This window comes from Prionailurus viverrinus, chromosome B4 (assembly GCF_022837055.1).
Source record: "Prionailurus viverrinus isolate Anna chromosome B4, UM_Priviv_1.0, whole genome shotgun sequence".
Taxonomy (NCBI): domain Eukaryota; kingdom Metazoa; phylum Chordata; class Mammalia; order Carnivora; family Felidae; genus Prionailurus; species Prionailurus viverrinus.
The window spans coordinates 117,979,242-118,267,599 of NC_062567.1; the positions used below are offsets into that span (position 1 = coordinate 117,979,242).

A 288,358-nucleotide genomic window follows, 5' to 3' on the forward strand; every position below is an offset into this window, starting at 1 on the left:
CCGCGGGCTCGGCGGTTAGGTGGCGGCGTCCGCGGCCCGCGGCGGAGAGGAGCGCGCGGCTGCGGCCCCGGCGGCCGTGGTCCGCGCCGAGGCAGGGCGGTGCGGACGAGCCGCGGCGGGCGCGTGCCGAGGGCGGCGGCGGCGGCGGCGGCGCAGGGGCTGAAGCAGGGCGGGAAGGAGGGCGCCCCGGTCCGCCGCCGGCGGCTCTGAGGCCTGGCGCGCGTGGTGGCCGGCGCGCGGGGGGGGGGCGTGTGCGCGCGTGCAGGTGCGGCTTGAGGGTCCGTCCCGAGTTGGGCGGGGGGCGAGGGGCGGGGGGCGAGGGGCGGGGGGCGAGGGGCGGGGGAGGGGGCCGGCCCGGTGTGGGGGCGGGGCGCCGGGATGATATTATCTTCGTTTTTGTGGGCGGGGACCCTCCCTCTTCCCTTCTCCCTCCTCCCTCCTCCAGCCTCCTTGGGAGAGGTTTAACCGTGTGAGGACTGGAGTTCTCCCTGCCGCCTCGACTCCTCGTCAGCTGGGCCGGCGCGGGCGCCACGCCTGGGGTCAGGCACGAAGCTTGGAAAATCCTCCATGACCGAGATGAGGAAAAGCTGCTGTTGCCGGGAAGGGGCCCTTCGCCAGTCGCTTTTGTCGGTGCCGGCACAACTTGACCTGCGTTTCGCCCTTCCATTTACCTCCACGAGACGAAGGAGATCTGCCCTTGGTTAGAAAGGTTTGTTTTATTCCTAGTTTCTGTGGCACTGGCCACGTACAGTTTGTGACGGTTCCAGTTTCTCTAGTCTTTAATCAGCCCTATATTTCGGCTGGGCTTTGGAGATCTACTGACGTCTAAAAATACCAGGGAAGAGGCTCTAATTGAGAATTTCTCCACGTGCATACTGGGAAAAATATAAATGGGCATGAATTAGAGACCCACTTTTAATGTGCATATATACATCAGCAACTCTCATTGTACATGTTTGGCTTGATTTTCTTCGATTCTCTCCTTGCCCGTGGTGGAGAATAGGAGTTTGTTTTCTTTTGAAACTTCCTGTGACACCTTGGGCTTAGCCTTGCCCTTGGAATTGTGGATAAATGTTAACTTGTTGATAATCGGTTGCGAGAAAAGGGTCTTAACAGGCACTTTCCTCACGACAACCCAGTGATCTGTATTAATACTACAGTATATCCATTTTGGAAATGAGGAAATAGTGGCTCAAAGGGTTAATTAAATTTCTCAAGATGCCGCAACAGGAAGTGGCAGACAAAATTGGACCCCAGAACTGAGCCCCTGTAGAGCCCATGCTCCCCTCAGTACACCTGACTGCCCCCATGGGCTGACAGTAATTATCACAGACACTGATGAGCAGTCACTATGAACCAGGCACTGTGCCACATGCCTTCCATATGTTATTTCCATCTTCATAACAATTCCATGAGACAGGTCCCATTTTTATCCTTATATTATAGATGAGCAAACTGATTAGCCCAATATCATGCAGCTAGAAAATAACTGAACCAAGACTCAAATCCAGAGCTGCCTGCTATAGGCAGAGATTTTACGTAAATAACGGGGGGGGGGGGGGGGGGGGGGCTGACAGCACATTCAGAGATAAATAACAGAAATGTTTTTTTTCAATTTTTTATGGAATTCAATATTCTGAGATTTCATTTGAATGGTTCAAAGTAGGGAGGATGGGCTAAATGGGTAAGGGGCATTAAGGAATCTTCTCCTGAAATCATTGTTGCACTATATGCTAACTTGGATGTAAATTTAAAAAATAAATTAAATTTTAAAATAAATAATAAAAAAATAAAAATAAATGGTTCAAAGTATTAGGTAAATTAAGGATTTTCATGGGAGGTTTACTGAAGGAAATAGATTTTGAGCTAGCCTGGTTTTCTGTTTGTTTTCGTTTTAGAATCTGTTTTCATGATAAGACGATATTGTATATTCTAATAGTATCTCTCACATAATGAGACTAGCAGACCAGTTAAAGAAACAAAGTAAGGAGCTATCGAATTCATTTTGAAAATGGCATAGGGAAACTCTCTCTTCACATCTTTCCCAGAATATACCATAAGTAGTCAACTGGTCAGAGCTTAAAAATCACCCTGTTTTAAAAAAAAAAAAAAAAAATCACCCTGTTTTCACAAGTAACATTTAATTATGGCTGAGCTAGACATCAGGAGGCTCCTGAGTTATTATCACAAACCAATCCCAGATAATAGTTACTGATTACTAATGGGAAAGCCATTAGTAATGATTAACTCTAAGAATCAGTCCCACAGTTCCAGGCACTCAAAGCTAATTTTGCAACTCTGAATGCCTTGTTTTTAGTTACATAATAGCTTCTTGTCAAAGAGGACAGAGGTTTTGGATGCATGGAAACTGATGTGCAAATTAAAAGTGAAAACATTTCTTCCGAAAATCTGAAGAGATAAAAACAAACAAACAAACAAACATACTTTTTAAATAACAAGACTGCATCAAGGTGTTTTGCATCTGTGTAAAGTGGAAAAAGCCAGAAATCTTGAGGACCAATTGGACAGGCTAGATCTCAATTTGCATATATGTAAAATTAAGAAGCTATATCTGATAGTCAACACTGGCCTTTACAGACCTAACATTCTATGCATGTGATGATATATGGCCTTAGTCCATTAAGCTATATGCATAATTGAAAGCTAGAAATCAAGTATGGGGATAGATTTGAGATCAATTTCTATTCTGTTTTTAATTACAAAAACGAAAATATACTGTCTATTCTCCAGTTTTTTTAATTGAATCTTTTTTTCATAAAAATCTATCTTTTCTATTCTCAATGGACAGTATTAACAATAGTAGTAAATGCATATTATGCACCAGGAATGATACTAAACTTTTTCTCATTTTATATGATTATATGACTTATCATACTGTGTGTGTGCATATATAAATATATATGTTTTATAAATATATATTTTTATATATAGTATGTGTGTATATACAAATATAAATATATGTTTTATAAATATATATGTGTTTTATAAATATATATATAGTATATATGTCTTTGTGTATATATATTATTGTATATATGTTTAATACACACGCACACATACCAGTCAAGATTAAATGAGACAAAGTAAAGAGTCTAGTATCATTCCTGGCACATGATAACATAATATGCATTATATTTCCTAGAGGTACATGATATGTATTCCAGGAGGTAGGTAATATAATTCCTGCAGAACCTCTGAATCCCTTATTCTAAATTCTAATATACACAGATCTAACTCTAGATACTTTTTTGGCAAGCTGAGAGTCACTGCTCCAATATACATACTGCAAGTCACTTCTATTGAGACTGATTAATAAAAGAAGGGGCTAGGGGGTTGAAACTAGAAAGAGGAGGTAAAGCAAAAGACCAAGCATATGTAGTGTTTGTATACACACACACACACACACACACACACACACACACACACAAAGACTTTGGAAATATAAAATAGTGAAGGAACATGAATCCAGATCAGTCTTAGAACTATATGCCGAGGTCTGTTTACAGTGACAAAGAGGAAAAGATGATGTCCTTATAACATAAAGCTGACTGTGCTAAGATAGGGTAACCCTGTGATTTAAGGAGCAGGTTTGGAAAATACCTACTTTCTCCGTCTTGAGCTCTGAAGTTACTCTGCATATCTGGGTCTATTATGATGGGCTGTGGGACAGAAGTCAACAAATTGCAGGTTACAGACCATGAAGATAGATACTAGACATCTGAACAAAAGCCGATTTCTTGCATACTACATTCCATTTAAGTTTGTCTCCTATGCCTACCTAACACAAATTGCCGCTTATCATCTTCCTGAGGAAAACCAAACAGCATGATATCATGATGTTTGCAGTCATTCTAGATTTATGGCCATAACTGTTGAAACCCGTAGAATGTCAACCACCCACTTTCTACCGGGTCAATTAGGATCTGATATTCCACAAAGTACAGGGATCGCTACTAAAACTAAACTGAAAATGAGAGTAAGAATTAGTTCTCTGTAAATGTGCACCCTCAGATTTGTGGAGAAAGTTAGATTGCAAATATGATTTCATATACCCAGACAAAATAAAGGCTGTCTCACAAATGGAGTCAGAGAACTGGAGAGAACGTTAGGTTTCCAGACTGACTTTGGAAAACATGCTGAGATAGATTCTGATCCAGGTATGCTTACCATCTTGAGTTAGGAAGCAGAGGAAAGCCCACTGCTCTTTAGTGATCCATGAGACAAGCATGGCAAGAGGGGGAAAAAAAGCCACAATTGAACTTGGATCTTGTTTTGAAAGCACAGTAACCCCAGCCACTGGTAAAGGAGTTCTAATGGGTACAAGTAGGGAAGGAGATCAAAGATGATCACTGTAATATAACTCCTTCTTGGAAAAATGAGCAGAAGTTTCTTCCCCTTTAGGGAAATTTGATGAGGAAGAATAAGGATTCCCCTAAGATCACTGCCACACAACATTCCATCACCTCTTGTTTATTCTATCATCAACTCCCTCCTCTCTCAGAGCCACCATGCCTGTGTGCTACTACCTTTGAAAACCTGTGTTACCCAAGAGTGACCCAGCACATAGCCCACTGAAAAATGTCATCTTGTCTCCACTTCAAACTAGTTATCTCACAGAGAGGAGCTCTCTGAAACTCCAATAAATTTTCAGCATCTCTTTTTATTTTCCTCTGAGGAAAATAACTAGCATTCTAATAAACTCATTATACAGTCTCTCAGAGGGGTGGCTAAGAAGACACAAGAACACAGTATCCACTTTTGGCATCTTAACTCATCTTCCCCAAAGGCTAATCCCAATGTATCTCCTGATACCCCACCCTCTACTTCCATCTTTGTCCTACAGCAGGGGTTGCAAACTTTTTCTGTAAAGTGCCAAGTAACATTTTCAGCGTTGTGGACCACAGTCTCTATCACACTACTCAATTCTGCTGTTGTAGCATGAAAGTAACCATAGGTAATATTCAAACCGATGAGTGTGGCTGTGATTCAATAAAACTTTATTTATGGATGCCTAAGTTTGAATTTTGTATAATTCTTGTGTCACAAAATACTCTTGATTTTTTCAACTATTTAAAAATGTAAAAACTATTCTTAGTTTACTGGCCACACAGGCTGTGGGCAGGATTTGGCCCACGAGCCATAAGCCTACAGATTTAAGAATGATTTATTCTAAAACCCCTTAGAAGGCTACTGTTCCTTTGCTTGGCCTGATTCTTTAGAGGTGGGTAGGGAGACTAGAGGCTAGAATCAAATTGTTCCCTCTAAGGCACCCAATTATGCCCAGCCTGGGCGGGCTGTGGAACCCTCCCCATCAGCAAATCCTCTCTGATTCTCTCATATCTCAAGAAAAGCCCATTATCAGAATCTCTAAAATGATAAATTTACTAAACCTTTTTTTTTTTTTCTAATTCCATGGGTGTGCCCTTATTTGCCAGGATCACAGCAAATAGCTTACAGGAGTACCACTCTCCTGCCAGTTGAAACAGCCTATGAGGAGAGGGCTGATGCTCTTATCTCTGACCTCAGATAAGGACCCAGGCCTCTTAGGAGGGGGAACCAGCTGGTTGGTGCTGGTGTGTCTGAAGGAAAGCAAAATGTTCTGCATATTAGAAAACCTGCAAACTGGATTCAGCTGCTGCTTCTGGAACAAACTCACTACCAGGTTGAAAAAGTGTAGCTGGAAGAAGTGCACTCTCCCTCTGGCGCCCTCTATCGGTAGATCCTAACGGAAAACCGGGGGCAAAGTAGTAATGTGCTTTGCAGAACATCACAAGAATACATGAAAATGAGTTTAAAATTAACAGACAATAGCAAAATAACTGGCATAACTGCCCCCTTGAAAATTAGGTTACACTAATTCCATCTCTTCCTCCGTCATCACTAATTTCACAGCCAATGGCTGTCCACAACTTCAAAGAATTACTGATATCCTATCCTCACTCCTTAGACTCCTGGTCCACTCCTGTCCACTCCTAAATTTTATGGACCATTTGGATTCTACTCCCTGCTCTACTCTAGTAGAGAACTCTACCCATTATTAGGCTCGATGAAAAAGCTAACCATTTTCTTTGAAAATTTTGAAGAGTGACACATTGTTTCTTACAGAATTTCACCAGCCACCTGCTACACCTTTTATTCATCTCTTCAATCAGCTGTCTTTGTTACAGTCTGCTACTGTTTCAAGTTTAAAGGCTCCTGAGTCCAGAAGTTGACTCTCCTTGCCAACAGTGTCCTCCCCAAGAATTAGAGTCCAGTAGTAGCCCAATACATTCCAACTGTTTTCCAAGGGGAAAATTCCTCCCTTAATTTTGATGAATAATATTTTCATTATTTCATTACATTTACAACAAGGAACCTACAGGCATCTCCTTGAAACTTTAGAAGAAGGTTTACTAATAGTATTTTTGTGAATGTGGAATGGACAGCAAATGGAAATTAATAATACAGTCTCCATATAACATTTTGTCAGGAAACATTTTGTCAGGCAATCTCAGGGATTGCCATTTTAAATTTCATTCTATTAGAGTCATATCGATGATGTGTAATCAATGCTGTGTTTATAAAAAAAAAAAACTATCAGAAAGCCATTATAGACACTTTTTCTCCAAATGATGCAAATGGAAAACTATTTCAGAATCTCATTTTTATTAGTCATTAGTTGCTGGTAGAATGAAACAGATGGAGGATATATTGTTAAAATGGAATGATTACATTAAATAATGTCATTTGTATGCATTTTACATTCCTCTACAAAACAAAAGGAATCATGATTTCATCAGATGATTTTTTTTTTTTTAGTTTACTTATTTCTAGAGAGAGTACAAGCAAGAGAGGGGCAGAGAGAGAAGGAGAGAAAGAGAATTCCAAGCAGACTCCACACTGCCAGCACAGAGCTTGACACAGGGCTCAATTCACAAACTGAGATCATGTCCTTAGCCAAAATCAAGTCAGACACTTAACCAACTGAGCCACCCAGATGCCCCAGATGATTTTTTCAAGTCAGTTCAATTTTTTCCTACTTCTCCAATGTTTGATGTAAGGACAGTCTACCTTATAATTAAAATAAGAATAAAAATGGCAAGAGGGCAGAAAAGAAGCAGTGGACTTAATGTTCATTAATTTCTACTGGTTTATAACTAAACATTTACTGTGCTATTTTTCTAAACATTTATTTAGCTGTGTGGTGAGGGTGGGGGGATGTTGAGACGAAGGAAGGAGTGGTGGTGGTTGGGAGGTGTATGATTTGGTTTTACCAGTGGAACTTTTGTTGAATACATCAAATCGTGGCCATTTTGGGTTGTTATTCTGCTGCTCTCACTTATGAGACAATCACAGCTATGGAAAACCATGGAAAGGTAGTCAGAGACTTAAGAAATAATGCCAAGGAATTGAGTTAAGAAATCAAATAACATGTTGATCCCCATTAAGAAATACTATAGATAGGAATAAAACACTTAAAAAGAATACTATTGATATTGTAGTTACAATTTATTGGATTTAAGAAATTAAACATGAAACTTCTTGTCAGGTAATTCTGAATAACTAATTCTAATACTAAGGGAGGAGGTTTATATGGATACCATGTTCTGGGATTATTTTAAATTAAAAAAAAAACCAGGGGCGCCTGGGTGGCGCAGTCGGTTAAGCGCCCGACTTCAGCCAGGTCACGATCTCGCGGTCCGTGAGTTCGAGCCCCGCGCCGGGCTCTGGGCTGATGGCTCAGAGCCTGGAGCCTGTTTCCGATTCTGTGTCCCCCTCTCTCTCTGCCCCTCCCCCGTTCATGCTCTGTCTCTCTCTGTCCCAAAAATAAATAAATGTTGAAAAAAAATTTTTTTAATTAAAAAAAAACTGTACATAACATGATTGAGTTGGTATTGCCATCATCACCTCAAAAATTTCCATTGATTTATAAACCTTATACAGAAAATAATGCCTTCTATTTGGTTAGAAGTAAAATTGGATGCAGAACAAATAATTGAAAAACACTGCAAAAATATTCAAAAGAATCAGTTCATTTGGGTGAATGGTCCAGCATATGGTAAATGTGTTTCAGTTTTATACTACTTTTTGTAGGAGAAAAACCCCAATTCATTCTTTTTTTTTTTTTAATTTTTTTTTTCAACATTTATTTATTTTTGGGACAGAGAGAGACAGAGCATGAACGGGGGAGGGGCAGAGAGAGAGGGGGACACAGAATCGGAAACAGGCTCCAGGCTCTGAGCCATCAGCCCAGAGCCCGACGCGGGGCTCGAACTCACGGACCGCGAGATCGTGACCTGGCTGAAGTCGGGCGCTTAACCGACTGCGCCACCCAGGCGCCCCCCAATTCATTCTTAAAACAAGAGCTTCATAAAATTATCTTAAACTGTGACAAAATATTTATAGAAATAACGGGAAAAGTTGATCACAAATCTAAGTATTAGAAAATAAATTTTTATATCCAAATAACGGAAAAAGTTGATCACAAATCTAAGTATTAGAAAATAAATTTTTATATCCAGAGTAACTTTTTTCTTCAGCTAAGACATCAGAAGAGATGATTTATTATACACATGTTACATTCAACCATAAATGAAAACAGAATTTGTCCTGAAAGTCACAGTTCCAGGGCAAAGGACCAGAAGAGACTGTTTTTGTATGAGCAAGATGGGTCTCTCAAAGGTGGTCATTGCAATCAGATGGCAATGGATGTTCTAGATCCATTGAATCAAACTCTAGAAAGTAGACTTGCAGTCCAGCTATTTTTACCAATGTCCCTGGCCTCTGGCATTCTTTAATTCTGCTCCTGTGGCTTCCATGGGTTCACAAGCTAGAGGTTTACTTGGACCTCTGCCTCATCTTTCTTCTTTTAGGCTTCAGCCTGTGCATTTGCTCCTTCCTCCACTTGGCTCTTGTGGCATGGAAGTTTCCAAGAAGATGGCACTATGGCCAAGAGCTATATCCAAAGTATTTTAAATATCTTCATAAATTAAAGTACAATTATAGGTGTGGTATTTTTGTACTGTCACATTACAAAGTTGGAACTAAGTTTCCTAAATTTCTCTTCTCTTTATGGCACCATTTTAGGAGTGGCCACAAATGACATCTGCATGATATTTGGAAGACAGAGGCAAAATAGTATACACTGAAGGGTGGTATAGGGTAGCCATGAACTGTTTAATTGCAAACTCTTTGTCATTGATATGCTGTCTCACCTTGCTGGTATACGGCAGCAGCCAAGACTCTTCCTTCAGTAACTCTTTCATTATCTCTTATTTCAAATTCTCTGAGTGCTGGGCCAGGTTCATGTGTAGTTCCATTATGAAGGGTGCCCGATCCTTCTGTAGGCCACCCACGTCATTGACATTAGAGAAAGTGAGAGACAGATGCAAGTTCCTGTCTGTCTTCATGGGTTCCATTTGTCTGTGGGTTCCAGTGTCCTTGCTCTCTCTCTTCCTTCCCAGTTAGACTTTTTCCCTGCTACTGGCCCTACTGACTTACAATAACTTTGGACAACAGCCTTACCTAAACTTCTTTACCAGCTCCCCAAATCAGATAAGGTAAATTTCTGTTTTATTCCATATCACTAATATTTCTACTTCTCTGATGAAACCCTGATGATTAATAAATTAGTATTGGACATATCCAGGAGACTAGAACCTTAAGAGTGGATCCCCTGCATTGGTTTACTCTGAATTGATTGTATGATCTGATTAGGTATGAAGGCATTAATGACCTTGCTGCCAGTGGTAAAGTGGACACTGGTAGGATATGGTAAGAGAAACCCCCTTTAGGTGATCATTCTATGGGAAATAGCAGCTAAAACTTCTTGAAAGTTTTATATGTGCCAGATATTTTACATGGATTTTCTCATTCAGTCCTCACAAGTTCTTGAGGTATATGCATCTAACATGACATCTAAAAAATGCAGGCTTTTTTCCCCTCGCATAACATCTGCCAGGAGGGAACTGTAGGAACATTGCATTCAGTATTCTAACCTTTGGCAACCAGTAGGCTACACATGTGACCAATTCTGCCCCTTGACCCAAAGAGTTGCTTTCACTGAATTGTATTGTAATGCCATGGCCTTGGCTTTTCTCAGCAGCCATATGACATCTGGCTATCATATGGGATGTAGGAGTGTTCTTGGAGACTTTGTCCCCTACTTTAGTTAATTGTACATTAAGCCCCACATTTATAAAGAAGTTATAAAGGACTGTACTAGGAAAGTTTTTTCACCTCTAAAGAATACTTTTTTCTTGTAATAATAATAATTGACTGTTTGACTTTTCACTTGAGCTCCCAAGAAACTAGGTCAAATTGAAGTTTGACATATTGGTGATCTTTTTGCGTCCTAGTCATTACTCTTTACATATTTCTGCCTTGATTTTTTATTGATATCTAGCAGTATTTTCTTCAGTATGTTTTTGTTATAAGAGATATGTATGTATCTGTATTATTGAACTTGCTATATGCCAGGTACTGTTCTAGGTAACAGAGTAATGAGTAAAAACATCGTCCCTGCCTTCATGGAGCGTCAATTGAAAGTGATAATGCCAAAAATTAAGGAAAAGTACACCATTCTCTTTTTCTTTTTGTAATCATTTCATTTATTATCACGTGAAAGAAAGCATAGGGAATATCTTGGAGCTTAGTTTCTCCTTCAAAAAGTACTTTGAGAATCAAACTTACTTTGGTCTTAAGGATACAAAGAGAGTATTAATTTCTCATCTTTTCATTCACTCATCACCTACTGAGTGCCTTCTACGTGCTGGGAAATTTGCTAGATGCTGGTGATTCAGCAGTGAACAAACCTCATAGTGGAGCTTACATTCTATTCACGAAAAGAGCCATGGAACAAGTACTGACAAATGTGACAACTGTTGTAAAGAAGATGCCATAAAGGCTATAGATGTGAATAACAGGGACACCTACCCAAATCTGGGAGATTTGTCTCCAAAGGAGATATTTAAACTGAGACCTGAGAGATAAATGGCAAAGGGAAACGGGAGGTGGAGAAAGAATGTTCCATGCAGAGAGCTGTTTAAGAATCCCTAGACTTTGCCCTTTAAAGGGCAGTTGGGAATTATACTCAGAGCTAAATCTCCATGTCACCTCCTGCTATCTCTTTCTTTACCTCCACTTCTACCTTGCTTTATTTGCTCACATCTCCCAATCATGTTTGCATTGTTCATGGAATTTAAGCTTGCTATTGTCATTGAATGTTCTTAATTTCAAAGTTATAGAAAATACTATTCAAATGCTTTTTCTGAAAATGAAATAAAGTTGCTTTTTCACTTGTATATGGTGTCTAATTCCTTTTCTTTAATGTTTTTTGTTTGTTTGTTTGTTTGTTTGTTTGTTTAAGTAGGCTCCACACCCATTGTGGGGCTCAAACTCATGACTCTGAAATCAGGAGTCATGTGCTCTACTGAGCCAGCCAGGCGCCCCTCTAACTCCTTTTTAAATTGATATTTGCCCATTTCAAAAAAGCTTTCCTCTTTCTTCATATGAAGAAAAACAAGATAAGTACTTTTTTTAATGGCTATGTATAATTTATGGATCAATGAATGGGTATTAGTTGCATAAAACAACTTGAAAACAAGGCTAAGCTGAATATGAAAAACTGAATGGTTAATTCTAACTATAATTGTCCAGCATGCATATGCTTTTAAAATCTAACACTAACAAAGAAACATGTGCAACAAATTCTCTGTTTATTTGCCATAATCCAAAGTCCTCCCACCTTCCATATTCATGGACCAGCTTCTTCTTGTTACCCAGCTGAAGTCCAAGCCTGCCAATTGGGGGATCAAGCTGGGCTGGATTTGCAGCCAAGAACAGACGGGGAGTAATTGTGAGGTTTTCCTGCACTCAGTAGCTAACATTATCTGACTAATGTATGTGTCTTCTTCTACATTGGTATCTAAATGCTTTCCAAAGCACTCTTGCCATTATACCACAAATGATGGCTTTGTATTAGAGAAAGCAGTAGAATTGTGATTAGAAGACCTGGATTTCAATCCTGGCATGACCTCTTCTTAGCTTAGAAACTTCTAGAGCCATAAGTGTCCACAGAGAAGCGTTAATATACACTTCTATAGGAACTTTAGTTTGCTATAGCTGCCATAACAAAGTACCACAGACTGGACAGCTTAAACAACAGAAATTTATTTCCTCACAGTTCTGCAGCTAGAAATCTGAAATCAAGCTGCCCGCAGGGTTAGTTTCTTTTGAGGACTCTTTCCTTGCTTATAGATGGCCATCTTCTCCCTATGTCTTCACATGGTCTTCCCTCTATGTGCATATATCCTAATCTCTTCTTATAAAGACACCGGCCATATTGGGTTACAGCCCATTCTAATAACTTAATTTTAACTTAACTACCTATCTCTTTAATGACCCTATCTCCAAATGCAATCACATCTTGAGGTACCTTGCGGTTAGGACTTCAGTATATGAATTTGGGGAGGACACAATTCAGTCCATAACAGGGTTGATTGATGCTTTGAGGATTAAATTAAATGAGACCAAAGAAGTGAAGGCATTTGATTCTTAGTAGATGTTCAATAAATGCTAGTTAAATCTAAACAAGTCGTTTTTGAAGTACCCATTGTTTCTAATGTTATCTAATGTAATGTTAGCCAGAAAAATTTGGTGTTGAAGGTAAACTTTAAATAAGAAACATGTACTTTCTATAGGGATACACAACCACAATCTTGTAATAAAGTAATTCAAGCTCTTGCTGTCTTTGAGATTCAGCAGTAATCAAGAAGTTACTTCCCTTCGATATCCATGTGATTGTATTGTTCATTAAGATCAAAAAAATTTTCTTTTTGGGAATGCTGAGTATTTTAAACATTTAGTAATTGGAATTAAATTCATTCAAGTTTTAATATCTAAACTAGAGCCAAACTTTTAAGTTTGATTGCTTGACTCAGAAATCCAATGGGGCACCTTGGTGGCTCAGTCGGTTAAGCGTCCGACTTCGGCTCAGGTCATGATCTCACGGTCCGTGAGTTCAAGCCCCCTGTCGGACTCTGTGCTGACAGCTCGGAGCCTGGAGCCTGTTTTGGATTCTGTGTCTCCCTCTCTCTCTGCCCCTCCCCTGTTCATGCTCTGCCTCTCTCTGTCTCAAAAATAAATAAACGTTAAAAAAAAAAATTAAAGGGGCGCCTGGGTGGCGCAGTCGGTTAAGCGTCCGACTTCAGCCAGGTCACGATCTCGCAGTCGGGGAGTTCGAGCCCCGCGTCAGGCTCTGGGCTGATGGCTCAGAGCCTGGAGCCTGTTTCCGATTCTGTGTCTCCCTCTCTCTCTGCCCCTCCCCCGTTCATGCTCTGTCTCTGTCCCAAAAATAAATAAAAACGTTGAAAAAAAATTAAAAAAAAAAAAAAGAAATCCAAAATGTGGGGGGCCTGGGTGGCTCAGTCGGTTAAGCGTCTGACTTTGGCTCAGGTCATGATCTCACAGTTCGTCAGTTCGAGCCCCGCGTCGGGCTCTGGGCTGACAGCTCAGAACCTGGAGCCTGCTTCACATTCTGTGTTTCCCTCTCTCTCTGCCCCTTCCCTGCTCATGCTCTGTCTCTCTCTGTCTCAAAAATAAATAAACATTTAAAAATAAAATTTAAAAAATGTTTAAAAAAAAAAGAAATCCAAAATATGTATAAATGTGTATGCATGTGTAAATGTGTATGTATGTATGTATACATACAGTAAAACTTTAAAATCAGAAAAGTACTCTGGTAGTGTGAATACATTAATACATCAATAAATACTACAGTAATAAATATATTATTAATGTAATTAATACATAAAATACCTGAACCATTTAGGCAGTGAAGAGAAAAGATAAGGACCTCCCCAATACCCTAGTCTTTGAATTATTTTTCTTAAAAACTATCAGCCCAGGGGCGCCTGGGTGGCTCAGTCGGTTGAGCGTCCGACTTCGGCTCAGGTCATGATCTCGCAGTCTGTGAGTTCAAGCCCTGCGTCGGGCTCTGTGCTGACAGCTCAGAGCCTGGAGCCTGCTTCAGACTCTGTGTCTCCCTCTCTCTCTGCCCATTCCCTGCTCATGCTCTGTGTCTCTCTGTCTCAAAAATAAATAAAAACATTTAAAAAAATTTAAAAAAACCTATCAGCCCAGTTTTTTTTATGACTTTTAGCTATGAAGTGTCCATTTGATAAATAGCATCACATTTGCTAATAGAAAAATACAGATATTAGTTGAATAAATAAATTTGATCTAAGATTTTGAATGAAAGAGGGCAGAAAATCAAAACATTTACAGAACCTGCAACCTGAAACAAGCATTTCACTTATTTGTTTCTTGTTTGGAATATGTTGTTTTAGATGAAGGAACCTACATGCAAAGTAGGTTGTTACAGCCCAACGTGATAAGAAAAACATTGTAAATATCTAGAGTTTAGGGGAAAAGGGGGGGGGTGGAATTATTTTCTAGTATCCATAATCATGGGGGCAGTGGAAAGAAAATTCCAATGAATCTTGGGAATGAGGAAAGGATGAGGAAAGAAAATACTAAGACATTCAAATTGCTGGGGTAGATAGGGACTTGGTGAGCAACTTTTCTGGAAACATTGTGAAATAGACTAGCACATTAAAAACATCTTCAGGTAAAACATTTAAAATTCATTCTATTGGATAACATTCTTCTCTAGATATATATACAACTTAATATTGTAAGAATGTAGCCAGATAAAACTTAAAAAAAAAATCCTCATCTCCTATTTCCATTTCCCTTTTGTCTTCACCATCAGTAACTTCATTCCCCCCACCCCCGCAAAGAAAAATCAGGTATCCCATTGTTCAGAGGAGGTACCTAGCAAATAAACTGAAAGTTTGTTTCCAGTTTTCACCTTCCAAAATCCTAAACCCTCAGGAGAAGGATGATGCATTTCAAATATGAAGAAGTGGGAAATTAAAGATGATAGGTTTCCTCACCTCAACTCCTACTTGGTATAGAAAAATATTCCTGGGTTAGGTGGACAGAAAAATTGCAGGAAAACAAGTATAAGAAAAAAGAGACCCCCACCGGTCACCATTTAGCTTAACAATTAATACTGAGAACTGAGGTCATCTGTGTTTTAAATTTTCACTCCAAGAAATTCTTTCCCAGGAAGGTAATTATATGAACCAATAAATAATGTCAGTGTTTCCTTCAGGAACTTTGTTACAGTAAATTTATCTGAAAAAATAGTTGGCTCATCTGAGTAAATAGCCCCTTCCTAAAACTGTAGGGGGAAAAAGTGTGCTCTCATGGAGAACTATGCATCGTTTAGAGCACATCCTTCTAGGTTATATGATTCTGGTTACAGGGAGGTTCTGTGTCTTTCATTGCCTGTGAGTAATTTCATAATTCTATAAATTCTAGATAACTGATAGCAATGCAAAATAATTCTTGTCCATATACCTGCAAATAAATTGTCCAACAAACGTCTAGCAGAGGGGCCATTGTGTTCGACTAAAGAGATGCGTTTCATCTTCCCTAATTCTTTAAGCATGCTTTATATTTTGATCTAAGAGGCAAATGACTTCTTTCAAGACAATACTCATAGATAAATGGCATTTTGAAAATAATATTTAACTTGATATTAATCTCTGTTATATTTAGCAAAAAGGAAAAAGTTCTTTTTTTATATACAGCCTTGGATATTGTTGTATTAAATCTTAAATGATTGTTACATTTTTTTCTCAAATGACTGTTACTATGATAAACTATTTTTCCAGAAAACCACTTGTGAAATGCATTATTGATGGTTGGCAATGTGTTCATTTCTTTGTTAACAGAAACACCATCCCTTTGAACTGCTCCTAAAATCATATGATTAGAAGTTTCAGTTCAGTATCAGAATTCAATAAAAAAATATATTATTCTTCTAATGGTAGATGATGACAGTGGTAGCAAATTTAATGAAAAATAAATAGCTAAATACAGATTTATTCATTTATACATTTTTATTCCCTGTATATTTTATTCATTTTGGCAAGTAATGTACTATATTTTTCAGTGACTTGACCAACACTTACCTTAAAAATATGTTTAAGGGTGCCTGAGTGGCTCAGTCAGTTAGTGTCTGACTCTTGGTTTCAGCTCAGATCATGATCTCACAGTCCAGAAGATTAAGCCCTGTGTCAGGCTCTGTACTGCCCCTCTCCTCCGCTTGGGATTCTCTCTCTCCCTTTCTCTGCCCCTCCCCTGCTTGTGCTATCTCTCTCAAAATAAATAAATAAACTTTAAAAAATATCTATAATTTTAATGTATAGACATTGTGATCTCAAAATTATCTGTACAAACATATTTTTTATTAGTTACACATTCCTGAATTTGTTAAGATGTATAAGAGACAATTAAACTTCAAATAAATAGAGTTTTACTAGAAATTTTACTATTAAAATTAAATTAAAAATTTTTTTAAATGCTGTTTAAATCAATAATCCCACAATTCCAGGGTGTCTGGGTGGCTCAGTTGGCTAAGCATCCGACTCTTGATTTTGGCTCAGGTCATGTTCTCATAGTTTGTCAGTTCGGGACCTGCATCAGGCTCTGCACTGACAGTGTGGAGCCTACTTGGGATTCTCTCTCTGTCCCTCTCTCTGTTTCTCCCCCACTTGTGCTCTCTCTCTTAAAATAAATAAATAACTTAAAAATTTTTTAAAAACATAATAATCCCACAATTTCTAGTCTATTACTCACATCATAATAGCTATGACATTTACAATATAATTATAGATTTTTAAATATTATAACTGTGCTGAACAGAGACAATTATGTTTTGTAGAAAATGAATTGTTAGGCATATTTTTAATTAAAAAAATTATTTTAGAGGGAGAGAGAGAGAGCACACAAGCGGGGGAGAGTGGAGAGAGGGGCAGAGGAAGAGAGAGAGAGAATCATAAGCAGGCTTCATGCTCAGTACAGAGCCTGACATAGAGCTCAATCCCACAAACCATTGAGATCACAACCTGAGCTGAAATCAAGAGTCAGATGCTTAACCAACTGAGCCATCAAGGTATCCCTGTTAGGTATTTTAAACTGATGCTTATCAGTAACAATTTACTTGCTAAAAAGTGATCCTTTTTTTTTTTTTTTTAAAGAGAAACCACCTTGAGATTTAATGTATACACCCTTCAAATCATTAATGAAGCATATTTATAGAACATAAAATTCACCCACTGTAAGTGTAAAGTTGTATGAGTTTGGGTAACTATATCAAGATGTGCAACCACCACTGGAATCAAGTTTTAGAACACTTTAATCACCCCCAATATTCTCCTATGGCCCTTTGCAGTAAATCGTCCTTCATCCCCAGCCACAAGGCAAATACTGACGTGCTTTCTGCTGTAATATTTCTGCATTTTCAAGAATTTTGTATTCATATTTCTTACTTATTTAAGTCTAATTTATTTTACTTGCCCTTACATTTTTGAGATTCCTCCACATTGTTTTATACACCAATTGTTTATTCTCTTTTGTTAGCTAAGTTGTAGTCTATTGAATACATAAGCCATATTTTTTAATATATTAACCAGTTGATGGATAGTTGAGTTGTTTCCATTGTTTGTTTATTATAGACAATGCTGCTGTGAATATTTGTGTGCAAATCTTTGTGTGGATATATATTTTCATTTCTCTTAGGTAAATACCTAGGAATGGAGTTGCTGGGTCTTACAGCAGGGTTTTTTTTTTTTTTTTTTTTTTAGGATACTGACAAACTTTTCTAGCAGCTGCACCACTTTATATTTCTACCAGCAATGTAAAAGAGTTCCACTTGTACACATCTTTACCAACACTTGGCATTTCAGTCTTTTTTTTAAAGATTTTATTTTTAGGTAATCTCATTGACCAACATGGGGCTCAAACTCACAACCCCGAGATCAAGAGTCAGATGTCCTACCAACTGAGCTGGTCAGATGCCTCGACATTTCAGTCTTTTTAATTTAAGGTATTCTAATAGGTGTGTAGTAATATCTCATTGTGGTTTTAATTTGTATTTCCCTAATTACTAATGAGGTTGAGCATCTTTTTGTTACATACCTATACAGATATTTTTCCTAACTCTTAAAGTTGAGTCTTATCAAAATATCTTACTATTGAATTGTAAAAGGTTTTAATAATATCTGTATACAAGCAAAAGATTTTAATTTTTTTGAAGTCCATTTTTCAGTTTTTTCATTTATGGTTCACATTTTTGTGCCTTATCCCAAGGTCACAAAGATATTTTCCTATGCTTTGTTCCATAAGATGTATGTGTTTTTGCCCTTAAATTTAGGTCTATGGTCCATTTTAAATTAATTTAGGTATATAGTATAAAGAAAGATCAAAGTTCATTTCTTTTCCATATGGATATTCAGTTATTATAAAAACCTTTCTTGAAAAGGCAATTCTTTTCCTATCGAATTTCCTTGACACCTTTACTGAAAATCAATTGACCAGTAAGTGTAGGTCCATTTCCGGATTCTCAGTTCTGTTCCATTGATCTATCTGTCCATCCTTATGAATCCCTTCATTTTTAATCCTGCAGAACAGCATAATATTTAGAGAAAAATAATCATGTTCAATACCTTCCACTGAAGCATACAATTTATCAAAATTTAAATACCATAATAGCCAGACCAGGATGATTAATCTTTCTAAAAAATGTATTCTTTATTACACAGTTTAAAATAAAAGTGGTAATTAGACCATTTTAGATTTTTTTTACTGGGACTAGAAAAAATTTGAAGGAAAAGCCTATTGCTTGAGGTACTAAACTATTATTAACTACTGTGTTGCTTATTATATTCATTAAGAATAATAATTTTCAAATTTAAAAGGGTTAAATAAACATGACTATGAGATAGTTGAAGCATAGTAAGAACACACATTATTCCCTTAAACTTGTTCAAGACTTTTTTTTTTGCAATGAATATTAAATTTCATTTATTTTTAATATCCTAAAATCATATTCAGTATTTTCTTTGGGTATATGAATTTTATAATTATAAATCCATATGCTAATAATTTACATTCTTCTCTCCTCCTTAAATCCTCATACACATTCACTTATGTTGTCATAGACAACAATGCACTTGTATTCCTTAATATCTATAAAATACTGGAGTATTGTCAAATTTCACTTTGACAGGGGCGCCTGGGTGGCGCAGTCGGTTAAGCGTCCGACTTCAGCCAGGTCACGATCTCGCGGTCCGTGAGTTCGAGCCCCGCGTCGGGCTCTGGGCTGATGGCTCGGAGCCTGGAGCCTGTTTCCGATTCTGTGTCTCCCTCTCTCTCTGCCCCTCCCCCGTTCATGCTCTGTCTCTCTCTGTCCCAAAAATAAATAAACGTTGAAAAAAAAAAATTTAAAAAAAAAAAAAAAAAAAAAAAAAATTTCACTTTGACAGATTTGAAGCCATTTTGACACTTTTGAAGCAACTTTTTAAAAATTCAAATCCAAGTTAGTTAACATATGGTGTAACAATGATTTCAGGAATAGAATTTAGTGATTCATCACTTACTTATAACACCCAGTGCTCATCCCTACAAGTGTCCTCCTTAATTCCTCTCACCTCTTTAGCCCTTCTCCCCACCCAACACCCTGCTGGCAACCCTCAGTTTGTTCTCTGTATGTAAGAGTGTCTTATGGTTTGTCTGCCTCTCTGTTTTTATATTGTTTTTGCCTCCCTTCCCTTATGTTCATCTGTTTTGTATCTTAAATTCCACATATGAGTGAAATCAGATATTTGTCTTTCTCTGACTGACTTATTTTACTTAGCATAATACACTCTAGTTCCATCTATGTTGTTGCAAATGACAAGATTTCATTCTTTTGAATACTGAGTAATATTCCATTGTGTGTGTGTGTGTGTGTGTGTATACACCACATCTTCTTTATCCACTCATCTGGCAGTGGACATTTGGGCTCTTTCCATACTATTGTTGCTAGTGCTACTATAAACATTGGGGTGCATGGGTCCCTTCGAAACAGCATACCTGTATCCCTTGGATAAATACTTACTAGTGCAATTGTTGGGTTGTGGGATAGTTCTATTTTTAATTTTTTGAGGGACCTCCATACTGTTTTCCAGAGTGGCTGCACCAGTTTGCATTCCCACCAGCAGTGCAATAGTGTTCCTCTTTCTCCACATCCTTGCCAACATCTGTCATTGCCTGAATTATTAATTTTAGCCATTCTGACAGGTGGGAGGTGGTATCTCATTGTGATTTTGATTTGTATTTCCCTAATGATGAGTGACGTTGAGCATTTTTCATGTGTCTGTTAGCCGTCTGGATGTCTTCTTTAGAAAAGTAAGACTTTTTTTTTTTTAAGATTTTATTTCTTGGGGCACCTGGGTGGCTCAGTCGGTTAAGCGTCCGACTTCAGCTCAGGTCATGATCTCACAGTTTGTGAGTTCAAGCCCCGCGTCGGGCTCTGTGCTGACAGTTCGGAGCCTGGAGCCTGCTTCACATTCTGTGTCTCCCTCTCTCTCTGCCCCTTCCCTGTTCATGCTCTGTCTCTCTCTGTCTCAAAAAAAATAAACATTAAAAAAAAAGATTTTATTTCTTAAGTAATCTCTGCACCCAAAGTGGGCCTTGAACTCACAACTCTGAGAGAGTTGCACACTCTCGGAGATCTTGGAGGGCTCAGTGGACTGAGCATCTGATCTTGATTTCAGCTCAGATCATGATCATGATCCCACAGTTCGTGGGATCATGCCCCACATTGGGCTCCATGCTGGGTGTAGAGCCTGCTTTGGATTTTCTCTCTCTGCCCCTCCCCCACTCAAACGTGTGCACACACTCTCTCCCTCTCTCTCAAAATAAATAAACTTAAAAAACAAACAAAACACACACACACACACACACACACACACACAAACAGATCTCCTGACCAAGCCAGCCAGGCACCCAAACTGGTTCAAGTCTTTAACCACAGATGAATTACATCCATGGATATAAAACAATACTAGATGATGTAATGAATCATTGTCAGTAATTTTGAGAAATGGAGAACACAAGAATTGCCAGAAGACTGAAGATGCACAGATGTTTCCATTTTCAAAACATAAAAAAATAGATTCCAGAAACAAAATGCTAATGAGCATGATATTGAAAGCTGGAAAAATTATAGAACAGATGAAGCGTATAGTTTATCCACATTTTTTCAAGTAATCACTACAAAATAAAATAGGTTTTACACCAGCCTAAGTTATTTAAATTGCACACTGAAAATGGCTAACACGGATCCTGAATTATTGTAAACGGGTAGTAAATATCTTTTTTAAAATAAAGCAACACTTGGGGTGCCTGGGTGGCTCAGTTGGTTGAGCGCCTGACTTCGGCTCAGGTCATGATCTCGCAGTTTGTGGGTTGGAGCCCGTGTCGGGCTCTGTGCTGACAGCTCGGAGCCTGGAGCCTGCTTCCGATTCTGTGTCTCGCTCTCTCTCTTCCCCTCCCCTGCTCACGCTCTGTCTCTTTCTGTCTCAAAAATAAATAAAACATTAAAAAAAATTTTTAATAAAATAAAATAAAGCAACACTAAACCTTTTCTGATAACTCATATAATGGAAAGAAATGAAGTAAAAAAAACAAACAGAACCTAAGAAAAATTATTTTCAAAATATGTGTAATTCTACACTTAAGAAACAGAAAATCTGGAGGTGCCTGGGTGGCTCAATTGGTTAAGCATCTGACTTCAACTCAGGTCATGATCTCATGGTCCGTGAGTTTGAGCCCTGCATCAGGCTCTGTGCTGACGGCTCGGAGCATGGAGCTTGCTTCGGATTCTGTGTTTCCCTCTCTCTCTGCCCCTCCCTGCCTCACGTTCTGTCTCTATCAAAAAATTAATAAACGTTAAAAAAATTAAAAAAAAAACAGAAAATCTGGATGACATGGACTTTCTCAAATTATTGGAATTAATGCTCCCTGCTCTGTGCATGATAGGACTAATGACACTAAGTATAAATGGAGACATACTCATGTGGAAGTTGAATATATGAGTTTGAAGTCCAGGGGTAAAGACAGGGCTAAAAATATGAATTTGGGAATAGTCCATGCATTTGTGGTATTTAAATCCATGAGACTGGAAGAGATCACCTAGAAACTGAGTATGGACAGGGAAGACCAATGACTGAGTCTTGGGACTTTTAGAAATATAAGCAAAATTCATTAAATAAGATTGAGGACTGGCAGCCAGTGAGGTGAAGGCAAAGACATAAAGAGGGTGGGTCCTGAAAGCTACATAAAGCAAGTGTTTCAAAAGGAAGAAATAACGGACTGTGTCAAATGCTTCTGAGAGACCAGACAAGGACTGAGACCTGAAGCAAAGTGGAAATAGGACAAGAATAGGTTCAGTGGGACAAAGCCTAAGTGGAATTCAAGATAAAATGGGAAGGGAAGAAAAAGAGACAATATTTTAAATAGTCTTTCTATAGAAAGGAGCAGAAAAAAATTAGCATAGGCTAAGGGAATGTATGGCCAAAGAAAGTCTTTTGTTTGTTTTTTAGATTTACATGTTTGCATGCTAATTAATATAGAAAGAAAAAGTGATGATGTAGGAGAAAGATGAAAACATTTCAAAAGAAAATGTTTTGAATGGTAATAGTATCCAGTGCACAAATTAATAATTTAGCCAAAGTTGGCAACCTGCATGATTCACTCAGACAAGGTAGTGTATATAGGCACAGATATTGTTCAAGTCATAGATTTAGGGGGCTTTCAGGTTCAGAGGGTTTTTTCTGAAAGCAAACATTGAGACAGAATGAGGAACCTAAGGGAATTGGAGAGGAACCAATTGGAGAAGGAATCCTTTTTTTTTTTTAAAGTTTATTTATTTTGAGAGAGAGAGAGAGCATGAGTTGGGGAGGGGCAGAGAGAGATGGAGAAAGAGAATCCCAAGCAGACTCTGCACTGGCAGCACAGAGCCTGATGCAGGGCTCAAACCCATGAACTGTGAGATCATGACCTGAGCAGAAACCAAGAGTCAGATACTCAACCAACTGAGCCACCCAGGTACCCCATGGAGTGACTCCTATGAAAGGAAAAGACATGGGTCTGGGGGGAGCCTTCAGATGTGATGTAGGCTTCTGTGATGCTGTCCTGACAATCTCTGTCAGCCTCACTCTAGAGTCAAGATTGCTCATTAGAGGAGTCCCACCTTGGATGGAAATGGATAGATCCTTGCATACTGTCTTTCTCTATCACTAGCTAGGGGCCACTCAAAAAGCCCATGGCCTCAAGCTGAAAGCTGAAGTGGACACTGAAGTCATTAGTAACTGGAAGCTATCAGCCAAAGACATCCCTAAAAACTGGGTAACATGTTCTTTCTTGAAGGGGAATCTGAGTGAGTACATGACACAGAATAAGACAATATAGAAATTCTCTTTTGATTACCTTGATCTTCACAGTGAAATAATAAGCAAAGACATGGGCTTCAGTGGGAGAAGAGGAGAAGGAGTGTTGCAGTTTTGTGGAAAGAAGAGGAAGCATGAAATAGTTGAAGAGCGGAACTATGAATATGCAGGAATTAGTAAGCAGCACTGACGATCTAGTGGTGTTTGGTGGCTATAAATTTGCTTCAGGAAAAGAAGCAAGAATTATTGAAATAATTGGAGAAAACGTTTAGTATTAGACTTGAATCTGCCAAGTTAAAAAGCCAAATGCCAAGAAAAATAGAAACCAATGATTACACATGCTGTAGAGGCTTTTTTTTTTATTTTAAATATTTTTAAGAAGAATTTTAACAATCAATCAAGAAAAACAAGTTATATGTAAAGAAACAAGCATCATTCTGACCTCTTATTTCCCTGAAGAAGCAATGAAACAACATCTAAAGTTAAAAGTTGTGTGCCAGGAAAAATAGAAAACCCAGCATGATCAGTATAAACAATAAAGCAGATTTGTTATCTCACATATGAATTTCTAAGTTGGCTCTGAGGTTGGCTAATTTAGTGACTCAAGGACCTAGGTTCCTTCCATGATTCTGCTTTGCCAGTCTCAGGGTATCAGTCTTGTCCTGAGTTACTCATCTTCTTGTTGATAAGATGGTCCTGAAGATCCAGGCATTACAAGTACACATGACAATACCAAGCAGAGGAAGAAAGATCTCACTGGCTAGAGTTGTGTCACATGCCTATTCTTAAACCATTCATTTTAAGGAGAATGCGATTGGCTTAGTAAAGTGCACAGCTGGGTGAAGAGTAGATTACAAACAAAACCAGAGTTCTCTTAATAAGGAAAAAGGGGAAACAGCTGTTGGGTAGGCAACCAACAGTGACTCCTTCATGAGAGAAACAAAACGTTGTAACTTGAAATTAAAAACCCAGTCAACTATCATTTTTTTTAAAAATTTTTTTAACGTTTATTTATTTTTGAGACAGAGAGAGGCAGAGCATGAACGGGGGAGGGTCAGAGAGAGGGAGACACAGAATCTGAAACAGGCTCCAGGCTCTGAGCTGTCAGCACAGAGCCCGACGCGGGGCTCGAACTCACGGACCGCGAGATCATGACCTGAGCCGAAGTCGGCCGCTTAACCGACTGAGCCACCCAGGCGCCCCTATCATTTTTTTATGAGAGCACACCACCCCATGCCCTTGCTGAAAAATTTTTCTGAAAATATTACAGATGATTGAAAGAAGAGTAAAAACTCAAAAAGGGAAATCATGTTATGAAAGGCTGGTGGTAATTATATAACCTGGTAAAACGAAGCTTAAGTCTAATTATTTGTTTTTAATAAGTATCTCTGCGAATTATATTGAAAAAATGAACACTTAAATTATATTTAAGCTAGGACTTGAAAACAGAAGTGTTTAGATCAGTGAAGAATTGGGGGAAAAAACATTGTGGACAGAAGGAACAATATGTGAGCATTTCCTAAGGCTAGAGTGGAGATAAGCACAAGATAGTTTAGGCAGGAGTCAAATCATGCTAAGGCTTGGAGCCATGTTAAGGATTTGCAGTTTTATTCTAAGTATATTGAAAATCAATGATGTATTTTAAATAGAAGAGTGACATATCTGCTTTATTTTAGGATCCAAAATTACAGATTAGTGTGGGACAAGAATGGAAGTTGAGAGGCTATTATAGACAAGAAATTATGTTGTTTGGACTGGGAAGGAGTGTGAAAATGATGACTAATTGATAAATTGAAAATATGTGTACAGAGTCAATAGGACAAGCTGATGGAATGCATGTATATGAAGATACGTAGAAACAATTCAAAGTTTTGGCTGTGTGGGTGGTAATGCCATTAACTACAATGAGAACTACTAAAAGTTTAACATGTTACATGTTAACATGGGAAAAGAAGGGGAGAGGGGAACCAAAAGCTCTATTTTGAACATTTTAACTGTGAGATGCCTGTGAAACATCCAAGTGAAGATGTTAAGTATGTAGTTGAAGTTCAGAATAGCGGTCTGAGCTGAGATATATTTTTGGAAGTCTTGGCACATATATAGAAGATACTTAAAACTACATGAAATGAAGGGTGCCTGAGTGGCTCAGTCAGTTAAATGTCTGACTCTTGGTTTCTGCTCAGGTTATAATCTCTCAGTTTGTGAGTTCAAGCTCCACATCAAACTTACAGTGCAGAGCCTGCTTGGGATTTCTCTCTCCTCTCTCTCTCTTTCCTTCTCTCTCTCAAAAAAAAAAAAAAAGGATTAATTAACATAAAAAGAAACTACATGAAATGAAAAAGTATCTAAGGAAAAAAAGGAAAAGAAATCCCAGCATATATATGAGGTTGTATCAAGAAGAAGAAAATAAAAGAGATAAAAAAGGAACAGGCGATGAATAAAGAGGAAGACCAAGAAAGCGTTGGCATCATAGAAACCAAAAATAAGGACAGAGTATCCAATTGTGTCAAAAACTCAGAAAGTCTAATTAGGTGAGGCTATGCACATTTTCGTTACATATGGCAACATAGACGTTGATGCTCACAAAAGCAGTTTCAAATGAGAGTTGGTGGCAGAGGTGGAACTTCAGGTTACAATGGAACTGAGAATAAAAAGAATGTGAGGGAGTGGAGATAGCTTGTTTTAAACAGCTCTTCTGAGAAGTTTGGCCATGCAGAAGATTGGAGCAATATCTGGAAAGAGATGGGGCTCAAGGTAAGTGTTTTTGGAGACACTAGGGGTGCATGGCTGGCTCAGTGAGTAGAGCATGAAACTCTTTATCTCGAGGTAGTAAGTTTGAGCCCCATGTTGGGCATAGAGTTTACTTTAAAAAATAAAAATAAAGATGGAAGATACTAGTATATATTTAAATCCTGATAACGGATCTGATAGTGAGAAGTTGAAGATATGAGGGAGATGAGGTTTAATTGAAGGAGTGTCTTCAGAAGGCTTTAAACCCTTAAACAGATTGAGAGAATGGAATCTTGATGTATTCATCCCTCAATATAGTTCCAGTAGTCCCGCCTTAGCTGATGTGGATATGTTCCAAGATTCTAGTGGATGCCTGAAACCTAAGATAGAACTGAACACTATATATCCTGTTTTTCCTATACATATATACCTATAATAAAGTTTAATTTATAAGTTAGGCACAGTAAAAGATTAACAACAATAACCCATAATAGAATAGTTGTAACAGTATACTCTAATAAAAGTTATGTGAATGTGGTCTCTCTCTCAAAATATCTTACTGTACTGCACTCACCCTTCTTACGATGATGTGAGATGATAAAATGCCTACATGAAGTGAAGTGAGGTGAATGATGCAGATATTGTGACAGTGTTAGACTGCTTTGGCCTTTTTTTTTTAAGTTTATTTATTTATTTTGAGGGGGGGTGGAGAAGGCACAGAGAGAGAGGCGACAGAGGATCCAAAGCAGGCTATGTGCTGACAGCAGAGAATGCATCGTGGGACTGGAACTCATAAATCAGAAGATCATGACATGAGGCAAAATCAAGAGTCAGACACTTAACCAACTGAGGCACCCCAGTGCCTCTATTGGCCTTCTGATGATATGAGGAGGATCATCTGCTTCAGGACTGCGGTTGACCTAGGGTAACTGAAACCATAGAAAACAAAACTGCAGATAAGGGAAGACTACTGAATTGAGTGCTATATGTCAAGCTCAGTTCTAGGCACCAGTGTTATAAGAATTAAGAAGACAGCCAATACAACTGCCCTCAAAAACTGTGTTTCCTAAAGTGGAAGAAATAAAACATGGAAACAAGTAAACAAATACACAAGATCATTTTGAATACTCATAATTGCTATAAAGTAGTCAATAGTAAGTCCGTGTGCTGAGAGTGAAACCATCCTCTGCAAGCATCCATGTATTATCCATCAGTGGAAACCAAATGGGAACTTCCAAATCACATGCAACCCAGGCAAGACCCCACTTTTCCTTCTCTTAAAACCCAGTCTTCACTACTATCTTCATTTCTGGGACCAAAAGAACAAATATCAAACATTCAATCCTAATTTATGCCATTCATCAGAAACCACATGCTCCTGACACATCCTTCACTCTCTAGCCATTAATCCCTATACTGTTCTATACATCACTTTTCCTGATCCCATCTTCCACCCCTCTCCAGGATCCAAAATCTTTCCACTGTTAGTCCCTCTGGAACTCAAAGTCAGTCTTCAGCAAAATCACAATTTCTTTAACATCTTCTTTAAATATTTCTTTTACCTACTTTATCTGAAACCTGTGTCTCCCTTAAGGGCTCTGCTTCTTCTACAGCTCTTTAAACTAGTGGTAGTTTTACCTCCCACAGCCTTAATATCACAGGGCCTGAAGTTGGGGGTAGGTGTTTTTCTTGCCCTTTAATAATGCTTCCAGAACGTTTTCCCTTCCTTCTCTCCTCAAAAACAGTCATCTTTAAATCTGGTACCATCTAGACTATAGCACCTATTACATATTCTTGTTGAAATTCTCTTCCAATGCCACAATTTACTTGTCTTTGGTCCTTGAATCTTTTAGCTCCTGGATCACTTCATCCTCTCTAATACTTTTCCTGTCACTATTCTTAGGGGTTTTGAGATCCTCACTGATGACCCATCTAACACCTGGCCTCTATTGTTGATCTCCCCTCCTCAATGACATTGCTCTTCACTTTTTGTTAGCTACTCACTCCTAAAATCATACTAGGATCTTTCATTACCACTAACCCCTACACAATCTCAATTTCAAACATCCCATCCTCCAATCTCCACCTAATTTCTAGAATTGCAATGCCAACCACACTTCAATACCATTGGTATCTATAATCCATTGATTCCACCACTATTTCATTGTCTCTTATGTCCCTCTTGTCTCACTTCTCTCCACTCAGGTGTTATGTGTTGAATTGTGTCCTCCCAAAATGAATTCATTAGTGTGGGTCTTAATCCAATAGGATTGGTGTCCTTACAAAAAGAAAAAATTGGAACACAAAGGGAAGACAACCATTTGAAGATAGAGGTAAAGATTCAAATTATGCTACCACAAGCCAAGGGATACCTGAGGCTATATCAGGGTGGAAGAGACAAGAAAGGATACATATGGAGGGGAGGAGCCAAGACAGAACAGCATGGAAGTTTTTTGTGTGTCTCGCGTCCATGAAATACAGCCAGACCAACACTAAACCATCCTACACACCTAGAAAACTGGAGGATTAACACAACAATCTGCACAACCTGAACCACAGAATTGAGCAGGTACACGGCGCAGAGAGGTGAACTTGGGGAAGGAAAAGGCACAGGAAGGGAGGTGCTTTTGTGAGTGGAGAGAGGACAGAGACTGGGGGGGGGGGGAATACGGGAAAAGCACCTCTCCCCAAAAGCAGCTGGAGAGAAAGTGGAAAATTGGAAACAGCCACAGGGACTAAACTAAAAAGGGAAAAGGGAAAATGGAGAAAGGAGAAAGGAGAGGGTTTAAATTCCATTAAGACTGTAAACAAGGGAAGCACAAAGTCTGCAACTCCGCAGCTCGATACCTGGCAGTGCTCTGGTGGGAAGGGGGAATCCCCAGGAACAGAGTGGGGTCCAGGAGGTTCTCAGGCCACACGGGGAAAATCGGTTCCACTGCTGGAAGGACATTTGGTAGAGACCGTTGAAGCCACCTGGTCCCAGCAGACCCCAGAGAACGGCCACATTCACTGGTGCTGGAACAAGGTCATTAGGAATGAAGCCTGGTGCCAGATGTGTGTTGTGATTTTCCATAATCCCTGACGCGCTGCTGCTACACTATCTCGCGAACGTTTTCTGGGACGGGCTGGCACGTGGCTGCAGTCTTAGGGCACTGGCAGCAGCAGGGGCCAGCAAGCGTTCCTGGGTGCAGCCGACATTTGGCCATTGCTCATTCGGCCATCGCTTGGTGAGATCCTCCTGCAGAGGGGCAGAATGGGTCAAAGACGCAGTCCTTCAGAAGTAAGGGGCTGGGGAAAACAGCCGGAAGTGAGACAAAACTTGGGTGAGAGGTACTGCCTGGGGCCTGGTCACAGACAATGGAAAAGCAGGGAGTGGATGAGAGCTGAAGACGGAGGACCAGTGCGTGATTGCTGATCCGGGAGAACAGACGGGGTGGCTGGGTGGCGCCATTTTTCACCGCTCCCACGCATGCACATGCACACCGGAGAGCACTGCAACAATCCACCCCAGCAGGCTAGCAGCGCCATCTAGAGGAGAGTGGAGCCATTACACTGAGCCCCGCCTAGGCCAACTTCGCTCTTCAAGAACACAAGTCTCACTGCCGGCTTAATTTATGGACTATAAAGAGCTACATGGACTGACCTCTAGGGGAAAACGAAGCAATTTCAGTCCTACTTCAATCTGTTAGCAGGTTCATCTATTCAATTTTTTTTTCTTTTTCCTTTTTCTCTTTTACAATTCTTTTTCTTGAATACAGAAAGAGAAAAAACTCATTTTTATTTTCAATTTTTGTTGAAAATATCTGTCTTAAATTTTTATTACTATACTTTTACTTTTGTGTAAATCTTTTCAAATTCTACTTCCATCATTTTATTTTAGTCTACTTCAGTGTACTCACCTTTTCAAATTTTCAAACAATTTCCTTTTTTTCTTTCTTTTTCTTTTTTTCTCTTTTTAATTTCTTTTCTTTTTCTTGAATGCAGAAAGGGAAAAACTTCATTTTTACTTTCAATTTCTTTAAAAAATATTTTTATTTAATTTTTATTACTATATTTTTTGCTTTTAGGTAAATTTTTTCAAATTCTGTCTTACTCCCATCATTTTATTTCAGTCTACTACGAGTATTCACTTTTCAAATTTTCAAACGATTTCTTTTTTTGTCTTTTTCTTTTTTTATCTTTTTACTCTTTTTCATTTTTCTTTTTTCTTAAATACAAAAAACTAAAAAATTTATATCTTTTTAATTTTTATTAAAAATATTTTTCTATAATTTTTTCTACTATATTCTCTACTTTTGTGTATTTTAGTCTACTTTAGTGTATTCATTTTTTCAAATCCTCAGTTTTCTTTTTTTCTCTCTCCCCCCTTTTTTTGTTTGTTTCTCTAGTCTGTCAAACCACTTTCTACACCCAGACCAAAACACACCTAGAATCTAGCATCATCTATTCGATTTGTGTGTGTGTGTGTGTGTTTAATTTTTAATTGTAATATTTTTTTAATTTTAATTTTTTAATTTCAATTTTTCTACCTCGTTAATTCCTTTTCTCCCTTCAAAATGACAAAACAATGGAATTCACCCCAAAAGAAAGAGCACGAAGAAATGACAGCCAGGGATTTAACCAACACAGACACAAGCAAGATGTCTGAACCAGAATTTAGAATCATGATAATAAGAATACTAGCTGGAGTCGAAAATAGATTAGAATCCCTTCCTACAGAGATAAAAGAAGTAAAAAATAGCCAGAATGAAATTTAAAATGCTATAACTGAGCTGCAATCACAGATGGATGCAGCGGCGGCAAGGATGGACGAGGCAGAACAGAGAATCAGCGATATAGAGGACAAACTTATAGAGAATAACAAAGCAGAAAAAAGAGGGAGATTAAGGCAAAAGAGCATTATTTAAGAAATTAGAGAAATCAGTGACTCATTAAAAAGGAACAACATCAGAATCATAGGGGTCCCAGAGGAGGAAGAGAGGGAAATAGGGGTAGAAGTGTTATGTGAGCAAATCATAGCGGAAAACTTTCCTAACCTGGGGAAAGACACAGACATCAAAATCCAGGAAGCACAGAGGACCCCCATTAGATTCAACAAAACCAACCATCAACAAGCCATATCATAGTCAAAATCACACAATATTCAGTCAAGGAGAGAATCATGAAAGCAGCAAGGGAAAAACAGTCCCTAACCTACAAGGGAAGAAAGATCAGGTTTGCAGCAGACCTATGCACAGAAACTTGGCAGGCCAGAAAGGAGTGGCAAGATATATTCAATGTGCTGAATCAGAAAAATATGCAGCCAAGAATTCTTTATCCAGCAAAGCTGTTATTCAAAATAGAAGGAGAGATAAAAAGTTTCCCAAACAAAAATTAAAGGAGTTTGTGACCACAAAATCAGCCCTGCAAGAAATTTTAAGGGGGATATGTATGTATGTATATATATCAGAAGCAATAAAGATTAGAAAGGACCAGAGAACACCACCAGAAACTCCAAGATGCTCTACAAGCATCATAATGGCAATAAATTCATATCTTTCCATACTCACTCTAAATGTCAATGCACTCAATGCTCCAATCAAAAGACACAGGGTAACAGAATGGATAAGAAAACAAGATCCACCTACATGCTGTTTACAAGAGACCCACTTTAGACCTAAAGACACCTTCAGATTGAAAATAAGGGGATGGAGAGCCATCTATCATGCTAATGGTCAACAAAAGAAAGCCGGAGTAGCCATACTTATATCAGACAATCTAGACTTTAAAATAAAGATTGTATCAAGAGATGCAGAAGGGCATTATATCATAATCAAGGGGGTCTATCCACCAAGAAGACCTAACAATTGTAAACATTTATGCACCAAATGTGAGAGCACCCAAATATATAAATTAATCACAAACATAAAGAAACTCATCGATAGTAATACCATAATAGGCGACTTCAACACCCCACTCACAGCAATGGACAGATCATCTAATCAAAAAACCAACAAGGAAACAATGGCTGTGAATGACACCCAGGACCAGATGGACTTAACAGATATATTCAGAACATTTCATCGTAAAGCAGCAGAATATACATTCTTCTCCAGTGCACATGAAACGTTCTCCAGAATAGACCACATAATGGGACACAAATCAGCCCTATGTAAGTACAAAAAGATCGAGATCACACCGTGCATATTTTCAGAACACAAGGCTATGAAACTCGAAATCAACCACAAGAAAAAATTTGGAAAGGTAACAAATACTTGGAGACTGAAGAACATCCTACTAAAAAATGAATGGGCTAACCAAGAAGTTAAAGAGGAAATTAAAAAGTATATGGAGGTCAATGAAAATGATAACACCACAACCCAAAACCTCTGGGACGCAGCAAAGATGGTCATAAGAGGAACGTATATAGCAATCCAGGCTTTCCTAAAGAAGGAAGAAAGGTCTCAGATACACGACCTAACCTTACGCCTTAATGAGCTGGAAAAAAAACAGCAAATAAAACCCAAAGCCAGCAGAAGACAGGAAATAACAAAGATTAGAGGAGAAATTTATGCTATCAAAACAAAAAAAAAAAAACAGTAGAATCAATGAAACCAGAGGCTGGTTCTTTGAAAGAATTAACAAAATTGATAAACCACTAGCCGGTTTGATCAAAAAGAAAAAGGAAAGGACCCAAATAAACAAAATCAAGAATGAAAGAGGAGAGATCACAACCAACACAGCGGAAATAAAAAAAAATAATAAGAGAATATTGTGAGCAATTATATGCCCATAAAATGGGCAATTTGGAAGAAATGGAAAAATTCATAGAAGCATATACACTACCAAAACTGAAACAGGAAGAAATAGAAAATTTGAACAGATCCATAACCAGTAAATCAAATTAGTAATCAAAAATCTCCCAAAAAACAAGAGTCCAAGATGGCTTTCCAGGGGAATTCTACCAAACATTTAAGGAAGCATTAACACCTATTCTCTTGAAACTGTTGTTCGAAAAAAAAAAGAAAAGAAAAGAAAAGAAATGGAAGGAAAACTTCCAAACTCTTTCTATGAAGCCAGCATTACCTTGATTCCAAAACCAGACAGAGACCCCACTAAAAAAGGAGAACTATAGACCAATTTCCCTGATGAACATGGATGCAAAAATCCTCAACAAGATATTAGCCAACTGGCTCCAGCAATACACTGAAAAAATTATTCACCACGACCAAGTGGGATTTATAACTGGGATGCAGGGCTGGTTCAATATCTGCAAAATAATTAACATGATTCATCACAACAATAAAAGAAAGGACAAGAACCATATGATCCTCTCAATAGATGCAGAGAAAGCATTTGACAAAATACAGCATCCTTTCTTGATAAAAACCTTCAAGAAAGTAGGAATAGAAGGATCATACCTCAAGATCATAACAGCCATATATGAAAGACCCTACGCTAATAACATCCTCAATGGGGAAAAACTGAGAGCTTTCCCCCTAAGGTCAGGGACAAGACAGGGATGTCCATTCTCGCCACTGTTATTCAACATAGTATTGGAAGTCTTAGCCTCTGCAATCAGACAACACAAAGAAATAAAAGGCATCCAAATTGTCAAGGAGGAGGTCAAACTTTCACTCTTTGCAGATGACATGATACTCTATATGGAAAACCCAAGAGATTCCACCAAAAAACTGCTAGATTGATTCATGAATTCATCAAAGTTGCAGGATGTAAAATCAATGCACAGAAATCGGTTGCATTCCTGTACAACAACAATGAAGCAACAGAAAGAGAAATCAAGGAAATCGATCCCATTTACAGTTGCACCAAAAACCATAAAATACCTAGGAATAAACCTAACCAAAGAGGTGAAAAATCTATACACTGAAAACTATAGAAAGCTTATGAAAGAAATTGAAGACACAAAAAAATGGAAAAAGATTCCATGCTCCTGGATAGGAAGAAAAAATACTGTGAAAATGTTGATACTACCCAAAGCAATCTACATATTCAATGCAATCCCTATCCAAGTAACACCAGCATTCTTCAGAGAGCTAGTACAAATAATCCTAAAATTTGTAGGGAACCAGAAAAGACTCCAAATAGCCAAAGCAATCTTGAAAAAGAAAACCAAAGCAGGAGGCATCACAATACCTTCAAAGACTTCAAGCTATACTACAAAGCTGTAATCATCAAGACACTATGGTACTAGCACAAGAACAGACACCCCGATAATGGAACAGAATAGAGAATCCAGAAATGGACCCACAAGCGTATGGCCAACTAATCTTTGACAAAGCGGGAAAGAATATACAACGGAATAAAGACAGTCTCTTCAGCAAGTGGTGCTGGGAAAACTGGACAGCGACATGCAGAAGAATGAACCTGGACCACTTTCTTACACCAGACACAAAAATAAACTCAAAATGGATGAAAGACCTCAATGTAAGATAGGAAGCCATCTAAATCCTTGAGGAGAAAGCAGGCAAAAACCTCTTTAATCTTGCCTGCAGCAACTTCTTACTCAACACGTCTCCAGAGGCAAGGAAAACAAAAACAAAAATGAACTATTGGGACCTCATCAAAATAAAAACTTCCGCACAGCGAAGGAAACATCAGAAAAACTAAAAGGCAACCGATGGAATGGGAGAAGATATTTGCAAACGACATATCAGATAAAGGGTTAGTATCCAAAATCTATAAAGAACTTATCAAACTCAACACCCAAAAAACAAATAACCCAGTGAAGAAATGGGCAAAAGACATGAATAGACACTTCTCCAAGGAAGACATCCAGATGGCCAACTGACACATGAAAAAATGCTCAACATCATCATCAGGGAGATACAAATCAAAACCACATTGAGATACCACCTTACACCTGTCAGAATGGCTAACATTAACAACTCAGGCAACAACAGATGTTGGCGAGGATGTGGAGAAAGAGGATCTCTTTTGCACTGTTGGTGGCAATGAAAGCTGGTGCAGCCACTCTGGAAAACAGTATGGAAAAACTTAAAAAACTTAAAAACTTAAAAAACTAAAAATAGAACTACCCTATGACCCAGCAATTGCACTACTAGGCATTTATCCACAGGATACAGGTGTGCTGTTTCAAAGGGACATGTGCACCACCATGTTTACAGCAACACTATCAACAATAGCCAAAGTATGGAAAGATCTCAAATGTCCATCGATGGATGAATGGATAAAGAAGATGTGGTATATACATACAATGGAGTATTACTCACCAATCCAAAAGAATGAAATCTTGCCATTTGAAACTACATGGATGGAACTGGGGGTATTATGCTAAGTGAAATTAGTCAGAGAAAGACAAAAATCATATGACTTCACTCATATGAGGACTTTAAGAGACAAAACAGATAAACATAAGGGAAGGAAAACAAAAATGATATAAAAACAGGGAGGGGGACAAAACAGAAGAGACTCATAAATTTGGAGAACAAACTGAGGGTTACTGGAGAGGTTGTGGGAGGGGGGATGGGCTAAATGGGTAAGGGGCACTAAGGAATCATTTTTGCACTATATGCTAACTAATTTGGATGTAAATTTAAAAAAATAAATAAATAAAATTAAAATTTAAAAAAAGGATACATATGCCCCTAGAAGCTTTAAAGGGAGCACAGCCCTGCAAAACACATTGATTAAAGACTTCTAGATTCCATAACTGTGAGACAATAAATTTTTGTTGTTTTAAACTACTCAATTTGTGGTAGTCTGTTATAGCAACCTATGAAACTAATACACCAGGTTAAATTATATATGGTCATATGATAAAAATTATTAAATGGTGGGGGGGGGCTGAGTGGTTCAGTCGGTTAAGCGCCTAATTCTTGATTTTGGCTCAGGTCATGATTTCATGGTCATGAGATTGAGACCCGTGTTGGGCTCCACGCTGGGTATGGAGCCTGTGTAAGATTCTCTCTCCCTCTCCCCTTGCCCCTTCCCCATTTGAGTGCACACATGCTCTCTCTCAAAAAGTTATTAAATGGTCAAATGATAAAATCACCCCCTTGTATACACTCTGAATTCTCTTGCTTTTCTTATTTTGTTGCACCTGGCTAAACAATAAGCCGTGATTAAATCTAATTTTTACCTCTCTCCATGACTATACCTGCATGGTAAAACCTGGCTTGAGTAAAATACACAACCTTTGGTCTCACTTAAAATACATGATTGTTAACTGTAATTGAACCCTAATGGTGTTTGGCAATCATATTGTATTTCTCTACTTCATTCATTCTTCCTTTCTCCTATAAAACTCATTATCTTCTCTCTCTCAACGCCTCCAACTACACCTCCCTAATCCTCACTCTTAGCTAATGACCTCACTACCTATTTCAATGAGAAAATACAAACCTTCATAAGAAAATTTCCACAAGCTCCCACATCACCTCACCTACTTGCATTTGTCCCCATATTCTTTGCATTCTATCTGTGCTACTGGCTAAAACCAGTCCTTCTACTTGAGCACTAAATACTATCCTCTCTTGCCTACTCAAAGATATTGCTCCAAAAATGTCCTTTTTCTTCTCCATCATAAAAATTTCCCTCTTTACTAGATCATTCCTCATAGCTACTATTTCTCCTTTTCTAAAAAAAAAAAAAAAAAACAACTAACCAACCAACTCCCCTCCAGTTATAACCCTCTCTCCTTTCCTTCATGAAATGACATTTAATCATTTGTCATGACAGTTCTAGTTTATACTTGATTATTAATCAAATCTTGGCTTAATTATTAATGGTGCTCTTTTCAAATGTGTTCGTTTGGAGTGCAATTCATATGGTCAGCTTATGTATTTTTTTTAATTTTTCTTAAGGTTTATTTATTTTTTGAGAGAGAGAGACAGAGTGTGAGTGGGAGAGGGGCAGAAAGAGAGAGGGAGACACAGAATCCGAGGCAGGCTCCAGGCTCCAAGCTGTCAGCACAGAGCCTGATGTGGGGCTCGAACTCATGAGCTGTGAGATCAGGACCTGAGCCAAAGTCACACGCTTAACAGACTGAGCCACCCAGGTGCCCCAGGTCAGCTTATGTTTTAATGTAAAACTCCTTCAAAGAGTTATCTATGCTCATTCTCTCCAATTGCTCACCTTTTATCCTCTCCTGTGCACCACTGCAAATAGGTCTTGCCTCCACCACTCTATTGTCCATATTGTTCAACCTAATTGTCAATTTTCACTCCTCATCTTTTTGACCTTTGAGCAGCATTTAACATGGCCAATCATTGTCCCCTTCTTAAACAATTTCTTCACTTGGCTTTCAGGGCACCACACTGTCCCGATTTTCCTCCTGTCACTGCTTCAGGGTCTCCTGTCCTGGTTCTTCCTCACTTCTCTGGCCTCTGGACACCGGAGTGGCAAAGAGCTCAGTCTTTAAACCTCTTCAGCTTTTTATTCCCTTCTCCTTTTACTTATTCCTTCCTTCTCATTCTACCAAGCTACTTAGGGAAGGAGCTAAAATCCATCATACCTCCCCCACAACACACACACACACACACACACACACACACACACACACAGAGGTGTGCTCAAATAACAGTAGATGGTTCCTAACTTTGTCTAAGGAAGAGGGTAATCTTCAGGGATTTCGTTTTGCTGAATGTGGGTGCGTGATCACAGATGAAATGTTCAGATCCAGAGAGGTCAAACACTCTGCTAGGCATTTCAGTAAATTGCTCAGGTCATAAAGCACAGACTCCTATTTCACTAACTGCATCCAATCCAATAGCAAGTCCCCAATGGCTGCACCTTCAAATTATATTCAGTTTCCAACCACTTCTCACTGCTTCTGCTCTTTCAGCAGTTCTGTCCCTACTCCTTTCAGTTGATGTCACACAAAATTTCATCTTTATACACTGTGTCTCCAAAAATATTAACTAATAACTTAATGCATTAGTCTCTTAAATTATATAGATAACAAAATATGGAGTTACAAACCAAAATTACAATAATACTAGCTTTTAGACTGTTTTTAAAAATGTATTAGTCTCTTAAATTTTATGGAAAACAAAAAATAGAGCTACACAACATTGTTACAGTAATACTAGCTTTTATCATTGTCTATGTATTTACCCACAGAGCACAAGCAGAAGAGGGGGAGAGAGAGAGAGAGAGAGAGAGAGAGAGAGAGAGAGAGAGAGAGAATCCGAAGCAGGCTTCAGGCTCTGAGCTATCAGCACAGAGCCCGACGTGGGGCTTTAACTCACCAACAGGGAGATCATGACCTGGGTCGAAGTCAGACACTTAATCAACTGAGTCAGCCAGGGGCCCCTGTAATGTCCTTTCATTTCAATTCTGTTTGCTTTGTTTTTAATGATGACATTCACACAGGTAAGAGTGCTTCTGAGGATACAAACTTTGTTTAAACCTTTTGGAAACTAGTTTCTATCATGAGAAATCCATGGCCTTCAATGCAGTTATTCTACTTTTGAGAATCTATCCTAAGAAATTAATCCAACATATAGATAATTTGGGGGCACAAAAAATGTTCATTATAGAGTTATTCATAACAGTGAAATACTGGGAAAAATCCAAGTAATTAACAATTGACCAACTGTTAAATAAATTTTAGTATATCTACTCAATGAAGTATTATATAATAATTAAAATTATAAAGAATGAGTGACATGGGAGAAAATTTTATGATATATTAAGGAGTAAAACTATTTCGTGATTACATAAATGTAAATGCCAAGTAATTTGTACAATTGAAAAATAAAATGATGAGAACATTTTAAAAATAGCACGCTCAGAAAATATACTAAGAAGGTTATTTTAGAACTAAGTGAACAATCCAAGCAATTATGCTTAAACAACAACAGCAACAACAAACAAAGTACAAGGTTGTGATAGTTGGGCTAATGACCCCCAAAGATTCACCTCCCTCCCCAGAACTTTATGTTGTTTTCCATGGCAAAAGGGAGGGGCTCTGCAGACATAATTAAGGTTACAGACCTTTAAACTGGGTGATTATCCTGGATTATCCAAGTGAGCCCAAACTAATTGTCGGAGCCCTTACAAGCAGTGAACTTTCTGTAGTAGAAGCAGAATGGGGAGGTCAGGAGATGTGAAGTATGAGACAGGCCCAAGCTGCTGTCACAGAGTCTGAAGATGGAGAAAGGGTGTCTCAAGCTCATGAATGTGGGTAACTTCTAGAAGCAGAGCACAATTCTCAGATGAGAAAGATAGCCAGCAAGGAAATGGGACGGCAGCCCTAAAAGTACAAGGAACTAATCTTGGCTCACAAACTGTGCTTGGAAGCAGATTCACCCGAGACCCCAGCAAGGAATGCAGCCTTGCCGACACCATGACTTCAGCCTTGTGTGACCCTAAGAAGTGAGCCCAGCTGAACCACACCATTCCTAGAATTCTGACCCACTGCACTGTGAAATAATAACTCTGGTATTTTGTTATGACAGCAATAGGAAACTAACACAGAGGGTGAAATGTAGGAGATCAGTTAAAAAACAAATGCCATGAGTGCCCTATGTTTTCATATATTTTTGATCATGGAGACAACATACATACTCTGGAAGAAAACTGGAAGTATCACAGTTATCACCAAGGAAGGGCTGGAAAGGGACAAAACAAGATTGTCAAAGGCACCAAACCACTCTTAATATAACAATATGATAATGAAAGGATAAAACTGTATGGCCATCCAAGAAGGCACTGCTTGGGAATGTGGGTGGAATGAAGAGAGATTACAAAGTGGTTGTAACCTATAAATGTTGAACCAACTTGTGAGCTTGCCTATCTGGACATGTAGCTTTCTCTGATGGCTCTGATCAAGTCAGTATAGTTAATACCATCATTTAACTACAGATCCACATTGTCTCCATTCTTTCTCAGGTCAGCATCCCTGTGGAAGACTTACTAGGAAGACATATGGAATCTCCCTTTCCTGGTGCTTCGTTTAAGTTATCCTGGGACTAGATTAATACAGGCAGTCTAGTTTAGATCAGGGTCAACACACGAAGGCCAAGTGCCTATTTCTGTAAAGATGTGCTGGAGTATAGCCACATCCACTCCTTTACATATTGCCTGTGGCTGCCTTCCCTCTACAGTGGCAGAGTTGAGTAGCTGTAACAGAGACCACATGATCCACAAAAACTATTGCTAGATAGAAAAAAATTTTATAGAAAAAAATGCTGTGGACTCCTGGCCTAATATATATCGGGCTTAAATGAATGAAGTAAATGGGAAGACTTACACTCAAGTTTAAGAAATAAATTGCAAATATACAAGATAGGAGACCTGAGTCAGCAGTAATGTACTTGAATGGAAAAGTCCTGATGGTTACAAATCAGCAAAATTATATATGGAAGGGGAAAGTGCTTTAAAAACCAAGTAAATATACTCTTGGACTCCCCTAAAAAGACACATCTGAACCAGTAGTGCGGTTCTCCTGAAAGCAACCATGCTCCAATACATATACTCGTCTCCAAACTGTTCGCTGCCTAGAAACTTCTCTCTAGTCAATTGACACGTCTTTCAGACTTTGGCTTAGATGACATCTCCTCTCGGAATTACTCTGATTCCCCAAGGCTGGGTTACATGCACTTATCATAGCACTTAACACATCATATTGAAACTGAAATTTACTCGCCCATCTCCCCCACCAGATTGAATCTATGGGAATAGTGATTGGGAATAGGTAGCTGGTATCCTAACATCAGACCTGCTGCCTGCCATTTACTAGCTTTTAAATATGTTTTGTGTTAGTAAGTCCCACTGTATTCCTCGTCGGACCACGTGGTGTTAAGTATTCAGTGTTGGTGATTTGCACTGTTGATTTCCTACTCAAATCTATCTGCTTCCTACCCTTCTGGTAGGCAGAGACCCTTTTAACCAGGTTCTCACCTTTGAGTGACCACATACTCAGGGAAGCATCCACTGGAAGTGATTAATTTTAACCAATGGTGGTTTTGACAGGAATGCGATGTATTTCAAAACAAGATATAAGGGTGCATCTGCTGAGGAATTTGGGGAGGTTTTATTTAAAAAGAAGATGAGGGAAAACACGTTTTTTCTTTCCCCCTGTGGATGAAGCTGTGTAAAGAGATTTTGCTTGGAGCTTGCTGTGGTTAACTCGTAACCATGAGAGAAGTATGAAGCTAAAATGCCCTGCAATGAAGAAGACACAAAGATGGAAAGAATATAATCCGTGATAACATCAATGAGCATCAGTAACCACTCATCTCTAGATGTATTGTTTTGTAATATGAAACATTAAACCACTTCTACTTAAAACTTTTAGGGAAAGTCAGTTTAAAACTTTTAAAGTCAGTTTTCTTTAAATTGTAGACAGAGAAATCCAAACTTATTTAAATGTTTTAAGAGGGACTTTAGCAAACTGGGGTACATCCAAAAGACAAATAATGGTAAAGTCTTTGAACAAACTGTCTTTTGAAAAATAAGGGATTATGGATGCTAAGCCTAGAAAAGAGACTTGGCAGGAGATATGATCACTTTTGTATGTGAATAAAAAATGTAGGACCAACATGTAGTACAAGGGAGATGTTCTAATTCACGAATAGGAAAAAAAAAATGGCCAATTAGAACTACTTAAAACAGGAAAGTTTGTCTGGTAGAATGTTTTCTCATTAGGAATTTCAGCTGTAATTTGGTGACTCCATGTTGGAAACTCTGGATTTTTTTTTTTTAATGTTTATTTTTGAGAGAGAGAGAGAGAGAGAGAGAGAGAGAGCGAGCACCCACAAGCTGGGGACGGGAGGAGAGAGAGGGGAACAGAGGATCTGAAGCAGGCTTGGCACTGACAGCAGAGACCCCCATGTGGGGCTCAAACTCACGAACCGGGAGATCATGACTCAAGCCAAAGTCGGACACTCAACTGACTGAGCCATCCAGGCAACCCTCTGGACTGGTTTTGAGTGGGAGGCTGAACTAGAGGACTTCTAAGTTTCCTTCCAACTCTTCTGCAATTTTATTCTTTGACTTAATGATATATTGCAATATTGACTGTACAAACAGGAGGGAAAAAATGAATATAAAACCACCAGTGTATATTATTTTTATTATTTGTGCTTCAACTTCTAAATTTGGTCACATACTAAAATGGTCTCTGGGCATACTAATGAAGCTACACAAAAAGTGGATCGAAACAAAATCAAGCTAAATCCTCCCTAACAAAACATATTTACAAGAAATTGAATTCTGAAGGCAAAAAGTGGGGGAGGAGACTAAAAGATACATGTAAAAATTGCAAAGTATTAACTGTACCCCCACTAAAATTATAGAAAAGGCTCATATACATTTACAGTATTTCTCAAATATCTGTACTAATGTAGCAAAAACCTACCACTTTTCATAAAGATATTCTTGGCCTGGGCATATTTTTATTGATATAAGAATTCTTTCAATTATGGAAATTTATAGAAATGGGATATGAAAAAGTTGCTGAACTTGCTCATTCCATATGCCTATTCAGACTCTCTTACCTTCATAACTTTTGTTTTGCACAAAAAAATCTCGTTCAATTGCAAGGGATGAAGAAAGTAAAAATAAATCCGAGTAAAGAAAGCAGCAAATGAGCACACGCACCCCAATGTTTATAGCAGCGCTATCGACAATAGCCAAAGTATGGAAAGAGCCCAAATGTCCATCGACGGATGGATGGATAAAGATGTGGTTTCTACATACAGTGGAGTATTACTCAGCAATCAAAAAGAATGAAATCTTGCCATTTGCAATAACATGGATGGAACTAGAGTGTATTATGCTAAGCAAAATTGGCCAGAGAAAGACAAATATACGACTTCACTCATATGAGGAATTTAAAATACAAAATAGATGAACATAAACAAGGGAAGGGAAGCAAATATATATAAAATCAGGGAGGGGGACAAAACATAAGAGACTCTTAAATATACAGAACAAACTGAGGATTGCTGGAGGGGCTTTGGGTGGGGGAATGGACTAATTGGGCGAGGGGCACTGAGGAGGACACTTGTTGAGACGAGCACTGGGTATTATATGTAGAGGATGAATCACTGGATTCTAGTCCTGAAATCATTATTGTACTATATGCTAACTAACTTGGATATAAATTAAAAATTTTTTAAAGAGCAGCAAATGATTATCATACCTGTCTGTGCTAATTATGCTAATAAGTATTATGAAGCAAATATCTTGAATTTGGACAAAATGCTAAGTAAGATGTCATATTATTGCTATACCAATAAAATGTCTCCACTAGCAGTGAATTTCCTCACTTTCCATGTTGAAATTAGAATCTTAACAGTTGTGGGCATATCATTTAGTGAAGAATTGAATTTCTGCATGTGCCAATTTTTCACATTACATTTAAGAATTTTCATATCGGGGCGCCTGGGTGGCTCAGTCGGTTGAGCATCTGACTCTTGATTTCAGCTCAGGCCATGATCCCAGGGTTGTAGATCAAGCCCTACATCACTCAGTGTGGAGCCTGCGTGGGATTCTGTCTCTCTCCCTCTGCCCTCTCCCCAACTTGCGCGTTCTCTCTCTCAAATCAAAATAAATAAACATTAAAAAAAAACAAACAGAATTTCCATACCAATTTTTTGCTTTGGGTTTTAACTGAAGTGAATTCCTTCCCACAAATCTTTTTCAAGTGCTTTATTATTGGAATATTGTCCACCATATGCCTTACACCGTATTTGTTTACTATGGTTACTTTAAAAATTTCCTGCTCTGATTATACTATATATCTATTTTAATTGGAGTGATTTTAAATATTGGGAATGATAGGCTTTGATCATACCCCTGTATTTATTTCACTCATATCCTTCAGAGATACTTCTGATCTCTATTTATTTAAGCTTTCATTCATATACCTATTTTTTATTCTCATTTATTCTTAATGGCATTTGTGATTCAGTATTTGATTGTTTTGTCATATCAGCCAAAACAATTCTGCCAAATGGCTGCAAGAAAAAGACTAAATCACCTCACTGTGCTCTCCTAATCTCCATCTCGCTCAAGTATTTCTTCACTAATTGAGCAAATATTTTTTCATATAAACAGTGAAGAGTTAAGAATGAGTATTGTACTTAACATTCAGTTTAATATAACTTGTAAAGAAGGAATTGACTTTTGATAGATGACACAAGCAAATTGAAGATAAAATCTAATTTATAATAAAGTACTGCCTTTTTGTCTAAATGGTTTCAAATCTTTTAAAACCCAGTTTACTCTTCTTTTGATTTAGTGATATGTTTTCTTCTAAGAACAAAACATTATCACATATGTTTTATTACACAAGTAGGAAAAAAAGACATTAAGTTCATTTCATATCTCTTAAAATTTTTCTGAGTTTCAAATTCTCAAACCTGCAAGACTACACAATAGTGTTAGCAACATATATGCTGCATTTCAATACTGTAAGAGTAACGTGAGTTTCCTCCACTCTACAAGAATTCATCAGACATCTAATATTTGGTAAAAACAATCATGCTTACATTTTTGCTTCCTTTTACCTTTGTATTTCTCAAATAAAGGTGGCAAAAAATTAAAAAAAAACTTATTGAGTAGTATAATTTAATGAAGAAATGAGTGTTTTAAAAACATTATTTGTTTCTATATCCTGTGTTAAGTCTAGCTTTTAGTATTTCATTTTTAAAAATAAACTGAAGCTTAGCTCAAAATTTACTTTTTTCACCATCTCTAGGAACAAGTGAGTACCAAAATGAGATTTTTGTACTTTAAGGAATTAGGCACTACTGATCCTGTGTACTAGTCAATTTGTCAAAAATCGAAAACTATTTCAGCCAGTACTCTTTTGGCCTTGTTTCCATTTTGTTTGGCTGATAGGACTGTCAGATCTTCACAGCCACAACACCATATGTTACAATCAAAGCCAGATGACATTCTGGCACTCTAGCAGTTTCATGAAGTGATGTGCTAATTTTCTGTTTTGTGATGGTTTGTGATAAATCAACTACAAGTTCAGAGACTAAAAATTCTGAAGAAAACACTATCGCAAATTTCTCCATTGCCCACCTTTTTCTTTCCCTAAGGACTCAAAGTGTCTGTTCTTTTAAATAACTACCACTATTTACTTTCTACCAGTGTTCCATCTCTCCTCAATCCAACGTAGAGGAAAAACTTAATACCTAAAAAACACCCTTGATACCTCATCCACTCATTTTATTCTTTCAACAGATTTATTGAGCACCTACTATGTGCCAGCCACTGTATGAGGCATAAGGAATACAAAGTTGAACATTGACAACAAAAACACAGTTCCTGTCCTCATGGGGGTTTACAGTCTAGAGGGTCTACATTAATCAAATAAATACATATAAAACTACAAAAATGTTCAACGCTAAGTAGAGGTATGTGTTCATGTGATAACAGACAACATTGGTTCTTACTGTGTGACCGGAATTAAGGAATGCTTCCCTGAGGAAGTGATGAATAAGTGAGATCTGAAAGACAAATAAGAATTAAACTAGGCAATGCAACAGGAAGAGGTATTTCAAGACAAAGGAACACAAACAAGGGCTCCTGTGGTGGAAGAAGCACTTTAATTCCCACTCATTCCAGATACTTGAAGTGCAACGAAGTAACAAAGTAACTGAAACGCGATGTACAATTATGTGCCAGCCACCGTTTTAATGGTTTGGACATTAACTCTTTTAATGCTCAGAATTATACCCTAAATAGTGGCTCTAACTTAAATATTTTTGTTTTCATCTTAAGAGCAAGAAAAAGCCATTAAAGTGGGTAAGAATAGGGATGGGGGGGGGGGGGTTGCCTTGATTAAAACTGCACTTCAAAAGAGAATTTTGCCTGCAGTAGAGTGAATCAGAGGGGGGCCCAGAGGAGCTGTAGGAAGACCAGTCAGGAGGCAACTGCAGTGAAGCAGGCAAAAGGTGCTGATGGTAGCTAGGGAGGCGATGAGAGGTGGAGAGAAGCCAACAAATACGAGAGATGACAGGACCTGGTAAAGAGCTGACGGTGGGGGGCAGGTAGGGAGAGGAAAGTGTCTAAGAGTAGTTCAGGGTTTCCAGTTTGGGAACCAGGGTGATGGTGGTACCATTCACTGAAATAGGAAATGTCTTGAGTAGAGTGGAGATTAATAAAAAGTTGTTAAAGTGGAAGTTATTATAACTCTTGTTGTGACAAATACCAAATAACTACAACAAATCCAGAAAGGAGTTTCTGGTTAATTTTTCTACATATATTTTCATGCAATCACACCTAGCCATTCTTATGTGGCTTAAATAAAAATAACATTTCATCACAATTAATGTCACAGGGTGGTCTTTTGAAATTCTAGGACAAAATGAGATAAGAAAAAAAATACAAGATACTAAGAAAATGTTTTTGATGTACATAAAATTAAAAGGCAAAACACAATTACCATTTCAGCCCGTGACCACTAACATCTCTGGCTAGAGACTCAGTGCAAATAACATAAAAGTAAAAATAAATAAAAAATATGGCAACTGTTTTTTCTACTTTATGGCAAAACACAATTACCATTTCAGCCCGTGACCACTAACATCTCTGGCTAGAGACTCAGTGCAAATAACATAAAAGTAAAAATAAATAAAAAATATGGCAACTGTTTTTTCTACTTTATGGTCATTAAAAAATTCTGGTAAGTTTATCATAGGTTTACTCCTGTATTTCTCACACTGTGAAAAGGTTGGGGTTAACTTACACAAAGGTTCTCCCACTATCTTCTAAGTAGTTTGAAAAATATACACACATCACACTTGCACAATTAAAAGTATTATATTTATCTTATAAAAAAAAACAGATAAAAGTAAGTAAATGACTCCTTTCCCTACCTCTGGCAAAATCTGTGAATTAATGACAAAGGTAAAATAAAAACATATAATTGGGATTTAAGTCAAAAGGGCAAGTTATTGATTGTGATTTCAGTCAAGTCACTTGTTCTTTTTTAAGCCACAGGGTTTGTTTGTTTGGTAAAAGTTATAAAATGTGAGTAATACCTACCTCCCAGATTTGTTGTGAGAATTACATGAGATAATGTTTTTCAAAGTGCTTTATGAATTTTAAATCTCTATAAAAATAGTACTCACTATAAATTTAAAAAGTCCAACAAAGCATATAAGAATGCTCAAATCAATATTAATTATCATCTCTACTGTTTATATGCTTCTTGAGAAGGCCAAGTAAACTGAAAAGGAAAAAGGAAAACATCCAGCTTCTGTAACACTAAACAATTACACCATAAATTTAAAACTTCTATGGAGCAAATAAGGCAGTCCTGAGAAACTGTCAGCTCTGAAGAAGTTAATGTCCCATCAGTCCTGCTTTTGTGTAAGAGACTGCTTTTGTTGAATACCTACAAATCAACAGTACTCTAAGGATATAAGCTGTATGTTTTAAATCTTTAATTAGACCTTTGCTTTTAGTCTAAGACTACTATATAGTTTTAGATTAACATGGTTTAAAGGTGATTTTTAAAATACTCTGAGGTAAAAAATTAACAATTTAATTTGTTCTTTGCTATATCCTCAGCTCCCACAGCAGGCCTGTATTTTTAAATAATGTCAATGAAAATGGATGTTACAGAAGGAAAAAAAAGGCCAGTATTGTTTTCAGTGAAATCTAAATCACTTCAACACTTAATGTAAATGAAACATGTATTTTCCTCCAAGTATTCCGATATAGGGATGGCTATGGAAGTCATGCCAAACAAGCAAAGCACCATAAGTGTTGTAATGTCATTTAAAATCTTCAAGTATCTTAAAGAAAGAGTAGTCTGAGCTGTTTCATGTTATAGCTTGGATATATTTATGTTTAAGAATGTGAATTTTAAAATAGACCCTACTTAGTTTAATTCTATCAGAAATATATTTTAAATCTTTAAAAACATCTGTTTCTTAAACACTCATAAACTTTTATAATGCATGATTTTCTCTCTCATGTTGGTTTCAATCTTAACAATCCCTAGAAAATAGAATTCAAAATGTACCATTATTCTTATTATAGAAGATAATATTTATATCACAGAGACCTTTAATCAAAACTAGCTTTATAAATACAATATGTGTAAACATCTACCTAATATGTTACTACAAGAATGGTATGAAATTTTATGTATATGAAAAGAAAATTCTCTGCAAACATTCCCCTCCTTAAAAAGAGAAAAGATAAAGGTAAAGAAATAATATAAATAGTATTAATTAAAATTCTTGTAGTTACAAATGCTACCAAATGTAGGGATAGTTAAATTACTCTTTTACTTCTAACATAAACTGTTTAAGGAATGTACAAGTAATGCTTTCTAAATCAGTTGGCCATATACTGTAATGCTTTGCTTTTTTACAGTTTGTGCTTTTTATTTTTACATTTGTACGATCTTTTAGTTGAAAATTATAGCTTTAACTTATACAGTTTATTAATCATTTTAAATGATTTGTTTTTCACATTTTCAAATTACTTTGTAAGTTCAGCAGGGTGATGATTTTCCAGAATTTTCAAACCCAGTCAATATAATTTATTAACTTGATTGGACTTTTCCACAGTAATTAAATAATTATAGATTTAAGTACATAATTTTAACAACATTTAAAAGGTAAGCCTCCTTTTAATTACACTAGCCCTAAAAGCATTTGAATCTTTGTAAATAAATTATTAACAAATAGTGATAAATAAAACCAGCAATCTGTGGGAACACAATAGCTTTCCAATTTTCTTTTTAAAAAGTGCCTATAATGTGATATCAAAATTAGGAAATGACACCTTCTTTCCATTAGGCATGTAATTATTTTACAGCATGTGCTGACTTCCCCATATCATACCAGTTTAAAAGAGGGTTAAACCCCAAAACACAAAACAACCAAAAGATTGTAATGCCCGTACCTAATACTTTCTAAACTGGCTTTGGAACAGTCACCACTTCATCACATTCTACTTCATTTTATTGTCATTTCATGAAAAGGAAAGTCTTCTGCTATTAGTAACATAACATTATAAATACAACCTCCCTACTCCACAGCTATTAATTTTAATTTTTGATTGCCATTCCTGTTATTCAACTGTCATCTTCTTTATATGATGAAGAAGAGCATCTTTTTCCAAGTGAGCCTCTGCAAGAGCCATTTTAGCTTTGGCCAATTCCTGTTTAAGAAATTCATTCTCTTCCATGAGCTGAAATGATAAATTTGGGAAGTAAGAGAATTTAATCATTTTCAGAATATACAGACTATTTACACAGTATCTAAAGGTGTGACACTTGGGATAGTAAAAACACCCATTGCTGGTGAGAGTGAACTTAAGATGAAGCACTTTATAAATCTAATAGTGATTTTGTTTAATTTCAAATCCCCTCGACCTCTCTGTGGTTTTACACACTGCTGACCTTGCTCTTCCTTCCTAAGCCTCTCTCTTTTACCTTTTATGCCTCAGTTCTTTCATGTTTATCTCTGTTCACCCACAGGCTTTTCTTCTTTTCCTCTGCTGTTTAAGAACCCTTAAATGTTACTACTCTGTTAGATTCTGTAATTGGTCATCTTATAACTTGAGTCACTCACTCTCTTAGATGACCTTATCTATTCCTATGGGTCTATCACATAACTTGATCTAGCACGAAACTTTGTCTTGAGCCACAGGCCCATATTCTGAATATCTCATTAAACATTTCATCCAGATGGCCAATAGGTCTCCCCTCCCACATTAAGACTCAGTTGAAGTACTTTTTCCTCTTCGAACTATTCCCTAACCCCTAACTATGAAGATTTAATGATAAAACTCAGTAAGACCTTTCTCTCCTCCAAAACACATTTACACAGATACATTAATATATACATGTTTAATTTCAAAAAGTTCTCAAGACTTCTTTGGGTCCAGCTTAAGAATTCCTGCCTTAAACCAAGTTGGGTATTCCCTATATTTCTCCAATCTCCAGCATTGCACTTGCATTGCAGTATGTTGTGACCATCAATTACACACTTCTATCTTTCCCACTAGACTTCAAGTTTCTTGATGGGGATGATATATTGTTCAATTTTCTATTGCTAGCTCAAAGGTGACATCCAAAAAATTCTGGTGAACAGATAAGTGAACTCATTCTTTGGTTCTAGCATAGAGAATTAAAATTCTGCTGGATATTTTATTTATAATAACAAAAATAAGAAGCAACTCAAATGTTAACAAATATTAAGAGGAAGAATTAGAAGTGATAGCACGGGGTACCTGGGTGGCTCAGTTGGTTGAGCATCCAACTCCTGACTTTGGCTCAGGTCATGATCTCACAGTTTCATGAGTTCGAGCCAGCCCATGTCAGGCTCTGTGCACAGAGCCTGCTTGAGATTCTCTCTCTCTCTCTGCCCCTCCCCTGCTTGCACTTTTTCTGTCTCTCTCAAAATAAATAAATAAACTTAAAAAAAAGTGATAGTACATTCACATCCATATTACTCTGCCATTAAAATAAATTATGAAGCAGGGGCGCCTGGGTGGCGCAGTCGGTTAAGCGTCCGACTTCAGCCAGGTCACGATCTCGCGGTCCGCGAGTTCGAGCCCCGCGTCGGGCTCTGGGCTGATGGCTCGGAGCCTGGAGGCTGTTTCCGATTCTGTGTCTCCCCCTCTCTCTGCCCCTCCCCCGTTCATGCTCTGTCTCTCTCTGTCCCAAAAATAAATAAACGTTGAAAAAAAAATTTAAAAAAATAAAAAAATAAATAAATAAATTATGAAGCATATGTAGCAATATGGAAAAATATTTGTTAAACCATGTTAAGTAAAAAATATATATAGTATATACATTAGAATAATAATTATTTTGAAAAATTATGGAAAAGAGTCTGAGAGGAAAATTTTTAAAATATATATTGATAGCACTGCAGACAGTTAGAATGCATTAAAGTTGTTTAAAAATATTTTTCCAATGTTCTGAAATATTATAATATTTTCACAAACTTAAAATTAAGACATCAAAAAGAACCTATCCTCCAGGATTCTTTTCTAGATTCCAGGAACTGGTACTCTCCCACATTTACTCCTCTACCTTCTCATTAGACTACAACCTTTGTGAAGGCTGGGAATGTTCCAATCTTGCTCAACACTATATCCATGGCATCTAACACAGTGCCTGGGCACATAATAAGCACTCAATAAACATTATTTAAATGAATAAATGAATAATGTTTTGACTTTTTAGTATCTAGTATTTGTTTTAATTGCCCAAATTGAATGAGAATAAATTAGTTTTCCTATTACCTGTTCCCTAGTAAAATCAAAGGAGCACCCAGGAAAGTTAACCAACTGAGAAGGCCAAGGAACCTCTGGACTTGTCTGAGTGGCTTGAGTAATGCTGTGCTGTTCCTTCACATCATACTCTTCACTGGTAAGCAGGACTGAGTCACTTTTGACTTTGTTTTTCAAATCATTTCCAGTGTTAAGCATCTGAGAATCTGATCGGACAAATAAAATGCTCAGGTAACGTTGCAAAATATGTGATATATATTAAGTTCTATTGTGAAAAACTAATTTTAGGAAATACATCTCTATTAGTATGAAAACATTATAATTAAATAGAAACACAAGTTAAGTCAATAAAGCCAAAAGCTCGTTCACTGAAAAGGTGAACAAAATCAACAAAAGTCTAGTTACACTGACAAAAAAAAAAAAAAAAAAGAAAGATATTACTAGAATCCGAAATTAAGAAGGTGACATTACTATCAACCTTACATAAATAAAAATTAAAAGGAATACTATGAACAACTATACACCAATAAATTAGATTAACCTACATGAAACAGAATAATTCCCCAAAACCCAAAATACTAAAATAGACTTAAAGAAGAAATAGACAATGCAAATACACATATAGCAGGTAAAGAGTCTGATCAAGAATCAAAAAACCTACCCACAAATAAAAAGCCCAGGACCATATGGCTTCAATGGTGAATTATATCAAACATGGAAAGATTTAACTACAAATCTTTACAAACTCTTTCAAAAATTGAGGAGCATTTCTCAATTCATTACATAAAGCCAGACAAAGAAACCACATGAAAACTAAAATGAATATGCTTATATAAATATGAAAATAAAAATCTTAAACAAAACATTAGTAAACCGAACCTCATAGTATGTATAAATAATTATACACCATGACCAAGTGCGATTTATCCCAGGAATGTAAGGTTAATTTAATATCCGAAAATCAATTAATGTAATACACTACATCAATACAACAAAAGCCACATGATCATCTCAACAGATGGAGAAAACATCTGAAAAAATCAACACTTCCATGATAAAAATACTCTGCAGACTAGGAACAAAAGGAAACTTCCTCAATTTGATAAAGGGCATCTATTGAGTTAATATCATACTTAATGGTAAGAGACCAGACATTTTCCCCCTAAGATCAGGAATAAGACAGGATATTTGTTCTCACCACTTTCACTCAACATTATCCTAGAGGTTCTAGCCAATGCAATGAGGCAAACAAACAAACAAACAAAAAAGTAAAAGGAATCCAGATTAGAAAGGAAAAAAATAGGGCACCTGTGTGGCTCAGTCAGTTAAGTGTCTGAGTCTTGATTTCAGCTCACGTCATAATCTCACAGTTGTGAGATTGAGCTGGGCATGGAGCCATTCTAAGATTCCCAATCTCCCTTGCCCCCTCCCCTGTTTGTGTGCACACATGCACTCTCCTTTGGGGGGGGGGGCAGAAAAAGAAAGAAAAGAAAAGAAAAGAAAAGAAAAGAAAAGAGAAAGAAAAGAAAAAAGAAAGACAGACAGAAAGAAAGAAAGAAAAAGGAAGGAAGGAAGGAAGGAAGGAAGGAAGGAAGGAAGGAAGGAAAGGGAACAAACTATCTCTATTCACAGATGACATGATCTTATATATAGAAAAAAACCCTAAAGAATCCACTAAAACACTCTTAGAACTAATGAATAATCTCAGCAAGGTTGAGGAAAGAAAGAAAGAAAGAAAGAAAGAAAGAAAGAAAGAAAGAAAGAAAGAAAGGAAGGAAGGAAGGAAAGGGAACAAACTATCTCTATTCACAGATGACATGATCTTGTATATAGAAAAAAACCCTAAAGAATCCACTAAAACACTTAGAACTAATGAATGATCTCAGCAATGTTGCAGGATATAAGGTCAGTATACAAAAATCAGCTGTTATTCTAAACACTTGTAATGAACAATCACAACTAAAATGAAGAAAACAATTCTATTTAAAATGTCACCAAAAAAATAAAATACTTAAAAATAAATTTAACAAAAAATATGCAAAACTTATGCTCAGAAAATTCTAAGCTTTCAGTAATCTCTTTGACATCAGCTGTAGCAACAATTTTCTAGATAGGTCTCCTTAGGCAAGGTAAATAAAAGTAAAAATAAACTATTGGGACTATATCAAAATATAAAGTTTCTGTACAGCAAAAGAAATAATCAACAAAACTAAAAGGCAACCTATTGAATGGGAGAAGTTATTTGCAAATGACATATCTGATAAAGGGTTAGTATCCAAAATCTATAAAGAACTGATACAACTGATTACCCACCCCCCAAAACACAAATAACCCAATTAAAAATAAAAAAAAATCCAATTAAAAAATCCATAAAAATCCAGACATTTCTCCAAAGAAAACATCCAGATGGCCTGTTCAAAAGACACATGAAAAGATGCCCAACATCATTCATTCATTAATATCTGGAAAATGCAAATCAAAACTACAATGAGACATCATCTCACACCTGTCAGAATGGCTAAAATCAAACAAAGAAGAAACAACCAGTGTTGGCAAGGATGTGGAGAAAAAGTAACCCTTACACACTATTGGTGGAGATGCAAACCAGTGCAACCACTGTAAAAAACAGTATGGAAATTCCTCAGAAAGTTAAAAATAGGACTACCCTATGACCTAGTAATTGCACTACTGGGTATTTACCCCCCCCCCCAAAATACAAAAACACTAATCTGAAGGGATACATACACCCCTACATTTATTGCGGCATCATTTACAATAGCCAAACTATGGAAGCAGCCCATGTGTCATGGATAGATGAGTGAATAAAGTAAGATGTATACATACATGGAATATTATGAGCCATCAAAAAGAATGAAATCTTGCCATTTGCAACAACACGGACGAGGAAGAGAACGTAATTGCTAAGCAAAATAAGTCAGAAAAAGATATATCATATGATCTCACCCACATGTGGAATTTACAAAAACAAATGAGCAAAGAAAAAAGAGAGAGAGACAAACCAAGAAAAAGACTCCTAACTATAGGGAACAAACTGATGGTTACCAAGGATGGTTGGGGGGAGGAGAGCGGGAAGGAGATGTAATAGGTGAAATAGGTGATGGGGATTAAAGAGTACACTTATCATGATGAATAAACAAACAAACCCAAAACTACAACGGTAAACCACTTCATACTCACTAAGATGCCTATAATAAAAAAGTCAGGTATTAATGAGTATTGGCAAACAAGTGAAGTTGGAACTCTTATACGCTGCTACTGGTAAATATGTAGAATGGTGCAACCACTATGGAGAACAGTCTGGCAGTTCCTCAAATGGTTAAAAACAGTTACATGTCCCAATAATTCTATACTTAAAATGTATACCCAGAAGAAAAACTTACACATACATGTTTATAGCAGTATAATTCATAATAGCCCAAAAGTAGAAACAATCCAAATGTCCATCATGCAATGGATGGATAAACAATATTTAGTAAATCCATATAATAAATATTATATTATCTGGCCTTACAAAGGGATGAAGTACTAATATATGGAATGACATTAATTAACTTTGAAAATATCTAGCGAAAGAAGTTAGTAATAAAAGGCCATAATACTACATGATTTCACTTATATGAAATGTCCAGAATAGATAGGTAAATCTACAGAGACAAAAAGTAAATCAGTGGTTGTCTAGGGGTGGAGGAGGAATGGGGAGAGACTGCACCATTTGTGAACATATTAAATATGACTGAATTGTATACTTAAATTGGGTGAATGGTATGGTATGTAAATTATATCTCAAAAATGTTTTTATTAAAAATTAATTTTTAATAAAAAAATTAGGCAGGAAGTATCTACGTCAACATTTTTTCTTCCTTTTTGGATCATATATAGTCAGAGCACTTTAGGTTGCATGTGAACTGAAGCCCAAATCAAAACTTGCTTTTAAAAAAGAAAATGTACCTAAAACTTATATAACATTGTGAGTCAACCATACTTCAATAAAAAAATAATAAAATTTTTTGTAATAAAAAATGTATAATAATGTATAATGTATAATAAGAAATGTATTTGACTCTAACAGGGAGTCCAAATGATGGTGCTTCAGTCCATCACTGATAGTGGATATTGGGTTCATATGATGTCTTCAGGAGTGTCATTTTAGGAACCTGATTTTATATTTCTAAAGTCCATTTTTCTTTTCCTTTGTGTTGAACCAGTCATATGATGGCAAAGGTGGTCTCTAATGACCCCAAACAAGTTTTACAGCCTGTGACCCTTTCTCTCTTAGTGTCCTTATCAATTCACAAAACCTCAATACTTGGATCATAGTCAACTCATGTACCACTCACTGTGTCCCAAAGGCTGGTCTTTTTTTTTTTTTTTGAGTGAGAGTGTGTGCACATATGCACAAGCGTAAGTGGGGGAGGGGAAGAGGGAGAGGGAGAGAGCCTCAAGCAGGCTCCATGCCCAACGCAGAGCTGGATTTCAAGATCATGGGATCGGGACCTGAGTCAAAGACTCTTAACTGACTGAGCCACCCAGCCCCCCCATCCAAAGGTGGTAGTCTTTTGATTGGTCAAGCTGGAACCTATTCCCACTTTTGTGATAGGGTCACATGATTGTCAGGTCCACCAAAATAACATGAAATGAGAGAACGGCAGTTTGCCAAATCAAATTGTATTGAGTGGACTAAGGAGTAATATCTGCTCAATATAATTTTTCCCCTTAAAAAGATTCCAAGAAGAAATAATTGCCAAATTATTCTCCATGATGATTCCATCAATTTTACCCCTACTCTCTCTCTATATATAAATGGAATAGTTCTATTTACATGGTTAAATGACATCAAGTTGAGTTTTGGTCCGTTCTATGCTTCATTTTATTATAGTGGTCCCAAATCAGAAACTACTTTTTATAATAATGGCTTGCATCAGTTATGTTTTTAGTAATATAACTAGAAAAAAAACTACAAAAACTGTTGTGTTGGTTCAGACTTGCATACCACTCAGCTTGGTACTGACTGTAAGAGAAACTTACAGAAACTGTAAGAAAATACTATGCCACAGGAAAGCCAAGTTCTATACTCTCTAATAACACCTCTACTTGATTAGCAACTTATACTTTCATTTTCAGACTTTAAAAGGAGCAAAACTTCTTTTAAATGAAACTTGTCACAGAATGCTAATATAGACTAAAAATAAGAGCTGAGTTACACTGACTATAGTTAGGATAATAGAGGACCCAGGACTTCCTCTATTTAGCTTATATCTCACTTCTCATGGGATCCTAAGAATAATGAAAAAACACTGACTAAACAATTCTGAAATCCATTTATTTCAATCATTGGGAGATGGATGAGGAGAAAAAAGGGAAGGAGGAGACAGAAGGGAAGAGAAAGACATATGGGGAGAGGGAAAGAAGGAATGAGGCAGAGAAGGAGGGAGAAGAAAGATGGAGAATGGAAGAGTGGGGAGGATGGGAGGAGAGGAAGAGCCATGTACAGGGTAAGGGGAGATAAAGAGGGAGAGGTAAGTAAGGAGGAGGAGGTAGGAAGTGAAAAGGAAGAAATAAAAAGGGAGAGAATGGGAGGGAAGGGGCAGGAGGAAGAAGGTAAAAAGATGAGAGGGAATGGGAAGAGAGAACCTGTGAATGATAGAGGTGATTGGAATCTGTTAGAGTAGAAAGATCTATTTCCTTTCATATACTTTAAAGAGCTTCTTTCAAGTTTTTGGGACAAATTATGATGAAAAAAATCCATGCCTCTCATGGATGAAATGGGCAGCTTCTTACAGTAACATACTTTTTCCCTTAGCACAGGCTCTTTCAGCTTGAAGAAGCCACTCGATGTGTCTAAACTTACATTTCTTCATTTGCAAAATGGAGGTGATAAGAATACTTGCCTTAATTATCTCAAAGGGTTCTGGTAAGAATTAGTTGATGTTTAATGTAAAATAACTTTATAAATTGGCAAGCATTATCCAAATATTAATTGTTATCAGTACTACAGAAGGTATTGATAAATTTCTGACTTTAAATATAGACTTTACTAGTTATTTGTTTATTCCAATAAGAAATTTCTATTCATTTTTCTTCTCTGGTCATACAGACTCTTCAGAGTTTAGGCTTTACACCAACCACTAGGTTTCATTACTAAAAAAATCTTCCCACATTCCCAGTTAGGAACCATTACAGCAATGATTCTAGGAGTGTGTATGGAAGAGCTGCTTATTACAGACCTTTAAATATACATTGCCCCTTCCCCATTACGTTCTGATATAATATATTGGGAGGTAGTCCCTCCATCACAATCGTTTGAGTTGAGAATCAATGCCACAATAGCCATTGCTCCAGATGGGAGACTGTTTTGATACTTTGATGCCTTAAATTTGATGCTTCTGAGTTTAGATATTTTTAAAAATCTAGCATATGCCTTTTCCTCTAATATGCCCTCACTACCTAAAGTGCTCTGCTGAAAAGACCCAATTAAATATCATTTTAAAGACAAGAAAAAATATATTCTTAAAATGTAGTACATGTAATAAGGATCAGCTTCTAGTTTTCCCAGATGTAAGAAATTAAGTGCATAATATGTGAGATATGCCTTAATGACAAAATAAAAATAGTCATTACCTTGCTTTCATTAGGGTAGACTAGTAACTAAGACGTGATTTTTTTTTTGAAATTCACACAACTTTAAAGACAAATGCAAACAGAATTTCCATATTGAACCAATCTTCATGCATATACCTTTGCCTGACTGGTGATTTACTTTGGCCTTTAGCTACTGCATTAAAATACAGCTCACAGGGTGCCTGGGTTACTTAGTCCCATGAGCATCGGACCCTTGATTTTGGCTCAGGACAGGATCTCACGATTCCAAATGTTGCAAAGGCCTCCCTGAATGGGATTCTCTCATGCCTCTCTCTGCCCCTCCCCCCTCATGCTCCCTCTCTCAAAATAAAACTCTAAAAAATTAATAAAATACAGTTCACAACTGGTAATATACGTACCTAACTGTAAAATACAGATAAGAAATGTTGGGGAGAACACTCAAGGAGGAGAAATGTCCAAGCACCTTGGTTTTTTTTTTTTATGTTTAAATTTTTTTATTTTTTTAAGCCAATTCTACACCCAACATGGTGCTTGAACTCACAACCCTGAGATCAGGAGCCATAAAGCCCCTGGATTTTTAAATTAGTTTTTTACTCATTTTAATGTTTAATTCTATTTCTCTAATATGTGTATGCAAGTGGATTTTTTCAGATATTACAAACCTCTCATTTAAAAACAATATTGCTTTTGTCTTCTTTAGCAAAGAGTACTTATTTGGTAAGTTAGGTTCTGCATTTAGGGAATGTGAGAAATGCCAGGAATCAATCTTGAATGATAGCATTTTAGAGTGGGGAAGCATTAAAAATATTCTAATCTCACTTCATTGCCAATAATTCCCCAAGAATTACTTTAAGGATGTTTTAAAATTTATCAAGCATAAATATTTTATTTTCTGCTATACTTTTGTGTTAATGACAAACCTTATTTCACTGAAATGAGAGAAACAGTCTGCATGAACTGTAAGGTTTGGAATCAGGTGTTATTTCTTTGAGATTCAATAAATAGAAGTTTCATGGGTATTTAAATATTCCTGTTTTTTGAATCCATATATATACATATGGATATATATGTTGTTAGATAGATAAAAGTTTATGACTGACTCGTGTTTTGGGAGGTCTTTTATCAATGAAATCTTTCTTTGGGGTCAAAAAATTTAACAGGCACTTCACCAAAGAAGATAAACAGATGGCAAATGGCATATGAAAACATACTCTGCATCATATGTCATCAGGGAAATGCAAATTAAAACAACTTATGACTAAACAGTGATTTAGAATGGTCAAAATCCAGAACAGACAATAAATGCAAGGAAGGATGTGGAGCAGCAGGAACTCTCATTCACTGCTGGTGAGAAATGGTACAACCACTTTCTTACAAAATAAACCATATATTTACCGTAAGACCCAGCAATCATGTTCCTTGGTATTTACTCAAAGGAGCTGAAAAATTATGTCCACACAAAAGCCTGCGCATGGATGTTTTGTGTTAGTTTTTTATTTATAACTACCAAAAAGTGGAAGAAACCACAATGTCCCTCAGTAGGTGAATGGATAAATAAACTGTGGTACATGAAATGTAATATTATTCAGCTCTAAAAAGAAATCAGCTATTAAACCTTGGGGGGGGGGGACAAACAGAGAGGAATCTTTAATGTATATTACTAAATGAGAAAGAAAGACCAATCTAGTAAGACTACATACTATATGATTCCAACTACATGACATTCTGGAAAAGGTAAAACTATGGAGACAGTAATAAGATTGGGGCTGCAGTGGGGAGGGAGGATAAACAGAGTACAGAGGATTTTTAGGGCAGCAAGACTGCTCTGTAAGTTATTACTAAACTGATGGATATATGTCATTATATGTTTGCCCAAACTTACAGAATGTATGACACCAAGAATAACTCTAATGTAAACTATGGGCTTTGAGTGATAATGATGTGTCAATGTAGGTTCATCAACTGTAACAAAAGTATCACTCAGGTGGAAGATGTTTATGACAGGAGAGGCTATGAGGTTATGCACCTGTGGTAGCAGTGGGTATATGGGAAATTTCTGTGCCTCTGCTCAATTTTGCTGTAAACCTAAAAATGCTCTAAAACTCTTTTAAAAAACTGTCCCATTTCCCACTGTTAGTTTTAAATTTAATGTTATCTCTCATTTCCTTTTTGTTAGCTTTTGTCTGGTATATATTTTTGTTCCATCACATATTTTCAGTGTCTCTGTGTCATTTTATTTTGAAGGAATATTTTTGAAATTTGAAGGAATATGTCCTGCCGCACATACCTTGATTTTTCCCCTAACACTATCTTAGTGCCTCTGCCTTTTAACAAGGGAATTTAAACCATTCATATTTACCACAATGATTTAACTGTTAAATTCTAATTTAATGTTTTCTATTTATCATGCTTCCTTTTTATTCCATTTTTAATTTTTTACCTTTTGTTAGATTAATTGGATATTGTCATCCAAGTTTCTCCTCAGTCCTAATGGTTTAAAGATTATTATCTTTAGTAATCTAAGGTTATATACACAATATTAGCACATATTATTTAAACACACATTGTTCTATCAAAGTCTAGTGTAACTTCCCTCTTTTTTTTTTTTTTAATTTTTTTTTCAATGTTTATTTATTTTTGGGAAAGAGAGAGACAGAGCATGAACGGGGGAGGGGCAGAGAGAGAGGGAGACACAGAATCGGAAACAGGCCCCAGGCTCCGAGCCATCAGCCCAGAGCCTGACGCGGGGCTCGAACTCACGGACCGCGAGATCGTGACCTGGCTGAAGTCAGACGCTTAACTGACTGCGCCACCCAGGCACCCCTAACTGCCCTCTTAAAAGGACAAAAAAAACAAAAACAAGACAAAAACTTGAGCACAATTTTATTAACCTATTTCCCTTCCTTTTCCCCCCAGTGCAACCTCTCATACAAACGTCATATAGAATTTTAGTTACACATTAAAAACAATTTTCCTTATAGAAATGAACAAAAATTTAGGTTTAACACCAAGTTTTACTAGTTTCTTATTACTGTTCCTTACTAATTTTTCATTTTAATTAATTCTTTCTATTAAAAAAAACTGTTCTTATTTTTGCCTTTACTTTTTAAAATTTTTATATTTAAATATTTATTTAAGTAATCTCTACATCCAACATGGGGTTTGAACTTACAACCCGAGATCAAGGGTTACATGCTCCTCCAACTGACTCAGCCAGGCACCCCCTTATTTTTGCCTTTAAAATAAAAGTTAAGGTTTGGGGCACCTAGGTGGCTCAGTAGGTTGAGTGTCTGACCTCGGCTCAGGTCATGATTTCACAATTCGTGAGTTCAAGCCCCGCGCTGGGCTGTCCTGACAGGTCAGGGCCTAGAGCCTGCTTCCAATTCTGTGTCTCCCTCTCTTTCTGCCCCTCGCCTGCCCATTCTCATTCTCTCATTCTCTCATTCTCTCATTCTCTCTCTCTCTCTCTCTCTCTCTCTCCCCCTCCACTCTCAAAAATAAACAGTAAAAAAAATTAAAAGTTAAGGTTCAAATTATTGTCCCACAGAATTTTGAAGATATTACTTAACTATCTTTTAGCATCCAATGTTGCCAATGGAGAGTATGATGCAAATAAACCTGATTTTCATCCTTTTGCTTTTCTCTCTAAAAGAGTTTAAGACTTTTCTCTGTCTTCCGTATTACAAAATGTCACCAATATGTCTAGGTAAGATTTGTCTTTCACTCACTTTGCTCGGCATTTAGTTGGCTCTATCAACTTGAAGGCTTGTTTCTTCCTTCAAATTTGAAACATTTCATTATTTTTTAAATTATGTTTCCTAATTCCTTTTTTCCTGTTCTTTCTGGAACTCTCTTTAGATACATGCTCTCCTTCGTGTATGTGTGGCCACCTGAACACCACTGGTCAAAAGAAATGTGTTTCTCCTACCCGATGCCCTCCCACCCTATGAATATACCTCAACATCTTTAAATACTTCTTTCCCCTAGACTTCTTTCCCTATTCCCATGGCCCAGATACCCCCGCACAATGAACTGTGCTTTGCTAGAGCTACAGCTCCTTGCAACTCCTTTGCCGCTCTATTTTTCTTTCACTCTTTCCCCATTGTGTGTCTTTCTTAATAGTTATCTCAATGATTTTACCATACTTTTTAAACTTGTTTTTCCTCCCCTCTCCCTTTTTTAGAATACCCTTTGTTCAGTCTTTGCTATCTGTGCTATATAAAATAGCAGCCATTTAGCAACACATGGCTATTCAAATTTAAATTGATTAAATATTAAATAAAATTAAAATTCACTTCCTTAATTGCACTAGCCACATTTCAAGTGCTCAACAGCCACTTCATTATAGATTATAGAACATTTCCATAAGCAGGAAGTTATACTGCACATTGTTATCATAGACATATTCAACTTTAGCTGTGTCCAGTGTTTTTAAGCTGTCTTTATTCACCCAGACATCACAAAAGTATGTTTTTTGAATATCTACTAGGCAAGACAGTATTTTAGGAGATAGGGATAGCAATGTATCAAATGAATTCCTGCACTCATGTAACTTACATGCTACTCAACAAATAAGAAAGAATATAGTATATCAAAAGGTTCTAAATGTTCACTGAGACCAGTAAGTAGGGCTAGGGAGAAAAGGAGTGACAGGAATGGGAGAAGGATGGATGGACAGAAATCTCTAAAAGGGGGGATGTGACCAGAGACCTGCGAAAAGTAATGAACTGAGGCATGGGGGATATCTGAGGTAAGAGAATTCCAGGCAAAAGTACTGCCAAGTACAAACGCCCTGAGACAGGAGTTAGACTAACAGGAATGAATGGTGCAGAGGGGGAGAACAGCAGGGGATAACAATGGAGAAAAACAAAGAACAAGATCATGTTGGATTTCGAAAGCCACTGGAAGGACCTCAGTAATTTTAATTGGATTGCAAAAGGAAGCCAGTGGAGGGTCTTTAGTTGAGAAGTTATTTGATACAAATTAAATTTTAACAATGGTACTCTGGTTGGTGGGTTGGTAATAGTGCAGGCAAACAAAGGCAGAAGAAGAAATACAACTTAGGAATTAACCAGAATAATTCAAGCAGATTTGGAAGTGCTAGTGTTATGGATGGTAGGAAAAGGTCCAATTCTGGTTGTCTCTTAAAGCTGGTGGTTTTAGGGAGGCTATTGTTTTTATTTCAAAGATAAGACTTTTAATTTTCAAAGATTTTTAACCGATTATTTTCCATAAGAGCTTGTTCTTATTCTAGGAGTTCAAAATCCTATCACGTGTTTATAAAAGTCTCTACTTTTCTTTGGCATTAACTGTATTATTCATTTATTTCTTGCCTCTTAATTGGTTTTTGAAATAGGCATTTTGTCATTTATTTCACCCATCCAACATCAGAATTCCTTTCTTAATGTGAAGAATTTCATTGGGGGAGTAAAATTTGCTTCCTTCAATAAATGTTGGAAAAGACTACTGAAACTCCCTGATTCCTTTCCATGAGTGTGACACAGATGTTGCCTCAAATTGTACTCACCTTAGATTTCCCTCAGATACTAAAGAAGGGAAGGGAGAGAACTTTCTCTTTCTGGGGGCAACAGCGGTGACAGTAGGGGCAAGGTCAAGTACCTAAGAATAAAAGTTCAAACAGGGCTGACTGCAGCAGTTGCCGTAAGGCTGAATACACAGACCAATAATGACAGTAGTGCAAAATGAAAAATCAAGTGTCCAATGTCAGGCAGTAGTGTGTCCCATCACACTAGATTACAATGTAGTGTGGTTTGGGGGTATGGATCTGACAGGTAAATCTTGAGCCTGGTTCCCCAGATCTCCCATGATTCTAAAACATATATATTTAAGAGCTTTGTTAAATGATTCACATGTCCCATTTACCCATTTAAAGTGTGTGGTCCAGGGGAGCCTGGGTGGCTGAGTTGGTTAAACATCTGACTTCAGCTCAGGTCATGATCTCGTGGTTCATGGGTTCGAGCCCCATGTTGGGCTCTGTGCTGATAGCTTGGAGCCTGGAGCCTGCTTTGGATTCTGTGTCTCGCTCTCTCTCTGCCCCTCCCCTCTTGCACTCTCTCTCTCTCTCTCTCTCTCTAAGGTAAACATTACAAAATTAAAAAAAAAATTAATAAAGTGCGTGGTCCATAGGTTTTTAGTATGCTCTCCAATGGTACAACCATCACCACAATCACTTTTAGAACATTTTCATCACCCTGAAATTCCACTGTACCTATTAGCAGTCTCTCCCCATTTCCTTCCAATCCTGCCTCCAGCCCTAGGTACCCACTAATTTACTTTGTCTTTACAGATCTGCCTTTCCTGGAAATTTCATGTAAATGAAATCATACAGTATGTGGTCTTTCATAACTGGCCTCTTTCATTTAACATAACATTTTCAAAGCTTCCCTGCTGTAACATGTATTAGTGCTTCATTCTTTTTATTGCTGAATAATAATCCATTGTATGAATATATCACAGTTTCCTTGTCCACTCATACCATGATGACATTTGGGTTGTTTCCACTTCTGGGCTATTATGAATATTGTTCTTGTCAACATCAACATTTGTGTACAAGTTTTTGAGTGGACCTCTGTTTTTACTTCTCTTGGGTGGAACTTCTGGGTCATAAGTAATTCTGTTTAACTTTCAGAGTTACTGCCAAATTGTTTCTCAACCACCCACACCATTTTACAAGCCCAGCTATGTAGGAGGGTTCCAATTTCTGCACATCCTCCCACCACTTGTTATCATCTGTCTTTTTGATTAGTCACCTTAGTAAGTCTGAAGTGTTATCTCATTGTGGTTTTGATTTACATTTCCATAATGGCTAATGACGTCAAGCATATTTTCATGTGCTCATTGGCCATTTTTGTATCTTCATCAGAGAAGTATCTGTTCAAATCTTTGCCTATTTTTAAATTGGGTTATGTATCTTTTTTAGTTTTGAGTTCTTTATATAGCCTGGATACCAGCCCCTTACCAAATAAATGACTTATGAATATTTCTTCCATCCTGTGGGCTGTCTTTTTACTTTGCTGACAGTATCATTTGAGGCATAAAAGTTTTAAATTTTCATGAAGGCCAATTCATCTACATTTTTCTTTTGTCATTTACACTTTTGGTGTGGTATCTGAGAAGGCTTCTTTACCCAGGGTCATTAAGATTCATTCCTATATTTTCTTTTAAAGAGTTTCAACATAGTTTTACCTCTTACTTTAAACTCTGACCCATGAAGAGTACATTTTTGTGGATGATACAGGGAAGAGGTCTAGGCTCCTTCTTGTGGTATGTTTCAGCACCATTTGTAGAAAAGGCTAGTCTTTCCCACACTGAATGGTCTTGGCACCATTGTCAAAACTTAGTTCATCATAAATGTAAGAGTTTATTTCTGGTCTCTTAATTCTATTCCATTCCAATAATCTTTGTTAAACTCCTTCTCTACTCAATTAGCTAGAGAATATTTCTTGCTTACAATCATGACTACTGCCTATTTATAATCAATCAAATGTTTGAGAATTCTTGGGTGTTTGCTTATCCCATTTTCTTGACTATGGATGTTGTTTCTATGTGCCATACCTGACATCCAGTGATGGGGTGGAGGGAAGGGAGAGATACCAAGTTCATCAACTGGGTATAAAATCATTCCCTTCCTGGGAACTGGCAGCTGTAGAATTTACCCTCCATGTTTTAGTCTATATGCAAACCCCACTGAAGTGTGCTATTTGGTAGAAGCGCAGGAAATGGTCTCAAAAAGAAGTGTCTAGATTGTTCACCTATTGCCTCAGGGGATCTATTCTAATTTCAGCATTCTGTTGGGATGCTTTTTGAGGAGAAAAGTCTCCTATACTCTCTTGACACCATTTGAGTGATGAGTTTAGAAAAAGGAACTCTGTGTGAGATTCAGTCTCTCCTTTCTTTGGTCTAAGTGTTGCCCACAAAAAGGATGCATTCTATTCTGCTTTATCTACAAGACAGACCTGCCTGTTTTGGGATCTAAAGTATTTGGGGGGAAAGAGACGTAAAGCAAACTTATCTTCTTACACCTAAGCTATTTGCTCCATGTGAGCTATTTCAGAAAAGAAACTGACTTTTTTTTCTTTATTGACCTGATGTCTTTGCTCTGGTTCCCAAATTCCAGAAGAGGTAGACTTGTTAGTTAAGAGTTGCCCATGAACTGATCCTACCTTAGCAACAGTCCTCTTTTAGATGGGATTATGGCTCCAGATTTTTCTGGTTTTGCCTCTTTGGCAAAGTACTCTGATTTTGTGCACTTACAAGGATTTTTTTTTTTTTAATTTTTAACAGTTATTTATTTTTGAGAGACAGAGGCAGAGTGTGAGTGAGGGAGGAGCAGATAGAGAGGGAGACACAGAATCTAAAGCAGGTTCCAGGCCCTGAGCTGTCAGCACAGAGCCTGACATGGGGCTTGAACTCACGAACCACAAGATCATGACCTGAGCCAAAGTCAGATGCTTACCCAACTGAGCCACCCACGTGTCCCAAGGATTTCTGATCCTCTGATGGCACTTACTTTTCTTACTGTATGACTTTATTCTTCTTTTAACATATGTCATTTCATGAGGTCTGATAGATGAAATAGATGCATATAACAGCTCCTCATATTTCACTCTCAAGAAACTACTAATAAAGTGAGACCGGAATACCTAAGTCAACCAAACCAAGCTCTTTCCTCTACTCTACATCACCTTGTAAGATATAGCCCTTACACTAGAGACCTTAACAATCTTGTTACAATGGAGACACTAATTCTTACATTGAGATAAAAGTAAAACTAAATACATAGCAATACATTATAAGTAATCAATGTATAGAGAATAAGTAAGTACCCAAGAATTATAAGAAGTTACACCAGGTTATAAAGAACAATTGATTGAAAAGGAGGAGCTTGAGACAAACTTGAAAGGAAACATACAATTCTAATGAGAAATAAGAAGGCAAATAAGAACATGGAGATGGAAAAGTGCACAAAAAATTCTGTTACAGGAAGTACACCAAGTTGGTTGAGTTATATATAAAAGAATAGTGGGAGATAAAGCTAAGAAAGAGATCAAGAAGCCCAAGTAAGCTTAAGAGCCATGTAAGACCATAAAAACCTGTGTCACTTTCATTCAAAATACATTAGTAGAACAGGTATTAAAGCCACTGTAGATGAGTCATTTTTGAGGTAAAAGGTCCATACATAGATGATATTCTATTCTAAGGTAGTGAAATTGTCCCCCAATCATCTACTACCACATATTACATATCTATAAACAGGAAGTACAAGTAAACAAATCAGCATATCAATAACTTTAAATCTCAGTAGGTGCTCAATAACAATGTTTTTCATATATACCTCTGATATGAAAAGAACCATCATCATTTCTCTCTACCACAAGATGGTCAATATGAACAGTTACAGGAGCTGGCTCAAGGGATATTGTACTACTACGAGGACTGTCGTCCTGTAAAAAAGAGAAGCGGTATCAGCATGTTGTTATTAAAGTAAATGATTTCTTTTTTTTTTTTTTTAATTTTTTTTTCAACATTTATTCATTTCTGCAACAGAGAGAGACAGAGCATGAACGGGGGAGGGGCAGAGAGAGAGGGAGACACAGAATCGGAAACAGGCTCCAGGCTCTGAGCCATCAGCCCAGAGCCCGACGCGGGGCTCGAACTCCCGGACCGCGAGATTGTGACCTGGCTGAAGTCGGACGCCCAACCGACTGCGCCACCCAGGCGCCCCAAAAGTAAATGATTTCTAATTTCTATGATTCTTTTCATTATTCCCCCACAAAGACCAAAAACTCATATCAATAAATGCTAATAAGCACATATTATAGAGAAGACACATTCTTAAGCATGAATTAAAGTCCCAGTCGGCAAAGTGAACATTCACAACACGAAAATATATAAATACTTATTAACATACTTTTAAATTTATTTTTGTGTTAGAAACTTGTATCTTCATTGGCATCACGGTTGCAACAGTTTCATCTTCCAAAAAATGTTGAATATTAGTAAGCGAAGATGTAAAAAACTCTGTGCTAAAGTTTTCTATGTGGCATTGCAAAAATCCATTTTTTTCTGCAAGCAAAGAGTGTATTACAGCACCAGGCCCACTCTCAAATCTCAGAGTAATCTCAGGAGAGGATTTGGAATGAATTACAGATTTATGATCCGAACCTATGGAAAAAGAACACATAAAAATCATAACTTGTAGCACTATTCAAAAACTCTCAATTATTTGTCATCAGACATTATTGTCACTTTGTATAATGTTAAAGCAATAATATCTTAAAGTTTTAATATTTATCTTTCATTTACATGATATTTACAGTACATATACAATATACCATACACAGCCCTTCAATTTTTATAGACCTTCCATGGCACTTCTGTTGACCTATCTATATTTTCTAATGTTTTGGTGCCATGAAAACATATACCATGATATAAATCTGATATGATGCACACCTAAGATACTTAGAATGTCTGAGTGTGTACCTATCTATTCATTTATAATGTAACAGACAAATGTGATAAACAGTCATGACACTTAAAGCGACACTTAAGCCATTTCTTAAGAAATAACAAAAATGTGAAGTTCTGTACCTTCCTCATTAAAATTGGGTCCTTATATAATTAGAAAAGTAAGTATACAAGACCTCAATAAAATGTCTCTATTAGAAAACAATTTTAAAACTGAAATTAAAGCAAGGGAGATATATATTACATTTATGTTTATACTGATTTATGCATATATATAAATATAGTATACATGTATTTAGGCCTTGGCCTTGTTCCAAAAAAGACTTTGAGTTGGCTGAGATAAATACTAAATTCAAAAACAAATTTTATCATTTCAATAAAGACTCACAGAAAATCTGATTTTAAAAATCAAAAGTTTTCAGTATGACCACTTAAGTGAACCTACCCTCACAGCAACTATTTTGTTTATATTACATTACCTAGCTCCAAAAAGAGTAAGAGGCAAAACGTTCATGGTATAATCATATGAAAAATAAGTAAGCAATGGAAAAGGACAGAAGGAAAAAGGTAAGGATGGGCAGTAAGATTAATGACTCCAAACACATTATTTACTTTTTCTGTGCCACAGGTGAACCAAAAATGAACTTCCTAGCAGCAAAGAGAAAAATGTGATCAGTTTCACAATTTACAGAACCGATGAATTAAAAAAAACACAACTAACTGTTCTGGAAAAGTCAGACTATTGAAATATCAAAGTCACCAGTCTCATGGGTCCTTGTAGGAAGACCTACTAATTAAATTCATCATGATGGAGTGTTTATTTTCCCTCAGCATGGATGTGAATCCTTTAGTCCTATAAAGGCCAAATTTATACATATTTGTGAGGGGGAGGGGATGTAAGAAAATAAACATACCCATATTTATACATCAAGGATAGATCTCCATACACAATTCAAAGTGGAGAGTTGTTTCTGTAACTTTATTTCAGGTACAGGATAACGTTTAATTAATGTTAGTACTACAAATCAACATTCAAAATAAATAAATAATATACAGGAAGAGTTCAAATAAAATTCTAAAGCATTCTTTAAATAATTAAGAAGATTTTCTTTTTAAATAAAAGGCAAAAGCCACAAATTGATAATGGTTAGTGTTCTTTCCTATATCAAGAAAAATAAGAGTTTATTAATGTCTATTTAATAATAAGGACAATTAGAAACAACTTTGTAAATGTGACTTTGTTTTGCCTTTCATCTGTTTATCCACGTATCTACACACACACACACACACACACACACACACACACACACACACACACACAGAATGAGGGAGAGATTACCTACTCAGTCTAAGGAGCTGAGAGCCAAAAATAATTTCAAACAAAAAGAATATTTATTTGGAGCAGAGATAAAACAAAATCTTCACTAGTCAAAACTCACTCCTCTCTTCTACCTCTTACGCCATGAAATTATTATATTAAGGTCTTCCTACTAAAGGACTCCAAAATTCACACATTATAGAAAAACAAAAACAAAATCAAAAACAACTTTGCAATTTTAACTGGTCATGTCAGAGTGACAGCAGATACAAACTGTAGGTCAATCTTTATTCGCATGGTTTATTAATGTTTTAAATGTTCAAGCGAAACTAGTTTTTTCTCCTTTTCCTTTTATTTCATTTCCCCTTGCTCCTTTCTTTTCCTTTGCTTTCTTCCTTCTTTTTTTAGAAAAAAAAATTTTTTAATGTTTATATATTTTTGAGACAGAGAGAGACAGAGCATGAACAGGGGAGGGTCAGAGAGAGAGGGAGACACAGAATCTGAAGCAGGCTGCAGGCTCCAAGCTGTCAGCACAGAGCCCGACATGGGGCTCGAACTCACAAACCCTGAGATCATGACCTGAGCTGAAGTCAGAAGCTCAACCAACTAAGCCACCCAGGCGCCCTGCTTCCTTCTTGTTTTTTATCTTTAAACAACTGAGGCAGTTGAGAAAAATAAGGTATTAGCACTGACTATATGATCCATACATACAGGACATTTCAAAATGATTTCAGTAAGGAACAACATGAAACAAATTAATAGGACATGGTACTAACTGACCCATAAAAATAAGTAAAAACAATTGAGCAACTGGAAATAATTTTAAGAGTGTACAATTTGAAAACTGTTTTGGATTTGGGAATAGAACAGGGTCTAAGTTTTGAAATTTTGGTTTTTTGCCCACTATGAAACCTTTCCAATTGTATATTTAGCTTCCACTATTTTGCATGCTTTTGGGATTGATACTTGCCAACAGGAAATTCTTGAAATTTCTTAACAGCTACATTGTAAAATGCAAGGCCTATACATAGAAAAATGCCTGGAGACAATTTTTTTTCTATGATGCTGATTTAAAGACAAATGGCACAAATTCCCAGGATGTGAGGTGATAGTATACTTATTTGATACCATGCAGGACTATGTATTTCAACAATATATGTATCAGATACAGCATTCTATATATATAGCAAAGAAAAATATTTACAGCTCAGTGGCTTTTTAAAAGAATTAAAAATTTGAGCAATGTCATTTTATTTTATTTAAAATTTTTTAACTTTTAATTTATTTTTGAGACAGAGAGAGACAGAGCATGAACGGGGGGAAGGCCAGAGAGAGAGGGAGACACAGAATCTGAAACAGGCTCCAGGCTCTGAGCTGTCAGCACAGAGCCCCATGCGGGGCTCGAACTCACGGACCGCGAGATCATGACCTGAGCTGAAGTCGGACGCTTAACCGACTGAGCGCCCCTGAACAATGTCATTTTAAATGCTTAATAGAACTATTCTAATAAGTTAATTTCTTCAAATGACTGAAAACCATGAGTGGTAACTCCATACAAACTTTGAAAAAGGGATAGTTTTATGTGGTTTCCTCTTTATACACTGCATGTTTTGTTGTTCCTATCCCCCTACGTTCAGATGAACGTGTTGATGTTAGAATGAAGGACCGTAAGAACATGACATACGATTTTGCCAAACACCAGGTATCATGTCAGACTGAGGAAATGTTTGCTTACAAGCAAGATAATGGAATGTAAAAATTGACATTTATTCTAGCATAGAGCTAAGTTTGACATTCTAGGATTACTTTATTATTCTTTTCATACAGAAAAGACCTGTTTTCTTAAACCTATTATCTCAAAGATTGAGAAGACTAAAAACGATGGCACTTAACAAAAGAAACAAAAAGAAATTAGAGAATACATCCTCAACACATTACATCTCTAATAACAATCAAAATACTTTATGAAAATAAGGTAAGCTAAGAAAACAAATCTCTCACATTATTATAAATAAATGTAATTTTCCTTGAATTCATTTATACCAAAGACAGAACTGCTGAGGAGTTATATGTAAAAAACACAACAAATTTAAATCATATTAAAGTCTTACCTATTGGACGATTACAGAGGTAATGTCGAAGACTGATATTGCCTAACTGATCTGGTGTCACTTGGTCCACTTGAAGACAGATTTCCATATCTTCCCCTCGGATGTCAATTTCCCCATTAACACCAGTAATTTTAAACACCACAACTGACATCTAATAATGATTGCATAAATAATATTAGCATACCAAGTAATTCAAAACAAAATTTAAGAAATGACACAGGAAACTACTAAAATCTCTAAAAATACAATAGTGACCTAATAAAACCAATAATATACTTGTGATCAACAAAACCTGGTTATTACAATACAGTGACAAACTTCAGCTTCCTTTCTTCCTATTCAGTCAAGAGATGAATTTTTTTAGGTCACACAGATAACATTTCTGTGTGAAATTATTTTCACTGAAAGCTGAACATATTTTCTAAGTCATCTGTAAGAATATTTCACTGGGTGGAAAGGACTTATAACAAACCAGTAACATATTTCTTTTGTAGAAAGTTCCTCAGAAGGACTGACTACCATCAACCATCAAACTTGTTTTCAAAGTGTATTTAAATGCAAGTACATAAAGGTCAAAAGGTAAAAACCTCCCCTCCACAGTACGAAAAAAAACAGATTTAGAAAAATGAAATTCAGAGAAAAACAATTCAGTAAGAGGGAAGGGAGATGTGTCAAGAGTAGAACGAGCAAAGTGAGTCACTCACTACTATGGCAATTCACTTTACATAATTATGTCATAAAATCTGTACATATTTATCTGAAATAAAAGTGGTGGCATTTCTCTTCATAGAATCTCTGTGAAATGATTACCAGGTCTTGATTTTCTTGAGCACCCTCTGAATTTGTACTGATGGCATCTGGAGAGGTTTCGCCAAAATTCTGTAGACTTGCACTGGCATTTGCACTCTCCGTTAGGCTCTGGTAATTCGTAGTTGAGTTCTTTTTAATACCTGAAATAATAAAAAAGTTAACTAACAAATTAAAATCAGTCTTATACAAACGATCCGACAATGTTAAATTTAACCAAAAAGGGCTATCTTCAAATCTTTCTCAAGCAAAGCCTTGTTTAAAAGACAATAAGCAAAGAAAAATTAAATTGTAGTTAGTTTAGCAAATAATAAGAAATAACGTCCACAATAAAATGTTAGAGATACTAAAGCCCTAAATGTAGTATGAAAAGAACTCAAAAACACTGAGCACAGCCTTCACATTGCTGGTGTGGTGCTGGCATAGCGGGTTCCTGGTCAGCCAGCTATGCCTCCCTCTCTGCCGTCCTACTTTGAATAACCCCAGTCCAACCACTTCATTTCCCCTTTCAGTACCACTTCTAATTATCTCCTACCTGAAGTTAATGTCACTACAATCAATGTGATCACCCTCTGTTCTTACCTACCTGCCTTAATTTTTCAGTGTGCTGTATTTCATTATTTCTCAAACTCTGTGGAAAAAGACAATCTTAAAAAAATTTTGTGCCCATCATAGATCAGTATCTTTTAAAAATACCATAAAAGTGAATTATTAGAAACAGTGGATTAGAAAAGCCCAAGTCATACAAAACACAGTTTGTTTTAAGTTATTATACAGTTAACCCTTGAACGCTTCTAAGATTTGATTATTTAATATGAATTATTAAATTTGTATTGCTTTACCTTTTTCCAAAAATATATGAGTATCACTTCCATCACTTTCTAACAACTGTTCTTCCAATATCATACTGTCAAGTGAAATGGTGTCCAATGAGGTCTGTGAGGGGCTTCTTTTCATGTTCTTATAAGAAACACAGAGTGGAGCCAGGTTGGGTAGAATCCGTTCCTTAGGCTTTCCACTGTTGACAAAATTATTAGAAAAACATCACATAAAACCTATTCTTCTATGTGCTAACTCTAATGTCATATTTTGTCAGGAGGTTTTCCGTCCAAAAACAAAATATGCCCCCCACCACATACATACGCCCAGAAAACCAAAAACCCCCAAATTCCAATAGTATGTTGTTACCTGAAAGATGACTGTGATTTAAGTGTTCTAACCGTGGGTGCTTCTTCTTGATTGATTTCTAGGTTCTCAGAGAGTGAAACTGTTTCTGGAAGCAAATCTTCAGCTTTAAAGACTGACTCTATGGTTTCATGTCCTCTAGTAGTTAAATTATTTGAAAGTATGTTTTGATTACCATCATTATCAAAGGACAGCAAACTTGAATCTTCTCTGTAGTTTAAGACACTATTTGAATCTGTATACAAAGAATCCTTTTTGTCACTTGTTTCTGATCCAATTTCTCCTGATCCACTTTTGCACACAATTCCACTACTTTCATCTTCACTTATTTTCCCTAAATTTTTATCTGATAAATAATCAAGAAAAGAAATACCTTTTTGCAGATTTGTATCACTAGCTGATTTAAAAAGCAAAGGATCCTTCGAAGGGACATGGCTAAGGTCAACACTCATAGATCTGTTGTCTGACATGTGATTAACAGTTACACTTCTGATTTGATTTATACCACTACTAACTTGCCTCCTTTTTGAAGACAAACATTCTCCATTTTCTGTAGGCAAATAATCAGGAACCATTGGGCTCACACTTTCAGTGACAGGAGGAGACTTAAGAGTATTTCCTTGATCCACTGGATGTAGCAAAAGAGCCACTTCTGCACTTTTAAGTAAAATTCCAATGCAAATGGATGTCTGACTAGGAGGAGCGCCAGTCACAGCTTCTACATCTTTTCTTAAGTTCTCCAAAAGCAAAATGAGTGACTCGTGGAGGAAAAGCAAGAGCAGATACTGGTAGTGATTGATCTGCATACTGACATGTTTATGAATGTGAACCAGGACATGAACATCCGCATCTGATGATGAAGAGGAAAATCTTAAAAATGTATCTGAAGATTTTGGACTACCATTTGTCAAGGGCTCAGATTCTGTACTATAATACTCTTTCAAGAGCTTCTTCCGCTTCAATCGTCCAGTCAGATCACTAGATTCACTTTGTGATGTATTTAGAGATACCTGATTACAAGTCTGCAGCTCTTTTTGTGACAGGGCATACCTTGTTGGTTGGCAAATCCAGATGGAAAGAGGGAAAGAGTCTACAAAATTTATTGGCCGCCCTTTTCCACTTTTCATCCCTTCATAATCTATCCAAAATTGAGAAAAGTACACAGCCCAAACATCTGTGGCAGCAGAAGTTTTGAGAGTGTGTTTATTCAACTTGGGAATAATATTTCCTTTATAAACTTCATGCATTTTAGTATCTTGTTCATGAGCATGTCTCTGGAAGATTGGATGCAACAGATTAAAATTGTCACCAGATTTGGGAAAGCTGGTATATGCTTTACTGAAAAAATCACAATCTTTAAAGTCTTGAAACAAAGCTTCTAGATCAGAATGTCGACAGTTTGGACAGTGCCTTGTATTTGTGGCAATCATTTCAGAACTCTGAATAGAAACTGCACGTGGTTGATCCTGATGACATTCAGATTTCATTTCAGAAGGAATGACAAACTATAAGAGAAAAAACATTAATCTAGTCTAACTTACAAATCCATACATCTTGAAGATAAAATAATCAAGAATATAACTTAGCTCAGGAATTCTTTTTGGTATATCCCACGAAAACACTACTTTCTTATCCAAACATAATATACGAACTCTCTCCCCACAAATCTTTTTATTAAACCAAGTAAAAAGGACTTAACTAACCACTAAGAAAAGAACAACTTTAAACAAAATTAAAACTAAATCAATATTACTAAAAGCTTACTATGCCTTGAGAATTAAGTGTTAAGTTTGGAAAAAAGAACTTTTTGTTAAGATATTTAAAAATTTTTTTTTTAACGTTTATTTATTTTTGAGACAGAGAGAGACAGAGCACGAATGGGGGAGGGTCAGAGAGAGGGAGACAGAATCTGAAACAAAGATATTTTAAATCCAAGAGATGTGGGGGATGACTGGATAGAGGCCATTAGAATCACTTTTCTCAGATAAAACTATTAAGAAAATAAACTTAAGCATATAGGTCAAACTATTTACTAATTTTTCAGAAATAGTTACTCTCAGTTCTTAAAATACGGTTTTTTTAGTCCTTAAAATACTGGTTTTAAAACTGTGCATATTGAGAAAATATAGAGATTACACAACTGTCTTAAAGTATAATTGTGATTTTATAAAATTCATCTTTTTATAATTGAACATAGTAAGATTTTTAAGAAAATCTTTAAAACATTTCTGCAATGAAATTTTAACATTTATGAATAACCCCATTTTACAGAGAAGAAATTAAAGGTATAGAAATTTAGAGTATCACCAACAGATCCAGAAACTGAAATTTTTCATCCAAGTCTTACTCTATTTACTACACTATAGTAGCTGTTGTTTTTTTAAAAAACAAAACGAGAGGTTAGAGTGGGAGAGAGCCAAAGCATAAGAGACTCTTAAAAACTGAGAACAAACTGAGGGTTGATGGGGAGTGGGAGGGAGGGGAGGGTGGGTGATGGGTATTGAAGAGGGCATTTTTTGGGATGAGCACTGGGTGTTGTATGGAAACCAAATTGACAAAAATTTCATAAAAATAAATAGATAGATAGATAGATAGATAAAGTGTGCATAAAAAACAAAACAAAAAACCTTGCTCCTTTAAAGTTTAAATATCCCTGGGATTCAGATTATCAACTACTTGGTTGTAATACAAAGCAAATTTCTATTATCTTTGGATATCAATAACAGAATAACTGTGAACAAATAAAACCCAGATCTAATTTATAAGTTTCACTGTATTAATTTCCACTTTAAAAGAAAAATTTTATCAGCTCCGGTAGGAAGTAGGGGAAAAAATACTGATTTAAATGTTATTTCTGCTTACCTCCAAATGGATGAACAGTGACAAAATGAAACAGGTTAAATGGAAGATAGAGAAAGAAGGGGGAAAAACAGTCTCTTAAGGCTTTTTAAACTGAAAATCAAAATTAAAATTAAAATTTCAAAATCAAAATTAAGATTACAATAAAGTTGATTTATATTTGAACACCCATCTTAAATCCTGGAAATTACGATGTTAACTTTTCTTCTCTAAAAATGGTTTTGTTATCACAGTCACTTGTGTATATGGTACCTTTAGCATTAAGCCATCAATTCGAATATCAACATGCTCATCAGATTTTGAATTGTCATTCAACTTGTATACAGCCATAAATTGATTAAGACTCTGTTTTAAATCCAAGAGAAATTGATTTAACCATAGAATACTTCTTTCATCCACGGTAAACTGTAGTGCATTCAGTTGGCTATAAAGGTTGGGAGATGGAACTGTGGAGAAAAAAAATTTTAAAGATTTTTAATGAACAGATAGTCTAAATCTTCCCTGAGAAAAAACATTTTTAACTTTTATTCTTTTTAAATTAAGATAATAAGTTTTGAAATTTTATTTACAAAATTAAAGTGACACATGTGGATGATAATGAATACATTTAGACAGACAAAAAACATTTTTCTATGCTTCACTAACTGAAAAATATATTGTTTATTCTAAAACTATCTATAAATAGGAAACAACGTTTAGATCTCTCTTCCTACTATCTGTAAGGACTTTTCCTACCTGAGTGATAATCTGAATCCTCTAAAATAAGAGAACTGAGTCTAATGACTAATTTCTTATGAAAGTGGTAAACAGGCAGGTCTCCTTTGGGAGGAGGGGCCATGCAGTTTTATTCTCCACTTAATCCTAACCTTAGAATAGCGCTTGGTGCAAAGTAAAAATTCAAGTATCTACTAGATAATAAAAGGAATATACTCCTTTTTCATAGCTCTCCTCAAATATTAGAATGCCTGGGGGTTGAATAAGTGTTTTAGTGCTAATTTATATTAAACTAATATTCACAATTAGAGTATACACCTCTTTCTTAAATCCTTTTGCTTATACTATAAAAGCCATTATTATTTTCAGAGCATCTTGATAAAAAATCTTCTATCCCAAACATTCAAACCTACTCACTTCTAGTAAAGCAAATAGCATGTATATCTAGGTTTTTTAGACAATAATAATTTAAGGAAAATAAATCCAAGGTATAGGATATCACTAAAAATACAGCATTATAACTATGTCCTAAATAGGATGTTTTTTTGTACTCATTCATTCATTTTCTTCCAGGAAAGATTCACTGAATGCCAACAATATTTTGTGTATGGTGTTAAGCACAAAAATAATAAAATGTCTGTAGGTTTTTACTCAACACAGACACAAAGGTAGAAAAATGTAAGTCTAACAGAGACATCCACTTGGGATATGGCAGTGCTTATATTTGGAAATTGAAAGGAAGTGGGGTGTTGAAGAGATCACATCATACTCTGGAAGGAAGGAAAAAGAAGGCCTCTCAAGTATAAAATGAGTGATGATGACAGCTACAGAGAGGACTAGAGAGCAAATGTAGTCCCCAAAGCTATAACACAGAAGGAAAGAAGAATCCAGGCTGTGGAGATCTGGGACAGAGGAAGAAACTGGTACACTAAGCGGTAGAAAAATCTACACATAGTAGTACAAGTACTACAAGTAGTTTCCAACAGGGGTCTACTTATGAAATAGATTATTATATGGTTATTAAAGATACTTAAATAAACCTGTAGAAACCTGGAATATGCTCATATCATCAAAGGGAAAGGATGTAGGGGCGTGTAGGTGGCTCAACTGGTTAAGGGTCCAAACTCTTGATCTTGGCTCAGGTCATGATCTACTGACTTATGGGATAGAGCTCTGTGTCAGCTCCCGCTGAGCGCACAGAGGCTGCTTTAGATTCTCTGCCTCTCTCTCTGCCCCTCCCCCACTTACTCTCTCTCACTCACACTTGCTCTCTCTCAAACTTTAAAAAAAAAAAAAAGAACTTAAAAGAAGGGTACAGGATGTAAATCAAATATGCAAAAGAAACACATACATTAAAAAACAGGACGAGCAATACTATACTTACTGTATGGTCTCAACTGTCCCCTCAAAACTGGTATGCTAACCCAGGGTACCTCAGAATATGACTGTATTTGAAGATAGAGCTTTTAAAGAGGCAATTATAGTAAAAATGAGTTCATATGGATGGGCCCTAGTATATATAGTACGATCAGCATCATTAGGAAACACACAAAGAGCAAAGACCATGTGAACAGACAGCCATCCACAAGCCAATAAGAATTCTCTGAAGAGGGGCGCCTGGGTGGCTCAGTCGGTTGAGCATCTGACTTCAGCTCAGGTCATGATCTCACACTCCGTGAGTTTGAGCCCCACGTCGGGTTCTGTGCTGACGGCTCAGAGCCTGGAGCCCGCTTCAGATTCTGTGTCTCCCCCTCTCTCTGCCCCTCCCCTGCTCATGCTCTGTCTCACTCTGTCTCAAAAATAAGTAAAAACAAAAAAAAGAATTCTCTGAAGAAACAACCCTGCTGACACTTGATCTAGAACTTCCAACCTCCAAAATTATGAAGAAATGAATGTCTTTTGTTTAAATCACCCAGTCGGTGGTGCTTTGTTATGGCAGCCCTAACAAATTCATACATTTATGTTTTAGCAGAAGTTGTCTCTAAACTGTAGACTCGTGGCCAGTTTTTTATTTTTGGTATATTCTTTTTTTAAATAACATAACATATATTACATTTACAATTATTTTAAAAGTTATATTTTTATAAAGTTGGGTTGCTTAACAAAGAGATGAAATATAAGGACTGAAAATGGATCCCTGTACCTTTGTATATGTTTGAAAATTTTCATAGTGAAAAGTTAAATTAAACACAGTTAAACATAACCTAGCAATTCCATTCCTAAGTATCTAGGAGGCTAGGCTTTAAACTGCTGTAAGGAATTTAATGTTTTTATCAGAAAAAATATATATTATACAATAAGATTACAATTCCTATGGCACGTGTTAATAAAAATGATAGAAATAAATAAACCTAGATTAGAAATCAGAAATCTTGGAAACTAGTCTTCGCTCTGAAGAATTACTAACTCAGTGATGCATTACTTAAGGAAAACACTTATTTGTAAGGAGCAAGGAGGACTGGAAACAATGGGATTCTCCAGTTACAGACAAATGGTTGTGAATATTATGGGAAGGCAGTGTAATATAGCTGCAGCCTGGGGGGGAAGACACATGAATTCTGATTTAGAAGACCCACATCTCAGCTGTGCCATTTTACTAAGGTGCTAAGCAAATGTCCTAACCTTTTTTAATTTTCTCACTGTTTTGGTCAGGAAGGTAGAAAGGATAAACAAGAAATACACAAAAGACTGCTGAAAAGCATGAAGATGGTGAGAATTAGATCCCAAAACTTTGGCACAAACAAGGATTAAATAATTAAACAGTTAAAGAAAAGATACCATATAAACAAAGGCCAATTTTATTTTGAAAAACTATGAGATGAACTCAGATAATCGCATAGAAATTTAGCATTCAAAGAACACAAATGCATAATCATTTTCACTTTAGGACCCCAAAATAGCTTACAAATCAAAATTCATGTAATTCAATGTTCAAAGTAAAGACAAGTGCCAAAAGTTGTCCAAAATATACATTTGTGCATAAAACAGCCAAAAAAATTCTCTATAGCTAAAAGAATAAATGCATTATTAATTTTTCAAATAAATATAGAATTTTATATAGCTGAAATATAAATAGGTTTTGACTAACGGAAAAAAATGACCTTATTCTACAAATAAACTAACTTTCATAAGTTCTTTCATTTAACAAACAGCTACTAGTAAAGAAATGAGTCAAGCCTCAGGGATAAAATGAAGCATGACTACTACATGATTCCCAACATTAAGGATGCTACAAGCTAGTGAGAGAAAAAAAAATATGAACAAACAGTAAGAACATGTAAGAAATGCTATATAGAGTTATATACTAAAAACAATGAGAACAAGCGTAAAGAACAATGGGCTTTTGTTTCTTTTTTTCACATTTATAAAAGTTGAAAACTTAGCAAAAAAAACCCAAAAACCAAAAAACAAAAAACAACTTCCCAAGTAATGGACAAATAATAACAAAACAGGAAACTCTCTTACTTGGAAAATCCTTTCCATCTGGATAGTAATATTCTGTGAATTCTATATAAACAGCTGACATTTCTTGTGGAAGATACAGGGATTTCTTATTGCAAGAAATCATACTTTTGGGGGAAGAACGACACTGTTCTGCTGTAGAGACCTGAAAAAATAATTAAGTATATTGAAGTAACACTGAATAAAGCTCTTTCCAAACAATTTATGCCACATGGGCATCACTTCAAACTCCTAAAAGTACTTCAAATAATTAATTAATGGTTAATTTCCAATGCAAACTTTATTATATATTTAACTTCAAATTAAATTATTTTTAATAACACCAATCAACTATTCAGAAAACCTATAGCCCCTTTGAAGTATTATCAGTTACAAAATCAACTCTTTAGTAAGGTCCTTGCAAACTTAGTATTGTAAGCCTTAAAATATCAGAGTATTTCTATTACAGAAGTAAGTAAATGTGAGAGTCAGGACACAGATCCAAGTCCTCAAGAATAGACTGCTTCCCTGGTAGGTATTTTACAGTAATTTGTTACCATAATTTATTATCATGAAAAAGTTAGCTATATATAGAGTTTTAGTCTGGGATAATAAAAAAATTACAGAAATAGATAATGGTGATGGTTGTACAACTATGTGAATAAACAATGAGAATGAATACATAATTAAAAATAGCTAAAATGTTATCAAGTCATTACATTGTATGCTTGAAACTAATAATGTTACATGTCAATTATACCTCAATTTTAAAAAATGGCTGAAATGGTAAATTTCATGTTATGCATATTTTACATTAAAGATTAACCTAAAAATAACTACAAATTCTTCTGTCAAATAGTTTGATCACTTGTTTTTTTTTTTAATGTTTGTTTGTTTATTTATTTATGAGAGAGACAGAGCGTGAGTGGGGGAGAGGCAGAGAGAAAGGGGACGTCAGGTTCTGAGCTGTCAGCACAGAGCCTGATGTGGGGCTCGAACTCATGGACGGAAGATCATAACCTGACCTGAAGTCGGACACCCAACCAACTGAGCCACCCAGGCACCCCTCACTTACTGTCTTCTAAAAAGACTACGAGTTTTAAGGTTCTTGTTACACTTTTTCACTCTCCCCTGAAAATGGTGAATTTACATAAAAAATGTATATACTAATTTCCCCCAGTTCAACCAATAGTTTTATCAATTTCATTTATTTGTACTTGTTTAGTATATATTCAGGTATGTATCTCAAGGTTAACTTTTTTCATTCATTCAACAAACATGTATATTTCTCATATGAAGTAGAATATTTCTCTTGTATAAATTGCTAATAAAACCTTTGAAACCTTGTATAGACTTTATAAATTTAAGTCAGTTCCTTGCATTATCTAATTAAGAAGTTTTTCTTTGCATATATGGAAACAAATCCTTTTCACCTCAAAGTATCAACTTATTTTAATAGACAATAGCTTACTTCCTTTTTCCTTCAATAGTTAAAAGGTTACTCAAATTGATATAAACATACTATTTTCTTTCAGTTATTTTTATTTGTTTTGTTCTGGTGTATTTGTATATGTGGGATTTCTTTTTTTTTTTTTTTTTTTTAATATTTATTTACTTTTGAGAGAGAAAAGAGACAGAATGTGAGTGGGCGGGGGAAGGGGGGAGGCGGGCAGACATAAAATCTGAAGCAGGCTCCAGGCTCTGAACAGATAGCACAGGCCCAACACAGGGCTCGAACTCACAAACTGTGAGATCATGACCTGAGCTGAAGTCGGACACTCAACCGACTGAGCCACCAAGGTGCCCTGTGTATGTGGGGTTTCTTTACTTTATTTCACCCTCAACTACTTGGGATTATGGGTGATTCACCTCTGCTATTTCTATATGAATTTATTTACATCTTCTAGCTTCAAATAAGATGCATTATATATGGAATGTAAAACAAGAAGCCATTGTACAATAAGAAAATAATGCGTAATCAAGGTTTCTCAAAATTGGCATTACTGACATTTGGGGCCAGATGATTCTTGGTTTTGGCACTGCTAACAATGTGCAGTGCATTGTCACAATGTTTAGCAGCATCACTGGTCTCTACCCACTACTTGTCAGCAACAACCTCCTCCAGTTGTGACAACCAAAGATGTCATCAGACATTGCCAAATGTCCCCTAGGGTATAAAATCAACCCCAGTTGAAAACCACTGAATAAAATAAAAAATTTTCAGATAAAACTAAGTCTCAAAGCCATAGACTCATCAAAATAAACCAGAACAACTCATAAATGATAACATGTTATCTGAAATTGTTTATTTTTAAAGAATGTTATAGTCTATTATGTTGGTCTCAAGGACTATAATATTATACCATATTGTATGATTACAGCCTGAACAATATAAATGGACAGAATTCTTAGCCATGAAATTATGTTCACAAGATAGCCAATACTCAGTTCAATAAGGCAAAAAAATATTTTAGTTTCTTCCACTAAGAGCATTGTGTAATAAGGAATTTGATTTCCTGAGAGGTCTGGCCTTTGTTCCTGCTTCTGGGAAGTAATTCTAAATTCTTAGAATTCCCTATTCATGGTAGATCCCTGGGACAACTGACAGTTTATGCTTACAGTGATGACTAAGAGTGAGGTTGGCCATACTTGATAGTCTTAGTAGTCTTCAGAGACTGGAGGCTTTGGGTCACCTGGTATCTAACAACTGAGTTCATCTATGAGGGTAATACTTCATGTATATTGTTATGTATACTTCACGTATATTGTTCCTTGTGCCCTGAGGACAAGGAAGTTCCACATTTGGAACCCTCTTAGCCCAATCCAGGTTCTCTTCCTATGGCTGAATCCAATTTATATCCTTCCCTGTAATATATGTAATTCTTAGTATAAACGTGCTTCTTAGCATAACTTATTTCAGTGAATTCTATTATTTATTCCAATGAATTCTTGAATCTGAAGGTGGCTTAGGGGAGACTCCCAAACAGTTGCTGTGAGAAGTCTTATGCAGATTTGGCAGACTGGAGGACTATGCTCTTGACCTCACAGTTTGGTTAATTCTGAATAACCATATAAACAAAAATTAATAAATGGATATCTTCTATCCTGTCTAATTTAGCCATTTCACAAAACTGGCCAAGATGTTTTTAAATAAAAGAGTGGCAGTAGTTTATAAGAGTTGCTTGCAGGGGCATCTGGGTGGTTTAGTCATTTAAGAGTTTGGCTCAGGTCATGATCTCACAGTTGTGGGATTAAGCCTCACCTCAGTCTCTGTGCTGACAGCACGGAGCCTACTTGGGACTGTCTCTCTCCCTTTCTCTCTGCCCCTGCCCCACTCTCTCTCAAAATAAATAAATAAACATTTAAAACAAAATATGAGTTGCTTGCAGAAGATGTTTTATCATAAGATTTAATTAAAAATGAATCATACCTGGTATATATTGAAATCTGCAAGTCTAACCACAACAGAACTAGACATTAACTTAGCTTTGGACTGCTGAGATAATACTGAAGGTGATCTGGAAGTCCCTTTCAGAGCCGAGTCTTTCTCTGTGGGAAATAAGAAAAAAACTTTCAATTTATGGCAAATGATTTTTAACAATCACTTTTTTGTTAAGACAGCTACTAGAAATACACATGAACTCTAATTTGTCAAACAAAATAATATATGTGAAAATACTTTATATATAAACTGATGCAGGAATTTGTTATTATAATGATTATTCTTTTGTGTGATTATTCTTTAAACATGAGTCATATACCACATTTAAGATATTCTTATACAATAACTTTTACCAGAAATTCTTGTTAAAAAGAGAGACCTATCAGCCATTTAACAATCTCAAACATTCTAACGGGGTATTACTCTTATTGGTCATGTCAATTTAAAAAGTGCTTTTGGTCCATAAGCCTATGGTCTGAAGAAGGTGCAGAATTTTTAGACATTAATTAAATTTTACAGAAAATTTACAGAAAATATCCTATCATGATCACACACACACACACACACACACACACACACACACTATCAGGGGAATGCCATAATGTTGTTATAGGTAAAATACCTGTTTGTGTGTGCTGGGGAGAGGCATGTGTTGGGGATTTAGGAGGTGAACCTACATTATGATCCTTTACAGCCTGCTTAAGCATTTCAACGTTGCACTCAAATTCATGTAACAATTCGTTGGCCCATCCATTTTTTGTTTTGGTTGCATCACTAAAATACATCCAATGATTACAACTATCTCCTGTAAAATGAATGACAGGTATTTCACTGAAAAATGCACAATTTTCATTTATTTTATTGTAGCAATGCTTCTAATGAGATTTATTTATTTCCCAAGGGTTTTTTTTCTCAAGGGAGCAGTCTTCACCTACAAGAGATTTTAATCTTCCTAGAAAATTTGAGCAAAACATTTAGAATACACACAAAGAGTGTCAAAAGGAAGTTATCTAGAGGTTTCTATCAGAAATCAACCATTGGTAGAACATGACTCAAAATTTCAATTACAAACAGTACTGCTGGTCAACCTTCACTGAATGCTCAAGTATCAAACATACCTCCATTAGAAAGAAAATACTACAGAAAATACTACCAGAAAAAAGTCCTTTCATCAAAGATTTGTTGTAAAGTGACAAATAAAACCTATCCTTAAAATGATGAGGATTATTAAAACACTTAAGAAACCAATGAAATTTCTCAAGATGGACATCAAGTCATAAAGATATAGATATATCTATACCTACATAAAAATTTTTGGAAGGAAAATAAAAAATTAGGATTATTAGGTTTCTCTGTAGCAAAAACTGAGAAAAGTAGTATGTACATAAAAGGGTTCAGAAAATATTGTGCCTACCCAGAAACGTTATCTTTGGGGGGCACCTGGGTAGCTCAGTCAATTAAGGGTCTGATTCTTAATTTCGGCTCAGGTCATGATCTGCATCTTGAGATTCTCTCTCTCCACTCATCCCTCTCTCTCTGCCCCTCTCTCTGCTTCTCCCCTGCTCATGTGCACACACAGTCTCTCAAATAAACTTAAAAAAAAAAAATCTATGACTAAGTTTCACCTTCCAAAATATGAATTATTTCTGTAGTTAAAAAAACTTTACATATGTGTAAGTAACTTACAAATCAGGAATATAGAATATACAACAAAGACTTCAAACAAAAATCAAATAGTATAACCTTTAAATTCGTCAAGCACTCATACAGAAATAACAAACAGAAGAAGGATAAATTTGTGAACAGAAAAATTTTATCACTTCCTTAAAGTCCTGGAAAATTCCTTAAACTTGTTTTTCTTATTTTTGTTAATTAAAAAAAAAAAATCCATACATCACCAAAATGCAGAGATGGGCATAAGGTCAAATTACTTAATTTGGCCATAAACTTACGTATTTTGCTTTTTATTATTTGGGAGGAAAAAAACCTATCAATATTTAATTATTAAAAAGTCTATTAATGTATCACTGCTCTGCCTTTTGGCTAAGATCACATGTAAAAAGTCTATTAATGAAATTTAGAAAACACAGAAAAGTTTTTTAAAAAGTTCCTGGAATCCTACAACATGGCTGAAATCATTGTTATCCTTTTACTTTATTTCCTTTCTTGAGTTTTTAATATTAAAATATATTAATAATATACTGATTTTTAAAATTCAAAACATATTAATAACTTTTGTCACAATTAGCAAAATAAAATAGCATAAAATATGTCCTCCAAATTCTGATTTTAACATTTAAATCAATAGAGTACTGCCAATTGCTAACAATTGTACTTCCTAATAATCTACATAAAACTCTATATAAAAATGCATAAATATTTTCTATGGCAATTATATCTTCTTGGTGAAATACTACTGGGGAAAAATAAAAAATATTTTGGTCTCTTTTTTTCCTTTAAAAGTTAAAGAGAAAAGAAAAATGCCAGTGGAGTATGACTATGCTCACCTCATCCCATGAATATAACTAGATTATATCAAATCATCCTAAATATCCCAGAAATTGACCTGAAGACTGGCAGAACAAATGCCACAACTAAAGGTAGAGAAGAGGCCACAACAAGGAAGCTACGAAGTGCAGTGACAGGGTTTGGGAGAGAAATGGATTGGATGGTGGCTGCTATGTTGGGGAGGGAGCCACAGTTGCTAAGAAGGGCTAGAGACAAACTCACACACGAGGAGTGCATGGGGAAAATGAATCCCCACAGTAGTTGACTTGGAAAGCAAAAGGGACCCAATTTCATGGCTTTTGCCAACCAGCAGGGCTTAAAGCCTGGAATTTTTTTTTTTTATTAAAAAAATTTTTTTTCAACGTTTATTTATTTTTGGGACAGAGAGAGACAGAGCATGAACAGGGGAGGGGCAGAGAGAGAGGGAGACACAGAATCGGAAACAGGCTCCAGGCTCCGAGCCATCAGCCCAGAGCCTGACGCGGGGCTCGAACTCATGGACCGCGAGATCGTGACCTGGCCGAAGTCGGACGCTTAACCGACTGCGCCACCAGGTGCCCCAAAGCCTGGAATTTTAAAGGTCAGCGTGCTTAGCTCTTGGAGAGCTCAGAAGGTACTGGAGCACCTCTTGTGAAGAAGTCAGGCAAACAACCCGCAAACATATAGCATGGAAACAGTAATCTGAAGAGCACCTGGAGCACACGCCGGGGAAGGTATTTGCTCATCTTGTATTGTGTACCAGAGAGATAGCGTTCACAGAGAAACCCCTCTGGGAAGAAAGGAATAAGCCAGCACCATTTCCCTTCCCCATCCCTCAGAATAAGCACGGGGTAACTGGTGGGAATTAGTTTAGTGCAGACATTCGCTACCTAACTCACTTACACCAAGCCACACTCCATGCACTCCAGTGAAATTTGCCTCAGCCCCAGCACAGCAGACCCTCTCCCCCAAAAGACCAACCCAAACCCCTGCTCACACTGTGTCTCCCTACGTGGGAGTTTTGCAGAGCCTCGGTGCCAGCTGCAATGGCGACAGGCTTCATTTCACAAGCAGACCAGAACACACTTAGTTAAAATGTGCCATATTCAGGCCAGGGACCAAACACCGCCAGTGAGAGGCAAACAGAGCCCCTGCACACAACTGGCCTGATGGATAAAGTGGCTAGGAAACAACAGCAAAGCACATGCAGCACATATTGGAGACACTCCCAGAAGCACCAGAACCTGGGGAACAGGGGACAGGACAAAACAGGGCACTCCATGACCTCTGCTTCATAAGGCCATTACCCTCAATAACAGGAGATGTAGCTGACTTTTCTAACACAGAGAAACAGGCACAGAGACTTAGACAAAATGAGAGAACAGGACGGGACACGACCAGAGATCTAAGAGAAACAGATACAAGTAACAAGCCAGATTGAGAATTTAAAGTAATGATCACAAGGATATTCACTGGACTTGAGAAAAGAGGAGGACATTCGTGAGACCCTTAACAAAAAGATATGGAATGCCATAGCAGAGATAAAGGGTTCAATAAACAAAATGAGAAATACACTTGATGGAATAAGCAGCAGGATGGAAGAAGCAGGGGAAAAGAATTAGTGACCTAGAAGACAGATTAATGGAAAGTAACCAAGCATAACAAAAGAGAGAAAAAAGAATTATGCAAAATGAGAACAGACTTAGGAAACTCAGTGACTCAATCAAACATAATATTATAGAAGAGAAAGAGAATGGGGCAGAAAATTTATTTGAAGAAATAAAAGCTAAAAAATTCTCTAATCTAGGAAAGGAAACAGATATCCAGATCCAGCAGGCAAAGAGAACTCTCAAAATCAACAAAAGAGATCCACATCAAGACATATTTTAATTAAACTGACAAAATATAGTGATAAAGAAAAAAATTTTAAAGCAGCAAGACACAAGGAAACAGTAACTGTAATTACAAGGGAACACCTATAAGGCTACCAGGAGATTTTTCAGCAGAGGCTTTCCAAGCAAGATGTCAGTGGTATGATACATTCAAAGTGCTGAATTGGAAAAAAATCTGCTGAGAATACTCTTAACTAAAGGAGCTCATGACCACTAAACCAGCCCGGCAAGAAATATTAAAGGAGACACACTGAATGGAGAGGAAAAACCAAAAGTGACAGTCTGAAGGTAGAAAACACAAAAAAAGCAAAAATGAATGTTTTTGTAAAAAATTAGTCAAGGAACTCATAAAATAAAAGACTGTAAAATATAAAAACATATATGTAAAGCATGGGGAGGAGAGGAGTAAGAATGGGATCAAATCTAAATGGCCAAATTAATATAGATTGCTATCTGCAAAAGAGGTTATATACAAAGCTAATGGTAACCATATCATAAACCAGTAATAAACACGCAAAGAAAAAATAAAGAAATGCAAACATATCACTAAAGAAAATCAGGAAACCATGAAAGAGAAACAAAAAAAGATAGGAGAAAATCATCACAAATGACCACAAAAAAATAAAATGACAATGAATACACATCTGTAAATAATTACTTTGAATGTAAATGCACTAAACACTTCCATCAAAAGCCACAGGGTGACAGAATGCACAAAAAAGAACAAGATACATCTATATGCTGCCATCAAGAGACTCATCTTACACGTAAGGACACCAGCAGATTCAAAGTGAAGAGATGGAAAAACACCTATCATGCAAATGGATGTCAAAAAAAGCCAGAGGAGCAATACTTACATGACACAAATCAGAGTTTAACAAGAGACAAAGGACACTATACAATCAAAAAGGGGACGATCCAACAAGAAGATATAACAATTATAAATATTTATGCTGCCAACACAGTAGCACCCAAATACATAAAACAGTTAATTACAAAAATAAAGGAACTAATTGATAGTAATACAATAATACTAGGGGACTTTAACACCCCACTTACACATCATGGACAGATCAAGTAAACAGAAAATCAATGAGAAATAATGGCTTTGAATGACAAACTGGAACAGATGGATTTAATAGATATATTCAGAAAATTCCATCCTAAAACAGCAGAATACACATTCTTTTCAAGTACACATGAAATACTGTCCAAAATAGATCTCAATGAATTCAAGAAGACTGAAGTCATACCATGAATCTTTTCTGACCACAAGGTTATGAAACTAGACGTCAACCACAAGAAAAAATCTGGAAAGAGCATAAAAATATGGAGGTTAAATAACATGCTACTGAACAATGAATGGGTCAACCAGAAAATAAAAGAAGAAATTAAAAAGTACATGGAAGCAAATGAAAATGAAAATACAACAGCCCAAAACCTTTGGGATGCAGCAAAAGCAGTTCTAAAAAGGGAAGTTTATTGCCAAATAGATCATTCTCAAGAAGCAACAAAAATCTCAAATAGGCAACCTAACCTTACACCTAAAGGAGCTAGGAAAAAGAAGAAAAAACAAAACCCCAACCAGTAGAAGGAAGGACATAATAAAGATTAGAGCAGAAATAAGTGATGCAGAAAAACAAAGGAATGAACAAACAACAAAACCACAAAAGAACAGATCAATAAAACCAGGAGTTACTTCTTTAGAAAAAAATCAATAGAATTGACAAATTTCTATCCAGACATATCAAGAAAAAAACAAACAAGACTCAAATAAATAAAATCACAAATGAAAGAGTAGAAATAACCAAGACCACAGAAATACAAATATAAGAGAATATTATGAAACACTACATGCCAACAAATTGTGGACAACCTAAAAGAAATGGATAAATTCCTAGAAACATATAAACTACTAAAACTCAAGCAGGAAGAAATAGAAAATTTGGAAGCAGCAAAGAAATTGAATCAGTAATCAAAAAACTCCCAACAAACGAAAGTCCACGACAAGATGGCTTCACAGGTGAATTCTAACCAACATTAAAGAAGAGTTAATACCTCTTCTTCCCAAACTATTCCCAAAAATAGAAAAGGAAGGAAAGTTCCAAATTCATTCTACAAGGCCAGCATTACCTTGATAACAAAACCAGATAAAGATACCAGTGAAAAAGAGAACTACAAACCAATATCCCTGATGAACACAGATATAAAAATCCTCAACCATATACTAGCAAACTGAATTCAACAATACATTAGAAAAACCATTCAGCACAATAAAGTAGGGACTTATTCCTGGGTTGCAAAGGTGGTTCAATATTTGCAAATCAATCAATGTGAAATATCACATCAATAAGAAAAAGGATAAAAACTATACGATCATTTCAATAGATGCAGAAAAAGCATTAGACACAGTACAACATCCATTCATTATAAAAAAGCCCTCATCAAAGTAGGTTTGGAGGGAACATACCTCAACATAATGAACATATATGAAACACCCACAGCAAACATTTTTAATGGGGAAAGGTCAGGAACAAAACAAGGATGTCAACTCTCACCATGTTTATTCAATATAGTACTGGAAGTATTAGCCATGCATCAGACAACAAAAAGAAATAAAGAGCATCCAAATATGTAAGGAAGATGTAAAACTTCCATTATTTGCAGAGGACATGATAATATATACAGAAAACCCAAAAGACTCCAAAAAAACTGCTGTAACTGATAAACGAATTCAATAAAGTTTCAGGATAAAAAAATCAATGTACAGAAATCTCTTGTATTTTTATATACCAATAATGAATAGCAGAAAAAAAAGTCAAAGAATCAATCCCATTTACAACTGCACTAAAAACTGTAAGACCCCTAGGAATAAACTTAACCAAAGAGGTGAAGGACCTATACTCTGAAAACTATAAAACAATGATGAAAGAAATGGAAGATGACACAAAGAAATGGAAATATATTTCATGTTCATGGATTAGAAGAACAAATACTGTTAAAATGTCTATACTACCCAAAGCAATCTACACATTTAATACAATCCCTATCAAAAATACCAACGGTATTTTTCCCAGAACTAGAACAATCTTAAAATTTGTAGGGGACTACAAGAGACCTCGAATAGCCAAAGCAATCTTGAAAAAGCAGAGCAAAGCTGGAGAGATCACAACTCTGGACTTCCAAGTTATATTACAAAGCTGTGGTAATCAAAACAGTATGATACCAGCACAAATGGATGCACAGATATATGCAACAGAATAGAAAACCGTCAGTTTTGAATCCCAGCTGCACGCCAAAGGAAAAACACAAGAGAGTTTTGACACAGGGCTAACTGACTTCCCTCTCTACTTTGTGAGTGCTGCCTAAATAGCAGGGGTTGAGATCCCCAGTCCGGGAATGAGAGATTGGGTGGCTTCATTTTCCCCCAAAACACCAACACGGTGGGAATTCAGAGAGCAACACAGCAGTCCCCGGGGGAGGCAGGGACCCACCTACACGAACACCCTCCCACCCTGTGCCTGGCAACTGCTTATCTTCTGGGGCAGGACTGACTCTGAGCCAAGGCAGCCACAGCTGGCCTCTCCTCCAGACCATCACAGCCACCATCTCCCAGGCACCAACAGACAACTCTTTTTTTTCTTTTGGAATCAGGATCATAGTTTCTGATTTCTTTTTTTTTTTTTTTTTTTTGTCATTTCCTTTTATCTTTTTTTTTTTAATTAGGCTTTTTTATTCTTTTCTTTCTTTTCTCTTCTACTTTCTTTTCTTCTTTCTTTCTTTCTTTTCTGTTGGAATCAGCTTTACAGTTTTTTGATTGTTTGTGGGGTTTGTTACCTTTCCTTTTCTCTTTTTATGGAATCAGGCTTCGCCCAACCTCTTTTTTCCCAGGTTACTTCAACAAACAAATCAAAGCACACCTAGTTAAAGGTCTAAACGCTCCAACACTGCAAGCAAAGAGTTCTGCAAAGAAATGACCAGTGGGAAAGAGCTGCCAAAACACAACAGCAAAGTACACACAGCATATACCTGAAACACAATCTGGAGTACCAGGCCCTGGACAGTGTATGACCCCTTTTTAATATAGTAGTGCTCAGCTGCAGGAATCATAACAAGCTTTTACAACATGCAAAGATAGAAACTTAGCCCAAATGACACAATGGAGGAATTCTCCCCAAAAGAAAGGTCAAGAAGAAATCACAGCCCGGGGATTTGCTTAAAACAGATATAAACAACGTACCTGAACAAGAATTTAGAACAAGTCATAAGACAACTAGCTGGGCTTTAAAAAAGCATAGAAGACACCAGAGAAAGCCCTGCTGCAGAGATCAAAGACCTAACAACTAGTCATGATGAATTAAGAAATACTATAGTTGAGATGCAAAATAAACTAGACAGTGACAGCAAGGACTGAAGAAGCAGAGGAGAGAATAGGCAAAGTAGAAGATAAAATTAGGAAAACAATGAAGCTGAAAAAAAGAGGGAAATTACTAGACACAAGGGGAGACTTAGAAAACCAAGTGTTTCCACGAAGCAAAACAAAATCTATACCATATGAGTGCCAGAAGAAGAGTGAGAGAAAGGGACAGAAGCTTTATATGAACAAATTATAGCTGAGAACTTCCCTAATCTGGGGAAAGAAAGGTATCCAAGTCCAAGAGGCATACAGAACTCCCTTCAAAATCAACAAAAACAGGTCAACACCATGACATACCATAGTGAAATTTGCAAAATACAAGGATAAAGCCAAGATACGGTAGCAGCCCAAGTATCCATCGATTGATGAATAAATAAAGGAACATGTAGTATCAATCCATAATGGAATATTATCAGCCATAAAAGAGAAAGAAATATTGTCATTTGCAAGGATATGGACGGAGCTAGAAAGTATAATGCTAAGCAAAATAAGTCAGTCAGAGAAAGACAAATACCATATGGTTTCACTCATGTGAAATTTAAGAAAGAAAACAAAGGAGCAAAGGGGGGAAAAAGAGCTAAATTAAGAAACAGACTCTTAATTATAGAGAACAAACTGATGAGAGAGGGGGTGGATGGTGGTTGCATGAAATAAGTGATGGGGATTAAGGAGTGTACTTGTCCTAGGTACCAAGTAATATATGCAGCTGTTAAATCACTATATTGCACACCTGAAACTAATATGACACTGTATGTTACCTATTAAAATAATAAAAAATAAACATAAATTAAAATAAATACAAAATAAAATGAATTAAAAAATAATAAATACAAAAAGAAATGAGATAAATTGACTATATAACTTTAAGGCAAGATTTATGTCTGTTAAAGAAATTGTTATACATACCTGCTTTGTGATAAGGATAATAATCTATAGTTAGCTGTGTAAAAGACAGTTGCATAGCCCCTCCAGTAATACGTCTGTTTGACTCTGGGAAAATTAAAAATTTGGCATTGAGAGAAAGAGAAAGAAACATTAGCAAATATCAGAAACACTTCATGTATTGTACTTGCAGTCTAAGCAATGATTGTCTCTCTATTGTCATGAACAATATACATTAAGGAATTCAGGAAATGCAATGCAATCTAATTAGTATTACTGAGCCCCTCCCTATAATTTGCATTGTACAAAGCTAGAAGATGAGGGTACAAAAAGAGTAGAACTTTTATATTTATAGCTCTAACCATATGCCAAATATTGTTTTGTTTTAAATACTTTAGTTATACTTATTGATTTGCTCTTCCTCACAACCCTGAGATAAATACTATTATTATTATTATTATTATTATTATTATTATTTTCTAGACAAGTAAATTGAGACACAAACAGGTTAATTAAATAGACCAAGGTCTTACCAGGCAATAAACACAGAGCTTATTTTGAACCCAAGAAATGTTAACCACTATACTATATCATCTTGTCTTTTATTGAAGAAGAACTTGAGTCTACTAGATTAGGTAGTTGTTCAAAGTCACATAGCTATATTAAGATTAGAAGCAGATCACAGCTCAGTGTAACTCCAACATAAAAATCAAATTTTAACACAGCATGGATAAATCAACTGCAAGTACAGAAAATACAAATTAAGATACAACCAGGTATGAATGAATATGATTCATTTCAGACCTTTCTGGATTTTAGAACAAATCTGTACCATGAAGGAAATACTTTGGTGGAGTAGTTTTCCCCTTAAAAAACATAATTCAGCTTATTCTATGAGGGAGTATAAAGAGTGAGAAATGTAAAAAACAAAACAAACCAAAACAAAAACTTGGAAGACACTTGTCTCTATTCTTTTGCTGATTACTTAACCTTGACCCCTCATTTTGTTATGTTGGTTTAACTTTTTCATTTTCCTGTCAAATCAGTAAAGAAGATACCAACTTTAAGACAAATGACACAAAGGTAGACAAAAGAAAAGACAACAAATCCCTCTCTAAACTCCAAATCTTCCTCATCTTTTCCATTCCACCCTTTTATCTGGTCACTGGTACTTGGCTGCCTTATCTGATGAAGGCAGAGTAACTTCTGCTAAATATCCAAGGTCAGTCTCAGCTTTAAAAATACAGAGTAACAATTTTCACAGATGTAGACTGTGATTCAGGTCTGAGATACAGAGGTCAGATATAGATATCTCTGTTTTAAAGAGATCCTCAAGCTCACCAAAGTTTGAGAACAACTGTCCTAGAAGTAGGACCACTCGCTAAACACTTCCAACACTTATGGGCCGGGGACACTCTCCAACAGAGAGAAAGAAATGCAAGTACCTAGATTACAGAACCACAGGTTTTCAAAGTGACCAAGAAGAGCTTCCTATTTCTCCATTACCTGTGTCTACTAAATTAAGAAAAGTAAGAGAAACAAAAGCGAAAAGTAAAGAAAACAAACTTAACTAACTGGAATTTGGCTTCCTAACCAAATTTTGGGACCAATACTGGAGAAGAGATGCAAGAAATGTTAAACAGCCACATAGTTGTGTTTACATGCAAATGGGGTCAGAAAAATGCAGATAGACCACCATGTGGAAACATGTGCAAATAATTATGAATTGAGTATGGACTAAAATTTAATGTATACATAATTTCAAAATTATTAAAAAGCTCATTCAAAGGCATGTCTAAGATTTCATCATCCTCTAAGGATGTCATCTATTCAATCCTTGATTTTTTTTAACTTAATTTTACTGTTAGCATCTGTAGCTAATAATTAATTGTGCTGAAATACTAACTACTAAAGCCAAAAAATTTCATACCAATATATATTGCTTAAAAGTACAACTTTCATCTATGCATCTCATATGAATGATAAAATTATGACCAGTCACTGTACAAGACATATTATATATTACAAATGATAAACAATCCAGTTTCATAGGAAATCCTAAAAAAAAATCAAAGTAGTTTGAAATAAGCAGCTTTTATTACCTTTTTCTTTAGCATGAATGTCATCACATATGTGTAGATCTAGATGAGAAATCACTAAATGATGAGACGTTTCTTTAACATCAAAGTCATTGAATAGTTTTACAATTGCATCATTTAGATCAGGAGCATTTGAAGTCTGTGGTGTCTTCACTTGTTGGGTAGATGGGGCTACTGCCGAGCTCTAAAAGATTCAAAACTGCCTTATCACTACAAGTTAAATATTTGAATTTCCACAAACAAGAAAACTTAAATAAATATCTTTAGTAGTAAAGTCATGAAAAATAAGCTAATATATCTCTATTCTATCAATGACTCAATTCCCCCCCAAATATTTTCTGAATTATATGGGAATAAAATTAAATCTAAAACTTGGAAAACTATACACATTTGAATATGAAACCAAGGTTTAAAATACTTGAATAATTATATCTATATATTTATAGCCCTTATTTTAGAAAATATATTTATTAACTATTAAAGCCAGCTTATTCAAATAGTATTAGCTCCACATATTAAAAAAGAAACAAACGTGAGCATTGTATATATCAGTTGTATACACTATTATATATCCTGTAGAAATAAATCACTTCTTTGCAAAAGTGCTTGTGATATCGTGTAGTACTGTAAGTGCCCTGATACCTCTCCAAAGTGATGTGGCATGTCATTTGAACTTAGAAGAAGCCAGAAAGTGGAAGAGATTTATAAGAGACTGTGAGTTCAAGTTCTTTTCTCCCCAAAGTGAAAAAGTATAGAATAATGCTGAAGTGTAAAGACTTATGTGAACCTAATAGCCTAAAATGATTCTATATAAGTATACTGTAAGATCATCTTACCTATAAGCTACAAAACTGTACATGAAAATTTGGTAATAACAAAATGAAGACCAAATTTTTCATCAAGAAATATTAAAAAGTTTCTAATTAAGAACAATTCACTAATAAAAGTATAGTTAGTTATGTATGAAAAATTAAAGTACATTTTGTATGTATACATATTTATACATTATCTATTAAGAACTACCTGTAAATGAATTTCAAAGTATACTCAGTTAAATGAGAATCTCTCAAAGAAAATGACTGGGACCCACAGTAATTAAAGAAAAGGAAAGATGAAATATAATTGTGAAGCCTTAAATTCTAGGGGGCTCAAGAAAAATTCTTTCACTAATTAACTGTCAAACTAATTTCCATAAGAAAAATCACTTATGTTCTTCTATTTTCACAGCCTTAACAGACTGCTATTTATGTCTACAATTGTACTATTTTGAAGGAAAACATTACCCTGTATTTAACCATGTTTTTTTATGTTCTTCATCAACATAAATACTGATATACACAAAACATAAACATTAATCTCCATAGAAACCTTTCTCTTAATGTTGTGGTAGATTCAGTTTTTACATGCTGTTTGGGGTCGGGGGGGTGAGTGGGCATTATAAACTCTTTTGCCTAATGAATAATCTTAACATTTCCTGGTTTCCTGTGTATTCTTCCCTTTTAGAGAAGAAAAGGATGAAGCTAATCAAGTATTTATGATAGAAGATGGCTGTCAAGTTGTCAGGCTGAGCAAAGGAACACTGTCAACTACTTTACTCTCTAATCCACTGTCTTAGTCCTCAAATAATCAGGGCATTCTGTATGATACCTAAAGTAGTTAATGTGACAATGACCACCCAAGAAATAAACTTGACGGTAATGAGAATGGTTAAGTAACTTTACCATGAAATATTAGGGAGCAACCAAAAATAAAAATTAAAGACTAACAACATGGAAGAAAATTGTATATATCCACTTACTACACACTTGCTAAAACTAAGAAAAATGCAGGTGCTGAGGCAAAAAAAAACCTTTAAGGAAATACTTCAAAATGCTAACACTGGTTTTATTATGGTGATTGGATTACAGAACTTTGTCCTTTTTCTAGTTTCCTGATCTGTGATAATCTATACAAATATATCCACATGTTGTATAAGACCCACAGTAACATCAAAACTTTGTCTATTAGCCTTTAATTTCAATTACCATCTCTGTTATTGACACCCTAAACTACATAAATCTTCATTGCAAACTTTGACAGACTAGTGTTCATGATGGTAACACTTAAAATATTACTTCCTGTACTTCTTTACGTTCTTTCAATTTCAAAATGGAACTCATTTTACCTTTTTTTAGCCTTATCTCCCTTAATCAAACCCACTTCCTTCTTCTGCATTCCCTTTACTGGCTAATGGAACTACAAATTATCATTTGAAAATCCTCAATTTTGCTCTTCATCCTCAACTGATGAAACACTCAGATATCTTTCCCCAACTTGGTTTGTAGATTTCTTCTTTCAAACCATTACCAGAGGTTCAAGTTCACCCCTTCTTTAGACTGGTAATCTTTCTCTTCTTCAGTCCATCCACTATAATACCACCAAGCACTATTTGATTGTCCTTTTGTACTTAAAAACTTCCAGTGACTTCCATATGCCTACAGGAAAAACTCCAAATTCTTCAACATATAATGAATGCCCTTTACATCTAGTCACCACATACTTCTGCCTGAACTCAGGCTACCTGCCCAAAAAATTACTCTGTGTTACAGTTCAGTGTTCTGTTCACTAAACTTAAAATTAGGTTCTCCCAGAGAATTATGAAGATATCTCACTGGATAAATATTACTTACTGGTAGAATGATAAAAGGGTCACCATCAATTCTTTATTTATTTCTTTTTATGACTAAGAAAACTATTCATATAAATAGGTAGATTGCAATGAAAATGAGTTTTACTTTAGCAATATGGCATGATTCTTTGAACTCCTTCAAGTTACATGCCAGGATTCATGAAATGATCTTTAAAAAATTGTTTTTAATAATCTAATAGCTAACATTTATAGATCCTACTTCAAATGTGTTGAAAGCAAAGAAGTGGGAGTGGAAATCACCTGACTTGTTACTTTGTTATTCATTAGTCATTCACTCCAACATGAGTAACAATAATTCAAATTACCTCTGTCCTGTCATCCCAAACTTTTTAAGTTTTTCCTTAAACTGGACAAATCCATCATAGTAAGAATGAGTAAGAAGTAAGAAGGTGGCCTTTCATTTGTCAAACAAGGTAAGAGTAGTTTGGGAAAGGGAGGAGGAATCCAACGTTTTAACATAAGCAGCAGATAAAGTTTAAGAAAGCAGGTAAGTTTCTCCAGCAGATAAAGTTTAAGAAAGAACACAATACATCAAAGTGGAATATGTAGAAGCCAATTTCCTCAAAACCTGGACAGGTGTGTATCAGAGAGGCATGTGTACATAACTCTCAAAAACACTGCTCTAGTAATACCAAACTCCTTATTTTTATCGGGAAACACCATTCAAGACACTTTGGCAGATTCTATTCCCTCATCTGAAAGATCCTTTCCCTCACCTGTGAACTTCTAATTTTTAAGACTTAATTTCATTATCCTCTTTGTGAAGCCTTTCCAAACTATGCAAACAGTTGACTAAAACTTCTCTATGCCTCTATGGTTCCTTCACTCCAGCATTTAAGCTGCACTGCAATGACTTATTTTACACTTGACTTCCTGTTATACCTTATATCCTGAGTTCCTTGAGGACAGGGTCAGACAATATTCATTTTTACATTCACAGTGTCTAGCCCTGTTCCTTATGACATAGCAGGTAGACAGTAAATAATGCCAATTTGATAGTCATAGGTGTATGCCATTTCCATGTACCAAGTGAGATCATCCAACAAGCTATTTCTTTAGAAATAGCTTCAAAGAAATAGGGTTCACAATATCCCTTGTTTTTGTTAAGAATAGATACAACACTACAGTTTTGTGTTCAATTTCAGCATTTCCACAGGGGTTTACACTTGCTGCCCTGTTCTCACATTTCTCCCTTGACTATATCCAGGTTTTTCCTGTCTGCCCTTTATTTTTTTTTTTTAAATGTTTATTTATTTTTGACAGAGAGACAGAGCATGAGTGTGGGAGGGTCAGAGAGAGAGGGAGACACAGAATCTGAAGCAGGCTCCAGGCACTAAGCTGTCTGCACAGAGCCCGATGCAGGGCTCGAACTCATGGACGGCAAGATCGTTACCTGAGCTGAAGTCAGTCGCTCAACGACTGAGCCACCCAGGCGCCCCTGCCTTTACTTTAGTAATTAAGTTGTATTTAACTTCCTGAAAAGAGGTGTTTATAGTATCAAATAGTTTTATGTCATCATTAATTCTAGTGCCTAATACAGAGCTCCAAACAAAATAAGCACCCTATATATAGAAACACATATATGCTTTCATAGAGATACCATGTGTAGAAATTATACAGTAAGATATCTAAATTTTTTTTTAATGTTTTATTTATTTTTGACAGAGAGAGAGAGAGAGACAGAGCATGAGTGGGGGAGGGTCAGAGAGAGAGGGAGACACAGAATCCGAAGCAGGCTCCAGGCTCTGAGCCATCAGCACAGAGCCCGATGCGGGGCTCAAACTCACAGACCGTGAGATCATGACCTGAGCTGAAGTTGGACGCTCAACCAACTGAGCCATCCAGGCGCCCCAATAAGATATCTAGATAAAAGATTCTTGGACTATGGGGCACATGGGTGGTTCAGTCAGTTATGCATCTGACTCTTGATGTCAGCTGAGGATGTGATCTCAAGGTTCATGAGTTCAAGCCCCCTGTCAGGTTCTGCACTGACAGCACAGAGCCTGCTTGAAATTCTCTCTCCCTCTGTCACCATCCCTCCCTTCCTCCTCCCTCTCTCTTTCAAAATAAATAAATAAATTGGGGCGCCTGGGTGGCGCAGTCGGTTAAGCGTACGACTTCAGCCAGGTCACGATCTCGCGGTCCGTGAGTTCGAGCCCCGCGTCAGGCTCTGGGCTGATGGCTCGGAGCCTGGAGCCTGTTTCCGATTCTGTGTCTCCCTCTCTCTCTGCCCCTCCCCCGTTCATGCTCTGTCTCTCTCTGTCCCGAAAATTTAAAAAAAAAAAAAAAAAAAAAAAGGTTGAAAAAAAAAATTTTAAAAATAAATAAATAAATAATAAACTTAAAAAAAAAAAAAGATTCTCAGACTCAAAGTCTTACAATCTACTTCATATAAACAACTAACCATTTTGATTTTTAAACCATTTACAGGTCAAGTGTTTTTCCTCTTAAGAGCTTACCTGCGTAGGTTCAGGAGCCATACTCTTCCTTTGTTCGGTTGATTTTTCTATTGCTTCACTAAGAGATTTTGCATATTGTACCATAGCCTTCAACTGGGAATCAGTTAAAACCCATAATAAGTCATCCAATATTAGAACTAACTTTGTTGCAATAACATTGCAGTCCTTTAACTGTAAGAAAAAAAATGATTCATAAAATTAAGCCAAGACATAAAACTTACAAATGCACAATGTTTTAAAAAATGCTTAAAATGTTTGAATGAAGTTAAATATGGATCCTTCCTTCATTGACCAAATATTTACTGGGTTCCTGTACTATAGAACAAATATCTCCTTGTACTGGAGATACAGTGGTAAAAAAGACTGACAAATTCCTATACCTTAACAGGTGCATATTATGCAAGTACAAGTACTTATATAATTTTTCATTTATAGCTAATAAGTCATATAATTACCTCCAATAACTGTGCTAATTCCAGTAAAGGATTAAAATTAAACATGAAATGCTATGTTAACCACGTTTCACATTTCAATTTTTTTTAATGTTTTATTTATTCTTGAGAGAAAGAGAGAGCATGAATGAGGGAGGGGCACAGCGAAAGAGGGAGACACAGAATCTGAAGCAGACTCCAGGCTCTGAGCTGTCAGCACAGAGTCCGACGTGGGGCTTGAACTCACGAGCCATGAGATCATGATCCAAGCTGAAGTTGGACGCTCAACCAACTGAGCCACCCAGGTGCCCCCACATTTCACATTTCAGAATACTGTAGTAAGCACTGTACTCTGAAATTTTTTTGAACTTAATTTAGTATATTTATTTGTGTCTAATGATACAAAACATTTTGTTGAGAATTTAACTGAGCCATGTTTTAAAAAGTCGTGACTCCTTCATTAAATTTCATCACAATCTATAGAGAACTCTCGACTTCTGATATCTTGAAGTCACTATCTTCCCTACTTACCTAAATTACCATTCATATGTTAATAACTTTCTAAGGCTAGTAGTTTTGGTGACTTTGGAGGCTTTGCAGTTTACCCACAGCAAGATTCAACAGAAGAAATGAAATTACAAGACAGTTAATGTTCAACAATATTTGGCAACGGAGAATCTATTCAATTTATCAAAAGTAAAAATCTAGGGGCGCCTGGGTGGCTTAGTCAGTTAAGCGTCCGACTTCGGCTCAGGTCATGATCTCACGGTCCGTGAGTTCGAGCCCTGCGTTGGGCTCTGTGCTGACAGCTCAGAGCCTGGAGCCTGTTTCAGATTCTGTGTCTCCCTCTCTCTCTGACCCTCCACCGTTCATGCTGTCTCTGTCTCAAAAATAAACGTTAAAAACAATTTTTTTTTAAAGTAAAAATCTAAGTATCAAACATAGATGACTGAAAAATGTTACTACACTAGATTTTTTCAAATACTGCTTAAGGCACTATATTTCCTTTAAATTGCTTTTAAGTATTCCTATATTTCACTTAAAAACTTATTTAAAATTTCCTCTCAATTCCACTAGTTATCACATGAGCCAAAAAGGTAACCCTATTGACTTACTCTTCTTTTAAGTGTGACTCTGATTTTTGATTGGTTGGTTATTAATCGAACAGGAGCACACATAATTTCAAGATGTGAACTTTGAGTAGCATCTGCCTCTATTCGAATCATCTGCCAATTTATTTCTTTAAACGTCAAAACCTAAGGAGAACAGAGATTAGCTTCACTTAGGCGAAACAGAATGAGAAACGTGTAGATCTGTAAAAACAAAAAAGCTAAATAAAATTCATCTCTTTACTAATATTCTTACGACACTCTAGATATATTCACTATGCTTTTATTTTTAAAAATTGTATAGCTGCAACAAATTCAGTAACATATCTTCCTAATTATATTCATTATTTGTAAAGCTGTTAATATTTTACTCTGAATTTGATATAAAGCACAAAAAGCATGTGAATCATGTGACCAAGAAAAACTTAAATAGGATTTTAGTTTTGTATATTTAAAATTCAATTCTGAGTAGCTGAGAAGTTAAAATGAGGTTCATTAACTCCATAAGTTGAAAGATTTATTACATAAAAACACTAAAATATGCACATTTTAAATTAAATAACTGAGAAAATACATAGAAAAGTAGAGTTAAAAGGCAAGAGTAAATGCAGTATGTGAATCTAGGGTAACTATAAGAAGTCATTATTTTAAAATGCCCTCTTTTATTTATCAGTGACTAAAAGATTTTTTAAACAAAGAATGAAAAAAAAAATGCTTACCTCTCCTCTCTGTGGATCTTGAATGCGAGTAAATCTTAAATCTCCATGTTCCCAGTTTGCATTTACACTATAGATTCGTAACTGGGAAAGTTCAAAGGATGCATTGAAAGCTTTTGCTCCAATGCGGATAACAATGGAGTTTACAGAAACAGTAATTCCCTCAACGACTTTTTCAGCAAAGCCATATTCACTGGAAAATAAAGAAAATATAATGCACTAAAGCCCATATAAATCATTGATAAGTTATCTGTTAATATTTTCACACAAGTGTATAAAAGGACCATAATATTATTCATTTTTATTTTTAAAAATTTTCAGTAAAAGCAATAATCTAGCCTGATTGTCAACCTCAAAGGGCCGTGGACCTAGGGTTTCCCACACCTGATTGCATGTAAATTATAAAAATGTTGTCAAAATGATAAAAATCTTTAAGATTTCACGTTACTCTATACAAATTTTTTATTTTAATTCCAGTATAGTTAATACACAGTAATATATTCGTTTCAGGTGTACAATAGAGTGACTCAACAATTCTATACACTACTCAGTACTCATGATAAATGTACTCTTTAATCTCCATCACCTATTTTACTCATCCTCCTCCCCACCCCTCTGGTAGCCATCAGTTTGTTCTCTATACTTATGAGTCTGGGAGCACCTGCGTGGCTCATTTGGTTAAGTGTCCGACTCTTGGTTATGGCTCAGGTCATGAGCTCATGGTACATGGGTTTGAGCCCCACATCAGGCTCCACACTGATGCTGTGGAGCCTTATTAGGATTTTCTTTCTCCCTCTCTCTCTCTCTCAAAACAAACCTTAAAAGAAAGTATTAAAAAAGTGTTTCTTGGTTTGTCTTTTTTAGCCTTTGCTCGTTTGTTTTCTTTCTTAAATTTCACATATGAGTGAATACGACATATGCGGTCTCTTAAATACCGCATATGGTATTTATCTTTCTCTGACTTATCTTGCTTATTATTATACTCTCCAGATCCATCCATGCTGTTGCAAATGGCAAGATTTCATTCTTTTTTATGGCTGAATAATATTCCAATGTACATATACATATATCACTTTTTCTTTATTCATCAATTGATGGACATTTGGGCTGCTCCCATATCTTGGCTATTGTAAATAATATGACAATAAGATAGGGGTGCATTTATCTTTTCAAATTAGTGTTTTTTTATTCTTTGGGTAAATACCCAATAGAATTACTGGATTATCTGGTAGTTCTAGTTCTCATTTTTTGAGGAACCTTCATGCTATTTTCCTGAGTGGCTGCACCAGTTTGCATTCCCACCAACATTGCATGAGTGTTCCTTTTTCTCCACATCCTCACAAATACCTGTGTCTTGTGCTTCTGATTTTAGCCATTTTGACAGGTGTGAGTAAAGGTTACTCTTTAAATGAGGTTATTGTAATTATTATCCAAAGCTGCTTATTCTCAAGTTGCCAGATATCCAGACAACTGGGAATCTATAAATAAGAGAGCTAAATTCTTGACACAAAGAAGGTTACAGACTATAACTACAATATAATCTCATAATTCAGGAATAAAGTCATAAAAAGTTCACATTTTCTAATTCAATTCAGCAAATATTTGTTGAACATCTACCATGCGCACTACGCTGGGAAATAAGGAAACCAAAATATAGTTGTGGTATTCTAGGGCTTGCAAGTTCCTTGGAGATGAAAAACACATATACCCTAAGAACTGAAACATTAAGGTAGTCTATAATTAAGTGTTTTAAAAATAGAATCATCACTACACTTGGTAGAAGAAATTGCTCATAACTAGGGAGAAATCTATCCAGGAAAGGAAAATGTATTTCCCTCAGGGAGAGATGGGAGAAAGGGAAATCTTACATTAGGGAAAAGAATGAGCGAGTGCAAAAAAGTAGGAAAGTAGAGGTCACAATGAGAATAATGAGTAGATGGGGTGCCTGGGTTAAGTATCTAATGCTTGATCTCAGCTCAGGTAGTGATCTCACAGTTCATGGGATCAAGCTCCATATCCAGCTCCGTGCTGACAATGCAGGGCCTGCTTGGAATTCTCTCTCCCTCTCTCTCTGCCCCTCCCCTACTCAAGCTGTCTCTCAAAATAAATAAACATTAAAAAAAAAAGAAAAGAAAAAGGGAATAATGAGTAGGACAGTATGCTTGGAATGTAGATTATCAATATATTTTGGCAGGAGGGGTGGTGAAAATTTGCCCAAATGGCACATTACTTCAATTATCATCACTATGACCATTATTCCTAAATCCATCTCTATCCAGATCTCTCACTAGAACTTCAGACTGTTATGGGAATGCAAGCTGGTGTAGCCACTCTGGAAAACAGTATGGAGGTTTCTCAAAAAACTAAAAATAGAACTACCCTACGACCCAGCAATTGCACTACTAGGCATTTATCCATGGGATACAGGGATGCTGTTTTGAAGGGACACATGCATGTTTATAGCAGCACTATCAACAATAGCCAAAGTATGGAAAGAGCCCAAATGTCCATTGATGGATGAAGAAGATGTGGTATATAAATGTATACATATACGTACACACAAACACAAACACACACACACACACACACACACACACACTGGAGTATTACTCGGCAATCAAAAAGAATGAAATCTTGCCATTTGCAACTATGTGGATGGAACTGGAGGGTATTATGCTAAGTGAAATTAGTCAGAGAAAGACAAAAATCCTATGACTTCACTCATATGAGGACTTTAAGAGACAAAACAGATGAACATAAGGGAAGGGAAACAAAAATAATATAAAAACAGGGAGGGGGACAAAGCATAAGAGACTCATAAATATGGAGAACAAATTGAGGGTTACTAGAGGGGTTGTGGCAGGGGGGATGGGCTAAATGGGTAAGGGGCATTAAGGAATCTACTCCTGAAATCGTTGTTTCACTATATGCTAACTAATTTGGATGTAAATTTTAAAAAAGAAAAAAGAAAATTGAAAAAAAGAAAAAAGAAAAAAATGAACTTCAGAAAAATTCAGATGTCCACCAAATATTTCCATCTGGATGCCTCTCACACATTTTAAAGCCAACATGCGTGAAAGTGAACCTATCATCTTTGTTGATCGTGCACTTCCCTCCCCTCTACCTGCTGCTAGGCTTCCTTATTTTCTATCTCATTGAGTAAGTAAATAAACTTCCTAATCCTCCAATGACTTATCTTTTAAATCAGGTAATACTTTGAGGTTACATGTGGGCTGCATGAAATAATGCATATGAACCAAACAGCCCATGTCTTGATTCATGATACTTTATGAAACACAACTATTATTTATAGTACTAATAGTATTATATTCTTATTAATACTATGAAAAGTCTGGGTGAAAAAACATATGAAAAACTCAGCCTCAGTATCTTCATTTGTAAAATAAAAATAATACATATTTTGGGGCACCAGGTGGCTCAGTTGGTTAAGCGTCCAACTTCGCCTCAGGTCATGATCTCACTGCTAGTGAGTTTGAGCCCCGCATGGGGCTCTGTGTTGACAGCTCACAACTCAAAGCCTGGAGCCTGCTTCAGATTCTGTCTCTGTCTCTCTGCCCCTCCCCTGCTTGTGCTCTCTTTTTCTCTCAAATATAAATAAATAAACATTAAAAATAATTATTATTATACACATTTTCAAAAGGTTGCTGTGGTCCTTAAGTAAAATGGTGTTTGTACAATAGTTTATATAGTCCTTAGCTTGCCTTAGGTAATTTTGGTTGTTTACCTTGGGCTTAGAAAATTGAGAATTAAAGAGGAAGAACTCATCAGCATCCTAGGGAGAAGTTGCTTTAATCCCACGGACAAATATTGGTCAGACAGAAATATTCCTGGAGTTGGAATGAATATATCTATAATAATTATTTGGGAACACCCTCTGGAATATCCAATGTCATCTGTTCTAACCTATGCACATTAAAAAGTGTTACAACTTTGGGAAGCCAAAGTTGTTTGGAAAGCTGGTGCAGCCACTCTGGAAAACAGTATGGAGGTTCCTCAAAAAACTAAAAATAGAACTATCCTACAACCCAGCAATTGCACTACTAGGCATTTATCCAAGGGATACAGGTGTGCTGTTTTGAAGGGACACATGCACCCCAATGTCCACAGCAGCACTATCAACAATAGCCAAAGTATGGAAAGAGCCCAAATGTCCATCGATGGATGAATGGATAAAAATGATGTGGTGTGTGTGTGTGTGTGTGTATATATATATATATATATATATATATATATATATATGTACATATATGTATATATACATACACACACTTATACATACAGTGAAGAATTACTCGAAATCAAAAAGAATGAAATCTTGCCATTTGCAATCACATGGATGGAACTGGAGGGTATTATGCTAAGTGAAATTAGAGAAAGACAAAAATCATATGACTTCACTCATATGAGGACTTTAAGAGACAAAACAGAGAACATAAGGGAAGGGAAAGAAAAATAATATAAAAACAGGGAGGGGGACAAAGCATAAGAGACTCATAAATATGGAGAACAAACTGAGGGTTTACTGGAGGGGTTGTGGGAGGGGGGGATGGGCTAAATGGGTAAGGGGCACTAAGGAATCTACTCCTGAAATCATTGTTGCACTATATGCTAATTTGGATACAAATTTTAAAAATAAAATTAAAAAATAAATAAATAAAATAAAAAGTGTTACGACTTTACTGGAGGATTTACCACCAGAGGCGTGAAGCCTGAATCTATGACTAAGGTAGACAAGTTTCTGGTTATGTCATCCATTGTAAATTTAAAAGGTGAAACTCCAGTTTTCAAGTAAGTCTCTTCTAAGTTTGATTTATCTTCATATAGAAGTACATCTCCTCTATATGACACAGTAAAATCAAATTTCTGAACTTACAAATTTGCTAGATCATTAATCTATAGGACTATTATCAGGGCACCTGGGTGGCTCAGTCTGTTGGGCATCCAACTTCGGCTCAGGTCATGATCCCACAATTCATGGGTTTGAGCCCCGCATCGGGCTCTGTGCTGACAGCTTAGAGCCTGGAGCCTGCTTTGAATTCTGTGTCTCCCTCTCTCTCTGTTCCTCCCCTACTCATGCTATGTCTCTCTCTCTCTCTCTCTCTCTTTCAAAAATAAAAATAAATAAAAACATTAAAAAAAAAATTTTTTTTAAATCTATAGGACTATTATCAACTCACTGGTCCTACACAGAAGGCCCTCCTGTTAAATATTAATTTCCCTGTATTTTAATCTCTTAGAGACAAAATCAAATAAGTGTTTCCCCAAATTGTATAAGTATAAAGAATTGTTGAAAATATACAATCACAGTCTTGATAACCATTCTAAGACCTCAAGAATCATAATTTCACACACACAAAAAAAAAGGACCCTAAGAGACTATAGATTAATAAACACCCAAAGTGAATGCTACCATCAGGCAAGTCTGGAAAATGTCGAAGTAGATTAACCATAAGCCAAAATTATAAAGTACTATAAAAACATGCTGAAAGTGGAAGGTGGAAATGTGTATGCCTGTGTGTCTATGTATCTGATGTGTACGTTCATTCTATTTTTTATTTTATTTTTTTAAGATTTTATTTTTAATTAATCTCTACACCCAATGTAGGGCTCAAACTTATAACCCTGAGATCAAGAGTCGCATCTTCTACTAACTGAGCCAGCGAGGTACCCCGTATGCATCCATTCCAAAGAAGAGTTTAACACTGGTTTTACACAGAACCTGGAACACTATAAAATGTTTAAAGCTGCCATGTTGTATAACTTGAAGAGGCACTAATCAAATTAAAATCTATGTGAACATTTTATATGAATAGGTGCACAATCCCAAAATTAGTGGAGACATCCTGCCTTAAAGAAATGAAATACAGTATGAGATCCAAATTTAATGAATACAATAAATAGGAAATTTTTTAAAGATCTATTAAGATCTAACTTTTCAGCAAAACTTTGTGAAATGGCTCTCATGCTTCTACTTTATTAGCATCTGATTTTTATTTATCAAAATCCAATTTGTATAAAGTATGAGCATTTTATATTTAATGAGTTTTAGAATAACCCAAATGGCCTATAATTTTTTTAAGGCACCAACTTAACTCTTAAGAGTCATAAAAGTTCCACTTATGCACAGAATAAATAAATGATAGGCAAAAAAACTACTTAGAGACTAAGAGACTATCTGATTTATAGAAGCTTTTGGTTGATCATTACTATTTAATATCAAGGAAAGCAAAATAAACAAAAGAGGCTAAAAATAAATTCTACTATTTTGGCAGCACACTACCAAAACTGCAAATTGTTTGATGGGAAAGGTGACTGAAATAGAGATTGTCTGACATTAGGAAATTTTATGTCCCATCACTACAGACAACAGAGCTGACCAAAGAAAAGGACTCCCTTTGCCAGTCATGCAGATTAATGGAAATAGCTTACCTTTGTCCTGAAGCAGTTGCAATTGGTGATGGGCCATTAGGATTTCGTGGTTCTTCACATGTACTCATTTCCATTATTACTTTATCCAGGGACTAATAAAAATAACATCAAAAATGTAAAAAATTAGATACAGTATTTTATGTATGTTTTGAAATATTATGCAATGCTATTTTCTCTTTCATTTCTTTAGGAACAAAGTAAACAGTAAGTAAGCAGAGTCACTTTAAATGTCTTTCAAACAAATACCAAAACAGAAAACAATGTGCTCAGTCGTTTCTCAAGGAACTTATTATCTGATTTAAAAAAAAAAAAAAAAAAAAAAAGGGCTGTGGGCATATACAATTATGAAAGAAAAAAACTACAAGTAGCCATATGCTGGTGAAATCAATAGATTTTACAGGAGTGCAATCTCTAGCCCCAGAATGTATAACATTATTAATTTCTAAATGAGATTATGTATTAATGAATGGGATTTACCAATCTAAGACTTGAGATTTAAGACATATAACAATTAAAAATATGAAATATGAAAGAAATGTGGAAAGACATTCCCATAATGAAAAAATTTCTTTCAAGATAACAGTTTTTGTTGAAGATCAAATGTCTTTGGTAGTCATCACTAACAAAACTTAGTCATTCTTCATTCTCTATTTTAATACAGCATTTATTATCTGAAATTATCTTATTTGTTTACTTATTCATTGTCAGTCTACTCTATAAAAATATTAAGCTCCCTCAGGAAATGGGGAAGGTGCTCAATAAATATTTGTGGAATAAATGAATCAATAAGTAACCAAATGACCAATCTTTCTTAAATTTTCTTTAAAAAAGAAAAGTATATTAATGTGCATATTATTTAATTTGCTAGATGATTAAAATCAGAAACACAGAAAGCATGAATTAAATGTTATTTACTGCCATATAGACTGCCATAGTATATCAATAAAGAGCTAAATGATACAATAAAAATATACCAACTTACAACATAACACATGTGAAAATTTAAAGACCCTCCCATTTTAAGTTCAAACTTCTCATTTAAGGGCTGAGAAAACTAAGTACTATTCAAATAAAATGAAAGCTAATTAGTGGAAAAGCCAGAAGATCATATTTCTATGAAATAAAGCATTAATACTAGCAAAGTACTTAAATCATATCATATATAAATGTTTATTTCTGAGGTAAGTCAGAACTCACCAAACAGATGGGATGTGTTTTCAATTTTGTCCATGGGATCTACCAAAGAAAAATTAAAAAAACAAAAATTGTTTTCTTTAAAATCAATCATTAAAAAATAGCAATCAACACAGATGTTCTTTTTAAAAAAAAAAGTTTATTTACTTAGAGAGCGCGCCCACGCGCCCACGCGTGAGCGGGGTGGGGCAGAGACAAGCAGGCTCTGTCCTGTCAGCACAGAGCTGAACGTGGGACTCAATATCAGGACCGTGAGATCATGACCTGAGCCAAAATCAAGAATCAGACACTTAACTGACTATGCCACGCAGGCTCCCAAGATGCTCTCTTAATTTAGTGATAGATATACCAAATTTTATCAGATGACTTTTTTCTCAAATTGCAAAATAATAAACTGAGCAATTCATTCAGACTCTTAAAATCAGATGTACCTGTTTTGTATATGAAAAGACTACTAATCATTATTTTCTTGGTTATCTTTTAAAATAAGAATTTCAGGTCCTCTTTTCTTTTTTTCCAGACCTTAAAAATATGTTAACTTCTTTCTTCCTTCCTTCCTCCCTCCCTCCATCTTTTCTTTCTTTTCCTTCCTTCCTTCCTTCCTTTCCCTTCCTTCCTTCCTCCCTCCCTCCCCCCCTCCCTCCCTCCATCCTTCCTTTCTTCCTTTCTTTCTCTCTCTCTTTCTTTCTTTTTCTTCTTTCTTTCAGGCTCCATACCCAATGTGGGACTTGCAGTCATGACCCTGAGATTAAAAAATCACATGCTCTACAGACTGAGCCAGCCAGGCACCCCTTAATGTCATAATTTAAGATTTCCCAGCAAAGCATGATGGGTGTTTTGTTCATTTAACTGTTCATTTAACAGTTTTTTCAATTCTAAAATTCTGACCATGGGGCACCTGGCTGGCTCAGTCAGAAGAGCATGTGACTTTTGATCTCAGAGTCATGAGTTCAAGCTCCATGTTGTGTGTGGAGATTACTTAAAATCTTTTTTAAAAATTAAAAATAAAAGAAAATAAAATTCTGACCAATATTTTTGTAGATATTCAAGAAAAATACACAAACAAGGCTATTTATGTAAAATGTAGGTAATATCAAATAACTAATGTCCAAGCATGCCTTACACTGAAAAATCACATCTTTATAGATATTTGAGTTTATGGAGGATATAACAAAAATTAAAGGCGACCATCAAAGGATATAGGAACCTTTCCACACTCTTTTCTTTCGAGTCTAATTTTAGTTTTATGAAACAGATTACTCATGCACTATTTCTACTGAGTAGACTCTCAAAACACCTGGTCTTTGGGGCGCCTGGGTGGCTCAGTCGGTTGAGCGTCCGACTTCGGCTCAGGTCACGATCTCGCGGTCCGTGAGTTCGAGCCCCGCGTCGGGCTCTGGGCTGATGGCTCAGAGCCTGGAGCCTGCTTCCGTTCTGTGTCTCCCTCTCTCTCTGCCCCTCCCCCGTTCATGCTCTGTCTCTCTCTGTCCCAAAAATAAACCTTAAAAAAAAATTAAAAAAAAATACTTAAAAAAAAAAAAAAAAACACCTGGTCTTTAAGAGCAAGAAGTGATATGACATATGATTAAATTCAAAGGTAAGCAGGAATAAATTTTAATAAGGAAAAATAACAATAATAATGAGGAGAAATAATAAACTTAAAAATCCTCAAGGAAGAAACAAATGAGGAAAAGAAAATTTCAAATAAAAGTATTATGTACAGAATAAGATGTGTGTCTTCACGTCTTTATTTGAAATTGTGTTTACTTACTACAAACTTAAATTGTCCCAATTAACAAATATTATGAAAAAATATCTTTGAATATGTGCCAAATTTAGTCAATTATTTTATTAATAAACTACCAGTAATGGGGGCACCTGGGTGGCTCAGTTGGCTAAGCGTCCAACTTTGGCTCAGGTCATGATCTCACGGTTTGTGGGTTCGAGCCTCATGTCCGGCTCTGTGATGACAGCTCAGAGCCTGGAGCCTGCTTCGGGTTCTGTGTCTCCCTCTCTCTCTACCCCCACCCACTCACTCTCTGTCTCTCTCTCAAAAATAAAAAAATATTAAAAAATAAATTTAAAAAAAAAACTATCAGTAATGTTATTTAAATGTTAGGATTAAACTTTAAAACTAAACTATAAATTACTATTATATTAGCATATGACTTCATTAAGTTCACCAGACACACATTCATGCAATTATTTAAACAGTTATTTGTCTTTTTAAATTATATTAATAAAAATGCCTTTTTATAGATCTATAACAAAATACTTAAGAAATAGGAATGAAATAAAAACTGAAAATAGAAAATGCTTTCCACAGATATCAAAATCTCACCCTAATAGATGCTTTATTACAAAAAACTTTGTTGATAGCAAGCCATGTTGGCAAATCCAACATATTCTGGAGCACCTCTTCATCCAGCTCCAAATTCTTCAATTCACCTTCTCCTTTGAGGGTACTCAGATTTATCTTGTCAGGAGATAAATTTTTAGTAAATCTGAAAGAGAATATATATTGCATTTATTTTAGTGTCAGTTATTGTACCACAGTCATTCTTGCAAATATACAGAGCATTAAAAATGTAATAGCAGCACAAAGAAACACAAAACTGCAATGGCAAGCTCTACTTTAATCCATTTTTTTTGATGCATTTTTGTTATTATTGTTTTGATCTCTTATCCATAGCTCTCTTACATAAAGCCTGCAGTGTTTTCAGCATACATTTGAATATCATATTCCCATATACAATCAAACTCTGGTTCTTACTGCCTTTCAAATTTATGAATATTTAAGTAGTGTCTACTATTTCCAGGTACTCTGTGAGGCAGTGGGGATAGCTCAAAGCCATCCCACATCACATTATATTCGCTTTGCTACAGACAACTTGGCAGAAAGAGATATTCCTCTTCTATGAACCAACCTACAAAGAAGGTTAAGGGGACCCTTTAGAAGTAGCATCAGTGTTGCCACCATTTAGCATTTCAAGAACAATATCAAAAGTTATCAGTACTCCTTTTAGAATCATCCAGAGATTCCCAGCTTTAAAAACTAACCCAGATCATTCAGGAATATATCAGAGTACATAAATCTTTCTCTAAAAGGTCTCTGACAAAGAGGATCATGCAACTTGGCAGCCATTTCAGTGTTTCCTATGTGACATTTAACGATACCAATTATTTATAATCCTAAATTGGCTGTGCAAATATCATTTACCCTTTCTGTAGTTCAACTAAATGAAGTATAGAGTGCTTAATGAAAGTGCCAAAAGTCACATGGGAGAGTGGACCCTAAATTCTAATTAAAGAACACAGATTCTCGATGATGAAAAATGAAAATTCTTAAACCTAAGAAAAAAGATTGCAAGTAACAATAAAATTTTAAATAATACTGGACATTTTCCAAGGGTTTACTGCGTACCAGGTTCTTTGTGTGCAAGCATTATTACTTCATCTAATTCCCACGATAACCCATTAGGGTTAATACTATTTTTATTTCCACTATTTAGATGAGTAAACATAATGAGAAACTAACACATTTGCCCAATATCTCAACTAATTATAATGATAAGAGTAATAATAAAAGAGCTGAGATGGAAGTACAATGTTCAATTCACGCCCATCTGAAAGGATGATGAACTACAGGTTGTGCACAGACACTACAAATGTCAGCAAATTGGCAAAGTACTCCAGGTCATCTACACTGAACAAGTACTGTGACGAAAGGCAAATGGCACAATTGTCCATGTGGGCATTCATCCTGGCAAGATGGCCATCACTAGACTAAAACTAGAAAAACACCACAAAAGGATCCTTGAACATAAAGTCAAATCTCGCCAAGTAGGAAAAGGGCAAATATAAGGAATAAACAATTGAGAAGATGAAGGAATAAAATAATCTTATATTCAACTTTAAATAAAAACTGTTCAAATGAAAAAGTAAATAAATCAAACAGCCCTAAAAAATGAAAAACTGCTAACTGCCCAGGAAGTGCTTTTTTCAAAAATGAAACTACTGACAAAATTAACTACCGGGTAACAAGAGTTATCAGCCAGTCTTCTACCATTTTTTGAAACTAAATATTAAAGGAATAAGATATACAGGTTATGCCCTATACATCAACAAGAATACCTATCAATATACACATGCTTCCCATTGACTCTAAACCAGAATTTTTTGAGCCATATTTTATGTGGATTCATATTTTTTCACAGAAGGTCAACTGAGAAATGCAGAATTCATATTTAACCCATATTTGACCAGTGATGCTAGGTTATATTATACTTACCACCAATCATGTTTGGTTTATTTCTATGATGTTTCCTGATAGGTTCCCACCCCTAATCATATAGGAATGGCCTGCCACTACCTCAAGGCACACTATTAGAGCTAGAAGGGAGCATTCAATGCCTACTTACTGAGAATTCACTATTCATACACAGATACTGACAAGCAGTACACTCAAGAAGTCCTTGCCTTTGTGCAGTTCTCAATTCAGCTGGTAGACAGAACACCAAAAAGCATGATTAAGAGAGAATACAGTACAGGGCTTTAATCTAGAGCTTCTCTGAAAACAGGGACTTTTGAGCTGATATCTAAGAATGAGTAGAAATTAACTGGGCAAGGAAAAGAAGGGAGTCAGGGAAGAAAGAGTGTTCCAAGTAGTGGGAATAAAACATACAAAGGAAGGTTCTCAGGAAGGAGGGAGCATGGTATAAAATAGAACGGAAAAAAGATCAGCATCTACAATGTAACAAGAGGGCCAGAAGAGTAGAAGATAAATCTGAAAGGACAATGAAGGGACTTGATTCTACAAGGCCTTAACCATTACATTCATTCATTCATTCATTCAATAAATTTTAATTGATACCTATAAATTAACAGACAATGGATATATGACAATGAACAAAACAGATAAAAATCTCTGCCTTCATGGAACTTAAGGGGGCTGGGTTCTGAAAAGAATGAAAAAATAAGTTAAATACATAGTAAGCCAGATTCTGACTACGGAGGAAAAAAACAAAGCAATATAGTAATAAGATAGCAGGGGCAAGCAGAGGACCTTTTAATTTTTAAAGGGATGGACAGGATAATCCTCAGTTAAAAGATGACATGTGGGCAAAAAGATCTGAAGGAAGTGAAGGAGGTAGCTATATAAATATCTAATGAAAAGAAAGCTCTAGGCCAAGGAGAAGCAAAGGTAAAAAAGTTGAGGTGGGAATATGCTTGGCATGTCTGAGAAATAGCAAGAAGGTTAATGTGGCTACAGGAAATGAACAAAAAGGCAAGACTAAAAGCAGATGGAGTAAGTTAGAGAAATAAGAGGGGACAAATCATGTGGGACCTTTAAAGCCACTCTAAGGACTCTGGTTTTTACTATGAGTAAAAATGAAAGTGATTGGTGATTGGAGATGGTTTTAACTAGAATAGGAAATTTCAACTTTTAAGGGTCACTCCACTGAGAATATATGAAAGCGTGGACATGGACAGAAGCAGGCAGCCCAGACAGGAGGTTATTGCGATACTCCAGGTAAGAGAAGATGTTGCCTTCTTCAAGAATATATGTCTTGGGGGCGCCTGGGTGGCGCAGTCGGTTAAGCGTCCGACTTCAGCCAGGTCACGATCTCGCGGTCCGGGAGTTCGAGCCCCGCGTCAGGCTCTGGGCTGATGGCTCAGAGCCTGGAGCCTGTTTCCGATTCTGTGTCTCCCTCTCTCTCTGCCCCTCCCCCGTTTGTGCTCTGTCTCTCTCTGTCCCAAAAATAAATAAACGTTAAAAAAAAAAATTAAAAAAAATAAAAAATAAAAAAAAAAGAATATATGTCTTGAATCAAGAAGGAAAAGTAGGAAGTGGCAGAAAGGGAACAATCTAGATATATCCTAAAGGTAAAGCCAACAGGAGCTGATTGAACAGAATGAAGTCAAGGATGACTCCAAGGTTTTTACTCTGAGTAAATGGAAGGATAGAGTTGCCATTTTTCAGGGTAAAGAAAAAGAGGGAAAAATAAGTTTGGGATTAAGGATCAGAATTTAGGCTTTGAACAGTTTAATTAAGAGATGACTATTAGATAATCCAAGAAGAGATGCCAATTAGGTAGTCAGATATTGAAATCTCATTCTGTAGCTGCAGATACAAATTTGGTAATCACCAATGTTATAGATATTTGTGGTTGCAAGATGAAGACAGAAAATCAAATGGCTCAAAGACTATGGTCAGAGACCACTAAGAAGACAAGGAAATGTAAAAGAAACCAATAAAGGAGATGAAAAAAGAAGAACCAGTGAGGTAGGAAAGAAACCAGGTTGTAACCAGGTTTTGTTTATTAAGGTAAGAGAAAACTCAGCAAGCTTATACACTGGTGACAATAACACAGAAAAAAGAAAACTACTGATGGTGCAGTAAGGACAGACAATTGCTAGAGCACAATCCTGAGTAGATGAAAGCAGATGTGGTACACAAGAGGAGGGGTTGGCTTTGAATAGTTTTGACTTTGGAAAGCATTCTACATACATAAAAAACAAAATGAGAAAGAATGAGAAAAGGGGAAGAAGCATCTAAAATTGAAAGGAAACTTAAACAAATGAACCTAATTGTACTTTAAAAATACTGTAATCATATTCTAGTGGAAGATAGGAAGAAAAGAAGGACAAAGGGACATACAAAGACTATCTGAGTAACTCATGAACACAAATTTGACTCTATGTCCTTAATGGTGGGCAGGATGGGATGCGTGGGTGTGTGTGTGCATGTGGGAAGGGTTAGTGGAGAAATCAAGGAACATCCTGACTGGTTATGTACAAGAATGTTCTTGATCTCAATGGTATTTGCAAAAGGAAAAAAGTGAAAGCACTTAAATGCCCAAGGGGAAATAATCCCTTGACTTATGATATCATGCTACATACGTATCAGGTAATATGTGTTGCCAACCATATAAAGAAAATGCCTATATTATTATGGTGAAAATTCAAGGTTCAAAATTACAATATAATTTCAATTATGTAAAAAATGCATTAGAAAATGTCAAATATCAAGAGTACCTTTGGTTGGTAAGATTTTAGATTTCTTCATCTTTATACTTTTTCATATGTTTAAATGTTCTAATAAGTATATGCCATTTTTATAAAAACAAAAGTTCATCAGAAACCCAAAAGATAGGCCTGACAAGAGTAAAAGTGAAAGATGAAAAGATTAAAATACATGTCATTAACAAGAAATTATACCTTCAATTTAGTACGTACTAAAAGGACAACATCTGCAAAGAGCATGAGCCTTAAAGTCAGACAAGTAAGTCTGAATTCTTGTTTAGCTACTTACTGTGATACCTCTCTGCCTCAGTTTGCTCATCTATAAAATGGGGAAAATAACATGACCTCACACAGTTTTAGTGAGGACTAAAGATAATATGGAAAGCATCAGGTACAAAACAGATATCCAAATAACAGTTCTCTTTTTTCCTTCCCTCTTTCTATTTAGATTAAATCATGAACACAATGATTATAGTTTTAACTGAACCAATATCAAAAGTTCATGTTTATCCAAATAATACTTCAAAATAGCCAAGGTATAGAGTTAATCTTGAAAACATATTAATATTGCTCATCTATTAAACTGTTTTAAATAGAAATCAGAAGACATATTGGTAACTTACATTCACAGCTATTAAAAAGCTGATTCCTTATACTGGGTAAGCAGTGTGTATATATCAAATTATTTATCTTCAATTATTCATATTAGGCATTAATTTACATATATTTCAGTTTTGTACAACTGTTTCTCAATCATTTATTAATACGTTTCTTCCAAAAAACAGAAACAGGAGAATGATTCTTCAGCAACATTTGTCATAATTTAGTTGACAAAGGAAAAGAAGACCTTCATTATATGTATATACTAGGCAAACAAAGGGATGAAAACTCACAAAAGAGTATTAAGGCGTGGAAGAGGTATTTTTCTACCTATGCTTTTTCCAAGTGTTGCTACAGCTCTTTGAACTAAATTGCCACCTGAGATCCCCAGATAATTGTTATTACTCTACTGAATAGTATAATTGAGAAGGGCCTGATCCTAAAGAGAATAATCTGTTATATGAAATAAACCACTAATGCTCACTAAAGAACAATTTAAAGCTCTAAACAGTTATATAAACATTTTAAAACTGAACTTTAAAAATATGGTAGAAATTTAAGTCAATGAATTAAACTTCTGAATAATTATTTATTGACTGAAAATGGAGGGGTAGGAGAAATGAAACATAACATATATATAAAACCAACATAGATGTTAACAAAGACTCAAAACAAGGATAAAGGAGAAAGCTGATTGACCTGAATATATCAAAGCCGTATAACAGCACAGAACAAAGTCATAAAAATTTTAGGGCACAATTCTTACTGATTTTTTTATTTTCAAAATTCAGAAACACAGCTTCATTACTATCTACACTATTACGCCAGGCAAAGTGGTTTATTTTAAAATAAACATGTGTCCTCAACTGTTACACCAGTATCCTATGAAATAAATTGTCAAAATAAACAAGTGTTTATTTATTTTGAGAGACAGAGTGTGTGTGTGTGAGTGGAGCAGGGGCAGAGAAAGAGAATTCCAAACAGGCTCCATGCAGTCAGTGAAGAGCCTGATGCCAGGCTCGATCCCACAAACTGTGAGATCATGATGTGAGCCAAAATCAAGAGTCGGACCCTCAACCCTAGCATGAAATAAATTTTAATATGAATGTATATATTTTATTGGTTAATTTTATGGTTTATTTTTAACAATGTAACAATTTTAAAACATACTTAAAACATGAAAACAGGCTTCTACTTCATCCAAAATTTTCTTTAATTACACATAACACATGAAAATACATTTACTAGTTTTTTCAGTAGTAACAACAAAAATAGCTAACTAGAAAAATAAAATTTCCAAATGGAAACAATGTGTTTGACTTAGATTATACATTTATTACATGCAAGACTTAGATTATACATTTATTACATGCAAAGCACTGTGCTAAATAGACATTTATGGCAAAACAAAGTTAAGTCCATAATCAAAGATTTATAATTTGCTTAAGGTAACAGGTGATAACGCCCAAAAAGTCAAGATTTCCAGCTTTGTAATAAAAATGCCATTTACTACACAACCTCTCTCTGTTTTAGTTTCCCTATCTGTGGAATGGAGATAATAATAATAATACCTGCTTTTCTGGGGCTGTTCTGAGGATTAACTGAGTTAGAACACGTAAAATACTAGGAAATGTCCCTAATACATAAGAAAACTCAGGGAGTGTTAGTTATTATTAATACAAAGACACAGGTTAAATAAAATTATGAACACAGAAACCTTATATAACGAGTGGTAAAAATTTTTCAAAAAACTTTTTTTTGGCTTGATAAAACATGAGGTATGCAACAGATCATAAATCAAAAAGCATAAATTTACCTTAAAAGCATAAATGTTACTATAAATTTTAGTTGTGATTTATCTGAACTTTCATCAGATCCATTCTACAGCTACATCATAAAAACAAAGATCATAAAGTTTTATTAGCTAAAGCAACCTGAAACAGATTTCTGAAATGTACCATCTCCAAGTTAAATACAGTACTTGGGGGGTAGAATCAAACACTTACAGCTCACAAGAATCTCATCATAGTTTATAAACTCTTTTCTGACCCACTTACCTACCTTCTTCTACACCTACCTCTTTGCAATCATGTAATAAAACCCTGGGACATTCTTTTCAAACCTCATCAGTAAATCTGCATTTCTTGAGTTATTTACTTTGTCCTGAAATTGTTTATGGTTCCTGTTATTGTACATGTTATTAAAGATCCACATCAATTTCTACCATTCTTCTAGACTTAGTAATTGGCTGTACTACTTGACAATTATTTTCTCAAATTACAGTTTTAACTAGAAACAATCGTTAAAAAAATTTTTTTTAATGTTTATTTTTGAGACAGAGAGAGAGAAAGGGAGGGAGGGAGGGAGGGAGAGGGAGGGAGAGGGAGAGAGAGAAAGAGAGAGAGAGGGAGGGAGAGAGAAAGAGACGGCACAAGCAGGAAGAGCAGAGAAAGAGGGAGACACAGAATCTAAAGCAAGCTCTAGGCTCCGAGCTGTCAGCACAGAGCCCAACGTGGGTCACACACCCACAAGCCACGAGATCATTGACCTGAGCCGAAGTCAGACGCTTAACTAAATGAGCCCCGTAGGTGCTTCCCCCCCTTTTCTGTCTTGTCTTGTCTTTCCTTTCCTTTCTTTCTTTCTTTCTTTCTTTCACTTCTGAATGGTTTAATTGCCAAACAGTTGGAAATGATTATTGGTTAAGGAAAGGTCCAAATCAATACAGCTTTTTTTTTTAGTTCATATCTTTTATTAATCCATATACAATTACTTGTCTTCTGGTTTGTTAAAGCAATAGATCAGACAACATTTGCCACAATAATGTCTATCAAAGTGTCTGATATTAAGAATTCCAGTACATTCATCTGAAGGGCACTCCTGATGAAGGCTACTGATTTTGCCATTTTCATCCACCTTATAGTACTTAAGGACAACCAGCTTAACTTTGTTTATGTTTTTTCTTCTTGGGAGTGGTGAAAGACTTCTCTTCCTTTTCTCAGCAACACCAAGTCTCAACACAAGATGAAGAATGGACTACTTTTGAATGTTGTACTCAAAGTACATCTATCTTCCAGTTGCTTGCTTGCCAGCCAAGATCAGTCTCTGATGATCAAGAGGAATTCCTTCCTTATCTTGGATCTTGGCCTTTACATTTTCTATTATATCCAAGGGTTCAATCTCGAGAGTGATAATCTTCTCCATAAAAGTTTTCATGGAAATCTGCATCTTGCCAGCGGTTCTACCTGGCAGTGCTCTCGTGGGAAGGGCGAATCCCCAGGAACAGAGTGGGGTCCGGGAGGTTCTCGGGCCACATGGGGAAAAGTGGTTCCACTGCTGGAAGGACACCTGGCAGAGACTGTTGAAGCCACCCAGTCCCAGCAGACCCCAGAAGGCGGCCACATTCGCTGGTGCTGTGGCAAGGTCGTTAAGGGTGAAGCCTGATGCCAGATGTGTGTTGTGATTTTTCCTAATCCCTGAAACGCTGCTGCTACACTGTCTCCCGAACTTTTTCTGGGGCAGGCTGGCACCTGGCCGCAGTCGAGGCACCGGCAGCACCAGGGTCCAGCGGGCGTTCCTGGGTGCAGCTGACATTCGGCCATCACTCATTCGGCCATTGCTCAGTGACCGAAATCAAAACAACATTTATTACATCTTTAAAATATCACAAATAAGGAGCACCTGGGTGGCTCAGTCAGTTAAGCATCCGACTTCAGCTCAGGTCATGATCTCATGGTCCATGAGTTTGAGCCCTGCATTGGGCTTTGCACTGACAGCTCAGAGCCTGGAGTCTGCTTTGGATTCTGTGTCTCCCTCTCTCACTGCCCCTCCCCCACTCACTCTCTGTCTCTCAAAAGTGAATAAACGTTAAAAAAAAAATTAAAATAAAATATCACAAAAAAGTCTGAAAAATCATCCAGAATCTTGCTGTTTCTGTAGCTGGACAACTTAAACCTTATTCATCAGGCTGCTGAACTGTCCCTTTTTCAGAAACATAGATACTATCCAAAAATTTTCTGATATCCTTATTGTGTAACCATCGCTTGCTGAATCAGAGCAGCTGAGTTTGATACAAGTCAATGTCATTTCCTTCAAGAATTAACTCATTGTTCTGGGCTTGTGATACAGCACAAGCAACACCTGGCCTCACCTGTAGAAGTATTTTTCACCCAAGAAATTTTGGATTTCGACAAGAGAACCATTCTCCTGAATAACAACACTAATGGGGAAGTGAACACAGACATCTTGTAATGGAAGCCCAGTGTAACGCCCTTGATCATGTTCTGTACATAACTATAGATGGTGCAAACAATAGCCAGTTCTTCTCTATTTCCCCACCATTTGTCAACTCAGAGACTCTTCTTTCACTTTCCAAGACTGAGTTCTACATTGATGTGACTGAAAAGTCCCTTCACAGGGTTCCTCTGGAGCCCTTTACAATAACAGTGCATCCCTTCAGAGTGATGTTGACATTTTCTGGAATGTCTGCGGTCTGATTGCTAGAATGGTCTTCATTCTCGCAGTAGATGTGGCAAAGAGAGCAGAAATAATCATTTCCATTCTGTGATATTTCATGCTGTAGCATGAACAACTAGATTTTACAAGGAATTTAACAATGCATGTTAAATTGTTTGATTATGAAACTTGTAATCTGAAGTTCTTGGGAGGACTTCAAGGGGTCCAAAATATTTTATCATATTTTCAAAGGAGACTTTTAGAGCCAAAGAAAAGATAATCAAAACCACTGCCTTAAAGAAAAAGGATTAACTGTAACCATCCAGAAAATAAACTTCAATATTATAATTTGATTTTCAATACTGTTATTTAATATAATTAACTTGTTATTAATAAACAAACACTGCCTAGGGTGGCTGTCCAGCTACCAGTGATTCTATCTTCCCAGAGAAAGGCTATAAATACAGGAGAAAGGTGCATACCTAAGACATTTTAACATACCCTGGGTACAGCTAATTGATCTAGAAGTTGAAAAGGCATCTAGGCTGTTTAATCAGATTCTTTCCTTCAGAAATTTGAAACTAAAATACTATTTTAGTATCAAGGTGATAAATAACAAAGGAGTATGACTGACAGAAAACATAGATCCAATATTTTAGAACGTAAAGGCACCATAAGGGCGCCTGGGTGGCTCAGTTGGTAAAGCATCCAACTTTGGCTCTGGTCATGATGTCATGGTTTGTGAGTTTGAACTCGCATCAGGCTCTCTGCTGTCAGCACACAGCCCACTTTGGATCGTGTCTCCCTCTCACTCTGCCCACCCCATCCCACCCCCCACTCTCGTGCACACACTCTCTCTCAAAAATAAATAGTTAAAAAAATATATTAAAAAAAAAGTACATAAAGGTACCATTAAAGATTCTTCTCCCATCATTGTTCCATTCTCCTAAATTGGGCCCAACTCAGACCTATGAAATAAACTAGTAAGTGAAATCACTAGCTGGTATCTCAAAACTGTGCTTCCCTACAAGGATTAAATTTTCATTGTATATGAAGACCTATTATAAAAACCAGTATCTATGTTAAGCAAATTTAGTAGCTTTTGCTTGATTTTATTCAAAACAGTATTTCTAGAAGAGAACAAAGTACCTTAAGACTACATGCCAAGATCATACAAGAGAAGATATTCCTGGAGAGACTTCCCAAAATCTGATAGACTATCAAGTCCTTTGGCTAGGAACAGTAAGTTATTAATCTGCAACTAATTACATCCTTCCATAGTCCATGGACTTCATCATGCAGACATAAAGATAACTCTACTCAAAACTAAGAAAAACAGATGAAGCTTTTCTAAGGAAACCCATATTTCCTCATTTTCTCCATTATCTAACCCCATTTTTTCACCCCAGTTACACCTTTTAATCTGGCACTCTCCTCTTAGAGTTACTTGCTTTCTTGCCCTACTCTATGCCTTATTATCTTCAGGCTCAAAAAGTGAACTAGTTATTTTCAAAAATGTTGACATAAGGTAGGTCAAGGAATACACTTTATTTCTTTTAGTACTTACAGAAACACCCACACAATTAAAATGAAAATTTCACAGAGCAATAGTTTAATACAGTCTGATATTTTCCATTCTATTTCATTCTTTCAAAACTCATTACAACCTGCCACAGAGATTTCACAAGGCAAGTATAACTCACAGTTTAACAGAAATATATAAGAAGTACATCATGACTAAGTATGAAGATTGGTTTAACATTCAAAAATCAACCAGCATAATTTACCATATTAAAAAGTAAAATCACATGATGATCTCAATGAGACATAAAAAAGCACTGGACAAAAGTCAATAGCATGCATGGAAAAATAACTCTCAACAAACTAGGAACAGAAGAGAACTTCCTCCAAACTACAAAGGACATCTATGAAAATCCTACAGCCAAAATCATACTTAAAGATGAAAGATTAAAATGTTTTGTCCCTAAAACACAGACAAGGCAAAGATATTTGCTCCTACCACTTCTATTCAGGTTCTAGCCAACAAAATGAGGCAAGAAAAAAATAAAAGACATTCTGTTTGAAAAATAAAACTGCCTTTTTTCTTCAGACGACATGATCATCTGCATAAAAAACCATACAGAATCTTTTTAAAAGGCTACAAAAACTAATAAATGAGTTGAGCAAGGTTACAGGATATAAGAGCAGTAGAAAAAAATTAATTGAAGGGACACAGTAAACAAGTGAAAGAACTCCCAATGGCTAAAGCTGGAAAAATTTGGTCAATAAATTATTAGATTATAACTCAAAATATAAAATAAATATACATGAGTCCATATAGATATAAATACATGATTGAGTAAATAACTGGGAGATAAGAGTAAATCTCCCATACAGAAAATTTCCAAATAACTTATGTTTTCTCTATTTCAATCTCAGGGAAGTAGAACATAACCCTTCACTCCTTTTGTGTATGGCTGCTTTTCTTTCCAAAGTATACAGTATGAAAGTGAGCAAAAGAGTAACTTTATGGTGGAGAATCTGACAAAGGCCAACATGGACAATATGACATGTTGATTGTAGGTACTTTTGATATGACATAATAAAAATGGCATTTTTCCTCTGTGATCTTTTTGCCAAAAACCCATAACCCATTCTAATCATGAGAAAAAACATTACACAATAATTGATTGAGAGACACTCAACAAAATATCTAACCAATCTTACTGAAAACTCTCATGACCATCAAAATGAAGGAAAGTGTGAGAAACACCCAGGGGGAGTCTAAAAAACATGATCACTAAATATAATGTGATATTCACAATGAGACGTTAGGTAAAAAAGGAACAAAAAAAAAGGACGTTAGGTAAAACTTAAGGAAATTCAAATGAAGTATAGGCTATACTTAATAAGAATTTATAGGGGCGCCTGGGTGGCTCAGTCGGTTAAGCGTCCGACTTCAGCTCAGGTCATGATCTTGCGGTTTGTGAGTTCGGCCCCGCATCGGGCTCTGTGCTGACGGCTCGGAGCCTGCAGCCTGCTTTGAATTCTATGTCTCCCTCTCTCTCTGCCCCGACCCTGCTCATACTCTGTGTCTCTCTGTCTCTCAAAAATAAATAAATGTTAAAAAAAAATTTTAATAAAAATAATAATTTATAAATATTGGCTCATTAATTGAGACAAATGTACCATACTAATATAAAATATTAATAATAAAAGAGATGGACTCCAATGCTATTGAATCCTGTCCTTTTCATTTTTTTAAATAGGCCATGAATAGCTAATTCTTAAAATCTTGTTTTTCTCAACCATAGAAAAATCTGTCATGTATACATACCTTATATCAAAGGGGTAAATGAAAAGTTCTAATGACACATGAAAATTGTTTGAGAGCATAAACCCAAAGCATAACACAGAAAAATTCTTATTAAAACTATGAGAAGCCTAATAAAAATCTTTGCTATAGGTCTCTCAACCGATATTACTCAAATAATAAAATTTTCCAGCAATTCTTATATGCAGATTTTTGTTATTAGTAACTTAGCAGAGAACATTGTGCAGGGGAATAAATGGCTGCCTCAGAACTGCTGCTCAGAATCAATATTTACAAACCTGCCAACCTGGCACTGATTTTTTATAGAATGAATGCAAGCAAGAAATCCAAAGCTTATATTTTTTTCACAGAAAAATATTTTTAATACAGACTTTCAGCAGAGAAGTTGACCAATATATCCTAGTAAAATGAGATAAATGCACAGTGTTTCACTGCACTATATGGTAATCCCTCCACAAAAATAAAAATAACTGCAACAGAAGGGAGTCTGGGTGGCTCAGTCAGTTAAGCTTCTGACTTCAGCTCAGGTCATGATCTCACAGTACGTGGGTTCGAGCTCCGCTTTGAGCTCCGTGCTAACAGCTCAGAGACTGGAGCCTGCTTCGGATTCTGTGTCTCCCTCTCACTCTGCCCCTCCCCTGCTCATGCTCTGTCTCTTTCTTTCTCTCTCTCAAGAATAAATAATAACTACCATAGAGGAAATCACACACATAAACAATTGGGGAGATGGGATGTGAGGTATATGAAAACTCTTTGTATATTCTTTACCACTTTCCTATAAACCTGAAAGTATTCCAAAATAAAAACCTTATTTTAAAAGGTCATTTAAGTTGCATATAGAAGGTTTATCTATTTTGTTGTTTGTAAATTCCACTAAAAAAAAACCATACATCATTTCCATGTGCTAGCAGCAATTGGAAACTGAAAATTTTTAAGAACCACTTACATTAATATGACAAGCATGAAATTTTTAGGGATAAATCTGATAAAGGTATATAAGACCTATATGTTGTAATTTTAAAAGACATAAATAAAGGGAGAAATAACACATAGGTAGATCAGAGGACTCAGTATTTTAAAGATGTCAAGTTTCTTCAAATAGAATTATAGACCCTAAGCAAATGCCCAGCAGACTTTTTGGTAGAAACAGGCTGATTCTGAAATTTATGTAAATATATAAGATGTAGAATGTCTAACTTTAAAAAAGATGAACAGAGTTGGAGGCCTTGTACTACCAATTTCAAGACTTCTTAAAAAGCTACACTGGGGCACATCACTGGCTCAGTCAGTACAGCATGCAACTCTCAGGGGTCATGAGTTCAAGTCCTACATTGGGCAAAGAGCTTACTTATTAAACAAACAAAAAAAAACCGACAACAAAACAAAACAAAACCCTACAGCATTCAAAATAGTCTGAGACTGGTGTAAAGATAGACAAATGAACAACAGAGCAAAATAGAGCATCCTGAAATAGAACCAAATTTATAGTAAGGGGATTTTCAACAAACGTGCAAAAGCAAATCAATAAGAAAAAGCATTTTTAATAAACTGTGGGAACAACTGTATAGCCACTGCCAAAAGAAAAAGAAAAAAAAAAACCTTGATACTTACCTCACATCATAAACAAACATTTAAATATAACTAGATCACAGACCAAAATCCAAAAACTGAATCTATAAAATTGCTGTAAGAAAATAAAGTAGAAAATCTTGGTGATATTGGGCCTGGCAAAGATTTCTTTAACATAACAAAAACATGCACAAATCATAAAGGCGAAAACCAATACTTTAAGTTTTATCAAAATTAAAAACCCGCCTATCAAAAACACTGTTACTAAAGGAGAAACCACAGAGGGAGAGAAAGTATTTATGAAATGTGTTTGAAAAAGGACTTGTGTCTACAGTACATAAAGAACTCTTGCAATTCAAAAGTAAGACAACTCATTAATTAAATAGACAAAATATTTAAACAGACCCGCAAACCAAAGAAGACATACAGATGGCAGATAAGCAGATGAAAAGATGTACAATATAGCCAGTCAATTGGGAATTGCAAATTAAAAACCACAGTAACACACCATTACTTACCACTAAAATGAGAAAATTAAAAAGACTGACAATAATGAGTATTGTTGAAGATGAGGAGCAACTGGAACTCTAATCTTACATATTTGCTGGTGAGAACATAACATGTACACTTTGGAAAGCTGTTTACCAGTTCCTTAAAAATTTATGTATATACCTATCTATAACCCAACCATTCTACTCCTAGGCATTTACCCAAGGGAAATAAAAAGCATGTACCCTCACAAAGACTTCTACATGAATGTTTACAGTAGCTTCATTTGTAATAGTAGAAAACTGGAAACAAACTAAATGATCATCAGTAGGTAAATAGATAAACACCTTGTGACATATTCAAAATGGAATATATTCAGCAGTAAGAGAGAATGCATAAAACAGATTAATTGTAAAATAATTATGCCAAGAGCAAGAGGTCAAAAAAAGGTATACTAACTGATTCACTTATACAAAATTCTAGAAAATGCAAATTAATCTACATGAAATAGATCATACAATAATAAAAGACGAGGCAGGAGGAGAGGAAGGAGAAAATTACCAAGGGGCATGAGGAAACTTAAGGGCATATGTCAAAATTTATCAAGCTGTATACCTTAAATACGTGCAGTTTAACTGCATGTAAATCAATTATATCTCAATAAATCTGTTTAAGTCATATATACTTTTTTAAATGTTTATTTTTGAGAGAGACAGAGATTGCATGCATGCACACAATCAGTGGCAGGGAGGGGCAAAGAGGAAGACAAAGATTCCCAAGTAGGATCCACACTGCAAGCAGAACCCAACACAGGGCTCAAACCCATGAACTGTGAGATCATGACCTGAGCTGAAACCAAGTTGGATGCTCAACCAACTGAGCCACCAAGCTTCCCCACTTTTTTTTTTTTAATGTTTATTTATTCGGGGGCGGTGGGGAGTGTTCGTGTGTGCAAGTGGGGTAGAAGCAGGGAGACAAGGTCCCCTTTATTGCATATTACAAAAGTAATCAAGATAAACTATAAATTGAGAATGCTCAAAAATGAAGGTAATTTACAATGAACACACCTTGACACACACACACACACACACACACACACACACACACACACACAAACCTATGTGTACAGGTGTATACATACTTCCTAATAAAAAAGAAAATGGACTAGTTAACTTAATGAAATACAAGGAAATAAGAATTTTTAAGGGGCACCTGGTTGGCTCAGTTGGTTAAGCATCCAACTCTTGGTTTCAACTTAGGTCATGACCTCACAGCGGTAAGACTGAGCCCCATGTCAGGTTCTACACCAATCGCGGAGCCTGCTTGGGATTCTCTCTCTGTCCCTTCCTGGCTTATACATGTGCATGCTCTCTCTCAAAATAAACATTTTTTTTTTTTAAGAATTTTTAAGGGGCTCCTGGGTGGCTCAGTCGGTTAGGCGTCTGACTTCAGCTCAGGTTATGATCTCATGGTTTGGGAGGCTCTGTGCTGACAGCTCGGAAGCCTGGAGCCTGCTTCAGATTCTGTCTCCCTCTCTGCCCCTCCTATGCTCATGCTCTCTCTCTCTCAATAATAAATAAACGTTAAAAAAATAAAAATTTAAAAAAAAAGAATTTTTAAGATATTTGAGTCACAGCTTTTTGAAAAGCATACTACTCATCATCTGAAGATATGGGCAGTTTTAAGCCAAGTTAAAAAAAAAACTAAGTAGATCCATAAGCAGCCTTCATACTATCAAAGAATATCAAATAATTTTAGAATTTTAGCACCTGAAAAGTTCCTCTAATCCAACATCTTCATTTTACAGTATAAAATGTGAAGCCCAGAAGGGTTTAAATCAACTGCTAAGGTCACATCAAGGCAGAGCCAAGACTATAATCAAATTTGTATAATTTTAATTTAAAAGGTATTTCAAGATCAATCATCATTTCATTATCATACTGATCAATTTTCAATTCAACAATATTTAATGAACATTTCCTAGGCATTGTAGGAGTATATGGCAATTCTTACCTTCAAGTTTTCAATGTCAATTTGAGGCCTATTAAATATTTCAGTCATAAGTGCTATTTTCTTTAAAGAAACCTCTGGCGTTAATAGAAGGATCAAGTTATGCTCATAATAAATTCTCTCTTTTTTTTTTTTTTTAAGTATTCTCAATTTACAGTTTGTTTGGCTTGGTTATTTTTATAATACACATATAAAGGAAATCAACCAATCTTGTCTAGCCAATTTTTTCACATTTAAAGAATTGAACACTTTTAAAGAATGGAAAGGTTGCAAAGTTGGCAGCCTGTGAGACAAGCACATAAGCAAGTCATGGCAGTCCATTACAGTTTTACTATGTGCCAAACACTGTGTGACAGATATTACACTAAAAATGAAAATAGGGGCACCTGGGTGGCTCAGTCAGTTAAGCGTCTGACTTCAGCTCAGGTCATGATCTCACAGCTGGTGAGTTTGAGCCCCGCATCAGGCTCTGTGCTGACAGCCCAGAGCCTGGAGCCTGCTTCGGATTCTGTGACTCCCTCTCTCTCTCTCTGCCCCTCCCCTGCTCATGCTCTGTCTCTGTCTCTCAAAAAATACATACATGTTAAAAAAAATTGTTTAAAAAAATGAAAATAGAATAAGATGGAGGTACCAAAGAAGTGATAATCATTTGTCAAAAATACTGTTTTGGGAAGGCTTCATGGAGAAGAAAGAACTTGAGCTGTGTTTTTTTTGGTTTTTTTTGTGTTTTTTTTTTTCAACGTTTATTTATTTTTGGGACAGAGAGAGACAGAGCATGAACGGGGGAGGGGCAGAGAGAGAGGGAGACACAGAATCGGAAACAGGCTCCAGGCTCTGAGCCATCAGCCCAGAGCCTGACGCGGGGCTCGAACTCCCAGACCGCGAGATCGTGACCTGGCTGAAGTCGGGCGCTTAACCGACTGTGCCACCCAGGCGCCCCGAGCTGTGTTTTTTAAGAGTAATGTTTCTTTCAGGTGAACAGGAGAGAAGAGGACATTTTAGGAACAGCCAACTGCCATGTTCACGGTTATAGGATCACATAAGTAGGCATGGTTGAAATACAAGGCATCATGCAGTTTGTGAAGAAATAGTATGCCTTTGAAAGATGGACTGAAGGCCAGATCAAGAAGGACTCTTGTATCCAATGCTGAGGAATGTTGAGTTTCATCCTATACATCAGTATTGTTCTCACAGAGCTCCTAAGGAGATTACTCATGATTCAACATAGCTGTGAGAACAAATAAAAAGGGAAAAGGTATAATAGCTGACTGCCCTAGTTACTGATTCAACTAAATTACTAAAAGATAATTTATGAGCATAGCCTGATCCTTGTTCTGTTAACAGTGGAGCCCTACTTTGCCTACCTTATGTAGTTGTTCTATTTTAAAATTTCTTTGAACAAAAAAATTCTGTTAAAAACAATTTATTTTTTAAAAAGCTTGAACATGAGCCATTAAAAATATTTTACCAATCATTACCCAATACACTACATTAACAAAACAAAGGATAAAAATCATATGATCATCTAAATAGATGCAGAAAAAGCATTTGACAAAATTCAACATCTATTTATGATAAAACCCTCAACAAAGTTATAGAAGAAATCTACCCCTCAACATAATACAGGCCCTATGACAAATCCACAGCTAACATCATACTTAAAAGTGAAAAGCTGAAGGAATTTCCTCTAAGACAATGATGCCCACTCCCACCACTTTTATTCAACATAGTATTCAAAGTCCTAGCCACAGTAGTTAGTCAAGAAGAACTGGAAAGGAAGAAATAAAATTGTCAATTTGTAGATGACATAATACAATATACAGAAAACCCTACAGATTCCACAAAAAAACCCTACTAATACAAACTAATAAATGAAAATTAACATACAGAAATAGGTTGCACTAATAATGAACTACCAGAAAGAAATTAAGAAAACAATCCCATTTACAACTGCACCAAAAAGAATAAAATATCTAGGAATAAATTTTATTAGGGAATGAAAGACCTACATTCTGTAAAACATTGATGAAAGAAATTGAAGACAGCAAAAATAAATGGAAAGATATTCTGTGCTCATGGAATGGAAGAATTAATAGTGTTTAAATGTCCATATTACCCAAAGCAATCTATAGATTCAACGCAATCCCCATCAAAACACCAATGGAATTTTTCACAGAACTAAAACAAAGAATCCCAAAACTTGCATGGATCCACGAAAAGACCCTGAACAGCCAAAACCAAAACAATCTTGAGAAAAAACAAAGCTGGAGATTATCACACTTCCTGATTTCAAATACTACAAAGCTGCAGTAATCAAAACAGTATGGTACTGGCATAAAAACACAGACACATATATCAGTGAAACAGAAAAGAGAGCTCAGAAATAAACCCACACATACATGTTCAATCTATCTATAACAAAGCAAGAATACACAATGGGGAAAATAGTCTCTTCAATAAATGGTATTGGGAAAATTGGACAGCCATGTGCAAAAAAATTAAACTGGACCACAAAAACAAACTCAAAATGAATTAAGGATTTGAATGTGAGGCCAGAAACCATGAAATCCCTAGGGGGGAAAAGAAAACAGACGATAAGCCTTTTAACATTGGTCTTACTCATATTTTTTTGAACCAGTCTTCTCAGGCAAGGGCAACAAAAGGTAAAATGAATATATGGCATCATATCAAGCTACCAGCTTTTGCACAGCAGAAGAAACCCTAAACAAAATAAAAAACAACCTAACTGAATGGAAGAAGACATTTACAAATTATACATCTGATAAGGGATTAATATCCAAAATATACAATGAACTTACACAACTTAATACATAATATTTAAAAAAAAACATACTTAAAAATGAGGAAAGGATCTGAATATTCTCCTAAGGAAGACATACAAATGGCCAACAGACACATGAAAAGATGCTCAACATCACTAATCATCAGGGAAATACAAAGCAAAAGCACAAGGAGATATCACTTCATACCAGTCAGAATGGCTATTATCAAAAGGACAAAAAATAACAGGTGTTGGCAAGGATGTGAAGAAAAGTGAACCTTCATACACTGTTGGTAGCAATGTAAAGTGGTGCAGCCACTATGTAAAACAATATGGAGGCACCTCAAAAAATTAAAATTAGAGCCACCACACAATCCATCAATTAAATTTCTAGGTATTTATCCAAGAAAACCAACAACCACCAATTCAAAGAGATATATGCACATCTATGTTCACTGTAGCATTAGCCAAGGGAAGGAAGCAATCTAACTGTCCATCAATAGATGAATGGATAAACAAGATGTGGTGTATATATACACAATGGAATATTACTCAGCCATAAAAAAGAATGAAATCTTGACATTTAAAACATGGATAGACCTAGAGGGTTTCATGTTACAAGAAGTCAAAGACAAATACCATAGGACTTGACTTATATGTAGAATCTAAAAAGCAAAGCAAATGAACAAACAAAAAAAGAGAGTCACAGATGTAGGAAGCAAGCTACCAACTGGAGAGGGGTTGGGGGCTGGGCAAAATAGGTGAAGGATTTTAAGAGGTACATATTTCCAGTTACAACATAAGTAAGCCATGGGGATGTAACGCACACCATAAGTACTATAGCCAACAATATTGTAACAATTTTGTATGGTGACAGATGATGACTTATTGTGGGATCGTTTTAAAATGAACCATATAAAATTTCACTATGATGTACACCTAAAATTACTGGAATATTGTGTGTCGATTATATTTCAATTAAAAAAATCAAAGACTTTGAGGAGAAAGTTAAGATTGTGGAGGAGTAGGGTGACCCTAAGCTTGCCTCCTACCTTGAACACAGCTAGATAAATATCAAATCATTCTGAATACCCAAGAAATCAATCAGAGGTCTTAGAGAACAAAGTTGCAAGTCTACAAGCAGAAAAAATGACCCATGGAAGGTAGGCATTGCAGAGAGTTGGTTTGGGGGAGAAAAGTGCCACAGCCGCAGCAGAGGAGACAGCCCAGATCGCAGAGAGAGGAGTGAGAGAGAATAAGAGAGAAAAAGCAAAAAAAATAATAAAAATAAAAAAAAGTGAAAACATGCACAGGGACCTGCACACAAAAACTGTTCCCCAAAACCATTGACTGGGAAAAAGGTGAGGGTTTAAATACTACCAATTTTTATAAACAGTCGAGCGCAGAGTATGAAGTTTGAGAAGTTAGTGCTGTTGCCAAGGTCACGCCTAACACCGCTTGAGGGAAAGAGGGTGGAGCCCTAGAAGCTGGCTAGGCAGTCTCAGGATCTCCTGAGTGCAGGAGAAGCAGCGGTTCCCCTGCTTAGAGTGCATTTGGTAAAGGTGATACAGCCTCTCCGCACTCAAAGGACCCTGCTGGCACCATCAAGCTACCCCATTCACTGGCATGGGAACAAAGACACAGGTTGAGAGCAGCAAACCCTGGCACTGGCTGTGTTTTACAACTTACCACAAAATCCCGGGGCGCCTGGGTGGCGCAGTCGGTTAAGCGTCCGATTTCAGCCAGGTCACGATCTCGCGGTCCGTGAGTTCGAGCCCCACGTCGGACTCTGGGCTGATGGCTCAGAGCCTGGAGCCTGTTTCCGATTCTGTGTCTCCCTCTCTCTCTGCCCCTCCCCTGTTCATGCTCTGTCTCTCTCTGTCCCAAAAATAAATAAATGTTGAAAAAAAAAAAAAAAAGTTTCCCAGACAAACAACAAAAAAAAACCTAAAAGAGTTCATGACCACTAAACCAGCCCTGCAAGAAATATGAAGGGAGACTTTAAGGGGACACTTTGAGTTGGGGGGAAAAAAGACCAAAAGGAACAAAGATTAGAAAGGAACAGAGAACATCACCAGAACCAACTTTACAGGTAACACAATAGCACTAAATTCATATCTTTAAATTATCACTCTGAATGTAAATGGGCTAAATGCTCCAATCAAAAAACACAGGGTGTCAGAATGGATTAAAAAAAAAAAAAAAAAACCACAAGATCCATCTATACGCTGCCTACAAAACTCATTTATTTTTTTAATGTTTATTTATTTTTGAGAGACAGAAAGACAGAGTGCAAGTGGGGGAGGGGCAAAGAGAGAAGGAGACAGAATCTGAAGCAGGCTCCAGGCTCCGAGCTGTCAGCATAGAGCCCAACGCGGGGTTCAAACTCATGGACTGAGAGATCATGGCCTGAGGTGAAGTCAGATGCTTAACCAACTGAGCCACCCAGGTGCCCCTACAAAACTCATTTTGGATCCAAAGACACCTGCAGATGGAAAGTGAGGGATGAAGAACCATCTATCATGATAATGGACATCAAAAGAAATCTGGAATAGCCATCTTATATCAGAAAAATGAGATTTTAAACCAATGATTATAACAAGAGATGAAGAAGGGCATTACATCATAAATAAGGGGTCTATCCATCAAGAAGATCTAATGATTGTAAATATTTATGCCCCCAACTTGGAAGTACCCAAATATATAAATCAATTAATAACAAATATAAACTAACTCATTGTTAATAATACAATAATAGTAAGGGACCTTAATACCCCACTTACAGAAATGGACAGATCATCTAAGCAGAAAATCAACAAGGAAGCAATGGCTCTGAATGACACATTGGACTAGATGGACTTAACAGATATATTCAGAACATTTCATCGTAAAGCAGCAGAATATACATTCTTCTCAAATGCACATGGACCATTATCCAGAATATATCACATACTGTGTCACAAATCAGGTCTCAACACGTACAAAAAGATTGAGCTCATACCGTGCATATTTTCAGACCACAACACTATGAAACTTGAACTCAAGCACAAGAAAAAATTTGGAAAGACCATAAATACATGGAGATTAAAGAACATACTACTAAAGAATGAGCGGATTAACCAGGAAATTAAAAAAGAAATATAAAATAGATGGAAGCATATGAAAATGAAAACAAGATGGTCCAAAACCTTTGGGATGCAGCAAAGGCTGTTTCCCCCTAAGAGGAAAGTATATTGCAATATAGGCAAGAAAAGTCTCAAATACACAAACTGACCTTACACCTAAAGGAGCTAGAAAAGGAAAGCAAATAAAGCATAAAGCTAGCAGAAGGGGAATAATAAAGATTAGAGCAGAAATAAATGATATAAAAACAAACAAACAAAAACAGTATAAGAGGTCAACAAAACTAAGAGCTGGTTCTTCAAAAGAGTTAATAAGATTGGTAAACCCCTAGCCAGACTTATCAAAAAACAAAAGAGAAAGGACCCAAATAATTAAAACTATGAATGAAAGGGGAGATAACAACCAATACCACAGAAATATAGTTATTATAAGAGAACACTATGAAAAGTTATATGCCAACAAACTGGACAATCTGGAAGAAATGGACAAATTCCTAGACACTTAAACACTACCAAACTGAAACAGGAAGAAATAAAAACTTTGAACAGATAACCAGCAAAGAAACAGAGTCAATATTCAAAAATCTCCCAACAAACAAAAACCCTGGGACTGATGGCTTCCCAGGGGAATTTTGCCAGACATTTAAAGAAGAGTTAATACCTATTCTTCTCAAAGTGTTCCAAAAAATAGAAATGGAAGGAAAACGTCCAAACTCATTCTACGAGATCAGCATTACCTTGATTCCAAAATCGGACAAAGAACCAACTAAAACAGAGAATTACAGGCCAATATCCCTGATGAACATGGATGCAAAAATTCTCAACAAGATACTAGCAAATCAAATTCAAAAGTACATTAAAAGTATTCACCAAAATCAAGTGGAATTTATTACTGGGCTGCAGAGCTGGTTCAATATCTGCAAATCAATCAACTGATACACCACATTAATAAAAGAAAGGATAAGAACCATTGATCCTGTCAATAGATGGATAAAAAGATTCTGACAAAATACAGCATCCATTCTCGACAAAAACCGTCAACAAAGTAGGGATAGATGGAACATACCTCAACATCATAAAGGCCACATATGAAAGAGCCACAGCTAATATTCTCAATGGGGAAAAACTGAGAGCCTTTCCTCTATGGTCAAAAACAAGACGAGGATGTCCACTCTCACCATTACAATTTATTATAGTACTGGAAGTCTTAGCCTCAGCAATCAGACAACTAAAAGAAATAAAAGGCATCCACAATGGCAAGGAAGAAGTCAAACTTTCACCATTTGCAGATGAAATGATACCCTATATGGAAAACTCAAAAAAATTGCTAGAATACATGAATTCAGCAAAGTCACAGGATATAAAATCAATGTACAGAAATCAGTTACATTTCTGTACACCAATAACAAAGCAGCAGAAAAAGAAATCAAGGAACTGATCACATTTGCAATTGCACCAAAAACAATAAGATACCCTGCAATAAACCTAACTAAAAAGGTGAAAGACCTGTTACCTAAAAACTACAGAACACTCAGGAAAGAAATTAAAGAGGACTCTAAGAAATGGAAAAACATTCCATGCTTATGAATTGGAAGAACAAACATTATTAAAATGTCTATACTACCCCAAACAATCTACACATTTAATGCAGTCCCTATCAAAATACCACCAGTTTTTACAGAGCCAGAACAAACAATCCTAAAATTTGTGTAGAACCAAAAAAGACCCTGAATAGCCAAAATGATCCTGAAAAAGAAAAACAAAACTGGAGGCTTCATGATTCCAGATTTCAAGCTATATTACAAAGCTGTAGTAATCAAGACAGTATGGTACTGCCACAGAAACAGACACACAGATCAATGGAACAGAAAACCCAGAAATGGACCCATGACTAACTATATGGTCAACTATTCTTCAACAAAGCAGGAAAGAATATCCAATGAAAAACAGACAGTCTCTTCAACAAAAGTTGTTGGGAAAACTGGACAGTGACACGCAGACAAATGAAACTGGACCACTTTCTTACACCATACACAAAAATAAATTCAAGGGGCACCTGGGTGGCTCAGTCGGTTAAGCATCCAACTTCCGGTCAGGTCATGATCTCACAGTTCATGAGTTCGAATCCCATGTCAGGCTCTGTGCAGACAGCTCAGAGCCTGGAGCCTGATTCAGATTCTGTGTTTCCCTCTCGCTCTGCCCCTCCCCATTCATGTTCTCTCTCTCTCTCTCAAAAATAAACATTAAAAAAAAATTTTTAATAAAATAAAATAAATTCAAAATGGATTGAAGACCTAAATGTGAGCCAGGAAACCAATAAATCCTATAGAACACAGGCAGCAACCTCTTTGACATTGGCCACAGAAACTTCTTACTAGATAAGTGGCCAGAGGCAAAGGAAACAAAAGCAAAAATAAACTATTGGGACTTCATCAAGATAAAAAGTTTCTGCGCAGTGAAGGAAACAATCAACAAAACTAAAAGGCAGCCTGCAGAATGGAAGAACATATTTGCAAATGACATAGCTGATAAAGGTTAGTATCCAAAATCTATAAAAACTTCAAACTCAAAACCCAAAAAAACCCAAATAATCCAGGGACAAATGGGCAGAAGACATGAATAGACACTTTCTAAAGAAAACATTGAAAAGATGCTCAACATCACTCATTATCAGGGAAATACAAATCAAAATCACAATGAGATACCACCTCACACCTGCCAGAATTGTTAACATTAACAGTACAAGAAACAACAGGTGTTGGTAAGGATGTGGAAAAAGGGGAACCCTCTTGCACTGTTGGTAGGAATGCAAACTGGTGTAGCCATTCTGGAAAACAGTATGAACATTCCTCAAAAAGCTAAAATAGAACTACACTATGACACAGCAATTACACTACTAGGTATTTACCAAAAAGGTACAAAAATACAGATTTGAAGGGGTATGTGCCCCTTAATGTTTACAGCAGCATTAATAACAACAGCCAGATAATGGCAAGAGCCCAAATGTCCATCAACTGCTGAATGGATAAAGAAGACATGGTGTGTGTGTGTGCATGTGTATAATAGAACATTAGTCATGAAAAAGAATGAAATCTTGGGGCACATTGGTGGTTCAGTCGGTGGAGGGTCTGACTCTTGATTTTGGCTCAGGTCATGACCTCCCAGTTTGTAAGATCATGATCCAAGTCAGGCTCTGCACTGATAATACAGAGATTGCTTGGGATTGTCTCTCTTTCAGCCACCTCTCTGCCCCTCCCCCTTTCAAATAAATAAATAAACATTAAAAAAAAAAGAATGAAATCTTGCCATTTCCAAGGATAGGAATAGAGCTAGACTGGACTACTATGCAAAGCAAAATAAGTCAATCAGAGAAAGACAAATACCATATGATTTCACTCATATGTGGAATTTAAGAAACAAAGCAGATGAACATATGGGAAGGGGAAATAAAAGAAAAAAAGAGAGGGTAACAAACCATAATAGACTCTTAAGGATTGAGAATAAACTGAGGGTTGATGGAGACAAGCAGGTGGGGGATGGGCTAGATGGGTGATGGGTATTAAGAAGGGTACATGTTGTGATGAGCACTGGGTGTTATATATAAGTGATGAATCAGTGCATTCGACTCCTGAAACCAATATTGCACTATATATTAACCAACTAGAATTCAAATTTTTTAAAAATTTAACAAGAAATTAAGTAATAAAATTAGTGTTTTGGAAAGGTATGTCTAGTAACATTGCCAAGTATGGAATAAAGAAGTATTAGACCAGAAGTATTACTCTTACTTACAAGAGTAATGCAAGAAATGCTGAGTTAAATCTGGGTCATAACAAAACAGACATTCGAGTCTTACTGGTATCTACTTTGTGCCAATTAGTCTACTATGTACTAGATTCAGGATAAGGAAGATAAATCTATGAGTTATTTAAATAAAAAGGCATCATAAATGATTAAAATGAGAATATAAAGAGAAAAAAGGAATTAAGTTTGGTAGGTGACTTGAATAAACAATGTGGTGTAAATCGTAACACCTCATCTTCAATAAGCTAAGCACAAATCAGGCCAAAAAAGGTATGTTAAAGAAGTGTAATCTAAGAAAAGCAAAGGGGGTGTGTGAGCGGCTCAGTTAGTTAAGCGTCTGACTCTTGACTTCAGCTCAAGTCACGATCTCAAGATTTATGAGTTGGAGGACGCCTGAGTCGCTCAGTCAGTTAAGCATCCAACTTTGGCTCTGGTTATCATCTCACGGTTCGTGAGCTTAAGCCCTGCATTGGGCTCTATGCTGACAGCTCAGAGCCTGGAGACTGCTTCAGATTCTGTGTCTCCCTCTCTCTCTGCCCCTCCCTGGCTTGTGCTCTCTCTCTCAAAAATAAATAAACATTAAAAAAAAAAAAAGATTCATGAGTTCAAGTCCAATGTTGGGCTCTGCACTGACAGCATAGAGCCTTCTTGGGATTCTCTCTCTACTTCTGCCCTTCCTCTGCTCTTGCAGGCTCTCTCTCTCAAAATAAATAAACTTAAAAAAAATCATTATTAAAAAAAGCAAAGGACTACAGCTATGACTATACTTCAGTAACAAAGGTCCTAGGGGATTTACTAGAACTATATACAAAATCAGAACCATCTTTGAATGCCTTTATAAACAATATCCTTAACTATCAATATCCTAGAGATAATCACAAAGGTTTCCGTAACAGTCTATCTAAGGTTAAAGCTTGACATCTTTCCCTTGGCAATTTTGATTTAGATCCAGATACCTATATGATAGCATAGAATCAAGGTAAACAAGAATATTAGAAAACAATATTTAATTGATCATATCCATACAATTGCCAACATATGGCCAGTAAATTTATCAAATGTCACATTACTCCTAGGTAACCAGGTAATTCTGCTTATGGTTAATCTTTTTTTTAAGGATTTTTTTAATGTTTATTTACTTTTAAGAGAGAGAGAAGAGAGAACGAGTGGGGGAGGGGCAGAGAGAAAGACACAGAATCTGAAGCAGGCTCCAGGCTCTAAGCTGTCAGTACAAAGCCTGATGTAGGGCTCAAACTTGAGACCAGGAGATCATGGCTTGAGCCAAAGTTAGACACAACCGACTGAGCCACCCAGGAGCCCCAAGGATTTTTTGTTTATTTTTAAGTAATCTCTACACCTACTGTGGGGCTCAAACTCACAACCCTGAGATCAAGAATCATGTGTTCCACTGACTGAGCCAGCCAGGAGCCTCAATCATGGTTAATCTCTAATTACTAATTTCTTACTAGACTTTTAGAATAGGTTCAAATTATTTCTGTGGATAAATTTCCCAGGCACTAAAAGTGTTCAATGATATGTTTCTAGGTTTTTCATTGAGTCCAACTTGAAAGAAATTCAGTGCCATTTCCATGTATCTGGTTTTACAACATACTTTCCCTGATAATAAATTTTTAAAACGGGTAGGTGAGAAGGGAAGGAATAAATGGGGTGACAAGCTCTTACATTCCTCAGAAATGAATTCTATTTTCACTGCTATTCCTGAGACTTAAACCTGTTTGACAAAGATTACAATTAACATTAAGTACACAAAATAAACTCTTAAGTTCTTCAATAAGAAAAGTGATGAAAACATTCTCTTTATCAAAAGAGCCTTCATACCTCATTAATTACATTAGACTATGAAATCTCACCCATGAAAGACTACATCAAATGCTAATTACTATTTCCAAATAGCTAACTATAAGTTATAAAACTTTCTTTTAACAACAGAAAGATTTGGTTATAACTCTAAGTGCATTGCTAAACCTCATGTATTAGAAAAGACATTCTAAGAGAGGAATTGCATGAGCCTGCAGCTACGGGGGGGGGGGGGGATCAGTATGACTAATACAGTAAGAATTAGAAAATACTCTCAAAGTATCTTTATGTGGGGCATAATAAGCGCTTGCATTTATAAAAAGAAAAAGAAACCCAAAATGATGGGGAATAGAGGTATTACCTGAGGGCAGGAAATTCAGACAAAAGGTCCCTATTCCTGGTGAAAGCAAGTAGTCAGTTGCCAGGGTTTCTTAGATTCCTTGATTAGGAAATTCACAGCACACCAATCTCCACCACAGCCAGCAGGGATCGCTGTAGGGAATGGGTACACAGGGGACATAGGAGGGAGCAAGTTTAAGGGAAGGAAGAGGAAAGGAATGATATGATAAAAATATTTAGCTGTGATGCACTTTTAAAAAATACAGTTGTATTTCACAGTGGAATAATACTACTGCTTAAATTCTAAGATAAATTAACCATTTATGATTTCCTTCATTCTCTCTATCACTGGTATTACTACTACTCTAAGAAATATTTTTAAATTTTTTATATTAAAAATATTAACAAAAATGAGATAGCTCTATTGTACAAAAGTTATACAAGACTGAACTGTATAATTAAACATCAAATGAAACCAATTAGGACAAGCACTCTAAAAGACAAGTGATTTACAAATTTATCCAAATTAGTTTAACTGCCAAAAAACCCACTTAAAATAGTAATCCTCAATCCATTTAATGGAGAATACCAAAGAGTAAAGTTAGCTATGAAAAGTAACCCACAAACCAAAGAGACATCTGGCAATAAATTATATCTATATATACTAAAAAGCAAATCAGAGAACTACCATATTTATCAGAAAAAAAGTTTTTACTTAAAATTTTTGGGGTGTGAGTCATCTGCCAAAAGTGTATTTGGGGCAACCTATATATCCTGTGTATTCTATGAAGGCCAAAGTAATATAAATCTCTTCTCCAGTCAGCTGAAAATGTTTCTGAACAACTACTACATACAACAGTACTGTGGCAGATGCTAAAGGTACAACAGCGAATAAGAGAAGTATAATCACTGCCTTCAGAATTCAGTCTATCAGGGTGATTCTGTGCTTAAAGAGAGGACAATCTAGGGGGCACCTGCATGCTACTCCTGAGGTCAGCCCTTTGTTAGGCATGGAGTCTACTTTTAAAAAAGTAATAATAATTAATTAAAAATAAACAGAGATGACAATCTGTAGAACTAAAGGCATAAAACTTTTATTGTAATAAAACAATATATTTTAAGACCCAAAAGAGTTAAAAGATGAAAAAGACCAGGGAAGACTAGCCTAGTTAAAGCTGCCTGTGTGGGGCGCCTGGGTGGCGCAGTCGGTTAGGCGTCCGACTTCAGCCAGGTCACGATCTCACGGTCCGTGAGTTCGAGCCCCGCGTCGGGCTCTGGGCTGATGGCTCAGAGCCTGGAGCCTGTTTCCGATTCTGTGTCTCCCTCTCTCTCTGCCCCTCCCCGTTCATGCTCTGTCTCTCTCTCTGTCCCAAAAATAAATAAACGTTGAAAAAAAAATTAAAAAAAAAAAAAAAAAAGCTGCCTGTGTAAGATGTACATGTAAAATGAAGCACAAGAGGGTGACCTGTCAGGAAGGAATGTAGACAATCTGGCTGCAGTAAATAAGACAACAAAAGATGGGTGAAAAACAAAAAAGGGAGAAAAAGTGTAGTATTGAAAAATAGTGGGAAAAAATTGCAGTCAAGTTTCTAAGGTCTAAATATCCTTAACTTCTCTAAATGATTGCTTTAAATATTCCCTTGGTATACATGCCACTGTCCAAGCAAACAGATTTAATAACTATCCATTTTATATCACATATGATATGCTGTTGTTTGTGTGCTTTTATTTCATTATTTCTTTATAAGTTTCTCTGGACTTAGACCACCTCTGTCTGTCTCAATGTCTATATTTCCGATAAAGTTGCATATAGTACTTTGTGCCTCTCTCTTAAGACTCACTTTTTACCTTGATTTCTATTTGCTCATCTACCATACTGTTTTCAGAAGGCATTTCTAGATTCTTAATTTTAATTATATATCTAATAGATCCTCTTTAAGTATTGGTAGAAAGAATAAATGACTTATCAGTGGGAATAATTATACCTATAATCTTAAAAATAATATAAATCATATTTTATGATGCCCCTTTTTTATAGTGTAGCTTATATATGAAGTTGCATCATAGCAGAAGAAAACTTAGGAACAGAAACTGAATTTAACATCTAACAGTACAGTTTTACCAAATTTAAAAATGACTGAATTTTCTGGTATTTCTAAGTTTATCTCTAAATATTAATTCCTAACAATAAAATTACAAAAACAAAAGGTTTACAAAGACATGACAGTAGAGGAAAACAACACTTGATGCTATGCTAGCAGTGGCAAAAAGAAGCCAGAGAGCTCTCTCTTAATGGTATTTTTGGGTAGAAAAGAGTACATAAACATATAGCTAAAATTAAGTCTTAAAGAATAGACTAATCTAGAGATTCAAAATTTATATAGAACATTCATTTTGGCTTGGAGAAATCTCAAAATAAATCAACAGACTAACAGTAAATCTAATGTCTGGAAAAAATAAACAATAATTATTATATCCTGAATCATATTTGCTGCAGCTCTCAATTTTGTTTTAATAACTTGGTCTTGATGTGATAACTGCTCATATTTCACTCATGGAAATACTCATGAAGTCTTCCACCTGTTACTTACATTCATCTGAGCTCAGTCACTAATACCAACTGGTTAAATACCAATATTTAACAGAAATATCAAATTATTCATCCTAATATATGCAATATAATATGCAGACTATAGTCCATATAGAACTCATAAGAGATCAACTTACTAAGGAAATGTTTAGATTGGAAACTGCAGTATTAAGGCAAAGTGTAATATTGCAAAAAGAAATATTGCAAAAAAATTATGCAAGTATAAAGAAATGGAGAAATTGTGCTTTCCCAATGTCACAGAATTGCTAAGTCAAAAGACTATGTTTCCCAAGCTTCAAAGGACTACAGAGTCAAAAAATTCCCAAATAATAAAAGAATCTCCTAAAGGATACTGCAACAGGATGGTGAAACACCACAAAATACTAAGATTGAAATTTTACAATAAATAAATGCTGAGAGGCACCTGGGTGGCTCAGTCGGGTGAGTGTCGGACTTCAGCTCAGGTCATGATCTCACGGTTCATGAGTTTGAGCCCTGCTTTGGGCTCTGCGCTGATAGCTCTGAGCCTGGAGCCTGCTTCAAATTCTGTGTCTCCCTCTCTGTGTCCCCCTCCCCCGCTCAAGCTTTGTCTGTCTCTCTCTCAAAAAGGAATAAACATTAAAAAAATTATTTATTTAAAAATAAGTAAATAAATAAATGCTGAAAACTGAGTAAAAGAAAAGCAAACTGTTAGGTAGGAACATCAACCTGAGCAGGCAGCATAGAACAATCAAATTCAAAGGCTACTGGATCAGTGACTTAACCAGTCAACACTACCCTGTCAAACCTTGGGCAAATCACAAATCTCAGCATTTTAATAATTTGTCTCAGGGAATGGAACAAACCCATTCTGATTCTAGAATGGTAATATTACAACATCCAATGGACCAGGCATCCACGTCCCCTTTCAACTGTTTGCAAATCAATCTCCTGAAACTAACTTTCGAAGAATATCTGGTTTTAGTGTGAAAGAAATGGGCACCTGCTCAGTACCTCTACATAGTGTGCTTAACAACAAAAAATACAACATAATAAAGTCTACCCCTTAAAATTCATTTCACAATTCACTTCACTGTAATTATGCACGGTATGAATCAAAGCACAACCACACACAAAACACTTGGCATTGGTGCCGCTAGCCATGTAAACCATACTGATACCATGATGACTGCTCTGTGATCTGAAGCCTTCTTGATAATAGGCCCCACCCTCATTCTTTCCTTTTGTTTGACAGCACCCTTAAGTACATCCTTCAGATACACAACATTTTTTTATCTGCTCTGGAAGTTTGACTATATCACATACCCATTCTCTCAGCTTCCTCCCTGGTGGTCTCCTAGTATGTACTCCCCAGCCTCTAGAGCTATAAAAGCAGGTTTTACAGGAAGTGGGGTGTGGAGATCTACCCGGCTTGCAGCCACCCAAGACATGCTTCTGTCCATAAGTCCCCTTAATAAAACTATTTCCCATCAAGCTGAACTTGCGGTGTTTTTCTTGGTCTTATGGCTCCTTGGGTCTTTGAAGGTCATTCTGCATAAACTTCCATTTTACAGAAGAGCAGACTAAAATAAAATGTGTAGTCTTAAATCAGTTCGCAAATAAAAGGGATCTCCATTCAGATATCTAACAGACATTCAAATTGATACATCCAAAACCAAACTCTTCAGCCCTCTACCATAAGTCTGCCCCTCCTGCAGTCTTCTACTTAGTTAACAGCAACTCCAACTTGTCAGTTGTTTATGTCATGACTGCTCTTTCTCTCTCAAGCCACATCTTATCTGTCAGAAAATCCTGTGGCTCTACCTTTGAAATACATCTAGAACCTTACTATATCTCAATAAGTCCACTGCATTGACCTAGGTCCAAGCCAAACCCTTTCTCACCTGGATAGTTAACACATTTATTTATTTTTAATGTTTATTTTTGAGAGAGAGAGAGAGACAAAGCACGAGTGGGGGAGGGGCAGAGAGAGTGGGAAACAGAATCTGAGGCAGGTTCCAGGCTTTGAGCTGTCAGCACAGAGCCCGATGAGGGGCTCAAACCCACGAACCTTGAGATTATGACCTGAGCTGAAGTCGGATACTTAACCGACTGAGCCACCCTGGCGCCCCTTGTTAACACTATTAATTGGACTCCTGCTTCTGCCCTTGTCCTCCTATTATTTATTTCCCACATAGCTGCAGAATGATCCTTGGCTCAAAGCCTTCCAGCGGCTTCCAACCTCACTCAGGGTAAAAGCCAAAGTCATTACAAGGCCCCACAAGGTCTGGCCCTATTTCCTCTTTGACCTCATCTTCCTTCACTCCTCACTCTACTTCACTCATGTTGGTGGCCTATATTTCAAAAGTGACAAGCAAGCTTCCACATTTGGATCTTTGCATTTGCTTCCACCACCTCTTTCATATCTTTTCTCAAATACCACCTTCTCAATTAGGACTTCTTGATGACCAGATTTAAAACTGCAAACTCCAGGCACCTAGGTGGCTCAGTCGGGTAAGCGTCTGACTTTGGCTCAGGTCATGATCTCACACATGGTTCGCGAGTTCAAGCCCTGCGTCGGGCTCTGTGTTGGCAGCAGCCTGCTTCAGATTCTGTGTCTGCCTCTCTCTCTCTGCCTCTCTCACGTGCACACACACTCTCTCTCAAAAATAAACATTAAAAATAAATAAAATTGCAAACTCCATCCCTACCTCCCTGCACTTCCTATCCACTTTCCCTGTGTTATCTAAAAAAAAAATTTAAGTTATTTATTTATTAATTTTGACAAAGAGAATATGAGTGGGGGAGGGACAGAAAGAGGGGGGACAGAGGATCTGAAGTGGGCTCCACACTGACAGCAGAGCAGCTGATGCAGCACTCGAACACATGGAACTGTGAGATTATGACCTGATCTGACTTTGGAAGCTTAACTGACTAAACCACCCAAGGCACCCTCTGTTATTTTTTTTTAGACTGAACCTCCCAGGCACCCCCTCCACCCCCCACTGTGTTATTTTTTAAAATAGCACTTGCCACAAACTGATACAATGTCCTTCACTTTTTTATTATCAGCCTCCTCTGATTAAAATGTAAACTCTACTGAGGGCAGGGATTCTTGCCACAGCAGTATGGACTAGTACCTGGTACAAAGTAGCACTTAGTAAATATTTGTTAAATAAACAACTGTTACATATCTAGTGTCAAAATCAACAGTATTGGAGGTTTTTTTTTTTTTTTTAAATACTGTCAACTTAAGTAACTAAAAATTACTTTTAAAAAAGTCACCAAACTGGGGCACCTGGGTGGCTCAGTCGGTCAAGCGTCTGACTTCAGCTCAGGTCATGATCTCACAGTTTGTGAGTTTGAGCCCCGCATTGGGCTCTGTGCTGACAGCTCGGAGCCTAGAGCCTGCTTCAGATTCTGTGTCTCCCTCCCTCTGTTCCTCCCCCCACTCACACTCTGTCTCTGTCTCTCTCCAAAAATAAATAAAGATTAAAAAAATTTTTTAATCAGAAATAAAAAAAAATTACCAAACTTACAAAGTAAATTTATTTCTAATCCTAAAAGGTAATAATTAACTCTATTTTTTTTCTCAGTTGACCAATCCAAGTAAATCAAACCTCGCCAATTTCATATGGCAGTAAAATTCTAGAAATCAGCTATATTTAGTGATCCTATACCCAGATAGGAATTGCTGAAGATTCCTAAGAGGTGAGACCGTGTCATACCCATCTTTGTATCTCCAATGCCTAGCATTCAAGGATCTGATAAACATAAACTCTCAAAATTATTTATTGAGTTTTGCCATAAAAGTGAACGATGTAATTACCCCATCAATAAGTATACAAAATTATCATTCGAAAAATAATATGATAGTCTAAATAATGTTGTGTTTCCTCTTAAGAATGTTTAATTCAGGAATGATTCCAGACCTAGCAGTAATCATCTCCAATTATATGCACCTTAACTTCTCTTCAGCAATTCAGTTCCATGGCCTTAATGAATACCTTGCCCTAAACTAGGTCTAATCCTCCTCTAAAATTTTGAACTTTAATATGACACTTTCAGACAAAATCCCCAATCCGTTCAGTTCTCACATTTGTTTTCCTCAACTGCTCTCCCACCAGATAAAATTTCCAATCCTTTGATGGTTCTTTCCAGACTATCAGCTACTGCTTCCCCCTTTTCTCCCCCACATAGTTTAAGCTAGTCCACGAATACACTGAGAGGCACCCTAAACTCTCTATCACCTTGCCATTCAGTCACAAGATCTGGCAAGTGTTCGACTATTCCTAATCTCCCTAACAAATATTCCAAATATTCAACAATCTTCTCAAACCACTCTATTTGCTCCTTCCCCTTAGTTTAGGGAACATATCTTGTTGAGACTATCCAGTGGGTTCTCCTACCTAGATCCTTGGAACTGGCCTGGATCTAATCCCTTTCCAAGTATGGCCCATAAATTCTGCGGGTACTGATATCCTTCTAATACATTACTTTTCCACTTAAACAGAGACCCTCGACAGACTATATTTCCACCCCAGTTGACTGCTCCTGAACCCTGGATTGCAAAAACCAAACTGATAACCAAGCATTTTTAATGATCATGTCCCTCTTTTGTCCGGAATTCTTTATTAGCAGTCACCTCCTGGGATGAAGTTCAATTTCTTTTATATAGCAAATAAGACCCTCTGAAATCTAATTTAGTTCAGTGCCTATTAAAGACACCAAATGGAACTGCAAACCTGACTCAAAATAGGTCTCCCTATGACTGTATCTTTGCTTTATGACCCTTTATCTTTGTTACTGATCCACGGGCAAGTAGAAGTGGGCCAAACAAATTCTCTCCCCCAAGAATCTAAAACTTGACACGAAAGATCACAGATTAGGAGTTGTGAGAGGTGGAAGCAGTAGTTTTCAACTGAGAGAGATTTTACTCTCAGGAGACAATTGGCAATGCCTGGAGAATTTTTCATTGTCAAGGCTGTGAGTGCTACTGGCATCTGGTAGAGACCAGAGATGCTGTTAAACATCCTACAAAAACAGGGCAGCAATTCACAACAAAGAATTATCTTGTCCAATGAGGTTTTAGGAGCTGGTTAAGGTCCTGCCTTTCCCACACTTTGTGACCCATGCCAGAAGCTTTCTGTTACATTTCCCTTATTACCTAAGTTGGAGGCTTTTGCTGTTGGCAGACAAAATAACCTTAAGCAGCACAGTACCTTAGTTCAATCATCTGACACATTTGTATACTTCAAACCAGTTTCTCAACCTCAAAACTATTGACATTTGGGCCAAATAATTATTTGTTGTGGGGACTGTGCTATGCACTACAGGATGTTTAACAGCATCCCTGGCCTCTACACCACCCCCCCCAAAAGTTGTGACAATAGGAAATGTCTCCAGACATTGCCAAATGTCCCTTAAGGGGCAAAATCACCTCTAATTGAAAACCACAGCTTTAAACTTTATACAAAGACTCCACCCATGTGTGGTCAAAGTCCGTCTTCCGAGCTCTCCCGTCCAGTAAAAAACCTTGTGTCCAGCACAAGTTGGTATAAGCCAAAGGGAAAAGGGAGCATTTTAAGTTTGTTTATTTTGAGAGAAAAAGAGAGCTCAAGCAGGGGAGGGGCAGAGAGAGGGAGAGAATCCCAAGCTCTATCAGTGCAGAGCCCAGCCAGGGCTCAAACCCACAAATTCCAAGATCATGACCTGAGTCTAAACCAAGAGTCAGAAGCTTAACTGACCCCAAAAAAAGGTGGGGGGGGGGGGGGGGCGCCTGGGTGGCTCAGTCAGTTGAGTATCTGACTTCAGCTCAGGTCATGATCTAGGTTCGTGAGTTCAAGCCCCACATCAGGTTCTGTGCTGGTAGCTCAGAGCCTGGAGACTATTTCATATTCTGTGTCTTCCTCTCTCTGCCCCTGCCCTACTCATGCTCGCTCGCTCGCTCGCTCTCTCTCTCTCTCTCTCTCTCTCAAAAATAAGTAATGAAAAAAAGTTTTTCTTTTTAAAAAAAAAGAAGCTTAACTGACTGAGCCAGCCAGGCACCCCAGGAGAAGGAGCATTTGTATCTGAATCTTCCCTACTCCTTTTCAGGTCCTGGCTTAAATATACTATTCTCCATCTTCCAGCTTCTATGTTCCTCCTCTTCTCCTTTGCTCTAGCATACAAGTACAAATGCCACATTAACAGATAATGAGGACTTGAAAGGTAGCTTTTGTTCTTATTTCCTTTCTTATATTTGTTATAACTTTTCTTTAGAACTCTCCGTTCCCTTGGGGGAAAAATCCTCTCCTGGAAAAGACTCCAAAATATATTCTGTGCTTGTTATAGTATGAAAGATCACTGTAATTTCTCTTCAAAGACTTTTCCTGTTTCACTTCTCTTAAAATGTAACTAGTTCAACCCCCCCTCCCCACATACTCCTTGCCCTCTCAGCCTTGCCCTTGTGCGTGCTCTCTCTCTTTCTCTGTTCAGTTTCAGATCAGTTCCGAGTACATAACCAATTTCATTAACAATGCAACACATGGTTGGTTTACAAACTAAACAATTAGGCAGGGACAAGTATACAGACTTAGACTTCTCAAATAGTTTAGCATTTTCTTAAAGCATTTATTAATCTCTTAAGAATTTCTCTTCTAGGGGCGCCTGGGTGGCTCAGTCGGTTGAGCATCCAACTTCGGCTCAGGTCATGATCTGGCAGTGAGTTCGAGCCCCACAATGGGCTCTGTGCTGACAGCTCAGAGCCTGGAACCTGCTTCCAGATTCTGTGTCTCCCTCTCTCTTGGCCCCTCACCCACTCACGCTTCGTGTCTTTCTCTCAAAAATAAATAAATGTTAAAAAAAAATGTTTTTTTAGTAATTTCTCTTCTATACTTTTCTCATATACCAGAGTCTCAAGTTCCTATATCTGGGTAACACTTTTTTTTTTTTAAACATTATTTTACTTTTTAAGTTTATTTTTTGAGAGAGAGAACCTGTGTGCACAAGTGGGGGAGGGGCAGAGAGAGAGAGGAAGACAGAGGATCCAGAGCAGGCTCCCAGATGACACCAGAGAGCCCAACGCAGGGCTTGAACTCACAAACTGTGAGATCTTGACCTGAGCACACCAACACTAGTTTTACTGTTAAAATTTCACCATACTTCAATCTCAAGGCTCAGAGTAAGTATTCTCTTTTTCCTGTTGGTTTCTATATAGTCTTTTTCCTTATTAGAAGACCCCATATAGAAAGGGTCATTTTCCTAGTCCTTCCTTTCCAGGACAACAAAGGCATATTTATTCAATGATTCAATTACCCAATGCGTCCTCAAACGACAAGGAAAGTGGTCATACTCAATACCTGTGATAATATTGGTGGCATATAGTCTTAGTTAAGAAAATGTGAGGGAAGTCAATGCTTTGGTGTCATTTATTTAAAAAAAAAAAAGTTGTTGAGTGCCTATGTTATGCTAGACTTAAACTCCCTGCCACCATGTAGTTTTACATTCAAGTGGAGAAGACAAAGACCAAGCATATATATGGGCAGAGAAGAATGGGAAGGGTGGTCACATAAGGCCTCCTTTGAGAAGATGTCATGAGGGGCATCCACTGGCCATAAGCAATGTCTATTATTGGAAGGTAATGTGTTGTTCTATTTCCTGTTAAACATTATTAAACTGTCCACTGATGATTATATCAATATAGAGACATCTTTATTACTGAATAAGTTGCAAAATTAAGCTTGACCCAGGTAATTTCAAAAGTTCATCACTACTTGAATAACTGTAATTTATTATAATATCCATCTCGTTTCACCTATTGTCCTTTAAATTCATAAGAAACTTTATTTTTCTTAAGAGTTAAGATTAATAGCAGTAAGATTAATACATTAACCAAGAATATGAATTTGACACTCTTCATTTATCTCAGTTAAGTTTTGAAATATGAAATAACTAAAAAATCAAGTGTTTCAAAAACTCATCTCTGTACTCAGCCATAAAAAAGAATGAGATCCTGCCATTTGCAACAACATGGACCTAGAAGGTTTTATGCTAAGTGAATAAGTCACCCAGAGAAAAACAAGTAACATATGATTTCACTTATATGTGTAATCTAAAGAAGAAAACAAACAAAAAGCAGAACCAGATTCATAAATGCAAAGAACAAACTGATGGTTGCCAAAGTAAAGGCTGGGGATGGGCAAAATAGGTGAAGGGAAGTGGGAGGTACAAGCTTCCAGCATGTAATGAATAAATCACAGAGATGAAAGGCACAACATAGGGAATTCGGTCAATGGTACTGTGATAACGCTGGATGGTGACAGATGGTGGCTACGCTTGTGGTAAGCATAGCATAACCGATAGAGTTGTCAAATTACTATGCTATACACCTGAAACTAATTTTCACATTGTGTGTCAACTCGAAGTCGAAAGAGAAAGAAAGAAAAAAGGAGGAAAAGCCAAAGGTGCAAAAACAAAAACCCTCACCTCTGAAAATATCATTACTATTTACCGCACAGCTATTAGAAATCATACAGATTAAAAAGGACTAAGAACCTAATTCTGAATGTGTATTCGTGGTCTCTTTTGTGAAGTAAGCCATCACCGTTGCTATTAATTTTTAAGAGTCTTTCTCAACTAGAGCTCTACAAGAGAATTAAACTAACGCCCTAAGCCACTCACTGACTGAATTAACTTTTCTCTCATGCACCTGGAATGAAACTAGCTATGTACCATCATCCTTGGAAGAGGAAGAGGACAGTCAAATCATTTTCTGTAGTTCTGAATTTTCTCGTGAAACAGAGTATGACAAAGGCTGAAGGACATCTGATAAGTCAGACGTTACCTAAATAATAATTAAAAGGTAAAGATAAAACTTTTCCAAAACAAGGTAATTCAGTACTGGACCATAAGGTACAATAGAAAAACTTTCCAATTAATGCTAATATTCAGAAATGTATATTCATAAATGCTGCTATAATTTGCTATATTTTAAAAAACGATGTTACATTCTATTCAATGTTTTAAGTGAAGGAAACATTTGCTGATTCACAGAAATATTGATTTTATTCCCCAAAATACAACCTGTGGTACTCAATGATCTGGAGAACCAAGAATTGTCTTTACCATATAAACATACCAGTATACCCAAGTTCTCTCCTAATGTCATTAACTTACTAATAACAGAGAAAAGGGCCATAACCAAGTGCTTTGAATTCGCTGTTAACAACTTGGAAACAAGATCCCACATTTAGCCTGTGTCTTGAGACAAATATGGAGAAGCCAGAAGTAAACTGCCAGCTTTACTGAGTCATGTTTCTGACTAAAACCGCGTTATGAAATGGAAAGAATGACAAGTATTGTGTTTATCACCGCAGATGTTGAATCCCTGAATTCACAGACCTCAAATTTTAAAAAGCAAAAAACTGTTGTTGCAAGAATGATGTGGAGCTAAAACGATTCCAGAAAGAACTTGCCAAAGCTGAAAACTCTGGCTATTTACCTAAAACAAATCCTAACTGTGCAAACAGGCACACCCTCTAATGCATCAGAGCGGGCCGGCGAGGTGGGGGTGAATTCAGAAAATAACAAGGTTAACATTTCACGGACAAGACAAGCCTCAGCCCAAAGAGTCCACACTGCTCCAGACGCCCTCGGTTAACGGAACCGCTCTGCCCCGAAGGGAGCCGAGCACCGAGCTCGGGTTCACGCTGCCACAAAAATCAACCCCAGCCTCCGCACAGGACCACCCAAGCGGGGTCCCCGGGACGCCCCCAGACGCCGCGTGGGGGAGCGATCTCAGCCCGATGCCTCCCCCGGCCGCCCTCCACGCTCCTCTGCGAGCGGGGTGGGGGAGAAGCCGTCCAAGGGGCCGACTCGTGAGGCTGGCGCCGGACGCCGCAGGCGACGGGAGATCGGGGCGGCGAACCCAGCCTCGGCTGGATCCGGGAGCTCAAGAGTCACCTCCCACACGGCTGCCAGTCCCCGCCGCCCCCGAGGCTGCAAGCAACCTCCGGTGCCGGCTAGGGCGGAGGCGGACTGGCCCCCACCCGACACCCGAAGCTCTTGCTGACCTGGAGAGGTGCTTCAGGATCTGTTTCTTGATGAGCCCAGCCATGGTGCCGGGGCAGGAGGCGCCGCTCTCTTTCTGCGGTTCTCACTGCCTCCTCTCTTCGTGGCTGCCTCTTCGTTACCCGGGCTAACCCGGCCGGAGGAGAGTCGCCTGAGCGCTCACGCCCGGGAGAGACCGGACGCCCCGGCCGAGGCCACAGCCGCCGCCGCTGCTGCGGAAGACCGGGAGCATCGCGCTCAAGCCTCCGTGGCTGCCGCCGGCGCCATCTTGGCTGCAGCATCACCTAAGCGACCTGGGGGAGGGCGGGGCGGCGCGGACTCCGCGCGGGGCGGAGCTAGGCGGGCTCTGGCAGGCGCAGGAGGGGTGCTGCCCCGCCACCCTTGCCCGGGGCTGAGCGTGCGTCCTCCGCTCCCTTGACGCCACCGGGTGTTTCGACTCCCAGTCCCGGAACCTTCTTGCGCTTTACAGCCCTCCCTCTCCACTCTCTGGTCTTGTTCCGGTCTCCATCACCAAGTGTTCCTTCCACATCCTACTCGTCTTTCATTTTTCATAATTTACTCCACAAACTGCCCTGCATGCATTGCTCTCTACCTGCTCTACTCAGCTTTCTTCATATTCTTGCCTCAGTTTCTTCCCCTTTGCTAAGATATACTGCTCCCTCCTTCCCCCCACCCCTCAATGCTATAATTTAATGTTTCCTCTGGTGATTCCAATCCTAAGGGAAGTAAAAGTTGACAACTTATCTTAAAAGATTCCAGGACCTAGGAATTAGAAGTCCTAAATTCAAGTCCTAGCTATATTTTATTCTAGCCGCATTAGGGTGGAGAAAATAATTTCCTTACTTTTCGCTTTGGTTTAATCATCTATAAAATAGGTTAATAATGCATTCCTTACTCATCTCTTTAGGTTGTTGTACCTAAGGAAATCAGAATGTGAAATTTCACTTGAAAATTTCTATAAAAAGAAAGGAAATTCCTGAAATAGGAAGAACTATTACAGCTCTGAACTCCATCCTTCCTCCCCCTCAGCCTTAAACCAACATTTTCTGAGGTGAAAATGATCACCCAGTGATGTCTAAAGGAGGGAAAGAAATTAGACTACCTCTCAGGAATGTATCAGGAAGAATGTGGTTATGTATGGAGGAGTGGGGATAGTTCTCACCTAGTCTAACAACCTGGCCTTTTTTAAAGAGGAAAGGAGATAGTGGGTTGACTATCATGCACTATAACCTAAGCACTATTCAAGTATCTAGGATTACCTAAACAACCCCCCCCAAAAAAACTATTGGTGGGGGGGGGGGGGCTGTTCTGTCATGAAAGAGTTAACAGCCTAGCAAGGTCTTAGTGCTAAGACCTTGAGCTATGTCATTAGTCTATGGGCCAAGAGGTATCTCAGCCGTTTTGTAGCTATGTAAACTTGCGGAAATCATTTAATCTGTCAGCCTCAGTTATCTCATCTATTGGAAATAATATTAAAACTTTCTAACTCAGAACTTTATGAGGTCTAAATGACATTATGCATATAAAGTTTTCAGCAAAGTGCTCCGCACGTGACAAGCTGTTAATAATGTCATTGTTATCATTAGCGTTGTTGAAAACAGAAGCAAAGTGTGTGAGAACACAGAGGAAGAAATGATTCCTTCAACCTTGAGTCATTGACGGATTTACAGTGGAGATGTGATTTCAAAAATGAGACTAAATCAGCCCAATGTGTTACCAGAACAGACCTTGAAGTCCAAGATTTGTATATAAAACCTAGCCTTGCAGATTTTTAGCTATGTGATTGTAGAAGTATGGAAACTCTCAGGCTCCATGATAGTTGCTGTGAAGATTAAACCAAGCTAATGAAGGTTGAGTACTTAAGATGAGTGCCCGACACAATAGAATGGAAGCTATTATTGTTAATTCACTACCTAGAAGAGGATGTTTCAAGCAGGTGGGAGTGTCAAAATTCATGGCTTATAAATGGCAAGTGGCTTACTGTTGTGGCTAGAACAAAACCTGGATTCCTTTTCAAAGTAATACGAGGGGCACCTGGGTGGCTCAGTTGGCTAAGTGTCCAACTTTTGATCTCAGCTCAGTTCTTGATCTCAGGGTCATGAGTTCAGGCCCCATGATGGTCTCTGCACTGGGTATGAATCCTACTTATAAATAAATAAATAAACAAAAAACCTGAAAGTAATAAGTGTCAAAGAATCTCACAGCTTAATAACTGTAGTTATAGTATTTTTTAAGAAGTTCAACTGAGCAAATCTGAGAATTTAATTGGCTTTAGTAAGCAATTCATGAATGGAGGATCATCCCACATAGCAAGTAGAAGGAAGATCCCAGGAGAGGAGTTATACAAAATGGGAAGTATTTATAGGAAGGAAGGTGAGGCAGAAAGCTATTAGCAAGAAAAGAGAGAAAAAAAGGGAGAAAGAAAGAAAAGATTGTTTCAGTCAAGATCACCTTTCCTTAGAGGGAAAGGCAGAGAGTCCTATTAGGTGGATTACTTTATCTTGGGGGAGGGGAGTGGCAGGTGGAAGGACCTCCTGAGTAACAGATTACCTCATTGGTGCAGACCAGAAAATTCCAGGCTAATTGGCTTAAAATTCCACACCTAGAGAGGTTGATACTGCAATTAGGTCTTGGTTTGCTGTGGGCAACTGACTCTACCTTGAGCCTGTGGTTTTCTTTGCAAGAATATCTTTTTACTGAGAAAATGCATCTTCAATTTTTCTCTCCCTGGATTGAGAGAACATATAATGTCACAAAACCACTACAAATTCAGTGTTTTATATTAGTTTACATTTCTCTTAATTGCTTTTTAATTATTAAAGTATAATTTCTAGAAAGTTAAAAACATGACCGTCAGACAACTATATAATCAAGGTGCACCAAAGATTTATTAACTCATATTAACTCAAAAGCCAACAAAATAGGATATAGAGCTAGTTCACTCACTAACATGACTTAAATAAATCTGCTGCACCTGTTTATTATGTACCTATAGCAAAGCCATATTTTAAACTCTTTTATTTATTTTATTTTATTTTTTTAATGTTTATTTATTTTTGAGAAAGAGAGAGACAGAGCACGAGCCGGGGAGGGGCAGAGAGAGAGGGAGACACAGAATCCGAAGCAAACTCCAGGCTAAGAGCTGTCAGCACAGAGCCCCATACGGGACTCAAAATCATGAACCGTGAGATCATGACCTGAGCCAAAGTCGGACGCTTAACTGACTGAGCCACCCAGATGCCCCTTAAGTCTTTTAAGATTATGTAAGCAGAAAGAGTTAGGAGCGTCTCGAAAAAGACAGACATAACTTCCTTCACATAAGTCATTTTAGCCTCCCAGCCATCTTCTGAAAGAATATAACAGACACCATAAGGCCAGGAGATAGCCTAATCATATTCACAAGTGAAGCCTGACCTGACTCACACACTTGAGTTATCTACAAGATCTAAGCTCCTTTGAGCACCCAGATACCAAGCCAACTAGAGCCAGAGAATTGATGATGATAACCCTTGCCGCCCTTCCAACTTTGACCTGGTCACCTTAAAATAACTTTTGCTCCAGTTCTGTGCTGTATTCCCCATTGCACAAGCCCCTTCATGAATATCTATGCACTCTTAAGTTATAACTCCCCCAGTTTTGTTGTTCAGGAGACACTGCTTTGGGAAAGATCCTTGGTGGTCTCCTTCACTTCTTGCAAGTAAAACCTTTCCTTTTCTTATCTTTTGTATTGGTTGTGTCTTTTGGCTCACTGCCCACCAAGAGGTGGACACAGTTTCGGGTAACAATTATACATTGCCAAAATATACATGTACATGAAAAGTGTTAAAAAGGAAACCATAGAGGGGCACCTGGGTGGCTCAGTTGGTTGAGCATCCGTCTGGCTTTTGATTTCAGCTCAGTCACGATCTCACCATCGTGAGACTGAGCTCCACTTTGGGCTCTGTGATGGAGCCTACTTGGGATTCTCTCTCTCTCTCTCTCTCTCTCTGCCCCTCCCCTGCATGTCTTCTCTCTCTCTCTCTCTCTCAAAATAAACAAATAAACATTTAAAAAAATAAAAGAAAAAAGACATATGCCCAAAATGAAATCATTTGTGCTAGGCCATGTCATAAGACCAATGCTTAATAACTAACCTAATTAAAGTTTAAAACTCCCTCGGGAAATATAGTCTTAACTGATCAGTCAGGAATTTTCTGATCAGCACCAAAGAGGTAATCTGTCACATGGACCCTCCATCCCCCACCCCCCCACAAAGGAAGATGACGTAATCCACCTAATAAGACCCCATGCCCTTCACCTTCAGGGAACATAACCTTGCCTGAAACAATCCTTTCTTGTCCTTTGACAATATCTTCTTGCCCCACCCTCCTTCCTTTTTTTTTTTTTTTATTAACTTGTTTTATTTTTTATTTTTTTAAATTTACATCCAAATTAGTTAGCATACAGTGCAACAATGATTTCAGGAGTAGACTCCTTAGTGCCCCTTACCCATTTAGCCCATCCCCCCTCCAACAAACCCTCCAGTAACCCTCAGTTTGTTCTCCATATTTATGAGTCTCTTCTGTTTTGTCCCCTTCCCTGTTTTTATATTATTTTTATTTGCCTTCCTTTATGTTCATCTGTTTTGTCTCTTAAAGTCCTCATGAATGAAGTCATGATTTTTGTCTTTCTCTGACTAATTTCACTTAGCATAATACCCTCCAGTTCCATCCACGTAGTTGCAAATGGCAAGATTTCATTCTTTTTGACTGCTGAGTAATACTCCATTGTGTGTGTGTGTGTGTATATATATATATATATGTATATATATGTGTGTGTATATATATATATATACATATATATATATATATGTACACCACATCTTCTTTATCCATTCATCCATTGATGGACATTCAGGCTCTTTCCATACTTTGACTATTGTTGATAGTGCTGCTATAAACATGGGGGTGCATGTGTCCCTTCGAAACAGCACCGCTGTATCCTGTGGATAAATGCCTAGTAGTGCAATTGCTGGGTCCTATAGGGTAGTTCTATTTTTAGCTTTTTGAGGAACCTCCATACTGTTTTCCAGAGTGGCTGGACCAGCTTGCATTCCCAGCCCCACCCTCCTTCCTATAAAAACCTTCCATTTTGTACAACACCTCTCCTTGGAGTTCCCCTCTAGTTGCTAGATTGGATACTGCCTAGTTCATGAATCTTTCAGTAAAGCCAATTGTTGTTTCTTCAGTAAAGCCAGTTACTTCAAATTTTCTCAGTTACATTATATTTAACAGAAGTAGTACATGCTTGAGATTATTCGTGCTAAAATCTTGTAGGGGAGAGTGCATGGTGTGAAGATAAATAGAATCGGAGTTTTTATTGAACAGTTTTATTCTGAAGTTGGCTCCTACTAGTTCATGAGAACCAAATGCATGCATCTCTTCCCAACTCTGTGTTCAGTGTTTGGTGACTTCAGGATAGCTTGAAATTGCCCTTTGTGACTATATTTATAACTGTGGTAAGCACTACAAATCAGAACTTTTTTTTTACTGGAGATCTGGCTGTTAAACATTTACCAGCACACACTGTAAGATGGGGTGAAGGGAATGAGATTGCAAATGTATGGACATTATTTCATAGACAATGTCAAGCCATGGAAGAGAAGACTTCTGTGGTGAGTAATACATTTGAGTAGAATGGTCAGATTTCCTATTTAGAAAAATATTTGGTGAAAATTATGACAGCAGTACAGAAGACAGATCAGAAGGAAAAGAAAATGGAGGCAGAAAGGGCATTGGGAAGGCAGTGGCATTATTTCAGTTGAAAGATAAGGCAGTATCAATAGAGAGGAAAGGTCAAGGTCAGATTCCAGAGAGTAGGTCAAAAGTTAGAGTTGAAGGTAATTGAGGTATCTAACTTGGGGCATCAAGTGGGTCTTGGGACACACCACTAATATAGATAGGTAAGTATTTAGGTGGAACAAACAGTTTTGGAGATAAGATTAAGTTTTGGATTTGTTGCCTTTGAAGTTATTTTAGGATATCTGGGTAGAAACATTCAGGTTACAGTTGGAGGTGGAAATTTTGCTTTAGGATTTATCAGTATTTAATGATATCTGAAACCAAGAACAAAAATGATCTTGATCAAGGAGTATGTAAATGTTGAGGAAAGCAAAAAGAGAACCTTAAATGAGAAAGGTCTGATAACCAGAAGGAAAGAGCATATTTTATTTTTTTTTTCAGAAGGAAAGGGCATATTTTAAAAGATGAGAAATGAATATAAATGATGGCAGCTCATAAACAACCAACAAAACTAAAAGGCAGCCAATGGAATGGGAGAAGATATTTGCAAATGACATATCTGATAAAGGGTTAGTATCCAAAATTTATAAATAACTTATCAAATTCAACACCCAAAAAAACCCAAATAATCCGGGGAAGAAATGGGCAAAACACATGAATAGACACTTTTCCAAGGAAGACATCCAGAAGGCTAACAGACACATGAAAAGATGCTCAACATCACTCATAATCAAAGAAATACAAATCAAAATCACAATGAGATACCACCTCACATCTGTCAGAATGGCTGAATTAACAACTCAGGAAACAACAGATGTTGGCGAGGATGGGGAGAAAGGGGACACTTTAGCACTGTTGGTGGAAATGCAAACTGGTGCAACCGCTCTAGAGAACAATATGGAGGGTCCTCAAAAAATTAAAAGTAGAACTACCCTACAATCCAGAAATTGCACTACTAGGTATTTATCCAAGGGATACAAAAATGCTGATTCAAAGGGGCACATGCATCCCAATGTTTATAGCAGCATTATCAATAGCCAAATTATGGAAAGAGCCCAAATTTCCATTGACTGATGAATGGATAAAGAAGATGTGGTGCATATATACAGTGGAATATTACTCTGCAATTAAAAAGAATTAAATCTTGCCATTTGCAACAACGTGGATGGAACTAGAATGTGTTATGCTAAGCAAAATAAGTCAGAGAAAGATGAATACCATATGATTTCACTCATATGTGGAATTTAAGAAACAGAACAAATGAACACAACACGGCTGGGGGAGAGATGCAAACCAAGAAATAGACTCTTAACCATAGAGAACAAACTAAGAGTTGCTGGAGAGGAGGTGGAGGTGGGGGGGGGGTTGCTAAATGAGTGATGGGTACTAAGGAGGGCACTTGTTGGGATGAACACTGGGTGTTATATATACGTGATGAATCACTAAATTCTACTCCTGAAACAATTTTTTAAAAATTAAAAAAAAAAAAGAAATGATGGGCAGCTCTATGATGTAAGATTTATAAAATATTGTTTACATGTTTATAGTAAGGGATTTTATCAATTTAATAATAAAATAGAGCAAATAGAATGACTAAAATTGGACATAATTAAATTTGGGCATTCAATGACTTTGATACAAAGGATATAGACACCAGTGGAATAAAGTGCCTGACTTCAAGAAGTTTTCCATCTACGCACGTTATGAGAATGATTATACGGGGTGCGTGGCTGGCTCAGTTATGGAACATGTGACTCTTGATGTCAGGATTGTGAGTTCGAGCCTCAGGTTAGGTGTAAAGATTACTTAAAAATAAAATCTTAAGAAAAAAAGACGATTATATGATGAAATGATGATGAGCATTACTACTACCAGGTACTTGAATTTTATCTTTTACTATTCATAAAACAATTCTTCAAGGGAGTGTTATTTAGCTTACTCTATTTTATAGATGAGGAAACTAAGGCATAGAGTAACTAGCCTGTCCACAGTATCTACTAAGAGCCAGGATTTGGCCCAGGAGTTTGAATGCAGAGATTGCACTATTAATCACTATCTCTTTGATTTCAATAATACTTCATAAATTTAAAAATTAAGTTAGTATATATATACATACACACACACACACACACACGTATATGTATATACATGTCTATAAACCTCTAAGAAAGTTTACCCACAGATATTAAGCTTTTTGTAAGTGTTAACCATTATTATCTTCATTGCCCAAGGTTACACATTTTGTGGTGGAATCCGGATTAAAATTTCATCCTCTTAACCATTATTATACGTAGGAGTTAGCCCCAGGCATTAGGGGAACACAGAGGAGGAGCACCCAATTTTAAGACGGAGAACGGAGTAGTTGTTAGATGTTAAGAAACCTTTTTAGATAAGAATGAGAGTAGTGTTATGAAGAACAGGTACGCAGGGAAAGAGTCTGATTGAATAGAAAAGCAAGACGGTCGAGGGAACAAATATTTGTAATTTAAGGGTGGTTGGACCCCACAGTCGAATGGGCAGTGGCGGGAAATGAAGCTGAAGAGACTTCATATCCAATTCCATATTGCTTATGGTTTTGCACTTTAGGAAAGGTCACTGAACAATACTATTGTTAACACACACACAGGAAGAGAGAGAGGCACAAAGCTACAGGTTTGCTACAGGGATTAGAAGAAACTTGTAGGGACGAGTCAATCTGCGAAGTAGGGGACAAACATGCAATGGGCGAAAAAGCACTTAGCCGTTTCCATTCTTGTTGGATCTCGCCCCGACGTAAAAGGGCTAGTCTTAGAAGCCCTGCAGGACTCAAGGACCCGCCGAGAGACTGTGCAGCCTCTGACTTCCGGCGTCCTCAGTTGCTAAGGGAGACCGGAAGCGCGCTTACGCTCTGCCCATGCAAACCATAGAGTACCGGAAAAAGAGTGAACGGAAGTGTCAGAAGAGGAAAGCGAGTGCAGTTTGGTTCACGTTAAGATGACAACCTTAGTGCTGGATAACGGAGCCTATAATGCCAAAATCGGTTACAGCCATGAAAATGTGTCGTAAGTGTTCTCTCGCTCCTTAGGACAAGACAGGCCCTTAATTGTTTCACATGCTACGCTTCATTTTGGGATCACAGTAAATTGCAAACGCCCCTACGTGGCCCTAACCTGAGCCAGAGGGATGCTCTGTTTGGAGTTGGGAGACTGGGATGCTTTGAACTGGGATTTTGGCGTTAATTTAGGCTACGCGGCCCCGGAAGTGGGACATGTGTTTCCTTTCATAACAGGAAATAGCTCAGGAAAATAGGCTTCTAGAGAAGCGGTTCCTGAAGGAGGGGTGCATACAGAAAATTCATGAACCCCCAGGAATCGTGGACATTTGTGTGTATGCGTATTCTTAAGGACTCAATTATGGCTTTTATCGGATTCTCGATGGGTTCTGTGACCCCCAAAAAGTTTAAAAACAATGGCCTTAATAATTGGAAACATTGAAGGCTTTGTACCTAAGTCCTTCGTAGTGCTCAATGGCTGACCTGATTGATAGAGTCGATTTAACAGAATTACTACAATGGCAATCAAAATATTTATGTTATATATGTAGAATATATCATGTTTACAGAGGATTTCCCCCCCTTTCTCCTTTCCTTTCTTTTTTAAAGAGGACAATCAGACCGCATAGGAATGTAAATTGATAACAGTCGTCTGGAAAATGTTTTGCAATGTGTATGATTGTTTTTATCCTTTGACACAGCAATTCTGTTATCAGTTACCTAAGGAATAAATAGGAAGCGTTTGATAAGAGTAAATACAGCATGCTCTATATTTTAGACATTGTGTATGTAGTTAAAAAAAAGAAAGCAAGCTAAATAACTAAGAATAGAAAATTGACTACAATTATAATACAACCATAAGATTGACTACAATGCAGTTTTAAAAAATCATGTCCTCAAAGAATATTTAAACATATAGAAAAGTGACAGCATAGTATTGTCCCAATACTATTGGGACATAGAATTGTCCCAATTCCCTCTCTCTCTCAGTTCCCCTCTTTCTCCACACACACATACATGTGTACACCTGTGTATGGTTGATAGGACTCTAGTTTGTCTTCCTAACAAGATTGTAAGCTTATGGTGGGCAGCAACCATATTTAAAACTACTTCCTACTTCTGTACCTTATAACATCTTGCTAATTGGAAATCTTTGACTTCCTAGTGACTTAATTTTAATAGCTAGAAATTTGAACCTGTGAATCTTTTACCAGAGTGGTATTAAGATTTCCACATTAAAGCCAGAATGACTTTACTTGAGCCCTGACTGTCATCTATGTGGTGGCAGGATCAGCACCCACTTAGAAGAATTTTCTTTCTTTCTTTCTTTCTTTCTTTCTTTCTTTCTTTCTTTCTTTCTTTTTCTTTTCTTCTCTTTTCTTTTCTTTTCTTTTCTTTTCTTTCTAGAAGAGTTTCTTAAAGAGTACTCGAGAAAGATAAAGGGTCCAGTGTAGAATGTGGTATGTATTAGAACTTAAAAAAATTTTTTTTTTAAATTATTTGAAGACAGAATGAGAAACACTGTGGATATTTTTTGCCTGCAGTGGGGTGGTTAAGTAATTGCATTTTTAGGAAGTATTTAGGGAATAATTATATTATTTGTTTATTTGTTAATAGGGTAATTCCTAACTGTCAGTTCAGGTCAAAAACGGCACGTCTTAAAACTTTTACCGCCAACCAGATAGATGAAATAAAGGACCCTTCTGGACTCTTTTATATTCTTCCTTTTCAGAAGGTAATTCAATTATATGTCATTTCTAGTAATCTAAACCTAAATTTAAAAACAATTTTTAAATGTATAATTAAGATTTAGTATGTACGGAAATATTTTTAGATCTCAGAGAAAAGTTATTCAAAATTTATATAAGGTCTTATTATCCAAAAATTGAAATTAACTTGTCTTGTTAGCAATAAATGACCATGGCTTAGTTGCTGATTGTGGGTACTGAATTTTACTTGTTTATGTTAAAGTTAAATGAGATGAACACATTAAAATGAAAGTAAGAATGGAGTGGCATCTCCATATACTAATATGTCTTTTGAATCTTTGATGTTTGCTTATTGTTAATTTGTAAATTTTAGAATATTTAAAAGGAGAAAAACATGCCATTATAATTGGTTTGGAGGTAACCATAAAGAGAAATTAATGGTTTATAATATATTAATGTCACTTTTAAATGTTCAAATATTTGTGATAATTTATACAAGAATTTTTTTAGGGCTACTTGGTGAATTGGGATGTTCAAAGACAAGTTTGGGATTACCTTTTTGGAAAAGAAATGTATCAGGTAACAAATTGGAGTATGTATTCAAATTTCTATTTCCATGTCTTATTCAAATGAAAAGTTACAGCATCAAAGATGTATTAACTAATGTTAATAAAAGAACCAATAAGGATATGCAGCTAGTTCACTCATTAATATGACATAAATAAATCTTATTGTACATGTTCATTGTATATAACAATCATACTTTTAACTTTTAAGATTATGCATACTGTGACAATATACATGTATCTGAAAAGTAATACATGCTTGAGATTATTTATGCTAAAATCTACAGGGGGAGAGTGCATGGTATGAAGGTGAATAGAGTCAGAGTTTTTACTGAATAGTCCTGTGGTGAAGTTCCTCATACTGGCTCATGAGAACCGATTACGTGCATCTCTTCCTAACTGTGTTCAGTGTTTGGTGACTTCAGGATAGCTTGAAATCGGTCTTTGTGGCCATATTTATAACTGTGGTAAGCTCTACAAATCAGGGCGCTTTCTTTTTTTCCGGAAATCTGGTTATTGAACATTTACCAGCACACACTATAAGATGGGGTGAAGGGGGTAAGATTGCAAATGTATGGACATTATTTCATACGCATTGTCAAGCCATGGAAGAGAAGACTTCTGTGGTGAGTAATACATTTGGGGAGGATGATCAGATTTCTGAATTAGGAAAATATCTGGTGATAATTATGCTAGCAGTACGGAAGACAGATCAGAAGGAGAAAAGAATGGAGGCAGAAAGGGCATTGGGAAGGCAGTGGCATGATTTCAGGTGAAAGATAAGGCAGTATGAATAGAGAGAAAGGTCAAGGACCTTTCTAGACAGTAAGTCAAGGATTCTAGACAGTAAGTCAAGGATTGGAGTTGAAGAGAATTGAGGTGCCTAGCTTTAACTTTTAAACATATTTCTAGTATATATTTAAGTCACTTCATATACTGTTATTAGCTTTGATTTTTTAAAAATAAAATAAGTGCAAGTGAATAGAATTTCCATTTTGAAGTGGAATTGGAGGTTAAGAGATGGTCTGTGAAACTCAAGATTAAAATTTCACTTCACATGTCTACTATTAGATCAATTCACTATCTCATTTTTGTTTTCACAGTAAAATATTTTTGTCCACATATCTGAATTGTGAATATTATGTGAGAATTTTGTGCTTTTAATATCTATAGTGTAACTTTAGGAATAGTGAGTGAATATTCAGTTTTTAATGCTTCTGAAGAGTGTGGTAGAGAATTATCTAAACATTAAATATCCTAAAGCTTCTGGTCTTTTAACTTTGAAAACAAAATAACATCCCTAATGCTTGTAATTATACTGTTCATTACTTTTACATAATGATCTTCAAGCAATTTGACAGTTCCATTTTATTAATGCTACCATTAAGAGAGTTAAAATTAAATAATAAAGTGCATGAATTTTGTGACCAAATTTTCTGGGTTCAAACCCTAGCTATGTCCCTAACGAGTTCCATGAAGCTTGGTAACTTATTCAACTCTTCTGTACCTCAGATTGCCCTCTGATTAAATGGAGATAGTAATAAGACTTGTTTTCTATGATTATTTTGAGGATTTAATACATTTGTTTATATATGTAAAACAAGTATTTATAACTACAAAGTTATAAAACTTCTGGGATTTTTTTCTCTCATAGGTTGATTTTTTAGATACCAATATTATTATCACAGAACCATATTTTAACTTCACTTCAATTCAAGAATCAATGAATGAAATCCTATTTGAAGAATATCAGTTCCAAGCAGTCTTAAGAGTAAATGGTGAGTTAAAATTTTGATTGCAATTAAGTTACAGGAATATGGAATGAATAAAGAGGAACATTCAAAATCCAAGAATACTGGGTGACATTCTTTTAGATTTGGAGGAAATAAAATATGGGATTTAAAAATTAGATGGACTCTTAGAGATTATCTAGTCAGACTTATTTTACTTCATCTTTTTACTAGTACAATATTTTCTCCCCAGTGAAGTTACTAGCAACATATTTAAAAAAAATTTTTTTTTAATGTTTATTTATTTTTGACAGAGAGAGAGAGACAGGGCATGAGCGGGGGAGGGGCAGAGAGAGAGGGAGACAGAATTCAAAGCAGGCTCCAGGTTCTGAGCTGTCAGCACAGAACCCAACATGGGGCTTGAACTCACAGACTGTGAGATCATGACTTGAGCCGAAGTTGGATGCTCACCCGACTGAGCCACCCAGGAGCCCCGCAACATTTTTTTTTAAGTTTATTTATTTATTTTGAGAGAGAAAGAGTGTGCACGCATGTGAGCAGGGGAGGGGCAGAGAGAGAGGGAGAGAGAATCCCAAACAGGCTCAGCGCTGACAGCCCCGATGTGGGGCTCGATCCCACAAACCTTGAGATTATGACCTGAGCCAAAATCAAGAGTCAGAGGCTTAACTGACTGAGCCAGGCAGGTTCCCCAACATGTATATATTTTTTAAGTAATCTCTATGCCCAATGTGGGGTTCAGACTCACAACCCCTAGGTTAGGCGTTCCATGCTCTACTGAGTAAGCCAGCTAGGGATTCCACTAGCCACATATTTTTAATTTCTAAAAGATTATTGTTTCTGTGGTAGTTATCTATTCTGTCACTGATGTGTTTGTTATTATTATCATTCACTGAAATAATGTTAATAGCTTACTTAGCCTGACAATATGAGGAAAAGCAATCTGAAAATACCATCTAGAAGTAAGTTTGTTAAAAGCTAGAATTACATTACAGGACTGCACAATGAAAGTATTGAAATATTTAACTTGCAGGTGTTGAGTCTATATGAGCGATACTATACTACAATGGTTAAGAGCACAATCTTTAAAATTTTTTTTTAATGTTTATTTACTTTTGAGAGAGAGAGAGAGCACACACACACACACACACACACACACACACACACACACAAGGAGGGGGCGCAGAGAGAGATGGAGACACAGAATCCAAAGCAGACTGCAGGCTCTGAGCTGGCATCACAGTGCCTGATGCAGGGCTTGAGCTTATGAACCGTGATATCATGACCTGAGCCGAAGGCAGATGCTTGACTGACTGAGCCACCCAGGTGCCCCATGTGGATATTGTTTTAAACTAGCATATAGAAATAAAAGAAAGTTTTTGTTTTTGTGCTTGCCTTAATTTGTTACCTTTCTTTATTGCTTTAAATTAATTATACTTTTATTTAATGCAGTTTTTTTTATCTTTTTTTAATAGCTGGTGCTCTCAGTGCACATAGGTATTTTCGAGATAATCCTTCCGAATTATGCTGTATCATTGTAGATAGTGGATATTCCTTTACACATATAGTTCCTTACTGTAGAAGTAAAAAGAAAAAAGAAGCAATTATTCGGTGAGTTGTACTTAATTTTCATGTCTTTCATAGGATAAAACTGAATGAAAGGTGTGATAAACTGAACCAAATTTGCATTCTCCCTTTTTAGGATAAATGTGGGAGGAAAACTCCTAACCAATCATCTAAAGGAGATTATATCTTACAGGTAATACTTAGCTTGAGTCCTTGGGTGGGTTGGCTGCTGTGATGAACTTTTTAAAGTAATTTAAAATTATTTTTAAAAACATAATAAAGTAATTCTTTAACCATTAGTTGTAACTTCATGTAACAGTTGTATACTATTGCTTTAAAAACTGTATCATATAATATAAATACAAATGATGTTCAACTTGAAAAGTTTTCTAGTAGGGTGCCTGGCTGGCTCAGTCAATGAAGCATACAACTCTTGATCTCTAGGTTGGGAGTTCAAGCTCCACATTGGATGTAGAGCTCACTAAAAAAGAAAGAAAGAAAGAAAAGAAAGAAAAGCTTTCTAGCATATAAAATGCTAATGTCCACCAAAGTTTGGGTATCTCCAAACTCTAGGGAGTTTAGTATGTTTATAATATTTTAAAATTATAAATGTTATAAAAACTATAAATGTTATACATTATAAAACAAATTAAAAATGCACTTAAGGGAATAAGAGTTTCAAAGGAAAATAAATCTCTACCTCCCCTGTCTCTCATGTCCGTTCCATTCCACACAAAGTACCATCTTTAAACTGTATTGTTTATATTTTTAGTCTCTATGAGCCTTAATAATATATTGATAGTTCGGTTTGTGGATTAACCAGTATTAGTTGACTGCCCATCGTTAAAAGATGAGGAATTAGTGTACTTAGCCACATCCAACTCTTTTCCTGCTCCTAAATTTTATTTATGCTATTATTTTAAATTTTATTTTGTTTAAAAATGTAAGTGGGATTTTTTTGTTTTGTTTTGTAAGTAGGATTCTTAAATCTCAATTTCTTGCTACATTAACTTTGGCTTGTATGACACTGTCATTTTCTCTCAGTTCCCCTCTATGTCATATGAGAAAATAAGTGAATCTGCATTTCCTTCTACCTTTCCTCCCACATTTTCCTTCTTTATTCTGTCAGATGTACCATTAGTTTTTTAAACAATTTTTTTTATTAAAAAAATTTTTTTTAAGTTTATTTATTTTTGACAGAGACAGAGTGTGAGCATTAGCTGGGGAGGGGCAGAGAGAGAGAGAGAGGGAGATACAGAATCCGAAGCAGGCTCCAGGCTCCAAGCTGTCAGCACAGAGCCTGACGTGGGGCTCGAACTCACACATGAACTGTGAGATCATGACTTGGGCCAAAGTCAGATGCTTAACCGACTGAGCCACCCAGGCGCCTCAGTTTTTTAAACAATTTTGTTGAGAGATAATTCACATCCCATACAGTTCACCCATTTAAAGGGTACATTTTCAATGGGTTGTAGTGTATTAGAACATTTTTAGAATGTTTTCATTACCCCCAAAAGAAACCCACTCCCCTTATTCATCCCTCACGGCTCTAGTACATTTGTTTTTGTTTTTTAAATTTTTTTAAATGTTTATCTATCTTTGAGAGACAGAGCACAAGCAGGGAGGGGCAGAGAGAGAGGGAGACACAGAATCTGAAGCAGGCTCCAGTCTCCAAGCTGCCAGCACAGAGCCCATCTCGTGGCCCAAACCCACTCAACCTGCGAGACCATGACCTGAGCTGAAGTTGGAGGCTCAACCGATTGAGCCACCCAGGCGCCCCTCTAGTACATTTGTAAAAAATTTTTTATTTTTAAATAATTACAGACCCAGGAAGTTTTAGAATAGTACATTGAGCTCTGTGTACCCTTAGTAACATCTTATATAACTATTACAATATAAAAATGATGACATTGACACTGGTATAATATTGTTACCCAGACTACAGGTAATGTTAGGTGTTCAACATTTTTTACATGCATTCATGTGTGTGTATTTCCATGCAACTTTATCCCATGTATAGATTCATGTAAACACCACCACAGTCAAGATACAGAACTATTCCATCGCTCCGAAGGAACTCCTTTGTGCTGCTAATCCTTTATATTTGCTTTCCCACCGTGTCCCTCTCCCCTGGCAATCTCTAATTTGTTTTCCACTTCTGTGGTTTTGTTGTTTCAAGAAACAGAATCCTATAGTATGTAACCTTCATAGAGTCACTTTTTCGTTAAACATAATACTATACCACTTCTTCTTAACTATTGAGATAACATTTACATATTACTTTTTACTATAGTTAACTCTTCTTGCCTTGCTTATATATTAATTCTAAAAGTGGAAGGCTCAAAAGTAGCATTTACAGTGTTAAGATTATGTGAATATTATTCACTGTAGAACCAAACAGAATTGGGCTCAGTTTCAAAAGGTTTGGATATTTAGTTCCTCTATCCCCATCAGATTAGAAGCAGCAAATTGGAAAGGCAGAGAAAGTTCAGGCAGATGAAGATGTTAATCAAAACCCAGACAGTCTGAGTCCAGAGCCTGTGCACTTAATCATTTCTCCATGCTGAGTGGAAAAATTAATATATTTTAAAAAGGAAGGCTGTTGAAGTTCAGCTTGAAAAGAACAAGGTGGCAAAAATACTTAGAAACAGTTATGAGCCTCAGTGGCTCAGTTGGTTGAGCATCGGACTTCAGCTCAGGTCATGATCTCACGGTTTGTGGGTTCAAGCCCCATGTAGGGCTCTGTGCTGACAGGTCAGAGCCTGAAGCCTGCTTCGGATTCTGTGTCTCCTTCTCTCTGCCCCTTCCCTGCTTGCTCTCTGTCTCTCAAAAATAAATACATGTAAAAAAAAGTAAAAAATAGACAGTTATGAGAAACAATAATGGTTAAAGGAGACTTTCTCTAGTAGATGATAAAGCATTTTAAAATTGTAATAATTAAAGTGATACTTGAATGAGAATTAAATGATAGACCAGTGAGACCAAACAGTTAATTCTGAATCAAACATGTGTTAAAAAAAAAAAAAAGTAAGGTATACTAAAGAAAGCATCAGGGGGGCGCCTGGGTGGCTCAGTCGGTTGAGCGGCCGACTTCGGCTCAGGTCATGATCTCACGGTCTGTGAGTTCGAGCCACGCGTCGGGCTCTGTGCTGACAGCTCAGAGCCTGGAACCTGTTTCGGATTCTGTGTCTCCCTCTCTCTGACCCTCCCCCTTTCATGCTCTGTCTCTCACTGTCTCAGAAATAAATAAACGTTAAAAAAAATTAAAAAAAAAAAAAGAAAGCATCAGAAACCATTGAAGAGGAGATTGATTAAGAAAAGATACAGGGAAAGTTGGCTGTTTGTAGAAAAATTTTCCTTTGCGTTGTATTCTAAAGCTCAAATGGATTCAAGACTTAAATATAAAAATAAAACCACAATAAGAAAATATTTAATTAAAAGAGTAAAGTTTACAAGCCTGGAATGTATAATCCAATGAATTTTTAAAAACAATATACCCAGGTAACCAGAACACAGTTCAAGGAGAATATTACCAGCATTCTCATCCCTCTTTGTCCCCTTCTAGTCTGGAAAACCACTAATTTCAAGCATTTGTAAAGAAAACAAATACAAACATAAACCTGAGAAATTTGGAATAAATGTGACACCAAATTGTTATCTTTAATATATTAAGGGCTCTTAATGATCCATAAAAAAAGCATTACCTTGGTATGAAATGGTTACTAGATGATTCTCAGAAAACAAATGTTCAGTAGCAGTTAATCATTAGAGTTACATACAGTCACAATATATAAATAGATAATTCTCAGACATAAAAAAAATGTTAAACATCTGTAGTAACTACAGATTCAGTTAAAACATTTATTGAGCATTTATTTAGGAGGTTGGGATATATGGGTTAACAATAAGAGTTCCTCTGTTTCTTTTCGAAAAAAATTTTTTTAATGTTTATTTTTTAGAGAGAGGGACAGAGTGCGAGCAGGGGAGGGTCAGAGAGAGAGTGAGACACAGAATCCGAAGCAGACTCCAGGCTCTGAGCTGTCAGTACAAGCCCGATGCAGGGCTCAAACTCGTGAACTGTAAGATCACAACCTGAGCTGAAGCCAGTTGCTTAACCGACTGAGCCACCCAGGCACCCCTAGTGTTCCTCTTTTTCATGGTACTTCCTAGTAGAGCTGCTGATCAGAGCATAAATTGAAATATCTTTTCTGGTAAACAGTTTGGCAATATACCAAGATACTAACAGTATTTCAAATTCTGTGTTCTAGAGTGTGAATAAATAATGAGATAATCCAAGATATAGATAAAAATACCTGTAGTGCTTCGATTTTAAGGTAACTTTTTCCACCTCTCTAGTTGGGACAGATCTTCCAGCTGTTGATACCTTAGAATTGTCATAGTTTAATTACCATCTTTTCTTTTCATTGGTGCAATAGTGAGTCTTAAGGTAAAGCATGGTGTATATGAAGGTAACAAAAAGCAAAAGGAAGCAATAATAATGTTTTTTACTTATTAAGTATAAGGATTATGCTAAATACTTATGTATAGAATCATTTACTTCTCACAGATGTGTTGTTGGTGATCTTATTATCATGACCCCTTTAGAGTTGAAGAGATTGAGTCCCAGATAGGTCAAGTAGCTTGGTTGCTAAGTTGTGATTCAACCAAAGTGTCTGGGGTGCCTGGCTGGCTCAGTCAGTAGAGCATGCAACTTTTGATCTTGGGGTCATGAGTTCAAGCCCCAAGTTGGCCATAGAGCCTATTTAAAAAAAACAACAACAAAACCAAAGTCCATGTTTATACACACACAAGTATCTTTCTTCTCTGACCTAAACTTCCAACACTAGGAATGCTAATAAGTACATATTCATATATCGCTCTAATAAATATCATGGGACCATAAATAACCATATTTTTAAAGAATGATAGCATAAGAAAATGTGAGATGATGTTTAGTCTAAAAAAGTAAATGTAGTATATATGTGTAGAGAAAAATATTCAAAGGAAATAACTTCACATTTTTGTTCTTTCTTTTGCATTTTTTTAATTGAAGCATAGTTCACACGTTACATTGATTTCAGGTGTACAACATAGTAATTTGACAACTCTATGTTGTCTTACTATAAGTGTAACTACCATCTGTCACCACTACTGTTGACTATATTCTCTATGCTGTACCTTTCATGTCCGTGACTTATTCCATAACTGGAAGCCTGTACCTCCTACACCTCTTCACCTATTTTGCCCATCCCCCCACCTTCTCCCCTTTGGCAACTACCAGTTCTCTGTATTAACAGGTCAGTTTTTGCTTTGTTTTGTTCTTTAGATTCCACAAAGAAGTGAAATCATGTATGATTTGTCTTTATCTGACTTATTTCATTTAGCATAAAATCATCTAAGTTTATCCATGTTGTCACAAATGGCAAGATCTCATTCTTTTTTATGACAGCTTAGTATTTCAGTGTGTGGGTGTGGGTGTACATCACATTTTCTTTATCCATTTATCAATTGGCAGTAAAGTTTCTACCATATTTTGTCTATTATAAATAATGCTTCAAAAAAAGGGGTACATATATTTTTTCAAATTAGGCTTTTTGTTTTCTTTGGGTAAATTAGTGGATCATATGATATTTCTGTTTTTAACTGTAAAAAAAAAAGGTTTATTTTTGAGAGCGAGAGAGAGTGAGGGAGGGACAGAGAGAGAGGGAGACAGAGGATCCAAAGTGGGCTCTGGGCTGACAGCAGAGAGCCTAATGTGGGGCTCGAACTCACAAACTGAGATCATGACCTGAACCCAAGCCAGACGCTTAACCAACTGAGCCAACCAGGTACCCCTCTATTCTTAATTTTTTGAGGACTCCATGCTATTTTCCACAGTGGCTGTACAAATTCATTCCCACCAATAGCGCTTGAGAGTTTTTCTTTTTCTATATTGTTGCCAACACCTGTTATTTTTTGTCTTTTTGATACTAGCCATTTTGACAGGTGTGAAGTGATATCTCATTGTGGTTTTGATTTGCATCTCCCTGATGAGAGTGATGTTGAGTGTCTTCATGTGTCTCGTGGCCTCTGCATGTTGTCTTTGGTAAAATGTCTATCCAGGTCCTCTTCCCATTTTTAATCAGATTATTTGTTTGTTTTTTTCTTTGTTTGTTTTGGTGTTGAGTTATAAAATATCTTTATATATTTTGGATATTAACCCCTTATCAGATATATCATTTCAGATATATCATTTATAAATATCTTCTCCCATTCAGTAGGTTGTCTTTTCATTTTGTTAATGGTTCCTTTCACTGTGTGAAAGATGTTTATATTGGTATACTCCCAATAGTTTTTGTTTTGCTTGTTTCCTTGGCCTGAGGAGACATATCTAGGAAAATGTTGCTGAAGCCAGGGTCCAAAATATTACTGCTTGTTTTCTTTAAGGAGTTTTATGGTTTCAGATCTCACATTTAGGTCTTTAATAATCTATTTTGAGTTTGTTTTTGTGTATAGAGTAAGAAAGTCGCCCAGGTTCATTCTTTTGCATGTATCTCTCCAGTGTTCCCAACACCAAATGAAGAGACTATCTTTTCCCCATTATGTATCCTTGCTTCCTTTGTTGTAGATTAATTGACCATATAAACATGGGTATATTTCTGGGCTCGATGTTCTTCCATTGATCTATGTGGCTGTTTTTCTGCCAGTACCATGCTGTTCTTATTACTATAACTTTGTAGTTTATCTTGTTGCATATCTTGAAGTCTGGGATTATGATACCGCCCCAGCTTTGTTCTTTTTCAAGATTGCTTTGGCTTTTTGGTGTCTTTTGTTGTTCCATACAAATTTTAGGATTATTTGTCCTAGTTCTCTGAAAGATACTTTGGTATTTTGATAGAGATTACATTGAATTTGTAGATTGCTTTGGGTAGTGTGGGCATTTTAATAACATTTATTGTTCTAAGCCATGAGCATGGAATATCTTTCCATTTGTTTGTGTTGTCTTCAGTTTTGGTTTTAAAGCATCTTTGTTTTCTTCATTAAGGCTGTGTTTTCTTGGATTCACTCATCAAATATTTATTAGGCATCTACTATGTGCCAGGTACTGTGTGCTAACCCACAATACTGCTATAATCAGAAAAGAAAGTGTAAAGAATTAAGTCATTTTAGCAAGATTCTATTCAGAATGGTTAGAGGAAAAGGTTTGCTCTCTAATTGGATAAGCCTTACCATACTTAAAGCCTTCATTTTCAATTTCTTTGTGCAAACTGAACTGATATGTGCCCTCAGAGGGGTAATGTGGAGATTATATACAATTGAAGTATAATTATTCCATAAAGGTGAAAATATCTTACACATTCAGAAATTTAATATGAAAAAAATCAATTACCCAAAGATTTAATTCCAGAAAAATTATTTTATTTTTTTATTAAAAAAATTTTTTTTAATCTTTATTTTTGACAGAGAGAGACAGAGCATAAGCAGGGGAGGCTCAGAGAGAGAGGGAGACACAGAATCCAAAACCGTCTCCAGGCTCCAAGCTGTTGCACAAAGTCTGATGCATGGCTCAAACTCACAAACCTAGAGTTTGAGACCTGAGCTGAAGTTGGATGCTTAACCAACTGAGCCACCCAGGCGTCCCAGAAAAAATATTTTAAGTGGTAATTATAAATTAGACTTACATTTTTCCATTTCAAATTTTACTGTTTTTATTTCCATTTAGGCAGCTACATGTTATGGATGAAACGCATGTGATTAATCAAGTGAAAGAAGATGTATGCTATGTGTCTCAGGATTTTTATAGAGATATGGATATTGCAAAGTATGTATAATAGTAATCTAAGAATCAGAAAGTTGATTCTTGGGTAATTTTATACATAGTTAATTATTTCACGTATCTCTATTTCGTTTTCCAGGTTGAAAGGAGAAGAAAATACAGTAATGATAGACTATGTTTTGCCTGACTTCAGTACAATTAAAAAGGGCTTTTGTAAGGTAATTTAAAAAATCCTCAATGACATTTCTTGAAGTGACCACCTCAGGCAGATTTGAAAAAATCTAGTTGGGTTTGGTAGAGTCTTACAGAGTTGTTGATAACTGCCTTCCTGGTGGCCTTTTCTCCAGGCACAAGTGTATAAGTGATTAATAAATATCTCATTAAAGTTATTTAGAAAAAGGACTATCAGCTGAATGATATAGCACAAGGGACAAATCTGGAGATAGATAGGATCATTACCTATATTATGGTTAACCCTTTTCTATTTTCTTAAGAATTAGTTTAAATCCAGTTAGAGCTTGGTTGTTTTCCAGTTGTGAAAATTATTGACATAGCAGACATGACTGAATTTTACTTGTTTGGTCTGATATGATCAGATTGTAGTGGAAAAGGGCAAAATCCAGTGCACTTTCAAAGTGTTGAGCAGCAGTTTATCTTGGATGTCAAAATAATTTCTCCTTATCTTTGATCTGTTCAGGTAAACTATCAGTTCTATGTTTGGGTAAATGTGAAGTTTGCCCTTTTAGCTGGCTTGATGGAGGACTGTTGGGAAGTTAAAAATCTTTGGTCAGAAATGTAAGCATATTTCTACAAGGAAACATTTATGGTATCATTCGCTGCAGTATACTTTAAAAGAGTGAAAGATAGGAAAAAGCCCAAATATCCGCTAATGGAGGAGAATAAATAAATTTTGACATGTTCATAAAATAAGCAATAGTGAAAATGAAATAGCGCTACATGATAATCATGGATAAATCTCACAAACATGTTTCTGTCTAAAACATGATGTCTTTAAGCAAGTTTTAGGAGGATATATATAGTTTCAGGCTGTGTGGAATAATAATTTATGTTGTTTAAGAATATATAAGTATTGGGGTGCCTGGATGGTTCAGTCAGTTGAGTGTTCAACTTTGGCTCAGGTCATGATCTCACGACTGGTGGGTTTCTAGCCCCGCATCTGGCTCTGTGCTGACACCTCAGAGCCTGGAGTTTGCTTTGGATTCTGTGTCTCCCTCTCTCTCTGCCCCTCCCCTACTCATGCCCTGTCTTTCTGTCTCTCTCAAAAATGAATAAACATTAAAAAAAAAGAATACATAAGTGTGAATTAAAAGAATAAAACTGGAATGATAACACCAAATTAAAAAGGGGAGTGATAAAAAAAAAATTTAAAAGACAGGGGGTGGGGGAGGGCGGCTCCTGGGTGGCTCAGTCGGTTAAGCCTCTGACTTTTGGTTTTGGCTCAGGTCATGACCTGCAGTTCGTGAGTTTGAGCCCCACATTGGGCTCTGCGCTGACAGTGCATAACCTGCTTAGGGTCTCCTCTCTTCCCCTCCCCTGCTCGTTCTGTCTCTCTATAAATAAATAAACTTAAAAAAAAATAAAAAAAAGGGGGGGGTGATAATGTATAAAGTATCAAACTAATTCATGAATACATGGGTTTTATACTTCTTTAAATTATTTATACTTTTTTATATGCCTAAAATTAAATATATATATATATATATATATATATATATTTTTTTTTTTTTTTTTTTTTACCATACTATTGAAGTGAAATACAAGTCAGAATTCTGAGAAGGCTACCCAAAGCCTCATAAAATTGAAGTCATCCTGTAATGTTCTTAGAAATAGATCCTTGTGGAAGGTCGTAGGTTGGCTTTTAGAAGTGGGTGTTGGAACAAATTATGAGATCAAGTTGCTTGTTCGTGAACTGGAAGCCCAAGTTGTACTTTATTTACGAGACAATGAAAACTGAAAATATATAGACAACACCATCTTCATATATTATTACTCATTAAAATACTCCAGTTATATAAAGCACCTTACGGATAATTTAAAGCACTTTGTAGAGTTAATGGTAGTAAAGTCATCTATATTTCTGCAGGGATGGACCCTGAGTAAAGACTCAGTGATTCCCAATTTCTCCAAACCTGACTGATTGTTGGAATCACCCAGGGCACTTGAAAAATAATCTATATCCATGTTCTTAGTTCCTGTCCCTGGAAATGCTTAGTGCTTAAGTTTGATAACTTAATCTTACAAAAATCTCTTCCAGATAATTGTACCATCAACTAAGTCTATAAATTTTTTTCTTTTTTTAAATGTATTCTCTCCTGCCCTGCAAATGACACCCTATCAGTTTACTAGACATTATCTGCTAAATGCCACCGATTTTCTCCTTGCCAGATTTTAAGCCCTGTTTACTCAAACCTGCATCTTATATAGTTAGCCAATAGAGATGTTATTCCTTGAATTGACCATTGTTTTACTCGTTGTCTTTGGAGAAAAAAGGCAGAAGGTACATAATATTGTTTGCAGCTCTTTTTTTTTTTTTAAGTTTATTTATTTTGAGAGAGAGAGAGTGAGCACAGGGGAGGGGCAGAGGGAGAAGGAGAGAGAGAGAGAGAGAGAGAGAGAGAGAGAGAGAGAGAGAGAGAGAGAATCCCAAGCAGACTCTGCACTGTCAGCAAGGAGTCCGATGTGGGGCTCGAACTCAGGAACCATGAGATCATGACCTGAGTGAAAATCAAGAGTCAGATGCTTAACTGACTGAGCCACCCAGGCATCCCTGCAGCTCTTTTATTGGCCTTTGGTTTTGTGAACAATATCTGGTCATAGGCTATAGACTCCTTTTTAACTTGTGGACTTTAATATCAATTGAGTAGACAGAGTCAGTTGGCCTCAACTTTTGCTAGATGATAGAATGTTACATTGAATTTTTACTTCAAAAATAATGGTTTAATCTTTACTTTGTCAATGTTAAAATTTGTAATTTATTCACAATATAGTTGACCCTTGAACAGCTGACACCCCCCTGCCCCCATGCAGTTGAAATCTGCATATACCTTGACCCGTCCCCTTTCCCCCAAAACACTTAACTACTACTTGCCTACTGATGACTAGCAGCCTTACTGATAACATAAAGTTGATTAACACATATTTTGTATGCTGTATGCATTATATACTACATTCTTATAATAAAGTAAGCTAGAAAAAAGAAAAAGTTATTAAGAAAATCATAAAGAAGAGAAAATACATTTACAGTAATATACTGTAAAAAAAAATCTGCATATAAGTGAACCCATGCAGTTCAAACTGATGTTCAGAGGCGACCTGTACATGTTAAAAAAAAATTTTTTTTTTTCAACATTTATTTTTGGGACAGAGAGAGACAGAGCATGAACGGGGGAGGGGCAGAGAGAGAGGGAGACACAGAATCGGAAACAGGCTCCAGGCTCTGAGCCATCAGCCCAGAGCCCGACGCGGGGCTCGAACTCACAGACCGCGAGATCGTGACCTGGCTGAAGTCAGACGCTTAACCGACTGCGCCACCCAGGCGCCCCCGACCTGTACATGTTAAATCATGTGCATATTTGGAAAAAAAAGACCTAAAAATAGCAAAATACAAACAAAAAAAATTATGTATATGTATCTCTTAATAATTTTAAGATTTATTTTTTATTTTTTTTATTTAACCACTAGGCACTCCAATAATTTTAAGATTTAGAAACAGTTTTATTTCGTATGTGTTAGAATTAATTCTAAAGTGTATTGAGTTTAGTACTTGGTTAACTTCATTGTTGCCTGATATGTAACAACTTTGATGAGAGCTGATATATGTTTATATTTTTTAATTTTTTATTTATTTGCTTTTATATATGTTTATGAAATTAGAAAAATAATAACTACATGAAATGAAAAAATTATAATTATTTGAGAGCTCTTATACTCAGAATATTGTTAAAACTATTCAAGAATATATTTAGGTGCTGGGGTGGCTCAATCTGTTTAATGTCTGACTCCTGACTTAAGCTCAGGTCATGATCCCAGCATTGTGTGATCGAGCCCCACACCTGGCTCCACACTGGGCATTGAGCCTGCTTGGGATTCCCTGTTTCTCTGCCCCTCTGCCTGCTCGTGCTCTCATGCTTTCTCTCTCTACAAGAAAAAAAAAAAAAAAAAGAGGGGTGCTGGGTGGCTCAGTCGGTTGAGCATCTGACTTCCGCCCAGGTCATGATCTCGCGGTTTGTGAGTTTGAGCCCTGCGTCGGGCTCTGTGCTGACAGCTCAGAGCCTGGAGCCTGTTTCAGATTTTGTGTCCCCCTCTCTCTCTGCCCCACCCCTGTTTGTGCTGTGTCTCTGTCTTTCAAAAATGAATCAACATAAAAAAAATTTTTTTTAAATAAAAAATAAAATAAAGAAAAAATAAAGAAAAAAGTATTTTTGAGTGCTTGGAAAAAGGTACAACCTCCATTTTCTAGTACTTAGTGATAGTAACAATAACAGTAATAGGCTCTGTGATATTTTTACTGATTACAACTGATACAAATTGCAATTTTCTTATCAGAAAGAGGATGCCTAATAAAGTAAAATGGACTTAAGTTGAGAAAATCAGGTTCATAATGATTATGGTAACACCTTGTGCAGAGCCATTGTAATTTAAACTGATCATTTCTTTTACAATATCGGAACAAAATTTTTGAGACTGTGTGGTAATCATGGCCTACATTGACTAAAATAGCAACTCTTCTAAATTCCTTCATTTGTCTATGTCCTAAAAAATCTTTTTGGAGTTGTACTCTTAAAACAGAAACTACTTGTAGTTCCACATTACGTATTAATGATTAATGGCTTTAGAGCCAACTTCAACAAGGCTATCTAGTTCTGGCTCTTTCCCCTAGTTTAGATATTTGATCCGGGGGTAGTCACATGATCCTCTTTTGTAAAATCTTGGTAATGGACTACATAATCTCTAATGTTTTGTCACTTGAATTTCTCCCAAGTTTACATCCGTTCCAGATTATTTTGAGTGTTGAAAAAATGAGTTATATCCTTTAAACCCAAGCCAGTATCACTTTTAAGTGAATTTATAAGTTAATAAATTTATAGGAAATATTTTTTATTTCTGCCTGAGAAGGAAGAATACTATGAAGGAATAACACTTTTTTCTTTTGCTACTGTAATAGTAGTTTATTGGGTTAAAAGTGGTTTGCAGTTTTCCTTGTTCTACCTAGAGTATTATGAAAATTACATAATTTTGGATATTCTTATTTAAGAATAATGTTTTGAGCTTGGAATTTCCAATGATAGAATTTAGAATTATATCCAGGTTAAGAGAGGCAATGTAGTGGAAGGAATATATTGTATGTACTGATTATATTAAAGGATGTATAATGTTCTTTAAATACATTAGTCTTTAGTAATTTTTTTAATGTTTATTTAGTTTTGAGAAAGAAAGAGACAGAGCACGAGTAGGGGAAGGACAGAGAGTGAGGGAGATACAGAATCCGAAGCAGGCTCCAGGCTCTGAGCTGTCAGCACAGCGCCTGTTGCAGGGCTCAAACTCATGAACCAGGAGGTCATGACCCGAGCCAAAGTCAGATGCTTAACCAGCTGAGCCACCCAGGTCCCCTAGTCTTTAGTAATTATTAATATTTTTATATATTTGAGGTATTTTATACTTATATAAAGGATTGGGTTATACTCTGTTCCAGGAGGAAAATTGCATATATAATTGCAAATGAATGTCTATAACTGAATCTAGAAGAACTGATGATACTAAAAAAAAAAATTTTTTTTTAATGTTTATTTTTTGAGAGAGAGGGAGAGAAAGAGAAGGAGAGGTGCAGAGAGAGAGGAGACACAGAATCTGAAGCAGGCTCCAGGCTCTGAGCTGTCAACAGGGCTCAAACTCATGAACTGTGAGATCATGACCTGAGCCAAAATCAAGAGTCCAACACTCAACTGACTGAGCCACCCAGGCACCTCTAGACTTAGCAAATGTTTTTAAGAGTATCTTCTTTGTTCTCTAGAAACTGAAATTGGTCTATTATTATAGGTAGGATATAAGGTTCCCTCTCCTCTTTTCTCCTTTTCTTTCTTTCTGTTTTAAAATGTGTGGAATAATTTAGCCAGATTATCTTTTGGGGAACGGCTACAGTAGAGTCAGCAATTATTTCTTTGTGTAGATTAGGCAACAGAGAAGGCCACATTTTTCTAACTTTTGAGAATCCTGAAACTTCCGAGAATATGATTAATATATTAAAATAGCATGTTACTAAATGTTATTAGTCATATGAACTAGAAAATGTAGCTTAAACTTTTTTATCTTATTTTTCTTTAAGCCAAGGGAAGAGATGGTGTTAAGTGGAAAATATAAATCTGGGGAACAAATTCTTCGTCTGGCCAATGAGAGATTTGCTGTTCCAGAAATACTCTTTAATCCTTCTGATATAGGCATTCAAGAAATGGGTATTCCAGAGGCTATTGTCTATTCAATTCAGAACTTACCTGAAGGTACATGAATAATTAAAGTATTGAGACGTAATGATATTTCTAAAAAAATCGTAAGCTCTGTGAGCCATAGAGAAATCATCTGAACTTTCTAAGTAATTTTGGGCAAATGCAAAGTCTTTTATTTGCATAGATTTCCAAATTCCATAGTGCACTTGAATAATTCTTACTTTATTGGTCCTAGATTAGAAATTTGATACAGGGAATGTTATTATGGTCTATTTAAACTTGAAGAAATTAGGGGTGCCTCAGTGGCTCAGTTGGTTAAGCGACTGACTTTGGCTCAGGTCATGATCTCACGGTCCGGTCCGTGGGTCTGAGCCCTGCGTCAGGTTCCATGCTGACAGCTCCGAGCCTAGAGCCTGCTTTAGATTCTGCATCTCCTTTGCTCTCTGTCCCTCCCCCACTTGCACTCTGTCTCTCTCTCTCAAAAGTAAATAAACATTAAAAAAAAAAACCTTGAAGAAATTAATCTCTCCATGACTATTAAGTTGCCATGTCCATTTTAGAAAAGTTTTAATTTAACTCATATTTATTTACAGAGAATCAAAATTTATAATTTAACAAAGCTATAGTTTCTAGCTATTGATGGGATTGGATTCTTCTAGTTTTATTTGGAACGATATACAGGAAGTTAACTTTTTTTAGTGTTTATATATTTATTAGAGAGAGAGCGGGGGCAGAGGCAGAGAGAGAGGTAGTGAGAGAATCCCAAGAAAGCTCCACGCTGTCAGTGCAGAGCACAACATGGGACTCGAACTCACGAGCTGTGAGATAATAACCTGAGCTGAAATCAAGAGTCAGATGCTTAACCTACTGAGCCACCCAGGCATCCCTACAGGAAGTTAACTTTAATGAAGCTGAAGTATGGTGCTTTTCAGTGATGTGTGAGTTCTCCTGAAGCAAGCTTCACCTACATAATTTTCTAGAGTTTTAGAGAGTACTTTTATATCTTCCAAGTATCTTCCTAGATTGGAACAAATCTAGCACTTGCAATGTCCTTTCCTCCCATTAAAAAAAAAAAAAGAGAGAGAAGAAAATCACATAATGCTATCACCTTAGTATAATTATTTCACAACTGTTTCTGTGTTGTCTCATTAATTTCACATTTTATACAAGGTTGCAGTTATTGGTATACAGCAGTTTATACCATACTGCTTTAATGTCATGAGGCTCAGTGTCAATATAAGGGAACTCTGCCACTGTTTTGTGAACGGAAGCTTTGGGTATGGTGGCTGGTATTTATTAATTGACTCCTCATAGATTTCCCCATGATGCTTAGTAGACTTTTAATACTAGCTAACAATGTGGCACTTAATGTTTGCCAGTATGTAACTTTAATAAGTGTAGAACAAAAGATGCTTTATTATTATGGATTATGGGTATTTTTCACTATCAAATGTAAATAATTATGTCTGTCTCAATGAGATAACATGGAAATTTGGGCTTCCAAGTTAAAATGTCTTGAAGGCCCTCCATGTTAGCCTTACACTAGCTTACAATCTGAACTTACGGAAAGACCTCCTCCATTTTAGGGAAGAAGTATAATTATCAACTGTCTGCTTCTAGGATGTTACCCATTTATGTGTAGCTTATATGTGTATGTAACAAGTAGTTAGTAGTTCAACTCCTTCACCTGAGCCTTTCTTTTAAAGATCTGTGAGGTCATATTTCATTCTGTTTGATGTGTCAATTTCTGTAAATTTTAACCTCATTATGAAATATTATAAATAATTCTTATGGTTATTAAAAAAGTATATAGTTTCCAAACCAGTTACTATAACTGATGGCTTTTACTTAAACCCTTATATTCGTCTTTCCAGAAAGATAAGTAAACAGATTTTCTGATGCCTTTTTTTCTTCTTCTTTCCCACCCCCACCCCCCTTAAAGAAATGCAGCCGCATTTTTTTAAGAACATTGTTTTGACAGGAGGAAATTCTCTTTTCCCGGGATTTAGAGATCGGGTTTACTCAGAAGTTCGATGTCTCACTCCAACAGATTATGATGTTTCAGTTGTGCTGCCTGAAAAGTAAGTGTTGGCTGATAGATAAAACATGGAAGTCATTTTGTAGGTAAAATGGTCAATAGGCAGACTTGAGTTTAAGCCTAGTTCTGGCAGGTTTATTTCACTTTTGGAATCCTCATTTTCCCTTTCTCAAAAATTGAATTAATAAACCTGACATTTCAGTGGACTGAATGGGATGAAGTATGTAAAGTGCCAGCCATAATGGTTGGTACATAATGGGTGCTCAATTAATATAAGATAGTATCCATATAGTAAATCAATCCTCATTCCTAAGAGATTTTTACCAGCAAAGCAATCAGGTTATAATCTGATTTTTTTATCTAAGATGTGTCATTTCTTGACAGTTTGTACCAAGAATGATAGAAATGTAAGAACTAACCATGAAGATAAATTATGTCAATTTGTAAGTTGTTTTGGAAACCATTGTTAAAAATGGTTTCCCCTGCTATCCAAAAGTAGAACATTCCTTTGAAACCTTTTCTAAGTCAAATGGCCTAAAATGAAGAAGCAATTACTATTAACTTATATAGAAAAATTTTGAGCATTTGCAGACCCAAAGAATAATTTCTCTTAGGCTTTTCTGATACCTTGGGACACATCTTGCTAACGGATATGCAAAATAAATGGAAGTAACGCATAGATGCTCACGGACGCAGTACACAGCTATGGCAGCTCAATGCTGAGATGCCGCGTGTAGCTCCTGGGGAGAAGCTTAGCGGTGCCACTCTTGCTGCTTAGGTGTGTGCTGCCTCTGTAATGGCTCGCTGCAAAATGAATGCTGAATGCTCTTTTTCTTTTTGCCTTTATTTGGAAAAGCAAAAATCCTTTTCAGTTAGCAAAAAGAGGTACTAATGTAGTCTCTTGTAAAAGTGAAGTGGCGTAATGCAAACTTTTGAAAAATGGAATACCTGTATTTTAGTAAACTTTTATGTTTAAGTAGCCTTTTTTTTTTAAGTTTATTTTGAGATAGAGCATGCAGGAGGGGCAGAGAGAGAGGAAGAGAGAAAGAACCCCAGGAAGGCTCTGTACTGTCAGCACATGGTCAGTGTGGAGCCCATTGAAGGGTTGGAACTCACATACTGGGAAGTCATGACCTGAGCTGAAATCAGAAGTTGGAGACTTAACCAACTGGAGTCACCGACATGCCACAGTGGTCATTTTTTTTTTTTTTTTTTGGATTCAGAAATCTTTTATATCTACCCACTATCCCGTTTTATGAGAAAAGCAGGTATCATTACACTTTTGTGGAGGAAAAAAATAAGGTATACTTTTAGAACCTTAAGAAAGCTTATATAGGGGTGCCTGGGTGGCACCAGTTAAGCATCCGACTTCAGCTCAGTTCATGATATTGTGGTTCGTGAGTTTGAGCCCCACATCAGGCTCTCTGCTGTGGCTCTCTGCAGAGGCCACTTTGGATCCTCTGTCCCCCTTTTTCTCTGCCCTTTCCCCACTCCATCTCTTTATCTCAAAGATAAAAAACGTTAAAAAAAAGGCTTATAAGTCCTCCTGTTCAATGTTTTTACTTTGTAAATAAAGAAATAAGGGCTCGTGATTTGGCAGAGGCTTTACAGGAAGTTAATAGCAGTGGCCAGGCTAAAACCTAGTTCTCTTTATCTTGAGTCAGGAGCGAATACATGTCTCTTACCAAATATATGTCTAAATAACACCCCCTCCCCACTGTCCCAGTCTTAAGTGGCAGAGTTAGAAATAAGACCCCATATACCTGACTCTTAATTAAAAAAAATTTTTTTTTAATGTTTATTTTTTGAGAGACAGATAGAGACAGAGTGTGAGCAGGGGAGGGGCAGAGAGAGAGGGAGACACAGAATCAGAAGTGGCTCCAGGCTCTAAGCTGTCAGCACAGAGCCTGACACAGGGCTCAAACTCATGAACTGTGAGATCATGACCTGAGCCGAAGTTCGATACTTAGCCAACTGAGCCACCCAGGCTTAATTTTAGAGTCTTGTTTTAAAGGAAAATAGAATTTTTCTAAATCAATAGCAGTTACTAGAAGGCCCTTGTCTGCTCACTTAATTTATCGCTATCAGATTAAAGAGTAAACAATTGCTGGATATTGTAATGATTATCAGCATAATGTCCATATACTTTGCATACTGGATTTTCATCCTGTTTATTTATTTTATTATTATTTTTTCCACCATGTCTCTTTATTTCCCACACTTTTATTTTGTTTTGTTTTGTTTGCCCCACATGTTTTTTATCCTGCATTTTAAATGGAAGTCATCACACATTACATGCCAAGGGATCCACAGAAAGAGTTTTCATTCTTTCATTCATCAAGTCTTTATTACATATCTGTTTTACATATACATATATAAATGTTACATGTATGGAATACAAAAAGGAAAACATTTATTAGCTTTTCACCATTTTTCAGATTTTAAAGTGAATTGGGGGAGAGGAACATTAGAAACAGAATTGAGTCATAACATAAGGTATATAACCTTGGTTAGAAATAAAACCAAACTGGATGATTTATTTATTTATTTATTTATTTATTTAAATTTTTAAAAATGTTTATTCATTTTTGACAGAGAGAGACAGAGAACAAGTGGGAGGGAGGGTGGAGGAGATTGGGCAGAGAGAGGGAGACACAGAATCTGAAGCAGGCTCTAGGCTCTGAGCTGTCAGCACAGAGCCTGACGCTGGGCTTGAACTCACAAACCAAACTGGATGTTTTATATGTCCCAATTTTACTTAATGTCTTTGTCCTACCATGTAACTGTGTATCATGTGCTGTGTTTCCTAAATGTTTATTTATTAGAAGAAAGCATAGCAGCAAAAGCACTGAAAGCACTGAAAACCTCTTTGAGCCTCATTTTCCAAATCTGTAAAATGTTATAATATGTTGTTTCATGGGTTGCTGTGCAAATTAGTGAGGTGACATATCTTTGCCACATACAGAATTAGATTCAGTTATGACAGTGTTTTTCAAACTTTTATGCATTTTTGATCTTTTGCTTATAATCTTGTTTTTTTAGAAGTAGAGAGGGTCCATAAATTCAGGGTACAAGTTAAAAAAAAAAAAGAAAGAAACCACTTAGTTGTACTAGTGACCAAGTTTCTTTTCTTTAATAGTTTGCCTTATTCCTATGAAGCGTATGCTTTATTTTTACACTTTGTTTTCTGTTAAATCAGGTTGGGTAGAGATTGCCACGTTTTAGCTACTAATGAATGTTTTCTGCATTTCAGTTCTGTAAAATCATCTGGGTTCATTTATTTTAACTTTATTTTTAGCCCTATTACTTATGCCTGGGAAGGTGGAAAATTGATATCAGAGAATGATGATTTTGAAGATATGGTAGTAACAAGAGAAGATTATGAAGAAAATGGACATAGCGTCTGTGAAGAGAAATTTGATATTTAAGAAACATTCTGAATTAAAGTTTTGAATGGCTGTGATCGAAAGGTTTAATTTCAGTGTTCTTTTTAAAGTAGGTTAAGGATCTGTGTTACCTTTCATCCTAAGATTAGATCTTAAACTTATGTGAATACTTTGATCCTCAGCTAATTTTCAAAGGTTGCTTAGCTAAGTTATTACAGTAAACTGTATCTCAGCTCATATTTTCATTTAAGAGTTAGACTACCATAACAGTGCTTACACTATTCCTGAGACTAGGTTATCTTTCATTAGAAGAGTAAATGCATTTTGAATTTAATTCTTTATAGCCGAGAGCACAAACATAACTGTCTCACTGGTCAGTTTTCCTTGGAAAGCTGTTTTGTGTTACTATGAATAGGGAGGGATTGGCTAAAATGTTTTCTGGCTGATATAATTTCTCTTTTAGAACTAAGTAGTTTATATAAAAATTGCCATTTTTATTCATACATACTAAAGTTGGGAAGACTAATCTTATTTGTGTTTAACATTTGGTTTTTATTTAGAATAAATTGGAAAGGGTGGAAACTAAAGCCAATGTATTAAAGTGTTTTTTGATCAGTATTATGTTGGCAGAAATGTATTATTTCACTCACAAAAATACTGTATCATTTTTAGGATGAAAAGACATTTGAAGTTAACTTAGGGTTGGTCAAAAACTCTTGAGACAAATGTTAGTGTTTTGTTTTAAAAACTTTATATAGAGGCACACTTACACACAAAAAACCTCTTGTATAATCCACAGTAAGCATATTAAGGTGTTAAAAGCTACAGATTTCCAATTTAAGGAAACAGGTGGCAATGACATTAATGAATGGGTCAGGTAGGCTTTGCAAACAGGAGAAACTCATTTGGGCTATCCTAAGCAAAACAAAATTTATCAGTGGGACAAAGGGGAGCTTATCAAATCTAAAGAAAAATGACCAGCAGCCTTAGGAAGGATGAAAACCAGGATAACCTTAGGAATGTAGGTTACAGAAACTGAGTGAGAGACAATCCTTTTAGAGCCCTGCCATCAAAATATCTCAGCTTCTCTATTTTCTATTTTATATAGTTATGCTCATGAATCAAATTCCTACCAGTTTCTTTATCCTAGTTAGTATCATGCACCTATCCCATGGCTTCAGGGACTTTGACAGTACTACTAAGATAGCATAGAGTAAAAGAAGGTAGTTTCCCAAAGGAAAATTAAGATGAAGAGACAGATGCTGATCAGAGTGAAAGAGCTGTTAATTACAATTTTATTTGGATCATGTTGGGTTAGGGCCTGGTCAGTCCTTCCTAGACTTAGGCTGGTTATCATTACAGAGTTGCAAGTAGAGTGTTTGTGTGATACCCAGTTATGAGCATATAATCTGAATAGTGTAGCAAGAAGATACTGATAGCATAAAATAAATTTTTGCAGCCATACAGTGTAACTGTTAGAATTTCAAGATGATGTGGTTGGAGGTAAAAAAAAAAAAAAGCAAATCCCCATTTATAGGGCTTTCCTTGACTTGTCAGGACTTCATGTTGGACAGGCAGAATACTTATCATCATTGACCAGGTGTTTTTCCTGTGAGGAACAAACATTCCTCAAAGCTGCATTACCAAAACATGCCCTGGCCTTGAAGTCTTCTGTTATGTTCTGCTGAGAATGATTGTGTGTGTGTGTGTGTGTGTGTGTGTGTGTGTGTGTGTGTGTGTGTGTATGTGTGTGTGTGTGTGTGCATATGCTTACTACAGTAAACTAATTTCTGTAGGCAGTGTAGGTATCATAGTGGTCATCTTTGAGACACTAAACATTCGTTTCTGAAATTAATGAACATAGTCCTTACTCCTCTATTTCTAGAGCATTGAAACTCCCTTCCATTTCAATACCTATCTAATTTAGAAAGCTTATTGCTAGAGATTTTGTTTTAATATTATACAATAAGTTGAGTTCAAAGAGAACCTTTAACATTATTTATAAATAATAACATTGAGGTGATGCATTAAAGATATCTATTATTTTGGAAAGATAGTCATAAAATCCTAATTTACAATTCATAAAAAGTAGAATGAGAACTTAGCCACATTAGAGTTTATGATTTTTTTTCAAGTTTATTTATTTATTTTGAGAGAGAGAACACAAGAGGGGAGAGGGGCAGAGAGAGAGCAAAGGTGAGAGAACCCCAAGCAGGCTCCCTGCTGTCAGCATAGAGCCTGATGGGGCTTGATCCCACAAACTGCGAGATCATGACCTGAGCTGAAGTCATATGCTTTAACCCACTGAGCCACCCAGGCACCTCTACAGTTTATTATTTTTTTAATGCAAACTGCATGCATGGAAATAACATGTTCCAGTGTTGGCCATGCATTATACTCCCCTTAAGACAATAAAGAATTAGGATTTATATCAATGAGTAAGATAGAACAGTCCTCTCAAACAGTTTTTTATCTTGGTTTTGAAATTTTTAATTTGGTGGTGTTTGTCTTTGCATAGCAAACTGATACTGTTCACCTCCTTCATGTCCCAAATCCCTTTAAACATTTCAGGTGGAGAAGGGAGGGAAGTAAATGAGATCAGGGAGGAATACACAGGGAACACTTCAGTGCTATTTGTGATATATTATTTCTCAAGCTGGATGGTGAGCACACGGGTGCTCATTGTATTAGAATCTACACTGTGTATGTGAAATAGTTCACACTGTGTTTTGATAGAAGAGTAAATCTGTAAGTGACTCTAGGAAACACAAAGGGTGCTATTGATGAACAAAGTGGAAGAATTCCTAAAAGATGGAAAACAATGGCATTAGATTGTTAGCGAATCAAGAAGAATATTCATGTCCCAAATCAGGGCAGGAGAAAACTACCAAAGATAAAATAATTCCAGAGATACTTTAATGTCAGGACAAATGTCAGGAGAATAGGAGATAATGGGTGAGTCACTAAAAGAATGAATTGGAAACAACTGAGCGCTACTCACTTTCTTGGAATGGAGGCTCAGCAAAAAGAGAAAGTGTAAAGGTTGGACAGGGAAACAATCTAAAATAGTTTTATATTCACTAAAGTCATCAGAGTAAAAGGAAAAAAATATTAAAGGGAGTGGTGGATTGTGGCACTCATCTCTGGCTAAAGATAGGAGCTCAGACCTCATTAGAAAGAAGTCTGACAGGGCAGGGCCCTCGGGCACTTAGCACACCTCTCTCTTGCTGAGGAAAGGCACCACAGTTAGAACTTAGATTCATCAACAGGTAAACAGGAATTCATTAAAAAAAAAAAAAAAAAGACAACCAAGCATTAAACATTTGAATGATACTTAAACACCACAAGAGGTACACCAAATCCAAAAAAAAGAATGAACCCCTCAGGGAATAAAGTAAACTTTATACTATTCTCTGAGAGACTAATGAGGCAATTTATCACAGCAGGTTACTATAACAAAGATCATAGAAATTAAAAATAGGATTACTTATGCTTAATTGATGGGTTGAATAGCAAAATGGACACTACTTAAAATTAAAAAAAAAGAAGCTGAGGGAATTTTCCCAGAGTGTAGCACAAGTGAGCAAGCTCTAGGATGGCTGGGGAAAGAAGCTAGCCAACATTGACAATATAGGCTATGTTGTCCCCCTGATACTATGATCCTCTCCTATCGAGAGGCCTTTTGATGAGCTTGCACACAAAACACAAATAACCTCACACTTGGGGACCGTTCATCCACATACTTCTTTCCTAAAGCTTCTAGTTCCCAGGTTTCTTGTAGTTTTCAAGTCTCTCATCCTCTGGTCAAACCATTAGCCATTATCCCCATCCAATATGTTCATGCACATTGGACAAGAGATGCTGCTCTTGGTTCTGCCCTCTGGGATCATTTCTCTTCCTCACTGCAGATTAGGCATGCACAGAGCAGCATGTCAATGTCAAGTGGACGGTGGTATCTGCAAGATTGGACTCTGGCTGGACAAGTAAATTCCATGAGCTCACACTTAGAGCACCTACTCTTACTGCACTGTTTACGTTTCACCTGGCCCATATCTGTGACCTTATGGAGGTTACCTAATACCAGAGAAAAAATTCAAACCTGATTTACAGGTGGTTCTACATGATATGGGTAGTACCAGCCAGAAACACAGTGCTGGCACAGATCAGTTGTTGAATTATTATACTCATGTATGAATCAGACAACAAGAGTTACCCAATAGTATCACTGGCCACAGAGTTAAGTAACAAGAGCTGGGGCTGCAATGCTAACTTGTTGGTTTTTATGGTCAAAAAGCTTTCTAGTACATTAGCAATTGCATTATAAAGGCACTTCCAAATCTACTTGTACAGAGTAAAGGGAAGAAAGATTTCTAGAAAAAAAGGTCTCAAGAAGGCCTTTCAGTCTTAAACATTCTCTATATAAATTATAAGAGGAGAAAAGTTTCATCTCAACATTTATTTCTCTGAGTTAGAAAATCTTTTATTTACCTGGGTAGTATCTGAGAATGTGCATAAGAAGTTAAACAGAGTCTTAAGCATTATGAATCAGACTGTTAATTCTCACAGAAATTTACTGAATGTTCCAACAGTAGGTAATCTTCTCAATGATTGGAGTTGGACTTTATTTACGCAGAGAAAAAAAGATTTTGCTTGTAAGTCCTCCCTCTAAAAGGTCTAACCTAAAATCGAATGATAATACCCTTGGGAATTCTTTTTAAGTGGAATAACTGTAATTTGTGGAACTGTCACTAGGTGGAGTGGCACTGTTGGGTTAGGAATTCATGCCTGGGAACTTTCAAAAACCATTCAGTAGAAGTCAATTTGTAAACAAGTTCAGTTGAATAATGGTATGTATATGTGTTGATCAAAATAAGCTTTATTAGGGAATGTTATAAGAAATTGTCCTTCACTTCATACAATAGTAAAACATTTTAAGCATTGCTGAACAGTTCTTAGTAATTCTACTAATTCTAATTTGGATTTTGCCTAAATCCAGGGAGCTCACTTGCTAACATTTTCCCTCCTGAACTCAAATCGGTGAAGTAGTAAATCAAGGTCTCTGACACCAGAGCCTGTATCCTCATGTTACCTACCATACCACATGCATACCTTTGTATCTTTGATATTTCTGGTCCAATCTTAGAAATACAAATTTAAACATGTATATTTTTATTCTAAAAATTTAAAACAAAATAAAATAGGCTCAGAGGGAAGATGTTTCCTTAAAATTATATATAATCTTCTGAGCAGCAGATTGAAGGACACGGTAATATTCTTAATGCATTTCTCAAAGTCCCAGCCTTTCATAGTAATGGTAAGCAATGTTCACATAGAATATTAAAATGGAGACTTTACTAATAAGGAGACTCTGCCCTGCATCCCCTCCAATAAAGAGCATGTGGCTGCATGTTTCCAGTGTTTTCTGATCTCTCTATAACCACCCTCCCAGGGCTTCTACCAGAAGTATATTAATTTCCTCCTCAACTCAAAAAGAACCATACACAGATTAGGGTAGTTACATCTTCCAGTGGCATAAAATTATTTTATTTTAGTTTTTTTTTAGGGCATCAGTTAATGTTTATAAATTAAACAACAATTTGAGGACTCAAGGAAGTAGGTCTATTTTAGTACCTTTATTCATAGTAACTCTTTTATTTCCTTGCTTTATCATAGTCATTTATTTTTATTTTTTTAATTTTATTTTTTTAAATTTACATCCAAATTAGTTAGCATATAGTACAACAATTTCAGGAGTAGATTCCTTAGTTCCCCTTACCCATTTAGCCCATCCTCCCTCCCATAATCTCTCCAGCAACCCTCAGTTTGTTCTCCATATTTATGAGTATCTTCTGTTTTGTCCCCCTCCCTGTTTTTATATTATTTTTGTTTCCCTTCCCTTATGTTCATCTGTTTTGTCTTTAAAGTCCTCATATGAGTGAAGTCATATGATTTTTGTCTTTCTCTGACCGACTAATTTCACTTAGCATAATACCCTCCAGTTCCATCTGCATAGTTGCAAATGGCAAGATTTCATTCTTTTTGATTGCCAAGTTAATACTCCATTGTGTGTGTGTATGTGTGTGTGTGTGTGTGTGTGTGTGTGTGTGTGTGTGTATATATATATATGCCACATCTTCTTTATCCATTCATCCATCGATGGACATTTGGGCTCTTTCCACACTTTGGCTATTGTTGATAGTGCTGCTATAAACATGGGGGTGCATGTATCCTTTTGAAACAGCACCCCTGTATCTCTTGGATAAATGCCTAGTAGTGCAGTTGCTGAGTCGTAGAGTAGTTCTGTTTTTAGTTTTTTGAGGAACCTCCATACTGTTTTCTAGAGTGGCTGCACCTGTTTGCATTCCCACCAGCAGTGCAAAAAATCCTTTTTCTCTGCATCCTCGCCAACATCTGTCATTGCCTGAGTTGTTATTGTTAGCCATTCTGACAGGTGTGAGGTGGTATCTCATTGTGGTTTTGATTTGTATTTCCCTGATGATGAGTGATGTTGAGCAATTTTTCATGTGTTGGTTGGCCATCTGGGTGTCTTCCTTGGAGTAGTGTCTATTCATGTCTTTTGCCCATTTCTTCACTGGATTATTTGGTTTTTTTTAGGTGTTGAGTTTGATAAGTTCTTTATAGGTTTTGAGTACTAACCCTTTATCTGATATGTTGTTTGCAAATATCTTCTCCCATTCCATTGGTTGCCTTTTAGTTTTGCTGATTGTTTCCTTCACCGTGCAGAAGTTTTTTATTTTTATAGGGTCGCAATAGTTATTTTTGCTTTTGTTTCCTTGCCCCTGGAGATGTATTGAGTAAGAAGTTGCTGTGGCCAAGATCAAAGAGGTTTTTGCCTGCTTTCTCCTCAAGGATTTTTTAAATTTATTTTTTAATGTTTTTATTTATTTTTGAGAGAGAGAGAGACAGAGCATGAGCAGGGGAGGGGCAGAGAGAGAGGGAGACACAGAATCTGAAGCAGGCTCCAGGCTCTGAGCTGTCAGCACAGAGCCCAACACGGGGCTCGAACTCACGGACCTGATCATGACCTGAGCTGAAGTCAGATGCTCAACCGACTGAGCCACCCAGGCGCCCCTCTCCTCAAGGATTTTGATGGCTTCCTGTCTTACATTTAGGTCTTTCATTCATTTTGAGCTTATTTTGTGTATGGTGTAAGAAAGTGATCCAGGTTCATTTTTCTGCATGCTGCTATCCAGTTTTCCCAGCACCATTTGCTGAAGAGACTGTCTTTATTCCATTGGATATTCTTTCCTGCTTTGTCAGAGATTAGTTGGCCATATGCTTGTGGATCCATTTCTGGGTTCTCCATTCTGTTCCATTAATCTGAGTGTCTGTTTTTATGCCAGTACCATACTATCTTGATGATTACAGATTTGTAATACAGCTTGAAGTCTGGGATTGTGATGCCTCCTGCTTTGGTTTTCTTTTTCAAGATTGCTTCGGCTATTTGGGGTCTTTTCTGGTTCCATACAAATTTTAGGATTGTTTGTTCTAGCTCTGTGAAGAATGCTGGTGTTATTTTGATAGGGATTGCAAAAATCAGGCTTATTTTAAGGAAAAATCAAAACACACCTAGTTAAAGGTCTAAACAGTCCCCATTGCAAGCAAAGAGGAACTCTGCAGAGGACCGACCTGTGGGAAAGAGCAACCAAAACACAACAGCAAGATGCACACAGCATATACCAGTAACACTTCCTGAAGCAACAGGCCATGGACAGTGTATGACCCCTTCTTAATATAGCATTACTCTCAGGAGCAGGAAACATAACAAGCTTTCAAAGCACACAAAAGACATAAACCTAGACAAAATGACAAGATGGAGGAATTCTCCCCAAAAGAAAGATCAAGAAGAAATCACAACCAGGGATTTACTCAAAACATATATATGTAATATATCGGAACAAGAACTTAGAACAGTAATCATAAGAATACTAACTGGGCTTGAAAGAAGCATAGAAGACACCAGAGAAACCCTTGCTGCAAAGATAAAAGACCTAAAAACTAGTCAGGCCGAAATAAAAAATGCTATAACTGACATACAAAACAGACAATGTAATCACAACTAGGAAGGAAGAATCAGAGGAATGACTATGATAGAGAAGATAAAATTATAGAAAATAATAAAGCTGAAAAGAAGAGGGAAAGAAAACTATTAGATCACAAATACACACTTAGGGAACTCAGCAATTCCAGAAAGCACAATATTATCCATATCATAGGAGTTCTGGAAGAAGAAGAGTGGGGAAAAGGGACAGAAGGTTTATTCGAACAAATTAGAGCAGAGAACTTCCCTGATCTGGGGATGGAAACAGTCATTCAATCCAAGAGGCACACAGAACTCCCTTCAAAATAAACAAAAACAGGTCAACATCAAGACATATCATAGTGAACCTTGCAAAATATAAAGTTAAAGAGAGAATTCTGGAAGCAGCCAGGGACAAAAGGTCCTTAACCTACAAGGGTAGACACATGAAGTTAGTAGCAGACTTGTCCACAGAAACTTGGTAGGCCAGAGGGAGTGGCATGATATATTCAACATGCTAAATGGGAAAAATATACAGCCAAGAATACTTATCCAATGAGGCTACCATTAGAATAAGAGACATAAAGAGTTTCTAAGACAAGTAAAAACTGAAGGAGTTCATGAACACTAAACAAGCTCTGTGAGAAATATTAAAGGGGAACCTTTGAGCTGGAAAGAGACCAAAGCAAATAAGACTAGAAAGGTACAGAGACAATCTACAGGAATAGTGACTTTACAGATAATACAGTGGCACTAAATTCATATTTATCAGTGATTACTCTGAATGTAAATGGGCCAAATGCTCCAATCAAAAGACATACAGTATCAGAATGGATTAAAAAAAGAAGACCCATCAATATGATGCATACAAGACACCTCTAGATTGAAATGGAATGGCAAAGCATTTATCATGCTAATGGACATCAAAAGAAAGCTGGAATACCCATACTTGAATCAGAAAACCTATATTTTAAACCAAAGATTGTAACAAGAGATGAAGAAGGGCACTATATAATAATAAAGGGGGGGTCTATCCAACAAGATCTAACAATTATAAATATTTATGCCCCCAACTTGAACACCCAAAAATATAAACAAATTAATAGCAAACATAAAGAAACTCATTGATAATAGTGTAATAATACAATAGTGGGGACTTTGGGGCGCCTGGGTGGCTCAGTCGGTTAAGTGTCCGACTTCTGCTCAGGTCATGATCTCATGGTTCACGAGTTCGAGCCCTGCATCCGGTTCTGTGCTGACAGCTCAGAGCCTGGAGCCTGCTTCTGATTCTGTGTCTCCCTCTCTCTCTGACCCTCCCCCCCCATTCATTCTCTGTCTCTCTCTGTCTCAAAAAATAAATGTTAAAAAAAAATTTAAAAAAAACCAACAATAGTGGGGACTTTAACACTCCACTATGGCAATAGATATATCATCAAAGCAGAAGATCAACAAGGAAACAATGGCTTTGAATGACATACTGAACCAGATGGACTTAACCGATATATTCAGAGCATTTCATCATTAAGGAGAAGAATACATATTCTTTTTGAGTGCACATAGAACATTCTCCAGGATAGATAACATACTGGGTCACAAATCAGGCCTCAACCAGTACAAAAGGATTGAGATCATATTATGCATATTTTCAGACCACAACACTATGAAACTTGAAGTCAACCACAAGAAAAAATTTGGAAGGACCACAGATACATGGAGTTTAAAAAGCATCCTATTAAAGAATGAATGGGTTAACCAGGAAATTAAAGAAGAAATAAAAAAATACATGGACGCAAATGAAAATGAGAACATGATAGTGCAAAACCTTTGAGATGCAGCACAGGCAGTTATGGGAAGTATATAATAATATAGGCCTTACTCAAGAAGCAAGAAAAGTCTCAAATACACAACCTAACCTTACACCTAAAGGAGCTGGAAAAAGAACAGCAAATAAAGCATAAAGCCAGCAGAAGAAGGGAAATAATAAAGATTAGAGCTGAAATAAATGTTATTGAAAAAAAAAACAGAACAGATCAACGAAACTAGGAGCTGGTTCTATGAAAGAATTAAAAAAATAGATAAACCCTTAGCTAGACGTATCAAAAAGAAAAGAGAAAGGACCCAAATAAATAAAATGAATGAAAGAGGAGAGATCACAATAAACAATGCAGAAATGCAAACAATTATGAGAGAATATTATGAGCAATTATATACCAACAAATTGGGCCATCTGGAAGAAATGAATACATTCCTAGAAACATAAAAACTACCAAAACTGAAACAGAAATAGAAAATTTGAATGGACCCATAACTAGTAAAGAAATTGAATCAGTAATAAAAAAATCTCCCAACAAACAAGAGTTCAGAACTGGATGGCTTCCCAGGGGAATTATACTAAACATTTAAATAATAGCTAATACCTGTTGTTTTGAAGCTTTTCTAAAAAATAAAAATAGGAAGGAAAAGTTCCAAACTCATTCAGTGAGATAGCATTACCTTGATTCCAAAACCAGACAAAGACCCCCTTTAAAAGGAGAACTGCAAACCATTATCTCTGATGAACATGGATGCAAAAATTCTCAACAATATATTAACAAATCGAATCCAACAGTACATTAAAAGAATCATTCACCACGATCAAATGGGATTTATTCCTTGGCTGCAGGGGTGCTTCAATATATGCAAATCAATCAACGTGATATACCACATTAATAAAAGAAAGAGTAAGAACCATATGATCCTCTCAATAGATGTAGAAAAAACATGACAAAATACAGCATCCTTTTTTTTAAATGTTTATTTATTTTTGAGAGACACAGAGAGACAGAGCATGAGTGGGGGGAGGGGCAGAGAGAGAGGGAGACACAGAATTCAAAGCAGGCTCCAGGCTCTGAGCTGTCAGCACAGAGCCCGATGTGGGGCTCGAACCCATGAACCGTGAGATCATGACCTGAGTCTGATGCTTAACCAACTGAGCCACCAGGAGCCCCTACAGTATGTATGTATGTATGTATGTATGTGTATATATATATATATATATATATATACACACATATATATGTGTGTGTATATATATATATACACATATATATGTGTATATATATGTGTGTGTGTGTGTGTGTGTGTGTGTGTGTGTGTGTGTATTGGGAGAAAGAGCAAGGGAGGGGCAGAGAATTCCAAGCAGTCTCCACGATGTCAGTGTGGAACCCGATGCTGAGCTCTAAGTCATAAACTGTGAGATCATGACCTGAACCGAAACCAAGAGTTGGATGCTTAACCAACTGATCCACCCGGGCGCCCCTTTATAGCATCCCTTCTTGATTTTTTATCAAGAAAGTAGGGATAGAAGAAACATACCTTGCCATCATACAGGCCACATATAAAAGACCCACAGTGATCACCATCCTCAATGGGGAAAAACTGAGAGCTTTTCCTCTAAAGTCACCAACAGGATAGGGATATCCATTCTCAACATTGCTATTGAACATAGTACTGGAAATCTTATTAGTTTCAGCAATCAGACAACAAAAGAAATAAAAGTCACCCAAACTGGCAAGGAAGAAGTCCAACTTTCACTCTTCCCAGATGACATGATATTCTATGTAGAAAAACCTAAAGACTCCACCAAAAAAAAAAAAAACTGCTAGAAGTGATATATGAATTTAGCAAAGTCACGGGATATAAAATCAATGTACAGAAATTGGTTGCATTTCTATACACCAATAATGAAGTAGGAGAAAGAGAAATCAAGGAAATGATCCCATTTACAATTGCACCAAACCCCAGAAAATACGTGGAATAAACCTAACCAAAGAGATAAAAGATCTGTATGCTGAAAACCTTAGAAAGCTTATGAAAGATATTGAAGACACAAAGAAATGGAAAAACATCCCATGCTCATGGATTGTAAGAACAAATATTGTTAAAATGTCTACACTACCCAAAGCAATCTACACATTCAATGCAATCCCTATAAGAATATCAAAATAACAGGGGCGCCTGGGTGGCGCAGTCGGTTAAGCGTCCGACTTCAGCCAGGTCACGATCTCGCCGTCCGTGAGTTCAAGCCCCGCGTCAGGCTCTGGGCTGATGGCTCAGAGCCTGGAGCCTGTTTCCGATTCTGTGTCTCCCTCTCTCTCTGCCCCTCCCCCGTTCATGCTCTGTCTCTCTCTGTCCCAAAAATAAATAAACGTTGAAAAAAAAAAATTAAAAAAAAAAAAAAAAAAAAGAATATCAAAATAACAGCTTTCCTTCCCTACTGTGTCTTATTTATTTATTTATTTATTTATTTATTTATCCTTCTAAGTCTCAGTTTCCCCTACTATAAAATGGGAGTTTTACCTCTTACTTTATAGGCCTATTGTTAGATTATAAACAATACATATAAAATGTTTAACAAACTGCTTAAGAAAGGGAAAGGGCAGGGACGCCTGGGTAGCTCAGTCGGTTGGCTCAGGTCATGATCTCATGGTTTGAGTTTGAGCCCCATGTCAGAGCCTGGAGGCTGCTTCTGATTCTGTGTCTCTCCCCCACTCATGCTCTGTCTCTCTCTGTCTCAGAAATAAATAAACATTAACAAAAGAAAGGGAAAGGGCCAATGACTGGAAATTATTTTATTAGCATATTTACTGATAAATTACATCCATCTGTAGTTGGGAATTTCTAGAGGTACCCTATATCCTCAGGGGAAAGTAATAGGACAGTTGGGTTTTTCATTTTTAGTAGATAAAAATCACTTTTGTTTGGCTCTTCTTCTGCCTGTCCACTGGTCTTCCTCAGAGTTATCTTCTAGTCCCTTTTCTCTTCTTATTACCTTTCCTTTGGGCCCCTTGTCTTTCCCTTATCACACTTTTCCTAACTGCTGTTGATATCTTCTGCACCTCCAAGGTGCAAATTAGGCTTGTCTTGCTTCTGTCATGGTTTGACTAAATGCAGTAAAAGATGTAACCATTAATGAATTGGGTATGTATCCCTTCTGACTGTCCTGGGGATGGGGCTCTTCTTTGCACCTTTTGTGTCATCAGAAGGAGAAAAAAACCACAAGTAAGTAGGTGAAGTAAATAGAGAAGAGGAGTAGAGTAACAGGTTGCCTATTTTTTTTCCTGAAAGGTGAAGGTTAGGGAGATGTTTGGGAGGGAGGATGGAATGGAAAAAGTAAATGCTCACAAGAAGATGGTCTAGGATTATAAATTGTAAGGAGTCTATATGTCTTTTTTTCTGGTAGTATAGACTGTAGCACCTCCAGTTAATCTGCTCATGGTCATTGTAAAAAATAAATGTTATTGGATCTATGTTGCCTCACCTGTCTTGTCTGATATAATCGCTATGTAGAAGGAAACTCTTACAGAAGAGCAGAAAATCAATACACCAAACACAGTACTTTTATCATATCTGAAAAGTCAATTCTTGGAGATCAGTGGTTACCAGGGGTTGGGGGGAAGGGAAGGATGAATAGGTGAAGCATAGACTTTTAGGTCAGTGAAACTATTTCTGTATGATTCTCTGATGGTAGATACATGTCATACATTTGTCAAAACCCACATAATATAAAACACAAAGAGTGAGTACTAATGTAAACTATGAACTAATGTAAACTTGATAATGATGTATCAATGTATGTTCACAGATTGTAACAAATGTATCGCTTTGGTACAGGAAGTTAATAGTGGGGAAAATATACTTACGGGGGCAGAGGATATATGGGGACTCTACTTTCTGTGCAATTTCTGTGCACTTTTTCTGTGAACCTAAAACTGTTCTTTTTAAAAAAAATTTTTTTTAATGTTTATTTATTTTTGAGACAGAGAGAGACAGAGCATGAACGGGGGAGGGTCAGAGAGAGAGGGAGACACAGAATCTGAAGCAGGCTCCAGGCTCTGAGCTGTCAGCACAGAGCCCGATGTGGGGCTCGAACCCATGAACCGTGAGATCATGACCTGAGCTGAAGTCAGACGCCCAACCGACTGAGCCACCCAGGCGCCCCTGAAACTGTTCTTTTTTTTTTAATTTTTTTTTTCAACGTTTATTTATTTTTGGGACAGAGAGAGACAGAGCATGAACGGGGGAGGGGCAGAGAGAGAGGGAGACACAGAATCGGAAACAGGCTCCAGGCTCTGAGCCATCAGCCCAGAGCCTGACGCGGGGCTTGAACTCACGGACGGCGAGATCGTGACCTGGCTGAAGTCGGACGCTTAACCGACTGCGCCACCCAGGCGCCCCTGAAACTGTTCTTAAAAAAATAATTAAAATATCAGTTCTTCCTGAAAAAAAATTATGAAAAATGAAATTACCTTCTTTTGAAAGTGAGAGAACAGGTTTGTCACAGATTTGTGATATTTGGAGGTATAACCACATTTCCACTTACTGTATGGATAATTTCTCAATTATTTATTTTTATTTATTTTTAATTTGAGAGAGGATGGAGGTGGTGCAGAGAAAAAGAGAGAGAGAGAGTAAGAGAATCATAAGCAGGCTCCACACTTAGCTCAGAGCCTGGTGCTGGGCTCAATCCCACAACCCTGGGATCATGACCTGAACCAAAATCAAGAGTTGGATGCTCAACTAATGGAGCCACCCAGATGACCCAAGTTCCTCAATTCTTGTGCTATAGGATTCCAAATCATTTCATCTCCTGGTCTGTTAAGAAATAATATGTGGACTTTTCTATTATATTGTATAAGGGATCAAAATTTCAAATATATGTTTTAACTTATTGAAACTTATTTAGACATTCCCTATTTTCACAAAGGATTTCATGGGGATAAAAATAAAAAACACAAGTAATACATTTATTAGATAATAGGATATCACCAAAAGAGGACCAAGTAGGGTTGTAAATAAAGAGAAAGAATATATGCTAAATGTAAAGTTAACATTTTTGCAATGATTGAATAGAAAACTTTTGTTCTGAGTTCCCACATACTGTTGGCTCTTTTTACTTTGGCTAAGTCATGTTTCAAAATTATAAAGCATACAATTCATCAAAGAAGGTAAAAGTTTTTCCTTCTATAAATTCTGAAAAAAATTATGTGGTAATGTCTTCCACAGCAGTTTTAGAGCAGACGTGGACATAGATTAATTTCTACACAGCTTTTCTTTTACTGGCTTCTGAATAAAATGGAAAGTATAACATTGAAGTTTAACTCAATGAAGACTGTTCTGTCAGAGTCTAAATACAATATATTATAGTATTTTGGTTAACACTAACCTTAAATATTTCTTTGCTCTTATTTCATCAGTTAACCCATTCCCAGCATGCTTTTTTCTTTTGCAAAATATATATATATATATATATGTATTTATATATATATTTATATATATATATGTATATGTATATATATATAAATATATATATATATACATATACATATATATATATATATGATGATTTATTGCCTAGAAACTTGTTGGGACTACTGTTTTAATCTTCAAATTAGAGTTCCTTTTCATTTTTCAGTAGCTTCATTCCTACTGGTTCAAGTACTTGATGATTCGTTAGAACTTGGGAAAGACAAACTCCTTTAAGAGGAGAGGTGTCATTACTACTTAAGCACATGTTTTGCATAAGATGACTTGATGCTACATCAATAGCATCAGAGCCAGTAAAACAGTTCTTGTATGTTTGTCAATGATGCTTCTTTTTTTATTTCCACCTGAGTCTGAAGGGAGTGAATAATATCATCCCATAGCTGAGTACTTGAAAGGACTAGAGCATCCTGAAAAGAAAAGAAAAAAATGAATAAACAGGTTTCTTACAATTTAGATTACACAAAAATATGTAAGTTTCCCAGTTTTGACAACCTTATGCTTTTGTGTGGCATATCTGTTGCCAGTGTCTCTCTTGTTTCTTCTCCTCCCATCCTATGTAAACCGTAATTTATTTACTAACCCTGCACCATGTTTGTCTGCCAATAAAAACAGAGTAAATCTAGGAACTTGCTTTACTGATATCAAATGCATTATTATGTGAATTTATATAGCCTTAATATTACATGATGACTAGCTATACTTAATCTTGAAGAATACTTTTTAATTTTTTTTTACATTTATTCATTTTTGAGAGACAGAGAGAGACAGAGCACAAGTGGGGGAGGGGCAGAAAGAGAGGGAGACACAGAATCCAAAGCAGGATCCAGGCTCTGAGCTGTCAGCACAGAGCCTGATGCGGGGCTCCAACTCATGAGCTGTGAGATCATGACCGGAGCCGAAGTCAGACGCCTAACTGACTGAGCCACCCAGGCACCCCTGAATAATACTTTTTTAAGAAAATATTTAAAAGGAATGCACACACACATTGGAGTCTTAATTATGACAGACCTGTGGCTTCATGAGGCTCTTTTCTTTTTCTTTTTGCCTTTTTTGACCAATGGCAAGCCCTTCATGAAAGAGATCTAGGGCAAGCAGCTGAATAAAACTAATTGATTTATCTGCCAGTTGATCTGTAAGAAAAAAGTTTGTGAGAAATAACGGAAACCTGAAAACAATAAAAATGTCCATCACTTGGGGAACATTTAAATAAATTATGTCATAGCCTCACTGTGGAATATTTAACAGCCAGTTTGGAAGAATGAGATTTATAGCATGGAAGGATTTCATTAGATAGAAAAAAACAAAACAGGGGCGCCTGGGTGGCGCAGTCGGTTAAGCGTCCGACTTCAGCCAGGTCAGGATCTCACAGTCCGGGAGTTCGATCCCCGCGTTGGGCTCTGGGCTGATGGCTCAGAGCCTGGAGCCTGTTTCCGACTCTGTGTCTCCCTCTCTCTCTGCCCCTCCCCCGTTCATGCTCTGTCTCTCTCTGTCCCCAAAATAAATAAACGTTGAAAAAAAAATTTAGAAAAAAACAAAACAAAACCAAAAAAACTTGCTAGTTTTTTTGGAGAATGTGTATACCATCATCTTAGTTATATATAAATGAATTCTTGAATTACATACAAGTATATGTAAATAAATGGAAAGGTATAGAAGGCTAACCTTCAAACTATTAACCTTTGGGAAGTAGGTTTATAATGAAAAAGGATGTTCACTTTTTATTCTATTTATTTGTGGGCTTTTAAATAATATACATACTTTGTTCAATTAATTGGAGACAGTAAAATTTTTCATTGAGATAAACTCACATACTGCAAAATTCACCTTTATTTCTTTTATTTTTTAATTATTATTATCTTTTAGTAGGCGCTAATGCCCAACATCGGTGTGTACTCACGACCCCCTGATCAAGAGTCATGAACTTTACCAACTGAGCCAGCCAGGCACCCCAAAATCCACCCTTTTATTTATTATTTTTTTTAATTTTTTTTTTCAACGTTTATTTATTTTTGGGACAGAGAGAGACAGAGCATGAACGGGGGAGGGGCAGAGAGAGAGGGAGACACAGAGTCGGAAACAGGCTCCAGGCTCTGAGCCATCAGCCCAGAGCCCGACGCGGGGCTCGAACTCACAGACGGCGAGATCGTGACCTGGCTGAAGTCGGACGCTTAACCGACTGCGCCACCCAGGCGCCCCAAATCCACCCTTTTACAATGCACAATTCAATGGTTTTTCAGTACACTCACACAGTTGTGCAACATCACTATTATCTAAATCCAGATCATTTCATCACTTCAAAAAAAAACCTCAGACCTTAGTAGTCACTCCTCATTCCTCTCTACCCCAGTAAAAATTTTAAAATAACTTTCTTTTGTTTTAAAATTTTTAATGTTTTATTTATTTTTGAGAGAGACAGAGTACGAGCGGGGGAGGGGCAGAGAGAGTGGGAGACACAGAAATGGAAGAAGGCTCTGGGCTCTGAGCTGTCAGCACAAAACCGGAAGCAGGGCTTGAACCACCAGATCATGACCTGAGCTGAAGTCAGACGCTTAACCGACTGAGCCACCCCAGCGCCCCTACCCCAGTAAATTTTTAATTAAACAATTTTAAGAATGATAATGGAATAAGTTGAAACATCTAGATTGTTGTTTCTAGGTCTTTTGTTGTTAGAATCCAAGAATTTAAGCTCTCTCCTCCTTTGGAAACAGGATGCCCAATTTTGCATAATAGTCTGATGTTTATGACAAAATGACAGAAATAAAAGTCCATCACCTTCGGGGCGCCTGGGTGACGCAGTCGGTTGGGCGTCCGACTTCAGCCAGGTCAGGATCTCGCGGTCCGGGAGTTCGACCCCCGCGTCAGGCTCTGGGCTGATGGCTCAGAGCCTGGAGCCTGTTTCTGATTCTGTGTCTCCCTCTCTCTCTGCCCCTCCCCCGTTCATGCTCTGTCTCTCTCTGTCCCAAAAAAATAAATAAACGTTGAAAAAAAAATTAAAAAAAAAAAAGTCCATCACCTTCAAATGCCTTTAGTAACAGAAGCTGTCTATCCTTGAAATATTAGCCCAAGACCCTGTGGACAATGCGGAGACAGGAGTAGGGGATAGGGGGTGAATAGTGGAAAGGGAGGAATTAGAGGAAGAGGGGACCAGGGAGTGATGGGCGAGTAGGGACGGGGGTAGGGTGGAGTGGGGTGGAAAAGGCTAGGAGTCTATGATCGGTGCAGACAAGGGTGTGGCCATCTGCTTCTCTAACTTTCATTAAATAAGTAGTCTAGGTTAAGAAAATAATTCTCCTGATGCCACCTCGTACTTTAATCCTTTGTTCTTCTGAGTGCAGCCTGCTGACCAGCAGCAGCATTGGCGTCATCTGGGAACTTACTAGATATGCGGAGTATCAGACCCAATCCCTGAATCCAAACTACATTTTAACAAAGTCCCCAGATGATTCGTGTGCATATTCATGTTTGTGAAGCACTGCTTTCGTGGACACCTTGGGCAGAGTAGCTCCGGAAAAAGCCGAATAGCGAGCGATTCTTCACCGCGGACCAGACAGCAGGTGGGCTGAGAAAGGGGCGGGGTCAGGAAAGGGCTGGCCCTCAGGAGGCAAGTCCAAACCACCCGCTCCTCTCAGCTGCCGTTCCCTTCAGAACATATTTGGTTAGTATCTACAGGGCTACCTGTCCTCCTTTTCCGGCAGAAGCCACCTTTAGGGCTAACGAAACTCTGCTCGCTCGGTCCTGGCCCCGGAAGCCTACTCCGGCTGCCAAGGCTCCGGAATCGCGGAGTCAAAAGGACCGCCGTCAGCTAGCGCTCGGGTTCCTCCCCTAGCTCGTAACACCGCCCCCACCTGGCACTCGGTGGGCGGGGCCCAGGGAGCGTAGGCCCCGCCCCTCCAAGCCTGACGGAAGTGACGTCATGCCCTGGCCGGCTGGTCTTTCGGTCTTCTTCCCCCTCCCGTACTCTTCCTCCCCAGTCCCTCCCCTCCCCTCCCCCTTCCCTCCTCCGGCTCCAGCCTGTGAGGCCGCGCGGGTGGAGAAGGCTATGGAGTAAGCCGGCGGCCGCGGCAAGGCTCTGAGGCTGAGCAGGGGCAGCCAGGAAGCGTTTGGGGGGGCGGGGGAAACGAGCCCCAGCACCGCCCCTCCCGGGAAAGAGGGAAGAGGTGAGTGACCGCCCACGGGCACAGGGCGATCTCCTTCACCTGCCACACTCCCATCTGGGCTCTCTAGGCCAGCAAGGAGGGAACGGGGAAGGACCCACACCCGGGGTAGGCCTCCCAAGGCCCTTGGAGCTGGTGACTGTTGCCTGGTGACGGGCCTGCCGGCTGCGGGCCGGGACGGTGGACGCCCGTGTGTAGCCGAGCTGGGGGACTGGCGAGCTCCGGGGAGGGGATCCGAGAGGCCCGAGTTCCCCGAAGAGGCCTTGAGGCGACGGGAGACCGGGGCCGGAGCCATCTGTGGGAGGGAGAACCCTCTTTCAGGCCTTGGAGCTCGGGTTTCCGTGGTGGAGATCTTGGTTCCCTTTTGGGAAATTGGATACTACTCCGCGACTGGGTGAGACCGCTCCAGTCAGTTCTGAGGTCTGCACCTCATTACCTGGGTTACCAAACAGCGCCCTACGGCCCGGCGTCCTTTTCAGACAGTAGCTCTAGTTCTGGAACGGAAGGTTATTGTGGGTGAGGTGGGTGGGGCAGGTGTTTGCGAAGACTAACACTCCCCTCGGTGGCTCCCTCACTCTTCTTTTTCTAAGCGGGAGAGAAAGGGTGGAGGAAGGTTTAGATCCGTAAAGCTTGCAAAAACTTCTTGGGATCCGACTGAATACATACCAGTACTGTCAGGTCAGCCCTTATGACAGTCATTTCATGACACACTGCACTCGAGCCACTTAAAAGTGCCGTGTCAATAGTGACTTAAAATTGTAAGTGCAAACTAGTTTTTTGTAGATCAAATTCAGGAATTATTTGTATGATGACTTTTTTTTTTTTTTTTTTTTTTTTTTTTTACAATTTGGATTCTGTGAATAATAATTTTTTAAAGTAGCTTTTGCATCCCTCTCCATTCCGGAAAATTAACATAGTCTAACGAAAATGCTCCAGACCTGCCTGTCACTTTAAAAGCCAGTTGTATTCTGGTAATGGCTTGAAAGTCAGGTACTTGAAGCTTCCTTCTTTACAGGCTTTTTTTTTTTTTTTGGTTTGGCATTTGTCTTATTCTTTAATATAAAAATATTAATTTTAAAGTTTAAATATGGTTTGTCATTTTTAAACTAGTCGTAAAAGAAACTTTTGGAGGATTGTTGTCAAGGAAAGGAACCTAATGGAAGGTAAGGACCTTCATTCTTTTCAGATCCACTTTACACACATGCTGAAACCTAGTCTTCTAAGATCCGTAAACATGCAACAGAAACAGACATGTATCATAGAATACTTCTGAACAAATCAATTATCATTAGGAATACCTACCGAACTCACATGTTTGAAATTCATTATTTACCCCCCGTCCCCCCAAAATAGGTCCTCTTACTGTGTTTAACTCAGTGACTAGCTTCATCATCCATCCCTTTTTTGTAGGAGTAGAGTATGACATCTTCCTGTCTCTCATGACTCATATCACTCTCTCTTGATGTCCTGTTAATTTGGCTTCTTGAATGTGTCCACTCTTCATCGTCACTACTAGTACTCTCATTCCAGCCATCATCATCTCTCATCTGAGGTATAACCAGCTTCCTCATTATGGTCTACTTGTATTTTCTGTGGCCTGCTCTGTAGTTTTCCACACCAGACTGAGTGACTGTTTCAGAATGCAGATCTAATCACATTGTCTTCATGTTTAAAACCCTTCAGTGGTTTCCATTGTTTTTTAAGAGAAACTAACATCCTTAACAACCTGTTTGGCCTCCCAGTTGCCTTTTGAACCTCATCTCCACAGTGCTTTCTGGCATTCCTTTCTCCCCTAGTCACCTTGTTCTTTCTGTTCTGCTTCAGGTACATGGCTTTTGGTTATGATGCTTCCTCTGCTTGGAAGTGCGCTTCTTTTCCTTTTCATCCAGTTCAGGGAAGACTTTCCTGGTTCAGGGAAGACTTTCCTGGTTAAGGTAGAGTCTCATAATTATATGTTCACGTGACCCCATTGCAGAGTTGCCATATTTATTAATACTTAATAAATTAATGAGATGTTTCTCATCTGATACTGTGTGTTTAATAAATGTTTGTTGAATGAGTGAATGAATGAATGAATGAATGAATTCAGTGCTTACTAAATGTGCCAGGAATTGTGTTAAACATTTTATGTGTCATCATCTTTAATCCTCTGAACAACCACATGATATGTGGGTGGCATTTCCCCCTTTTTATGGATTAGAAATAGTGTTAGGGAGGTAGTTGGTGGTTACAGTGCTAGTAAGTATTAGAACAGGCATTTGAACCCAGGTTTCCTTGCCACTGAAGATTGTGTACTTAGTCATATCACATTTAATTCTCACACTGTGCATCAGAACACCTGAGGAGCTGCTCAAAATACAAATGCTGCCCTGACTGCACATTTATAGGTTCTGATTCCAAAGGTTTGAGACGGTAGATAGGCATCTATGTAATTAACAAATTATTCAGTCCTTTGGATGTTATTAGATGAATTTAGATGTTCATCAGAGTTTGAAAACTGTTGCCTTAGACAACAGTTCAGTGCTTTATGAGTTTCAGTTTTCACACATTTTACTCCATTGTATTTCAGATTTTGTATATTCTTAAATCAAGAAAGAACTGTAGACGTAAGAAAGTGACCTTAGTGGTCATTTAGTCTAATTTCCTACCTGATTATTCCTTTTCCCCGTTCTCTAGCTGAAGGGGCTGAATAGTGAGATGCTGCCACCCCAGTGCTGCTACTTTTTTGAAATTATGGTAATTTCAAGAATCTGCTTGACTTCCTGTAGTAAAAACTACACTAAGTACATGGGGTTGAAGTGCCTTCACAAGAATTGGATGCAATCTCTCCTCAGATCTTACTGTTTAAATTGCTGATTTGATGTTTAAACATATATTGCCTTGTAATTTCTTATGTTGTTTTCAAAGGCTTATTGTACAGTGGTCTTAAGTTTGTAAATAGTGATGGAATGTTTTACTTCTTGTTTCTCTTACTGTACCTAGTATGGTGCTTTCTACCTGGTAGGTAACCACTAATTTGTTGAACAGATGTGTGCATCATTGTTCATTCCTAAGTCTCTTTAGTGTTTTATGTTTTTCCTAAATCAGCTTGTCTCCTGTAAGTAATCTGTTCTAGCTCAACTGATAATAATTAGATACTTTCTGTAGTTGTAAAGAGAATGATTGTACTCTGCTTGTGTAATCTTTGTTTTCTGAGTAGGATTAACCATGATGGAAAGGCTAAAGAATAGTGTCAATCATTTTTTTTTGAAAACGATATCTTTTTAAAGCTTGTAGTGATCTCTGAGTGTTCTCACAAGAAAAAAATGTATTTCAAGAATATATCTCAGAACCATCTTACTTTAGATGTAAACAGATACACATTGCATATGGGAGTGTAAGTACGACATTTTTTCTCAAATTTTATGAATCATTTTACCAAAAGCATTTGTGTCATGTTAATGTAATTCTTATTTTGAATTACAAAATTTCATTTTACGAATACCTAACTGTATAAATCACTGTATAAGTGGTATTCTTTTATATTCAGGCATTTATATGGAGAGAAATCTCAGACCCTTGTGCTTCTTTAACGAATAAAGCAAACTATTTTGAGTTCATTGGTATTTATTTGTACTGTTCACTAGTGGTCAATGTGTATTATTTTGTGCTTATTGAAAGTCTCGTTTCTGCTAGGTGCCGTGAGACTAACAAGTACTAAACTTTATTTCATTATCAGATGTAATTATAGTAACTTTTAAATTTGCATTACAGTATTTACAACATAAGTGTGAGCTAATTCTACTTTTTGATATTTTATTCTTGGGGAAGTAAGGGATTCTTGGCAGTTGTGTTACTTGAAAATGTAGGAATTTTTTTAAGTTTAAATCTAATTTTACCTACTCTATTCCTGCTGTATCTAGAGTTTGTAAGTAGGCAGAACTGAAAGAATTGCCAATTCCTTTCAGCTACCTGTACATCAGGTGCTGTAACAGTCAACCCACTTTCTGCCAGCTGCTTATAAAATCTGGTATTACAGCAGATTTACCTTCTAGTTCTACCAACAACCAAGTGATGACTGAGCCAGATACAGAGAGATATAATCTTGGAATCATAATTAAGTTGTCCCAAATCTTATTTTGCCTGGATTCAGGAGGGAAAGATGAGTGAATTTCACATGTATTCTACTAAATGGTATACAAGGGGAAATGGCTTATATGAATGGATATTTCTATCATTTGTAACTATCTTTTGAAAAAAATACTGGCTATTTTTCTTTATTCAACAATCAAGTGAAAATTTGAAAAGCTAACATTTTAAGAAAAAGGATATTTGGACTCTAGTTTACTTATATGTCAGAGGAATATTGCTAATAATTCAAAATCTCATTTAAGTTCAGGTCTTTTTTTTAAAGTTTATTTATTTATTTTGAGAGAAAGAAAGAGAGTGTGTGAACAGGGGTGGGGCAGAGAGAGAATCCTAAGCAGACTCCACACTGTCAGTGCAGAACCAGATGTGGGGCTTGAACCCATGAACCATGAGATTCTGACCTGACCGAAATCAAGAGTTGGACGCTTAACCTACTGAGCTACCCAGCTGCCCCGGGTTCAGGTTTCTTTCTTTCTTTTTTTTTTTTTTTAATTTACATCCAAATTAGTTAGCATATAGTGCAACAATGATTTCAGGAGTAGATTCCTTACTGCCCCTTACCCATTTAGCCCTTCCCCCCTCCCACGACCCCTCCATAAACCCTCAGTTTATGAGTCTCTTCTGTTTTGTCCCCCTCCCTGTTTTTATATTCTTTTTGTTTTCCTCCCCTTATGTTCATCTGTTTTGTCTCTTCAAGTCCTCATATGAGTGAAGTCATAAGATTTTTGTCTTTCTCTGACTGACTAATTTCACTTAACATAATACCCTCCAGTTCCATCCACATAGTTGCAAATGGCAAGATTTCATTCTTTTTGATTGCCAAGTAATACTCCATTGTATATATATACCACATCTTCTTTATGCATTCATCCATCGATGGACATTTGGGCTCTTTCCATACTTTGGCTATTGTTGACAGTGCTGCCATAAACATGAGGGTGCATGTGTCCCTTTGAAACAGTAACCCTGTATCCCTTGGATAAATGCCTAGTAGTACAATTGCTGGATTGTAGCGTAGTTCTATTTTTAGTTTTTAAAAAAAAAATTTTTTTTTCAACGTTTATTTATTTTTGGGACAGAGAGAGACAGAGCATGAACGGGGGAGGGGCAGAGAGAGAGGGAGACACAGAATCGGAAACTGGCCCCAGGCTCTGAGCCATCAGCCCAGAGCCTGACGCGGGGCTCGAACTCCCGGACCGCGAGATCGTGACCTGGCTGAAGTCGGACGCTTAACCGACTGCACCACCCAGGCGCCCCTATTTTTAGTTTTTTGAGGAACCTCCATACTGTTTTCCAGAGTGGCTGCACCAAGCTTGCATTCCCAAGGTTTCTTTTAAAAGCTCTCCTTGGCAACCTTTTTCAAGCTCACAGCCTTAACTACTGTACTGCTTTATAAGCTCATGGTGCCCAAAGTTTAGTCTTCAGTCAAGACTTTTTTTCTAAGTTTTGGCCTATATATCTAAAAACCTACTAGATCTATCTCCATGTGAATGTCATTCAGGCAACTCAACTTCAAAATGTCAAAAATTGAATTCTTCCTCTCAAAAACAGAGTTATCTCTTGTAAGTCTTATAAGCCTTGGTGAATGGCTTCACTCTCCACCTAGACTCTGAAATGGGAGACCTGATTGGGATTCCTAGTTTTGTCCCTTTCCTTTATCTAATTGGTCACAGAGTTCGCTTAGTTCTAACTCGTACTTGTTTTTTTTTTCCTTTCTTTTCCTTCCTTACTGCTATTATCTTACTTCAGCAACCTCTCCCTCTGTTTTTTTTGTTTTTTTTGTTTTTTTTTTGAGAGAGAGAGAGAGAGAGAGAGAGAGAGAGAGAGAGAGAAAGAGAGAGAGCAAGTAGGGGAGAGGGGCAGAGGGAGAGAGAATCCCAAGCAGGCTCCATGTTCAGTGCAGAGCGATATGGGGCTTGATCCCATGACCCTGGGATCATGACCTGAGCTGAAATCAAAAGTTGGACGCTCAACCAGCTGAGCCACCCAGCACCCCAACCTCTCCCTCTTTTAAAATTTGTTTAAAATTTGATGTATGTAAAAGTGCATAGCAAAGTTTAATATGTAGTTATAAAATAAGCATCCATATAACTAACACCTTTGAAACATCCCCTCTTCCTGTCATCTCTTCCCTATCTTCCTTGTCCTTATTTCCAAGTGTCCTTGTCCTTTTCTTTGTTTTCTTGCTTTGTATACATTGTAAATTATATCATCCCTCACTATGTATGTAGTTCATTACACTGATGTTCCCTTTAGTCTTGCCAGATTCCCTCCTTCCACTCCTAGTATATCTTTCACTTTGCTTGATAGAGTGATTGATCTTACTCATGCTTGAAACCCTTCTGTGGTTTATAGCTTGATTGCTTACTACTAATTGCTCTTGGTGAACTGGCTTTTATAAGTCTCTTCTGCCATACTTCCCTGTTTCCTCCAGCTTTATCTGAACTGCTTTGTTTTTACTCTTTGTCTTTACTCCTACACTTCTCCCATTCTCTACCTAGTTCATTCCTATTCACCGTTAGAGACATCTCTAGCTTTGCTTTACTGTTTTGGGAAAACTTCCTTCCCTCTGTTCCTGTTTGTGTTTTGTTTTGTTTTTTGATTTTTTTGTTTTTTTTTTTTTTTTGCTATGTAAGACTTTGTATGTGTATTCTGTAGCATTTTATCACTGTAGGCTAATGCTATGGATGGTTTACTTCTCTGTCTCTTGGCCCTTTGATGGTAAGATCTTTCATGGCTTATTTTTCCTTCTTTCTCCCCCACTTTCTTATATGGTATCACGTACACAGTGGGTACTCAATAAATATTAAATAATTTACCAGGTGAATTTCCATGTCTGTTCTCATCATGTGTACACACACTAGTGTTGGCTCTGTTTGGATGATGGATGGGCATCTCAAGTTTGAATATTACCTCTGAAAATATCCTTTGTTTTCATACTGAGCTATTTGTAGTTCTCAAATCACATCATGGTCTTGCTCCTCTCCTGGAGCATGGCACGTATGTCTTGTTAATTGCTGTAAACCTTTGCAGTTTTGAGTTAGCTACAGGACTGAGTCCCTAAAGAGAGAAGTGTTTCTATTTACATCTGCATTTCCAGTGTATAACCAGCACATGGCATATAATACGTAGCGATTTAGGCAGAGTTAGAGGAATGGGTATGTAGGTTTTAAATAGGGCTTTTATGTCCCTTCACCTCCCCCATCAAAATCAGCAGCAGATGTTCATAGAGAACAACTTGGCATGCAATAAATATTTTCATAATGCCAACAGCAACATTTTCTAACTGCTTATAGAAATGCATTAAATTAAAAAGGGAAAGTGAGTCTCTATTTCTGTTTATAGATACTTCAAATCTGTCATGGAAGAAAGTAGGTCATATTTACATCAACACAATTTAAATTAACAGAGAAAATTAGATATAAACTAGTGCTGCCTTAATCCAGTGGCCTTCCAAATATTTTTGCTTGTGTGTTCTCTAAATAATTTTGAAAAGCAATATACTCCTTTGCATGTTTTTAAGTTGATGGTATCTGAAATTTTTGTCAAGAGTTTAGATAGTTACAGGGCACCTGGATGGCTCAGTTGGTTGGGTGTTGGACTCTTTGATTTCAGCTCAGGTCGTGATCTCATGGTTTATGGGACTGAGCCCTGCATCAGGCTCTGTGCTGTCCACACGGAACCTGCTTTGGATTCTATCCCTCTCCCTCTCTGCTCCTCTCCCCCTCTCATGTGCTCTCTCAAATAAACATAAAAAAAAGAGTTTCAGTTGTTAAAAAGGATCTAATTTCTAGACTTGCATATTGTGATTATGTTTTACTTTTATCAAAACCTTGGAGTTTTTGCCTGTTGATTGAAATTAACTTGTTCTTATATATCCCTATGACAGCCATCTTATTTCTTAATTGTAAATCTGTGATAGATAAGGCATGGGGTCTTGCTGTTAATATCTGGGCTGGAAGGAATAAAGCACATACATCCTCTTTAGTATTTTTTCCCGAACTTATTTTTGCATTTATTAAAAAAACTTTTTTTTAATGTTTATTTATTTTTGAGAGACAGAGAGAGAGAGTGCAATAAGCAGGGGTGGGGCAGAGAGAGAGGGAGAACAGAATCCGAAGCAGGCTCCAGACTCTGAGCTGTTAGCACAGAGCCCGATGCCGGGCTCTACCTCACGAACTGTGAGATCATGATCTGAGCTGAAGTCGGATGCTTAACTGACTGAGCCACCCAGGCGCCCCGATATTTTTTGCTTTATTCTTAAGGGACTTTCAGTATTAATGCATTCTTGAATTGCATTTACCCTACTCTTCAAAGTTTTTTATATCCAGGGAAATGCCCTATAATAAGACTGGGATAGCTAAGAAAATACTTTTCTTTGGTCAAGTGGGAGAAAATTGTAAGGAAAAGTGTGGGTTAAGGAAGATTTGTAGGACACAGACTTTGTCAGGCAAATCAGTTTTAGGAAGGAGTAAACACAGAAGTTGAAGAAAGCTACAGGGTTTAGACCTCTTTTTGTGCCATGGACTCTTTGACAATTTAGTGAAGCCTGTATCCTCAAGAGTATTATTTTTGCAGTCAAATGCTCTACCACTGAGCTTTACCCCTACTCAAGAGTATTATTTTTGGTTCAGCTCATCAATTTCTACAAAAGCCTCAGGGATTCCACTGGGATTACATTGAGTATATAGATCAGTAGGGAAAATTGGTATTTTAACATTATTGAGTTTTTCAATTCATAAACATAATCTTTCCTTTTTTTTTTTTTAAGTTTTTTATATTTATTTATTTATTTATTTATTTAGAGAACATGCACATGCATATGCATGGAGGAGGGACAGAGGGAAAGACAGAATCTTAAGCAGGCTCCACACCGAGTGAGGAGCTGACATGGGGCTCAATCTCAGGATCATGAAATCATGACCTGAGCCGAAATCAGTAGTTGGTCGCTTAACCAACTGAGGCACCCAGGTGCCCCCACAATCTTTAAGTCTTCTTCAGTTTTTCTCAGCAGTTTTTGTTATTTTCATTGTACAAGTCTTATATATCTTTTAAATTTAGATAGGTGTTTCATGTTCTTGAGATGATATTTTTGAAATTTCAGTGTTTGTTTCTAGTATAGTCTTTAAAAAAATTGTTTTTAATGATTATTTTTGAGAGAGACAGAGCGTGAGTGGGGGAGGGGCAGAGAAAGAGGGAGACACAGAATCTGAAGCAGACTTCAGGCTCTGAGCTGTCAGCACAGAGCTTGACTCAGGGCTTGAACCCGTGAACCATGAGATCATGACCTGAGCCGAAGTGGGAGTTTAACGAACCAAGCCACCCAGGTGCCCCAGAAATAGTCTTTTTTAAAAAAATATTCCATTCTTACATTCTACTGTAATGCTAAACTCATATTCTAGTAGCATTTTTGTAGATTCCTTCTGACTTTCATTGTACATGATCCGAATACCTTTTTATTTTGTTCTCTTAATTGCTTTGGCTAAGACCTCCATTAGAATTTTGAACTGAAGTGGTAAAAGTAAATATTTTTATTTTAGGAAGAAAGCAATCAATCTTTTATTTTTATTTTTTTTATTTTTATTTATTTAAAAAAAAAATTTTTTTTTTCAACGTTTATTCATTTTTGGGACAGAAAGAGACAGAGCATGAACGGGGGAGGGGCAGAGAGAGAGGGAGACACAGAATCGGAAACAGGCTCCAGGCTCTGAGCCATCAGCCCAGAGCCTGACGCGGGGCTCGAACTCCTGGACCGCGAGATCGTGACCTGGCTGAAGTCGGACGCTTAACCGACTGCGCCACCCAGGCGCCCCAATCTTTTATTTTTAAATATAATAGTAGCTGTAGGTATTCAAAGATTCTATTTATCAGATTGATGAAGTTCCTTTCTTTCCTTCTTTACTTCTTTCCTTTTTTAAAGTAGGCTCCATGCCCAATGTGGGGCTTGAACTCACAACCCTGAGATTAGGAGCATCATGCTCTATCAACTGAGTCAGCCAGGAGCCGTGAGGAAGTTTTTTTTTTTTTGTTTTTTGTTTTCCTGTTCTAAGCTGAGAATTTTTATTGTGAATATGTATTGAATTTTGTTAAAAATCTTTTTTTTGCCTTTATTGAGATGATCATACGCCCCTCCCCCATTATGTAGTTAGTATGGTGAATTACATTAATTTGTTTTAAAAAAATTTTTTTTTAATCTTTATGTTTATTTTTTGAGAGAGAGAGAGAGAGAGACAGAGCATGAGCCGGGGAGGAGCAGAGAGAGAGAGGGAGACACAGAATCTGAAACAGGCTCTAGGCTCTGAGCTATCAGCACAGAGCCCGATGAGGGGCTCTAACTCACAAACTGCGAGATTATGACCTGAACTGAAGCCGGACACTCAGCCTACTGAGCCACCCAGGCGCCCCTACATGAATTTGTTTTGAGTGTTAAATCAACCTTGCATCCTTAGATAAATCTCACTTGGTTATAGGGTTGGGTTTATTGGATTTGATGTGCTAATATTTTGTTAAGGATTTTTGCATGTTGATGAGAAATATTGGTATGCAGTTTTCTTGGGTCATTAGTTGTTGGTATCAGGACAATACTGACTATATAACATGACATGAAAATTGTTCTATGTTCTAGAAGAGCTTGTACAGATCTGGTTTTTATTTTTTCCTTAAATATTTGATAGAATTCAACAGGGAAGCCATTTGAGCCTGGAGTATATTTTGTGGTAAAGGTTGTAGTTATGAATTGGATTTCTTTTATGTAGGACTATTCTGAGTTCCTGTTCCTTCTTAAGTCAATTGTTTTGGCTTTCAAGGATTTTTTCCATTTCATCCAAGTTGTTGAATTAATTGGCATAAAGTCACCTATAATACGTTATTGTTTAAAATCTGGGATTTATATAGGATTAGAATCTGTAGGATTTCCTCTATTTCTGATATTGGTCATTTGTGTCTTTAAACATTTTCTTCATGTAGCTAGTGACTTTTTAAAGCCATAGTTTTTGGCTTCATTGATTTTTCTTTTATTTCTGTAAAATAGAGTGTTACATCAAATTCAATGTGTTTCATTGATTTCTACTCATTATTTTCTTTTTCCTACTTAATTTGAGTTTAGTCGTTTTTTTTTTAATTTTTTCCCCTAGCTTTCTAAGATGGAAGGTGACAGCACTAATTTTGGTGTTTTTCCCCCCTCATATAAACATTTAAAGTTGTGTATTTTCCACTAGTCACCAGCTTGCCTACATCCCACAGATTTTTACTTTTCAGTCACCTCAAAGTATTTAAAAATTTCTGTGACTTATTTATTTTAGCCCTTGGGTTATTGAGAAGTATTTAATACATATTTGAGAAGTTCAAATATGTTTTGCATTTTTTAAAAAAGATATTTACCTACTACTGATTTCTAGTTTAATTTCATTGTGGTCAAATAATGTATTTTATATTTCAGTAGTTTTACATATGTTGAGATTTGTTTTATGGCCAAGAATATAGTTAGTCTTTTTTTTATTTTTAAAAAATTTTTAAATTAATTTTGAGAGAGAGAGAGAGAGAGAGAGAGAGAGCAAGCAGGGAAGGGGCAGAGAGAGGGAGACACAGAATCAGAAGCAGGCTCCAGACTGAGTGCTCAGCACAGAGCCCGACGCGGGGCTCAAACTCACAGACCGCGAGATCATGACCTGAGCTGTAGTTGGCCGCCCAACTGACAAAGCCACCCAGGAGCCCAAAGAGTATAGTTAGTCTTAATTAATGTTCCATGTACACATGAAAACAAAATGCATTCTGCTCTTGTCAAGTAGGATATTATGAGTCGGTCATGTTGTTTGATAGTGTTGTTTATGTCTTCTATATCCTTACTGATTTTTTTTTTTTTGTCTGCTCAGTCTATGTCCATTTATTTCTGAAAGAGGATCCTTGAAGTCTCTAAGTATAATTATGGATTTGTCTGTTTCTTTCAGTCATTTTTTGCTGTCTTTATTTTAAAGCTCTTATTCAGTATGTACACATTTAAGATTTTATGTTTTCTTGATGAATTGACATCTTTGTTATTATGAAATGTTGCCTATTCTGTTTGTAATTAATATAGCCACTCTTGCTTGATATATTTTAACATTTTTTCAGTTTTAAGTCATCCTGTTATGTGGACTTTTTTTTTTTTAATGTTTATTATTTATTTTAAGAGAGACAGCAAGAACGTGCATGAGCTGGGGAGGGGCAGAGAGAGAGGGAGAGAGAGAGAATCCTAAGCAGGCTCCAGTGTGGGACTTGATCCCATGACCATGAAATTATGACCTGAGCTGAAATCAAGAGTCAGACACTTACCCGACTGAGCCACCTCGACACCCCTGGAGTGGATTTCTTGTTAGCAGTACATAGTTGGGTCTTGCTTTTTAATCTAGTTTGACAGTCTCATCTTTTAATTGGAATTTTAAATCATTTACACTTAATGTAATTATTTATAGGGTCAGATTTAAATCTACTCTCTTGCTATTTGTTTTCTACTTGTTACAGTTGTTCTTTGTTCCTTTCTTCGTCTTTTCCTACATCTTTTTGTATTCATCTTACTTTAGGATTCCATTTTATTTCCATTATTGACTTTTTAGCTGTATCTATTATTTTACTTATTAGTCTAGGATTTAATGTGTTTTTAATTTGCTATAATCTATTTTCAAGTGATGTTATATTACCTGAAATATAATAGAAGAATCTCTCAAATATATACTTCCATTTCTCCTCTCCTGTGCTTGTTTTGTTTTGTCATATTTTTTACTTCTACATATACCTATATATATATATGTATATATATATATATAGGTATATGTATTTTGTTTTTTTGCTTTAAATGATCAGTTATCTTTTTTTTTTTTTTTTTAAATTTTTTTTTTTCAACGTTTATTTATTTTTGGGACAGAGAGAGACAGAGCATGAATGGGGGAGGGGCAGAGAGAGAGGGAGACACAGAATCGGAAACAGGCTCCAGGCTCCGAGCCATCAGCCCAGAGCCTGACGCGGGGCTCGAACTCCCGGACCGCGAGATCGTGACCTGGCTGAAGTCGGACGCTTAACCGACTGCGCCACCCAGGCGCCCCGATCAGTTATCTTTTAAAAATAACTTGAGAAGTTTTTTTTATAAACCCACGTAATTTTTATTTCTAGTGTCCTCCATTCTTTTTATGGATTCACATTTCCATCTGGTATCTTTTTCCTTCTGTTTGAAGGACTTCTTTTAATATCTCTTCTAGTGAATATTTGTTGGCAACAAATTCTCTCAGATTTTGTTTTCCTGAAGAAATATTTCACATTTAGTTTTGAAAGTTTTTTTTTTCCCCTGCCTTATAGAATTCTAGGTTGACAGGTGTTTTTGTTTTTTTGTTTGTTTTTTTTAGCAGTTTACAGACCTCCATTCAGTTGTTCCCTGGCTTGTATATTTTCTGATTAGAAGTCTGGGGAAAATTCTTATCTTTTTTCTTTTCTATGTAATTTTCCTGTTCCCTCTGGCTGCTTTTAAGATTTTCTCTTACTGACTTTTAGCTATTTAATATGACATGTCCAAACATGGTTTTCTGTTTATCCTGCTTGTGGTTTATTGAATTTCTTGACACCTTGTATAGTTTTCATCAAATTCAGAAACATTTTGGCCATTATGCTTTCCAATATTATTTTTCCCTTTTCCTTCTTACTTTTGGGATTCAGTTATATATGTTATTACTGTGATATTGTCTCACAGGTCATCGAGACTTTGTTCATTTTTTTTTTCCCCAGGCTTTTACTCTACCTTCAGGTTTTACTAATTTTTTTTTCCTACTTTCTCTAATTTGTTAATCATATCCTCTAAATTTTTTATTTGAAATATTTTACTTTTTATCTCTAGAATTTTCATTTGGGTTTAAAAAAATTTTTTTTTTCAACGTTTATTTATTTTTTTGGGACAGAGAGAGACAGAGCATGAACTGGGGAGAGAGAGAGGGAGACACAGAATCAGAAACAGGCTCCAGGCTCTGAGCCATCAGCCCAGAGTCTGACGCGGGGCTCGAACTCACAGACCGTGAGATCGTGACCTGGCTGAAGTCGGACACTTAACCGACTGCGCCACCCAGGCGCCCCTCATTTGGGTTTTTAAAAAAAGACTCTATTTTCTTCATTATGTTCGTGTTTTCCTTGAAATACTTAGATATGTGATAGATTTTTTTTTTTAAGTTTATTTATTTTGAGAGAGAGTGAGTGAACAGGGGAGGGGCAGATAGAGAAGGAGAGAGAAGATCCCAAGCCGATTCTGTGCTGCCAACACAGAGCCCAATAGAGGGCTCAAACTCACGAACTGTGAGATCATGACCTGAGCCTAAACCAGGAGTTGGATACTTAACCAACTGAGCCACCCAGGTTCCTTTATGATAGCTTTTTAATGTTTTTAATGTCTATAATCTATCATTTTGGAGGATTTATTGACTGAGTTGTTCTTGATTATGAGCACATTTTCCTGCTTCTTGGCAAATCTAATATTTATTGATTGCATGGTGAACATTGTGAATGTTACATTGTTAGGTTTCTGAAATTTTTTTTGTCTTTCTTTCATGAGTATTGGGTTTCATTCTGGTCAGTTAAGTAATTCATGATTAGTTTGATCATTTGAGGCTTACTTTTAGTTTTTTAGGGCAGGTTTAGAGTAGATTTTACTCTGAGAACAGTTTTTCTCACTACTAAGGCATGGTTCTTTTGGGGTTTCTACTGAATGCTTTTGGTTGAGCATTGAGTACTCTACTCTAGCTGGTGAGAAATTAAATGAATTGCAGCCCTGTGTGGACTCTGGAACTATTCAGCTTACAGCTCTCTAGTTGGTCCTTGCCTGACCTGGTGGAGTTTCATACCATGTGTGGGCATCTTAGTGTTCAACAGTGCATCAGATTTCTCTGAAAATTTCTGAGCTCTTTCTTAGCATAGTTTCCTTCTCTCTTTCTCTTTCTTTCTCTCTTGTTCCCTAATTTTCCCCTTTCTCTTTGAAATTGTATCCCAGAACTCCTAGGCACTTCTGCATCCTTGAACTCCAATTTGTCTCAACTCTTTTTAAAAAAAAAATTTTTTTTGTTTTAACATTTATTTATTTTTGAGACAGAGAGAGACAGAGCATTAACGGGGGAGGGTCAGAGAGAGAGGAAGACACAGAATCCTTAGCAGGGTCCAGGCTCTGAGCTGTCAGCACAGAGCCTGACGCGGGGCTCCAACTCATAAGCTGTGAGATCATGACCTGAGCCTCAGTCGGACGCTTAACCAACTGAGCCGCCAAGGAGCCCCTCTCCTCAACTCTTTAACTCAGCTAGACCGCTGCTTGGAATTCTGCTCTCTACTCTGTGGTTTGCAGTGTACCTCTAGGCAGAAAGCTGGAGCAATCCTGGGGTTCACCTTGTTAGTTTGCTTTCTCATTGGGATTACCTACCTGTGCTGCCTGAAAACATTTATTTCATACATTTTGTCTAGCTTCTAGCTGTTTAAGGTAAGAGGATAAATTCAGTCTTTGTTCCTACATCATGGCCAGAAGTGTGTAAAATTTTAAAAATATTTCATGAGGGGTGCCTGGGTGACTCAGTCCGTTAAGCATCTGACTCTTGATTTTGACTCGGGTCATGATCTCACAGTTTATGAGTTGGAGCCCTGCATTGGGCTCCGCACTAACAGGGTAGAGCCTGCTTGGGATTCTCTCTCTGCCCCTCCTTCCCTCTCTCTTTCAAAAATAAATAAATATTAAAAGAAAAAATATTTTATGACTTACTGCTTGTGCATGTTTTACTGTCCTTTTGCCATCAATGCTTTTCTTTTAGAAGATATTCTTGAGAGATTTCATAGGTCAACAGTAGTTATTTTACTTATTTTTAAAATTTCTCCAAATGCTTCTCTTTGTCTCTCTTTTTTTTAATGCTTATTTATTTATTTTGAGAGAGAGCGAGTGTATGCAGGCATAAGCTGGGGAGAGGGGCAGAGAGAGGGAGAGAGAGAATCCCAAGCAGGCTCCATGCCCAGCACAGAGCCCAATGTGGGGCTTGATCCTATGACCATGAGATCCTGACCTGAGCTGAAACCAACAGTTGGATGCATAACCAACCAAGCCACCAAGGCGCCTTATATCATTATTATTTTTTATTTTTCTGAAGTTTATTTATTTATTTTTGTAATCTTATACCCAACTTGGGGCTCAAACTTACGACCCCAAGATCAAGAATCACAAGTTCTTGTGACTGAGGCTGCCAGGTGCCCCTCAATGATTATTTTATTAGTGAATGAAACTTGTATCAAATACAAACTTCTTGTTTAGTATAGATAGCATTAGCTCCTTTCAGGTTTTATATGGCTGTTTTTAGTCTGAAGAAAGATTTGGGCCCTCTAATACCCTTAAAGTATTGAGGGTTCATGTTATATAGTTGAACAACATTCATGTCAGCGTCAAGTGTCTTTTCTCTTCCTGGTCTGTAATAATTGAGGTTGAAAGGAACAGTTTGATTCCTAGATTTAAATTGCATTAGAATGTATTGGGTTCTTTGAAGACAAAGCCAACATGTAGCTTTTATACTCTAGAATTGTTTCATTCCCTTTTTGGGGTATATTAAGTTTTCAGACTAAATAATGAATGTTAAGTGCTGAAACAAGTAAAAACAAATGATCAACGTTCCCCCGTTCTCCTGTGTTTCTAGGTAACTACTCAATATTGCAGCCATGGAGTCCATGCTTAATAAGTTAAAGAGTACTGTTACGAAAGTAACAGCTGATGTCACTAGTGCTGTAATGGGAAATCCTGTCACTAGAGAATTTGATGTTGGTCGACACATTGCCAGTGGTGGCAATGGGCTAGCTTGGAAGATTTTCAATGGCACAAAAAAGTCCACAAAACAGGTAAGTTTTAATTCAGAGTCCATTGGCAAAAAATGCACATGTTAATAAGTAGTATAATGTGCATATATGTTTTTATGTTAAGAAATGCCAAAAGTAATGGGTTCTTTACTTCTCATTTCCATCTAATGAAGTCATACAAAAATAAACGCTTTTAAACATGCCCTGAATCTCCTGGTTACAAATATATTGTTTGATATATCACCCCATCTTGTAATTTAATTTTGATTACTTAATAAAATAAATGTTTCTGTTGAGTAAAGGAGCATATTAGATTTTTAGCAAAGTATTTGTTTTGGAATAAATATTGTGTTCCTTTTCAAATTTGTCAGTAAGCTATTGGCAAAATACTCAGTTAAATTTTCCAACATTAAATGCATTCTTATTTAGTGCATTCTTATTCCCCTTTTATTTTATATAAAATAAAAGTCTATTTTCTGGAAAATAGACTTCTGTAACATTCTTTTGTGTTTAACTTGATTTTATTATCAGAAGGGGGTACATTTGTGGAATAGTCGGTAAATGTGTTTTGAGACATACTGATTTCAAAGTTATTTTAAAAGTAACTGTTCTTTTAGCAGAGTCATTTGAATGAGTTGCATTTTTATTTTTTATTTTTTAATTTGACTTAAGAGAGCAACAGATGGTTCTCAGAAATGTGGAGGATTGTTAGTGTTAAATTTTACTAACAGTTTTCTGTTGGAGTTTTTAAAGGATTGAAAAACCTCCAGGTTTAAAACCTCTGTAGAAATATATTCTTTAAAAATAAAAATTACTGTTTCTAAAAGTACTTTTATTTCTCTACAAGTGAAACATATGGATTGTAAGGCGTTTGGGATTTATTACACATATTTTCCAGTAACTGTCACAGTCATACAGTTGTGGATATACATTATTTGTGACTTTTCCAAAATCAGCTTATTTGCCAAACAAGTATATTAAAGACTCAATTGGCTTTGGTTATCCTTTTATGAAGTAGGAACCTTGGTCTTGTGATAGATTGCTGGTATGTGGTATGTATCTGACTGTAAATCTTGTTTTTATTGCCATTTGGTTGGAAGTCTTTAAGTTCAGAGCTGATCTTATCTTAAATGCTGATTGATTTGTCATTTTTCAACATTGTTTTCTCAGTTCACCAAGCTCACTAAAAAATAAGTGGTTTCTGGAGTATTGAATGCTTAAGCTATTAATGAGGCCACGAAGTTATGTAAATGATCAACCTCCAACACTAGCTTTTATAATCAGTTATATTATTGGCAAATCAAAGAACACCAAATGTACTAAATTTTGCATTATTTATTAAGGATGTAACCTAATAGTGTCTTTGTGCTTAACCAAAAGAGTTTCTAGGTGTTTGTGTTTATATCAGCAGTTCATATGCTGAAATTCTCTGATAATGTTGAAGCTTCTGTTGCTGTTCATAGAACATGAAAACCAGGCACAAATAATAGGTAATTAATTAGATATTGCACAATAATACAGCCATTCTCAGTGCTCACTGCCAGAATTGGGTTCTCTTAGGAAACCACTATATCCCCACCCCCCACACCCAAATTTATTGCTTTGTGGAAGAAGATAGTTTTGGAATGTATTTGTGGTTTTGTGGATGGATCTACATTCTTGGATGTAGTTTTGAATCTTCTTTCTTTGCCTCTTTCAAACCCACCGTGTTTTAAACTGAGTATCCTATCTGGACTACTGGCTAGTTCCTTAAGGAATAGCTACATCTGTAACCACCTTGGAGTTGAAGCCTCATTTTAATTTTTCCCTTACTCGAAGTTTTAATTCTTTTTTAGTTATCTCATTTTTTATTAAAAGGGAATCATAGAAGATAGATAATCTGGAGCTGTGCTATCCAGTATGGTAACCACAAGCTACATATGCCTATTACAATTCATAAAAATTAAATTTGGTTGCAGTAGTCACATTTGGAATGTTCCTTAGCAATATATGGCTAGTACTACCATATTAGACATCGCAGGCATAGAACTTTCTATCATCACAGAAAGTTATGTATGACGTGTTGATCTTAGAGAAGCCAGGAGAAAAATAATGAAAAGGATATTCTTCTTGGTCTTTTTCCCCCCACATAAAGGGACACTGAGACTGAGAGCTTTTTTTTTTTTTTTTTTAAACTCTCGCAGTCTTTCTTGATCTAGCATACAGTGTACTTGATTGAATTTGTGTTTTATAGCAGATTATACGATCTTAAATTTGACTTTGAAGTAAACATCAGGTTAGGTACTAGGGCTAGGAGATTCTCTTTGTGTACTTTTTGCCAAAGTTATTTGAAGTTCACAACAGTACACGATGAATTATAATTTCGGATCATGTACAACTTTTGACTTTTTAACCTAAATGAAGGTTTCTGAGAGGAGTGGAGTAGTAATAAAAGCACCTACAGAACAGATGAAAAAAAGTACATATTTATGAAACCTGGAATGTAGCAAGATAAAAAGAATTGGTAAATAAAAATTTACTTGTGTGCATGGTAACGTCATTGTACCTGATTGGATGTCTGTTATTATTATTATTCTGGCTTTATGCTTCCAAAACCAGTTTTTGCTAGTTTTTATTGTTTTTCAAAGACATTCATTGAAGAAACATCTCATAGTGAGTAATTCATGAAGTGCAATGAACAATTCCTAAGAGTTTCAAGAAAAGTGTAAAGTTGATTTTTTTTTTTTGTAACTAAATAAGGTGTTTAGGCTAGGTTTGTATGCAAAATTAAGATTTTTAAAAGCTATTATTTGGGTAAGCTTAACCAAACACAACTTGTAAACATGTTAAAATGGATAATTAATTATAGCTTCTTAGCATTTGAAGCTACTATTTAGACTTAAATACTATTTATTTTTTACTAGTATTTAGACTAAATACTAGTAATACTAAATACTAGTAAATACTAAATACTAGTAAAATACTAGTAAATACTAAATTTACTAGTTTTTAGACTAAATACTATTTAGTTCCTAACCCTTACTCTTTCTAGAATCTCAATAGAGACGTAAGACATTTCAGGGTGACATTTATGGAATGAAAATTGTGCCTATTTAGAGTTTTAAATATAAATGTATTTTTAAGAACTTATGCAGAACAGTGTACAAATCATGAGTGTATAGCTTGATGAATGTTCATAGTGAGCACACCTGTATAACCAGTATCCAGATCAAGGAAACATTGCTAATGTTCATATCTTCTCGTAGTCATTATCTCTCCCCACCTTCTCTCTAGGGGTAACTGCTATATGGTCCTTTGACACTTGAGAGTAACTTTTCCTGTTTTTGAACTTTATTTAAATGGAATCATGGTATATGTGCTCCTGTAGTTTGGCTTCCATTCCTTAAATGTAAGTTCATGGGATATATCTATGTTGCTGAACATAGCAGTTTTTCATTAATATATGGGGAACTGCTATGAACATTCTTAATGTGCCATTGGTATATATGACACATTATCTAGACATGGAATTGCTGGGTAATAGCGTTCGTGTTTGTTCAGCGTCAGTTTTTCCAGAGCGGTTGTATCCATCAGCATTTATAGTTTCTTCACATTCCTGCCAAACTTTTTTGTAGTCTTTTTTATTTTAGGCATTCTGAGCAGAGGATCTACTTTTATCTTATTTATTTAATTTATTTTTTAGCGAAGTATAGTTGATACACAATGTTAGATTATTTTCAGGTGTACTACTTAGTAGTTCGACAAATCTATACGTTTTGATGTGCTCACCATAAGTGTTGCTACCATTTGTCACCGCACAATGCTATTTACCATTGACTATATTCCCTATGCTGTACCTTTTATCCCTGTGATTTATTTATTCCATAACTGGAAGCCTGTACCTCCCACTCTTCACTCATTTTGCCCATCTTCTCATCTGGCAACCATTAGTTTGTTCTCTGTATTTATGGGTCTGTTTCTGCTTTTTGTTTGTTTATTCATTTGTTTTGTTTTTTAGATTCCACATATAAGTGAAATCATATGGTATGATTTTCTGGTCTGACTTATTTCACTCCGCATAATACCCTCTAGGTCCATCCATGATGTCGCAAATGGCAAGATCTCAGGGTCATTTAATTTAAAAAAAAATTTTTTTTTTTTCAACGTTTATTTATTTTTTTGGGGACAGAGAGAGACAGAGCATGAACGGGGGAGGGGCAGAGAGAGAGGGAGACACAGAATCGGAAACAGGCTCCAGGCTCTGAGCCATCAGCCCAGAGCCTGACGCGGGGATCGAACTCCCGGACCGCGAGATCGTGACCTGGCTGAAGTCGGACGCTTAACCGACTGCGCCACCCAGGCGCCCCAGGGTCATTTAATTTTTGAAAATTCAGTGAAATATTCCTTACTCCTCTACTTCTGAAACTTTTATGATGTCTGATAGGTAGTTAATTACTGGGCATTGAGTTTGTTCTGCTGTGTTTCTGTTATAACTTTATAACTGACTTTGTAGTTCTGCAGAGTAGCATGTTTAGGATTAAAATGGTATCTAAATATAGGTGTTCTTTTCAAACATATTCTTATTTCCTTTATAAAAATATTTATTTTAGAGAGATTTCTGAGATAAATGCCTTTAAGTGGATTTCGTTAACTTTTCTAGTTTTTAAATTCTACTTTATTACACAAACCATTAAAGGGAAATCTTTGGCCAAATTATATGTATCAATCATAAGTGAGAAATGGTTGCTTTGTGTGTGTGTATATATATACACACACACACATACATATACATACATACATATCCCTTAAAAATTGAAGTATCATCACCATCTCTGTTAGGTAAGAATATTATAACTATCAAGGCTGCTATTATATTTAATTTATAATAAAAGCACTATATAAATATAGTTTCTGTCTCACCAGTATACCTTTTACTTCCTTTGAGTAGAAAAATAACTCTACATTTTGAAAAATCTTTCAATTCTACTGTATCAACTTCGGGCATTTATTTTGGGGGAAGATTTTTTTTTTTAAAGAAATATTTTAAAAATATTTTTTAAGTTTTTATATAATAATATATATATAATATATATAATAATATATAATATAATTATATAAATAATATTTATTTCGAGAGAGAGAGAAAGCACAAGCTGGGGAGAGGCAAAGAGGGAGAGAAAGAGAATCCCAAGCAAACTCCATGCTCAGGGCAGATCCTGATGTGGCACTTGAACTCACGAACCATCAGATCATGGCCTAAGCTGATGTTGGATGCTGAACCAAGTGAGCCACCCAGGCACCCCTGGGGGAAGATGTTTTTTAAAAAGAGTGTATATGTGGGTGTGTTTACTGTTTAAACATTCATTTATTACTATTAGTATTTCTGTTTATTTTGACACAAGATTCTCTTGCCAGGAGACTACTCTTAAAATGAATTTAACAACATTTATTAATAGTCTTCTAGTCTCATATTTATGATTATTTTTTATCCAGTTTTAGAATAGACTTTTTTTTTTTTAAATAAGTCAGCTTTAATCTTATTTTTGTCTTAAAAGTTACATTTGCTGCCCTGTTTCTTTTGCTTTGACAGCTGTGTAAGCTTTAAAACACCCTCAGTTAAATGACTCTTCCTATGAAGATAATGAAGATAGACTGATTTTAAAAATATGTAATAAATATTTAACTGATATTCATTATTCTAGCCGCTCTACCAAATGTAGGCTTGGACATAGTCTTCCTTACTGCAAAATCTACATTATGTTATACAAATGCCAGTATTCATGGGTGAGGCTTGCTGATATTGTGTAGGCAAAGGCATAATTAAATTATTATAAAAAGTTAAATGATAATAAATAAAAGTTTTAAATAAAAGAAATGATTGTAGAAAGCTGAAAGTGTTAGTCAAGTTGCTTAGGTCAATAATGACCATAGACTATCTTTAACAATTTTAAGGTGTATATCTTGTTATCTCTGAGTCTTCTTAAATAACAAGTTGTTTTTAATTTAATCTAAATAAAAATTTAGGTTTTGTTTTATCATTTTGAGAAAGGAACATTGTCCCCAAATCATATGAAAAATACAGTGCATGATGGTTGTCACCACTGACCAGTCACAAAAGATCTGTAAAATAGAGATTCACAGGGAATATCTATGTCTCAGAAACCATCCCTGGTGGCTTTGAGGGATAGGTTACTGGAGGTCATGATTACTATTAGGAAATCCTAGACACATTGGTGTATATCTACTTAGATTTTTATTACTTAAGCTGTCTGGTTTTCAGCAAGAGTTCAACTTTGTAGTTAGCAAAATAGCTTTAAAAAATTATAAATTCGGTTTGTATCAATATGTAGTTTACATTTTGACCAGTAGTTTTTAGAGTAGGTTATTTTACAGCCATTTTTTGCTTAAAGATAGGTTGTTGAGAAAAAATACTTTTGAGTAGGTAACTTTCTTTGCCAATCTATTTTAAAGAATATGAAGTGAATAAGTAAACAATAGAATGCAAAAGATTGTCTTACATTTTGTTTTAGTAATTTTTGTATAAAAAAGAGCCTCAAAATTTAGAGTTAACAGTTGACTCTTAAGTGGAAAATATCCACTTAAGATACCTTCATCTTTTCTCAGCTTTTCTATATATTTGAAACTTTTCATAATGAAGAGTCAAAAAAGGTTTTAATTTAGGACAATAATGGAAAGCTTCCAGTAACTGCTTATCTTTATTGACCGCCACGGGGTAATAAACATCTGAGTGTCTTCTAGGTGTAAATCCTGTGGTGGATACAGAGATGCTTAAAGCATGGTTTCTTTCTTTTTTTTCTTTCTTTTTCTTTTTCTTTTCTTTTTTTTTTTTTGTTGGCATGGTTTCTTTAATAAGCTTCTTTGAGAAGCTTGTAATACTTCTAAGGTGAGAGGACTTTAACACAAATGATGTCTTAACAGGGTGGGTAGTGAAGTAGCAGAAGGAGAACATAGAAGTTAGGTGATTGTCTGTTCTGAAGAAAACTTTTGATGTGCAGGCTAAGAGTTTTAGGAGATCAGTATGAGGTCTAAGTGTTAGTCACAACTTTGTTGAAACTGGTTAATTTCAATTGATTGGAACAAAGAGAAAATCGTTTTAATATAGTTGATAATCTATTCTGATCTATGTAGAAATCTTTTATCTGTGACCTAAAATAATAAATGAATGTCTGAGGGAGAGAATTTGGTGATGTGTCTTTTTCTCTTGAACTGTAGTGTTTTTCCTTAAGAGCGGTGAAATTGCAAGTGCTCAAAGAGCCATTTCATGTGATCTTTTTTTTAAGGACTCAAAACATCTTGAAAAAATAAACGCATTAAATTAGATGCATTTATAAAATGTGTTATAGCAGAATACTTACTAAAATAAGATTGTGCTCATGAATAGTGAGATAGGAACTTGAACTTCTAGGTCATTTGTTTTTAGTTCAAATTAATATTACATAATGCTCTTAGCTCTTTCGTGACAGTTCTGTGTCTTACAATGATCAAAAGCGCTAAGATTATGTATTTATATATGAGTGCTATTTAAATCTCTTAAATGATTGTTTTCCTGAAGGCATGTGTTATGTTTTACTGGGGTACTCTGTGTTTATTGGCTCTATTATTTCTGGGGAGACAGAATGTGGCCCTTAGAGTTAAAATGACTGGATTCAAATCTTGATGTTACCAATTGTGAGATCTTTAGATAGTACATTTATCTTCTCCACAGTGTCCTCATCTGTGAAGTGAGGGTGATAACTTGTAGGATTATTGTGAAGAATGAAACAATTCCTTAAAAGTACATAAATGCTTTGGGAATGGGATGTTCAAGTTGAGTTACTAAATAGTCCCTTTATGTTATCACTTTTCAGAGACTTAATCCTCTAAAACCTTTAACTTATTTGTATACATTTAAGGAGCCTCCGACCTAAAACAAGTTGTGTTTGAGAAATTGATTGGTTTGGGATTCTCCAGTGAATCTCTGTTAGGTAATTAGGTTGCCAGGCAACTTGTGAAAAACAGTAATCCTAATGTAGCAGAAATAATGAGGAGAGAACAATAAAATGGAAAGATACTGTCTTAGATATTGGTAGTTGAGCAGTAGTAGGTTTAATTAGAGGTTTTTGAAAGAGATTTCTATAGACATTCTGAAAGTCATTCAAAATCTTGCAAAGAATTTTGGAAAGCTAGCATTGATTCTTTGCTAATTTTGCTTCCAGCTTTATCATTTTTCTTTCCATTTAGGATGGAGATGTAGCATCACTGATGCATTACACAATGGTAATATATCAACTATTAATACAGCTATTTTTTGAGTGATTTGTTAAGACTGGGTAACTGGATGGGAACTATTTTTCCTTGGATAAGAGAGAAAATGAAAGGAAGAAGATAGTTAAGTACAATATGTGCTTTTAATATTGTAGATAATAAGCTATAAATGATCTCAAAGAGTCACAGTGGGTGAGCAGCTTCCTGTACTCGTCCCATTCATTCCCAGTTACTACCCATAAGATGGGGATAGGGTGGAAGGAGAGAGTGAATATAGGTTATTCATATGTAAAAGGTGCTTACAAAATGGGTTTTTGTGTAAACAAGCATTTCCTGACATATATAAGCTTTCTTTCAAAAAGTGATTCAAGATTTTATAGTATACTCCAGGGTTATCATTATGAATAGCATTTCGAATTTTTAAACATTTTAGCTTTTATTTGAATTCTCGTTAAATAAGAGATTACTACATGGGATATAACCCATTACATGCACCTTTTGTGTACCAGAGTTCAAAGATGGAGATTTTCCTATGTTCTCCTTAGATGAGGGTTCTGGGTCTAATACTTTTAAAAACATTTAGATTTACTAATCATGAAGAAACCAACTTTTTGATATCAGGAAAGTATTACAGTGGTGCTATAATTTCTATGACATTAGATTTTAGTTATTTCCATTTGTAGACTATTGTGACACTCGGGTAAAGTTTTATTACTTCTATATACTCTTGATTAAAATTAGATACACTATTCTTTTATTAGGAAGTGGCTGTTTTTGTCTTTGATAAAAAGCTGATTGACAAATATCAAAAATTTGAAAAGGATCAAATCATCGATTCTCTAAAACGAGGAGTCCAACAGTTAACTCGATTACGACACCCTCGACTTCTTACTGTCCAGCATCCTTTAGAAGAGTCCAGGTAAATTTTTATAAAAACTTCCATAAAAGACTTGTTTTGAACAAATACTTAAAAATAATTTTATATTTAAATTCTGTCTGTACGGCATACTATCAGTGACAAATTCTTATAAACTGAGTGTTGAGCTCTTATGGATTTACTGTTTCCCTAAAATTTACTTGTATATTATGTGTATTTGCCTCTTTGGAATTTTCTTCACATTTGCCATCAATCTGCATTTGCTTACTTTGTGCTCAGCACTGCAGTAGTCAAAGTGGAAGATGCAGAAGGATAGCATACAGTCCTGCCTGAAAGTAGCTCTCCTTGCTAATTTGCTAGAATTTTTTGTATTCTTTGCATTTATTCCATATTTGCAGGCTATTTTTATGTATGTTTCAGGTACTTTTCTAGACATTTAACTTTCTGATATGCTCAGCATATCAGTCCGTAGCCCTCGGTTACTCTACCATTTATTTTTTTCAAGGATATCTTGGGAATTGTTGCTGAGAATGACAAGAATATGAAATTAATGTTGTGTAGTCTTAACTGGATCTTCAAGCTTATGGTGCTTTTAATGATACCCTAGCTATATAAACTTTTTCCACATTAGTCATAACCCCTAATTTTTCTTCCTTCCTTCCTACCTAGCAGAATGTATTCCTCTCTCTAAATTCAGAAGATCTTAACCAAATGGTTTGCCAGTTGTGTTCTGTGGACCCTGGAATTTTAAGGATGGGGAAGAACAGGCAGGTAGAGGAACAGAGCTGGCAGAGTTCCAGGCTTCCAGTCCACCTTCAGCCAGGACACTTTTGCTTTTATCTCTTCATATATATTGGATTTCTGTGTAATTCTTACTTTGGAATCTTCAGTAATCCACTGTCACTGATCCCTCTCCCCTCAAGAGCAGAAGATACTTTCTTTCAACCCAAAAGAAAAAAACCTAATATTTACTGTGAAAACTGTACTAGATACTTTACATTTGTTTAACTTATCCGACTCTCAAAATTATGTGGAAGAACTGAGGATCAGAGACATTACTTAAGCCACATACTTATGACACCTTGATTCTTGAGCCCATATTTTTTCCCCACTGTACCATGGTGTACCTATCCAGATATATGCCCATATTTCTCTTATCACGATAATATTTTCATTGCTCTTCTTTTCATGAATAAACCCAGAAGAAAAGTGTAGTTGTTGACTCTTATGTAACATTTACTATTGTGAACTCTGTATCCCAAAGTGGACTAAGTTTTGTTTGCCACGCTTGTCCTGAGCTTTCCTAACTGTGTGTTTTCCTCTAGAGTGTATTCTATCAGCCTCTACCATGTCACCTATTAGAATCCTGCCCATATTTGTTATTTTAACTTGTATCAGTGTGTCTTATAGTTCATCGTTACATTTTAAGTCTCTTGAGGGGAGAAGCTCTCTCTGTAGCTTCTTTTGTAGTGACTTAAATATTACAGAAGGGATTTGTGGGCAGTCATTAAGAGAGACAATTCAAAGGTTACTTTAAGGCATCTTCATTGTTAGGTTGTAAAACTGTAAAATTGATAGAAAGAGGACAACTTTAGGGTAGGAAAAAATAACTTCCAGTTTTTAATGAATTAATGTAGAAATAACACTGGAGTTATCCAAAAGAAATGTGCTATATAGTAAAGTAATCCAGGTGAAAGCCCAGAGTTGGTGATGTATATTAAGGGTAACAGAGGCAGTAATTAAAACTATGAATAAAAGAATTTTTCAAGAGCATGAGTAGAAAGAGCAGAGTACTGAGGACAGAACTTAAAATGTAGAGGAGAAAAAAAGAGTGAGGGAAAGAAATGAGCCATCATTGTTACATAGCAGGAGAAAAACAGCACATCATGGGAGCTGAGGGAGGGACTAGTGGTCCTAGTCACTGAGGACCACTGAGTAAAGAGAAAATAAGGACTGAGAAAAATTCATTACATTTGACTAGTGAGAGGTTATTATTGATAATCAGTAATTTCAGTAGCAGGAAGGCAGTTTGGAAGCTAGAAAATAGGTACAAAGGAGCCCAGTAGACAAGACATCATGTGAATAAAGTCCCATAAGAGGAATTCAAAGGAAATTTTAGAATGATGGTTTAATCACTAATATACTGAGGTAAAGTTTAGGGAAGTGAGGTCATTCATGTTAGATGAACTTTATGCTTTTTAAAGTAGAACATGGATAATAGGTGAGTAATGGGGAAAGGGGGCCATGGAATAAGGAGCTAAATGAAAGAACTATAAAAGAATGTCCTTGAATGCTGAAAAATAAAAAGAGCAAGGTTGAAGTACATTATGTGACTTAGTACTGAATGTAAAAAGACTGGGGTTTTCTATTTCTTTCCTCTGCCTATGACATAAGGAAGAGAGTAGAAGAAACTTGTAATGATTATTAAAGGATTCATAAGGGTTTTTTCAGTAAAGGGTAATAAAGGGTGATGGTTTATTGTTGAGATAGTTGGGAGAAAGAAAGGAATCAATCGTGTGTGGTCAGGACTCAATACTTTGAATTTGGTGAATAAAGATGCCAGTGAGCTAGATTTGGTGGAAGTAGTAAAGGGGTAGGAGATAATGTCTAGTAAGTAGCTGTGGCTGGGAGGTGGTTCTTGGGAAGAGGATATAGCCCTTCTCACATGTAACTGTAAAAATGATGGATGGAAGTAAATATGCTTGAAAAAAATAAGGGGGCTTCAGCTGGAGGAATAATCATATGGGTGTTGATGTGACCAAGGATGATGTTGGGGTCAAGACAGAGAGGAAAAAAAAAAATAAGAGTAACTCAAATACATGAATCCTGGGAATTACAGAAAACTGTAGGAAAGACTTTAGCGTATTTGATCAGTTTTCCTCCAGTACAGTTCAGCAGATGAAAGCCTGGTGTCCACTGTGTTAATGAGCTTGATGAGGGAGTAAAGAACAAGGTAGCATCTTTGTTGATGAGTGAGCAGGTGTAACTCTCTCCCTCACCCTAAGGAGCTTTGTGTTAATCTCTCACGTATATTGAGCTTCTGCATTTGCTTTTACTTGAAAAATGAGTTTAAGGTGAAAGAAAACGTACACAGGAATAGGAGGAAGATGAAACAGCAAAGGGCATACTTGCCATTAAGCATTTACAATCCAGGTGCAGAAGTTTGGTTTAGCTTTGTTACCACACTACCTTGTAGTTCTCCATTGCCAGAGCCTAAGCCCAAGTCATAAAATGTTAGCACTTGAGTCTCAAACACTTGGTAACGATAATAGCAGTAGTAAAGACTTATTGAGTTTACATGCTAGTCACTGTGCTGTGTGCTTTACATTCAATATCTCCTTTGATCTTCGCGTAACCCTTCAAGGTGGTTTTTTATCAGCATTTTACGAATGGGCAAAGTGAGTCTCAGAGCTGAGGTGTCCAAGTCACGTAGTCAGGGGATAGGGATGCTAGGACTTGAAGTTGGGTATTTGTCCATCTTCAAAGCCTGAGTTCTTTATAATTACTCCATAAAGCCTATTGAATGTTAATATCTAATGTTTTCTGAATTTCTAAATATTCTTATATATCAAGGAGCAGTAATTTAAAATTTTAAAAATTGTGACACCTTTTAAAATTATATATAAAGTAGGTAAAAGCAAAGCTGCTCTGATTGAAGTAGTTATAGAGGCCCCTGGAGCTGTTCTCTGTGCCCTTTTCTGACTCCTCTTGCTCCAGGGTGGTCTGTGGGAAACTTGCAGGTTCCTTTGAGCATATTCTGAAAATTGTGTATTATATTAATGTTGAAAATAAATCTAAGTCTACTTTCTTGTTGACCACTAATATTTTATGTACATTTGATTTTGATAATGTGGGGAAAAATGGTGATAAATAAATCTTTTTCTTTTTTAAAACAGGGATTGCTTGGCATTTTGTACAGAACCAGTTTTTGCCAGTTTAGCCAATGTTTTAGGTAACTGGGAAAATCTACCTTCCCCTGTATCTCCAGACATTAAGGATTATAACCTTTATGATGTAGAAACCAAATATGGTTTGCTCCAGGTATGTATTTTTGTTCGTCATGTGAAAAGAGTTTTTTCTTTCAAAATTGTTTTTTGGCTGTTTCAAACTTATTAGCAATATAAACTGCTTCAGGTAAACCTTTGGATCCTTTCAGTAATTTAAAACTATTCCCGTATTTTGTAGTTTTTCTACAGTTTGTTGTTAGGTTTAAATTATATTTTATTTTTTTACTTTATTTTTAAAAAAATTTTTATTTATTTTTGAGAGAGAGAGAGAGAGAGAGTGAGTAGGGGGAGGGCAGAGAGAGAGGGAGGCACAGAATCCGAAGCAGGCTCCAGGCTCTGAGGTATTAGCACAGAGCCTGATGCGGGGCTTGAACTCACACACCCATGAGATCTTGACCTGAGCTGAAGTCAAATGCTTAACTGACTGAGCCACCCAGGTGTCCCAAATTATATTTTAAATTTATGAAACATAACATTGGTAACCTTTGTAGAAGGGCACTTACTGACTGGTGGTTGGGGTGGTTCCATTTTTATTTTTTTGAGTTCTAAACCTCGTTAATGCATTTCATAAACAAACTATTAAGTTGAAGTACTTAAGTATTTAATAAAAATTAAAAATTACATCTTTAAGGAAATTATTTAATAGGCATCAAGAGATATTGTTAGCCTTTTCTTATATGTCCACTTTTTCTAATTTTCCTTTCCCTGTTTACCAAAATGAAATATCTTCAACTCTATAGAGTAAATTTGTGCAGTAGAATTTTAGTTCCTTGGGGACAGAGATCATTTTATGATTTTTTAACAGATTTATTAAGTTATTAATTGGTATACAATAAACTTTACATATTAAAATACTATATGGTTTTATAAATTTGACATATATACCTGTGAAACCATCGCTGCAATAAAAATAATGCACATATTCATGACCCCCCAAAGTATTCTTATACCCACTGTAATCCTTCCCTCCTACTTCTTGCTATCTTTCTATCTCTTGTCCCAGGAAACCACTGACCTGCTTTCTGTCACTATGAATTGGTTTGTATTTTCTACAATTTTCTAACTGGAATCATTTTATATGTACTCCTTTTTTTCTGCCTGGCTTCTTTCACTTAATTCTTTTGAGATTCATCCATATAGTTGTGCATATCAATAATTTTTTATTGCTGAGTGGTAGTCCATTGTATGGATATAACATAGTTTGTTTATCCATTCATCAGTTGATGGTCATTAGGTTTGTTTCTGGTTTTGGTTATTACAAATATAGCTGCTGTGAATACTCATATACAAGTTTTTGTATATGTGCTTTAATATATACAAGTTTTTGTACTTATGCTTTAATTTCTCTTTGTTAAGTACCTAGAAATGGGATGGCTAGATCAAATGGTATGTATACATTTTGGTTCTTTGGAAACTTCAAACTCTTCTAAAGTGGTAATACCATTTTACATTCCTTTTTTAATTTTTTAAATTTCTTTTAATTTTACATTCCTATTGCAGTGTATGAGAGTTCCATTTTTACCACATATTTGCCAGAAGTATGGTTTGTCTTTATAATTTTAGCCATTCTAATCAGTATGCAGTGGTATTTTGTTGGGGCTTTAATTTGCATTTCCCTGATGAATAATGATGTTGAACACCTTTTCATATACTTTGCCCTCTGAATATTTTTTGGTGAAATGTCTATTCAGCTCTTTTGCCCATTTTTTGAATGGGTTTTTATTATTGAGTTTTGAGGTTTCTTTATATATTGTGGACACAAGTCTTTTGTCAGATACATGAGTTACAAATATTTTCTTCTAGTATCTAGTGTCTAGCTTATCTTGTTTGCTTAACAGTATATATTTTTTAATTGTGATAAAATACACATAATGTAAAATTTACTGTCCTACCATTTTCGAGTGTATAGTTCAGTTGGATTTAGTACATTCACATTGTTGTGCAAACATACCATCATCCATCCCCAGAACTCTTTCACCTTGGAAAACTGAAACTGGATCCATGCAACTGTAACTCCCCATCCCCCAACCCCACCACTCCTCAGCCCCTGGCAACCAGTCTACTTTCATTTTCTATGAATTTGACTACTTTAGGTGCCTCATATAAGTGGAATCATGCATTATTATTTCTTTTTTGACTGGTTTATTTCTCTTACTATAATGTTCTCAAGGTTTATCTGTGTCATAGTGTGTATCAGAATTTCCTTCCTTTGTTAGGTTAAATAATCCATTGTATATATTTACGGAATTATATTTATTCATTCGTTTGTGGATACTTGGGTTGCTTCCATATCTTGGCTATTGTGAGTAATACTGCTGTGAACATGGGTGTAGAAGTTTCTCTTCAAGATCTTGCTTTCAAAGTTCTTTTGGGGATATACCCAGAAGTGGAATTGCTGGATCATATGGTAATTCTATTTTAATTTTTTGAGGAACTGGCATAATGTTTTCCATAGTGTTTTCCATAGCTATACCATTTTATATTTCTACCAGTAGTGCACAGGGTTCTAATTTCTCCATGTCCTCACTAACATTTGTTTTCTAGTTTTTGATAGTGGCCATCCTCATAGTAATGAGATGGTGGATTGTTGTGGTTTTGATTTGCATTTTCTTAGTGATTAGTGAATTTCAGCATCTTTTCATGTGCTTATTATCCATTTGCATATTGTCTTTGGAGAAATGTCTATTCAAGTCTCTTGCCCATTTTTGAATTAGGTTGTTTGTTTTGTTGTTGAGTTGTAGGTGTTCATTGTATATTCCAGATATTAACCTCTTATCAGATATATGATTTGCAAACATTTTCTCCCATTCTGTGGATTGCCTTTTCACTCTTTTGATTTTGTCCTTTGATGCACAGAAGTTTTTTATTTTGATATATCCAATTTATTTTTTCTTTTGTTGCATTTGGTGTCATATTTAAGAAGTCATTGCCAAATCCAGTGTCATGAAGCTTTTCCCCTGTTTTTTTCTAAGAGTTTTATAGTTTTAGTCTTATGTTTAGGCCTTTGATTTATTTTGAGTTGATGTTTACATATGGTTTAAGGTAAGGGTACAACCTCATTGTTTTGACTATGGATATCCAATTTTCCCAGCACCCTTTGTTGAAACTTCCATCCTTTCCTCATTGAATGGTCTTTGTACCTTTCTCAAAAATCATTTGACTATATATGCCATTCTGTTCCATTGGTCTATATTTCTGTCTTTACGCCAATGCACACTGTTTTGATTACTGTAGCTTTGTAATAAGCATCTGAACTTTTTTTTCCCCAACCATAAAATGGTTCCAAAGATTAACTGAGATAATTATATAAAAGTATCTATCAAATTAATGCTGAAATATACAATAAGCATGCATAGGGGTTTCTTTTTCCTTGTAAAGTTAGGAAAACTTTTCTAGACTGATAAACTTTGTATATTTTATAAATTAAATTTGAGGAATAAGCATTTTTTAAAATGCAAATCTTATATGAATTTCGTGGGTTCGAATGTGTTAGAACTAGAGAACATTCATCTGAGAAATATTAAGCCCCTAATTGCTTATTATACTAGTTACTCAGGGTAAATATCAGGCAGTTAGAGGTAGCACATCGCGTCTCAGGGAGTGATGAAAAATGAAACTGAAAAGATAGAAAAAGACCTTTTTGATGATGGGGAACACTGAAGGATTTTAAGCAGAGTAAATGACCTGGTCTGATAAGCATTTTAGAACTATCATGCTAGAAGAGTAGAACTTGGGGGGTAGGGAAAATGTATGGGAAATAATTCTTACCCTATGGGGTTATTTTCAGAGTCAAATGTGTAAATTTGTAAGTACTTAGCATAGTGCTTGCCGGTAAAAATAGTTAATGATAGTTAAAAAGTCTTGGTCAAAAATCATAGGAAGTACTAGAGGTATAGAGTGATGTTATACAGAATTAGAATAGGCCCAGTTGACTGACTACGGGGATGGGAATTGAGAATGGTATGGAATCTTATGATTTCCCACACTTATTAAGAGGTTAATATGCCATTATTTGAAGTAATTTACCATCTGGGACCTACATAGGTTCAGTGACTTGCTCAAAGTTGCAAGACTAGTAAGTAATGAAGTGGGGACAGGAATTCAGATATCTTCTAAAATAGTACTCTTTACATTCTTTACTGTTGACTTGTCTTCATGTTGAAACTGTAAGGGATTTTTTTTAGAGAATTTGTTTTTGTATTAAATCATTAAGCAATATTTATTGGATAGCTGTATGTGTGGCACAGTTCTGGATGCTGAAAGTATGGCAGTGAAAAAAACAGACACAAATTCTTGCTTTTCAGAACTTACATTCTCATGGGGAAGAGAGACAATAAAATAAGTAAATATATTAGATTATGATAAGTGCACATGGAGAAAAAAGGTGAAGAGGGAAGAGGATGGTTTGGATGTGGAGGGAAAGGTTGCACTTTTGGATGGAGGTAGTCAGGATATCTATAACTGAAAAGGTGACATTTGAGTAAAGACCTGAAAAAAGCAAAGAAGTGAACCATATAGATATGTAGGGAAAGAATGGTCTGGGCAGAAAGAACAGCAAGTGCAAAGTCCCTGAGACAGAATCATGCATGACATGTTCAAGAGGTAGTGAAATACCTGGAGTGGTGGAGAGGAGTAAATAAGAAGATGAGTAGTAGGAGACAAGGTCATGGAGTTAATGAGCGGTTAAGTCCTGTTATCCCTGAGAGCCAGAGAAATACTTTGAATTTTACTCTGAGAGAAAGGAAAGGTCTTTGGAAGTCTTTGAGTAGGAAAGTGACTTGGCATGGTAGCTACTTATTGAGAATTAAACTATGTAGAAGAGTAAGAACAAAAACAAAGAGCTGAAGTAGGTGACTGTTATACAGGCCAGAGATGATGATGGTCTAGAGTAGGGAAGGTGGTAAGACAGGATCAGATTCTAAATGTATTTTAGTAGTAAAGGTATTGGGCTTTGCAGATGGCTTTATCGTATAAGAAAAATAGAGTAGTGCAGGATAACTCAAAAGTTTTTGAAAATGGAAAAATGAAGTGGCCATTAACTGATACAGGGAAAAGACTACAAGAGGAGAGAACAGAATTGTAGGGGAAGCTCAGTTTCAGATTCTTCTAAGATTGAAATGCTTGTAAAACATTCCAGGGAAAGAAATCGAGAAGGCAGTCAGATAATCAAGTCTGGACATTAGAAAAGAGGGCCAGGCTGGAGAGAATTTGGGAACAGTCAACATATAGATGGTATTGAAAGGTATAAGAAAACTGAGAAAGAGTACATGGAAACTTCAGATGTCCAAACATTGAGTCCAGGAGGTTGGGGTACTGAGGAGGAACCAGCAGTGTAAACAGACTGAAAAGCAGCGGCCAGTGGAGTTGGGGAAAAACCTGGGGGAATGGTGTCTTGGAAGTCAGGGAGCCTTAGTTTGCCAAAATCTACTCCTGGAAACGGAAATCCAGTCTTCATTTTTGGTTAACAGATTCCATAGTAGTCTCAGGTACAGATATAAAAATTGCCTGATACTAATCCAGCCTGAGAATGAGTGAGCATCAATTAATATTTGAAAACTAAGCACAATACTTTTCAGAAAAACCGAACTTCAATATGAAGTGTGAGTATGTAAAAATACTAAGAATTAGAATAAAATTGACAAAGGTGTCCCTTGATACTTACTATCTGTATCTTGGGAACCAAAGATTCCTTCATTTTTCAAACATAGGAACTTGATAAATTTGGATAGCAAAGTGCTTTTAAATTCTTTTCTTTTGCTTATATGGATATAGAAAGGAACTTTAATGAAGAGTGTATTCTGGTTTTATAAATGGGTTTTCCCACTAATGCTTTGATCGTTGTGGCAACTGAGAATATCTTCTCTTTTGCATTTATGATTAAATTAATGGTTACCTGCATGTAAAAAAAATCTTCTATTGGGAGAAGCAGCAATTATGATTTTTAAGAGACATTTTATTATTGTACTTGAAAGGAATTTTATTTAATGTAAAAGTCTTTTTCCCCCTGTTTACAGGTTTCTGAAGGATTGTCATTTTTGCACAGCAGTGTGAAAATGGTTCATGGAAATATCACACCTGAAAATATAATTTTGAATAAAAGTGGAGCCTGGAAAATAATGGGGTTTGATTTTTGTGTATCATCATCCAATCCTTCTGAACAAGAGGTAATGAAGGTTTTAAATCTTCTAATTTTTTAAAAAGATTTTATTGTAAGCAATCTCTACACCCAACATGGGGCTCGAACTCACAACCCTGAGATCAAGAGTCACGTGCTCCACAGACTGAGCCAGCCAGGTGCCCCAGTCTTCTAATTTTTTTTAAAGCTATGGAAATTTGTGATGCATCTGGAATGGACTAGAGAATTTGCATGCCTGATAAATGTGTAGAAATAGGCTATGTGGTACAATGTATGTTTAAATGTTTAACTTTATAGAAATTTCTAGTGTTCATTTTACCTAAGAGTATTCTTCAGCTTGGTAATTCCATAGTAATGTTACTTGAGTAAAGGATGCTAGAGTTAAACAAATCTGAGAACCGTTGGGTTAAGTAGGCTTTTTTTTCCTTAGGATGTCAAATACACTAACAAACATTGTGAATCTCTAGTAGTGTTTTCCTAATTTATTGGACTACAGAATCTTCTACAGGGAGCATGATAACAACAGTAGCAGTGATAATAATAGCTAACGTTTATTGAAGCACTTTACTAAACACTTTTTATGTATTTTCTTAACCACAGTCGGTGAGATACAGGAATAATATAGATGACTAAGTTAGGCTCATAGAATAAAATAATCTGCCTAAGTTTAGGCAGGTGGTTAAGTGGTAGAGCTAGGATTTGAACCCAGTCTCTCTGGTTCCAAAGCACCTGTTACTTAGTGATTATCGTATCTGCCTATTTATACTTAGGAAATACTGTAATATTTCAGGTTTTTAATATATGTAGTTGTTAAAGGGATCCTGATTTGACCTAAGATAGATTTGTAATTGAAGTAAACTCTTTTAAAGGAAGCAGAAAGAATTAGTATTGGTTGAATATACACTTTGGGTCAGACACTTTGTTAGGTTCATTTTTCCCCATGCATTTGTTTAATCTTACAACAACCTTTTGAACTTGTTAACTAAATCATGCAGCTAGTTAGTGAAAGAACAAGGCTTCAAATGATAATCTGAGTCCAGAAAACTTGAAGCTTATGTATCATAGAACATAGGTTCTACCTTTTCATATTCATATTGCATCTTATAGTGATAATTTGTCTTCTGGAAGAGAGGTCCAATCATCTGAAAGTTGCAAGAGTTCTTATTCATATCTCTCAGTTTGTCTAGTGTCCTTTCCAGATTTGAGAATTTGGGAATTTTAGGATTGAAGGTGGTAGTGTTTTTACTTGCATGACTGAGTATGAATTTAAAATTAGGTTGCTACTGTTTGATAGTGGTTTGCCTTAATTTGAAATATTTAATCTTTGTAATCCCTTTTCTGTGTTCTTACAGCCTAAGTTTCCTTGTAAAGAATGGGACCCAAATCTACCATCATTGTGTCTTCCAAATCCTGAATATTTGGCTCCTGAATACATACTTTCTGTGAGCTGTGAAACAGCCAGTGATATGTACTCTCTAGGAACTGTCATGTATGCTGTATTTAACAAAGGGAAACCCATATTTGAAGTTAACAAGCAAGATATTTACAAGAGTTTTAGTAGGCAGTTGGATCAGGTAATTTGCCTTATATATAAATATTTGCTTGCATTAAAAATGTATTAAATTTTTCTTTGATTTTTTAAAAATGTCCCCAGAAAGGGGCGCCTGGGTGGCTCAGTCGGTTAAGCGTCCGACTTCGGCTCAGGTCATGATCTCATGGTTCGTGGGTTTGAGCCCCGCGTCGGGCTCTGTGCTGACAGCTCAGAGCCTGGAGCCTGCTTCAGATTCTGTGTCTCCCTCTCTCTGACCCTCCCCTGTTCATGCTGTGTCTCTCTCTGTCTCAAAAATAAATAAACGTTAAAAAAAAAAAAATGTCCCCAGAAAATTCTGTAAAGTGAGATGATTGTCTCATATTTTAAGTTTGCATAAAATCAACTTAAAAAAGGTAATTCTATAAATAATGAGGATCAAAGTTTGTTACCACAACTTTAATTGTGGCATTTATTTACTAGAGTGAATACTGAAATATGATCTAAAATGATGGGCATTTTGTTTTTGTCATAGAAACAATTTCAGGTACTGAAGATAAGTGTTTTAATTATCTTGCCACACAGTAGAATTAGCAGTTTGTTCAGTGTAAAATATATTTTTGAATAAACTTAAAAAAGGTTTTTTTTGTTTTTTGTTTTTGCTTTAATTTTAATTTTTTTTTAAAACTTATATCCAAATTAGTTAGCATATAGTGCAACTGTGATTTCAGGAGTAGATTCCTTACTGCCCCTTACCCATTTAGCCCATCCCCTCTCCCACAACCCCTCCATAAACCCTCAGTTTATGAGTCTCTTCTGTTTTGTCCCCCTCCCTGTTTTTATATTCTTTTTGTTTCCCTCCCCTTATGTTCATCTGTTTTGTTTCTTAAAGTCCTCATACGAATGAAGTCATATGATTTTTGTCTTTCTCTGACTAATTTCACTTACCATAATACCCGCCAGTTCCATCCACTTAGTTGCAAATGGCAAGATTTCATTCTTTTTGATTGCCGAGTAATACTCCATTGTATATATGTACCACATCTTCTTTATCCATTCATCCATTGATGGACATTTGGGCTCTTTCCATACCTTGGCTATTGTTGATAGTGCTGCTATAAACATGGGGGTGCATGTGTCCCTTTGAAACAACACCCCTGTATCCCTTGGATAAACGCCTAGTAGTGCAATTGCTGGATTGTAGGGTAGCTCTGTTTTTAGTTTTTTTGAGGAAAAAAAGGTTTTTTAAATAGACTGTTGACTGTAAATGCATTATCTTTTTGAATATTTTATATTCATATTTAATAGTATTACTCTTTTGAATAGTTGAGTCGTTTAGGATCTAGTTCACTTTCAAATATACCCGAGGAAGTCCGTGAACATGTAAAACTACTGTTAAATGTAACTCCGACTGTAAGACCAGATGCAGATCAAATGACCAAGGTGAGTACACATGGATTCCTGCCTTAGGTGGAAGAGAGACAAGGAGTTAAAAGTAGATTAAGTGCTTCTAAAGCAAGATTTAGCCAGAGGCCCCAGATAACATCTGTATTCTCAAATGTGTTAAATATGCAACTTCTTTTAATCTTTAAACAGTTAAATAATTTATGTGTATAATTGCTGTGATATAAAATAAGATTTCAGATAATTAGAATCCTAATAGTTATACAGGTGTAGAAATTCTGGACACCCCAAGAATTCACGGCCTTCTAATTTACTCATGTAAGCATGGATTTTAATAGTGCTCTTTATGCCTTCAAGATATTAAATCTTTCAGCATTTATTAGTTAGGTAAAGAAAATGTTACTGCCTAGGGAACTCACAGGTACCAACTGAAAAATTTGAACCTGAAAAGAAATTTGGTTATTCCTTATTTTGATTTTTATAATTAGAACTATTAAGTGCTTTTTAGTATTTTGCTAAATGTTTCTAAATTTTTTTTTACTATATTATGGCAGTTTCAGGTATGAGAAGTACTTTAATATTTACCAAAATAATTTTATTTCCCTATTTTTAGATTCCCTTCTTTGATGATGTTGGTGCAGTAACACTGCAGTATTTTGATACCTTATTCCAAAGAGATAATCTTCAGAAATCACAGTTTTTCAAAGGACTGCCAAAAGTTCTACCAAAACTGCCCAAGGTTTGTTGTTGATCAGTTTTTTCTTACAGACAGGATTTTCATTTACTATAATAACTCTTCCAGAGAAATAAATAGAACTTTTGCCTTAGGTGCATAAATGACTATAGAAGGCTGCAGACTGAAGCTAAAAGTTTAGTGGACCTTTTTCGTGGGGTCCAAAAATCATCTAAAAAATTAGGTAAAAAAATTAGAAGAATACTACCTATGCAAAGGTAGTGCTTGCACATTAAATGTCAGAGGACAGGTCCATAAGCTGTCATTGTGGAGATCATTGCTTCACCAGCAATTAAGCGATACTTCTGTATTGATACTAGCCTCTCCAGTTCCTGTAACTCTCCTTCTCTGGCTTATTAAATCATGAGTGTAATATAGTCTAAAATATGTTGGTGAATGCCATAGAAGTCAATGGTTGGAAAACTGGTGATTCCTGCAAAAATATCTCCAGTGTTTAATCTGCCGATACTCTTTGATTATTCACTGTTTGTTTAGTTAGCCCTTTACTTAGATGCTATGGAGAATAAAGAGGAAACATAAATATTGTTCTTGCTCTCAAGGCTCTTTCAGTAAGTGTAGATAGAGTCAATATGCATGAAACAACAATTAATAATACAGGACAGTTTTTAAATTGTGTGGTATGAATCATAAGTAATGAAGAGGAGAAACAAATTAGTGAAGACTTAATGAAGGAAGGTTTCCTGAGGAAAATCATATGGTCGTCTTCCCCAAAGGGATTGGACATTTTAGACTGTAACTTCAATATTAACACTAAAGACCCGAAGTCAAATTTAGTTTTATGAAAACATTTTTGCCTTTCAGCGTGTCATTGTGCAGAGAATTTTGCCTTGTTTGACTTCAGAATTTGTAAACCCTGATATGGTACCTTTTGTTTTGCCCAATGTTCTACTGATTGCTGAAGAATGCACCAAAGAAGAATATGTCAAATTAATTCTACCTGAACTTGGCCCTGTTTTTAAACAGCAGGAGCCAATCCAGGTATGTATGTAAATACTCTTTCCTATTTGTTTTCTGTTACTTAATGATATTAGTCAATGATGACTATCACTGAAAACAAAAGAAATGGATGTGTGACTTTTTAAAAATTGAGGTAAGTATAAGAGACTTTTTTTTCTATTAGAACCTATTTTGCATATGTTTGAAGTGAACCATTCCTAAAATTATAATTAAACTTTGCAAGTAAATGTTGATAGCTCTCCGTAAGTTACCACCTCAGAAAATAAATTATATTGAGATCTGGCATACTGTTCTTATTGGACTTATTGAAAGTTATTGGTTTGTGAAAAGAAGTATTTCTTTTTCTTCTGTACTTTTAAATATTTGTTTTTGTTTTTCTTTTTGTTATTTAGGGTCTTTAGCTTATAGATAGTTTATGCCAGTTGTTTCTCTTTATTTTATTGCTGATAAATAGTTTTACCAGGAGGAGGAAAATGCTTACAGCACCATGGAAATAATGTGTGTGTGTGTATTATAAGTTAAAATGTAATTAATTTCTGATGTTAGACTCGATTATAATATTTGTCAGATTCAAGGTAGTCTTGGGTTTTTAAAAAAATTTTTTTAGGGGCGCCTGGGTGGCTCAGTGGGTAAGCGTCCAACTTCAGCTCAGGTCATGATCTCACAGTCTGTGAGTTCAAGCCCCGAGTTGGGCTTTGTACTGACAGTTCAGAGCTTGGAGCCTGTTTCAGATTCTGCATCTCCCTCTCTCTCTGCCCCTCCCCCACTCATGCTATGTCTCTCTTTGTCTCTCAAAAATGAATAGATGTTAAAAAAAATTAAAAATTGTTTGTGAGAGAGAGACATCATGAGCTGGGGAGGGGCAGAGAGTGAGGGAGACACAGAATCCGAAGCAGCTCTAAGCTCTGAGCTGTCAGCACAGATCCCGATGCAGGGCTCGAACTCACGAACTGTGAAGTCATGACCTGAGCCGAAGTCAGATGCTTCACCAACTGAGTCACCCAGGCGCCCCAAGGTAGTCTTGGATTTAAGAGCAGTAGGGTCACACACCTGGGTTTGAATCTGGTCTTCTTCATCCTTATTAGAAGGATGACATGGGCAAGTCATTAGACTCTTAAAACCTTAGTTTTGCTCATTTCTGAAACAAAAGGGGTTGTTGAGATTAAATGAAATTTCTAGACACATAGTAAATATTACTACATATTTCTGCCATTCCATGGCAGTAGCATATTAATAAACCATCAGCTGTGTGATTTAATGGTTTTATGAGAGGCTATTTGCGGTCCTTCCTTTAAAAGGAGGGGAACAGAAGGAAGTCTGTGGTGGTGAAGCAAGAGTTCCTATGGCTAAGAAAGGGCAGATGAGGGAACTGTAGGCTTTGAAGCAGAGTTCCCCAAATATGGTCAAGATGTTAGGAGTGAAAGTGGCGGAGCCACATGTTCACTCATGAAACACTCATGTAGTCTGCATGAATAGAAGGGGCCATTTTTTCCTTATAATCTAGGTATGTGTGGCAACTAGGTGAGAAAACATGATTGGAGACTATTGAAAATGTCTCTTTTTAGAATTTTTCCTGACAGACCTTTTCATTTCTGTACCTTTTCTTCTGTTCTTAAACTTAGAAGCCAAGTGAACTACTTCTTTGGGATATCTGACTTTGCTGTTCTCAGGCCTTATTTATTTATTTATTTATTTTAAACCCAGTGGATACCCAGATAGTGGTACTTACAGGTGAGTAATGTATTGCCGAAGATATGTGAGAGTTAGGAAATTAGTCTTCACTTAAATGTTTAAACTGAGAGCAAATGTTAAATATTGTGCTTCCAGAAATCTAAGAAACTTGATTTGTATGTTTTTGTCTTCCATGCCCTCAGGCTAGCAACATGGTGAGTGTCAAAATACAGAACTTACTTTTTTGAAGAGACTTTAAATTTTGTCATATGTGAAATCTTATAAAGATTCTAGGCTTTAATACATTGTTCCTTTTTTCTACACAGATTTTGTTAATTTTCCTACAAAAAATGGATTTGCTACTAACCAAAACTCCTCCTGATGAGATAAAGAACAGTGTCTTACCAATGGTTTATAGAGCACTAGAGGCTCCTTCCATTCAGATCCAGGTATAATATTTGATTTTTTTAAATAATGATTTTGATTTTTAAAAAAAAGAAAGAAGTACATTTTGGGTTTGAATTATAAACTCTTTTATATAAAGCTCAATAGTGATCTATATTATTAATCCATTGAATTGCATTATATACTGTTACTAAAATGTATCTGCTCCCAACTAATTTAAAGAACGTATTGACAAATATCTGTATTAACGAAGTAAAAGATTCATTGCTTTTATTTATCAAAAATGTTCTATTCTGAAAGATTTGATTTCTTATAGTTTAATCATTGTATATCTTCTTCCTAAATGAATAACTAACATAGGAATGAAATGTCAAAGATACATGTGACTTTTTTAATGAAAACATTAAGTAGGTATTCCCATATTCCTAATTTTTTTTCATGCTTGATAACTTACTTTTCTAAGTGTTCCTTCTATACTGAAGTTAATTTGTGTAGCAAGTAGATAGCAAACCAGACAGTAATTTAGTGTGACCATTCCTTTTTTTTTTTAATTTTTTTTTCAACGTTTATTTATTTATTTTTGGGACAGAGAGAGACAGAGCATGAATGGGGGAGGGGCAGAGAGAGAGGGAGACACAGAATCGGAAACAGGCTCCAGGCTCCGAGCCATCAGCCCAGAGCCTGACGCGGGGCTCAAACTCACGGACCACGAGATCGTGACCTGGCTGAAGTCGGACGCTTAACCGACTGCGCCACCCAGGCGCCCCTAGTGTGACCATTCCTAATGCATTTATACCTATTTCTGTGTGTCATAGAGGTTATGTTAAAACATCATGTACTTTGCCAAGCTTAGTTCTTTAGCTTTGCTATTAAAATTTTGGTTCTATAGGGCTGTCTGGCAAAAAAATTTTGGATTGCTGTTAAAAGTATAATTTTTTCCTTTTTTTTTTTTTTTTTTACTTTGGAAAATAAGTACCTATGTTAAGAACATCTCATTGCATAAATGGTTTTATATTTAAAGTTTCTTTGCCAGTATAGAAATTCTAGTAAAGAAAAACAGAATTTTAATTTTTAAAGGTTATTGACCAAAGCCTTTTTTTTCTAATGTGAACCTAATACCAGGGACACCTGGCTGGCTCAGTCAGTAGCGAATGCGACTCTTGATTTTGGGGTGTGAGTTCAAACTTCATGTTGGGTATGGAGATTACTTAAAAATAATGTGAACCTAATACCACATGTATAAGGTCACTTTTTTGACTCATTTTAGTCTTTGTCTAGGTTTTTGCTTATTCAAAGTTGTGAGGTTCATGTTATATTTTTTCCATATAACGTCATGCCTTCTTAAAGGTGAAGATATGCTGGTTTTGTCCAAATGACATGGGACAAAGAAGTACTTACTTTTACTTTTTAGGCCTTTCCAAAGGAGTTATGAATTATAGCTTCTTAAAACATTCCCACAGGCCCTGTGTAGCCAACCTGGTTTTATGTTCACTGAGATTAGGAAGGAGAGAAATGTTGAGTGATGTGAAAGCTAATTTTTCTTCATAAGGGGGTTCATTTGGCCAATACACATCAGCCAATAAGTATTTATTGAAATAGTTAATATTTAAATCAGATTGACCTGTGCAGCTTTGCTGAATTTTAGAAACCCACATTTCTTGTATCATTCAGTATGTCTTTAGTCACCAGTCCAATTAATTAGTATCGTCATTGCTTGGTAAGAGTGTTAAAGTTAAAAAACTATCTGATCTTTGGGAGAATACTAGAATAAGAGCAAGAAACAAAAGTCTTTATTTAAATGTTTATTTATTTTGAGAGAGAGATAGAGAACGAATGGGGGAGGGGCAGAAAGCAAGGGAGACAGGATCCCAAGAAGCCTCCACACTATCAGCACAGAGTCCAGTGTGGGGCTCAAACTCTCAAACCATGAGATCATGACCTGAGCCGAGACCAAGAATTGGACACTGAACTGTCTGAGCCATCCAGGCACCCCAAGAAACAAAAGTCTTCAAGTTTCAAGCAAGTGGAAGGCTGGAAAGTAACTTTGGAAATTCATTTTTGGAGTGATATTTTTTATTTAATTTTTTTTTTTTTTTTTAGAGAGAGCACAAAGTGGGGAGAAGGGCAGAGGGAGAGAGAGAGAGAGAGAATCATAAACACAGGGAGAGAATCTCGACTCAGTGTGGAGCCCGACTTGGGTTTCCATTCCACAACCGTGGGACCATGACCTGAGCTGAGATCAAGAGCCTCCAGGTGCCTCTGGAGTGATATTTTTAAAATGAAGTTTGATTAGAAATATTTAGGAGGCTAAAGGGGGTTCAGAAATACATTTAGGAAAGTAGAAAATGATGTACAAAAATTAGGGTGCTTAGAGGCTTGAATAGAAATGTATATGTGAACCAAATAAAAAATTTTTACCTTTAAAATTAAACTTAGAAGCTATGCTTTTTCTCCTCTCCCCACCACCAGTTATAAAGTATAAACTAAGAGGCAGAAATTCCTGAGAATGAGCTAATGACTTCCTTGAGTTTTGGTTTGTTTCAGTCTCCTGTTTCTAGGTTCTTCATCGTATTTCCTTCTTGGAAAAGAGCTCTTCCTCCCCACTTTTAGCTAAATGATTTAGACATAATTTAAGATTTGCCTCTTTATAACCTATTGCTAGGTTATACAGCATAGTGCACATGTATGCTTGCTCTCATGAATTAAAGGCTGACCTTCCCTACAGAGGTCCCCTCTGGTAACAGGAGTACAGTATCTTATAAACTGCTCACTCTTGCCTATTCTTGCCCATCTTTGGAAAATGGGCATCCTTGAACGTAGCTTGTACTTCTTATCCTCAAGTTATGTCACACTTATTAATTACAATTCTGAGTGGATGCAACTCTTAATAGCTGCTTTTTGGAAATTGGGAGTAAAGCAAATAAAATACTTGGCCATTATTTTGATAACAGATTGTTAGTAGTTAATTTATTTCTGTTTGCTAACTACAAATGAATGTCTTTAAGTATACCGAATATTGTCTAACTCCTTCCCTGATACACAATTATGCCTCCATTTTCTTTAGTAATCCCTTCTTCTTTGCTTTGCTACAAGGAACATTCTGCTCTTATAAGGTATCTGAGATATATGTTCTTGAGCCAGTTAGTTCTCAAGCCATTTCTTGTTCTTTTCCTTATCTCATTTAGTCCCCCTTTTCCTCTGTTAGCCTCATTCAGAGTTCCCAGTTATAGTCATTTACATTGTGGCCAATATTAGTTAACAATGTTTTAAATAACTTTTTCCTGTTTCTATGAGTTATACTTGCTTAAGTTTTAGAATTTGGAAGTGCTTAAACATATAAAGAAAATTAAAATCCTCTCTCAGAGATGCCCATAGTTAACATTTCCATATCTATCCTTGAGTCTTTTTCCCTAAGCCTGTAGACAGACACATATGCATACATGTTTTAAAAACTGGGGTTACATAATAGTGTCTTATTGTATTTCTCCCCAATATTATAAAACAATCTTTTAAAATATGTTAAAGAAAATGTTTGTATTCTATTTTATGATAAGCTAAGAAATCCCTTATTTAAGAGGAATAGTTCTATGTTACTTTGTATTTAATCCTTATTGTGAAAGATAGCAAAACTTAGGTGTTCCCATTTTTAAATAATAAATGATGAATTGATGAATTGTGTTATCATGGAAAGAAATTAGGAATGAAGACCAAGGACTGTTGTTACCATAAGCTAGTTATATGACTTTGCATGATTTTGAGTAAGGTCCTTTTTAAATTTTTTAAAAAAGTTTTATTTATTTTGAGAGAGGGAGAGAGAGAGCATAAGCAGGGGAGGGGCAGACAGAGGGAGAGAGAGAATCCAAAGCAGGCTCTGCGCTGTCAGCAGCAGAGCCCGATGCAGGGCTCAAACTCACAAACCATGAGATCATGACCTGGGCTGAAACAAGAGTTGGACTCTGAACTGACTGAACCACCCACGCGCCCCTTGAATAAGATCTTTTGAGTCTGTTTTCTCATCTGTAAAATTGAAAATTAGTGACAACTCTTCTTTCAACTAGTTGTTGAAAGGAGCAAATGATAAAACATAAATAAAAGTTTATTTCAAACTATGTGACAAATTAGCTATGTAAATGCAAAATGTTTTTAATATGTGGGAGAAAGGATGAAGAGAGTCTTTCTCTAAGATTGAATCAGTGTATTTTCTTAATAGGAACTCTGTTTAAACATCATTCCAACCTTTGCAAATCTTATAGACTACCCATCCATGAAAAATGCTTTGATACCAAGAATTAAAAATGCATGTCTACAGACATCTTCCCTTGCTGTAAGTAATTGCATATTAATTTTTGCTTTTCTTTCACTTCTCATTGTTTTAAATCATTTTCTTATTATTAAATAACCCTTTTAAAAAAAGGTTTATTTATTTATTTTGAGAAAGGGAGATATAGTGAGCAGGGGAGGGGCAAAGAGAGGGAGAATCCCAAGCAGCCTCCACACTGTCAGTGTATTAACTTCAACAAACTTCATTTATCTTTTTTTAAGTTTATCTTATTTATTTTGAGAGAGAGAGCATGCACATTTGCATGGGGGTAAGGGCAGAGAGAGAGGGAGAGAAGAAGAATTTCAAGCAGGCTCTGCACCGTCAGCATGAAGCCTGATGTGGGGCTCAAACTCAAGAACCATGAGATCATGACCGGAGCTGAAACCAAGAGTCGGATGCTCAACTGCCTGAGCCACCCAGGTGCCCCTAAATAACCCTTTTGTAATTTGTTCATATATTTCATCTTGGCTATAGGTAACCTATATAATATAGTACTATAGAAGTGAGCAATAAAAAAAAAAAAAAGTGAGCAATAGCTTTAGTTTTCCCTGATACATAATTTTGCATTATTACACCCCTGACCTTGCTCCTGTCCCCTAACTTTGAGTGCTTCACTAGAAAATCTGAGTAATTTTTCTTTCTTAATACTTTTCTGCTTTAATTCACAATTTATTTTGTTGGTAGTTTTGAAGTAATCATGAGAGTTTAATTGAGTGTATAAGCCTATAGTCATTCTGAATAGCTTCCTTTTGTAAACTGCCTTTATTTTTAGTAATCTATCTCTATATTTTTATATCCACCACTTACCTACTTTAAAAAAAAATAAGGGTACAATAAAACAATACATTAACAAGAATACAAGTGGCGGGAAATAGTTGTACTCAAAAATCTATGCCAAAGGCAGTTGATTCCTTTGAATACAGAATTTTTAACACTTAGAGTTGTTGGTCAAGGAAGTAGAATAAATAACAGTTCTCATTATCTCATATTGAGAGGCATATGTATTCTCAACCTTTTCTCTAACAGTAGATCATAAGAATTTATCCCAGAAATAATTCTTTTAAGAAGTAACATTGAATATTCTCTTCAAATGGCAGCTTTAGAAAAGAGGGAGAAATGTTCTTCATTCATCTGATCAGTTCTTTATATTGTTGTTTGATAATGGTCATTAAATTTGCATTTTGTAAATATAGTTCTTTGGAGATCTCATTCATCTTTATTAGGTGAAATGTGAATTTAAATAAATATAAGCATTTGAAGCTTAATGGAATGATAGGCAAAAGCAATTTAAATGACATGATTTTACCTTATTAAAATGACATGATTTACCTAATCCATTTTAGTTTATGTTTTTTTGGTTCTAACGGCTCTGAGATAGAAAACAATACAAAAATAGGAAAAAGTATCATTGTTTACCAAAATGAACAAGTATGAAATGAGGTCAAGAAACCTGAGTTCTTTCTTATTCTGACTCTGCTACTAACTCTCCTGTGCCACTGGGCAAGTTACTATACCCCCCTGAGTGTTTTTCTTCATCAGTATTAAAAAGACTTGAAATCCAGTTCTTTTCTCTGAAATTTTCTAATTTTTTTGATTGAATTTTCAAAATAGATGAAGTAATATACAGCTTAAAATTCCATTTTCTTTTTTTTATCTTTTTTCCTTTTGATTTATTTATTTATTTATTTTAACATTTATTCATCTTTGAGAGATAGAGACAGAGCATGAGTAGGAGAGGAGCAGAGAGAAGGAGACACAGAATCTGAAGCAGGCTCCAGGCTCTGAGCTGTCAGCACAGAGCCCAATGCAGGACCCGAACCCACTGACTGCTAGATCATGACCTGAGCCGAAGTTGGACGCTTAACCGACTGAGCCACCCAGGTGCCCCTAAAATTTCATTTTCAAAATGCCTTTTAAAAATCTGGGAGTACCTCGCTGGCTCAGTTGGTAGAGTATGGATGGGACTCTTGATCTTGGAGTTGTAAATTTCAGCCCCATATTGAGTATACAGATTAAAGTAAAATAAAAAAAAGCTTAAAAAAGGAAAAAGAAAAATCATTTAAGTCACACTTTTGTTTTATGGTAGCATACATTTATTTAAGCATACATTTTGTCAAAGTGCATGTTCTACTTCAGTTCCAAGTATGTATGAGGTGGGAAGCATAGGTACTTAAATGATCTGTATTAATGCCTGGGGATGTTTATATCTCATTTTAAGATGGCAACTGAGCCCTCAAAGGCATGTTTACAAAGAATTATAATGAATGCATTTAGAGCAGTAACTCTGGAATGGATTTGCATTTTATATACCATGTATGATGCTCCTGCCTTTAGAGGGGCAAATGTGAATTCCTGAATTGCATTCATGGACATACGGTTAAAAGATTCTAACTGGGAAGTTCCTAAAATGTGAGTCATGAGTTAGAATTGTGGTTTAATACTGTTTAAATAAAGAAAAAATAAATTCTACACAGAGGTAGGTAAAATAAGAGCTCTATTTCTTCATGACTTACATGACTAATATTTTATATTAAAAATAAAAGTAAACTAGTACTTCTAGGTTCTCTTCACACACACACACACACACACACACACACACACACGGCAATTCCTTTTAAAATACTGATTCTAAGAGCAAATTAAGACTTTAGCTATCTTTTTTTGAATTTGTAATATTCCTTATTTTTGAATTTCAGAAAACAATTGTATGTTATTTTTCAGATTTTTTTCTATTTTTCTTGTAGAAATATGGTGTTTTTTTAACCAACTAAATTATTTTGTTTTTCTTAGTTTTTTTAACTGGAATTTTATTGATTTTATTCTTTTTTAAAAAATTGAAATGTAATTAATATCCAGTGTTATATTAGTTTCAGGTGTACAATATAATGATTCAACAATTCTGTACATTACATCAAATAAGTATATTCTTAATCCCCTTTATTTCACTCAATTCCCTACCCATCTCTCTTCTGGCAACCACCAGTTTTTGTTTTTGTTTTTGTTTTTGTTTTTGGTTTGTCTCTTTTTTTCTCCTTGAAGTAATTAATAAATTCAAGCCAAAAAAATAGGGTGTGAAATATTTATCAAAATAGTCAAGCAAATATAGATAGAATTTTGGTGAAAGAGTTCCTAAGTATTAGGTTTTAATGTCTGTATTAAAGATATATTTAGAAATAGAAAACTTCAGGTAGGGTAAAGTATAGATAATTTTCACATGTTGTTGAAATATTTAAGAATGAATTAAACCTGAGTTAGAGAAAAGTACTGGAAGCCTAGTAAACTTGATCACTTGGTAGGAGAATGTAGTCCTTTTTATAATTCAGATGTCCCCCCAAAAATATTGTTAATAAACACATATATAGTAAAGCTTCTCAAATCCTAATCACTTCATTTAAAAGGATACAAAATTGAAGTCATTCCTTACCTTTAGCTAACTAGTGTCCTGGTAAAGCAATCATAAATTCTTCCTGAAACAAGTCTAGGGGAGTTAGTAAATAGATGGATTTCCTATGTTAATAAAGGATGAGAGCTTTTAAACCTCATCCTACTTCTATTTTTGAGATTTTAACATATCTACATGAAGATTAAATTTATACTTAAACATTTTGTTCTAGATTGCAAGACTTTAAGTGACTAATGCAATTTACCTCTCTTAATAGGTTCGTGTAAATTCATTAGTGTGCTTAGGAAAGATTTTGGAATACTTGGATAAGTGGTTTGTTCTTGATGATATCCTGCCCTTCTTACAACAGATTCCATCCAAGGAACCCGCAGTCCTCATGGGAATTTTAGGTAGCTGAAAACTTAATGTTATTTGATGCTACTTTATTGTTTGATAGTCACGCAAATGAATTTTCCAAATTATAAAACCTTTGTATCCTTTTTTCAAGTATATAGCATTCAGTAATTGAAGAATGATGGGATAAATACCATGATATAACTTTTCTTTGTGTTAATTTTAGCAAATTAGACATTTGGGAATCCTAGCTTCACAAATACCATGATAGCATGTAGTTTTCCCTATAAAATGATGCCAAATAAGAGAGGCAAACAAAGCTACATGACATGCTGATACCAGTCTTAATAGTAAAATTTGATAGTTATTTGGTACCCAATTTGTAAGAGGCACTGTGTTGAGTATTTTCTTTGTGTTATCTCTTGTCCTCTCCAAATTCCAATGAGATAGCTACTGTTATTTCTGTTTTACAGTACAGAAATTGAGGCTCAGGGTTGAAGTAAGTTATTCAAGATAACACAACTGAAAAGTGGTAGAGCTGGTTTTTAATTTATATATGTTTAAATCTTAACCAGTATGTTTCACTGCTAAGTGATGTGTTGATGAAGCATATTAGCTTTACAGCATATTCTGTTCTATTAGCATAATTACAAATTACTCTGTCAAGAAACTGAAATTGTTTGTAAATAGTTACAGTTTTGATAGTCCAATCTGGAAATGCTGGGGTCTGCTATACTAATGGAAACAGACATACTTGTAGTATCACAAAAACATTAGCAAGTTTAGTTTTTACTGAAGTTAAAGTTTATTAATTTTAAAGAAAAATGAAATTACTCAGCCGTGTATTTTTAACACTTACTAAAGTACTAAGGTGCCTGGTCTATAGAAAGCCCTCAGTAAATATTTGTAGGAATGGTCAGCAAGTAATTTATTGTAGACCTTTGTAGACATGGTATATGGTATGAGACTTTTGGGCTCAAATAAATTAGTCTTCCTGAAAAAGAGTTTAGCATAGTGGAAAGAGCCCTAGCTTCTGTCCTGGCTGTGTCAGTTCCTGGAATGACTTAGAAAAATTTCATCTGTCAGATGAGGGTAAAAATACATCATTATAGGAGTTTTATGAGAATTCAGTGAGAAAATGGGCAGGGAGAAGTAATGAGCATAGTGCCCAGCAAATAAGCATTTAATAGGTGCTCAGTAAAGTTACTCTTTGAGTATATAAGTGAAATTTACATTAACATGAAAATAATAACATATGGTGTGTTCTAAAGCTATGGATTATATACAAAACATTTATAACACAAGCATTCAGAGAATGAGAAACAAATGTGCTCAGTTTACCAACTGAAGGCTTTGTGGAATAGTTGTAATACGCAGTCTCTGGAAGTTTGAGTAAATAGGTGAGACACTAGGAAAGGATTGTGTGGAGTTGAATTAAATTATTAAAGTTTTAAACATGTTAAATCTGGTTAAAGAAGTGAATAAAGGTGTAACCTATACTCACATACTTGTGAAATAGATGTCTCGAGTTTGGGTGAGAAGTCTCAAATATATATTTAGGTGTTTTCAGGAGAGAGGATCATTCTGTAACCTTACTGTTGCACTGTAGTAAGGCTTTTAATATTATACTAATATTAAATGTGCTCTTAAGCCAAGCAAGTACAGGTTAAATATGTCATGGTTTAAACTGATGATAAAGCTGAAATCATTCTTATCCATATTTAAGAGCATCCTCATTCTAGGCACTGATAAGAAAAAATTTGTAATTAAACTGATTATCAAGAGATTTCATATAGATACAATATTTTCCTAGTATCTATGAATTTGTGGTATTGGATTATAAAATTTGTCTCATTGTTTTCTATCAGGTATTTATAAATGTACCTTTACACATAAGAAGTTGGGAATCACCAAAGAGCAGCTTGCTGGAAAAGTATTGCCTCATTTGATTCCCCTGAGTATTGAAAACAATCTTAATCTCAATCAGGTAGGAGTATTTTGTGTTTTATTCAATTTGTCCAGTTTATTGTTTTCTTGGAATTAAATAAATAAATATATTACATTTAAATGTTGCTAAAACAAGGAAAAATATGTCACAGAGTTCAATAAAGAAAGTTGTGGGTTCAAAGTAAGGAGTATGTGAGTTGGAAGGATGGATTATTGAAGGCCTCATTGGAAGTAAATGACTAGAACATTGAAAGATATGTAGGATTTTGGGCTAATTCAAATTTGGGGCTGGAAAGTTGACATGAACAAATTAAAAATGAATGTGATGTGTCTGGGGTGTGTATTTCTTATTTATTGCTATATAACAAATCACCACAAACTAGATGGTTTTCATAGTTTCTGTGGGTCAGCCAAGCCAGGGCATGGATTCTCTGTTCAGAGTTTCTCACAGTGCTGCAGTCAAAGGCTGGGGCCTCATCTGAAGGCTCAAATGGGGGAAGGACAGATCTGCTTCTAAGCTTACTTACATGGTTGTCAGGATTCAGTTCCTTTTAGGTTGTTTGACCAGGGGCCTCAGTTTCTAGCTGTATCAGCTCTCCTTGCTTCATGGGTCTTCCAACATGGCAACTTGTTTCATCAAAGTGGGAGAGAGAGTCTGCTAGAAAGATGGAAGTTACAGCATCTTATATTGTAATCAAGAAAATGACGTCCTATTACCTTTGCAAGTCAGGACCAGCAAGGTCCTGCCCACACTCAAAGATAGGGAATTACACAAAGGCCTGAGCAGCAGAATGAGGAGATAATTGGGAACCTATTTAGAGTCTATCAACCACAAAGAATGAATAATCCAGTTTGACTGAGAGATACCTGTAAATCAGTAGGGGAGTAATGGAAGAGAGATAAATTGAGACTAGAACAGGTAGACTTTAAATGGCTGTCTGATTTAGGTGTTTGCTTTTTGTTGTTGTGTTTGTTTTTTATTTTAATTCTAGTATAGTTAACATACAGTGTGATATATTAGTTTCAGGTGTACTTAGGTATTTGAACTTCCAAGATGTGGTAAACATTTGAGCAAAAAGGTAATGTGTTCAAACATTATTATACAATTATCTCTCTGTATACCTCTATCACTGTAGTTGTCATAGGTATTGTCTGCCTTTCCCAGAAGGCTGGTTCCCAGCACTTAAATGCAGTGCCAGAAACAAAAATATTTATTAAATTGAGAGAAAATTTGAGTGACCGAGTAATGACAAGTTATTTTGTTTACCATAGAACTGGTGTTTAATGGAGTATGATGGAAAAATACTGGGATTAGTTGGTTACTGTTTAATAGGGAGTGTCAGAAATGGATAGGCAGGCAAGATTGGGAATTAAGTACTGAAAGTGAATTAGAGCAATGAAGGAAACAGAAGCTGGAGTTAAGCAGGAAAGCTTTTGGCTTATAGGGGAGAGTGCCTAGGGAAAGGAGTTTTGGAGTTAGAGAAATTTATAAAATTAATCAGATCTAAAATTCCCTATGAAGTGGTTGGGTAAGCCTCTGAAAGTTTGTGTCCCTAAATTTCAATTTTTGGCTTGATAGTTTCTTCATATCTTGGGTGGCAGGGTTGAGGTTACAACTGGCAAAAAGGGAAACAATGAATAATATTGAGGAAAAATAGGATGATGATAATGCCTAAGATAATCCAGCTTTTGGTCATTTCTGTTCTTAGTTCTCATATATATGATCTAGCATGTTTTTAAATATTCCCAAATGCTTATATCAGGATATATAATTTCATATGAAATGTGGTATTTATTTTCTTCAGCTTTATGGTTGATATTTTTAGGGGCCTATTTTCATCAACAGAATACTTTGATTCATATCTTCTGGTATTTCGAGATAGTTAACATGGGTGTGGTCTGCTTTCCTATTCATTTCATGGACAGGGTTCCTGATTTAAGAGTGCCCTCAGGGCACCTGGGTGGCTCAGTCAGTTAAGCATCCAACTTCTGCTCAGGTCGTGATCTCACAGCTCTTGAGTTCAAGCTCCCCATCAAGATATCTGCTATCAGCGCAGTGCCTGCTTTGGTTCCTGTCTTCCTCTCTTTCTGTCCCTCCCCAGCTTGTGCTTTCTCTCTGTATCAAAAATAAAAACATAAAAAAGAAAAAAAAGAAAAAAGAAAAAAAAAAGAAAGAGTGCCCTCTTCTGTAAATTCTGACTTAAAATAATCTAAGTGTATTTTGCATTATGTGAGAAAGATAATGTGATTTAGGAAAGTACATTTTTTGCATTTGATTGTAAAATAGCAAATACCAAGCAACAGTCAAAACACATCACAACTTATGTTGAGTGGGGGTTCCAAAGACCACCTTCGGATTCATTGATTCACTAGGAGTCCTCACAGGCCTCAGCATATAGTTGTACTCGTGGCTATGGTTTTTATGGCAAAAGGGTATAAAACAAAATCAGCAAAGGGAGAAGGCTTATAGGGCAATGTCTGGAGGAAACGAGATTCAAGCTTCCAGAGTCATCTCCTCAATGTACTTATTTTCCCTGGTAATGAGTTGTGACAGTACAAGTGAAGTGTTGTAGCTCCATCTGCCTGTCATGTACTCAAATTCCAGACACCCAGAAGTAAAGCAGATGCTTAGCATAAAACATAATCTTTGTTTAGTTTAGTGAGCCACTGTCATCAATTAATGGTGGGAACCCTCATAAAATCTGAATTTCTGGACACAGGCCAATGGCCAACCTTGCAAGCAGGCCTTTTCAAAGATGGAAGTTCAGGCCTACTATGTTAATTCTTCTGCACCAACTACATACAACAATATGGATGAATCTCACAAACATATGTTGAGCCAGTGAAGCCAGACACAGAAGAAGATCTACCTAATGATTCTATATAAAGTCCAAACAACAGTCAAAACTACACTGCCAGAGGTCAGACTAGTGTTTACTCAGAGGGTAAGGTGGTGGGAAGTACCGAGAAGGGGGCACAAGGAAGCCTGTGGGGTGCTGCCAATGTTCTTTTTCTGCATTCAGTTTGTGAATTTTTTGATATGAGCACCTATATGTATACTTTTCTGCTACTATGTTTTACTTCATTGCAAAGTAAAAAGAAAACTAATCAGCAGAGAATATGTCAAAGTAAACCGCTAAGAAAATAATACCTTTTGTTAACTCTCATGGTAAGACAAAGGATGAACAGATGGTTGAGCATGGTGAGAGGCAGGGTCATGTAGAAACTAGTACAAGCTCCGGAGACAGACTTTTATGAATTCCAATCCTGCCATATGTTATTTAGTATCTCATACTAAGTGCTTTGTCTCTCACTAAGCCAGAAGTTCCTCATTTATAAGATAGAGATATTAATAAACCTATTTTGAGGAGCACCCAGCACAAAAATAGAAGATTTGGGAGGGGAAGAACACAGTTTCTGGATTCTTCCTGTAATGTATGGTATTATTCAAATAAATTGTTCATGATGATCGGAGGCACTCTAAGAATCATCATTTAACCAAAGCCTGAACCACATTATGGCAAAGTATTAGATATACTTTAGGAACTTTAATTATTTGAAAGTTAAACTAAATACATTTAATATTTCTTTGTAGAAAGCAGATTTATTTTAGCCAAACATGTCATTTTTGTAACAATCTGAATAAACTAATTTTTTTTATTATGTATTTTTTTTTCAGTATATGAAGTTTATTGTCAAATTGGTTTCCATACAACACCCAGTGCTCATCCCAAAAGGTGCCCTCCTCAATACCCATCACCCACCCTCTTCTCCCTCCCACCCCCCATCAACCCTCAGTTTGTTCTCAGTTTTTAAGAGTCTCTTATGCTTTGGCTCTCTTCCACTCTAACCTCTTTTTTTTTTTTTTTCCTTCTCCTCCCCCATGGGTTTCTGTTGGGTTTCTCAGGATCCACATAAGAGTGAAACCATATGGTATCTGTCTTTCTCTGTATGGCTTATTTCACTTAGCATCACACTCTCCAGTTCCATCCATCTTACTACAAAGGGCCATATTTCATTCTTTCTCATTGCTACATAGTACTCCATTGTGTATATAAACCACAATTTCTTTATCCATTCATCAGTTGATGGACATTGAGGCTCTTTCCATAATTTGGCTATTGTTGAGAGTGCTGCTATGAACATTGGGGTACAAGTGGCCCTATGCATCAGCACTCCTGTATCCCTTGGGTAAATTCCTAGCAGTGCTATTGCTGGGTTATAGGGTAGGTCTATTTGTAATTTTTTGAGGAACCTCCACACTGTTTTCCAGAGTGGCTGCACCAATTTGCATTCCCACCAACAGTGCAAGAGGGTTCCCGTTTCTCCACATCCTCTCCAGCATCTATAGTCTCCTGGTTTGTTCATTTTGGCCACTCTGACTGGCGTGAGGTGATGTCTGAGTGTGGTTTTGATTTGTATTTCCCTGATGAGGAGTGACGTTGAGCATCTTTTCATGTGCCTGTTGGCCATCTGGATGTCTTCTTTAGAGAAGTGTCTATTCATGTTTTCTGCCCATTTCTTCACTGGGTTATTTGTTTTTCGGGTGTGGAGTTTGGTGAGTTCTTTATAGATTTTGGATACTAGCCCTTTGTCCTATATGTCATTGCAAATATCTTTTCCCATTCCGTTGGTTGCCTTTTAGTTTTGTTGGTTGTTTCCTGTGCTGTGCAGAGCTTTTTATCTTCATAAGTTCCCAGTAGTTCATTTTTGCTTTTAATTCCCTTGCCTTTGGGAATGTGTCAAGTAAGAGATTGCTACGGCTGAGGTCAGAGAGGTCTTTTCCTGCTTTCTCCTCTAGGGTTTGGATGGTTTCCTGTCTCACATTCAGGTCCTTTATCCATTTTGAGTTTATTTTTGTGAATGGTGTGGGAAAGTGGTCTAGTTTCAAATCTGCATGTTGCTGTCCAGTTCTCCCAGCACCATTTGTTAAAGAGACTGTCTTTTTTCCATTGGATGTTCTTTCCTGCTTTGTCAAAGATTAGTTGGCCATACGTTTGTGGGTCTAGTTCTGGGGTTTCTATTCTATTCCATTGGTCTATGTGTCTGTTTTTGTGCCAGTACCATGCTGTCTTGATGATTACAGCTTTGTAGTAGAGGCTAAAGTCTGGGATTGTGATGCCTCCTACTTTGGTCTTCTTCAGAATTACTTTGCCTATTTGGGGCCTTTTGTGGTTCCATATGAATTTTAGGATGGCTTGTTCTAGTTTCGAGAAGAATGCTGGTGCAATTTTGATTGGGATTGCATTGAATGTGTAGATAGCTTTGGGTAGTATTGACATTTTGACAATATTTATTTTTCCAATCCATGAGCAGGGAATGTCTTTCCATTTCTTTATATCTTCTTCAATTACCTTCATAAGCTTTCTATAGTTTTCAGCATACAGATCTTGTACATCTTTGGTTAGATTTATTCCTAGGTATTTTATGCTTCTTGGTGCAATTTTGAATGGGATCAGTTTCTTTATTTGTCTTTCTGTTGCTTCATTATTAGTGTATAAGAATGCAATTGATTTCTGTACATTGATTTTGTATCCTGCAACTTTGCTAAATTTATGTATCGGTTCTAGCAGATTTCTGGTGGAGTCTATTGGATTTTCCATGCGTAATATCATGTCATCTGCAAAAAGTGAAAGCTTAACTTCATCTTTGCCAATTTTGATGCCCTTGATTTCCTTTTGTTGTCTGATTGCTGATGCTAGCACTTCCAACACTATGTTAAACAACAGCGGTGAGAGTGGACATCCCTGTCGTGTTCCTGATCTCTGGGAAAAAGCTCTCAGTTTTTCCCCTTTGAGGATGATGTTAGCTGTGGGCTTTTCATAAATGGCTTTTATGATCTTTAAGTATGTTCCTTCTATCCCGACTTTCTCGAGGGTTTTTATTAAGAAAGGTTGCTGAATTTTGTCAAAGGCCTTTTCTGCATCGATTGACAGGACCATATGGTTCTTATCTTTTCTTTTATTAATGTGATGTATCACATTGATTGATTTGCGAATGTTGAACCAGCCCTGTATCCCAGGAATGAATCCCACTTGATCATGGTGAATAATTCCTTTTATATGCTGTTGAATTCGATTTGCTAGTATCTTATTGAGAATTTTTGCATCCATATTCATCAGGGATATTGGCCTGTAGTTCTCTTTTTTTACTGGGTCTCTGTCTGGTTTAGGAATCAAAGTAATACTGGCTTCATAGAATGAGTCTGGAAGTTTTCCTTCCCTTTCTATTTCTTGGAATAGCTTGAGAAGGATAGGTATTATCTCTGCTTTAAACGTCTGGTAGAACTCCCCTGGGAAGCCATCTGGCCCTGGACTCTTATTTGTTGGGAGATTTTTGATAACCGATTCAATTTCTTCGCTGGTTATGGGTCTGTTCAAGCTTTATATTTCCTCCTCCCACGTTTTGGAAGCGTGTGGGTGTTTAGGAATTTGTCCATTTCTTCCAGGTTGTCCAATTTGTTGGCATATAATTTTTCATAGTATTCCCTGATAATTGCTTGTATCTCTGAGGGATTGGTTGTAATAATTCCATTTTCATTCATGATTTTATCTATTTGGGTCATCTCCTTTTTCTTTTTGAGAAGCCTGGCTAGAGGTTTATCAATTTTGTTTATTTTTTCAAAAAACCAACTCTTGGTTTCGTTGATCTGCTCTACAGTTTTTTTAGATTCTATATTGTTTATTTCTGCTCTGATCGTTATTATTTCTCTTCTTGTGCTGGGTTTAGGCTGTCTTTGCTGTTCTGCTTCTATTTCCTTTAGGTGTGCTGTTAGATTTTGTATGTGGGATTTTTCTTGTTTCTTGAGATAGGCCTGGATTGCAATGTATTTTCCTCTCAGGACTGCCTTTGCTGCATCCCAAAGCATTTGGATTGTTGTATTTTCATTTTCGTTTGTTTCCATATATTTTTTTTTAATTTTTTTTTTCAACATTTATTTATGTATTTATTTTTTTGGGACAGAGAGAGACAGAGCATGAACGGGGGAGGGCAGAGAGAGAGGGAGACACAGAATCGGAAACAGGCTCCAGGCTCCGAGCCATCAGCCCAGAGCCTGACGCGGGGCTCGAACTCACGGACTGCGAGATCGTGACCTGGCTGAAGTCGGACGCTTAACCGACTGCGCCACCCAGGCGCCCCTGTTTCCATATATTTTTAAATTTCTTCTCTAATTGCCTGGTTGACCCATTCATTCTTTAGTAGGGTGTTCTTTAACCTCCATGCTTTTGGAGGTTTTCCAGACTTTTTCCTGTGGTGGATTTCAAGCTTTATAGCATTGTGGTCTGAAAGTATGCATGGTATGATTTCAATTCTTGTATACTTATGAAGGGCTGTTTTGTGACCCAGTATGTGATCTATCTTGGAGAATGTTCCATGTGCACTCGAGAAGAAAGTATATTCTATTGCTTTGGGATGCAGAGTTCTAAATATATCTGTGAAGTCCATCTGATCCAATGTAGCATTCAGGGCCCTTGTTTCTTTATTGACCGCGTGTCTAGATGATCTATCCATTTCTGTAAGTGGAGTGTTAAAGTCCCCTGCAATTACCACATTCTTATCAATAAGGTTGCTTATGTTTGTGAGTAATTGTTTTATATATCTGGGGGCTCCTATATTTGGCACATAGACATTTATAATTGTTAGCTCTTCTTGATGGATAGACCCTGTGATTATTATAGAATGCCCTTCTCCATCTCTTGTTACAGCCTTTAATTTAAAGTCTAGTTTGTCTGATATAAGTGTGGCTACTCCAGCTTTCTTTTGACTTCCAGTGGCATGATAAATAGTTCTCCATCCCCTCGCTCTCAATCTGAAGGTGTCCTCAGGTCTAAAATGAGTCTCTTGTAGACAGCAAATAGATGGGTCTTGTTTTTTTATCCATTCTGATACCCTGTGTCTTTTGGTTGGCGCATTTAGTCCATTTACATTCAGTGTTATTGTAGAAAGATATGGGTTTAGAGTCATTGTGATGTCCGTAGGTTTCATGCTTGTAACGATGTCTCTGGTACTTTGTCTCACAGGGTCCCCCTTAGGGTCTCTTGTAGGGCTGGTTTAGTGGCGACGAATTCCTTCAGTGTTTGTTTGGGAAGACCTTTATCTCTCCTTCTATTCTAAATGACAGACTTGCTGGATAAAGGATTCTCAGCTGCATAGTTTTTCTGTTCATCACATTGAAGATCTCCTGCCATTCCTTTCTGGCCTGGCAAGTTTCAGTAGAGAGGTCCGTCACGAGTCTTATAGGTCTCCCTTTATATGTTAGAGCATGTTTATCTCTAGCTGTTTTCAGAATTTTCTCTTTATCCTTGTATTTTGCTAGTTTCACTGTGATATGTCATGCAGAAGATCGATTCAAGTTATGTCTGAAGGGAGTTCTCTGTGCCTCTTGGATTTCAGTGCCTTTTTCCTTCCCCAGATCTTGGAAGTTCTCAGCTATTATTTCTTCAAGTACACCTTCAGCACCTTTCCCTCTCTTTTCCTCCTCTGGAATACCAATTATGCATATATTATTTCTCTTTAGTGTATCACTTAGTTCTCTAATTTTCCCCTCATACTCCTGGATTTTTTTACCTCTCTTTTTCTCAGCTTCCTCTTTTTCCATAATTTTATCTTCTAGTTCACCTATTCTCTCCTCTTCCTCTTCAATCCGAGCCGTAGTTGTCTCCATTTTATTTTGCAGTTCATTGCAGCATTTTTTAGCTCCTCCTGGCTGTTCCTTAGTCCCTTCATCTCTGTAGGAAGAGATTCTCTGCTGTCCTTTATACTGTTTTCAAGCCCAGCGATTAATTTTATGACTATTATTCTAAATTCACTTTCTGTTGTATTGTTTAAATCAGTTTTGATCAGTTCGTTAGCTGTTGTTATTTCCTGGACGTTTTTCTGAGGGGAATTCTTCCGTTTCGTCATTTTGGATAGTCCCTGGAGTGGTGCGGGACTGCGGGGCACTTCCCCTGTGCTGTCTTGAATAACTTGCGTTGATGGACAGGGCCACAGTCAGACCTGATGTCTGCCCCCGGCCCACCGCTGGGGCCACAGTCAGACTAGTGTGTGCCTTCTCTTCCCCTCTCCTAGGGGCGGTATTCACTGTGGGGTGGCGTGACCCGTCTGGGCTACTTGCACACTGCCAGGCTTGTGGTGCTGGGGATCTGGCGTATTAGGTGGGGTGGATCGGCAAGGTGCACAGGGGCGGGAGGGGCAGGCTCAGCTCGCTTTTCCTTCGGAGATCTGCTTCGGGAGGGGCCCTGCAGCACTGGGAGGGAGTCAGACCCGCGAGAGGGATGGATCAGCCGAAGCACAGTGTTGGGTGTTTGTGCGGTGCAAGCAAGTTCCCTGGCAGGAACTGGTTCCCTTTGGGATTTTGGCTGGGGAGATGGGCAAGGGAGATGGCGCTGGCGAGCGCCTTTGTTCCCCGCCAAGCTGAGCTCTGTCGTCTGGGGCTCAACAACTCTCCCTCCTGTTGTCCTCCGGCCCTCCCATTCTCTGAGCAGAGCTGTTAGCTTATAACCTTCCAGATGTCAAGTCCCGCTTGCTGTCGGAACACACTCTGTCTGGCCCCTCCGCTTTTGCAAGCCAGACTTGGGGCTCTGCTTGGCTGGCGGGCCGCCCCTCTGCCCCGGCTCCCTCCTGCCAGTCCGTGTAGCGTGCACCGCCTCTCCTCCCTTACTACCCTCTTCCGTGGGCCTCTCGTCTGCACTTGGCTCCGGAGACTCCGTTCTGCTAGTCTTCTGGCGGTTTTCTGGGTTATTTAGGCAGGTGTAGGTGGAATCTAAGTCATCAGCAGGATGCACGGTGAGCCCAGCGTCCTCCTACGCCACCATCTTCCCAGGATCCTCCAATTAACTAATTTTTTAATGCACTATTAAGTGGGTTGTTTCCAGATATGCACAAATTCAGATGGTCACTTTTGGATTATTCTAGGAAAGTCAATATGTAATAACTGGTGGGGGTAAATTTATAAGACCCCTGAATAATAGCTGTTAGACAACTCAGGCTAGAAAACCCATTGAGATATGTTTTCTGGAAGTTAGAAGCCTCATCAACCTTAAGCTTGCTGTGATTGCTGAGTTTATTTTTAAAAAAAATTTTTTTTTCAACGTTTATTTATTTTTGGGACAGGGAGAGACAGAGCATGAACAGGGGAGGGGCAGAGAGGGAGACACAGAATCGGAAACAGGCTCCAGGCTCTGAGCCATCAGCCCAGAGCCTGACGTGGGGCTCGAACTCCTGGACCGCGAGATCATGACCTGGCTGAAGTCGGACGCTTAACCGACTGCGCCACCCAGGCGCCTCAAGCTGAGTTTAAATATACTATTCTTGTGACATCGGTACTCTGAGTGGGTCGTATACTGGTAAAAATGAGAGTGTTATGATTAACTTGTTAAATTCTCTTATTACATTACATTTGCTGCTAACTTGAAACATTGTAACTGTATTAATTTTTTATTACACCAGTTCAATTCTTTCATTTCCGTCATAAAAGAGATGCTTAACAGATTGGAGTCTGAACATAAGACTAAACTGGAACAGCTTCAAATAATGCAAGAACAGCAGAAGTAAGTAGGTTGCATATGAATTGTACATGGCCCAACAGTGACACGAAAGTGACCTCATGATTGATTTTCTGGAATAAGGACCCAAAAAATTGATGGATTCCTGTTTTTTTAAATGAAGTTTATTATTTTGATTCCAGTATAGTTAACATACAGTGTTATATTATTTTCAGGTGTACAGTATAGTCATTCAAAAATTCTATACATTATTACTCAGTGCTCATTATTAATCCCCTTCACCTATTCTACACATCCCCCCATTCCTCTCCCCTTAGGTAGCCATCAGTTTGTTCTGCATAGTAAAAAATTGATGGATTTCAATTTGATCACATGTAAAACATTTAAAAATTTTCCAACATGTTAAGTTGAACTAAGTTAAAATAGAATATTGTGGAAAATCCAGTGTCATTTCTGAGTGCAAAAGTGTAATATGATAATCTTAAGATTTTCTATACGTAAAGAAAATTCTATTGCTGAGAAAGTCTCTTGTCAGCATTAGCTACTAGTGTTGTAAATTCAGAGTGCTAATCACGAAGAGCACCGCTTACAAATATTTTTCAAATCTATGAAACCCTAGTATTTTGATCTCACCCTTTTTCTTTTCTCTGATTCCAGAAACATTTATAGAGCATTCATTTCATATTTAATACCACAACATTCACTTCCGTTTCTGTAAGGGAGGATTTTCCAAATTATTTGCAAAATACTAGTTTTCAAAGAAAGAAGGGAAAGATAAAATTACTCACTGGAGAATGCCGGTTTATTAAAATAAAATCACTATATTTGTTTCCCAGAAAAAAACACGTGATTTTAAGATGGCTGTTAAATCCTGAGCCAAAAGACATCAGATACTCACTAAAATTTATACCAATTATGAGCAAGGTCCCCACGTATAAAATTTTTTAGGTTCTGCCCCAGAGTGAGATGAAGGCTTATGGAAGCAAATACACCAAGTGTAGGATGACTTGAAATAGCCCTTTGTACGCTCTAAATATTCTATTCTCTAAATATTCAATGACGTAGATATTTATGTCATTTCGTGGGTTGACTGTATTAACACAGGAACCCTGAAAAATAATTTTTAAAAATTTATAAGAGAAAATTTTAATATCTAGTATTTGTACTTGAGGTGTAAACGAACTCTTCTTTTTTCTTTTTCTTATCTAAATCTTGCCTGGTTTTCAAGGCATGGATCTGGCCCATCACAGTGATTGTAGCGTTTATTATTAGAATCAGATTCTGAATTTAATCACATCAAGTCCTACATATCATACCTTGTCTCTCAGTGATCTGTAAGCTCTCTGACAGTAAGAATCATGCTTGCCTGATTTTATGAGACTGAGTAAATTCTCCAGTAAATTTTGAATATTGAATTAAAAAAAAAAGACTTGTTATGCAAATGTTACTGTTTTTGAGCAAGCAGACATTAATTGTAACAAATAATGAAAAAGATTATGACTGTCCTGAAAGAAGTTTGTTTAGGTTACAATAACCCCCATGTGGAAGAACCATTTTTTGTATGAGTATTTTAAAAATAAGCATTTCTTTTCACTGCTTTGTCATAATTCAACTTTCCTGCAGATCTTTGGATATAGGAAATCAAATGAATGCTTCTGAGGAGACGAAAGTTACAAATGTTGGATCTCAGGTAAGACATTTAGATTATTTTAATTTTTGTAAAAAGAGTTTGACAGTGTGCTTCATTTGAGAGGCTTTTGCCCTTTAAGCAGTAAAATCACAATTTTTTGATGTCATTCAGGTGGTTTGACATTTTTCTTTTCAGCATATTGACAAAGTCTTTAACAACATTGGAGCAGACTTTCTTACTGGCGGTGAATCAGAAAATAAAGAGGATGGGTTACAGAATAAACATAAAAGAGTAAGTTTCTTCACTTACTCCTGTAGTGTACTTATTTATATTATAGGACTTCCTATAAATTATAGATTTTGTTGGGAAATACTGTTCAGCATCTTAACAAGAAACATTTTTTAATATTTTTATGAAATTTAAAAATTATCATGGGAACATGACCTGATTCACATTGAGAATATACAGACTTGAGAATTTTAACTTCTTTTATTACTCAGCCTCCCACATGGTAACTTCTAGATTGCCTGCCTCCTTTGTCCTTTCTGCTGGACTTTGCCAGTCATACCTCTTGATAAATGTCACTGTGTCTTGACTCTGCTTCTGATTTTGAATAATAAATTATAAAATGATACTTTCCAATTGGAATATTTGTTAATATTCAATATAATATGTTAATTTTGAATTTCTCCTGGGGGCAACTTTTCTTCTATTCATTTGACAAAAACGAGTACCTATATGTGTAAAGCCAAGGAGCTACCAGGCATGGTTTACAAAATTTTAAGAGAACATACTGTGAGTTTATAGTTTAGCAAAGTTGATAAAGGAAAAAGACAAATGTCAAATTTGATGCAGACCTTTAGCAGTGAAAGACACTGTTTGTTTTCCTTAGCTTTTTGGTGGGTTCCTAAAATATTTTTGGAGTGAGATAGGGTTGAACAGGAATCTCCCAATTTTATAAAATGAAGTCATCAAGTCATATTCTCCTTGTCTGGAAAAAAGTCATTTTGATGAATGGTTTTAAAACAATAACTGTTTTCATACTGGAACTATTTTAGCAGAGATTTTGTGAGTTTCTACTTAAAGTAAAAGCTTATAATAATTCAAAATATAATGTACCTGTGGCAATCACTACAGGAGTAATTTGCAAATTATTTGCTATCGTCAAACATACTAAGACATACCTTACAAAAAAGAAGTCTTCTGTTTTATAAGTGGAATTATGAAATTGCTCATTGATATATATATATATATATATATATATATATATATATACTTTTTTTTTTTTTCTGAGGCATCACTTACACTTGAAGAAAAACAAAAATTAGCAAAAGAACAGGAGCAAGCACAGAAGTTGAAAAGCCAGCAGCCTCTTAAACCCCAAGTACACACACCTGTTGCTCCAGTCAAACAGGTAAGAATTGATTTCTCTTGCAGAATTTCAAGCATACTTACTTTCAGGTTATACTTGTGTATAATTTCAAGCGCACGATACTTAAGGAGTATATAACTTAGTCTACCTATTAGTGTTTGTCTAAAAATATATTTCTAAGAAATTTCAATAATGCAGTTTCTAAGAACTATGGGCATAAAGGATTTTCCAGCCACTCCTCAATAGCCTGCCCTAATGTATAATATTTTGAGATAGTGTTTGTTACCAAACAGAAAGCTAGATAAATACCAATAAAGAGAAGGCAATAATATTCTTAAAAAATATTAGGTTTCATAGTACTGATTAACTCTGTTCACCTTGAAATGATCAGTAATATTATGTTCAGGCATTTATATATTTTTGACCAAAAAGTAATTTTTAATTTTTGGTGTTTCAGTTATAGCCAGGCCTGTAATTTGATTTAGGAATACTTACCAATATGTCCTGACCAGTATTTATTTCTTATTATGTACCAGACACTGTCCTAGGTGGTAGTGCTATGGCAGGGCTTAAGGGTCTTGCTGGTAGAGAGTTCAAACTCATACAGACTGCAGAAATAACTTTATCTTAAAAGCTTTCTTTAAATTATTTTTTGTTACCTCTTTTTTTGTGAGAGAAAAAAAAAAATTTATGTTTACTTTTGAGAGAGACAGAGTACGAATGAGGGAGGGGCACAGAGAGAGGGAGATAGAGAATCCGAAGCAGGCTCCAGGCCCTGACCTGTCAGCACAGAGCCTCATGTGGGGCTTGAACTCATGAATGGTGGGATCATGACCAGAACCAAAGTTGGTCGCCCAGGTGACTGAGCCACCCAGGCACCCCTTTTTTGTTACCTCCTAATCACTAAAATTCTTCTTCAAAGAAAAATCTTTATGGGCCAAGAGGCAAAGTCAAAAATATTTTGTAGGTATTTATGTAAGAGAGAAAACAAATTTCTACAAAATTGTGATGCAATTCAAAATATAAAAATTAAATAGAGTATCATTTTTGCAATGCAGATCTAATGAGAAGAAGGAATTTCTATTTTGGGGAGTGGTGGGCGGAGCCAGCATTTTATTTAATTGGAATTCAAAGTTAGTGTTCCCTGTCATCAAATTGATTGCAAATGTTTATCTGTAAAAGTATGTGGCAGGCTGTATTTCTCCTGTGAACTGTGGTTTGCCAACTTGGTATAGACTGTTGAACTTAATTTGGAGTTGTCATTTATAGTACAACCTGTCAAATGTTACTGATTGTAAAGAATTTGGCAATCTTGGAGGTAAAGTAATTCCCTCATATTTTTCAGACTAAGGACTTGACAGACACATTGATGGATAACATGTCATCTTTGACCAGCCTTTCTGTTAGTACCCCTAAAATTTCTGCTTCAAGTACCTTCACTTCTGTTCCTTCTATGGGCCTTGGCATGATGTTTTCTACGCCAATTGATAACACCAAGAGAAATTTGACCAACGGCCTAAATGCTAACATGGGCTTTCAGACTTCAGGATTCAACATGCCGGTTAATACAAACCAGAACTTATTCAGTAGTCCAAGCACACCTGGAGTGACCAAGATGACACTGGGAACACCTTCCACTTTGCCAAACTTCAGTGCTGTGAGTGTTCCTCCTGCTGGTGCGAAGCAGACTCAACAAAGACCCACAGATATGTCTGCTCTTAATAATCTCTTTGGCCCTCAGAAACCCAAAGTTAGCATGAACCAGTTATCACAACAGAAACCAAATCAGTGGCTTAATCAATTTGTACCTCCGCAAGGGTCTCCAGGTATGGGCAGTTCAGTAATGGGAACACCAATGAACATGATGGGACAGTCTGCCTTTGGTATGCAGGCTAATCCTTTCTTTAGCCCGCAGAACTTTGCACAGCCACCAACTACAATGACCAATAGCAGTTCAGCTAGCAATGATTTAAAAGATCTTTTTGGGTGAGGTGTCTTGCTCTGTTTTTGAAGGATTACTTCAATTTTAATCATGGGTAAGCGAATTTACATCTTTGTATAGTTGGCTTGGAGGAACTACTTCTATGGGAAAGTGAATGGTTCCATGACAGAAAACACCTTGTTTCCATGCCAGCATAGTAATTGTATGGACTCGTAACAGTTGAGTTTTTTAAAGCATTGAGGAATTTTTTCCTCTTACCACCTCCTCTTCCAAGTTTTTAAAAGACCCAACCCTTACCAATCTCTAAGAGAAAAAAGACACCTGAGTATCTTGAATAGCAGAATTTTTTAATCAAATGTTTGTTTATTTTAGCTTGTAAATCTGGTTTATTTAAGAAATTTTGAGTTGATGCTTAATGCAAGTTTCATATGTTAAATACTACATGGTACACAGTCTGCCTTCACAAGTCATTAGTCTTTATTTTAATGTGTGAAAAATCCTGATGTTCTATTGATTTGTTTGCATTTAGTATGACTGAAGGAGATAATGATAAACATAATGAAAAGGATCAGGTCACTTGCTTTTTCCAATCTTATTTACTTCACAGATGAACTAATGTTCAATACAAAAGACTGAACAAATAGTACAAAATTTAACTTAATGTTGATTTCATTGGTTCAAACTAAAGGCATTATTAACCATCTTAAATGCAAACTAATCATTGTAAATTATATTTTAGCATGGTCTGCCTCAAATACTAATGTATTTTTCTGCATTTACTTGGATATATTTAGAATCACTTTCTTTCCTGCTGTCTGACAGATAGAAGAATATGTACTGATTTGTACAGATATTTGACAAAGCCCTCTGATGTGATTTCCCTGACTCTTGCCTTCATATTTCATTTTGAATTCAAACTTCTGAGGTTGTAGCACATATGAATTGCATTTTCAAAAGGATATTTGTAAGAAACTATATTTAATGAGTAAACTTTTGAGATTTCTGCTGTATCGTTTCAAATGTAATAAACTTTACTTCTCTAAAAATGAGCGGTTGTATCTTCTCGCTACCAACAGATTAACTTTCAGTTTACCATGATAAAGTCTGACCTCATCAATTACTGCAACTAAAGTTTAATTGTGTTCTAGAAATTTTAGGAAACTTTTGTTTGAACATTTTTATGTCCACAATTAGCTATTGTTAGCAAACAAAAGTTCTTCTAATAGGAAATCTGCTTTATTTTTAAAGTCTTTCTCTGATATTTTTCTTTGATGTGCTGATTATTCAACCACAGAGCCTTATGCTGTAAATGTTATTTGTATTTTGTTTAAATTATATTCCACCATTATCTGATAACTTCAAAATGATCTTTCAGAGAACTATATATGCATTATAGTTGCTGCCATAGGGTTTGTGGTTTTTAATTCTCTGAAACCAGCAATCATTTAAAATAAATCACATGAAGTTTAGTGTGCTGATACCAAGCTTATTCATTGAATTACACACACACAGACACACACACACACACACACACACACACACACACAAAATATATACATTGAATGTACAGTTCTTGATTATAAAATGTTATTTGTTGATAATATTGCTGGCAGTATTCAGTAAGGGGGTACTTTAAAAAATAAAAGGTCAGCTTTACATCTGGTTTCTGTATGAGGTGTACTTTGTTACTGCATGGTTTTATAAAAAAGATTCATAGGAATGTTGAAGAAATTTATCCAAGAAATGAAAGGCACTAGGAAGATCAAATGTTTTTGTCAAATACGTTCACACTCTGACCAGATTACTGGTCTTATTTGTAACACAATATTAATATTTCTCTTGAGAAAAGTTTACATATGGAATAAAATTAATCTTGAAGAATTTTCCTTAGTAACAATTTTGTAGTAACTGTTTATTAGGAAATTGCTTTTTATTTTGTAAAATAACTTGATGTCAGTGTTGAACTCCTAATTAGAAGGAAAGTTGAATATAACAACATATAATTTGAACTTCTAAATATAAAAATAGATTATTTGAAAGAATATAATATATAATTCTTAGGTAATTTTTACATCTTGAAATGTGCTCATTCATTGAGGTAATGGTGCTACAGTTTTAGAAATCTTTTCGTATAGTTTTTCTGTTTTCTTGAAGAAATATTTTCCCTAAATCATGTCCATCAATTGAACTGTTACCATTCCCTTTTTCTATTGAGAAATTGCATCTGATGGGTGCCTGGCTGGCTCAGTCGGTAGGGCACGCAACTCTTGATCTCAGGGTTGTGAGCTCAAGCCCCACTGGGCATACAGCTTACTTGAAAGAAAGAAAGAAAGAAAGAGAGAAAGAAAGAAAGAAATTACATCTGAAATATAGTGCCATTTTTAGGCTTGTATTTCTGTGTGAACAAAATTTTCATAATACTAGATCATCTTAAAATTATTTCAGATATTGACAACATTTAAGTCCTTGTGCTTAGAGTAGAAAGTCGATGGGTTAAAAAGTACCTATAGACAAAAATTACAAGAAAGATTCCCTTTATTTGAGTTGGTTCCTTATTCTCCTAATGCTAAAATGTGTGATATATATAGAGAGAGGATGTATAAAAGGAAATGGAAATAGACTGTGTACTTGGCTGGTTTTTGTTTGTTTTTGTTTTTGTTTTGGAATGCTTATAACCCTCTTTTCACCTGAAGAAGTTCAGGAACTAGGTTTTTGTTATTTTTAACCTGTAAAATACCTCACATGGTTGCTTTTACAAGACTAAAAGAAAACCTATATGTGACAGTACCTGATAGCAAGCACAGAGTATGCACCAAATAAATTTTAGCTTTGATAAAAATCTCTATATTAAGTTGTGATTTTATGCTTTGTGATTTACTGGTCTTGAAATAATTTTTGAGCAAAATGAATCTAAGAATTTAAGCTATATAGGATTTTAAGAGATAATCTACATTGGTGGCTTTCAAACTGTAACTATGACACTCAGAAATACATGTTACACTGGAAACCAGCATATGAAATATATACCTGAAACAAATGTTTTAGAAAATGTCTTTAATACATGTGGAATATTCTGATTTTTTTATTCTATCCTATTCATTAAAAAAAAACAACACCTTTGCAGTCTCAAAACAATTTCATGGTGTAGTGTGGATAAAACTGGAATACTTCAGCCCTTTCTCCAAGTTACAGAAATAGCGGGCCAGATACTTACATGGCCTAACCCAAGGAGGTCAGAGCCCGGAATAGAAGCTAGATTTTTTTCCCCCTAATCTGCAGTCTGATGCTCTACCATGTTGCATCCTTTATTGTATGAATTCTTCTGCAGTTGCTTTTGTTGAGAATGTTCTATGAAGCAATATGTGTTCAGTACTCATTTGATACCGTAAGTATATTTATGTTGGAAAAATTGACGTTGAAGGAGAGGGAGGTGACGAAACAAATGTTTATGGTTAAAATCAGCCTCTGGGCTGCTTCTCTGAATTGTGGGTGAGGAGGGCTGGGGAGCCGGGTTAGCAGTGCTTGTGGTATCCAGACATGAAGCAGAATTAAAGTATGTAACCCTGAGGAGGAGGGGGTGCAGTGGGAAAAACCATTTCACCAAAATGGAGCTTGTTGGATATTAAAAACTTTTTCTGTCCAAAGCAGCCAAGTTTCTCCTGCCACTCAAGGGAGGATTATCTCCAAGATGTAAGCCACATAAGTAATTCAAAATTTTCTAGTAACTTCATTAAAAAGTAAAAATTGGTGAAATTAACGTTTAACTGAATAAATAATTCAGAGCCAAAGTATTTCAACATAGAATTTATATAAAATTTAATGAGATATTTTACATTTTATACCTAGTCTTTGAGCTCCAGTATATATTTTACACTTAGCACACCTCAATTCAGGCTACTCACGTTTCAGATACTCAGTAGCCCCATGTTGCTAGTAGCTACTGTATTACATAGTGTAGGTGTATATGGAAGCTAAGCAGCCATAGGGGTGAACCATGGCAGTTATCAGCTTAACCATCTCCCAGCTCCAAATCCAACCTTTTCTGTCCTACTTTGTGATGCTGGAGCCTGGACCTTATAAATTTCTCTCTTCCGTGAGCTTAGCAGAATGTTAGTCTTCATTGATAGAGGGCCCTGAAGTGGCCCTGCAAAAAAGCAAGAGCATCAAGAAGACACTTCACTTCTGGGTCCTGGTTCTCTGTTTTAATTTACTGTTGGAACTCAGGAGCCCAGCAGGAGAGTTCCAGCTGTGCGTGGGGTTAGACTCTCCCAACCTTGCTGTCCCTTTGGAACAGCTCCAGGGATCTACTTCCGGGACAACTCAGCAGCTGTCTCCCACTCTGTGGTCCATGAACTCTGACAAATTTCTACAATACTGGCAGTCTGAAAGTCCCTGTGGAAACCACACCCACTCCAGAGAAACTTGGCGCTCAGCTTGGGGGGTGGGGGTCGGGGTGGGGAAGAGAGCCTCTCTTGGTCTTTAGTTACTTAATTTTTTTCACTTCCTCTCAGCCTAGAGGTAGTAGCTCCTTTTTTCCTGCAACTGCTACTTCTGTACTCAGGCCTCTTTTGTGCCTTTAATTAAATTAATTAACCACCTTCTACTAGTTAACAATTATTTTATTAAAATTTCCTCATTCAAATACCTGGTGTGGGTTCTGCCTACTGACCTCACTCACTGATAGATCCTGAAAGTACTATGCCATTTTATTTAAACATTTAAAAATATTATTAAAATCTTTGTATTGAAGTATAAAGTTGACACAATGTTACATTAGTTTCAGGTGTACAAGGTAGTGATCTGACAACTATATGTTACTAAGCCGTTTAAAAATGGGGCCATATGATACATATTTGCTGCTAGCAAAAGTGTTAATGGGGTTGATTTTTATATACCTAGCCTATATTAAAACCTTCTAAAAGTTCTTTTTAAATGTGCTTGTGGGGGAAATATGGTTTAGCTACTTTAATTATACCTAGTTGATGCAGTTCCAATTATAATCTTTTTTTTTTCCTTCTACTTTTTGCATATGTTCCTTTGTTGGCCTAGGTTGTTAGGAAAGCCAGTGTTTGACTTTCATATAAATAAGTAAATGAGGGGCGCCTGGGTGGCTCAGTCGGTTAAGCCTCCGACTTCAGCTCAGGTCACGATCTCATGGTCCGTGAGTTCGAGCCCCGCATCGGGCTCTGGGCTGATGGCTCAGAGCCTGGAGCCTGCTTCCGATTCTGTGTCTCCCTCTCTCTCTCTGCCCCTCCCCCGTTCATGCTCTGTCTCTGTCTGTCTCAAAAATAAATAAACGTTTAAAAAAAAAAAAAAAAATTTAAATAAGTAAATGAAACTGAGACTTTAATGTCTAGAGTCTGAATATAGTAATCAACATTCATTCAGGTCTCTTCCAAGTCTCTGTCCTTAAGATTGCCAGTTTTTCTAAATGCAGTGATTAAATGAAAGTCTGATATGGGGCATTTGCATGGGCACACACTAGAAGCATACAGAGTGCATAGGACTTTGGAGCCAGATAAAGTTGGCAGGCTTTTTTGTTATGTTTTTAGAATTTTTCAAGCTAAAATTCTAGCATTCATGCTGTAAGGAGGTGGCATGATTTATATGTTTGTTCATGTGTTGAAACAGATCCAAACTTGTTTTTAAGAAAATCTTGTCTCTAACAGTAGGTACTCTTAAGATCACTCTTGTGAAGTGATGGAAAGGCCTCTCCCTGAAACAATAATATCCTCATTAGACTGGTCCACTTTCAGAAGGGATGTTCTTTCTCTCCCCAGCACCAGTGATTCTATGCACCTGCCCTTGATCAGCAATAATATCCATGCCCCAGGTACCTGTCAGAGAAAGCCTTTAAGTCTATTGTCCAGCATTTAAAATCTCACTTTTAAGAAATGTTTATGGAAGAAGCATATATTGAGTAATTAATCCAATTTTCTAGAAACTAAGCCCTCTAAATGGAGGCCTTTGTATCTGGGGTACCTTTGGTTACACATCAAGTTCCTTTACCACACTTAGTTTTGGACTGTATAGGGAAACTGAACATCCATGCCAGGGATGACGCTGGTTCACTCTAACATACAACAGTTTCTTTGAGAACCCATAGGAGAAATGTCAGGTTTCAGTTCAGGAGTAAATGTGCTTCTAAGCAACTGGTTTGCCCTAACCTTTAAAAGATAATGTCTCTGAATAATGTAAAAAATCACATATTAACAGCTTGGAAGTTCAGCCAAATTTGCAGTCCACTTGTAGCAAATGTATAGGATATTGATAGGATATTGATAGCAAATGCATAGGATATTGATAGCAAATGTATAGGATATTGATGTGTAGGATATTGTAGCAAATGTATAGGATATTGCAGTCCACTTGTAGCAAATGTATAGGATATTGATAGTATGCACTGTTCAGTGTTTACCTTCTGGCTTTATCTGATTTTTTAAATTCTTATTTCTCCTTTGTTCTGGTTTCCTTTTTTTTTTCTTCAAAGTTTTATATCATTTCTTTAGAAATTCTCATTTTGGAATACTGTATAAATAAACACACAGAATGAATGGGTTTAAATCTTGTCTCTTTCGATAGCTGACTGTAATATGTTTTCCCAGCCATAAATTGAGGATCATGCTTTGCAGGCTTATTAGGATTAAATGAAATAAAGTGTGTGAAATATCTGGCAAGGCTCCAGGTACATGGTAGCTGCTCAATAGATATCCTCATCTTCCTTATGATGGACATAAGCCTCTAAAATAGTATCTGTGTGAAGAAGAACAGACACATCACCTAGCGTGGTTTGAATTCATTCTTCAAAAAATAGGCTATAGGTTTGGCAAAGTGAGATTCTTGGGACACAAATAGTTATGAGATAATAGGCCTTGCCCTCAAGGGATTTGCACTATAGTTATAAAGGTAGCGGAGTAAGCAATTATAGGATAGTAATGTGACAGATATACGCAGGAGGCAAGCACAACCTAGACTAGGAGTGGGGAAGGCTTCCCAGAGATGGGACATGAGGTCAGCCTTGCATAGTGCCTTTTTAAAGTTGTTTTGGATGCTATCACATGATTATTTAGGGATTGTATTTCCCCAAATTAAGCTGGTTACATTGGGAAGGGGAATAGAGCACTGGTTTTTAAAATTTAAGATTATATGAAAAATGCTTGAATTAAGGAAAGTCTGGTTAAATGACTTTTGATTACCAGGAAAAGTGGAATTAACATTGGCTGCTTAAAACCTTCCATATTAGATGAACCTAGGGATGACAAGGCAAGGAGCAGGTGAGCTATAATGTCATTTTAGCTAATTTATGTTTCATTCATTTCAGAAATTTAATGATTCACACTTATGGGTACAATAAAGGTATACCAAAAGATAAGTAAATCTATTCCTTTAAAACAGTGGCTGGCTTCCAGGGAAAAAGTTGTCTGGCATAAATGTATTTAGTCTATAAACTACCAGAAGATGTCACTGTCTCCCAATTAATGGTCCATGACACTGGCACTTTTGCAGGTACGTTTTTTGAACACCAGCAGGCTGTGATAGACTGATAAGAAAATTTGGCTTTTTGTATTTAATTTATGAGGATAGGACCTCACAAGAAATATGTCTCCAATGTGTGTAGGTTTGTTCCGTTTTGATTCTTTATGTCCTAAGTATGAACCCTGTTAGCTGCTCCATATACTGAAATTATCTGGACACTTGGTTCCATCTGCACTTGAAGGCGAAGGTGGTGAAAAATTCTTCAAAATATCCTCCTTGATTTTACTTTCTCTCACATCTTTAGGTTGCATTATGATGCAACTGTACTTACTAAATTATCAGATTTCCTAGGATATTTTGGCCTTGGACACGACCTAAGATAGCACTGAATCTTTTTTTCAAGCTACCATTCATGGTGTATAAAGCAGAACTGGAAAGTGTTTTCCATGGGTGAAATGAACCAGTATTTTCCCAATTACTTACAAATAGGGACACCAGACTGAGTCTGAACCAATATATACTCAAGAGTGTCCAGGCAATAACACATATTAAAGAAAAATAAATTCTCTGGTCTTTACAGCCAGAAAATAGACTTGAGAGTTGATAATTAAGTGTCTTATGCTGGGTGCTGTGGGGAATGGATTTCTCCAAGATGAAATGATAAATAATTTGTTAAAGGCATCTAGTGACAGCCATCAGATGACTATATGGGTATGATTTCTAGTGAAATTCTGCCCAGTACCTCAAAAGAATTAAGTGCTTCATTGGTTTTCTCCATGCCGTTGGCTTCAACGGTAAAGTGGGGGTAGTCTGCTATTTGGTCCTCTAGGTAGTTATAAGGCTCAAAACAGCAGTTAAGAATGAAAAATGCTTCATAAAAATAAGGAGTTCATGTTATGAATGAATTCTTCTATGAAAAATGTGAAACACGTAGAATTTATGCAGGGGTACCTGGTGGCTCACTCGGTTAAGCATCTGACTCTTGATCTCAGCCCAGGTTTTGATCTCATAGTTGTGAGTTCAAGCTCCCTGTTGGGCCCTGCAATGGGCATGAAGCCTACCAAAAAAAAAAAAAAAAAAAAAAAAAAAAAAAAAAAAAAAAGAAAGAAAGAAAGAAAAAAATTATTCTATGCTATGTGGACATCCTGTAATTCTATATTTTGATTATTTGACTTTCTTTTACATTTTAATTAACTGGGAAAAAAGTTAATGACACCCAATATTTAGGCAGTTACGATGATGAACCAAAAATAGAACTTGTTATGTTTCCAGGGTGTCTATACATGCCACGTTATGTTTGCAAAGTATATGGAGATGTATTTTATTTAATAATGGTATAAAATTATATTCCTATTATTTAGGAACATAGAGCTAAATTATTTGAATTCTAGTACCCAACTCACAGTGAGCTGAAATATAATGGAAGTAATAATGCTTTATTGGTGTTCTGGAAGCAGCATGGTATAATGAACATTTGTAGTGAGGTTTAAATCCTGGCTCCACCACAAACTATGTAACTTTGAACAAGTTCTTGAGTTTCAGCCTGTTTGCTGATTTTTAAGATGGAGAGATAATATCTGTTTGGTCATTCTACTTTGTAAGAATGAAATGATATCAGGAAACTCAAGTCAGAAAAGACAAATAAGGAAGCAATTACTACAGAATGGGCTAAAAGTTCCCTGTTAGCCTTAAAAAGGATATCTTGTCAGGCTTGGGTGGATAGTGGCAATCTTAATCCAGGGGCAAAAAAAAAAAAAAAAAAAAAAAAATCCAGGGGCTAGTACATCAGTATTTTATGTCAGTTTCTCTTGATTTTATCATTGATTGGCCCTTCTTTTTAGTGGAACTTTTTAGTGAAAGCCAACAGCTTAGTTTGTAATCTTAAAAACCAGCACCCAGTCTTATTTATTTCTACAATTTCCACAATAGCTCCACAAGCTTACCTATAGTTAGGTGCTCAATGACATTAAAAAAAAAATTTTTTTTTTCTTAACGTTTATTTATTATTGAGAGACAGAGAGAGACAGAGCACAAGCGGGGGAGGGGCAGAGAGAGAGGGAGACACAGAATCTGAAGCAGGCTCCAGGCTCTGAGCTGTCAGCACAGAGCCTGACACGGGGCTCAAACTCCCAAACTGGGAGATCGTGACCTGAGCCGAAGTCGGATGCTTAACCGACTGAGCCACCCGGGCACCCCTCAGTGACATTTTTGAAGGCATAAGGATTCAGACTACATCTTTCCTGAGTTATGTTAAAGGCATTCTTTAGTACCCATGGGATTATAAGATCACAATGTACTGTGTACTGTGGTATTGCAAGCTCAGGAAATGGGTGTAAGGACCTACCCCCAGGTCTCCACATTCTAATAGCCAGGTTACCTTGGGCAAAATTGAGTCTTGATATCTGCTTATGTGTTCCACAGGGTCGTTGTGAGAATCAGATTAAATACTTGAAACTGCTTTGTATACAAATTTGACTAATAGAAGAATGAATATTAAATATGGAAATGCAATGAAAAAATCATTTTATAAGTACAAATGATAATTATCAACAATATAATTTAAAATGTTTAAAGATTGAGAGAAGTAAGTGCTGGATAAAATAGAAATTTTTGTGTTCGTCTCTGAGAATGAGGAATTGGGGTTACTGGGCTATTATTTCTAAAGACGTCGTAGTCAATATTTTCTCTAATGGAAGAGGCTTTTTTTTGGTATAGGATGACAGGAAGTCATCTACTATATGTCAATGGCTAGAATTTTTTCTAGTAAACGTTCAGTCTACATATCCCAAAATGGACCAAAGTTTTAGTTTCATGGCCCTCCGGAGGTTCTGCTCTGCACACAATCTCCTATATCTTTGCACCATTTGATGTTTTGAGATGGGGATCACATGTTTAATAACTAAAGTCTATAAAGCTCAAGACCTTCACTCTGGCCCTGTTTTGTACCACATGGCACACTCACCCATCTCTGAAAGTATACGCGGTTCCCTCAGATGTCATGCTCTCTCATGTAAGTCTTTGCTCCTACATTTTTTTCCTCTTGTTTGCCTCACTCTTGCTCATTCCTGAATGCTTACACTATCATCCTCCTCATCTAGGAAGCCCACTCTATTCCCCATCAGCAAGGCACAGGAGGAGCCCTTGCTGGTGCTCCCATAACTCCATACACGGGGCTCACTACACTGAAAGGACTCATTCATTTTTCTGATTTCTTTGTTTCTTCAAGAGGAATATCACATCTCACCCTATCACAGTGCCTCAAAGGGGCTGCCACATAGGAGGCCTTCAAGAATAGTAACAAATGAATAAATAAAATGAGCCTCAATTCTTTAAAGTCTGGCTTTTTATTTTCTTGTCTTATCAACAGTTCTAGTGTGGAGTTTAAGAGTACAGGCTCTAATGCCGGGCTTCCTGGGTCCATATTCCATTCTGTTTAGTTTCTTAGCTGTGTGCACTTAAGCAAGTTTACCTAACCTCTCTTTGCCTCAGTTTCCTCATCTGTAGATGATATAATGATGGTGCCTACCTTGGAGTGTCATTGTGGTGGTTAAATGAGTTGAGTGCTTAAAGTCTGATACCTAGAAACTACTTCACAAATGTTATCACCATTATCAACTATCTCAATCACCACTAAGAAACTTTTGTAGATTTAAGTATGTTTCATGAGCAAAGGGAACACTCTCGCACCGTTGGTGGGAATGCAAACTGGCGCAGCCACTCTGGAAAACAGTATGGGGGTTCCTCAAAAAGTTAAAAGTAGACCTACCTGACAAGCCAGCAATTGTACTACTATGTATTTATCCAAAGGATACAAAAATACTGATTTGAAGGGGCACATGTACCCCAATGTTTATATAGCAGCACTATCAACAATAGCCAAATTATGGAAAAAAACCAATGTCCATCAACTG

At 36.5% G+C, this 288,358-nt stretch overlaps 3 protein-coding genes and 2 pseudogenes across 6 annotated transcripts; 2 read left to right on the plus strand and 3 right to left on the minus strand.

Moving 5' to 3' along the window:
- Positions 1–46,807: 46,807 nt before the first annotated feature.
- On the minus strand, positions 46,808–155,313 carry BLTP3B (bridge-like lipid transfer protein family member 3B). Of its 2 annotated transcripts, XM_047867065.1 has the most exons (22): positions 155,044–155,313; positions 142,445–142,575; positions 113,419–113,581; positions 111,081–111,119; positions 109,884–109,975; positions 103,437–103,626; positions 102,724–102,864; positions 101,178–101,348; positions 96,033–96,213; positions 93,955–94,038; positions 84,875–85,057; positions 84,241–84,359; positions 80,835–80,976; positions 76,908–77,101; positions 73,800–75,301; positions 73,454–73,629; positions 72,615–72,754; positions 71,805–71,955; positions 67,816–68,069; positions 67,240–67,348; positions 51,276–51,469; positions 46,808–49,211 (listed from the first exon to the last, which is right to left on the minus strand). In XM_047867065.1, exons 3-22 carry the CDS (start codon positions 113,479–113,481, stop codon positions 49,092–49,094), a joined length of 4,245 nt encoding a protein of 1,414 aa, XP_047723021.1. In that variant the 5' UTR covers positions 113,482–113,581; positions 142,445–142,575; positions 155,044–155,313; the 3' UTR covers positions 46,808–49,091. The 2 variants fall into 2 exon arrangements, with proteins under 2 accessions (XP_047723021.1, XP_047723020.1); XM_047867064.1 differs by lacking the exon at positions 142,445–142,575.
- Positions 121,340–121,928, minus strand: LOC125170435 (ubiquitin-40S ribosomal protein S27a-like; annotated as a pseudogene).
- LOC125170434 (60S ribosomal protein L9-like) lies at positions 122,656–125,284 on the minus strand (annotated as a pseudogene).
- Positions 155,314–163,751: 8,438 nt separating the features above from the next.
- Positions 163,752–189,700, plus strand: ACTR6 (actin related protein 6). The gene is made up of 11 exons (XM_047868233.1): positions 163,752–163,862; positions 165,470–165,587; positions 166,072–166,140; positions 167,782–167,905; positions 169,351–169,486; positions 169,578–169,634; positions 177,144–177,242; positions 177,337–177,415; positions 183,541–183,712; positions 185,601–185,739; positions 188,995–189,700. Exons 1-11 carry the CDS (start codon positions 163,795–163,797, stop codon positions 189,122–189,124), a joined length of 1,191 nt encoding a protein of 396 aa, XP_047724189.1. The 5' UTR covers positions 163,752–163,794; the 3' UTR covers positions 189,125–189,700.
- An 18,686-nt stretch (positions 189,701–208,386) lies between these two features.
- SCYL2 (SCY1 like pseudokinase 2) lies at positions 208,387–278,633 on the plus strand. Of its 3 annotated transcripts, none has more exons than XM_047867219.1 (18): positions 208,387–208,585; positions 225,379–225,577; positions 234,541–234,698; positions 238,553–238,697; positions 244,678–244,827; positions 246,152–246,373; positions 247,654–247,770; positions 248,345–248,470; positions 249,287–249,463; positions 251,440–251,562; positions 255,729–255,842; positions 259,499–259,631; positions 261,444–261,562; positions 271,972–272,072; positions 273,651–273,717; positions 273,853–273,948; positions 274,952–275,071; positions 276,375–278,633. In XM_047867219.1, exons 2-18 carry the CDS (start codon positions 225,401–225,403, stop codon positions 277,017–277,019), a joined length of 2,790 nt encoding a protein of 929 aa, XP_047723175.1. In that variant the 5' UTR covers positions 208,387–208,585; positions 225,379–225,400; the 3' UTR covers positions 277,020–278,633. The 3 variants fall into 3 exon arrangements, with proteins under 3 accessions (XP_047723175.1, XP_047723177.1, XP_047723176.1); XM_047867221.1 differs by lacking the exon at positions 208,387–208,585 and adding an exon at positions 208,673–208,690; XM_047867220.1 differs by lacking the exon at positions 208,387–208,585 and adding an exon at positions 209,728–209,745.
- The last annotated feature ends 9,725 nt before the right edge of the window (positions 278,634–288,358 follow it).

What these genes read in the sequence shown, in the direction of transcription:
- BLTP3B (XM_047867064.1), bottom strand. Translation starts at nt 155,087, where the DNA reads ATGGCTGGGCTCATCAAGAAACAGATCCTGAAGCACCTCTCCAG. An exon ending in AAACACATCCCATCTGTTTG is followed by an intron (nt 109,976 to 111,080) that starts GTGAGTTCTGAC and finishes TATTTTTATTAG; the next exon opens with TCCCTGGATAAAGTAATAAT. An exon ending in TCCCCAGCACACACAAACAG is followed by an intron (nt 84,360 to 84,874) that starts GTATTTTACCTA and finishes TATTTCCCACAG; the next exon opens with AGAAAGACTCGGCTCTGAAA.
- ACTR6 (XM_047868233.1), top strand. Translation starts at nt 163,795, where the DNA reads ATGACAACCTTAGTGCTGGATAACGGAGCCTATAATGCCAAAATCGGT. An exon ending in TACAGCCATGAAAATGTGTC is followed by an intron (nt 163,863 to 165,469) that starts GTAAGTGTTCTC and finishes ATTTGTTAATAG; the next exon opens with GGTAATTCCTAACTGTCAGT. An exon ending in TTAAAAAGGGCTTTTGTAAG is followed by an intron (nt 177,416 to 183,540) that starts GTAATTTAAAAA and finishes TTTTTCTTTAAG; the next exon opens with CCAAGGGAAGAGATGGTGTT.
- SCYL2 (XM_047867219.1), top strand. Translation starts at nt 225,401, where the DNA reads ATGGAGTCCATGCTTAATAAGTTAAAGAGTACTGTTACGAAAGTAACA. An exon ending in CAAAAAAGTCCACAAAACAG is followed by an intron (nt 225,578 to 234,540) that starts GTAAGTTTTAAT and finishes TTCTTTTATTAG; the next exon opens with GAAGTGGCTGTTTTTGTCTT. An exon ending in AACAGCAGGAGCCAATCCAG is followed by an intron (nt 249,464 to 251,439) that starts GTATGTATGTAA and finishes TTTTCTACACAG; the next exon opens with ATTTTGTTAATTTTCCTACA.